The following is a 267,065-nucleotide window of genomic DNA, read 5'->3' as shown; positions in this document are numbered from 1 at the left end:
CTGTTTTGTTCACCTGTATTCCCTATACTTAAAGCAGTCATTGATAAGTATTAATCATAAATATTCCATAAATAGTCTATGAATAAATGAATAAGTTATGTAAATTACTATCAAAAGTACTGGCCCATATTAACATAATAACACTTATCAGTTATTATGTACCTAAGGAGTTTTAAGAAGGTTTAGTCCAACTGCTGTAGGTGAATTATCTCATCTGACTGACAACAATCCATACAGTAGGTACTAACCAGAGTTGGAAAGGTTAGGTAACATGTTTAGAGTTACATAGTAAAAGGCAGTTAGAAGCAGGACCCAATCTTTCCAGTTCCAAGCTCACATAGTTTCTGCAATTATACTAGTTCACCTACTTGCGCAGCAGATCAGTCTTTTTTTTTTTTTATTTGAGACGGAGTTTCACTCTTGTTGCCCAGGCTGGAGTGCAATGGCGTGATCTCAGCTCACTGCAACCTCCGGCTCCCGGGTTCAAGCGATTCTCCTGTCTCAGCCTCCCAAGTAGCTGGGATTACAGGCATGCGCCACCACCCCCAGCTAATTTTGTATTTTTTAGAGACAGGGTTTCTCCACGTTGGTCAGGCTGGTCTCGAACTCCCAACCTTAGGGGATCCGCGCCCGGCCTGTTGGTTTTTTTTTTTTTTTATACTAAAGCTTAGAGGTAGGGTAGGAGGGTTTGGGATTACATCTGGAGAAATACTTTCTTTTGGCCAGGCATGGTGGCTTACGCCTGTAATCCGAGCACTTTGGGAGGCCAATGTGGGTGGATTATTTGAAGTCAGGAGTTCCAGACCAGCCTGGCCAACATGGTGAAACCCCATCACTACTAAAAATACAAAAAGCTGGGCGATAGTGGCACACACCTGTAATCCCAGCTACTTGGGAGGCTGAGGCAGGAGAATCTCTTGAACTCAGGAGGCAGAGGTTGCAGTGAGCCGAGATCATGCCACTGCACTCCAGCCTGGGGGACAGAGTGAGACCCTGTCCCAAAAAAGTCTTGAACTTCTGGCCTTAAGGGTTCCACCCTCCTTGGCCTCCCAAAGTGCTGGGATTACAGGCATGAGCCACCGTGTCCAGCCTGGAGAAATACTTTCTTATGATAAAACAGCTGATTTACGCCCTACAAGTTCCAAAGCGCTTTCATCCCTAGCTGGCAAACTAGTGGAAAGTAGAAAGGGGTGATGGTTCCCATGCTTTCATCTAGAAACACTAAGATAGAAAATCATGATTTCTGACCAGGGGTGGTGGCTTGCGCCTGTAATCCCAGCACTTTGGGAGGCCAAGGTGGGCGGAACTCTTGAAGCCAGGAGTTCAAGACCAGCCTGGCCAACATGGCAAAACCCCATCTCTACAAAAAATACAAAAAAAATAGCCGGGCCATGGTGGTGCATGCCTGTAATCCCAGCTACTCAGGTGGCTGAGGCAGGAGAATCATTTGAACTCGGGAGGTGGAGGTTGCAGTGAGCCAAGATCGCATCACTGCACTCCAGCTTGGGCAACAGAGTGAGACTCTGTCTCAAATAAATAAATAAATAAATAAATCATGATTTCTGCTAGGCTTGGTGGCTCATATCTGTAACCCTAGCACTTTAGGAGGTTGAGGTGGGAGGATCTCTTGAAGCCAGGAGTTTGAGGCCAGCCTGGGCAACTAGGGAGACTCCTGTCTGGGCATGGTGGTGGGTGCCTGTAACCCCAGTTATTCCTGAGACATAGGCAGGAGGATTGCTTGAGCCCAGGAGTTCAAGGCTGCAGTGAGCTCTGATGGTATCACTGTACTTCAGCCTGGGTGACAGAACAAGCCCTGTCTTTTAAAAAGGAAAAAGCAGTGTATGGTGGCTTATGCCGGTAATCCCAGCATCCCAGCACTTTGGGAGGCCCAGGTGGGCAGATCACCTGAGGTCGGAAGTTCGAGATCAGCCTGACCAACATAGAGAAACCCCGTCTCTACTAAAAATACAAAATTAGTTGGGCAGGGTGGCACATGCCTGTAGTCCCAGCTACTCAGGAGGCTGAGGCAGGAGAATCGCTTGAACCTGGGAGGCAGAGGTTGTAGTGATCTGAGATCGCGCCATTGCACTTCAGCCTGGGCAACAAAAGCGAAACTCTGTCTCAAAAAAAAAAAAAAAAAAGGAAAAGGAAAAGAAAAAAGTCATGATTTCCCCAGGGTCACTCAGTAAGTGCCCTCCAGCCCAGTCCTGGGCTTCAGCCCCTTGAACTCATGACAGTGAGTCTCTGAATTCTTTCTTTCTTTTTTTTTTTTTTTTTTTTTTTTTTTTGAGACAGAGTCTTGCTCTGTTGCCTAGGCTGGAGTGCAATTATGTGATCTCAGCTCATTGCAACCTCTGCCTCCCAGGTTCAAGCGATTCTCCTGCCCCAGCCTCCCGAGTAGCTGAGACTATAGGCGTGTGCCACCACGCCCGGCTAATTTTTGTATTTTTAGTAGAGATGGGGTTTCACTGTGTTAGCCAGGATGGTCTCGATCTCCCGACCTTGTGATCCCCCTGCCTCGGCCTCCCAAAGTGCTAGGATTACAGGTGTGAGCCACTGCACCCGGCCTGAATTCTTAGTGGTATTTCCTTTGGGGTGGAGGTCATCCTGGATGAAGGCAGTGGATGAGACAGGATGACCTTACATCCCTTGCCTTCTATTTCACAAGATGGAGGCCAGTTTTCTACCATTATTGCATTGCATTTTGCTCAGAAGCACCTACTAGGGACCAAAAGCAAGATTATATTATTTTGGTTTATTTTTGTTTATTGTAGGACCTATTCAAAATATGTATACTCCTTAAGGTCTCTCTGGCCCCTCAGAGCTGTGAAGCATGGCTGGGAAAGCCCTAAATGTGGGGACTGCGCCAGCAGAGAACTACAGGGGATAAAGGGTGGCCTGGGTGGAGAGGAGAGAGAGCTGGGATCTGTGTGTGGGGAGCCAAAGAGGAAGTCCTGGCTTTCAGGGCAGGTGGGGAGGAAGCTCTGGGAGTTACTGGAAACCATGCTTACCAGAGGAACATCATTTAAAACTCTTTTATTATGGAAATGTTCAAACATACACAAAGGTAGAGAGCATAGTTCTATGAACTTCCATATTCTTTTTTTTTTTGAGACAGGATCTTGCTCTGTCACCCAGGCTGGAGTGCAATGGTGTGATCTCAGCTCACTGCAACCTCCATCTCCCGGGTTCAAGCGATTCTGCCTCAGCCTCCCAAGTAGCTGGGATTACAGGTGCACGCCACCACGCCTGGCTAATTTTTTGTAATTTTAGTAGAGATGGGGTTTCGCCATGTTGGCCAGGCTGGTCTCAATCTCCTGACTTCAGGGGATCCACCCACCTCGGCCTCCCAAAATGTTGGGATTACAGGTATGAGCCATTGCACCCAGCCAGAACTTACATATTCTTTTTTTTTTTTTTTTTTTGAGACAGAGTCTTGCTCCGTTACCCAGGCTGGAGTGCAGTGGTGTGATCTCGGCTCACTGCAAGCTCTGCCTCCCCGGTTCACACCATTCTCCTGGCTCAGCTTCCTGAGTAGCTGGGACTACAGGCGCCTGCCACCACGCCCGGCTAATTTTTTGTATTTTTAGTAGAGACGGGGTTTCACCGTGTTAGCCAGAATGGTCTCGATCTCCTGACCGTGTGAGCCACCCGCCTCGGCCTCCCAAAGTGCTGGGATTACAGGCGTGAGCCACTGCGCCCGGCCCAGAACTTCCATATTCTTAATTCAACAATTACTGATTATTGTCACTCCTTTCTTTCTGTCCTTTTTTCCTTTTCTTTTTTTTTTTTGAGATGGAGTCTTGCCCTGTTGCCCAGGCTGGAGTGCAATGGCGCGATCTCGGCTCACTGCAACCTCCGCCTCCCGGATTCAAGCGATTCTCTTGCCTCAGCCTCCCAAGTAGCTGAGATTACAGGCGTGCACCTCCACGCCCAGCTAATTTTTGTATTTTTAGTAGAGATGGGATTTCACGATGTTGGCCAGGCTGGTCTTGAACTCCTGACCTCATGATCCACCCGCCTCGGCCTCCCAAAGTGCTGGGATTACAGGCGTGAGCCACCGCACCCGGCTCCTTTCTGTCCTTTTATCTCTGCTGAAATATTTAAAATTAAATAGGTCACTTCACTCCATACTTCAGCATACATCTCTAGGAAATAACGACCTTCTCTTCTATAACCCAAGAGCCATTTTTATATCTAACAAAATTAGCACTGCTTCCTTGTTATCATGAATACCCAGTCCATAATTACATATCCCCAACTGTCTTTACAGTTGAGTTGTTCAAATTAGGAACCAAACAAGGTCCATATGTTCCATGTAATAGTTGTCTTCTTAAGTCCCTTCTCATTTTTTTCCCCCAGCCATTCACTAGTTGACGAAATGGGGTCAGATTTCCTTTAGAATGTCCCACATTCTGGGGGTGTTTACCTGCTTCCTTATTGTGTCATTTTATTTGTTCCTCCATTCCCTGTATTTCCTGTTAAATGGAAGTCAGCACTAGAGGTTTGATTAGGTTTATGTTCAATTTTGTTTCTTTGGCAAGATTCCTTCATAGGTGGTGATGAGTGCTTCAGATTGCATCACATCAGGAGGTACACAGTGCCTGGTTGTGTCACTTTTAGTGAAGCTAAGATTCATCCGTGGGTTAGGTTGTGGCAGCTCAATTTCCCATTGTAAAATTCTCCATCACCCATCATCTTTGTTTTCATCCATTAGGCGAGTCTTGCTTTGATCAGTTACTTCATTAGGAGTTACAAAATGGTGATTTTTCTAATTCCGTATTCCTTCCACATTAGCTGGAATTATTCTGTAAATAAGAAGTTGTCTTCACCAATTAGAGCTATTTGGCTATCCTGAAATATAGTTTATACATGCAGGCAGCATAAGTGCTTAATTCTTTTTTTTTTTTTTTCTTTTTCTTGATACGGAGTCTGACTTTGTTGCCCAGGCTGGAGTGCAGTGGCGTGATCTCGGCTAACTGCAGCCTCTGCCTCCTGGGTTCTAGTGATTCTCCTGCCTCAGCCTCCCAAGTAGCTGGGATTACAGCCATACGCCACAATGCCTGGCTAATTTGTGTATTTTTAATAGTGATGGGGTTTCACCATGTTGGCCAGGCTGGTCTCAAACTCCTGACCTCAAGTGATCCACCCACTTCAGCCTCCCAAAGTGCTGGGATTACAGGCATGAGCCACTGCACCCAGCCATTTCTTTTTATTTTTTTAATTGCCAACTTCCAGAATAAGAATTTGGGAGAAGCATCATTAAAAAAGAAAGACAAAAAAGACAGAAAAGAGGCTTGGGCTTAAAGCTGAGCAGGAATGAATAGCCTGGATAGTGAGTGGGGAAAGGAGGGGCTATTCTGGTAGACATGTCTACCCCGGCTCACTCCAGGGCATGGACTGTGTTTCCATGACAGACACTGGTGGAGAGCTCAGTGTTCTGGCCCTTGGGCAGCAATGACAAAGACATGAGACAGGCATAGTGTGCTCTATTGTGCAGGACCCAGAGAGATAGGGAGATGGGGGGATGGGGCAGCATAAAAGCAAACCAGATATGGGAAGGCAGAAAGAGAGATAGGAAGTGAAAAAGCAGCTAGACATAGAAGACAGAAAGAGAGACAAAGAAAGGGAAATAGAAATGGAAGAGATCAAGAATGAAATGTGGTCAGGTGCAGTGGCTTACACCTGTGATCCTAGCACTTTGGGAGGCTGAGGTGGGAGGATCGCTTGAGGCCAGAGGTTTGGGACCAGCCTGGGTAACATAGTGAGACCCTGTCTCTACAATAATTAAAAAAAAAATTATCCAGGAGTGGTGGTGCGTGCCTGTAGTCCGGGATCGCTTGAGCCTGGGAGTTAGAAACTTCAGTGAGCTCTGATTGCACCACCGCATTCCAGCCTGGGCAACAGAGCGAGCCCTGTCTCAAAAAACCAAACAACAACAAAAAACTAACAACAAAACCCAAAAAGAATGAAATGCACCCAGAAGCAGAACAGGACAGAAAAGCAGAGAGATATGAGGGAAAAGGAAAGACCAAGGAAGAAAATAGGCATGAAGACAAGGATTGAGACAAGAGAAGGGGGAAGAAAAACACATATGCTAATTTTTTTAACCTTTCCTATGGTGCTGAAGACATATGTTAAATTGATTTCAAATTAGATAGAGTAATAGAGGGATAGAGAGTGGGGAAAACAGATGTGGTGATACAATTAGGTGAAGGCAAAATGTCCCAGTGACAGAGAGTGAGGAGGAAACAGAAATGAAGAGAGTGAGGTAGAAAGACAGAAGGAAACACAAACAGCTATAAAGACAAGAACGAAAGGAGTCCTAGAGAAGGCAGCTAAGAAAAAGAAGCTTGGAACAGATTAGTACAGGAGCCAGAAAACTGGAGAGACGTGGAGTGGTGCTCAGGGGCTCTCAGCCTAGGAGCTCATCCCAGGCAGATACCAGAGTCTCCCACTTCCAGCTATCTCTTTTTTTTTTTTTTTAAGACAGAGTTTAGCTCTTGTTGCCCAAGCTGGAGTGCAACGGCGCGGTCTTGGCTCACTGCAACCTCCACCTCCCGGGTTCAAGCGATTTTCCTGCCTTAGCCTCCCTAGTAGCTGGAATTACAGGTGCGCGCCACCATGCCCAGCTAATTTTTTGTATTTTTAGTAGAGACGGGGTTTCACTATATTGGCCAGGCTGGTATCGAACTCCTGACCTCAGGCGATCCACTTGCCTCAGCCTCCCAAAGTGCTGGGATTACAGGCATGAGCCACCGAGCCTGGCTCTCAGCTATCTCTTGGTGGCTTGTCTCATCTCCCAGTCCCATCCCTGGGGACAGGAGACTTACAGCTACCTATGTGTGGATGCCATCCTTAGGAGCCTGAGTCAAGGGTTCCCAGCCTCCCTCATCCCTATGCCAGATGAGCCTGGATGTCACAGATGGGATCACTGCTGCAAGATTGAGGTCATGAGGCTGAGTGAGCTCTCAGAGATTTGAAAGACAAGACATCCAGGCAGAGGGTTCCTGGCTAGAAACAAAGGACCACAAAGGATGCCAAGGATTTCCAAGTGGAGGGAGGAACCAAATATCTTCCACTCAGCCTCTTCTTCTGGTCCAAAAGCCACTGACCCTCTCTGCCTGACTCAAGGTGAGAGGTCAGGGATTCAGAGACTCTTGGGTCAATCTTGGGTGTAGGTCAGAGGGAGAAGAAGTGGCCTCTGGACCAGGATACTCCAGCTCCTCTAGAGGAAGAGTCCATTTATTCATGTGAACTGCAGAGGAGACTCCAATGGAGGCTCAGTGGAGAGGAAGAAATGACAACTTGCTCACCTTCAGGGGCCGTGGGGGAGGCTCTGAGAAGAACACCTTCCATTCCAGAGGTTGCAGAGGAAGAGGTTCTGGAACCAGCAGGAGCACATCCAGAAACTAACTTCAAAGCAGATTCCCCCTGCCACCTCTCCAGGACTGGGGAAAGCCAGCTGCCTCTACCTGCTTGAGGGAGGGGTCCAGCTGATCCCTCTCCCACTCCACCCAGCTCCTGCCTCCTTGCCAGGGCAGCAGTACGGAAGTGCTCCAGGAAACTGACAGTCTCCTGGTGGGCAACAGTCCACCTAAATGATCAGACAGCGCCCCCGAGAAGTGCGTTGTTGTCCCCTGAAGCAGCAGCTACAGCAGCCAAGGGAGCCTGGAGGTCCCCAGGCAGCCCCTTGGCCACAGCTACAGCTATCACTGCAGCCTAAACGGGAGCTCAAACAGGCAGCTCGGCTCATGGAGCAAGGGTAAACTGGGCAGGGTGAGGGGTGGCAGCAGGTCAAGGGTGGACCGGAGCATGAGACACAGGAGTTATGGGGACAAGTCAAGGGAGGACAGGCAGGGCAGCGGGGGCAAGAGCAGGTGCAGGGTGGGCCCGGGAGGCTGGGACAAGCGGGGCAGGGAGCTGCACTAGAGGGACAGGCAGTGCAGGAGCATGGGGGTGGGGGACAGCCATGGCAGGGGAAGGCACAGGCAGATGGGGGACAGGACAGACAAGGAGAGCCAGCAGGTGGACCATGCCTGGAGCAGGCAGGAGGCTCTTGGTGGGCAGGCTTCTTATTCCTAGGCCCCAAGCGTAGGCCCAGAGAGAAGTCCATTCAGCTGCAGTTGTGGCCAGGCTGGGGGCTGGGTGAAGGGGAGGACAGGGATGGAGTAGGAGGGGCGGACGGTGGGGGGCAGGATTAAACCTAAGACATGCTGAGCCTTGCTGATCCTGCAGGGAGCTCAGCCCTCCACATCCAGCCCTCCTTTTCCAGCCCTCCCCTTCCAGGCCGGCAAAGCTCTCCTACTACCCCTCTCCCCTGAAAATCCTCCAACAGCACCAGATCAGAACACTTTCTTCAAATATGACATGTACTCCCAGGCCTCCAGTCCTTTGTTCACACTGGTCCTTCTGCTCTGAGTGCCCCTGCTCCCTTCTTCACCTGGCGAGGCCCTGTCATTGCTGAAGTCTTCTCCTTTACTCAATCAAAAAGCATTTCTTGGCCAGGCACGGTGGCTCATGTCTGTAATCCCAGCACTTCGGGAGGCTGAGGTGGGCGGATCACCCGAGGTCAGGAGATCGAGACCAGCCTGACCAACATGGAGAAACCCTGTCTCTACTAAAAATACAAAACTGGCCGGGCGTGGTGGCACATGCCTGTAATCCCAGCTACTCGGGACGCTGAGGCAGGAGAATCGCTTGAACCCGAGAGGTGGAGGTTGCAGTGAGCTGAGATCATGCCATTGTACTCCAGCCTAGGCAACAAGAGCAAAACTTGGTCTCATAAAACCCCAAAAAACAAACAAACAAACAAAATATTTCTTGAGCTCTAGGCCCCTGATGCCTGAGTCTCTCCAACACTAACCTCCAGAGCTGCTGCTTCAGGGACCCCAAACAGCTCCCACAGGGGACTCAGGGAAGCAGCAGCAGGCAATAGCAGTGGCCACAGGAGGGCTCTGAAAGACGGAGTCTGGGATGTAGTTGGGAGCTGGCAGAGGAGGTGGGATGCCTGGGTTCTAGGAATTTCCAGAGAGAGCAAGTCCCAGGTGTGAGTGTGGGGGGTGCTCAACTGTCTCTGGGAGATTGACAACCAGCCTGGTCAACTATTATTTGAGACCTAGTATGCATCAGGCACTGGCCTTGGTAGTGGACAAGATAGTTAAGTTTCCTCTCTTATGGAGTTCCCATAAAAATGAGGAAGTGAGGGGTGGGGTGAGGTGGGGTGGAGACAAAAAGCAAACAGGTAAACATATAACTAAGCTTATTTCAGAGCATGAGAAAGGCTATTTTTTTTTTTTTTTTGAGACAGAGTCTCGCTCTGTCGCCCAGGCTGGAGTGCACTGGCACAGTCTTAGCTCACTGCAACCTCCACCTCCCGGGTTCACGCCATTCTCCTGCCTCAGCCTCCCGAGTAGCTGGGACTACAGGCACCTGCCACCATACCCGGCTAATTTTTTGTATTTTTAGTAGAGACAGGGTTTCACTGTGTTAGCCAGGATGGTCTCAATCTCCTGACCTTGTGATCCACGTGCCTCGGCCTCCCAAAGTGCTGGGATTACAGGCGTGAGCCACCGCACTCGGCCCGAGAAAGGCTATTCTTATCCCAGGGTGATGTGATAAAAAGTGACTCGGAGAGGTGACTCCATCAGAAGTGACAGTTAGACCAGCCCCCAATCAGGTATGACCACCCTTAAGGGCTTTGGGGGAGATGCAGTCTGTCAAACCCTGGCAGAGGAGGCAGAGCTGACCGAGGCTGAATGGAACCCGAGTGGCTGGGTTATGGAGAAAAATAAAGCTGAGAAAGGAATAAGGAAGGCTGGAGGTGGCAATCCAAAATTCAGTGGTCAGGGAAGGTGTCACTGAGCAAAGACCTGAAAGAAGTGAGAGCAAGTCATGGAATTATCTAGTGGGAGAACATTCCAGAGAGTGGGGACAGCAAGTGCCAGGAGCAAAGAGGAGAGTCATAGTGGCACAGGTCAGAGAGTAAGGCAGAGGTCCTACCATGCAGGGTCTTGTGAGACATGGCAGGGACTTGGATCTTATTCCAAGTAAAAAGGGAAAACCAGCCAGACGAGGTGGCTCCCACCTGTAGTCCCAGCACTCTGGGAGGCCGAGGGGAAGATTGCCTGAGCCCAGAAGCTCAAGACTAGCTTGGGCAATATAGTGAGACTGCATTCTCTACAAAAAATTTAAAAAATTATCCGACTTGGTGGCATGAGCCTGTAATCCCAGCTACTCGGCAGGCTGAGGCAAGAGGCAGAGGCTGCAGTGAGCCGAGATCACATCACTGCGCTCCAGCCTGGAGCACGGAGCAAGACCCTGTCTCAAAAAATAATAAAACTAGGCAGGGCGCGGTGGCTCATGCCTGTAATCCCAGCAGTTTGGGAGGCCGAGGCGGGCAGATCACAAGGTCAGGAGATCGAGACCATCCTGGCTAACACAGTGAAACCCCATCTCTACCAAAAATACAAAAAAATTAGCCGGGCGTGGTGGTGGGCTCCTGTAGTCCCAGCTACTCAGGAGGCTGAGGCAGGAGAATGGTGTGAACCCACGAGGTGGAGGTTGCAGTGAGCTGAGATTGTGCCACTGCACTCCAGCCTGGGCGACATAGTGAGACTCTGTCTCAAAAAAAAAAAAAAAAAAAAAAAAAAAAAAGATAATACTAAAACTAAAAATAAAGGCTGGCATGGTGGCTCACGCCTGTAATCCTAGTGCTTTGGGAGGCTAAGGTGAGCAGATAGGTTGAGCTCAGAAGTTCAAAACCAGCCTGGCCAACATGGCAAAACCTCCGTCTCTACAAAAAATACAAAAAATTAGTTGGGCGTGATGGCGCATGCTTGTAGTCCCAGCTACTTGGGGGGCTTAAGCAGGAGGATCACTTGAGTCTGGGAGGTCAAGGCTGCAGTGAGCTGTGTTTGGACCTCTGCACTCCTGCGTGGGTGACAAAGTGAGACTCTGTCTCGAAAATAAATAAATAATAAAAAATAAAAATAAGATAAATGGAAAACCTCTGAGGGTTTTATGCAAGAAATTGTGTGGGTCTTTTTGGCCCTGCGCCTGCTCCTGGTTAGAATGTTCTGCTTCGGCCAGGCGTGATGGCTCACGCCTGTAATCCCAGCGCTTTGGGAGGCTGAGGTGGGCAGATCACAAGGTCAGGAGATCGAGACCATCCTGGCTAACACGGTGAAACCCCGTCTCTACTAAAAATACAAAAAAATTAGCCGGGCGTGATGGTGGGTTCCTGTAGTCCCAGCTACTCAGGAGGCTGAGGCAGGAGAATGGTGTGAACCCAGGAGGTGGAGGTTGTAGTGAGCCGAGATCGTGCCACTGCACTCCAGCCTGGGCAACAGAGCAAGACTCTGTCTCAAAAATAAATAAATAAATAAATAAAAGAATGTTCTGCTTCTTGGCCGGGCACAGTGGCTCACGCCTGTAATCCCAGCACTTTGGGAGGCCGAGGCGGTTACAGTTAAATCACCTGAGGTCAGGAGTTCAAGACCAGCCTGACCAACATGGTGAAACCCCTGTCTGTACTAAAAATACAAAAATTAGCTGGGTGTGGTGGCGGGTGCTTGTAATCCCAGCTACTCAGGAGGCTGAGGCCGAATCACTTGAACCTGGGAGGCAGAGGTTGCAGTGAGCCGAGATGGCGCCATTGCACTCCAGCCTGGGCAACAAGAGCGAGACTCTGTCTCACAAAAAAGAAAAAGAAAAAAGTCCGGGCACGGTGGCTAATGCCTGTAATCCCAGCACTTTGGGAGGCCAAGGTGGGTGAATCACGAGGTCAGGAGTTCGAGACCAGCCTGGCCAACATGGTGAAACCCCGTCTCTACTAAAAATACAAAAAATTAGCTGGGTGTAGTGGCAGGCACCTGTAATCCCAGCTGCTTGGGAGGCTGAGGCAGGAGAATCGCTTGAACCCGGGAGGCGGAGTTTGCAGTGAGCCGAGATCACACCACTGCACTCCAGCCCTGGCAACAGAGTAAGACTCTCTCTAAAAGGAAAAAAAAAGAAAAAGAAAAAGAAAAAAGAAAAAAAATGTTCTGCTTCTTATATAATTGATACAGCCACTTTGGAAATCTATTTGGTGCTATCTGATAAAATTGAACCTGTATATACAGTTTAACTCTTAGTTCTATATCCTAGAAAAACTCCTGCATCTGTGTACTGGGAAACATGTACAAGAATGTTCATGGCTACATTGTTTATAACAGTCCAAACTAAAAACAACTCAAACATTCACCAACAGTAGAATGAAAAAAATAACTTGTGGTATATCCATGCAATGAATACTATGCAATAATAGGAAGACAGCTATGTGTAACAACTTGGATATAGTTCACAAGTTGAACAAAATAAGTAGGAAGCAAAAAGTAATAGAGTATCATTCCATTTATAGAAACTTCAAAAACAGGCAAAGTTGAGCAGTATTGTTTATGAAGGCATACACAGGTGCTAAAACTATAAAGAAAAACAAGTAATTTCTGTGTTTACGATTATTACAAACGTCAGGATTGTAGTTCGTTTTTAGGAGACTGAGGGAATTGTGAAAGGGATGCATGGGGAACTTCTGAAGTATAGGAAATACTCCAGTTTTTGACCTGGATGGCAATGAAGTAGGTATTGACTTTATTCCATTTATTCTGTATACTGTTCATAATATATTTATATACTCTGTACAGAAGGAGGAAATAAAAGTACCGCTTCTTTCTCAGCTCCGTGCCACCTTGTTCAGGTCATTATGCTGATGTTAGAGCACTTCCAAATGCTCGTCTTTCTCACCAGACCTCGAGGACAGTGATCTCTTTATTTCTGGTACCTGTCAGTACCTGGCACATAGCAGATACTCAGTGTTTGCTGAATTGGATTAAATTGAATTTCTCAAGTCTCTCATCCCATAGAGAGGTGGGCAGCTGCAAGAGAAGTGGAAGAACGCTGCTATAGTGAAGAGAGCTCAGGACCACCAAGATCTGGGTTCTCCTCTTAGCTGTGCCACTTCCTAGCTGTGCAATATTGAGCAAGTCACTTAACCTCTCCAGTTCTTACTCCCTGCTCTGTTAAGTGGGGATGAGATAATGTACATGTCTAGCACAATACATGGCACATAGTAGGTGCTCAATAAAAGATGGCTTCTCCACAGCCCCCTCCCCCAGCTCCACATCTTTTCTTCAAAGGAGTCCACCAGAAGGGGCAGCCAGACACCAAAGGGTGGGCTGGAGCACAGATGTAGTTTGGTCAAAGGCTGGCAGACAGGGAGATCTAACTGAAGCTGAATAGAACCCAGGCAGTTGGTGGGAGTTGGCAGGGGAAGCAGGATGCCTGGGTTCTGGGAGTTTCCATCCAGGGGAAGTCCCAGGTGTGGGTGTGGGGGTGCCAGGCTGGCCCCACCCAACACTCTGGCCCCAGGGGATGTGGGCACAGGGAGGAAAGTGGGTCACAGCAGGGCTGGGACTTAACCCCATTGGTTCCATGACCTCTTTGCTGGCTCTAGAGGAGGCACAGTCACAAAGAGGTCTGCTCCCTCTTTCAAGGGGCCCCCAATTCCTTTTCAAAAGGAAGAGACTTGGAACTTTTGTGTCTGGGTAGGAGGAATTGGAAGCTCTCCAGTGGACAGGGGAAAGAGAACCCCGTATCCCCTGGATGGAGATTCTGTGCAAAACAGACAGCTACATCCACCCACACACTGGCTGGCAGACACCTGTAGCACTCGCCTCACACACACTCCAGGCAACTGTGGAGGCAGACGTGCTAGCTCCAGGGAGTGGGACAGGTCAGGGCTGGATCGGGGGAGTGGGGGCATGGTAGAGCAGGCTCAGAGGAGAAGGCCTTCTGTCTGGTGAGGCTCCAGCTGGGCAAATGCAGGAATCCCTCACCCTGGAGGATTTGCCAGCATGGGGCCTTGTTTTCCATAGTATAATCTCAAGTCTCAGCCTGTGAGTCGTCTTCCCTCTCTGTCTCTGTTTCCCTTTCTGGAGGAAATGAATGCATTCAGGTATCTCAGCGTCCTGCTATGACCACAAGGAGGTACTTACCATCCCTCCCTTTTGGCATATTGAAATCCAAGCACGTCACAGGAATGGAAGGCCCCTCTTTTTTGGGGGCAGGGGGAGCAGACTGGCTGAGGGCCAGGACATCAATTCCAGGGCCTTTGCACATACTCTTGAGCAGCACATATATTTCACTGCCCTTCCTTCTCTCTAATCTCCCTCATTTTTTCTCCGAAGACTTTCCTGATCTCCTTGGCGGAGAATACTCCTCTGCTCCATTCTCATGGTCCCTCATGCCTCTCCACACTGATTATTCTAGTTGCAGTTTTGTGGATTATTTGGTTAACAACTGACTCCATCCGACTGTGAACTTGCCAGGGACCATACCTGGGTATTCCCAGAACCTAGCACAGTGCTTATCACATAGTGGATGCCTAATAAAGATTTGTTGAATTAATGCATGGTGCCTGTTCAGGGAAGAAATTCCCAGAGGTGTTTAGGCTAATCCTAAAATCCTGAGCTTCAAAATTAAGTCCTTATTCTATGTGGGGATCTGGGCAGCACTGGGGCTGGTAAGGACCTTCTACACACAAACTCCCTCACCAGGAGAGTCAACGAGCTGGCAAGCAGCAGAATAGGCCTAGTACAAGGGATGGAGTGGAGCAAGCACCAGAGGCAGGGCTGGCACCAGCACTGGCACAGAGCTTGCCTAGGGGGAGGAGGTGGGAGAGGAGAGGAGGAAGGGAAAAGAGAGGACACGTGTTGTACAAAACATGTTTTCATCACGCTCTCCCTGGGTGCCCTGGTCCCCAAGCCCTGACAGCACTTCCATGCCTTAATGATGTCTTTGGGGGCTGCAACACAGCTCCCCCACCACCCCCTATAGTCATCTGCCAGACACCTCTGAGCATGGCATAGGACATCCCCCACACCACCAGATTTGGGCATGGGGAAATGACCTATTCAGTGTCCTGATGCCGGAGGGTTGGGAGGGGGTGAGGGTGAAAATTAGGGTGGGGCAATTTTCATCCTCACCACTGTCCGCCCCCCCAGCATCAGGGCACTGAATAAGTCATTTCCCCATGACTTTCAGGACAGGTGGGACAGATATCTGCATCCTTTTCCTCTCCTCATAATCTCTCCTTTTGGTCTTTGCTCTGGGATGAGGGGAGCAAACAAAGCCTGGTACTAGGGCCCCCAAGATATCATTTCTCCAAGTTGCCAGGGTGACAAAGTAGAGCAGCCACAAACAGAGCAAAGCCTAGAAATAGGGATGACCCAAGGGAAAGAGGAATGAGGGGAGCCCCCTCCACCAGTTTCCAGAGTGGGAAGCCCTCTTCCCAAGCCTCCTCCTGGAATCTCTGGACAGAAAGCTGGCTCTGTTGCAAGCTGGGGAGTGGAGGGTGGGGAGAAGAATCTGAAGCCCTCACAATGCCCCTCTTCCCTGTCCCCCAATCTGCTGCTGCTGTTTGGTTTGACTTCCAAACTGCTGCAGTGAACAGACCCCAGTCACTGGGTCCTGGGGAGGGGCGGTAGAGGGGGCGGGGGTGGAAGCAGTGGCAATCCCAAGGGGAGGGGCCGGCATAGGGCGGGTCTTCCTGGGCATCGCTGCTTGGCTGCTGTCGTCGGCTGGGGACGAGGAGGCCGCCAGAAGGGAGGAGCTACAGTTACCAAGACGGATGGATAGACAAACGCCCACCAGAGACAAAGACCCGGGCAGACAGACAGACAAACCAAGACAAAGGGAGGGCAGAGACAGTTGGAATTCTGACTCCCTCTGTTTTCAGAGGCTACCCCAAGTGTTTTGTCCCCCGATTTAGGCTTCCCTGGCCCCATTTGCTACCTAGATGCACTGTCTCAGAGCTCCAGCTGTAGATCTTTGGGACCAACCCTAAGCCCCTCTACAGAAGGAGAAGGGAAGAGTTCAGAGAGATGATACTCAGCAGGGAGAGGAGAGTGTCACGGGTGGTGCCTGGTTCTGTGTCAGAATGCCTGGCCAAGGAGGGAGTGGTGCCCTTGCCTGGTTCATGAGGACAGGAGGCTCATTCACTGTAAACCAAGTACAGATGTGCTGGAAGGGGGAGGGGGAAATTAGGGCCACATTCCCAAACCACAACTGGGCCCGCCCTCCTCCCACCAGCCACCACTAGGGCAGGGCAGGAGGGGTTAACTTTGCAGCCTCTTGGCAGGAGCCCTGCCACACAGGCGGGGCGCCATCCCACCCCAGCCTGGACGCCTGGGTCCAACTCCCTGACACCCGCCCCTCCCACACTGCTGAGAGCTGCTCCCAGGGTAACCAAGCAAAGTCAACAGCAGCTAGGCCACCTGGGGACGGGACCCTGGAGTATCTATTCCTAGCTCTTCCTATCCCTGGAGTGAAAGAGAGGGCTTGTCTGCACCCCCATTGCCATCTCCCATTCCCTGAGGTAACCACAGCATGCCTCTTCTTTCCCCCATCTCCTTCACCTGACTTTGGCTACCAAAAGCAGCCTTTCCCAGGAGGGAGGACACCTGGCCCCCAGGGGGGAGCAAGGACAAAGCCAAGTAATTCCAGTATGGAAAATGTGACGTGACCCAGGAGTCTGTGTCCCAGGTCCTGGTCACCCTGCGAGCATTGCTGGGGAAGGTACTTTGGGTATGTCTGTCCAGCCTATCAGCCTAGCTCAGACTCTCCCCTTCTCCTCTTTCTCCCTCCCAACTCCAGTCCCCATGGGAGTGTTTGGGATCCGTGCACAGAGCTTGGACTGCAGACCCATTCTTTTCTCTCCCTCTGTCCTCAGTAGAATGCAGAGTGAAACCACTGGGTTCTCTCACTCTAGGGTTGAGAGTCTGTCTATGTTGAAGCAGATAATGCCCCCATCAGACACAGACACTCACTCTCGGCACTGGCATGCGCACGCGCTTGCACAGACACACACACACACACACGCACACACACACACACCCGGAGTCAACAGCATTCATGGCACATCTACCAGGCAGGCAGGCAGGCAGGCCGGTGCTGGCTAGGGCAGACACACACCCTCTGCCTGGGCTTTCTCTCTCACACCCAGCCCAAGGCTCCTCCCACTCCCAGCCACAGTTCCTCCTGCCCTCCTCTCCAGCCTCTCCCCTTCCAAATCCAGGCCTAAAGGTGGGGGACAACTGGCAGCCAGGGACCCAGGCGCCCTAACTCCTGGAGCTTACTCCAGGCAAGATGACAGGGAAGATGTCTGTGAGCCCTGGCCTCAGCACCCCCAGCAACAGCCACTAGTCAACCAGTTTGCTCCTGGGACCAAAGGACTGAGGTGGGCTAGGGGAAGGGAGAGGCTACTTGGATCTGCAGGTGAAGGCTGAGCAAAGAGTAAGGGCAGGAGCATCTATTCTAGATCTGGCATACTCCTGCCCGGCCAATCCAGCACTGGGAGGGAGTGGGTACCGCCCCATTGCCTACCCTGGGGAGGCGCCAGAGACTGGCCTCGCAAGAGTCACAGCCTGGCCACAGACAACTCAACTAGTCCCCCCAAAAGGCAGAAAGGAGAAAAGTGCCAGAGAGAAAAGGTTGGCATCACGGGGCCAGGACACTGACCTCCTCTGCCAGCCGTGCCCGGCCTCCCAGAGGATGGAGTCACGGAAGCCTAGCAAATGGGAAGGGCAGAGACCCAGGCGTCCCGGGCCGCCCCGCCCAGTCCCCCTCCCGCCCACCCATCCCTCCGCCCCCCAGCCCCAGGGCACAGAGGAGGGAGCCGGGCAGGGGCAGGCAGGGGAGGGAGGAGCGAGGGCGGGAGGGGGAGGAGGGAGTTGGGCAGGGAGGGAGGTTGGGGGGGGGGTGGGGAGGGAGAAAAAGAAAGAAAATATTTTCCGTGTCCCCGCCTGCAGAGTCAGTGTGCGGTTTGGGAGAAAATGTGTCGGATATTTTGGGGCGGTCACGTGGGCGGGCGGGCTCCGAGAGGCCCCGGGACAGTCCCAGCCTAGAGCCGTGCCCCCCCAGGAGCCCCCCAGTACGGCGAGCCCCGGACATTGCGACGCTCCATCCAAGAGACTGCCCGACGCCGGGACCTCGGGGCTCCGCCGCCTCCCTTCCCCCTCCCACTCCAGGTGAGTCAGGCGGGGAAGCAGGCTCGCCCGCCCCGTCGCCTGGGTCCTCCGGCGAGGCGGCTGGGGGAGGGGGCGCGGAGGAGCTGCACGGGCGAATGCCCTCCCGAGGCTGGCCAGGCTGGCCGCCGGGCTTGAGGGGGGCTTCTTGCCCCGACCCAGGCCAGTCCTGCTGTGGGAAGGGAATGGGGAAGATTTTAACAGGCTGAGGATGGGCTGGGTCATCTGCCCTTCATTTTGGTGCATAGCAGAGGACAGCATTTGGGGAAGTCTTCAGCCAGGGGGCATTCCTCCTTATATTTTTGTGCTGGGAATGTGAGAGAAGACAGGGTTTCCTCTCGCGGGGAAAGACTACCACCCCCTTACCCCCGGGCTCTGAGGGGTAGATTTGATGTTCCATGCTGGTCCAAGTTCCTCCCTCCCCAGTGGAATGGGACAGCTTGGACATCAGAAGGCAAGGAAAACGTCCAGAGGCAAGTGAGCCTGGCCCTCCGCGTCCAGGAGTTCCGAAGGACTGGTGCATAGGATAGGGATCTGTGAACTTTCCTTGAAGCGCTGGATTCCCTCCCACACGTTCCCAGCCCAGGTGCGAGCCTTGGCTCCCTCCAGCCAAGGTGGGGGGCACCTCTGGAGTATTCTTGAGGGAAGCCCAAATGGAACAAAGAAAGAGCAGGAAGACCGGGACAGGGACCCAGGAGTGCTGGTCCCAGAGTTCCACTGACGCTGCCTCTCTGTCTTTAGCAGCTACGGCCCAGTTCCCTCAACCTGACCCAGTATGTAGAAGCCAGTCTCTGCAGGCGGCCAGCGGGTAAGAAGATGCTTGGTTGTTAGTGGTGGTGGGGGCAGGGGAGCCTGAGTAGGAGGTCTTCAGGGCAAGAAACTGAGATGACTGTCCCGCTTTAGGGCTCTGGTCCTGGGCAGCTGGAATCCCAATCCTCAAGTCTGAGGCTTCTGCCCTTAGGGTCAGATGCTGAGTTGGGGTCAAGGACCATAGCCAGCATCTCATATCCTTGAGGCAAGTAGAGAGAAGACAGGGGAGTGGGGGTAGTGTGTGCAGGGAGCCTGGAGCTTGGGTATCCCATATAGACAGACATACACACACACACACACACACACACACACACACACACACACACACACGCACTGTGGCCTACAGCCTAGTAGGCAGCATGGGGCACGCCCCCCCACACCCCGGCACACCCCCACCCCTGGCTCAGAAAGCCACCTAACTGGCACCTCCAGTTCCCCCCTCTGCCCCACCCTGTCCATGCCCTCTGATGCCCACACACATTCCACTGGCATTGCCTGCCTGCCTCCTGGGCACTGCCCCTCCCTGGGGCTAGTAGGGTGGAGGGAGGGCACCTGGGGATGAGAGGTGGAGACTCAAGGGTCTGGACTCCCCCAGGGATGGCACAATGCCAAGGAAGCCTGGCCCACTGCTGCCTCCTGGGGAGCAGGCTGGGGGCCCAGGCTAGAGCAGAGGATGCCTGGGTTCTCTGCCCAGGCTGGAGATGGGGTCATGGAAAAAGGTGGTCGTGTTTATACAGAGGGGAGGGGGGCAGCGGGTGGAGAGTGGCCGACAAGAGCAGCTTTGTTCCAGGCTCTGGAGCGGGCAGGGCGACAGGGAAACACACCCCCCTCCATCCGGCAGCCCCCTTCATCCATGCCCTCCCCTCAACTCCACCTCAGCTCTAAGAGAAGCAGCTTTGTAAGAGCCCCTCTCCCCTAGTCTGTCATCCCCGCTGCCCCACCATTTGAGATGGCATCTTAGTAGAGGAAGAATGTTCTCTACTTTCCATGAGTCCCCCAAAGAACCAAGGCACCTGGGGCCTCAGTTTAGGACTTCCTTTTACTCTGCACTGCCTTCAATTCCTTAGTCCATTCTCCTACCCTGGGTTTAAGACCCTCCCCTTCTCTTCCCAGCCACGACAGAACCAAGGCTCAGAAATGGGAGGAATCTCTACCCCCTTCCTCTCTTCACTCAACTCCCAAGTCCCTTCTCTGAGGCAAAATAAGAGGAAGGCCAAGGACAACTCTCATTGGCTCACATGCAGCATCATTCCTTGGTGAGGATCAGGAGCTGAGCATCCCTCTGTGGGGACCCCCACTGCCCTACCTGCCTGTGTTTCCCATTGGTAGGTGAGAAGCAAAGACAAGGAGGGCTAAGGCAGAGAGCCCTGTTCCCAGTCTAAGCCAAGTCTGGGGAACATGGGGATGGGGGAGTCCTCTAGTAGCTTCTCACCCTTGTCATTGGAGGGGTTAATCCACCTGGAATGTGGCCTGGCCAGTTGAGCTGTGGCCCAGGGGCCTCAGGGGCCCCCAAACTCCTGGCTCCATCAGGGCTTAACTAGGGATGAGAACTTCGGAGGGGAATAGGAGAAGGAAAAGGAGAGGGACCCTGGAGGCTTGGAGCTCAGACTTTTAGGGCCTGCGAAGACACTGGGCTAAAGAGTTTGAGGGTGCTGGGTGTATGGGTGGTGCCATGGTGAGGGGCAGGGGATGCTTCATTCATAAGGGCTGAGTGAAATGTGATGGCGTTGGGGTCTGGGTTCTTGTAACCTCCATGACAGTTTACCCTCAAGGGCTTGAAGGCCAAGGTAGAGGAGAGAAAGAAAAACAAGCAAAAACAAAAATAAAAACCAGAGGTATAAAGACTGAGAGCTATACATCCTAGAAGCAAATACTGATGGAAAGAAAGGCAGATATACCCATCCCCTACCTCTGGGCCTGCCCACCCCATGGTCTCTCTGCATTTTAGTCTCTTGGCCCTTCTCTGCCCTTCATAGCAGTCTGTTATGGCTCTGACTGGTGGAGATACCCAGGCTGGGGTGACTTTTCCTCCCTAGCCCACTAACTGCCTAGAGAGGTGAGAAGTTCTGGGGCTCCTAGGAAAGCCAAACTTTTCCTTTGTCAGGGGATGAAGATAGGAACCACCTACTTAGCACTAGGATTCCCATCTCCTCTCTCTACCTCCTTCTCCTCCCCTTCCCCTGGGCTCAGGTTTAAACTCTTAGAGGGAAGCCTACTTTTGGGGGAGGAGAGGTTGCAGGGAGAACTTCCTAGAAACAGGGAGCCCAGGGATAAGAAAGAAAAGGAGGCAGAATGCCCGGGCGTGTCGCTCACGCCTGTAATCCCAGCACTTTGAGAGGCCAAGGTGGGCGGATCATCTGAGGTTGGGAGTTCGAGACCAGCCTGACCAACCTGGAGAAACCCCATCTCTACTAAAAATATAAACATTAGCTGTCTCAACAAAACAAAACAAAAAAAGAGAGAGAGAGAGAGAAAAAAGGAGGCAGAGAAGTAAAGTCAGCTGACCAAGAAGCAGCTCCTTGGCATCATACACTTGGCACAAGTGGGGGCTCCATCAACATCCTTAGATTTGAAGCAGTGGGTACAAGAGGGCTTACAGGGTGAGGAAAAATTGGAGACAGGAAGAATTGGGAGAGGAAACTGGAAGAGGGAGTGTTGAGGAAAACAGAGAGGGAAGTGCTTACTGAAGCAGAGTATGGAGGAAAATAAGGTACAAAGAGAACTAATATGAGACATTTACATCACATTTCCTATGTGCCCTACATTATGCCAGACACTTGACATTGGTTAATTTATTTAGTCCTCACAATAACCATATGAGGTAGGCCCTATTATTAGTCCCAAGTGACGCATGAAGAAACTGAGGCACAGAGAGATTAAGTGACATGCCTGAAGTCCCACAGCTAGCAAGTGGTGGGGTACAGTCCAGGTAGTCTGGCTCTAGAGTCTGTCCCCCTAACCTTTGCCTTGTACTCCTCTCCAGAGAGCTGTAGGGCTCCCAGGTTATAACAGAGTTATGTTTGCCTTCTCCAGGATGGTAAAGAGTTTGAATCTGGGCTCCCCCACTTGCAGCCATGTGACCTTAAGCCAGTCACTTCACCTCAGTTTCCTCATATGTGAAATGAGAATCATAACTCCCAGTTCACAGGACTGATGTGAGGTTTAGGTCAAATGCTTAGCCCAGTTGTGGTGATTCATGATCACTTCCCAATCTAGGAGTTCTCTCCACCAGAAGTCCTTAGACCATCATTCACCTTGGGACCTCAGTTTAACCTTTCCTGGAGCTCCTCTGGAGAGTTTCTCAGAGCCTGCATAACCCCCTGCCGTGCCCTCTCTACCACACTGCAAGGGCCCTGAGCCAGGGCAGGATAAACTGTAGCAGCACAGAGGGAGAAGACTGCAACTGAGAGAGGGTCACAGGGCTTGGAACCTCAGAGTGGTCATTCTCTCATCTCTCCTTTCTCTCTCTTTCTCCCTAGGACTTTTGGAGGCCCAGTGGGCAGGCCAGGCAGGGCGGGTACGGAGCCTCCCAGGCTGGGGCAGTGGGCATGGGCAGGGGCTGTGGCTGAAGACCTCGCCCGCCCACTGCAGACCCCAGGGGACTCTCACACCGCAGCTGCCATGGCCACCAATAAGGAGCGACTCTTTGCGGCTGGTGCCCTGGGGCCTGGATCTGGCTACCCAGGGGCAGGTTTCCCCTTCGCCTTCCCAGGGGCACTCAGGGGGTCTCCGCCTTTCGAGATGCTGAGCCCTAGCTTCCGGGGCCTGGGCCAGCCTGACCTCCCCAAGGAGATGGCCTCTCTGTGTGAGTCTCAGGGATCTTGGGGAATGAAGGCAAATGTTAACAAGAAGGCATCAGGAGGGTGGATGGTAAAAGAGTTGGCACCCCAGTTAGGAAGGCAGGCAGGGGACAGGGGTTTGGCCTAATGGAGTAGTAGTGAATAATGGAGGGTGGTAGTGGTGGTGAGGAAGGAGTTTGGATGTGGACTCAATGGAAGTGTTTGCAAATGAGAGTTCTCCTGTCAAATAGGATAGGGAGGTAGCAGGCCTAAAACTTGGGGGGTGGGTATCTAAAACTGCCTCCTGGGTCAGTCAACTAGTAGAGGGGAATACCTTTGTGTGGGCAGCTGGGGGTGGGTCTGGTGCAGCGTGAATCTGCTGCTTGCTTGCAGTGGGGAGTTGGAGGGAGCCAAACTGGGAAGCAGAGGAGTCTGGGAGGCCAGTCACCTGGCTCTGTGATCAAGAGGTGAAATTGGGTTGGGTGCAGTGGCTAACGCCTGTAATCCCAGCACTTTGGGAGGCCGAGGTGGGTGGGTCACTTGAGGCCAGGAGTTCGAGACCAGCCTGGCCAACATGGTGAAACTCCCCCTCTGTTAAAAATGCAAAAATTAGCTGGGCGTAGTGGCGCACACTTGTAGTCCCAGCTACTTGGGAGGCTGAGGCACGAGAATTGCTTGAACACAGGAAGCAGAGGTTGCAGTGAGCCAAGATCTTGCCACTGCACCCCAGTCTGGGCGATAGAGTGAGAATCTGTCTAAAAAAAAAAAAAGAAAAAGGCTCACGCCTGTAATCCCAGCACTTTGGGAGGCCAAGGAGGGCAGATCACCTGAGGTCAGGAGTTCGAGACCAGCCTGACCAACATAGTGAAACCCCGTCTTTAAAATTACAAAAATTAGCCGGGTATGGTGGCGTGTGCCTGTAATCCCAGCTACTTGGGAGGCTGAGGCAGGAGAATCGCTTGAACCTGGGAGGCAGAGGTTGCGGTGAGCTGAGATCGTGCCACTGCACTCCAGCCTGGGTGACAGAGCAAGACTCCATCTCAAAAAGATAAAAAATAAAAAAAGAAACCCCATCATTACTAAAAATACAAAAATTAGTGGGCGTGGTGGCGCATGCATGTAATCCCAGCTACTCAGGAGGCTGAGGGAGGAGAAGCACTTGAACCCAGAAGCGAAGGTTGCAGTGAGCCAAGATCGCGCCACTGCACTCTAGCCTGGGCGACAGAGCAAGATTCTGTCTGAGAGAGAGAGAAAAAAAGGTGAAATTGCTTTGAATTACATGGAGGCTGCAAAAAGGGGAAAGAAATCCTGTGCCAGGTCCCCAAAGATGTGTGGGGTCAGGAGACTGTGCTTCTTGGTTCTGGGGAGGATGGAAATGACTGCAAAGGAGGTAGCTTTTGTACCATAAGTAATCCAGAGAGGCAGAGGGGGTGTTCCAGAAGCATCCTCTCCTCCAGCGATGTGGATCTGGGCTCCTCCTCTCCCTGCAGGTCTGGCATAGAGCCTGCATGCTGTGCAGATCCCTACTTGTTCCCCAGGCCTGCCCTCTTTGGGTTAAGCCTTTGAGTGCTGACAGCAGCCAAGGCTTGGGCCTCTCCTCTCCTCCTCCCTCTGGGACCCCTCTCCTCCCAGTTGGTAGTCATTCCTCCTGGCCAGGCCATTACAGGTGGGGGTTCCAAGCTGGTTAAGAGAAGGCTTCAACTGGGGCCAAGAGAAGGTGATTGAAGGGCGGGGGAAAGAGCAATTTCAGAGACAGAGTTGGAGAGAAAAAGACAAAAAGATAAACGCACATCCTTCATGGCTCCACGAGCGCAGAGACAGAGGTAGAAGAGAAGGCGCCCTGCTTCCAGGAGGGGGCACGCAGAGGGTTGTGTGTCTGTATGTGAAAGGGGTGACTAGGCTGGGCTGGCAGCTCCACTGGAAAGAGTGTGTTCATCGGAGAAGGGGTGAGTGTGTGGTGCCTCCAGACTTGATGCAGTTGTGTGTGCCCAGCATCTCCCTGGGCCTCTGCTCATGTACAGAATTCCAGTGTGTGCAACAAAGAGTCAGTGTGAGGAGTGAGGAGGGATTTTGTAGTGCTGCTGACGCTGTGGCTGGCGTTTGGTGAAGCCTGCTGGTGGCATGTCTGTAGTCCAACAGGGGTTATTTGAGTGGCATGTAGGTGAACAAGACAGCACAAAGTACCCTTTTTGGAAACTACAGCTGGGCTTCCCCAGACTTCATTTTCACCCCATGAATCTGTCCTAGGGACCTGGGGAAGTGGGAAGGAACCACCCTCCCCACATGAATGTACTTCTGGCAGAGAACCCTACAACTCAGCCTCTTGGGACTTGATTTTCTCAGGTTCTGGGAGAGGCAAGTAAAGGAGATGGAGTGGAGAGGGAGAGGAGAGAGAATGGTAGTGGGGATAATGCTAGAGCTAGTACCCAGTCCCCAGTGACGTCCCCCTTGCGCCCCTGTGCCATGGACACACTGAGATCAAGGTCAGGGTTCAAAGTGAGATTAAGGTAGGGAAGTGGTCAGGCCGGGCTCCATCTTCGAAGGCCATGCTGAAGGAGGGGGCTGAAAGGAGAAATCCAAGGGAGGAGCCAGAGCCAGGGCAGGTAGCTGGGGAGGGTGCGGCTAGCCTGGAAGGACAGGCCTGGGCAGGGAAGTGGCAGGAGGAGGGAGGAGGGGAAGGCTTGGGGGTGGGTTGCTATGCGGCTTTAATGGGGGTGGGGCATGCAGCACCTAGTGGTAGCAGAGAGGAAGACATAGGGGAGACGAAGAGATCCAGGAGTCTGGGAAACCTTCCAGAGTGGGAGAGTAGCAGAAGGATGAGAGAGTGTCCTCTCTCATTTCTCCGACCTGCTGTCCCTTTTTGGCTGGGAGCATCTAGTGGAGAGGGTTTAGAGGCTTAAATCTGATGCCAAAGGCATACTCACATTGAGTTTGTGCATCTCATCACCCTCTCCCTTATTCTATGGATGACACACACACATTCTCTCTCACACATAGACTAAGAGAGGTGGCCCTTGAAGAGGTCTGGCACTTCTCCCTGGGGCTGGCTCTTGGATCTTATTGCTGGGTCCCTGGCACCTTGGGGACATCCTTGTTGAGAAGTGAAGTCTTGCTCTACTTCCTGGGGCTGTCTCGGGGTCTGAAGGGGGGTGAGACAGGCATCTCAGAACTGTCTGGTGGTGGAGGGGAGGCTCAGGGAGCACGTGCTGCTGAGGCAAGCACAGGCCTGTGCTCATGGAAAGCAGAGGGGTGTGTGTACGTGTGTGTGCGTGCGTGTGTGTTCATGCATGTGCATGAAACCTCAGGTGTCTGTGTCCCTATGTATCTCTATGTTTGTGAATCTTAGTGTGTTCTAGATTTGCTTTCTATAGGGAACAGAGTGTGATGAAAGAGAAGGGAAGCCTTGCCGTCCTCCCACCCCTGAGCAGATAGCTGTGGTCCTGATGACCTAGCCCAATTTGTCCTCTGAACCTGGTGATGCTGCCCTGGCCATGGGGCCACTGTCCCTGGGGCAAGGAGCCCAGATTTCACCACACTAAGTCACCACACATGGAGAAACTGAGGACAGGTTGGCACAGAGAAAGTCTTGCTTAAAAGAAACTGAAAAAGAGAGACTCACAGACAAGACAAGGGACAGCTACCCAGGCCCAAAGGTGCAGACACAGAGAAGCCAGGCACTGGGAGAAGCAAGGAGAACAAGCAGGCGGGTAAGGGCAGTGAGGCCTCCTCCAGGAAAAAACCCCAGTCGACTGCCTCTTTTCCCCTCCCCTCCCCGGTCTCTCCTCCTCCGGCACAGGCTCCAGCTCCAGGCCGACACAAACGGGGCTTTGATTGCAACAGGAAACCTCTTGGGCGGGGGGGGGGCGGGGGGAGCCGGGCAAGCCGCCGCCGCCAGGGCCCAGGCTGCACCCCCCTCTCCTGGCCCCCTACCCGGTCCCAGCCCCCATCCTGCCCAACGCGCCTCACATCCCTGCTTTGGGCCCCACTCTCATTCACACCTCGCTATTCTTCTGCTCTTCTGCTGCCCCCTCCTCCAGAGACCCCCCTCCCATTGCCCTTCAGGTGGGACTCCTACCTCAGGACTTACCCTTCTGGCAGGGCCTGCTTTACTTTGAAATGCCCCCTTTTCAGCTTTTCGAGGGAAGGTTTTAGAAAAAAGGGAGAATTTAGCGTGAGGAATTCAGAGCCAGTTATCCTCAAGCCCCATCCAGAAGGTGGCAAGGAGGGAAAGGCAGGGTGCATGAGGAGTTAGCTGTCCCTGCCCTGCCTCGTCCTGGCCAAACTCATCCTTGCCAGGGTGGCAGGGACTCTAAGGGGTGACCCCGAAAGAATCTGAGTGCTAATGGCTTTGTTAGTTGGGAAGGGGTACTCTCCTCTTTGCCTCTAGGGCTATGCCTTTGTGGGGCTCTAGCTGGGAGGGGGGTATGCCCTGGTGGTGGGGATCATAGGGAAGGGGGTGAGTCAGGCAGCAGCCCCCCTTCATACTCCCACCAGGATGGTGGAGAACATCTGGTTCCCATGAAATGCTAGAAGGCTAATGGGTCTAATTGCTGCAATAAGGGCTGGGGAAACTTTGGGGAAAAGAGGGGGCACTAGATCCCCCACCCTCTTACCTTCTCCCCAAGGCTGTACTAAGTCTGTCTAGAATGGGGGGGTCAGGGTTGATGGGGAGGGCGGGCCTGACACCGTAATGCCTGGTCCTAAGGACCCCCTCCATGCAATGCCTGGGATGCACACACAGATGGGGTGATGAGTGGGGTGCATCTGGTGAAGAGAAACGGGGGCTATTGAGGACTCATGGCTTCCTGGAGCCCTCCCCCAACTCCTCCTGTGCCCTCCTCCCAACCCCCCTCCCTGTGGCCTGGCCACTTCTGGTTCTAATTACCAACCAGGCAGGCCTGACTTAATTGGGACCTTTCAGATTTCTGAGGGGGAAGGGGGGTACTGACAGCTTGAAGTTGACTAATCAAGGCTCTTTCCCTCTTGTTTTCGGGGTACTCCCTATTTTGCACTTAACTGTTTTTGTTGTTGTTTGCTGCTGGTCAGATTCTGATTCAGAAAGTTCTTTCTTTCTCTCTCTCTCTCTCTCTTTCTTTCTCCTCCTTTCTCTTTCTTCCTTTTTCTTTCTTCTTTCTTTCTCTTTCTTTTCTTTCTCTCTCTTTCTTTCTTTTTTTTGTGGGGTTCGGGTGACTGGATTCAGAAATGGGTATTTGGGGTTGGGGGAGGAGAAGGGAGTTTACACTGGGTTGGAAAGAGCAGTGCATTCCCTCTCCATCCCTGCTTCAAGCCCCCTAGTCAGCCTTGCCACCCCGAGGTTTCCTCGCCATCCACAAGTCAGGCCTTTTCCCAGCCCCGGCAGCCCCCCGCCCCTCCCCCGCGCCCGCCATCCCTCGCCTACTCTGGCACCCCTTCCTGCCCTTTATTCTTCCAACAGGCGCCCCACTCCTGCAGCACCCCAGTGCGCCCCCCACCCGGTACAACAGATTCTTAGAAAAGCGCGCCCCGCCCTGGCCCAGCCACAGCCGCCTGGCGGGGGAAGGGCCGGGCCGGGCGCCGCTCCCGCTCCGCGGCGCTGCCCGTGTGAGCGGCGCTGACAGAGCCGGCTGGGCAGGCAGGCCGGGCGGCCCGGCGGCTGAGGGCGGGGCGCGGGGGAGGGGGGGATTTCCGGGAGTCGCCGCTGCTGGCGCTGTCCGGGGCCAGGGTCCCCCCATTCGGCCCTGCCGGGCCAGGGCAAACTTCTGACGTGGCCAGCCCCCCGCCCACCTCACCCCCTTCTCCGCCGGGCGAGGGCGCTCAGTGCCGGAAGGGGCAACCCAGGGAACAGTGTTGCGGCCTTGGAGAGCTGAGGGGCACTAACCGAAGGGAGGGCAGTTATGCCTAGGCTAGAGGGTATTTAAAGACCCTGAGAACAGTCAGTGACCAGAAGCGCCCCTATTGCCGAGGGAGCCCTTGGCAGTGAGAAACTGGAGGAGGGGAGTTGGCCATCAGGGGCAGATTCATCGAGGCGCAGTTGGCACGGCAGGCACAGCTTATGGGGTAGTTTTGTGCTCTAAAAGTGAAGTTATGTTCGAAGAAGGAGCATCGAGAGAGACGGTCGAGGCGCTTAGGGGGCGTCAGTTGCGGGATAAGGCTTCGGGGACTCGGAGGGAGGCGGCCCGGGCCGCGGCGGAGGGCGGACTGCTCGGGCTAGGAGGGGTAGACTCTGGCTGCGCTGGAGGGGGCGGGGGGACTCCGCGGCAGCGCTGAAGACGGCCTGGGCGGGGTGGGGCGGGGCCGGGTCAGGAGGAGGTGAGCGCGCTCGGCCACCCGCCCCGAGGGGGGTTCCCAGAGAGTTCACGGCGGGAGCGCGCTCCGGCCCTAGGACCGCGGGTGGGGAGACGGGAAGGAAGGAGGAGGCAGCGCGCGCCGAGCCGCAGGAATGCACTTTTCGGCCCTGAAGCGGGCGCGCGGAGGGCGAGGGCGGAGCCAGGCCTGGGAATGAGAGGGGTGGAGGTAGTGCAGGTCCCGAGCCTCAGGAGAGCAGCTGCGCGCGGGGACCTCCACGTTCCCCTCTCCCCAGTCATCCTTAACACCCCTGTATTGACTAGTGTGAAAAAGGGAGAGTTTGGGGAGAGGGAAAACTCTGAAAGGAAATGCTTATGCTTGGTTCCTCCTCTCCTTCTTCCAACCCCGACCTGGGCACGCGCCTCAGTGCAAATGCATGCAAAGCCTATGAGCTGTGGAGAGTATGCCTGCAAGCATTCTCCCGAGCAAGGTGTGTTTGCACAAACGTGTGTGCACCTATGATTTTATATGCGTGCTCACATGTATGTTCACTCTTGCATATTTGCAAATTCTTGGTGCCTGATAAGATAAATGCATGCACGGATGTGTGTCTAAGCAAGCGCGCGCGCCGCGGAGCGAGTGTACGTATGTGTATGTGTGCGCTCCACTCTCAGCTTTGCTCATCTCGGTGCCCGGCCCCCTTCGCTCTCCAAGCCCCACCCCCCACCCCTCCAGGCTTCGCTTTTAAAAAAGGTCTCCCCAGTGCTAGCTGCCGAAGCACCCAGATAAGAGCTGGACGGAGGCTAAAGCGGCAGCCCCAGCTTCGCGCCCCGCCCAGTCCCTTTCCCCTGCTGGGGATCCCCCCTCTTCCCCGCCCACCCCTTACCCGCATGCAGCCCAGCGCCCTATGCTAGCCCTCCCCCTCCCCCCCTGCTGGAGCGGGGCGCCGCCGGGGGAGGAGGGGGAATCGGCTGCGGGTCCTTGGTGTTTCCAGCACCCAGTTTCCCTTCAAGCCGGGTCGCGATGTACGACTGTATGGAAACGTTTGCCCCGGGTCCGCGACGGCTGTACGGGGCGGCCGGGCCCGGGGCCGGCTTGCTGCGCAGAGCCACCGGCGGCTCCTGTTTCGCCGGACTTGAATCTTTTGCCTGGCCGCAACCCGCCAGCCTGCAATGTAGGTACCGGAGTCCGGGGCTGGGGTGTAGGGTGCAGGAGAGGGTGGGATTTACTCTTTCCGTGTGTAAAGAGTGGAACTGAGGTGCAAGGAGGAGCTTCTGGCCCTTTCTATGTAAGGTACTGGCCCTTTAAACGTGGGGGCCTCAGCGTCTCCTTTGCGTGTGTGCAGTAGTGTTTGGAGTGTGTGTGGTTTTTATGGTGGGTGTTTAGCTCGAACCTGTGGTTGATGCCACTCCAGAGTTCCTGGGGATAGGGAGAGACCGAGGTGTGTGGGTAGTTTGCGCCTTCACGTCCGTGGCCCTGGAAGGATATGACACTCAGGACCGTGGGTGGCGTTTGTAAAGCCCATGTGGGAAGCTGGCAGTGTTAAAAATATCGTTTGCAGAGCGTGTGAATCCCTGGAGTGTGCAGCGCCTTGCCTAGGTGGTGTGGGTGTGGGAGCAAGGGTCTCTCCACCAGTGTCGCCTGCGACAGCTGCCAGGTCCACATGGCCTGTGAGGGGATGTTTGTGGCGTGAGGCCGGGAGGGCGTGTGCCCCTGCGTGGCTGCGGGGGCGGTTTTGGAAAGTGCTGTGTTCGAGAGTGCATCCTGTGTGTTCTCATGCCGGGTGGAAAAGGTTGTGCACACAAGAGGGAGAAGGCTGAGTTTTGTACGCCACCCCCATATAAAAAAAGAAATGTTTGGAAACGTGTATGCGGTTATATGCAGAGATTACTTTTTCCTATGGCTCCAACACACAACAACTTCAGCAGGAAGCGAAAAGTTTAAAGCAAAGTCTGTGTGTGTGGTGGGGGGTGGCCTGAAGTTGACAGCGGCAGGGCGAGCACCATTACTGGGTCCCCAAATATCTATCTTCCCCCTCCGTGAAATGGGAGATGCCAGGCCTGGGGCCCTGGAACCCCTTTCCAGAGCAGTAATAAAAAGCTGGGGACTGAGAGGCAGTAAAAATGAAGTCCAGATGAGAGGCGGCTTTGAAGCTTGGGCCGCAGTGCCTGGCGGGGGTGGGGTGTGGGGAGGGGCCAGGAGCGCAGCCTGGAACACCCCCCAAATTTACCCTGGGCTGGGATGTGCTCGCTGCCTGGGTGCGGACGGCCCGGGGATGAGGGGCTTGGGGGCACGCTGGGAAGGGTGGGAAGGGGCGGGCAGCGGGCGGGGCGGCGGGCGCTGGGGGAGTGCGCACGCCAGGTCACCAAGCCCCCGCCAACGCGCCTCGCTCCTTGGCACCAAGCAGTGCTGTTTACAAGTTCGGATTTTTTTTTTTGGTTCCAGAGCAGAGCTGCTCAAATTTAACAACTGGGAAGCTGGAAGAGGGAGATGGCAAACCAGGAGACCGGACTTGACTTTACTTTTGGGTGGGGTGGGGGAAGAATTTAAAAGTGTGTCATTTAAAGAACCGAGAAAGCATGGAACTATTGCTTTGCACCAAATCCCTGTGAATTCTTAACTTTCCTCTCATTGCCCAATAGGATGGGGAGTTGGGGTATGTTATATGTTGTGGGGGTGCTGAGATGGAAAGAATCTTTCAGGAAGGGCTTCTGGGGGCTGGGCAGAGACCCTGTCTTTTTTCAGGCCTATGGAAGAAGCCCTTTGGGCTTGACTGGCCCTAGGTTTTTGAGTTTTAATTGGGACCAATAATTTTGGCCTCTGGGATCCTGGTGGACACACAAAGCCAGCTTCAGGCCTGCCCGCACACACTTTCAGAGGGAAGGGTGCTTGGGGGGTGGAGGTGGGCTGGATGTGTGTGTGTGTGTGCCTGTTTGGAGGCTTTGGTGTCCTGGTGCTGCGTTGGCAGGCTGGGGTGTTTGTCTGGTGGTAGGGCTGTTCCCTTGTGTGGCCAAGTGCTGGCTGTTGTGTGTCAGCCTTGTGACTGGTACATCTACCTCCACGGTGTAGCTGGAGTGAGTGTGTCTCTATTCTGGCTGTGTGTCTGTGCCAGAATCCAGTGAGGGTTCTAGGATCCCATTGTAATATGCCTGCTTTGGTGCCTTATGTGTTGTTAACCTGTGAGTGTGTGTGTCTCCAAGGAGGTGTGTGCTAGATTGTGAGTCCAGGCTGCTCAGCTCTGAGCCTCGCAGCTGGGAGCGTTTACAGCCGGTTATAAAGAGTTTGTTTGAAGCTCCGCGCAGCCTGGTCAGGAATTTCCTCAATTTCAGCAATTTGGGCTTTAAAAGGAGAAAACCCCAGAGCCCACCCCCATCCTCCCCAGCAGGGGCCCCTGCCTAACCCAGGAGCTGCATCCCAATGGTGGGGTCTAAGCCCGAGTCTGGGGAGGGGATCTGATTGGAGTAGACCCAGTTAGCTTTCTGGGGCCTTGACCTCACAGATTGACCTCGGAGCCACTAGGCTGCACTTTAGGGTTCAGGGGGTGGGGATGTGACAGTATCACTTAGACAGGAAAAGTTGCCCCCGGGCCTGTCTCCCTAAGGCCCCCAGTCTTATAATTGGCTGGCACTGCCCCATGCCAGTCTGACCGCACCCAGGCCCTTGCGCAAGAGAGGAAATGAGGCAGCGCTCTGCGGGCAGGGAGGGCGTCAGTGCCAGAGTGAGCACCACCCCACGCACAGGCCTTGGGCAGAACACGTGCCCTTGGAGGACACAGTGGTGGGTCTGAGGAGTGAGGAGAGGTTGGGAAAGGCGTTCCAGCCCTCCTCACATCTCTCAGCACCAGCCCCTCCTGGAGCCCCCATCCCTAGTCTTGAATAGACTCCAGGCACCCTTCTTTCCCCCCTCTCCTCTCTCCTTTTTCTTTGGGTAATCTCACTCTGGCAGGATTCTTATGCTAATTGATTGTATGTGTGTTGGGGGTGGGTAGGGCTTCCCTCCTGTGGGGTGGGTGGAGCTAGCGTGGAACCCTGGCATCCTGGGCATTCCTTCCGCCCTTCTGGCTGCGTTGGGGCGGGCTTCTGACCAGGTGGGCTGCAGAGGGTTAGAAGGGAGAAGGTGTTCATGAGGTGGGTGCGTGGGACACACCTTAGGGAGGGTCTTAGGAATTTTTTTGCATTAACTTGGGCCCTCCAGGTTTGGGCAACAGGTCCTACAGGTTGAATAATTTACAAATTTTCCGAGCCTCTGAAGACCAACCACACGCGCGCGCGCGCGCGCGCGCACACACACACACACACACACTTACCCAGCAGCCTTTTGAACAGAGCAGAGCATGTCCTCCCCATACTGTGGGGCTGAGACCCCTTTTGAGCTGCAATTGGGTATTTTCAGAGTGAAGACATAAGCTCAGAGAGGGTCCAGAAACAGGTTCCCTCCCCCATCAGTCCTGTTTACCTACTGTCACCTGACTTCTCCAGTTTGCTACACCTCCAACGGCTTCCAGACCTGAGAAACTGAGCAAACACCTCAGCCTCTGCTTCCCCAGCTTCTCTGACTCACAGCCACTTGGATCTGCTGGTGGTGTGGCACTGAGCTGGTCACTTCCCCTCTCGTGGCCTCAGTTTCTTCAGGCGTGAACCAAGGCTGTGGTGCATCCTCTCACTCACTCCCCTGAGACCTTTGCCCCATTTGCTCCACTGTCTCTGATGGTTATTCAGGGGTAGTGTGAGAGAGATAAGCCTGAGGAGTTATCCCCCCTGTACTACTGGAAAGGAAATGAGGTCCTGGTTTACCTGCTAAGCATCCCAGCAGGTCATTTGGCCAGTAGCAGCTACAGGAAGCCTGTCATTGCCTACCTGCCCCCAGAGTTATTGCCCCACAGGGAGGACAGTGGGAAGTAGACTACCTGACAAAGATATACCAAAGAGACAGAGAGTGACTAGAGAGCTCAGAGCTGCAGGGCTTTAACTCTTCTACCCACCTCCTGGATAGTTAGGGAAACAGGCCCAGAGAAGTCAATTTCCGGAATGGCCTTGGTCTGGAATTTGGAGGATTAAACATGTCATATAGGATGAGGGCTGGCATTCTTGTGAACAAGTTGGTTAGACTGTGGAGGGTAGAGGGTGAACTAGGGTCACAACAAGCTGTGGTAATAGTGGTCATTAAGAGGATTCTGACAGTGCTTACTGCTGGAACTAGTGCACTGTGGTAGTGATGGCTGTCACCAGTGGGCCAAGGAACAAATGCACATGGGGTGTGTGTGATGAGGAAGCCTGGAGGTCTGTGGGGTCCTTCTCCCCTGACCCTCACATCACTGCTTCCCTCCCAGCGGTGGAGACACAGAGCACCAGCTCAGAGGAGATGGTGCCCAGCTCGCCCTCGCCCCCTCCGCCTCCTCGGGTCTACAAGCCATGCTTCGTGTGCAATGACAAGTCCTCTGGCTACCACTATGGGGTCAGCTCTTGTGAAGGCTGCAAGGTGTGTACGTGGTGGGAGTGGGCAGACGGGGGATCCAGTTACCCTAGTAAGATGAGAGACCAGGCACACAGATGCTGTGTCTGAGCAGCACTGCTTTGCACATAGGTGGTTAATAGATTAGGTCAGGCTTGGGGCAACCTGCAAGGCCAGTGAGAGGCTGGTACTCCCAGCATTGTGCTTCAGAGGCCCTCTCTCTTTCCCTCAACTCCAGGGCTTCTTTCGCCGAAGCATCCAGAAGAACATGGTGTACACGTGTCACCGCGACAAAAACTGTATCATCAACAAGGTGACCAGGAATCGCTGCCAGTACTGCCGGCTACAGAAGTGCTTCGAAGTGGGCATGTCCAAGGAAGGTAGGCTGCCATCCTTGGCTTGGGCAGGAGCACTTCGGTCCTACCCTATGGCTGTGGCCCTCTTTCCTCTGGCCACTCCCACTTCCCTGACCTCTGAGACTTGGCCTGCCCTGGGGTGCTGCCTTCTCCCAGGCCAGTCTTATTTGATTAGCTCCATTCAACCAGGAGGCCCCACCATTTCCCATTCTCCCTCTCAGGGAGCTTGACTCTTCCTCTGAATGGGTGAATAAGTAGGGTCTCACATTCCCCCTGTTTCATGGGGGAAATGAAGCCAGTGGGCTTGCCAGTCCCTTTCCCTCCCCTGGACTGAGCCAGAGATGGATATGGGGTGGCTCCTCCTCTCCACCCCCCCCTCGCCCCCATTGTGCTGCCAAGGCTATAAGTGGATATCCTGCCGCCTGCATATCCTGCCCCCCCTCCCCCAGCTCCTGCAGGGTGACAGGAAGGACAGGATGGAGCCGAATGGCCTGGGGAAGGAGCAGGGGCTGCAGGCCCTGGGTGGGGCTGGGGAGAACCAGCCTGGGAATAGGAGCTATTATAGGTGATAGGGAAACTGAGGCAGTAATTACAGTGCCAGAGAATAGATATTCATGATAAGGACTGAGCATATTAAATTAGGGTGAGAGAGGACACCCAAAGGGAGGCTCTGAGGGTCCTGACCCTCTCCTTGCGCCTCCACCCACAAGCTGTGCGAAATGACCGGAACAAGAAGAAGAAAGAGGTGAAGGAAGAAGGGTCACCTGACAGCTATGAGCTGAGCCCTCAGTTAGAAGAGCTCATCACCAAGGTCAGCAAAGCCCATCAGGAGACTTTCCCCTCGCTCTGCCAGCTGGGCAAGTATACCACGGTGAGGAATGGGCAGAGCCCAGTGAGGGCAGGGCACTCTTCACTTTGGGGAATGGGGCTGGGTTGTGTTGGAGGCTATCATCGACTGGTGCTGAGGACAAGGAGGGCATCAGAATGCAGAGGAGAGAGCTTGGGATATTGGTAGAGAGAAGACAGCCCCCAGAGGTGGGCCTTAGCTTGCCTTCCAACCTTCTACCCCTCCCCTCTGCAGAACTCCAGTGCAGACCACCGCGTGCAGCTGGATCTGGGGCTGTGGGACAAGTTCAGTGAGCTGGCTACCAAGTGCATCATCAAGATCGTGGAGTTTGCCAAGCGGTTGCCTGGCTTTACAGGGCTCAGCATTGCTGACCAGATCACTCTGCTCAAAGCTGCCTGCCTAGATATCCTGGTAAGTTAGGCCCTGTGGGTCCTGCCACAGCCCGACCCACATATGGGACCCTCAACAATTCCTTGATCCATGCAAAGATTTCCTTACCCTGCACCCCCTGCCACACATGTGGGACTCCTCAGCTCTCTTTTCGTCTTAGCCTCTGCCCCTATGACCTGATCCTAGACTTTTGGATGCCCTGTCTCCTCCTGACTTCCCGGGACTACCCCTGCCAAGCCTCAGATCCTCCACCTCTGCCTTCTCCATGCCTGCTTCAGGTTGCACTCACTGGGGACCTAACCTCCTCACTTTCCACTCATTCCCTCTTTTCCCCATCCCCCAGAAACAGCACTAACCCTCCTCCACCCCCCACCTCCAGATGCTGCGTATCTGCACAAGGTACACCCCAGAGCAGGACACCATGACCTTCTCCGACGGGCTGACCCTGAACCGGACCCAGATGCACAATGCCGGCTTCGGGCCCCTCACAGACCTTGTCTTTGCCTTTGCTGGGCAGCTCCTGCCCCTGGAGATGGATGACACCGAGACAGGGCTGCTCAGCGCCATCTGCCTCATCTGCGGAGGTGCGGGGGCGCCCCCTGGCGTCTGCTCAGTGCTCAGTCTCCTTTCCCACCACTCCATGCGGAATCTGTCTGGGAGGGGGCGTGGAGGACCCAGTGGTCTCTTCTGCTGGTAATTCTTGCACCTGGCCCCATCCAGAGAGTTCTGAAACCCTGTACAGGCTTCCCAAAACGCCGGTTGGTGATCAGCCATCTGTCACTGTGTCTTCCCCATCTCTTCCTTCCCCTCTCACTCCAGTATACTTGTCCCCATAGACCGCATGGACCTGGAGGAGCCCGAAAAAGTGGACAAGCTGCAGGAGCCACTGCTGGAAGCCCTGAGGCTGTACGCCCGGCGCCGGCGGCCCAGCCAGCCCTACATGTTCCCAAGGATGCTAATGAAAATCACCGACCTCCGGGGCATCAGCACTAAGGGTGAGTCATGAGTGGGTGTCCCCTCTCTGTCTTCCCAGGGCTGTTGGTCTCCCAGGTCGGACAGGAGGACACACAGAGACAAGAACAGAGTAGTTGAGAACCAGGCAATCTACACTGGAATCCTAGCTCTGCCACATAGTAGTGGGAGACTTTGGGCAAATTGCTTCTAAACCAGTACTGTCCAGTAGAACTTTCTGCAATGATGGGAATACAATAGTCATTAGCCACATGTGGCTATTAAGCATCTGAAATGTGACTACTGCAACTGCAGAATTGAATTTTTAATTCAGCACAATTCCAAGTATGTGTGTGTGTGTGTGTGTGTGTGTGTGTGTGTGTGTGTGTGTATATATATATTTAGAGACAAAGTCTTGGGCAAATTGCTTTACTTTTTTAATCTTGTTTGTAAACTGGGCTATTCTTCACGTACCTTGTAACGCTGTCTTGAGGACTAAATTAGTTAATATACAATGTAAAGCCAGGCACCATGGTGCACATCTGTAGTTCCAGCTACTCAGGAGGCTGAGGCAGAAAGATCAGTTGAGGCCAGAAGTTGGAAGCTGCAGTGAGCTATGATTGTACCTGTGAATAGCCACTGCAGTCCAGCCTGGGTAACCCAGCAAGACCCTGCCTCTAAAACAACAACAACAACAACAACACAACAAAAAAAACCTGTAACATATACAGTGTACTTAGAATTGTGCTGAATTAAAAATTCCATTCTGCAGTTGCAGTAGTCACATTTCAGATTGCCACATGTGGCCAATGACTACTGTATTCCTATCATTGCAAAGTTCTATTGGACAGTCCAGGCTTAGAAGGATGTCTGGAACATAGTGTTTGATAAATATTAGCTGTGGTAATAAATGTTATTAAGAGAACAGGACTAGGAACAAGTGACAAGCTCTGGACATTCGAGAGTGGGGTACTTGGGGAGTGGGGTTGGAAGTTGTGTGCATTGCGCTCGCTGAAGAGACAGCCTGAAAGAATGGGATGAATGGGCAGCAAGCCTGGTAGAGAAGGCCAGGTAGAGGTTCCAGGCAGAGGAGTGGCACCCAGGAAGCCTAGTGAGAAGAGGATGAGCTGGGGACGGAGAGGTGGTGGGCCTGTGCTGGGCGCCCCCTAGGGGAGTCAGGGGCAGTTGAGAAAGGTTAGGGAGATGGCCTTAAGGGCCATGTGCCTCTGTCCTCCTGAGCCTCTCTCTTTCTCTCTCCATTGTAGGAGCTGAAAGGGCCATTACTCTGAAGATGGAGATTCCAGGCCCGATGCCTCCCTTAATCCGAGAGATGCTGGAGAACCCTGAAATGTTTGAGGATGACTCCTCGCAGCCTGGTCCCCACCCCAATGCCTCTAGCGAGGATGAGGTTCCTGGGGGCCAGGGCAAAGGGGGCCTGAAGTCCCCAGCCTGACCAGGGCCCCTGACCTCCCCGCTGTGGGGGTTGGGGCTTCAGGCAGCAGACTGACCATCTCCCAGACCGCCAGTGACTGGGGGAGGACCTGCTCTGCCCTCTCCCCACCCCTTCCAATGAGCTCCTTGTTTTTGCCAAAGTTTCTAGGGGTGCCTCTGTGTTCATCCCCTTCCTGATCTAACCGGCTCCCTCGCCAGTCCCGGGGGCCTGCCCTGCTCCCACCAGGAGAGAGGGCAAAGGGATGAGCCTGGGTTTGGACTCTAAAATCTCAGCACTGCCCCATGGGTCCTAGACTTCCCAGGGCAAGAGGAAGACCCTGCCATTCCACAGCCCCTTCCTCTGCCAGGTGCTTGGCTCTCTGAGAGCAAACAGGAACACTAGAGACCAAAAAGGGGACAAAGGAGAAGGGCTGAGCCCACCTTCTTGCTCCTACCCTTGGTGCCTAATGCTGTGTGATGCACCTGCAGGGTGTGTGCTAGCCTCTGTGCCCCGTCCTTGTGCCAGGTCAAGGTGGGGGCAGGCTGGGCCCTGCATTTCTGGGGCAGGAACAGAGGGTGAAAGGGACAGATAGATGCAGGTCCATTCTGCACCTCTTGGCTCGGGTGCAGAGTTCACCCTGTGCCCTCCGTTATAAGTCCCTCCCCCAGCCCTGTCATGTGCCTTGGGCTCCTCCTGCCCTCCATCTCAGCCATTGGGGCAGGGACCCTCCTACACTACAGAGGGGCCAGGGGATCCCTCTCTCCCTAGTGCCTTCCACCCTTTACTCCCCAGAGCAGCTTGGCCCAGGGAGGGGGGATGCTGCTTAGCTGATCCCGCCCTGACCCAGAGGAAGCCTCTATTTATTTATTAGCTTTTGTTTACACCGTGGAATTGACCCCTTCCTCCAGGGGTCTTGGGTGGGGGAGCCCAGGGCCCCTGTGACCCCTCCTTTCTTCCTCCAATCCCCAGTTTGTATTTAGCTGCCAAATAAGATTCCCATTGGCTCCCTGTGTTCTCTTGGGGGGTCAGGGTGCTGTCCCCTCCCCTCTGTTTACATCTCCCCTCTACCCCGCTGTATCGCATATTGCTGAGTTTTCTATTTTTGCAAAATAAAGTGATGGAAACTCATGAGATGTGGCTCCCTTTAGGAGGTGGTAGGGAAATGACCAGCTGACCTGGTGAGGGAGCTGAGTGAGGAGGGAAAGCTTGTAATTGATTGGACTTTGCAGCTTTCTTGGTAGAAGAAAACAGGATGAAGTGTGCCTGGATTGTGGTGGGGACAGGATGGGGGAAAGGGAGCCCATGGGGACTCACCCTGAGTGACCGGGTTTCCCACAACCACCAGGTGTGGGTTCAGAATCTCACTCTGTCGCCCATGCTGGAGTGCAGTGGTGTGATCTCGGCTTACTGTAACCTCCACTTCCCAGGTTCAAGCAATTCTCTTGCCTCAGCCTCCCGAGTAGCTGCAATTACAGGGGTGCACCACCACGCCCAGCTAATTTTTTTTATTTTTAGTAGAGACAGGTTTCGCCATGTTGGCCAGGCTGGTCTCGAACTCCTGACCTCAGGTGATCCGCCTGCCTTGGACTCCCAAAGTGCTGGGATTACAGGCGTGAGCCACTGCGTCTAGCTTGGTGTGGGTTCTTATGTTGGATCCTGTGGATCTCTGGGAGGGCATGAATGGACTTCAGAGGTCTGTAAGCCTGTCTCCACCTCCAGTTATGCATATGTGCATATCTGCTTTTCTCTGGGGAAGGAGTCCATTGAAGTTTTATTTATCTTTTTGTTTTTCATTTTTTTTCTTGAGACGGAATTTCACTCCTGTTGCCCAGTCTGGAGTGCAGTGGTGTGATCTTGGCTCACTGCAACTTCTGCCTCCCGGGTTCAAGCGATTCTCCTGCCTCAGCCTCCCAAGTAGCTGGGATTACAGGGGCGCACCACCATGCTCAGCTAATTTTTGTATTTTTAGTAGAGATGGGGTTTCACCATGTTGGCTAGGCTGGTCTCGAACTCCTGACCTCAAGTGATCCACCTACTTCAGCCTCCCAAAGTGTTGAGATTACAGGCGTGAGCCACCATGCCTGCCCTGAAGTTTCATTTAGTTCTCATGAGGGCTCCTGGCCCCAGAAGAGAAGAAGCCCGCATCTAAGCTACAGTGTTACTGTTTTACACCAGCCCCTCACCCAGGGAGCCCTCTGGCCTTCTGTCCCCAACCACCCTGCTATCACCTTATACCTTACTCCCCCCACCCTCTCTGTTCCCACTCTTCACCCCATGACCTCCACTCACTGCCACCTGCACTGTTACCTTCTTTCCGAATATCTGTCCTTGCTCCCACACGCCTTCCCTCTGCAACACGCCTTTGCAGTGCCTTTGGCCTCTACTGCTGCACCCTGTACTCTTCCCTTCGCCCTCTGTGACTCCCCTCAAGCCCCTCCTCCGTGTCCTACCTTCCCTGGGACAGTGCCTTGCCTACCTTGTTCCTGGCTCTCTTCATTGGTGACCTGTGGTTATGACAAAAAAGTTGAGGATGTGGGAGTAGGGGAGAGAAGAGTGGAGGGCGGAAAGCAGAAGAAGAAAGTGAAAGAAGCTCTAGAGGAAACCACAGGGCCTGTGGGGAAGGAGGGTCATTGCCGTGGTAACCCCTGGTTGTGGGGGAAGGGTATAGGTCCTGGCTATCCCATAGCCTGAGGCCAGCCAAGCCCACCCAGAGAAAGAGCCCCTCCTCTCCAATTGTCCCCTCCTAGCAGCTACACCTCTGCAATCCATCTGACATTTATTGAGCACCTACTATAAGATGGGCACTTGGCTAGGTGTGGTGGCTCCAGCAGGGAAGCCTTGTAGAGCCAGTCCCTGCCTACAAGGAGTGCTCCTTCTGGTAGGGGAGATCGACCTGTGAACACAGACCTCATGTCTAGTTCCCTCTCAAAGCTCTTAGTGATCTGTATGGGCCAGGAGCAAATCCCATTAATATTTTCCTGCTCTCCCTACGGGCTTCATCCTTGCCTTGGCTTCAGCTGTTGTTCCTGCACTCTCTGCTTCTCCCAGTTCACCTCCTCCACCCCTTTCCCAGGATCCACTACTGTGTTGGCTCCTGGTTCCCCAATCACATGCTCTGAGCCTGGCCCTATGCCTCTCTCTTCCAAGTTTCCAGTTGTGTGGACCTTGAATTTCTCAAAGCCTCTTCACTTCTCACCTCTGCTACTTCTCATCCCTACTAATTCTCTTATCAAGCCCTTACTTAGTATGTGCCAGGTAGTCTTGTAGGCAATTGATATGAATTATCTCTTTTAATTCTCACGACAATCCTGTGAGTCTTGCTGGACAGATGAGAAAACAGCTGCAGGCAGGTTTAAGTAACTCAGCTAAGCTCCTTACTACTAGTAAGTAGTAGAGCCAGGATTTGAACTCTAGCAACTTGGCTCCAGAGCCTATGTAGTCAAGCACACTTATATAATGTATCCTGGGTTTTCAAAATGAACAAGTCTGTAATTTCTGGCCTCTCTACAGTACTTACTGCCCCTATTCCCTCCTATCATGTTCCTTCCTATATAAGTAAATGGAGAGATCATGAATTTTGGAGGCAGGCAGACCTGGATTTAAATCCCAGACCAGCCGAGTGTGCCTGTAATCCCAGCTACTCAGGAGGCCAAAGTGGGAGGATTGCTTGAGTCCAGGAGTTACAGACCAGCCTGGGCAACACAGCAAGACCCTGTCTCAAAAATAAAAAACAGGCTGGGCATGGTGGCCCACACCTGTAATCCCAGCACTTTGGGAGGCCGAGGTGGGCAGATCAATTGAGGTCAAGAGTTTGAGACCAGCCTGGCCAACATGGTGAAACCCCGTCTCTATTAAGAATATAAAACGTTGCTGGGCATGGTAGTGCACCCCTGTAATCCCAGCTATTCGGGAGGCTGAGGCAGGAGAATCGCTTGAACCTGGGAGGCGGAGTTTGCAGTGAGCTGAGATTGTGCCATGGGACAGTGAGCTGAGATTGTGCCTGGGAAACAGAGCAAGACCCTGTCTCAAAAGTTAAATTAAATTAAAATAAAAAAAATAAAATAATAAAAATTTAAAATAAAAATCTTTTTTCTTTTTTTTTTTTAAATCCTAGACTAGCTACTTACTAGCTGTGGGACCTTGGGCAAAATTCTTTATTTCCTGCTTCCAAGCCTCAATCTCTGCATCTGTAAAATTGGGGCTTGGGGGAATATTAACCCCTATCTTATGAGATTGTTGTGAGGGTTAATTGTAATATGTTACGTTCAACACATGACAGGGGTTCAATAAATGGGCTTCTTTCTTCCAGATCTCTGTATTGTCCACTCCCTTGGCTCAGCCCCACCCCTATCTGCACCACCTTCTAGATCAGTCACCCCCACCAACCCCAAATCTTCCCCACCCTGGGGAGTGTCACTTCCTCCTCTGCCGTCTCCCAGATCAGTACACAAAGGCTGCTGCTGCCGCCAGAGGAAGGACTGCTCTGCACGCACCTGTGAGTACCAGGGCACCAGCCCTTCTGCCTCCTCTCCTTACAAGCTCTGGCCCACCTGGTCCCAACCTCTTGGGAAGAGGGCTCTGACCTGGATACCGAGGGTCCTGTCCAGACTTGAGAAAGGCTCTGAACTCCTTTCTGCATTCCTAAGATCCCCTGACCTGGTTCCCTCCTCCAGTTTCACAGTACCCCCACCTCCACCTCTCCAAAAGCCCAATCTCTCCTGCATCAGTTTCCCATGAGTGGGTCTGGAGGCAGGGATGTATATGAGTGCTGTCATCTGAGTGCCTGCCATGTGCCAAGGACTATACCGAAGTAGGGCAGGTATACCGATTATACTGAGGGAGGGTTCTTCCAACATCACCCCCAGCTGCTATCCCTAATGCTCTGCCTTCAGCTCAGACTTCTTCCTAATCGGCACCTTGGTCACAGACTCCACTGTCCTGGGACACTGAGGCCCAGCAGCTCAGTTCCGTCCCCTCCTTGTGACTCCCAGTGGGCAGCAGAGGGTTCTGCTTGATTTGGAAGGTAGGGATGGGTTTGGAAGAGGCTCTGTTTCTCAGCTGCTGAGGGGGGTCACAGGGTGTGTACTGGAGTCAGAATGGAGTCCAGAAAAATGGAAATAACCACTTGGTCCCAGAGAGAGAAGGGAAGACTGCAGAATACCCCTAAGGAAAGAGAAATGGGATTAGGCAGAGCCCACCAGGGCTAGTGGGGAGAGAACACAACTTTTGATGGAGATAGTGCCTGGGTTGGAGGGAGGAAAGGAGAAAGCACAGCAGAGGCCTGGCCCTGCCCTGTCCTGCCCTGCCCCTAGTTCACTGGGTGACCCTGGCCTCATGGAATTTAGGTTTCCATTTGTAAAAAGAGTGGGATGGAGTAGTAGATTCAGCCATTCTATAGTTAGGAACAGAGGGGAAAAGGAAGTAAAATAGCCCTATGAAGAAGTGGAGCAGAGAAAAGCAGCAGAGAGATGCAATAGAAGTTTTGAAATGAAAGGAGCCAGAGAGAGACAGAGAAGCAGACAGAGAAATAGGTGGCAGAACATGTATTCTCAAGGAGGGGAGAAGAGAGGATAATTGGAAAGAAAGGTAGGAAAGGGCTGTCCAGGAAGTCCCAGGGCCCCCTTTAAGGGGAGATGAGTGGGCCTAAGGTCTCTGAAAAACCTATGCGGCAGCCGGGGCTCCACTTGTGAGAGATGAGTCAAAACCCGGCTTTGGGTTGCAGCATCTCCAGCCTCCCTGACCACAGGCATGCAGAGCAAGCAGGGCTGAGGTTACGCTGAGGCTGAGCTGGGACTGGCCTCTCCCCGAGGGGTGGAGGCTCCGTTATATATGGCGCCTGAGGTCACAGGTGGTGGGGAGCAGGACCAGGACATTCAAGGACTCAACACCCCACCCCTTTCCCACACTCTGTGCAGAGTATCTGGACCTGACTCTGGGCCCAGGCTGAAGAAGATGCAAATGGTTTATGACAAGGAGTTAGTTGGCCTTTCTCATACATTGCTGATGGGAATGTGGACCAGTACAAGTCCTGAAGAGTTTATGTTGGCAATACCCACCTATATATATATATTTCTTAGCATGAGAATGTAGATGAAATACACACCAGTATTACAAATGATACCTATCTAGTTATCCTGCACGTCCTCTGCTAGGGATTTATCCTACAGATTCAGTTGCAGACGTGTGAAATGATAAATACATGACATTTGGCTGGGGGTGATGGCTCACGCCTGTAATCACGGCAATTTGGGAGGCCGAGGCAGGTGGGTCGCTTGAGCTCAGGAGTTCTAGACCAGCCTGGGCAACATGGGGAAGCCCCATCTCTGCAAAATAATACAAAAATAATTAGCCAGACATGGTAGCATGCGCCTGTAGTACCAGCTACTCGGGAGGCTGAGGTGGAAGGATCAATTGAGCCGGCAAGGTCAAGGCAGCAGTGAGCCATGATTGCACCAGTACACTACAGCCGGGTGACAGAGCAAGACCCTATCTCTCAAATGAATAAATAAATAAATACATACATTACTTTTCATTTCAGCATTATTTGTCATAGGGAACTAGAAACAATTTAAGGCCAGGCACAGTGGCTCATGCCTGTAATTCCAGCACTTTGGGAGGCCGAGGTGGGTGGATCACTTGAAGTCAGGGGTTCGAGACCAGCCTGGCCAACATAGTGAAACTCTGTCTCTACTAAAAACACAAAAATTAGCTGGGTGTGGTGGCTCACACCTGTAATCCCAGCTACTCAGGAGGATGAGGCACACGACTCACTTGAACCCAGGAGGCAGAGGTTGTACATCACGCCACTGCATTCCAGCCTGGTCGACAGAGTGGGACTCTGCCAAAAAAAAAAAAAAAAAAAAGGTAAAGAAAAAAGAAACAAAGATAGTAGTAAATGATATTTATTTAGGGTAGGTGTGGGAACTGGGTATGGCATATGGAGTAGGAGATTTCTCACCATCTTATTTAACTTTTTGATTTTTAAAATGGTAAGATACACAAACATTTATCATTTTTACCCCTTTTAAGTGTACAATTCAGTGGCATTAAGTACATTCACTAATTCCAGAACTTATTCATCACCCTAAAATGAAACTGCCCATTAAGCAGTCATTCCCCACTTCCCCTTCTCCCAAGCTCTGGTAACCACTAATCTACCTTCTGTCTCTGTGGATTTTTCTAGTTTGGATATGTTCCATATGTGGAATCATACAATATGTGACCTTTCATGAATGGTTTTGTTCACTGAGCATGTTTTCAAGGTTCATCCATGTTGTAGCATGTATGTATCAGTACTTCATTTTTTTTTTTTTTTTGAGACCGAGTTTTGCTCTTGTTGCCCAGGCTGGAATGAAATGGCACAATCTCGGCTCACTGCAACCTCCGCCTCCTGGGTTCAAGCGATTTTCCTGCCTCAGCCTCCCAAGTAGCTAGGGTTACAGGAGACCACCACCATGCCTGGATAATTTTTGTATTTTTAGTAGATATGGGGTTTCACCATGTTGGTATGGCTGGTTTTGAACTCCTGATCTCAAGTGATCCACCCGCCTCGGCCTCCCAAAGTGCTGGGATTACAGTCGTGAGCCACTGTGCCCAGACCCATTTCATTGCTTTTTATGGCCAAATAACGTTCTGCTGTATGGATATACCACCTTTTCTTTATCCATTCATCAGTTGATGGACATCTGGGTTCTTTCTACCTTTTAGCTATTGTGAGTAGTGCTGCTGTGAACATTTCTGTACCAGTTTTTGTTTGAACACCTGTTTTCAATTCTTCTGAGTATATACCTAAGAGTGAAATTGCCAGGTTATAGGATAATCCTATGCTCAATTTATTGAGGAACCAAATTGTTTTCCACAGAGATTGTACCACTTTACATTCCTTACACGGTAATGTATAAAGATCCCAATTTCTCCATGTTCTCATCAACACTCATTGTTTTTCATTTTTTGATAGTCATTCTAGTAGAAGTGAAGTGGTATCTCATTGTGGTTTTTTTCTTCTTCTTTTCTTTTCTTTCTTTCTTTTTTTTTTTTTTTTTTTTTTTTGAGACAGGGTCTCGCTCTGTCGCCTAGGCTGGAGTGCAGTGGCCCGATCTTGGCTCACTGAAGCCTCTGCCTCCCGGGTTCAAGCGATTCTTGTGCCTCAGTTTCCCGAGTAGCTGGAGCTACAGGCATGTACCACCATGCCCAGTTAAGTTTTGTATTTTTAGCAAAGATGGGGTTTCACCATGTTGCCCAGGCCGGTCTTGAACTCCTGACCTCAAGTGATCCACCCACCTCAGCCTCCCAAAGTGCTAGGATTACAGGTGTGAGCCACCATACCCAGATCATTGTGGGTTTCATTTGCATTTTCCTAATGATTAATAGTGTTGAGCATCTTTTCATTTGCTGGGTGGCTATTTGTCTATCTTCTTTGAAGAAATGTCTTTTTAAGTCTTTTGCTCATTTTGAAAGTTGGGTTGTCTTTTTGTTGTTGAATTGTAAGAGTTCGTTATATATTAAGGATACTCATCTGATATATAATCTGCAAATATTTTCTCCCATTCTGTGGGTTGTCTTCGCTCTCTTGACATTGTCTTTGATGCACAAAACTTTAAATTTTTGATGAAGTCCAATGTATCTGTTTTTCCTTTTGTTGTTTGTGCTTTTGGTATTACAGCTAAGAATCCATTACCAAGTCCAAGATTATGAAGATTTACCTATATACTTTCTTCTAAGAATTTATAGTTTTAGTAGTTATATTTAGGGCTTTGATCTCTTTTCAGTTAACCTTTGTATATGGTGTGAGGTGGGGAGGGGGTCCAACTTCATTCTTTTGCATGTTGAAAGCACCTTTTATTTTTTGAGAAAAAGTGGTGGCGTGTGCCACTACACCCGGCTAATTTTTGTATTTTTAGTAGAGACGGGGTTTCACTATGTTAGCCAGGCTGGTCTTGAACTCCTGACCTTGTGATCTGCCTGTCTCGGCCTCCCAAAGTGTTGGGATTACAGGCATGAGCCACGGTACCTGGCCTTTTTTTAAAGATGGAGTTTCAGCTGGGCATGTAATCCCAGCTCATGCCTGTAATCCCAGCACTTTGGGAGCCTGAGGCAGGTGGATCACTTGAGGTCAGGAGTTTGAGACCAGCCCGGCCAATGTGGTCAAACCCTCTCTCTACTAAAAATACAAAAACTAGTCGGGTGTGGTGGCGCATGCCTGTAGTCCCAGATACTTGGGCGCCTGAGGCCAGAGAATTGCTTGAATCTGGGAGGCAGAGGTTGCAGTGAGCTGAGATGGCGCGACTGCACTCCAGCCTGAGCAAGACTCCATCTCAAAAAAACAAAACAAAACAAAAAAGACAGAGTTTCACTCTGTTGTCCAGGCTGCAGGGCAGTGGCACAATTGCAGCTCACTGCAACCTCTGCCTCCTGGGATCATGTGATTCTCCTGCCTCAGCCTCCTGAGTAGCTGGGATTACAGGCGCCCACCACCACACCCAGCTAGTTTTTGTATTTTTAGTAGAGACGGGGTTTCACCATGTTGTCCAGGCTGGTCTCGAACTCCTGACCTCAAGTGATCCACCTGCCTCGGCCTCCCAAAGTGCTGGGATTACAGGCATGAGCCACTGTGCCCAGCCCCAGCCCCATTTTTTGAAGACAGTTTTTCTCATTGAATGGTTTGGCACCCTTGTTGGAAATCAATTGGCCACAGAAGCATAGTTTATTTCTGGACTCTTTCAATTCTATTCCACTGATGTATAATATATGTGTATCCTTATGCCAGTACCACACTGTCTTCTTTTTTTCTTTTTAAGAGACAGGGTTTCACTCTGTTGCCCAGGGCAAAGTACAGTGACACGATCATAGCTCACTGCAGCCTCAAACTACTGGGTTCAAGCTGTCTTCTCACCAGCACTGGGATTACACGCATGAGCCACTGCGACCAGCCAATGCTGTCTTGATCACTGTAGCTTTGCAGTATCTTTTTTACAAGATTATTTTGGCTATTTGGGGTTCCGAGCAATTCCATATAAATTTTAGGATCAGCTTTTCCATTTCTGCAAAAAAAAAAGGGCCAATGGGATTTAACTTTTTGACTTATGAAGCGTGGTAAATGAATTACCTGCTCATTTTAAAAAATTAATATGTTTTTTTAAAATCAGGAATTTGCTTGGCTTTCCTGAAGGTCACTCAAGGTATTACCCTGTCTCCAGGCTCTTTCTTCAATCTAGATTATCTTTGTGCAAAGTACAGAAAGTAGAAAATTTTTTTGCCAACACTGGCCTTTCTCCCCTTATCCCAGACCTGCAGAGAGTTCTTGTGGTCTAATCTTCATTCCTCTTGCTACCATGTCAACCAAGCAGAACTATTCTTCCTTGACTCTTTCACACACTCCCTCATCTGCTCCAGCTTTCTTTTCTTTAATTCCCAGTCACTGACCCTCTTCTCTTATTTAGAATCCAAGATTGTAAAAGCCGCCAAGTATGTCAGACTATTTATTCAACTTCTCCACTTTGCAGATGTGGAAACTAAAGCCCAGAGAGAAAGTCTGACTTGCCCCACAGCCAGTGAGTGACTGCAGCAGCACCAGAATCTGGTCTGTTTCCTGTTTGGCTCTTCTACCACTACGGCTTGGGATCTCGGTAAATAGAACTGGGTGCAGACTTTAGTGCTTTCAGGCTCAGTCCCCAAATCCTTTAGTAGGCCATTTTGCCCACCTTGGCCACATGAAGTCTGCACACAGGAAGGACAGATCTTCTCTGAGGCCCCTATTTTTTTTTTTTTTAAGACAGATTCTTGCTTTGTCACCCAGGCTGGTGTGCAGTGGTGTGATCTCGGCTCACTACAACCTCCGCCTCCCTGGTTCAAGCAATTCTCTTGCCTCAGCTTCCTGAGTAACTGGGATTACAGGTGCACGCCACCATGCCTGACTAATTTTTGTATTTTTAGTAGAGATGGGGTTTCGCCATGTTGACTAGGCTGGTTTCGAATTCCTGAGCTCAGGTGATCCACCCACCTTGGCTTCCTAAAGTGCTGAGATAACAGGCATGAGCCACCACGTCCGGAGGCCCCTACCTTTGCGTGATACCTGCTCCTTCCCATTATTTTGAAGAAACTGCTGAATCCACAGGGGAAGTGAAACTATGAGGGGAGATAAAGTGTTGGGGCAGAGTTTTGAGAGTGATAACCACAAGCTAAGTTTAGAGGACTGAGAGTTTGAGAGTCCTCCCTGAGGACCCACATGTCCCCCTTTATATCCTATTACAGGGCATGGTGGCTTTGCCAATGGTCCTTGTTTTGCTGCTGGTCCTGAGCAGAGGTGAGAGTGAATTGGACGCCAAGATCCCATCCACAGGGGATGCCACAGAATGGCGGAATCCTCACCTGTCCATGCTGGGGTCCTGCCAGCCAGCCCCCTCCTGCCAGAAGTGCATCCTCTCACACCCCAGCTGTGCATGGTGCAAGCAACTGGTAAAGATGGGCCTATGGTCTTTGAACCATGTGTATGTGTATGTGTATGTGTATATGTATGTGCAGCCTGGATATATGTGTGTGATTGTGTGGGCACATGTATGATTTTCTGGGAACACTCCACAGTCTCATGTGTGACTGAGTTTGTGCACATAGGACTCCTGTGTGTGGATATACGTGTGTGCATACACATGCATGCAAGTTTCTTGTGCACTTAGGATTATGTCTGTATCCATTTGCTTGTGTATATATGGAGAGAATTTGTGACCATGAATTGGGAGAAAGTATGTGCTTGTGGGAATTCATGCTTGTGTATAGGTAGAGGGAGCTGTTGTGTATGTAAACATGGGAGAAAGGTACTACCCAGTGCGGGCTGCCATAACAAAATACCATAAGCTGGGTGGTTTAAGCAACAGGAATTCATTTCTCCTAATGTTGGAAGCTGGGAAGTCCAAGATCAAAGTGCTGGCTGATTTGGTTCCTCAGTTAGGGCCCTCTTCCTTGCTTGCAGACTGGCTACCTTCTCGCTGTGTCCTCACATAGTGGGGATGGGGTTGGGGGATGGGGGTGGGAACTGCCTCTCTTCTTGTAAGCGCACTAATTCCATCATGAGGGTTCCACCCTTAGGCCCTCATCTAAGCCTAGGTACCTCCCAAAGGCTCCATCTCCAAATACCATCACATGGAGGGTTAGGGCTTCAACAGAGGATGGGGTGGGGGTGGGGAGGGGTAGGGGTGCAGAGTTCAGTCCATAGCAGCAAGTGTGTGGTTAGATTTCTAAGTCTGTGTTTTGGGTGGAGGCATTCTGTTCCTGGGTGTGTAGTAGCCTATGACTGGACAGGTAGAAAGGGAAGGGGTGGAAGCATATGGGCTTGAGGGGGACTGGAAAGGCTTGAGCTACCTAAGTGGCCAAGAAGGATGCTAGGGAGCAGGTGTCTCCCTGGCTCTTCAAACAAAGCTGTTGTTTGTTTATGCTTTAAAGAGACAGAACTCATGGAGCAGCAGAGCAGGAGGGGTGCCCAAGCTGGGATGGGGGCAGGTCTGCCTCTCTCAGTGTAAGATGGAGGGTTAGATCAGTGTGGGAGCCCAGATAAGAGATGGGGGCAAATTCACATGGAAGCAGAGCTACAGATGCTTAGAGGACCCAGGAGAAAGGCACACAGGGACCCAGGAGAAAGGCACACAGTGAATCTGACTGGACAAGAAGGGTAGATACTGAGTCTGCACAAGGCAGAGAGGCAGAGGTGCCAGGCTGGAGCTGGGGAGCTGGCGCTCTTGAGATGGTCAGGTCTGTGTCTGGCTTCTCCAGTCTCCTGACACCTAGGGCCAGCTGAGAAGCCGCTCTAACCATTTCCTTCCCCTGTGGCTTCCCAACCAGTCCCAGGGATACCAGACATATTGGTGGGGAGGACGCCTCCTCTTCTGTTCTTATCCTTTCCTTTCCAAGGAGCTGTGGGTCTTAGTCTGACCACCTTCCCATTTTGGTGTGAGCTTGCTGGGGAGGTTGGCCTAGGAGGCAAGGCCCCTGTTTTTTTGTGGTAGTGAAGTCTCTAAGATCTCAACAGGAAGTCTGTGACTCTATTGGGGAGGAGAGGGGTAGGTGGCTGGGGCAAGGGGGAGTTGAGATAGGGGAGGGGTGGGGGACTGCTATAGGAAGTGGGGCTCTGACAAGGAAGAAAGGACCAGAGTTCCACCGGTGGCGGTTCATGCCTGTAATCCCAGTACTTTGGGAGGCTGGGGCAGGAGGATTTCTTGGGGCCAGGAGTTCGAAACAAGACTGGGCAAAAAAGCAAGACCCTGTCTTTACAGTAGGAAAAAAAAAAAAGGCGTGGTGGTTCACGTCTGTAATCCCAGCACTTTGGGAGGCTGAGGTGGGCGCACTTGAGGTCAAAAGTTTGAGACCAGCCTGACCTATATGGGGAAATCCCGTCTCTACTAAAAATACAAAAAACCTGGGCGTGGTGGCACATGCCTGTAGTCCCAGCTACCGGGAGGCTGAGGTACGAGAATCACTTGAACCCGGGAGGTGGAGGTTGCAGTGAGCGGAGATAGCACCGCAGCACTCCAGCCTGGGTGACAGAGTGAGACTCCGTCTCAAAAACAAAACAAAACAACAAAAAAGACCGGAGTTCAAGGGTAGCTGTGGCGAGGAAGAGGGGAGGGAATCAGGGACTCAAGGAGTGGACTGGAGGTGGGGGCATTAGAGGTGGCCGGGTTTGCAGGGTGTTTTTGGGAGCGGGGCCCAGGGCCTATGCAGGACCGGGTCCCGACGCGCCTTTTCTTGCTGAGCAGAACTTCACCGCGTCGGGAGAGGCGGAGGCGCGGCGCTGCGCCCGACGAGAGGAGCTGCTGGCTCGAGGCTGCCCGCTGGAGGAGCTGGAGGAGCCCCGCGGCCAGCAGGAGGTGCTGCAGGACCAGCCGCTCAGCCAGGGCGCCCGCGGAGAGGGTGCCACCCAGCTGGCGCCGCAGCGGGTCCGGGTCACGCTGCGGCCTGGTGAGTTAGGGGAGGCGGGGCCAGGCCAGAGGTCTAGGCTGGCGTTCCAATGCGCTCTGCTGACCCGCCCGCCGCCCACCCCCTAGGGGAGCCCCAGCAGCTCCAGGTCCGCTTCCTTCGTGCTGAGGGATACCCGGTGGACCTGTACTACCTTATGGACCTGAGCTACTCCATGAAGGACGACCTGGAACGCGTGCGCCAGCTCGGGCACGCTCTGCTGGTCCGGCTGCAGGAAGTCACCCATTCTGTGCGCATTGGTGAGCCGAGCGCTGCCTCCCGCCCTGTTAGCCCTTGCCTATTCAACCACTGCCCTAGCCTCTGCCAACATCCTGGACTCACAAGGGCCCCAACTTGCCCTCCCAGTTGTTGACAGGCCTAGCCAGGCCACAGGTTCGTTCCTGCATCTCTCCCTAGACACCCATCTTCTAGGTCAGAGCTGGAGAGGACTCAAGAGACTATCCGTTTTACAGGCCTGAGACCCAGCGTCTGGAGAGACTGTGCTCAGGCACTCTCTGGGCCTGGACAGCTGCCCTGGGCCTACCAACCTGGAACCTGCCCTGATGCAAGTCTCCCTGGACAAGACCTAGATGCCACTGTCCCTGGCTCCACATTCTGTGCCAACTCTCCTCTATTCAAATTTCCTTCCTTTGCCTCATGCTGCTACCATATCCTATACCCGGGCCTTCTTCCGCCTTCTGGAAGTTCCCATTTGCCCAGGAAGTTGTGTCCTCCTCTTAATGTCTTCTACCTGCCACTTCCCTGAGCCAGTGGTCTCACTGCTTTGCTTGCCAGTTACCAGGTCCCTGCCCCCTAGGTGCACCCTCTCCCATCACCGTCCTCCCCACCCCACTTCCCATAGAGCGCTCTCATGGGTCCTCTGTTGCTGCCCTGCGACTTCTGGCACAACCTTCATTCCTCTCCTCTCCCAGGTTTTGGTTCCTTTGTGGACAAAACGGTGCTGCCCTTTGTGAGCACAGTACCCTCCAAACTGCGCCACCCCTGCCCCACCCGGCTGGAGCGCTGCCAGTCACCATTCAGCTTTCACCATGTGCTGTCCCTGACGGGGGACGCACAAGCCTTCGAGCGGGAGGTGGGGCGCCAGAGTGTGTCCGGCAATCTGGACTCGCCTGAAGGTGGCTTCGATGCCATTCTGCAGGCTGCACTCTGCCAGGTGAGGAGGTGGGGCGGGGATCTGAGCCTGGAGGTCTGTTTGGGAACAGGACTGCCCCTTATGGTTGTGTAGTGCACAGTTCTAGGGGGTGCCATTCATACCATAGTTGCTGTAGTTTGTATATTTAGCAATTACCTGGTGGGTTGGAGTAAAATATCTTGAGGAGGAGGCATGTTTTTCGAATTCACAAGTAAGCCTCCACTAGCAGCAGCCTTCTTTAGGGGGCTGGAGAGAGCAGGGAGAAGCAAGGTACTGGAGGCAAGGGGATGGACAAGCTGACTCAGAGTGAGGCTGGCCACATTCTTGGCTCACAGAGCTGGCTGGGGTGGCTCAAGGGCCATGCCCAGGTGCATAGCCTACCACCCCCACTGTAACTCAGGAGCAGATTGGCTGGAGAAATGTGTCCCGGCTGCTGGTGTTCACTTCAGACGACACATTCCATACAGCTGGGGACGGGAAGTTGGGCGGCATTTTCATGCCCAGTGATGGGCACTGCCACTTGGACAGCAATGGCCTCTACAGTCGCAGCACAGAGTTTGTGAGTCCCTATTGTCACCCTGCCTCTCCCCATTTCAGCCACACCTCTTTCCTTCCAGGACTCCCACTCCCAGCCTTACAGTCCTCACCAGTAACCACCCTGTAGACACCCTGCCATCTTCTCCAGCAGTTCCTCCTTTCAGCTGCCGAGACAGGACACCTTTGTCACCCCATTCCCTACCTCCTTCCTATTCCATAGCAAGCCTCCAGGGCTCCTCCAGCTGGTGGAACCTTGGTTCCTGGATTCCCTGGGCTGAGGGCACCTTGCATGTTGTGGGGGAAACCTGTGGGGCTCACCTTGTCCCTGCTCCCTGTCCCAGGACTACCCTTCTGTGGGTCAGGTAGCCCAGGCCCTCTCTGCAGCAAATATCCAGCCCATCTTTGCTGTCACCAGTGCCGCACTGCCTGTCTACCAGGTGAGAGCTGTCTACATGTCAGATCCCCCAGCCCCATCCCAACCTTTCTCAATTCCCCCAAAGATACATTCTCCGTCCCCCATATGCCCTCCTTCCAGACCTCCGGGAGCCCATTTTCCTAGAGCTGTGACCCACCATTTCCCTTAACTCCCCAAAACTCAGGAGCTGAGTAAACTGATTCCTAAGTCTGCAGTTGGGGAGCTGAGTGAGGACTCCAGCAACGTGGTACAGCTCATCATGGATGCTTATAATGTGAGGGGCCAGGGGAAGGGGAGATGGTGAGGGTGGGCACTAGGGAAAGGTGGAAAGGGGCCCTTGGGTGGGGTGGCAGAACTAAGAGGAAATGGTCACTTTTTGGTCTAACATTCCACAGCTCCTACCTATAGTCTGCATGTGGCTGTCATTAACTGTTCAATCTTACATTCATAAATCTTAAAACATCTGACATGCAGACAGCATGGAGCTCTGCTCTGGGCAAGAAAGGAAAGTTTCAATCACTGAGCTTTTATTTCATGCGCCCACCATCCTAGGTGTACATACTGTTTGCTACTTCATTTAACCCTGCCAAAAGCCTTGCTTCATAACTGTTACCATCCCTATTTTACAGATGAGGAAACCCACACAAGGAGGCTAAGTGACTTGTCCAAGGTCACAAAGATAACAAACAGAAGGGCTGGCATTTGTCCCCAGTCAGTCTGTACATAAACAATGTGAGATCTGGAGCCTGCTTTCACTAAGTTTATAAATAATTCAGAGCTATTCTTCACAAGAACCATAGAATTTTACAGGTAGAAGGAACCATAAAAATTCTTAGTGGTTTAGGTCTTACCTCTGCAACTAGGCTGTAGGCTTCTTGATAACAGGGAGCATCTCCTAAACCTATGGCAAGAAAATCTGAGACAGTATCAAATTTCCCAAGATAAACTCTGTAATGAATCTGCCCTTTAGACCTGGCATGCACCCAGGTTATGTGTCCTGATGTGGGGCTTCACAAACATGGTCTCTGTACATTTACAGCACCTGGCCAGCCTGTGACCCTCAGTGGCCCTTGCTGGCAGCTGCACTGAAATGCTGTATTAGAGGCCTCTGGATCCTGTATGTTCTATGCAAGGTTCTCACGGGTCCTCCCTCCAGAAATGCCTCGACTGGGCAGAATGGAAGGAGCCCCAGGTGGCAGAGGGCAGGGTGCTGGCAGAATTGGGAACACCTGGAGAGGACATAAGGTGGGGTTGGAGTCCTTTTCTGCCTTCACGTGGTTATCCACTCGCTCTCTTCCCATAGAGCCTGTCTTCCACCGTGACCCTTGAACACTCTTCACTCCCTCCTGGGGTCCACATTTCTTACGAATCCCAGTGTGAGGGTCCTGAGAAGAGGGAGGGTAAGGCTGAGGATCGAGGACAGTGCAACCACGTCCGAATCAACCAGACGGTGAGAGCCAGCAAGCACAGGCAGAAGGCGGGCAGGGGGAGGTGGGAGTGGGAAATTAAGCAGGCAGGAAAAGATGGGTGGCAGGTACAGGGAGTGACATGAGAGCCTGAGGTAGTCCTCCATCCATCCTTCCTGGAGCAGTCTGAGTGGCTTCCTCAGGCATGTTTCTAGGAGTTGGGTGTTAACATGACCCCATCCCTTCATTTACTAAGGGGTGAGGTTCTGGATGATTGGTGAGTTTGGGGTATGTGTGTGTGCATGTGTATAACCATGGCCTGATTCCTGCCTCTTCTCAGGTGACTTTCTGGGTTTCTCTCCAAGCCACCCACTGCCTCCCAGAGCCCCATCTCCTGAGGCTCCGGGCCCTTGGCTTCTCAGAGGAGCTGATTGTGGAGTTGCACACGCTGTGTGACTGTAATTGCAGTGACACCCAGCCCCAGGCTCCCCACTGCAGTGATGGCCAGGGACACCTACAATGTGGTGTATGCAGGTGAGGGCCTCCTCTTCCCTTCAACCACCTGGCTCCCAACAACCAACCAACCCTGGCCCGTATTCCTCCGCTGCTTTCCATCCCCCCCACAGGAGTCTCCTCGACATCCCGACTCCCCACTCAGTTTCATCCCTTGAAGCTTCCCATGTATGTCCAGGCCCTCCCCCTGACTGGGGCTCCCTCCACTCTCTCACCCCTCAGTGTTTCACTATACTTAACATCCTTTCAGCTGTTTGTCTGTCTCCAACTCTTTTGAGAACTTGGGTTTAGAGGTTCCTGGGAGAGACAAGTCAGGGGTGATCAAACCCTCTGACCTACTTCTCTCCTTTGCCTTCCCCTTCCAGCTGTGCCCCTGGCCGCCTAGGTCGGCTCTGTGAGTGCTCTGTGGCAGAGCTGTCCTCCCCAGACCTGGAATCTGGGTGCCGGGCTCCCAATGGCACAGGGCCCCTGTGCAGTGGAAAGGGTCACTGTCAATGTGGACGCTGCAGCTGCAGTGGACAGAGCTCTGGGCATCTGTGCGAGTGTGACGATGCCAGCTGTGAGCGACATGAGGGCATCCTCTGCGGAGGTACCTGGAGCCTTGGGGAGAAGGGCGGGGTCTGAGAGGCCTTCCCAAGGCACTTAGGCTCTGGGAATCTCCTGGCATGGAAGGCAAATATCAAAAGATTCCGGTGTATGGGTTAGAGGGTGTGGTTGGCATACTTCAAAAAGATTGGATGCGTGGGCTTGTCGTGCCACATGATGGCCAACTGTGTGTGTGGAGTATGGTTGTCACCCTCTGCATGGCTCTACCCCAGGCTTTGGTCGCTGCCAATGTGGAGTATGTCACTGTCATGCCAACCGCACGGGCAGAGCATGCGAATGCAGTGGGGACATGGACAGTTGCATCAGTCCCGAGGGAGGGCTCTGCAGTGGGCATGGACGCTGCAAATGCAACCGCTGCCAGTGCTTGGACGGCTACTATGGTGCTCTATGCGACCAATGCCCAGGCTGCAAGACACCATGCGAGAGACACCGGTGAGGCCTCAGGTCTTGCATCTTGGGAGCAGGGGCACAGTGGGGCTTGTTGAGCTACTCCCATCTGCCTACTCTCCGTCCTGCTTGTAGTTGGGCAAGGGGCATTGGGTGACAACTGCCCAGCTGGTAACCTATTGGCATCTACTACACAGGGACTGTGCAGAGTGTGGGGCCTTCAGGACTGGCCCACTGGCCACCAACTGCAGTACAGCTTGTGCCCATACCAATGTGACCCTGGCCTTGGCCCCTATCTTGGATGATGGCTGGTGCAAAGAGCGGACCCTGGACAACCAGCTGTTCTTCTTCTTGGTGGAGGATGACGCCAGAGGCACGGTCGTGCTCAGAGTGAGACCCCAAGAAAGTAAGTGGGCAGGGATGCCACAAACCCTGGAAGTTTGATGGGCAGGGTCTCAACTCTGGGGATGCAGAGTGAAGATAATGGGAAACAGGCTGGGGGCTGAAGCAGAACTGTGAATCCAGGACAAAGGCAGAGGCAATTGAGCAAGTGGACGAGGCTAAGGCCCTGGGCGGTGAGGATAACCTTGGACCTCCCTGGGTTCCCTTTGCTTTCAGTGACAGACAGGGTTGGACAGGCTGGACACACTGTGAGCAACTGATGATCTGTCCCTATGCTCCAGCTCCCACAAGTGTGTCTGGTTTCTTGTTCACAGAGGGAGCAGACCACACGCAGGCCATTGTGCTGGGCTGCGTAGGGGGCATCGTGGCAGTGGGGCTGGGGCTGGTCCTGGCTTACCGGCTCTCGGTGGAAATCTATGACCGCCGGGAATACAGTCGCTTTGAGAAGGAGCAGCAACAACTCAACTGGAAGCAGGTGAGGAGACTTCCTGGTTAGGCCCCTTTTTAGCTGTTCCCCCACCACAAGACCAGCCCTGATTCCTCCCACTGGGTTCCCCCAGCCCCTGGCACATGTAACCAACCCCTCTGCTAACTTCCATCAGCTCCTAGGATTCGGCTCAAGGCTGGCCTCTTAGGTCTAGAAAGGGGACGAGGAATCCTGGGATTTTTGCTTATAATCTGCAACATCTTTCTCCAGGACAGTAATCCTCTCTACAAAAGTGCCATCACGACCACCATCAATCCTCGCTTTCAAGAGGCAGACAGTCCCACTCTCTGAAGGAGGGAGGGACACTTACCCAAGGCTCTTCTCCTTGGAGGACAGTGGGAACTGGAGGGTGAGAGGAAGGGTGGGTCTGTAAGACCTTGGTAGGGGACTAATTCACTGGCGAGGTGCGGCCACCACCCTACTTCATTTTCAGAGTGACACCCAAGAGGGCTGCTTCCCATGCCTGCAACCTTGCATCCATCTGGGCTACCCCACCCAAGTATACAATAAAGTCTTACCTCAGACCACAGCTGTCACTTTGCTTTACCTCATCAAGGCCAAAGCAGACTGTTTATAGCCTGGGCCTCGGGAAAGCTCTTGTCCATCCTCCTCTTGCCACCTGAGGGCAGGGAGAGGTGCCCAAGCGCGAATGTGCAGGAAACTCCCGGGGTGCACCCTGGGACCCAGGAAGCCAGGTCTGGAAAGGGCCTATGAATTCTCAAGTGCTGCGGATGCAGGGGGGTCCCAGGTCAGAGACACTGCATCTGTTGGTGTCTAGCCTCCTTCCGTCCTGCTGCGTGTGCTTTTTCGTCTTGCTCAGAACTGATGCCCTGTTTTTGCTCCTACTTGCTTGTTCCTCTGTGGAGAAGGGGTTTTAAAATGGCTTATAGGGTGCTGGAAGTTGTGGGGTGATTATGTAGGGAGAAAAAAGGAAAACAACTAAAACCAGTATGAAAAAGCTTCCCCAAAGAGGAGATAGTATGTAGAAAAGCCCCATTTTCCTTTTATTTAAATATCCTAAATATATCACGAAGGAACATACACTGCACTTTAATGGTAAAAAGATACAAGTTTATAACATCTTATAAAAACTACCATTTAAAAGTGATCTTGTCCATTTGATATTCCCCTCCCCCATAGCAAAATATTATTTAAAAAAAAAAAAAACAAAAAACAGGGTGGAGAGGAGGATAGGAAGGGGACAGTTGATAAAACCCCAGGGCCACAGCAGAGGCAAAGGGCATCTGGGGAGAGGGTTCGAAGCTGTGGCGGACTCCACTAATGTAACCCTCCAATGTCAAGCCATGGGCGTGATCAGTAGCTAAGTGATGACAAGGCTGTTGGGGGTGGACGGAAAAGACTTGGGGCAAAGCAGACTGTTTATAGCCTGAGCTGGTAGGGCCTGGTGCAGCAGCCTACCCGGAACTGGCACTACTCTTTCCCAGGTTCCCTGACTCTCTATCCTGGTCTCTGAGAGCGTGCCCTACTTCCGTTTCCCCCACTCCAAACACACCTGAGGCATCTTCCAGTGCTAGGCCCCATGCTGGCCAGCAGGGGTCGGGCATTGGGCCCAGGAGCCTCTGCAGCGGTGTGAGTCAGTGGCTTCCCTGGGGTATCCGTGGGGCTCCCGGGCCCTCTGGATGCCAAATCACTCCTTTCACTGCTTTGCGCCTCTCTTCTCACACATGCACTGCCCCAGACATCAGCGCGGGAACTGAACCAACCACCTGCTCCTGAGTTTCCCTCACTGGGTCCTTGGCAGGGGTGGCTCTGCTATGGCTGTTCGCACATACTCTCTGAAGTTCCCTCCCTCCCACCCACCCAGGCAGGAAACCAAGGTCTGTGGGAACCCAGGGCACCTTCTGACCCAGTACACACATTAGTACACATAGGGGCACAGGTCACTCATGTGAGACTTACATGAATCTCTCCACATACACCCCTATCCCAAAGAGACTAGCTGTAAGTGGCAGGGACAGAGGGCTCTCATTTTCAAAAGCATTTTTGGGAGGATAGTTTTCTAAATATTTTAAAATGGTTTACAGGGTACTGGAAGATGTGGGGTGAATCATCCCAGAAGTGAAGGACAGGAAAAGCCCAGATCCAGCAGAACCCTTGAACAGGAAGGGGGCTGGCTCACATGCAGAAAGATGCCCCTGCTTGCAGGGACCACAGGGCTGATCCAAGGACTGAGGTCTAAGTTCTGGACCACATCAAATGGGAGTGTCAGCATAGAGCTGTAAGAGTACATGGCAGCAAACACTCCTCAGCGTCTCCCCAAAAGGATCTCAGATGCTGTCAGGGAAAATCGAATGGGTGCCATGCCTGCTTTCTTTTTCCCTGAAATACTCATACCACAGAGGTATGGACAACCCCCTCCCCAACCCCACCCCTCCAGAATAGGTAACAGCCAGGAATCATTGCTGGTATCCATTCTTTACATTTTCTGGGAAATGAAATCATACTTTCAGGAGTTTCCCATCTCAGACCCTACTGACAGCTTGGCACTCAGGTTCAGCCAGTCTCCATGATTACTAAGACAGTTCCCGTACCCGCCACAGGTCAGGTCAGGTTACAGTGGGGGTCAACCAAACCCCAAAACTTCCCATAAGGATTCTTTCTTTAGCAGAAAGAAAAGGTTTATTTCACCTTAGAAAATTCATGTTCACAAGCCCTGGCTTGGGTTAGAAACATCCTAACCACCAGGCTGTTGAATTCATCTTAAAAAAAAAAACCCTCCAAAACAAAAGCCCTTCTGTTCCCCAAATTGTGTTCTTCAGCTCCTGCTGAGACCTCAAGCACCCTTCATGTTTGGGCAAGAGGAGGCTATTTTCCACTCATCCTCCCTGAAGGTGAGGGCCAGAGAAGGGTTTGGCTCAATAATATGCCATCTCCTGCAAGCATACAAATACATGCATTCATATCTCACACACACTCTCTCTCACACACACACACACACCCGATTACTTTTTTGGGAGTGGACAAGGTGGTGGTATTGGAGCAGAGAGGAGCAAAGAATATGGTTAAGAATGGAACCTACATTAGGTTTCTTCTTTAGTCTTTTCTCTGCAGCACCCCCACCCCCATCCCCCACACTCTGTTGGGTAGGGATGGCCATCAGGAAGCAAGCCGAGATCTTGTTTTTTGGGACCAAAGGACAGACCCCTCCCTACCTCCTCTACCTGAATACAGTGATAGGACTTGGGGAGGGAGAACAGCTCCTACTGCTCAACAGGCATGTCAGAAGACCCCAGATTCCTTTGTTTCTTGAGCAGCTGTTAGCCAACTTGGGACCAGTCTTGGGTTGTTCCTAAGAGGGCACAAGGAGAGAGAACCCACTTTGACTTCCATGACTCCTTGCTCAACACATCTGTCTCACTTTAGGAGTCAATGGCAGCGAGGTAGCCACATACCATCTCCAAGACCGACTCCCCAAAAAAAGAAGAAAAGGGCTTCATGGGCCACTCTCACCCAAGTTTCCTCCTAAAGGCATTTGAGCTGATGCCATCAGGTGCCAATGTGACATGGGCCATGACAACACCCACTGGCACAACTCTTCCTTTTCCCTTGAGGAAGGAAGAGGTGCCATCCACTTTTTGGATCCAGCCCTTGTCTGCTCCACCCCGTTTTTCCTTTTGTCCCTACAGTGTATAAGGAAGCCAAAGTAAGCTCAGCTGCCATTCCTGACCTTATTCTTCCTCAAAAAGGAGGCGAAGTGCAGGATTGTGAAACACTGAGGAGCTACTGCAACTAAAAACCCAATTTTTGGGGAGAGCTGGACCAGCTATAGTCCCTACTTTGGACCAGGACTCTTATGCCTCTGGATTACCTGTATCCACAGTTTACCCGCTGAAGTTGCTTTTGGATAAACAAAAACAAGAACAGAACAAACAAATCCCCTTCCCCAATCTTTTCCATTTCAGCTGCCAGCTGGAGTCCAAGGTTGTGGGAGCCACACTTCAGTCTTGGTCCTGTACCTTGAGTCCCCACCTATGACCTCAGCCAAGGGTCCAGGGACTAGCTCCCCTACCCAGGAATGCTGTAAGAACTTCCCCGAGATACTCATAGTCTCAGATTATTTACAGAGCTGAGGTTCTGGGGCCACTGTCCCCTGATGCACTCTTCTGGTCTCCTGGGTCCACTCCTCCAGGAGTGGGACAGGTTCACATGGGGCGGTGGTGGGACCATCAGACCAGAGGGGGTGTGCTCTTCGGCAGGTTCTTCTGATCACTCCCACCACCCGGGGCCCCTTGCGCCTATAGAGAAAACTGCCCGTCGGAAGTCTTGGACTGGCACCCTTGGCACATCCGTTTGTGTCTGAGTAATCGATCTGTCCGAGAAAAACACTGAGAAGAAAGGGAGGGTTAAGTGCCTGAGCAGACAAACGCAGCTACCTGTTGGCTAACTCATTCCTCTCACAGGAGGCAGATACCACATTCTCCATCCCCTCAGCACGTGCACAGACAGCAGGAGCACACGGTGGTGGAGAATCCAAGCTCTCAGGCCAGACCGCCTGGGGCTGAATCTTGGCTCTATCACTCAGCAGCTGTGTGACCTTGGGCAAGTTACCTAACAGCCCAGAATCTGCATACTCATCTGCAAAACTGCAAAGCGAGGCTAAAAGTACCTACTCACAGCACAGCTGCTTTATTCATCAAAGATTTATTGAGTATCTATCTCAAGGCAGATACAGAGTAGAGAACCAGAGGAACAAAGTCTCTGCCCTCATGGAGCTTTTATTCTAGCGTCTGAAGATTCAGTGTAAGAGTGCAGAGCAAAGCTTGGGACCTAGCAATGCATCCAGGAAGTGTTAGCTATTATCATTTCTCATCTCTTGTTCTTGTCTTGTTTTGGCCCCAGCTCTTACATTCTCATCAGATCAGATACTGACCCCCAGGGCAAAGATTGTATCTCTTCCTCCAAAGTGCATTAGCTCTGAAGTTGGACTGAATCCCAGCTCTGTTCGTGATCTGCGGTGTCCCTGGGAAACTTAACTTCTCTGAATCTCAATTTTCCCATACGTGAAATAAGGACAATACAGCTACCTTAGGGAGTCAATGTGAGGATTAAATAAAATCATCTATGTAAAGTATGCTCTCACAGTGCCTGGCATAGAGTAAGTGATATGGAATGCTATTATTATTATTATTACAATGTTCTAATTGCTGCTCCCCATGATCAGCTGCATAAGGCCAGACAGATGCACTTCACCCCGATGTGTTAACTATTATGGCGAGTAACGCTGGTGGCTCTTTTGTCAGGCAGGAGTGGAGGGTGGCCCTGATTCTTGGGGAAGGAAAAGTGTGTGTGGGGTATTGTAGCAGGGATGAGCCTTACCTGATGACACCGTTCACACTGGTAAGGCTTTTCACCACTGTGCACACGCTTGTGGCGTTCCAGGTGGTACTTCTGGATGAAACGCATATCACATATATCGCATTCAAATGGCTTCTCACCTGGCCCAGGTGGACAGAGAAGTGAATGTGGGGAGGTATGTACAGTAGGGACCTCATTCCAGTTTTCTCAGAAACTTTAACTCTTAGTAATGTGTAGACACCTAAGTGATCATAAATGGGGAGAGGTCCCCAAAGGTGCTGGTCTCAGTGACACCAGATACAAAGCCATGCAATCTCTCTGCTTCATTGACTTATCTTCTTCCTTCATTTCTAATACTTACCCATTAAAATAAACCCAACTAGAGCCACAAACAGACATGGAATACAAGCGATAGACTATTCTCCCCCTTTTGAATATAAACAAGAGACTTACCAGTGTGAATAAGGATGTGCCTCTTTAGGTGGTAACTGCTCCGAAAGGCTCCAAAGCAGTGTTCACAAACAAAATTTTTGGGAATCTTTACTTGAAAAGAACCATTTTGTTCCACTACCACCACCTGGGGGCAATAATCAGGCATGTCATGAGGCCACCACTGCCCTCTTCCTGGAGACACTGTTCTACTCTGGGTCCACTTCCAGCTGTTGGAGAAAGGAACCTCTCTGATGCTGTCTAAAGGTGCTGCCATCTCCTGTACTCCATGGAGGTAAGAGACCCTTTGGGGAAGGAGGTGGAGTGGGTAAGCTGTCTATCCTGTCAAACCCAGCAGTCTGAGTATGACTTGAGCTGGAGCCTGCCTGCTCCCATGCCTCGGGATCTGGGATCTCATGCTCCCCAACCTGTACCATTACTGTTCCAGCAAGGCAGGAGATCAACTACCAAGGTAGTCTCTGGATGAAATCTGGGGGACTCACTCACTGGCTATCAGAGATCAAAGCATCTAGGGAAAGCTCCAGGTTACATGGTAGAGGGAAGAAGGAGGAATATTACCCCATTACCAAACTGTATGAGTTTGGGGGATCACCCCATTACCTGCCTTTTTAACAGTCTTTTTTGAATGAGAGGCCTCAGACAAGCTGTCATCATCTTTGCGGCTCCGGGACTTATCACTGTCTTTTCGGTGACCCTTTGAAGACAAATCAAATCTAAACTCATAGCCCATCTCGGAACATGAGATGAGACCCAATGCAGCTCTCAGACAAAATTCATAAATGAGAGTAAACCACCTGCCCCGAAAGCTTAGAGGAAGTATACAACTATTTCCTCTCCAAGCACCTGGTCTTAAAAGAGTTGAAGGCACACAAAAGACCTTCCTTAGCTTTCTGAAATACCAATGTTCATCCATTCCCCAGTTGGATCCCCTTGCCCCACTTCCCTATGAGGAAGCATCAAGGAATCAGAGCTTGGTATCTCCTGGCAGAGAGCTTGGGCCACCCGATCCCCAGGTGCCACAATGGACTCAAGCGCTGTACCTGACTCGAGCACCTCAGCACATCAGGGCTACCTGCCCGCTCGCCATTCTCGGCCTGCTTGCTGGCAATCTGGCTCAGCATCATCTTCTTGCTGGCTGCAGTGGGAACCAAACTCACACCTGCTAGGCCTTCACAAGCCAGGAGACTTGCCTAAGTTGAAAGGAGATGAGGTGTCAGGTCACCTGGCAGGGCAGGGCAAAAACAGACTGCCATCCTCTATAGAACTACCTTTTACACCCTGCTACAAACTGCTTCTCTCCAGGGAATGTCCCTCCTCACTGCCAAAGCCTTGCTTCCTTCAAGAGTCCTCCCTAACTCATCTCACCAGGAACGACTTATCTTGTCATCCTTCAGCATTTAAATATAGATCAAGTAAATAATCAAGTATTACTGACACCTTTGTCATCAGCACTAGGCAGTGTGTGGCTACATATTTCTTTGAAGGTATTTCTAGGCCTTAACTGTGAGTGGGTATGAGGTTCCATCTTGCTAACCCACTGACACAGGAGATTCCTTCAGGACCTTCCTCCTTCCTCCCTCAACAGCCCTCAGCTGGGCCGAGTGCAGTGGCTCACACCTATAATCCCAGCACTTTGGGAGAATGAGGCGGGCGGATCACGAAGTCAGGAGTTCGAGACAAGCCTGGACAATAGGTGAAACCTTGTCTATACTAAAAATACAAGAATTAGCCAGGTGTGGTGGCACACACCTGCGGTCCCAGCTACTCGGGAGGCTGAGGCAGAAGAATTGCTTGAACCCGGGAGGCGGAGGCTGCAGTGAGCCGAAATCGCGCCACTGCACTCCAGCCTGGGCAACAGAGCGAGAATCCCTCCGTCACTCACACACACACACACACACACACACCCCTTAGCTTCAGAGCGCGCGCGCGCACACACACACACACACACACACACACACACACACACCCCTTAGCTTCAGAGCCCACTTTTGATTGGCAGATCTTGCTGGTGCCAACTGTATTTTCTATCGGTTTGTTTCATTTTTTGCTTGTTGGTTGAGACAGGGTGTCACTCTGTCGCCCAGGCTGGAGTGCAGTGGCACGATCTCGGCTCACTGCACTCTTGACCTCCCTGGCTTAAGCGATCCTTCTACCTCTACCTCCTGAGTAACTGGGACTTCAGGAGAATGCCACCACACCCGGCTATTTTTTTTTGTATTTATAGAGACGGGGTTTCACCATGTTGCCTAGGCTGGTGTGGAACTCCTGAGCTTAAACAATCCTCCAGCCTCAGTCTCCTAAGGTCCTGGGACTACAGGCTATTTCTCCCTTTAGATTTTAAACTCCCTAAGTATTTACCAATTGCAACTGATATGATTTTTGGAGTTCAGCATTTCTCTTGACCTCTTAGGCCATTTATATGTGTGCTTGTATGATCACATTTTTTTTCACATTCCTTGCTCCATATATAATTTAAACAATTACTTAAGTAAGGTATGTTTAAGTAAATTTCCAGAAAACTGCTACATTCTTCAAACTGACTTCGGTTAGCCGGCATTAAAGAAAATACTTTTCTTACTGAAAAAAAAAATTTTAAGAAATCGTTGGTCAGCAAACTCACAAATTTATGAAGAAATTCCTTTTAGATGATCAGTACGTTCTGGGACCCCTCCCTCCACCTTCTGGGACTTTGGAGTGAAAGATCCAGAGTTAAAATCTTAGCTCAGCTGTTTGCACTCTATAATCTTGGGCAAGTTATTCCACCTTTGCAAGCCTTAGTTTCCTTACATGAAAAATGCCTGTCATAATGCTTATCCTTACAGGGTTGATGAAAAGTAAACTAAGACGTAAAACGCTTAACAGTGTCTAGCACAAAGTTCAGTCCTTAGTGGAAGGCAGCATTCTCAGAAGACTGAATACAATGCTGAGAAGTGGGTTGCAAAACACAAAGGAAGAAGAAACTGACAGGCTCCTATTCTATATGGAAAGGAGGAAGCTGTGCATTCAGAAGCAGCTGGAGGAAAGCCAATTATACTACAATCAGACTGCCATCCTGGTGAGACTGGTAGGGAGGTTCCCTAGAAGCAAGCTGGGAGAAGCTCTGGAGATGTGTGCACATAGCTATTCTACTCAGATGACTACAACAGCCTATCTGCTCATTCTGTCTCTCCAGTCCATCCTCTACCTCCACAATAATGACCTTCTACATAACACTGATCTGATGCTACTCTGCTGCTTAACTTAGCGAGGCATAAAAGGCCTTTGGGTTACACTCTGCTTACTGCAGGGAACAACTTCCTCACCTATCACTGTCAATACTACCTCCATAACTATCCCCATTTAAATCCCTTACTCCGTAACTATCAAACAACCTGCAGTACTCGGAACCTCATCACATTTTCCCATGACTCTAAGCTCCTGCCCATGCTGTTCCTTTTGTCCAAACACCCTTCTCGCTTGTTTAGCAAAATCCTATGCATCTTTCAACCTCCATCTTCTTTTTCTATCCAAGCAGAAGTACTGTTCTCTCCTATGTACATACCCCTATTATTGCACATTCCTCAATCAACAGATTCAGAGTCTCTACTACTAGCCAGCCACTATACAAGGCATTGTGAATATAAAAATAAATGGCTTTCCATCCCTCTCCCGACCCCAACTAGCCTGGAAGCTCACTGGGGACAAGGACAATCGTATTCATCTTTGTATTCCCAGCACAATGCCTTGCATGCAACAGGAACTCAATAAATTCCTGTTGGAAAAAAACAAAAGAAGCATTCACCGTACTATTCACTCCCTTACACCCCTCAGCACTTAATGTACCAAATGTAAACTGAGTACACGTTGCTTTGCAAATGTCCCATCAGTGCCTGTGATGCAGTATAGCCTACCTCCTTCATTTGACTGGAAGCTCCCTGAAGGCAGGGGCTGTGGCCTGTCTCCTTTCCTTCCTCTAGATCTCCCCCTGGTGCTTAATACAGAGCTTGGATCACTGGGGTTGGTCAATATGTTGACTAAGGCAGCATTCAAGAGTGAAACTGCAAACAGGCTTCCCAGTTATCTTGGAGGAGGACTCTAGAGCTTTTTACCTGAGCCATGCTGATTTCTCACTTAAGGCAACCCAAAAGTTCAGGAGTTCCTAGGTCCACCTTTCCTTGAGACACTGTCGTTTTGAAGAACTGTCACCAAATCACGGTAGCGACTCCTTCGTGTCCCATCAGTCCTGTTGCCATATTGAACTTTGTCTTCAAATAGAACTTAGTGTCCTCCGAAGAAAAGATAGGTGTTCCAAGAATCCCTGGACTCTGCCTGGCTCCTGCCTATTGTCTGAAGAAAAAGAGAGTCTACCAGTCTTGGTTTTCCAGTTGAATTCTCTTGATGAAGCTCACGATCTGTTTCAGAAACCTGAAACCAGAAAGGAAGAGGGGGGCTGCTAAATGCAACATCTTCAGGCCATTACAACGTGCGATATGAATTTTTTTTTTGCTGGGCGCTCTCTGTGAAGCTCAGAACGAGGACATGAGTCAAGAAGAGTTTTCTTTCTAGGTCAATAGGAGGAACTGGTCTCCTGGGCAAGGAGTGGAAGCCAACAGGAGCAAAAGTAATTGGGGCCTCCTATGGAGGAACTCTGCCAAAAGGAAAGTTGCTTGGATTTGCCATCTCAGGAATGGAAGAAGGGGGCGGAGACCCTTTGGGGCTTTTGTGCCCAGTGGGCCGGCCCGAAAAGCTCGCACTTTACAGAGGCGGCAAGACTAGGGTGGAGGAAAGCTCAAGGGCCATCGCTGGGTGCTTCGGTGGCGGGCAGAAACGGGACTGGCAGTGCCCACACGTGTGCGTTCTCCCCGTCCGCCCGAAGGTAGGGAAACTTGCTGCGGAGGTGGAGGACAGGCAGGCGAAGCCCGGCGCGGCGTGTCGCCCGCCTCGCTCCGGCCAGCCAGCCTCTGCACCCGCTGCACCAACCGGGAGCAGAGCCGGAGAGTGCCGAGAAGCGCGCGAGATGCGTGCTCGCGCCCGCGTCCCCTCCGAGAGCCCTCTCCCGGGCCGGGGACGCGGCGGGACGCGCGGGCAGGGGGCGGTGTGCGCGCACGGCCTTTCCCCTCCCTCCCCCGGAGATCCCCCTCCCTTCGCCACGCGCCCCTCCTCCCCTCCCCTCCCCCTTCCCGCGCGGCACCCCACGGCTTGCGAGCTACTGAAGCGCTGCCGTCTGTACGGACGACGCTGCGGTCTTTGGGGCTTGCTCCTACCTGCCAGGCGCGGCCTCCCGCTGGCTCCCTGGCCGCGCGGCGCCTCCTCCAGGCCCCAGCACACCCTGCCAACCCCACCGCCGCGGCTGCCCCCACCGGGACCGAGGCAAGTTTACAAACACCAACCCCGGCCCGTTTCCCCGGAAGCACTTCCCCCTCCCCCTCGTCCTCTCCGCCGAGCGGCTGCATCCACTTCCGGGCTCGGCAGCTAGACTAGCGGGGGCAGCCTCAGAGCGGGTGAGCTTGGGGACGCACGGAGAGGTGCAGCTGGGTGAGTGGGCGGCGCCGTGCGCCGAGGGCATGGAGGAGGGAGCGCTGAGGCCGGCGCGTGCGCCGTGGCCGGGGCGCGCCCCGGCCGCCATCGAGACTGAGGGCAGGACCCTCGGCCCTTCGATGATTGTACGCTGGGTGCTCGATGGGAGGAGGGTTTGCTGGGTGAGCTGGTTCAGACTCCTTGAAAAATCATCGTCACTCTTTCTTCCTCGCGGACGTCCTGCCCATCGCTCTGAGCCGGCGCCCCAAGTAGAGCCAGAGTAGTTCGTACCCAGCCTTTTCACGTAACTCGGCCGAGGTGGTTCTTCTCCGAATTTTTTCCGTCAGGCCCAGATTAGCAGATTTTGGGGTCAGCTGGGAGAGGCGTTAACTTTTCTTCGCACACTCTTGCTTTGTGCGCTCAACCACAGTCTGAATTCTCGCAGAGGCGTTCCTTGAGTAGCCCTTGGCCACACTGCTCACCTCCCTGCAGAAGTCAAAGCCCCAGCCCTCCTCTGCGAATCCCGAGGCCAGCCTGGTTGGTTACCTTCTCCCCTTCGCCCTTTACTCCAGGCCGTCCAGCATCAAACACTAGCCTCCACACGTGGAAAAGACCCTGACTCCCACAGTAGACTAGTCTTATGGGAGTCCTGGCTCTTGGGCCAGGCTGCATTAGGAAAATGGAAACCAGACTGTCTTCAAATTCTTCTGCCTAGCCTTAGCCATTAGAGAGAGGTCCTGCTAAAGATGGACTGCAAATGCGCTTGATGGAAGGAGATGTCAATTCCACTGAAGTCCTCATTTCTGCTGTAGGTGATATTATGTCGTGACTTTAGGAGAAGTAATGGTGATACCAAAAGAAAAAAAAAACTGTATGATGAAAAAAAGACAAGGATTCTCAACTTTTTTTTTTTTGTAGACAGATTTCATTTCCCTGAGCCACTCCATGATTTGGGCCATTGAAAGTACGTTTTTTGTGTTTTAGGATCATTCTAAAATAGAGACAAAATGGAGAAAGAGAGAGATAAAGAAACATCACCAGGAATAAGTCTTTTAAATCTTTTTTGAAAATTAGCTCCTACTTATTTTACAAATCGACACAACGCAAAAGTATAAAAGACACAAAATGGTTATTCTCCCCCTCTACTTATCCCATGCTCCTGAAGGGAATCATTCTTACCAGTTTGGTATATATGCTTTTAGGCTTTTTTCTGTGTTCATACAAAAATCTTTTCAACCAGTATTTATTGAGCACCTGTAATGCGCCATACAGTGTATTTTAGACATCTGAGTCAGCTAACATTTAAAAAACTGTTGCACAGTATTCCAGTTTATGTGTGTGCCTTGTCCCATCTTGATGAACATTTAGGTTTCAGATTTTTTTGCTTTATAAACAATACAATAATGAACATCCTTAAATAGTTATCTTTTTGCTCCGGGCAGGGTGGCTCACACCTGTAATCCCAGCACGTTGGGAAGCCGAGGTGGGCGGATCATCTGAGGTCGGGAGTTCCAGACCAGCCTGACCAACATGGAGAAACCGCGTCTCTTCTAAAAATACAAAATTAGCCGGGCGTGGTGGCACATGCCTGTAATCCCAGCTACTCGAGAGGCTGAGTCAGGAGAATCACTTGAACCCGGGAGGCGGGAGTTGTGGTGAGGCGAGAGTCGTGCCTTTCCTGGGCAATAAGAGTGAAACTCTGTCTCAAAAAAGAAAAAAAAGTTACCTTTTGCATTTATAAGGATTTATAGATAGGATATGTGCTTTTATTTAAATTTATTTTTATTTTTATTTTTTTTTGAGATGGAGTCTCACTCTGTCACCCAGGCTAGAGTGCAATGGCACAATCTTGGCTCACTGCAACCTCCACCTCCCAGGTTCAAGCAATTCTCCTGGCTTAGCCTCCTGAGTAGCTGGCGCCTGCTGCCAGCCCGGCTAATTTTTTTGTATTTTTTAGTAGAGATGGAGTTTCACCATGTTGGTCAGGCTGGTCTTGAACTCCTGACCTCAGGTCATCTACCCACCTTGGCCTCCCAAAGTGCTGGGATTCCAGGTGTGAGCCACCACACCCGGCCCTATTTTCATTCTGTTTAAAGATAGGGTCTTGGTCTGTCGCCCAGGCTGGAGTGCAATGGTGCAGTCAGGGCACACTGCAGCCTCAACCTCCTGGGCTCAAGGAATCCTCCCATCTTAGCCTCCCAAGTAGTTGGGACTACAGATGTGGGCAACTGTGCCTGGATAATTTTGTAGTTTTTTTTTTGTTTTTTTGTTTTTTGTAGAGACAGGGTTTTGCCATGTTGCCCAGGCTGGTCTCGAATTCCTAGGCTCAAGCTATCCATTGGCCTCGGCCTCCTAGAGTGCTAGGATTACAGGATTGAGCCACCATGCCTGGCCGGATATGTAAATTTTAATAGATTCTGTGAAAATGAATTGTAAAAGTTTGTAACAACTCCCATGTTTACTCAGAACCATGTGTGAATGTTCCCTATTCCTACAACTTTGGCAATGTTTAGTGTATGCTATGAATTTTTTATACAGTTACTAGTTTAATGGGTGAAAAATAGTATTTGTTTTAATTTTCATGTCATTAATAGTGAAGTTAATATTCTCTTATTGCCTTTTTTTTTTTTAAGAGATGGGTCTCTGGACAGGCACGGTGGCTCACGCCTGTAATCCCAGCACTCTGGGAGACCGAGGTGGGCGGATCACCTGAGGCCAGGAGTTTGAGACCAGCTGGGCCAACATGGAGAAACCCCATCTCTACTAAAAATACAAAAAAATTAGCTGGGCTTGGTGGCACGTGCCTGTAATCCCAGTTACCAGGTGGCTGAGGCAGGAGAATCACTTGAACCCGGGAGGCGGGGGTTGCAGTGAGCCCATATTGTGCCATTGCACTCCAGCCTGGGCAACAAGAGCGAAACTCTGTCTCAAAAAATAAATAAATAAATAAATAAATAAATAGATGGGTCTCCACGCTTTGTTGCCTTAGGCTGGTTTCCAACTCGTGAGCTCAAGTGATCCTCCCACTTCAGCCTTCCAAATAGGTGGGACTATTTTATTGCTCTTTGACCATTTTAATTGTTTTTGTAAACTGTCTGTTCATATCCTTTGCCCATTAAAAAAAGGTAGATCATTTGTATATTTCTTATTGATGGTAGAAATCCTGTCTGTGTTATGGATAATAACTATTCTTTGTCGTCTGCATTTAAAATATTTTCTCTTTTTCACTTATCTTTCAGCTTTTGAGACAAAAGTCATGCTTTATGGGAAAATATTTGAAACATTTCTGTCTTTGCTAGGAACAAGCCAGGGATGTTTACTATTAAAACTAAGATTTTAGGAGAGCTCCTGGCCACCCTAAAGCCTCCTTGATTTCATATATATTCATCTTACAAAGAGAAACGATTGACAATGTATCAAAACTATGGAGTTCAGCAACATGACCAGATGTCAGATTAACAAACAAAAATTATATAAATAAAATATAAGAATATAACCAACACTAAAATACCATAGAATAAATAATCTGATTCACAATAAAAACATTATATTTTGGCCAGGCGAGGTGGCTCACACCTGTAATCCCAGTGCTTTGGGAGGCTGAGGTGGGAGGATTGCTTGAAGCCAAGAGTTTAAGACCAGCCTGGGCAACATAGTGAGACCCTGTTTACAAAAAATTAAAAAATTAACCCGGCATGCTGGCATGTGCCTGTAGTCCTAGCTACTCAGGAGGCTGAGGTGGGAGAATTGTTTGAGCCCAAGAGTTCGAAGCTGCAGTAAGACATGATTGTGCTACTGCACTTCAGCCTGGGTGATACAGCAAAACTTATTCTCTAAAATAATAAATAAATATTTTTTTTTTTTTTGAGATGGAGTCTCGCTCTGTCACCCAGGCTGGAGTGCAGTGGCATGATCTCGGCTCACTGCAAGCTCCGCCTCCCGGGTTCTCGCCGTTCTCCTGCCTCAGCCTCCTGAGTAGCTGGGACTGCAGGTGCCCACCACCATGCCGGGCTAATTTTTTGTATTTTTAGTAGAGATGGGGTTTCACCATATTAGCCAGGATGGTCTCGATCTCCTGACCTCGTGATCCACCCGCCCTGGCCTCCCAAAGTGCTGGGATTACAGGCGTGAGCCACTGCTCCCAGCCCCTTCTGGTATTCTTGTTTTTTTTTTTGAGATGGAATTTTGCTCTTGCTGCCCAGGCTGGAATGCAATGGTGCGATCTTGGCTCACTGCAACCTCTGCCTCCCGGGTTCAAGCGATTCTTCTGCCTCAGCCTCCCAAGTAGCTGGGATTACAGGCATGCACCACCACACCCGGCTAATTTTTGTATTTTTAGTAGAGACGGGGTTTCACCATGTTGGTCAGGCTGGTCTCGAACTCCTGACCTCAGGTGACCTCAGGTGATCCACCTGCCTCGGCCTCCCAAGTGCTGGGATTACAGGCTTGAGCCACTGTGCCCGCCCCTCACCCCCCCTTCTTGTATTCTTATGGTTGTATATTTTCAGTTTCTGTCTTTATCTTAGCTGCAGTTAATTTTTGTCAATGATGAGAAATAGTGAGAAATGCCACACGGACCTGTGATGCAGTGGAAGAGGTAGCCTAAAGTCAGAAAGTCAGTGATCTAGGCTTGTTCCCATGTCACCTTTGTAATTTTGGACAATTAGTTCACCTTCTTTCAGCTAAGAATCCTCATCTTGAAAACAAGAATGAATAAATACCTATTTAGGCTAATTTCTAATACTATTGTGAAGGTCAAATAAGATAATAAATGAGAAGGAAAAACACCCTTTGCAAATCTATTATCATTACTACAGATTCTTGGTTGATGCAAATCAAATGTAAGTAGAATGCAGCATTTTTTCCAGTACCTGCAAATCATTGATTGATTTAACAAATGTTTATGTAATGCCTCTGTGCAAGTCCCTGGGGGAGGGGAGAGGACAATCAAGAAGATGGAAACTAACATTTGAGGGGTCCCTGTTTTCTATTAGTTTACTTAATGAAGGAAAAGACTTAGTTCTCTCCACCCAGGAGAGTACAGTCTAGAAGCAGAGAAAAGATTGTATACATAGGAGAGTTTGTGCCTTTATTAATGTGGGTGTGGAGCCACTAGGGTTTGTTGATTGGGAGATAGCACAGAGTACTTTAGCTTTCTAACCATAAACCTGGCTGAGAGCGCTTCAGGAGACAATTGCCTAGATCCCTTTGTCCCCAGGCAGGCCTCCTCCTGTGTGACCTTCCCTAACTCCCTCTTCCCTCAGGCCCACTCCATCACTTATTCAAATAGCATTGCAATGACTCCTGCTGAGTCTTTTCCTGCACCAGCTCTCTATTGCCTTAAGGAGAGCCTTAGTGTTTTGTCCTTGAAGCCTGTCCTGGGCCAGTTGAACTTTCCTGCCTTTCCATGGTGACCTCTCAACTCCCTCTTGTGGCAATTTCCCTTTATTTTACATGCAGGTCTCTCTTGCCAGCCTGTTAGCTGGAGCCCACAGGGCAGATGCAGCACCTAGGGTAATGCCAGCCAGGCGCTCAGAAGTAGACAACACTCAGTCAATGTTTGCTGAACAAACTGAACCCATTCCCTTCCCTGAGAGCCAGCGGGGGTTGAGGGGTTGCGTAATAGAGATGAGCAGTGTGTGGCTCCCTTTGCCTTCCATTAGACCTTTGATAACAGTGGATTGAGGAGTTGGGAAACCACATGATGTGCAAGGGACATTCCTTGAGCCTGATGATTTGTATATTTTAGAATTCTTGTACCCCCTTAATTCCTCCATATATATATATATTTTTGAAATGGAGTCCCACTCTGTCGCCCAGGCTGGAGTGCAGTGGTACCATCTTGGCTCAGTGCAACCTCCGCCTCACAGGTTCAGGTGGATCCTGCCTCAGCCTCCTGAGTAGCTGGGATTACAGGCACCCGCCACCACGCCCGGCTAATTGTGTATTTTTTAGTAGAAATGAGGTTTCGCCATGTTGGCCAGGCTGGTCTCAAACCCCTGACCTCAGGTGATCCACCCACCTCAGCATCCCAAAGTGCTGGGATTACAGGTGTGAGCCACCACACGCGGACAATTTTTATATTGTTTAAAAAGAACCGTTATTTTAATTCCATAAGCAATGTGAAATGATTGTATAAAGTTATAAAAATATAGATGTGTATAAATAATAAACTTAAAAATCATCCATAACAACACCCAGAAATAGCCACAAATGAATATTTTGAAGTCTTTTTCCTTCTTTTTCAGTATTTTCTTTTTTTCTTTTTTTTTTTTTTGAGATGGAGTCTCGCTCTGTCGCCTAGGCTGGGGTGCAGTGGCGCGATCTCTGCTCACTGCAAGCTCTGCCTCCCGGGTTCACGCCATTCTCCTGCCTCAGCCTCCAGAGTAGCTAGCTGGGACTACAGGGGCCCGCCACCACACCCGGCTAATTTTTTGTATTTTTAGTAGAGACGGGGTTTCACCGTGTTAGCCAGGATGGTCTCGATCTCCTGACCTCGTGATCCGCCCGCCTCGGCCTCCCAAAGTGCTGGGATTACAGGCGTGACCCACTGCGCCTGGCCTGTATGACCCGTTTTACATGAAATGGCCAGACTAGACAAATCTACAGAAACAAAGTAGATTAGTAGTTGCCAGGGGTCGGGGAAGGGGAGAATGGGAAATGACTGCTACTGAGGTTTTTTTTTGGGTGATGAAAATGTTCTGGCGTTAGATAGTGATGATGGTTGCAACAACTTTGTGAATTTATGAAAAAAACACTTAATTGTACACTTTTCACCCCACTTCCTCTGCCATCTTGGTCCTGCTGTCCTGAGGAGCTACCTGTGCACCCTGCCTCCGGCTCTCCTGAGCAGAGAGGTAAGCTTGTCTCTGCCTTAGGTGGAAATGGCCACTAGAGTCCACTTGCTCAGCACTGACTGCCTTTTCTCTCCCACCTGTTCCCACTGGTTTTCTCCCTGGGCACTCTCACTTGCCCTTGTCTGTGCACTGGAGGCCGAGACTGAGCTGCAGGGTTTGGGCCTCAGGCCCGTTTGGGAGAGGAGGCTCCTGCTGGGTAGGTCCGGGAAGGGTTGACAGGCTGAGTAGGGAATGACTCTGCTCTGCCACAGATCCTGATGGCTGACTCAGAAGCACTCCCCTCCCTTGCTGGGGACCCAGTGGCTGTGGAAGCCTTGCTCCGGGCCGTGTTTGGGGTTGTTGTGGATGAGGCCATTCAGAAAGGAACCAGTGTCTCCCAGAAGGTGAGTCCTTTCTTCCTCCTCCTTCCCATCAAGCTTTCTTTCTTTTCTTTTCTCTTTTCTTTTTTCCTTTCTTTTCTTTCTCCCCCCCCCTTCCTTCCTTCTTTCTTCCTTCCTTTTTTCCTTTCTTCCTTTCTTTCTTGACAGAGTCTCGCTCTATCGGCCAGGCTGGAGTGCAGTGGCACAATCTTGGCTCACTGCAACCTCCGTCTCCCGGGCTCAAGCAGCTCTCCTGCCTCAGCCTCCCGAGTAGCTGGGATTACAGGCATGTGCCACCACGCCCGGCTAATTTTTGTATTTTTAGTAGAGACGGGGTTTCACCATGTTAGCCAGGCTGCTCTCGAACTCCTGACCTCAGGTAATCTGCCTGCCTCGGCCTCCCAAAGTGCTGAGGTTACAGGCGTGAGCTACCACGCCTGGCCCAAGCCTTCTCTTTCTCTTTCCAAATCTGGCTCAGAACTTTCCTCCTTTGATAAGATTTCTCCCCAGAATTCATCCCTGCCCCCCTGGGTACCTCAGGGATTTACATTCTGGGTCTTACTGTGTTCACTACTCTTGTTCATTTTCAGAGTTTTGCTTTGGAAATATCCCGAAGTTGTTTTTAGTGCAGGTTGGCCGTGTCTCGTGTCTGTGGAGGTGTGGTTTGACAGCCAGTCCACAGGCATCCCAGGCCCCCAGCATCCCCGGCTCTCTTCCTAGGTCTGTGAGTGGAAGGAGCCTGAGGAGCTGAAGCAGCTGCTGGATTTGGAGCTGCGGAGCCAGGGCGAGTCACAGAAGCAGATCCTGGAGCGGTGTCGGGCTGTGATTCGCTACAGTGTCAAGACTGGTGGGCCCTGGCTTCTGTGAGGAGGAGACTTGGGAGTTTGCCCTGAGCTCTACTCTGAGCTCCCTGGCTTACTCTCCTTCTCCAGGTCACCCTCGGTTCTTCAACCAGCTCTTCTCTGGGTTGGATCCCCATGCTCTGGCCGGGCGCATTATCACTGAGAGCCTCAACACCAGCCAGTGAGCATCCCAAGGCCCCTCTACCATCCCACAAAGGATTTAGGTTTGCTAGAGAGGTGCCTGAGGGGTAGGGGAGGAGAATGGTTCTGCCCTCTCTCTACTGCTTCTGGGAATCCCTGTCGGCAGAGAGTTTTTCCTCATATCCTTTGGACCCACTTTCTCCAAACTTTCTCAGGCCTCCTGACCCCTGTTTTCTCTTTCTTGCTTCCCTGGTTCTGTCACCAACTCGTTCTTCTCCTTGGACTGTTGCTTTGCTCACTCTTCACTGCCTCCTTTTTGTGACTCCTGTGCAGTTTAAGGGCCTGTCTGGGCAGTCCCTCCCCATCTCTCCTTTCTCGTCGTTCTCTCTCCTGGCAGGTACACATATGAAATCGCCCCCGTGTTTGTGCTCATGGAAGAGGAGGTGCTGAGGAAACTGCGGGCCCTGGTGGGCTGGAGCTCTGGGGACGGAATCTTCTGCCCTGGTTTGTGAGAAGGAGGAGGACCTTTCTTTGCCCTTTTTATGAGTTCCTCCTCCCCCACCGTTCTCTTGCTCTAGTGTCTGGCAGGGAGGGATGATTCCTCTTTGATTCCTCTCCAGCTGGACCCAGGCCAGGCCAGGGAGGCGGCTGCCTGGTCCCTTCATGCTCATGTTTGTCACCATTCCCTGGGGTCAGTGGTCTAGTTCCTGCTATCTCCGGACGGGGGCTGTCTCTTGGGGGCAGCCCCAGATGTGGAGAGGTGTGGTCAAGAGGATCTGCTGATCCTGGATCCATTCTGGGATGGTATGATCCTGAGAATTGTGGCCTGGGAGCCAGTCATACCTGCTTCTTTGATGAGCTCTTCTGGTAGAAAGGGAAGGGAGGCAAGCTCCAGTCTTGACCCACTGCTCCTTCCTCTTGCCACCGCCCCCTCCCTGTGACAGGTGGCTCCATCTCCAACATGTATGCTGTAAATCTGGCCCGCTATCAGCGCTACCCGGATTGCAAGCAGAGGGGCCTCCGCACACTGCCGCCCCTGGCCCTATTCACATCGAAGGAGGTGGGGAAGAGGCACAGGCCCAACCCTGGGCTCCTGATTCTAATCTCCAGCCAGCTAAGTAGAGACCTTCCAGGTCTTCTCCCTGCCCTCCCTACATCCTCCAAGGCCAGCCTGCCCCCAGGCGGATGTGCTTCCTTCCAATCAAGGAGGTCAAGTAACTGCTCCTGTTCACATTGCCTTCTGTTTGGGGGCAGAGGAGGGGCCGTGAGTGCAGTGGACACAGTCCATACTCTTCCTACTCAAGAGTGTGGTCTGTGGACCAGCAGCATTGGTATGACCTGGGGCTTGTTAGAAATGCAGAATCTGGCCGGGCACGGTGACTCACGCCTGTAATCCCAGCACTTTGAGAGGCTGAGGTGGGTGGATTGCCTGAGCTCAGGAGTTTGATACCACCCTGGGAAACATAGTGAAACCCCCTCTTTACTAAAATACAAAAAATTAGCCAGGCATGGTGGTGGGCACCTGTAGTCCCAGCTGCTTAGGAGGCTGAGGCACGAGAATTGCTTGAACCTGGGAGGCGGAAGTTGCAGTGAGCCGAGATGACACCACTGCACTCCAGCCTGGGTGACAGAGGGAGACTCTTGTCTCCAAAAAAAAAAAAAACAAACAAATGCAGAATCTTGGGCCCCACCCTAGACCCCAGACCTAGTGGACCAGAACCTGCATTTCATTTTAACCAGACACCCAGGCGATTCGTATGCACGCTGACATTTGAGAAGCCCTGGTCTACAGGATCCCATTTGTTGGAGCTCACACTTGACTTTTACCTTCTCTCCCCTCCCCCATCAAGTTGTGCTAACTTGCCCTCTGCCTTCCCCCACAGTGTCACTACTCCATCCAGAAGGGAGCTGCGTTTCTGGGACTTGGCACCGACAGTGTCCGAGTGGTCAAGGCTGATGAGAGGTGAAGGTCCTTCTGCCCACATGGCTGTGACCTAGCTTTGCACAGCGTAACTTCCTGCCGCCAGAAAGCTCTGGCATCAGACCCTTACCGCTGGTGGACCTCTCTCCCCTCGCTATTCAGTAGAATTGCTGTTCCTGTCTACCAGAGCCTGCCAGCGTCTCCCACCTCTGCCCTGAGATCTGTTTCACCCCCTGAGGGAAAAACTAGCACTGTTGTCTCTGCATTGCTAACCCCACCTTACCCTGCCTTCAACAGAGAACCTGTCCCTGCTCTACCCTCTGCATTTTCTTTTTCAGAGGGAAAATGGTCCCCGAGGATCTGGAGAGGCAGATTGGTATGGCCGAGGCTGAGGTGAGTCAGTGAGGCTCGCTGGGGTGATATAGCCTCCAACTGTCTTGGAGGGTTATTTGGGCTCTCCTTTCTCAAGGCATCCTTCATCCCTCTCGTCTCCATGCCCATCTCCCCTGTGGGCTGAAGTGACCATGGAGAGCCTGGGGGTGAGGACACTACATTGCTTTCTGGGGCTCTGCCCAGACACCTACGCCGGGTTGGATTCTGAGAGGCAGGGCTGAGTGAGGGAGCGAGTCCCAGGCAGCACCACAGGGAGGGTGCTGGGGGCCTGCGCTGTAGTGTGGAAGGTTCCTGTGGGCTGTGAGGGTCTGCGCAGGGAGAGGCTGAGGAGGGGAGAGGCACTGGTGAAGGCTGTGAGTAGTGGGGATGAGGGGACATTAGCACTCTCCTCTACTTCGAGGGGTATGTAACTGCTACAGCCACCTTGGAGGGCATTTTGGCACCATCTATACAATTTTATTTATTTTTATTTTTTAATAGTTTTTGAGACAGAGTCTCACTCAGTCACCCAGGCTGGAGTGCAGTGGTGTGATCTCAAAAATAATAATAATAAATAAATAAATATAAATGTAAAAATTTTTTTTTTTTTTTTGAGATGGAGTTTCACTCCTGTTGCCCAGGCAGGAGTGCAATGGCGTGATCTCGACTCACTGCAACCTCCGCCTCTCAGGTTCAAGTGATTCCTCTGCCTTAGCCTCCCAAGTAGCTGGGATTATAGGCGTGTGCCACCAGGCCTGGCTAATTTTGTATTTTTAGTAGAGATGGGGTTTCTGCATGTTGGTCAGGCTGGTCTCAAACTCCTGACCTCAGGCGATCCGCCTGCCTCAGCCTCCCAAAGTGCTGGGATTACAGGCATGAGCCATTGCACCCGGCCATTTTTTTTTTCTTTTTTGAGACAGAGTCTCGTTGTGTCACCCAGGCCGGAGTGCAATGGCACGATCTCGGCTCACTGCAACTTCCACCTCCCGGGTTCGAGTGATTCTCATGCCTCAGCCTCCTGAGTAGCTGGGATTACAGGTGTGCATCAACACGCCTGGCTAATTTTTGTATTTTTAGTAGAGATGGGGTTTCACCACGTCGGCCAGGCTGGTCTTGAACTCCTGACCTCAAACAATCCACCTGCTTCGGCCTCCCAAAGTGCTGGGATTATAGGCGTGAGCCACCATGCCTGGCCATAAATGTTTTAAAAAAAAATTTAAATGTCCATTAGTAGACAAAATAAATTATGGTATATCTATGTGTCTTAGTTCCTTCCTCTGTAAAATGGACAGAGTATAGAATTTGCCACATAGGGTTATTGTAAGGATTGAATGAATTAGTATATGTAAAGCACTTAGAATAGTTCCTGGCACATAGATGCACTGTATAAATACAAGCTACTGGTATTGTTGTTATTATTATTTATTACTATTATTAGAGTACTGGGTAGCCATTTAAAAGAATAGGTGAGAATATATATACTAACATGAAAGTATCTCCACTGTATATATTAAATATTTATTGCAAATTGCCGTATAGAATGGACATTATGAGCCCTATGAGCCCATTTTTGTTATTTAGAAGAGTATATATTATTGATATATGGATGTTACCTCTGAGTAGCAGTAAGGGCAGCAATTAGAATAGTGATGTTTCTCTTTTTATTATAGAAACTTTTTTGGTAATAGTTTTATTGATATATAATTCACATAACATATAATTCACCTAACATATAATTCACCCACTTAAAGGGTACTATTTAGTGGTTTAGCATATTTGCAGAGTTGTGCAAACATCATCACAATCAGTATTAGAACATTTTTATCACCCCCTAAAGAAACCCCATACCCTTTAGCCATCCCTCTGTAATTCTCCCAAAGCTCCCAGTTCTAGGCAACCAGTAATCTACTTAGTGTCTGTATAGATTTGCCTGTTGTGAATTCTGGAATCATATTATGCATGCCTTTTGTGATGAGCTTCTTTTACATAGCATAATGTCTTCAAGGTTCATCCAACCTGTAGCGTGTATCAACCCTTCACTTCTTTTATGGCCAAATAATATTCCCTTAAATGGATATACCACATTTATTTATCCATTCATCAGTTGATGGACATTTGGGTTGTTTCCACTTTGGGGCTCTTATGCATAATGCTGCTATGAACATTTGTATACAGATTTTTGTGTGAAAATACGTTTTCATTTATCTTGGTTATATACCTAGGAGTGGAATTGGCTGGGTCATATAGTAACTCTGTATCTAACCTTTTGAGAAACTGCCAGACTGTCTTCCAGAGTGGCTGCACCAGTTTACAATCCCACCAGCAGTGTGTGAGGGTTCCAATTGCTCTACATACTCACCAGCACTTGTCATATCTTTTTTTGATTATACCACTTAGTGGGTGTGAAGTGGGATCTCACTGTGTTTTGATTTGATTTTCCCTGATGACTAATGATATTGAGCATCTTGTCATGTACTTATTGGCCATTTGTATATCTTCTTTGGAAAAATGTCTATTCAGATCCTTCACCCATTTTGTTTTTCATAGAATTTTTATTCCAGTAAGGAAGACTGACATTCATAAATATATGTAAAAATGCTGCATATGTGCTATGAAGGTGAGGTACATTGTGCTCTTTGAGCATAGAATACAGGAGAATTGACCTAATCAGGAGGTGAAGGAGTCAGGGAAGGCTTCCCTCAGAAGGGATGGTTGAGCTGAGACTGGAAGGGAGAAAAGAAATGAACTAGGTGGTGCCCCTTTGGGTAGACAAGAAGATTCTGTGTATGTGCAGAGGCCACGGGATATTTCTGGAATTGAAGATATGGAGTTGGAGCAGCTTCCCCCCTTTGCCTGGACTGTTTCCACCCCACCTGTAGTCTTCCTCATCCATGGATACTTGCTTGGGGCTGGTGCTGCCATCTACCCCCACTCTCCTAGTCATCAAGTGGGCATTTGAAGTGTGTGGAACTGTTTTATTTTGCTTTGTTTTGTGACACTAGCCAGAGGGCATTACTGTGTTTATTGAGAGGGAAAGAGGGATCCTAAACATTTTTGTAATGAGCAGGTATAGCTCTACATGAACAAGAACTGACTCACCCAACATGCCAGTAGAGTCTCTGTTGAGAATCTGCTGCCAGTTCTACTTGTTTTTTTGTGTGTGTAACATAAAATTTACCATCTTAACCATTTTTACATGTACAGTTCAGTAGTGTTAAATACATTCACATTGTTTTGCAACCAGTCTCCAGAACTCTTTTCATCTTGTTTTTTTGTTTTGTTTTGTTTTGTTTTTCTGAGACAGAGTATCACTCTGTCCCCCAGGCTAGAGGGCAGTGGCACAGTCTCAGCTCACTGCAGCCTCTGCCTCCTGGGTTCAAGCGATTCTCGTGCCTCAGCCTCCTGAGTAGCTGGGATTACAGGCCCCTCGCCACCAAACCTGGCTAGTTGTATTTTTAATAGAGATGGGGTTTTGCCATGTTGGCCAGGCTGGTCTCGAACTCCTGGCCTTAAGTGATCTGCCCACCTTGGTCTCTCAAAATGCTAGGATTACAGTCATTAACCACCACACCCAGCAGAACTCTTTTCATTTTATAAAACTGAAACTCCATACTCATCAAACAACAACTCATTACCCCCTCTTCCAGCCCCTGGCAGCCACCATTCTACTTTCTGTCTCCATGACTTTGACTACTCTAAGTACTTATATAAGTGGAATCACACGGTATTTGTCTTTGTCTTTTCTTTTCTTTTTTTTTTCTCGAGATGGAGTTTCGCTCTTGTAGCCCAGGCTGGAGTGCAATGGTGCGATCTCGGCTCACCGCCACCTCCACCTCCTGGGTTCAAGCAGTTCTCCTGCCTCAGCCTCCTGAGTAGCTGGGGTTACAGGTGCGCACCACCATGCCCAGCTAATTTTTTGTATTTTTAGCAGAGACGGGGTTTCACCATGTTGGCCAGGCTGGTATCAAACTCTGACCTTGTGATCTGCCTGCCTTGGCCTCCCAAAGTGCTAGGATTACAGGCATGGGCCACCGCACCCGGTGGTATTTGTCTTTTTCGATTGGCTTATTTCACTTAGCAGAATGTCTTCAAGGTTCATCCACGTCGTAGCATGTGAGAATTTTCTTCCTTTTTAAGGCTGAATAATATTTCATTGTACATATATGCCATATTTTGCTTATCCATTTATCTGTTTGGGTTGCTGTTTGGAATCTCTTTGAGACCCTGCTTTCAGTGTTTTGGGTGTATACTCAGAAGTGGAATTGCTGGAGCATATGGTAATTCTATTGAATTTTTTTGAGGAACTGCCATACTGTTTTCTATAGTGGCTGTACCAGTTTACATTCCTGCAGTGCACAAGGGTTCTAATTTATTCACATCCTTGTCAACGCTTGTTATTTTCTTCTTCTTCTTTTTTTTTTTTTTTTTTTGAGATGGAGTCTTGCTCTGTCACCCAGGCTGGAGTGCAGTGTCGTGATCTCGGCTCACTGCAAGCTCCGCCTCCCAGGTTCACACCATTCTCATGCTTCAGCCTCCCGAGTAGCTGGGACTACAGGCTCCCGCCACCACGCCCAGCTAATTTTTTTTTGTATTTTTAGTAGAGACGGGGTTTCACCGTGTTAGCCAGGATGGTCTCGATCTCCCAACCTTGTGATCCACCCGCCTCGGCCTCCCAAAGTGCTGGGATCACAGGCGTGAGCCACCGCGCCTGGCCAACGCTTGTTATTTTCTGTTTTGTTTTGTTTTTTTTTTGAGAGAGGGTCTTGCTCTGTCACCCAGGCTGGAGTGCAGTGGTGCGATCATGGTTCACTGCAGCCTCGACCTCCTGGGCTCAAATGATTCTCCCATCTCAGCCTCCCAAGGAGCTAGGACCACAGGCACAGGCTGCCACACTTGGCCAATTTTAAAAATTATTTTTGGTAGAGACACATCTCTACCAAAATTCCATTTCGCTGTGCTGCCCAGGCTGGTCTCAAAACTCCTAGGCTCAAGCCATTCTCCCACCTCAGCCTCTCAACAGTACTGGGATTACAGGCATGAGCCATGCATCCCCTCATTTTCTGTTACTTTGATAGTAGTTATCCTAATAGGTGTGAGGTGGTAACTCATTGTAGTTTTGATTTGTATTTCCCTAATGATTAGTGATGGTTGAGCATCTTTTCATGTGCTTATTAGCAATTTATTTATCTTTATTGAAAAAAGTCTAGTCAGATCCTTTGCCCATTAAAAAAATTATGTTGTCTTTTTATTACTGAGTTGTAAGAGTTCTTCATATATTCTAGATGCAAGTCCCTTATCAGATATATGATTTTCAGATATGTTCTTTCCATTCTCTAGGTTGACTTTTCACTTTTTTGAAACTTTTATTTTGGATTCAGTAAGTACATGTGCAGGTTTGTTATAAGGGTATATTTTGTGATTCTGAGGTTTGGGGCACGATTGAACCCATCACCCAGGTAGTGAGCATAGTACCCAATAGGTATGTTTTCAACCTTTTCTCCCCTCCCTCCCGCTTCTTATAGTCCCCACTGTCTTTTGTTCCCATCTTTCTGTCCATGTGGACTCAGTATTTAGCTCCCACTTATGAGAACATGTGGTATTTGGTTTTCTGTTTCTGTGTTAACTCACTTAGGATACTGGCCTCCAGCTGCATCCATGTTGCTGCAGAGGACATGATTTCATTCTTTTTTATGGCTGCATAATACTTCATGGTTTGTATATGCCACATTAAAAAAAATCTAATCCACTGTTGGTGGGTACCTAGGTTGATTCCATGTCTTTGCTATTGGACTTTTCACTTTTTTGATAGTGTCCTTTGAAGTACAAAGGTTTTAAATTTTGAAGTCCAATTTATCTGTTTTTTCTTTGGTTGCTTCTGCTTTTGGTGTTATATTTAACCTAATCCAAGCTCACAAAGATTTACTCCTATATTTTCTTCTAAGAGTTTTATAGTTTTAGCCCTGGGATTTAGGCCTGTGATCCAATATGAATTAATTTGAGGGTGTGATGTGAGAAAAGCATTCAAACTGCATTGTTTGCATGTGGATATCCAGTTGTTCCAACACCATTTGTTGAAAAGACAATTCTTTCTTTAATAAATTGTCTTGGCATCCTTGTTGTAAATCACTTGACTGTAAATGTGAGGGTTATTTCTGGGTTCTCAGTTCTGTTCCACTGATCTACATGTCTATCCTGTAGACTACATTGTCTTGATTCAGCTGTAGCTTTGTAGTATGTTTTGAAATCAGGATGTGTGAGTCCTCCAACTTTGTTCTTTTCTTCAAGATTGTTTTTCGCTAGTCTGGGTTTCTTGAATTTCCATATGAATTTAAGATCAGCTTGTCCATTTCTGCAAAGAGGGCAACTGGGATTTTGATAGGAATTGTGTTCATTCATCAACATGAAACATATTTTCATTTATTTAGGTCTTTAATTTCCACAGTGTTTTGTAGTTTTCAGAGTATATGCTTTATACTTCTTTTGTTAAATAGATTAAGTATTTTATTCTTTTTTGGTGTTTTTGTAAATGAAATTGTTTTCTTAATTTCATTTTTAGATTGTTCATTGCTAATGTGTATAGAGATACAATTGATTTTTGTATATTCTGTCTTTTGGAAGAGTTTGTGATCTGTTACCAATTTTTCATTAAATGTTTGATGGAATTCATCAGCAAAGCCATCTCTGCCTGGGCCTTTCTTTTCTTTTTAACTTAAAAAAAATGGAGACAGGGTCTTGCTCTGTTGCTGAGGCTGGAGTGCAGTGGCACGATCAGGGCTCACTGCAGCCTTGACCACCTGGGCTCAAGTGATCCTCCTGCCTCAGACTCCCACTGTGGTAGATTTTTTTTGTTTGTTTTTGGAGACAGGGCCTCACTCTGTTGACCAGGCTGTAGAGCAGTGGTGCAATCATGGTTCACTGCAGCCTTGATCTCCCAGGCTCAAGTGATCCTCCCACCTCAGCCTCCCAGGTAGCTGGGACTATAGGAGTGCACCCCTATACACCTGTCTATTTTTTTTCTTTTTTTTTTTTTTGAGACAGAGTTTTGCTCTTGTTGCCCAGGCTGAGGTGCAATGGCGTGATCTTGGCTCACAGCAACCTCCGCCTCCCGGGTTTAAGCCATTCTCCTGCCTCAACCTCCAGAGTAGCTGGGATTACAGGCATGTGCCACCATGCCTGGCTAATTTTGTATTTTTAGTAGAGACAGGGTTGTTCCATGTTGGTCAGGCTAGTCTCGAACTCTGGACCTCAGGTGATCCGCCCGCCTCGGCCTCCCAAAGTGCTGGGATTCCAGGCATAAGCCACCACGCCCAGCCTATGTATTTTTTTTTCGTTTGTAGAGGTGAGGTCTCACTAGGTTGCCCAGGCTGGTCTTGAACTCCTAGGCTCAAGCAATTCTCCTGCCTTGGCCTCCCAAAGTGCTGGGATTACAGGCATGAGCTACCACATCCAGCTGTAGTAGTTTTAAAAATTACTAATTCAATTTCTGCATAAACTTTTGTACTATTCAAATTTATTTATTTATTTAGAGACAGAGTTTCACTTTGTCACCCAGACTGGAGTGCAGTGGCACAATCTTGGCTCACTGCAACCTCTGCTGCCCAGGTTCAAGTGATTCTCCTGCCTCAGCCTCCTGAGTAGCTGGGATTACAGGCGCCTGCCACTGTGCCTGGCTAATTTTTGTAGTTTTAGGAGAGACAGGGTTTCACCATCTTGGCCAGGCTGGTCTTGAACTCCTGATCTCGTGATCCACCCGCGTCGGCCTCCCAAAGTGCTGGGATTACAGGTGTGAGCCACCGTACCCAGCCTATTTATTTATTTTTGAGACAGAATCTTGCTCTTTTGCCCAGGCTGGAGTACAATGGTGTGATCTTGGCTCAGTGCAACCTCTGCCTCCCGGGTTCAAGCGATTCTCATGCCTCTGCCTCGGCTTCCGCCTCCCAAGTAGCTGGGATTACAGGCGTGCACCACCACACCCAGATAATTTCTGTATTTTTTAATAGAGACGGGGTTTTGCCATGTTGGCCAGGCTGGTCTTGAACTCCTGGCCTCAAGTGATCCACCTGCCTTGGCTTCTCAAAGTGCTGGGATTACAGGTGTGAGCCACCGTGCCTGGCCTATTTGTTTATATTTTTTGAGGCAGGCTTTCATTCTGTTGCCCAGGCTGGAGTGCAGTGGCAAAATCATAGCTCATTGTAACCTCAAACTCCTGGGCTCAAGCAATCCTCCCATCTCAGCCTCCTGAGTAGCTGGGACTACAGGCATGCCCACTACACTTGGCTAATTAAACAAAAAAATTTTTTTAGAGATGGGGTCTTGCTATTTTGCCCAGGCTGGTCTTGAACTCCTGGCCTCAGGCAATCCTGCCTTGGCCTCCTGAAGTGCCGAGATTATAGGTGTGAGCCACTATGCCTGACTCAATTTTTTTTCAATAGCATTGGATCTTCCAGTAAAACATTCAAGTTCTTTGAGAGTATGAGCTTTGGAAATGAAAACCTAGGTTCGAAGTCCATCTCTGCAGCTTCTGCTTGGATCTTTGAATCTCAGTGTCCCTGGCTGCACATTAAAAAGGACAGTAACACATTGTTGTGAGGTTGAAATGGGCCATTTTAGGCATGCAAAGAGCTTAGAGCTGGGCCCAGCATCAGGCTCTGAGTAGCTTTTGAGATGACTTTACATCTTTCTCCCTCTACATTTTGGCAACAGGGTGCTGTGCCGTTCCTGGTCAGTGCCACCTCTGGCACCACTGTGCTAGGGGCCTTTGACCCCCTGGAGGCAATTGCTGATGTGTGCCAGCGTCATGGGCTATGGCTGCATGTGGATGTGAGTGGGACTTCGGCTTGGGGGTGCGGTGGGGTGGGCTGAGCCAAGGCCAAGGCCCACGTTGTTCCTCCTGCTCCACAGGCTGCCTGGGGTGGGAGCGTCCTGCTGTCACAGACACACAGGCATCTCCTGGATGGGATCCAGAGGTGCATACAGTCCCCTTCTTCCCAAATCCCGCCCTTCAAACCATTGGTCCAGAGAATCATCATGGACTAGGGAGTTTAACATGGCTGGGGTAGGAGGCTGAGGGGAGGGGGACTGGAGAGAGGATTGATTGGAGCTGGGAGGTCAGACATGGCAGTTCTTCCTGATGCTGGGGTGAGGGTGAGACCAAAGCCCCTTTGCTGGGGACCTGGAAAAGGAGGAAGGGCTCTGGTTGGGCAGCTGGAGGAGGAGCCACTGACCTGCCTTTGCTCCACCCCATCCAGGGCTGACTCTGTGGCCTGGAATCCCCACAAGCTCCTCGCAGCAGGCCTGCAATGCTCTGCACTTCTTCTCCAGGATACCTCGGTGGGTCTGCCCCTGCCCCTGCACCAGCCCCACCTCTCTCTGGAGCTCTGCCTTCTCTATCCCACCTTAGATAAAGTTCAGGCCTTTCTCTATTCTCTTTACCATCCCTTCTGAAGCTGCATCTCAGCTACCACCCTAACCTGTATTAGGCTCCTTCACTCCCCCAGTGGCCTCTCTTAAAAGAAAAGTTTCCAGCTTGAAGTTGGAGTCAGAGGTATCCTGGAGTTTCTAGCTTGAGGTTGCCATCAGAGTTTGGGAAGAACCCTGGGTATTGGGAGGAAACCCAAAGAAAGGTGTTGGAGCCAGCAGGCAGCCGTCCCAGCAGTGCCATCTGGCTCCAGGGAAAGAAGAGGGTATCCTGAGCTAAGACCCCCACAGTGCAGCCCTGGAGGAAAGCCTCGGTGGAGAGGGTAGGGTCTGACAATCTCCTCACCCCCACACAGAACCTGCTCAAGCGCTGCCATGGGTCCCAGGCCAGCTACCTTTTCCAGCAGGACAAGTTCTACGATGTGGCTCTGGACACGGGAGACAAGGTGGTGCAGTGTGGCCGCCGTGTGGACTGTCTGAAGCTGTGGCTCATGTGGAAGGCACAGGGCGATCAAGGGCTGGAGCGGCGCATCGACCAGGCCTTTGTCCTTGCCCGGTAGGCGGGAGGAGGTGGGGGGTCGTCCCTGTTCCCCTCTCCTGGGTCCATGCCCCTCCCTCTTTCCTGCTCCCGGGATTACTTTTCTCTCGGTCTCTCTGTGGCTCATTCTACGTGGGCCTCTTCTGTCTGGATCTCTGCTTTTCCTCCCCGCCTATGGTTTCTCACTCTCTGTTCACAGGTACCTGGTGGAGGAAATGAAGAAGCGGGAAGGGTTTGAGCTAGTCATGGAGGTAGGACCCCTTTCTATTTTGTGGCCCCTGCCCCAGCCTAGCTCTTTTGCAGCCCCCAAGCCCCAACTAAAGCCCTAGTGGAGGGAAAAGGGCAGGGAGAGGGGAAAGGGGCAGGGAGAGGGAAAACGGTCCCCCTTTCTCAGCTCACACCTTCCTCTTTCTCATTCCTCTCAGCCTGAGTTTGTCAATGTGTGTTTCTGGTTCGTACCCCCCAGCCTGCGAGGGAAGCAGGAGAGTCCAGATTACCACGAAAGGCTGTCAAAGGTAGGCGTGCTGTGCTGCTCTCTTTACCCGTTAGGGAGCTGATGCAACTGATGCGCTTCTGCCCCCTGTTGGCTGGGAGTGGCATGGCAGGTCTCCTTGCTGGTCTCTTGCTCTGAGGCGTGGATGCTCTCTTTTCGGTAGGGGTGGGGATGGGGAGGAAGGTATGTTTCTGGGAAGTAAGAAGCAGCGACGTGTGTTACAGGAGAAGTCAGAGAAGTCACCAGTGTGTAGTACACAGAGCCTTGTGCTGGCAATTGGGCTGGGAACTCAGGCCCAGGACAGATATGAGGCAGAATGATCATGGAAAAGCCTTATTACCCGTGCTAGGGACACAGCAACCCGAGAAAGCCAGTCTAGAAGTGCCATCTGGAGGCGAGGAGCTGTGTTATATCCTGGTCCCTAAAGATAGAGTGGTACTAGGTGCTGCAGATGATCTGAAAGGACAAATGTTCTTGCCCTTATGGAGTTGTTATTATAAGGCAAGAGTTACCTACTTGGAAGCAATGTGTTCAAGGCAGTGTTGTAAATTACTTGCTAGATCACAGGGCACAGATTAATATTATCAAAAATATTACAGGAATTAAGAGAGGGGAGAAGAAGGTGTTGACTAAGGCTTAGATGACCAAGGCTTGAAGTTAGACTAAAGCAGTGTTAGGAATCAAGAGAAAGTCAAGATTTGGCAGAAAATGTCCCACAGGACAGATTTCTTGGAGACAGGAGAAATGGGGAGAAAAGCAGAAGATAGCGAAGGCCAAGCAGGTTAGATATGACAGAAAGGTAAACTGAGGCCAAGGTCAAGGTCTGAGCAAGGTGTGCTACCCCCAGAAGGTGGCTGGGTGGGAAGGAAAAGCACCTCTGGAAGCCTGGCAGGACAAGAAGCCAGCCTACCTGTCAGCCGACCCAGGCTGCAGCTGGAATCTCTCTCCACCCTTCCACAGGTGGCCCCCGTGCTCAAGGAGCGCATGGTGAAGGAGGGCTCCATGATGATTGGCTACCAGCCCCACGGGACCCGGGGCAACTTCTTCCGTGTGGTTGTGGCCAACTCTGCACTGACCTGTGCTGATATGGACTTCCTCCTCAACGAGCTGGAGCGGCTAGGCCAGGACCTGTGAGCCTTCTCTGTCTTGCTGCCGGCCTTGATACCACCCCTCACCCGCAGAGTCACTGCATTCCCTCCCAGCCTTTGAGGCCGGGTGCAGTGGCTCACGCCTGTAATCCCAGCACTTTGGGAGGCCGAGGCGGGTGGATCACTTGAGGTCAGGAGTTCGAGACCAGCCTGGCCAATAAGGTGAAACCCTGTCTCTACTAAAAATACAAAAATTAGCCGAGCATGGTGGCCTGTGCCTGTAAACCCAGCTACTCAGGAGGTTGGGGCAGAATTGCTTGAACCCAGGGGGCAGAGGTTGCAGTGAGCCGAGATTGCACCCCTGCACTCCAGGCTGGGCAACAGTACGAGACTCTGTTCCAAAAAAAATAAAAAAGAACAGCCTTTTTAGGCCACAGTGACCTGCGCAATGTTTATATGCTTTGACCTACTAACTTTCTCCTAACTAAATATTTGATTTTAGGAGAGTGTTTAAATAAATTACAGTATGTCTATATGATGAAATGTTATTTTGCCATTAAAATTTTGTTTACAAAGATAATTTTTATTGACATAAAAATAACTTTAATGTAATTTATGTTGAAAAAGCTGAATACAAGTCTTTATATAGAGTAATATTTGAGCTGTGTTCAAAAATACATAGGAAAAGACTGATAAAATGAAATATGGCAAAATGTTAATAGTTTTCCCTGGAATAGGATAATAGGCAATTTTAAAACAGACTCCTTTAAAAAAACAAACAAACAAAAAAAACATAGACTTCTTTATATCTTTTGAGCTCCCTCCCTTTTATTATGTAATGAATATGTGTTGCTTTTGTAATAGGAAAATAATAAAGTTAAAATTTCAACTGCATTCTTTTGGTATGTTTTTAAAATTTATTAACATTCAACCGGCCGAGCACAGTGGCTCACGCCTGTAATCCCAGCACTTTGGGAGGCCGAGGCGGGTGGATCACCTGAGGTCAGGAGTTCGAGACCAGCCTGGCCAACATGGTGAAACTCCGTCTCTACTAAAAATACAAAAATTAGCCAGGCATGATGGCTGGCGCCTGTAATCCCAGCTACTCGGAAGGTTAAGGTGGGAGAATCGCTTGAACCCAGGAAGCGGAGCTTGCAGTGAGCTGAGATCACGCCATCGCACCTTAGCCTGGGCGACAGAGCGAGACTCTGTCTCAAAAAACGAAGCAAAACAAAACATTCAATCAAATAATGAGGATCTTTATTTTTTTTTTTAAACAAGATGTGGCCAGGTGTGGTGGCTCATGCCTATAATCCTAGCACTTTGTGAGGCTGATGTGGGAGAATCGCTTGAGTCTGGGAGTTCAAGACCAGCCTGGGCAACATAGCAAGACCCCATCTCTAAAAAAAGAAAAATTTTTTAAAATTAGCCAGACATGATGGTGCACACCTGTGGTCTCAGCTGTCTCAGAGGAGGTGGTAAGATTGCTTGGGCCCAGGAGGTTGAGGCTGCAGTGAGCTGTGATTGCATCAGCACTCCAGCCTGAGTAACAGCGTGAGAATTTGTCTCAAAAAGGTAAAATAAAAAAGCATGTGTAAGAGAGGAACAATGTTTTTTTTTCCCAAAAACCTTTAATGGGAGAGAAAAAAGCAGAGTTGATATACCTAATGTAAATGACGAGTTAATGGGTGCAGCACACCAACATGGCACATGTATACATATGCAACAAACCTGCACGTTGTGCACATGCACCCTAGAACTTTAAGTATAATAAAAAAAAATACGTATATATAAAAAAAAGAAAAAAGCAGAGTCACCCTATAATCAATTTTACTTTGGTGACATTGAAACAAAATGGGTACTGATTGGATCTTGAGACCAGAGCCTTATGTAATTATCAATCTTGAAAAATCTTAACATGCACACAAAGATTTTTCTTCTGAAATTTAAACAATAGAAAAGTTAACAATAAAGACAACTAACCAGCAACCAAACCACTGTATGTCCTGTGGTTTTCTTACTGTCTTACATAAAAACATCATTTAACTTTTTTTTTTTGAGACAGAGTTTCGCTCTTGTTGCCCAAGCTGGAGTGCAATGGCGTGATTTCCGCTCACTGCAACCTCCGCCTTCCGGGTTCAAGTGAGTCTCCTGCCTCAGCCTCCCAAGTAGCTGGGATTACAGGTGCGTGCTACCACACCCGACTAATTTTTTGTATTTTTAGTAGAAATGGGGTTTCACCATGTTGGCCAGGCTGGTCTCGAACTCCTGACCTCAAGTGATCCTCCCGCCTCGGCCTCCCAAAGTACTGGTATTACTGGTGTGAGCCACCGCGCCCAGCCCATCCATTTATCATTTAAAATCCTAGCTGGTATTGCTTCTCACTCACTTTTTGGGAAAGAGATATTTAGCTACACAAGTTATTAAGGACAAGTGGCAAGACTACCAGAACTTTTTGTTATTTCCAGTTCCTAAAAATATCATTTATGGAAACAGTAATGTGGCCATGTAAAAGTCATCCAAAGTTATTTGAAGAGGCAAATACAGACTGTACGAACCATAGCAAAAGAACATCCAAATTTCCAACACAATTCTTTTGACCATTTGGAGAAAAAAAGCCTTTCATAAATTACTAGTAATTCCCCTATAAAATTGTGATTCTCATTATGAATGGTATTTTAATTTCCCCTAATAATAGAATTTTTGAGACCTTCAATGTAAACTCCAAACTCTACTCTTAAAGGATTCTGTGTATTTGCAAAATGTCTCAAATACAGAAAAAAAAGCTTCTTTTCAACTCAAAGCAAAGCCAGAAAACAAAAATAAAATCTTCAAATTCCTTGAATAATCTCCATTTGAGAAATATTTTAAAGAGAAGGCCAGAAGAACAGAACATAAAATCAGTTAATCACCTGTTTTTTTTTTTTTCCTTTTAACTTTATAAAACTGATGTTTCTTTTCCTCCTTTCCCAAAATTCAGCCTCGGAATCTCTGGATTCAATAATAGTATATGCTATATTTTAATTATTTATTTTTAAAGTTTCTGTCTCATCTAACTGGAATGTAAGCTCTGAGCGCAGAGAGCTTACATTTTGCTACCTCCCAAAATAGTGTCTGGTGCTTATGAGGTGGTTACTTTGTTGAGTGAATGGTTCATGAGCTCCGGGAACTAGTTGCCTTCTCTCAGTTATACAACATTTTTTTTTTTTTTTTGAGTTGGAGTCTCGCTCTGTCGCCCAGGCTGGAGTGCAGTGGCGCGATCTCGGCTCACTGCAAGCTCTGCCTCCCGGGTTCACGCCATTCTCCTGCCTCAGCCTCCCGAGTAGCTGGGACTACAGGCGCCTGCCACCACGCCCGGCTAATTTTTTTGTATTTTTAGTAGAGAGGGGGTTTCACCATGTTAGCCAGGATGGTCTCGATCTCCTGACCTCGTGATCCGCCTACCTCAGCCTCCTACATAAAATAGAGACAGGGTCTGGCTATGTTGCCCAGGCTGGTCTCAAACTCCTGGGCTCAAAGCAACCTTCCAGCCTCAACCTTCCAAAGGGCCAGGATTCTAGGCAGAGCCGCCACACCCAGCCAGTCACACAACTTGTAAGTGGTGGAGTCAGAAACTAAACTCAGACCATCTTATTCTGGTTCTTAACCATGGATCTGACCGGCTTCTGTTGACAGGTATATCTAATTCATAGGTGTGTCCGTTAGGACCGTACACCTTAATAGCCTTAGTAGCCTAACCTTAATAGCATAAATTATTAACCATGTGCTGTGGATCTACTACTTGCAGGAAGGTTGAGGCCATTTCCAGGTTTAGTCACCCATCTTGCCCTTGGCCTGGGGAAATGATATTTCCCTCAAATAGGAAAATAAAGGCATTGGAAACGCCTGAGTGGGTTGCAATGTTAGAGTGTTTTGTTTTGTTTTGTTTTTGCCTCAAAAAGTGACATTTATTCAAAGAAAAAAATGACAAGATGTCCATCCCTTGGCTCCCTTCCCTCCCCACTCCTGCTGCTCCTCAGCCCCCCGAGATAGAGCCCTGGCTGGGGCTGGGTGGCAGGACAGCCCCTCAGATGAGGTCAGCAACATTGAGGGGCATTTCCTCAATGGAGGAGTTGTAGAAGATCTCGATGTCTCGAAGAGTCCTCTTGTCTTCTTCTGTCACCACGTTAATAGCCACACCTTTACGGCCAAACCGTCCACCTCGACCGATTCTATGGATATGGTTTTCCCTGTTGGTGGGAAGGTCATAGTTGGTGACTAAAGAAACCTGTTGCACATCAATGCCTCTGGCCAGCAGGTCAGTGGTAATCAAAACTGCTAGAGCCATAACGAAACTCCCTCAAGATCACGTCTTGTTCGTTTTGGTCCATATCTCCACGAATGGTGAAGACAGTGAAATCTCGAGCATGCATCTTCTCGGTGAGCCAGTCCACCTTCCTCCGGGTGTTGATGAAGATGACTGCCTGGGGTGATGGTCAGGGTTTCATACAAGTCACATAGTGTGTCCAGCTTCCACTCCTCTCGTTCCAAATTGATGTAGAATTGGCGGATACCCTCCAAGGTCAACACTTCCTTCGTGACAAGAATCCGAATGAGGTCCCTCATGAACTTCTTGGTCACCTCAAGCACATCAGAAGGCATCGCAGCTGACAGCAAAACTACCTGGGTGTTGCTGTTGAGCTTTTGGAATATGTCATAGATCTGGTCCTTGAATCCACGGCTTAACATTTCGTCAGCTTCGTCCAGTACAAACATCTTGATGTATTTGGGAGACAGGTATCTCCCGTTAAGCATATCAAACACATGGCCAGGGGTACCCACAATGATGTGAGGAGCTTCGTCTGCAGTTTCTGCACCTCAGCACGCATGTTGGTGCCCCTGATACAGGCATGACAGGAGGCACCCATGTAGTCTCCTAGTGCCATGACCACCTTCTGTATCTGCTGAGCCAATTCTTGAGTGGGTGCTAGGAGCAAGGCCTGGGTGGCTTTTAGATCTAATTCAATCTGCTGCAGAATCAATATGGCAAATGTGGCCATTTTCCCAGCCCCAGATTGGGCTTGAGCAATCACGTGATAACCCTTGATACAAGGTAGAATGGCTCGCTGCTGGATGGCAGACGGCTTCTCTAAACCATAGGCGTAGATGCCACGGAGAAGGGACTCTGAGAGGTTCATGTCATCAAAGCTGTCAACAATCTCATTCCAGTTACTCTCAATGACACCTTTGGGCTCCATCCCATTGGGGCCGTTGTCTCTGGATCAGGAATCCTGGCTCGCAGACATGATCCTTAGAAACTCTAGAATAGTTTTTTGTTGGCATTTGGTTTTGGTTTTGGTTTCGGTAAGAGCAAAAGGAATCAAAGTATCCTAGTCTCTAGGATCCAGGGACCAGCCTCCCCTTGACTGGGGAAGGAAGATGTTGCCCTTCACAGGGAGGAAGGCCGGGACCTGGGAAGGTCAGAAGCTGGATGGGGTACCTATGATGTCATAGCAGCTCTCTGAGGTTGAGAGTAAGAGCCCTTTTAAGAAAGTAGATAAATCCCAGCTACTCGGGAGGCTAAGGTAGGAGAATCGCTTGAACCTGGGAGGTGGAGGTTGTGGTGAGCCGAGATCGTGCCATTGCACCCCAGTCTGGGCAACAAGTGCGAAACTCTGTCTAAAAAAAAAAAAAGTAGATAAAAGAGAACAAGCTAAAGTCAGAATTCAACTGGCCACTTGGAACTGTCCTTATACACCCTAGTCCTCATTTGACTGTTTCTCTTCTGTTTATGTGCCTTTTAAAAACCTTTTTTATAGCATCCTTCAATAACTCAACTGGTACAGCAGAGGACTATAGTCAAAACCTTTTTATTCTGAAATAATTTCAAACTTATAGAAAAGTTGCATTCTTGTCATTATTCTTAGTTACAGAGACCTCCTATATATTCTTTACCCAGATTTATCCATTTCTCACATTTTGACAAATTTGCTTTGTCATTCTCTCTCTAAATGCATTATACTCATTTTTTTCTGAATCATGTGAGAGTCAGTGCATATATTATGACCCTTTATCTCTTAATACTATAATGCATATTTCTCAACAACAAGAATATTCTCTTAAATAATCATGGTACATGTTTAGACAGGTGTGGTGGTGCATGCCTGTAATCCCAGCTACTTGGGAGGCTGAGGCAGGAGAATCACTTGAACCCTGGAAGCGGAGGTTGCAGTGAGCTGAGATCATGCCACTGCACTCCAGCCTGGGCGACAGAGTGAGACTCCGTCTCAAAAAAAAAAAAAAAAAAAAATCATGGTACAGGCTAGGCAAGGTGGCTCACACTTGCAACCCCAACGCTTTGAGAGGCTGACGTGGGTCAAGGTATCCCTTGACTCCAGGAGTTCAAAATAAGCCTGGACAACACAGCAAGATCCTGTTTCTATAAAAAAAATAATAAATAAGTTAGCCCAGCATGGTGGCATGCTCCTATAGTCCCAGCTGCTCTGGAGGCTGAGGTGGGAGGATTGCTTGAACGTAGGAGTTTGAAGCTGCAGTGAGCTATGATTGAGCCACTGCACTCCATCCTGGGCAACAGAGCAAGACCCTGTCTCTATAATTAACAAAATGTATATCATGGTACAATGATCAAATACAGGAAATTTAACATTGGCACTATAAAATTCATATTCCACCATTGTCAACTGTCCCAATAACACCCTTGATAGCACTCCTCCCTCCAGTACAAGGCCCAGTTCAGGAGCATGGATTGCATTTTGTTGTCATGCTCTTTGTCTCCTTTGATCTAAAATAGTTCCTCAGCCTTTCTTTGTCATTAATGACACTGGCATTAAAAAGAAATACAGGCCAGCTATTTTATAGAATGTTCATCAATTTGTGTTTTCCTGGTGTTTTCTCATGACCGAGTTTAGGTTATGCATCTGACCTGAAATATGACATAAATTGTGTTGTGTTCTTTTAAGGGGAAGCCCTACCCAAGCCCTACAATGTCTACCTGCTCCTTACTGGTGATGTTAATTTAATCAATGTCAAACTTGCTCATGATGTTGTCTGGTTTCTCCATGATATATAGTTACTATTTTGTAACTTGTGAACTTGTAACAATTTGTAAACAATCTGTGGGGAGACACTTTGAGATCATGCAAATAACCCTGCCCAGCTTCATACTTTCCCCACCTAGATTTAGTATTGAGGTAGGAAGCGGGACTTGATTCCACAGGCAGGGCTTGGACACTGGACCAAATTGAAGACTAGCTAAAACAGGAATGGGGCGGAAGCAGCTTTCCATAAGACACACACCCACAAGTGTGCCATCGCCATGGCAATACCTAGGAGTTACCACCCTTTTCCATGGTGATGACCCGATGACCCAAAAGTTACTACCAATTCTCTAGAAATTTCTGCATAAACCACTCCTTAATCTACTTGTAATTAAAAGGAGGTGTAAATATGACCTCTAAACTGCCCTAAGCGGCTACTGTCAGCACACTGCCGATGGGGTAGCCCTGCTCTGCAGAGCAGTCACAGAGCTGTAACACTGCCACTTCAATAAGGCTGTTTTCTTCTACCCTACCACCAGCTTGCCCTCTTTCCTGGGTGAAGCCACAGACCCTCATGGGCTAAGCCCTACTATGGGGCTTGCCTGCCCTGCATCAGTATCCATTCATGATTTTACCCTAGCCAATTGTTTGTTTGTTTGTTTATTGAGACAGAGTCTCGCTCTGTCACCAAGGCGGGAGTGCAGTGGTGCAGTCTCGGCTCACTGTAACCTCTGACTCCCGGGCTCAAGTGATTCTCCTGCTTCAGCTTCCTGAGTAGCTGGGACTACAGGCATATGACACCACGCCCGGCTAATTTTTTTTTTTTTTTAATTTTTAGTAGACATGGGGTTTCACCATATTGGCCAGGCTGGTCTCGAACTCTTGATCTCAAGTCATCCACCCACCTTAGCCTCCCAAAGTGCTGGGATTACAGGTGTGAGCCACTGCACCTGGCCCCTAGCCAGTTTTTATCATATTGGTTGCACAATGTTGATTTTCTAACTCCAGCATTCCCTCCATTTTTGTCATTTGGCATTAGACTATAAAAAAGAGCCCTCCCCACTCCTTTTTCATTCATGTGTATTATCAATATGGACTTTGGTTTTATTCAATAGATTATAATTAATTTCAGTTCTTATTTTAATGCTCAAATTATTCCAGTTTTGACCGGAGGGAGCCCCTTTAATTTGGCTTCCATGTCCTTTAAAAAATTTGTGTGTGTGTGTGTGTGTGTGTGTGTGTGTGAAGACAGGATCTCACTATGTTGCCCAGGCCAGTCTCCAACTCCTGGCCTTAAGTGATCCTCCCACCTTGGCCTCCTGAAGTGCTGCGACTACAGACATGAGTCACCCGGCACTTCCATGTCTTTTGACATTACTTTTTTTCTTTTTTTTTTTGAGACACAGTCTGGCTCTGTCACCTAGGCTGAAGTGCAGTGGCGCGATCTTGGCTCACTGCAACCTCTGCCTTCTGGGTTCAAGCAGTTCTCCTGCCTCAGCCTCCTGAGTAGCTGGGATTACAGGTACCCGCCACCACGCCCGGCTAATTTGTTTGTTTGCTTGTTTTTTTTTTTTTTTTTTTTTGCGACGGAGTCTCGCTCTGTCACCCAGGCTGGAGTGCAGTGGTGCGATCTCGGCTCATTGCAAGCTCCGCCTCCTGAGTTTACACCATTCTCCTGCCTCAGCCTCCTGAGTGGCTGGGACTACAGGCGCCCACCACCACACCTGGCTAATTTTTTGTTTTCATATTTTAGTAGAGACGGGGTTTCACCGTGTTAGCCAGGATGGTCTCGATCTCCTGACCTCGTGATCCGCCCATCTCGGCCTCCCAAAGTGCTGGGATTACAGGCGTGAGACACCGCGCCCAGCCAATTTTTGTATTTTTAGTAGAGATGGGGTTTCGCCATGTTGGCCAGGCTGGTCTCGAACTCCTGACCTCAAGTGATCCAACCACCTTGGCCTCCCAAAGTGCAGGCGTTACAGGCGTGAGCCACGGCACCCAGCCAACATTACTTTTTTTTTTTTTTTTTTTTCCCAGCACTGCCTTATTTCCTGGCACAACAAAAATGTTTCAGGCTAATCTTTCTCCTTGTCTGCCCCAGTCTTGAGATCAACCAGGTCTTCAGAAAGCTCTGATTCCTTTTAGCAGAGAACAGTATTTAGAAAACCCAATCTAGGCACCAGATGTGTTCATTGGTACTGAGTATGTTCAGTACTTTAAAAATTTAAACTAACATCCTTTTGGATCTCCCAACCCATCTTAGCTATGCTAAGGGAAATGATGGGCCAGAGTCTAAAAAGGAGTAAGTGATGTTCCCCTGGGACTCGAAGAGGAGCAGCAGGGAGAGTGGCTGATAACAGAGGGGGAGGGGAGGGGGATGAGCCACAGAGTTGTGGTGCCTGATTGACCCACCCTCCTTTCTTTTTTTTTTTTTGAGATGGAGTCTCGCTCTGTCGCTGAGGCTGGAATGCAGTGGCGCGATCTCGGCTCACTACAACTTCCGCCTCCTGGGTTCAGGCGATTCTCTTGCCTCAGCCTCCCGAGTAGCTGGGACTACAGGCAGGTGCCACCCTGCCCGGCTAACTTTTTGCATTTTTAGTAGAAACGGGGTTTCACCGTGTTAGCCCAATCTGACCAATTGGGACCAACTGATGGTCCCAATCTCCTGACCTCTTGATCTGCCCGCCTCGGCCTCCCAAAGTGCTGGGATTACAGGCATGAGCCACTGCACCCAGCCGACCCACCCTCCTTTCTAGAGTTTTTAAATGTTAAGTGGAGGAACTTGGAGGTTGGGTTTTTGTTTGTTTGTTTGTTTTTTGAGACCGAGTTTCGCTCTTGTTGCCCAGGCTGGAGTGCAGTGGCCTAGGCTCACAGCAACCTCCAGCTCCCGGGTTCAAGTGATTCTCCTGCCTCAGCCTTCCTGAGTAGCTGGGATTACAGGCATGTGCCACCATGCCCGGCTAATTTTGTATTTTTAGTAGAGACAGGGTTTCTCCATGTTGGTCAGGCTGGTCTGGAACTCCCGACCTCAGATGATCCGCCCGCCTCGGCCTCCCAAAGTGCTGAGATTTCAGGTGTGAGCCACCACACCCGGCTGGAGGTTGGGTTTTGTATAAAGATGGCAGTGTTTTCACAACCCTTGATTTAGCATTAGCATTACAAGTTTCATAGAATTATGGCCCATGGAGGCTGAGGCAGGAGAATTGCTTGAACCCGGGAGACGGAGGTTGCGGTGAGGTGAGACAGCACCATTGCACTCCAGCCTGGGCGAAAGGCAAGACTCTGTCTCAAAGAAAAATAATAAAAAAAAAAAAAAATAAAGATAATGGCTATTCAGGACTGTTTCTTCTTAGGTAAACTTTGGTAGTTTTTGTCTGTTAAGAAATTTGTTTTGGCAGCCGGGCATGGTGGCTCACGCCTGTAATCCCAGAACTTTGGGAGGCTGAGGTGGGTGGATTGCTTTGAGCTCAGGAGTTTGAGACCAGCCTGGGCAACATGGTAAAACGTCATCTCTACCAAAAAAAAAAATACACACACACACACACACACACACACACACACATATACGTGTATATATACGCGTGTATATACGCGTGTATATAAGCGTGTATATACACGTATATATATACGTATATGTGTATAATACGTCTATATACGTATATATACATACACATATATACATACACACGTATACATGCATATATACACACATATATACATACATATATACATGTATACGTGTATGTATACATATATACGTATATATACATATATACGTGTATATATACATATATACATATACACATATGTGTGTGTATATACATATGCATATATGTGTGTATATATACATATACATATATGTGTGTATATACGTATACATACATGTGTATATATATACATGTACATACATGTGTATATATGTATACATGTACATATGTGTATTTATGTACACATATGTACATATGTGTATTTATGTACACACATGTACATATGTGTATATATGTATACGCATGTACATATATGTGTATATATGTATACACATGTACATATATGTGTATTTATGTATACGCATGTACATATATGTGTATTTATGTACACGCATGTACATATATGTGTATTTATGTATACACATGTACATATATGTATTTATGCATACACATGTACATATGTGCACATACGTATACATACATGCACATATATGTGTATATATGTATACATATATGTATGTATATGTGCATATACGTATACATATGTGCACATATACATGTGTATACACATATGTATGTATATGTATATATACACATATATGTGTGTGTATATGTATATATACACATATATATGTGTGTAGGTGTGTATATGTATATATACACATATGTGTGTGTATGTGTGTGTGTATATATATATATGCACACACCCCTATATATATGTGTATGTATATATAACTAGCCAGGCTTTGGTGGCTTATGCCTGTAATCCCAGCACATGGGAGGCTGAGGCTGGAGAATTACTTGAGCCCAGGAAACAGAGGTTGCAGTGAGCTGAGATCGTGCCACTGCACTCCAGCCTAGGTGACAGAGTGAGATCCTGTTTCAAAAAAAGAAAGAAAGAAATTTGTCTTGGGGACACTGCCTATGAGGTAGCCCTGTTCCACAAGAAGCAGTTAAAAAAAAACAGTCTCTTTTCTTTCCTTTTTTTTTTGAGATGGGGTCTCACTCTATCTCCCAGGCTGGTCTCAAACTCCTGGGCTCAGGCAATTCTTCCATCTCAGCTCCCTGAGTAACTGAGACTACAGGAGCATGCTTCAAGCCTGGCTATTTTTTTTTTCTTGTAGAAATGGGGTCTTACTTTGTTGCCCACACTGGTCTCAAACTTCTGGCTTTAAGCGATCCTCCCGCTTCACTCTCCCAAGAGCTGAGATTACAGGCATGAGCCACCAAACCTGTCCAGAAATTTGTCTATTTCATCTACGTTTCAGCACTTATTGACATAAACTTATTTTCTTATTATCCTTTCAGTTCTGTAGAACCTATATTGTCACTTTTTTCATTTCTGATATTAATTATTTGTGTTTTCTCCCTTTTTTTTCTTCCTGTTCATTTTAGTGAGAGGTTTATTGCTGTGATGGTTGATTTTTTTTTTTGGTAGGGATGATGTGTTCTTTTTTTGTTGTTGTTTTTTGAGATGGAGTCTTGCTCTGTTGCCCAGGCTGGAGTGCAGTGGCATGATCTCGACTCACTGCAACCTCCACCTCCTGGGTTCAAGCAATTCCCCAGCCTCTGCCTCCCAAGTGGCTGGGACTACAGGTGCATGCCACCACTCCTGGCTAATTTTTGTATTTTGTTTTAGTAGAGACGGGGTTTCACTGTATTGGCCAGGTTGGTCTGGAACTTCTGATTTCAAGTGATCTGCCCACCCCAGTCCCCCAAAGTGCTGGGATTACAGGCGTGAGCCACCTCGCCTGGCCTGGGATGGTGTTTTGCTATGTTGGCCAGGCTGGGCTCAAATGAACCTCCTGCCTCAGCTTCCCAAAGTGCTGGGATTAGGGACATGAGCCCTAATGTCTGGCCTGTGACGGTTGATGTTGTATGTCAACTGGCCTAGGTTAGAGAGCTGGTAGACATTATTTCTGGGTGTGTCTGTGAGGCTGTCTCTAGAAGAGCTTGCATTTGAATTGCTGTACTGAGGAAAGAAGATCTGTCCTCATCAATGTGCAGGCATCATCCAATCACTGAGGGCTCAATAGAACAAAAAGGTGAGGAAAGGGCACATTCTCTGTCTTCTTGAGCTGGGACATCAATCTTATGCCCTTGACACTCACCTGAGGACACTGGAGGTCCTGGTTCTCAGGCCTTTGGACTCTGGGATGACACCATTTCCTGCCCTGGTTCTCAGGCCTTTGGCCTCAGACTGGGAGCTCTGCCACTGGCTGCCCTAGTTCTCATGCCCTTGGACTCTGATTGAGTAACACCCCTAGCTTTCCTGATTCTCCAGCTTACAGATGGCATATCATGGGAATTCTTGACCTCCATAATTGTGCAAGCCAATTCCCGTGATAAATCTCTTACATATTTACATATATCCTAATGGTTCTGTTTCCCTGGAGAATCCTGACTAATACAATTGCAACTGATCTTCTCAAAGAACCAACCTTGGTTTCACTGGGTGTCTTTATTGTTATCTACTTAATTGATTTCTGCTTTAATCTATTATTTCCTTTATTCTGCTTATTTTGAGTATAATCTCCTCTTTTCTAGTTTGTTAAGGTGGAAGCTGAGGACATTGGTTATAGATTTTTCTTCTTTTCTACTATAGGCATTCAGTGCTATAAATTTCTAAGTACTGCTTCAGGCTTTTTCTTCTTCTTTAAAAAGAATTTTTTTTTTTTTACATTTTTAGTAGAAATGGGGTTTTACCATGTTGGCCAGGCTGGTCTCGAACCCCTGGGTTCAAGTGATCCGCCTGCCTAGGCCTCCCAAAGTGCTGGGATTACAGGTGTGAGCCACCACTCCTGGCCCAACTTCAGTTTTATCCCATACATTTTATCTCATAAATTTTGATATGTTGTCTTTATTTTCATTTGGTTCAAAATACTTTTTATTTTCCCTTCTAATTTCTTTGATTTATGGTTTATTTAGAAATGTGTTCTTCAGATTCCAAATATTTGGGAACTGTCCGGATATATTTCTGTTATTGTTTGTTTGTTTTGGGACAGGGTCTCACTCTTGTCACTGAGGCTAGAGTGCAGCAGTGTGATTTTGGCTCACTGAAATCTCAGCTTCCAGGGCTCAAGTGATTCTCCCACCTCAGCCTCCCGAGTAGTTAAGACTACAGGTGTGCACTACCATTCCCAGCTAATTTTAAAAACTCAGCCCTACCTCTACAAAAAATACAAAAATCAGCCAAGCACAGTGGTGCATACCTGTCGTCAAACTCCTGGGCTCAAGCAATCTGCCTGCCTTGGCCTCCCTAAGTGCCAGGATTACAGGTGTGAGCCACCATGCCCAGCTTCTGTTGCTGATTTCTAATTTAAGCCATTTTGGTCAGAAAACATACTTTGTATAATTTGCATCCTTTTACATTTATTGAGACATGTCTTATTGCCCAGAATGTGCTACCAAATAGGAATATAATATGAAAATCAGATAATGACATTACAAGAAAACTACAAACCAATATCCACCATGGTACAGATACAAAAATCCTTAAAACAGTTGCAGCAAATTGGATCTAACAGTATAGAAAAACATACATCATGACTAAGTGGAGTTTACCCTAGGAATTCAATGTTGGTTTAATTTTTTTTTTTTTTTTTTTGAGACAGAGTCTTGCTCTGTCGCTCAGGCTGGAGTGCAGTGGCGAGATCTCAGCTCACTGCAAGCTCCGCTTCCTGGATTCACGCCATTCTCCTGCCTCAGCCTCCCGAGTAGCTGGGAATACAGGCGGCCACCACCATGCCCGGCTAATTTTTTGTATTTTTAGTAGAGACAGTTTCACCGTGTTAGCCAGGATGGTCTTGATCTCCTGACCTCGTGATCTGCCCGCCTCAGCCTCCCAAAGTGCTGGGATTACAGGCATGAGCCACTGTGCCCAGCCAAATGTTGGTTTAATTTTTAAAAATTAATCAGTGTAATTCAATATATTGTAACTCAAAGAAAATGACCAAGGTGAGTCTCAATCATTTTAAGAGGTTTATTTGTCAAGGTTAAGGACACACCTTGGAAAAAGAATACAGAAACACAGGAAAAATCTGTGGTCTGTGCGCTTTTCTGAAGACAGTCTGGGGATCTCAATATTTGAAGGGGAAAGAGTGGACATTGGGGGAGAGAGGAAGAAAGAAAAAAGGGAGGATAGATAAAAGAGGCAAGCAGTTGTTTTCTTTTGAGTCTCTGATGACCGTTCACTGTCATTTTACATGTGGGCGGGGTGGAGGGATAGTCACTTGGATGTTTGTCTCATGCTCAGTGAATCCGCATTTTTACATAAGATAAACATAGGGCAGAGGAAGCATTCAGGTATGCATTTGTCTCAGATGAGCGGAGGGATGACTTTTTAATTCTGTCCTTTGTCTCATACCTGTGAAGATAAGATAAGCTATCAATGTACATTGTTAAGGTACATTTCAACAGAGCTGTTTTAGGGTAAAGATCTTGGGGCCTACAAAGAATTTCCTTGTAGGTAATTGTGAGCAAGGTATGTAGCTTTTTTTTTTTTTTTTTTTGACATGGGTCACTTACTTTAATAACAATACATATACCATGTTATCACCATGGAATGCAAATTCGGATTAGACAAGAGAATTTCACAAGTGTGATAGCCTTCTGTATACTATATAAAAGTTTGGGTATACTGTCTGGCCAAACCCGCTTGCTCATTAGTCATTAATCAAATCCATTATAGGTAATTTGTTCAGTTCAATGTTTACAATTCTTATGGAAAAAATAAGCAACACACATTTAAAAAGTGTTCATTTACCTTTGCATGAGTGCTTAAAATACATATTTCTATTTCAAGATGACATTTAAAAATTATTCTAATATATCAGCAGCAAAAATATAATTTGCAATTACAAAAAACTAAACTAGAATCCTTAAGTTATTCTCATGTTTACAGTTGTGATTCTTTAATAAATACTATTATGCAGCTCTATTGTTTAAGCTTTCTGGATTTGGCTTAAACACATGCACATATATTGTCAATTGTGGGAAGCTTTACAAGTTATATTCCATGCACTTTTTGGACAGAGTTCTAACAGAGCCAGCCAGTCCACAGAACAGGCAGACAAAAGTTGAATTAACTGGGGCAAATAGGACTCTTATACAACATCCAAAATATGTGAGATTCTGCAGCAAACTGGGAGTACCTTCAGGATTGGCCTGTTATCTTCTTTAGAACTCAGTTCATCTTAAAAATTTAAGAAGGTGGACATTTCAACACCATCAAGTGCGTTTAGTTGACGTGTTTAAGTTAACTTGACTTCCTTTAATGACCTAGTTAGTAAACTAGTCACTAGTAATTTGGTCACCAGGCAAATCAAGCCTGCAAGAAAGGAAGCCAATATTCAAAATGCCATGTTACCATCTAAACCCATACAAATTAGTTTATTTCCAACAATAATAGTAACTTCAATAATGAGACGTCTAACTAAAGCAAGCTCGTCCAACAAGACCAAGACAGCATCTCTTCTTCTAAGGCTTAGGTTTTGCCCAGAATTCCCGATACATGAAGTAGCCCATACCAACAGTCATTGCTCCTACAACAAAGCCTTGGGCTGCCACACGCATGTGGATCAGATGAATGGACATTTTAGTATTTCCCCTGCTCTTCAGTTTGTATAATCCATATGCAACAATTGCTGCAAAACCTGCTATTCCAACGGGTACAAATGGTGCCTCTTTAGCTTTTCCAATAAGTTTTGATCCCTGATCTTCCTCATATGAAGGAAGGGAAACACCTGTGTCTGTTGACATAGTGATTGCTTGAAGAATCTCCCTAGAGCGAGAAAACCTCACACACTCCAACCGGCTTCCGATCCCTGCACGCGCACCCAGTCCTCCGGGCTTCTTGCTTTTTTTTTTTTTTTTTCTTTTTTTTTTTTTGAGACAGAGACTCACTGTTGCCCAGGCTGGAGTGCAGTGGTGCAATCTCAGCTGACTGCAAACTCCGTCTCCCGGGTTCACGCCATTCTCCTGCCTCAGCCTCCCGAGTAGCTGGGACTACAGGCGCCCGCCACCACGCCCGGCTAAATTTTTTGTATTTTTTTTTAGTAGAGACAGGGTTTCACCGTGTTAGCCAGAATGGTCTCGATCTCCTGACCTCATGATCCGCCCGCCTCAGCCTCCCAAAGTGCTGGGATTACAGGCGTGAGCCACGCACCCGGCCTTTTTTTTTTTTTTTTTTTTTTTTTTTTGAGACAGAGTCTTGCTCTGTTGCCCAGGCTGGAATGCAGTGGCACAATCTCTGCTCACTGCAACATCCACCTCCCGGGTTCAAGATATTCTCCTGCCTCAGCCTCCTTTGTAGCAGGGATTACAGGCGCCCACCACCATGCCCGGCCAATGTTTGTATTTTTAGTAGAGATGGGGTTTCACCATGTTGGCCAGGCTGGTCTCAAACTCCTGACCTCTGAAAGTGCTGGGATTACAGGCGTGAGCCACCGCGCCCTGCCAGTATGTAGCTTTTAAAATCTTTGTAGCTATCTTATTTAGGAACAAAATGGGAGACAGTTTTGCCTGACCCAGTTCCCAGCTTGACTTTTCCCTTTGGTGTAGTGTGTTGGGTGTCCTAAGATTTATTTTCCTTTCAGAATATTAACAGACTAAAAACTAAAATTTGCATTATCCTCTCAATAGATGCAGAAAAGACATTTAATAAAATCCAATACCCATTCCTGTTTTTTTTTTTTTTTTTTTTGAGACGGAGTCTTGCTCTGTCACCCAGGCTGGAGTGCAGTGTCATGATCTCGGCTCACTGCAACCTCCTGGGTTCAAGTGATTCTCCTGCTTCAGCCTCCCGAGTAGTTGGGATTACAGGTGCGTGCTACCACACCTGGCTGATTTTTGTATTTTTATAGAGATGTGGTTTCACCATGTTGGCCAGGCTGTTCTACAAACTCCTGACGTCAGGTGATCCACCCACCTCGGCCTCCCAAAGTGCTGGGATTACAGGCATGAGCCACTGTGCCCGGCCCCAATATCCATTCCTAATGTAGGTTGAACATCCCTAATGCAAAATCCAAAATCTGAAATGCTCTGACATTTGAAACGTATTTTTTTCTTATCATACCCTGACTGGTCTGAAAATCTGAAACTTTTTGAGTACTGACATGACACTCAAAGGAAATGCTTATTGTAGCATTTCAGAATTTTGATTTTCTGATTAGGGATGCTCATATAAAGTATAATGCAAATATTCCAAAATCCAAAAAAAGTCTGAAATCCAAAACACTTCTGGTCCCAAGCATTTCAGATAAGAAATATTAAACATGTAAAAACATTCAGCTGGCCAGGCAGTGGCTCGCACCTGTAATCCCAGCACTTTGGGAGGCCGAGGTGGAAGGATCACTTAAGACAAGGAGTTCAAGACCAGCCTGGGCAATGTAGTGAGATCTCATCTCTACCAAAAAAATTTTTTTAAATTAACAGTGTGTGGTGGTGTAAGTCTATAGTCCCAGCTACTCTGGGGGCTAAGATGGGACGATTGCTTGAGCCCAGGAGGTCAAGTCTGCAGTGAGCTATTATTGCACTACTGCACTCCAGTCTGGGCAACAGAGCAGCACTCTGTCTCAAACAAAACAAAACAAAACAAAGCAAAACAAAACAAAACAAAAAAGCAAAATTCAGCTGACTAGGAATAGAAAGTGTGAAGAATTTGGCCTTGCCCAAGGAAAGGCCTGGCCATTGTCCCTGGCTCCTGAGAGGTAGCCTCTAAACCCATGGAATTCCCCAAGTGGTAAGAATATTTCTCAAGCTGGGCACTGTGGTGTGCACCCAGCTACTCAGGATGCTGAGGTGGGAGGATCACTTGAGCCCAGAAGTTTGAGGCTGCAGTAAACTCTGATCACACCACTGCACTCCAGCCTGAGTAACAGACTGAGACCCTGTCTCTTAATAAAAAGTTTATTTCTTTGTTATTCAAGTGGGCCCCTAAGATTACATCTGATAGTTTATGCTAATGAGGTGACTCATGATGGGCTCCTTGATGGATCTCACCATGATACTGGCCTAACTTCCAGGGATAGGGGAGGGAGATGGGAGACTGAGTTCAACCACCATCATGCCTGTATAATGAAAACTCCAATAAAAACTCTGGACACTGAAGTTAGGACGAGCTTCCTGGATTTGCAACACTCTGTGTGCACTTTCACACATCGATGCTGAGAGGATAACATCTCCTGATGACAATGAAAGCTTTGCATTTGGAATCCTCCTAGACTCTGCTCTATGTGCCCCTTCCCATGGCTGATTTTAGAGTATCCTTTCTCTGGAATAAACTGTGACCTTGAGAATAATAGCTAGCTTTCACTGAGTTCTGTCACTTCTTTTTTTTTGAGATGGAGTCACACTCTGTCGCCCAGGCTGGAGTGCAATGGCACGATCGATCTCGGCTCACTGCTTCACCTCCCAGGTTCAAGCAATTCTCCTGCCTCAGCCTCCCAAGTAGCTGGGACTACAGGCATGCGCCACCATACCTGGCTAATTTTTGTATTTTTAGTAGAGATGGGATTTCACCATGTTGGCCAGGCTGGTCTCGAACTCCTGAAGAAGAAAAATCTAAAACCTCCTCGGCCTCCTAAAGTGCTGGGATTACAGGCATGAGCCACCACATCTAGCCTGAGTTCTGTCACTTCCTCAGTGAATTGTTCGACCGGAGGGTGGTTTTGGGAAAACCCCAAACTTGAAGCTAATATCAGAAGTAAGGACAGTATTGTGGAGGACTGGGTTCTTAGACCTTGCAGTTTGGCTGACTTGGGGGGTAGAAGGCAACTTTCTCAACCTCATGGGAGCATATACAAAAAAAAAAAAAAATCTACAACTGTAAACACCTATATTTGAAAAGTAGAGAGATCTCAAATCAATTAACTAAACTTCTACCCTAAGACACTGGAAAAAGAGCAAACTAAACCTAAAGCAAGAAGAATGAAGGAAATAACGTATATTAGAGTTTAAATTAATGAAACAGGCAACAGAAAAACACTAAAGAAAATCAACAAAATGAATAGTTGGTCCTTTGAAAAGATCAACAAGGCTAGACTGATTAAGAAAAAAACAGAGAAAGGCTGGGTATGGTGGCTCACATCTGTAATCCCAGTCCTCTGGGAGGCCAAGGTGGGAAGATCACTTGAGGCCAGGAGTTCAAGACCAGCCTCAGTGTGCTCTCTTTGGCAGCACATATACTAAAATTGGAACAATACAGAGAAGATTAGCATGGCCCCTGCACAAGGATGATGTGCAAATTTTTGAAGTGTTCCATATTTTTAAAAATTTTTAAATTAAGAAAATATATGTAAATATATCTAAATTATAAAATTTAAAATATATATACCTATAAAAAAGTATATGTATATATATTTCATGACATTTATATATATGTATAATAACATATATATATATATTTGGGAGGCCAAGGCAGGTGGATCACTTGAGGTCAGGAGTTTGAGACCAGCCTGGCCAACATGGTGAAACACTGTCTCTACTAAAAATACAAAAAAAAAAAATTTAGTCGGATGTGGTGACACCTGCTTGCAATCCCAGCTATTCTGGAGGCTGAGGTGGGAAGATCACTTGAACCTGGGAGGTGGAGGTTGTGGAGGTTGCAGTGAGCCAAGATCGCATCACTGCTCTCCAGCCTGGATGACAGAGTGAAACTCTGTCTCAAAAAAAAAAAAAAAAAAAAAAAAAAAAAAAAATATATATATATATATTTATATATATTTATATATCTATATCTATCTATCTATCTATCTATCTATCTATCTATCTATATATAGAGAGACCCCATCGCTCCAAAAAAATGAAAAATAAAAAAAATTAGCCAGTTATGATGACATGTACCTGTAGTCCTAGCTACCTGGGAGGCTGAGGCAGGAGGATTGCTTGAGCCCAGGAGTTCAAAGTTACAGTGAGCTACAATCACACTACCGCACTCCAGCCTGGGTGACTGAGTGAGATCCTGTCTCTCTAAAACAAGAACAGAAACAAAAAATGGAGAAGATTCAAATTAACTAAACTCAGGAATGAAAGAGGGAGCATTACTACTGACCTTTCAAAAATAAGGAAGGTTATAAGGGTATACTATAAATGACTATGCCAACAAATTAGATACCTTAGATGAAATAGACAAATACCTAGAAAATCACAAACTACTGAAATTGATTCAAGAAGAAATATAAATTCTGAATAGACCTATAATAAAAAGAGAAAGAGTAATTGGATAAGTAATCTAAAAGCATTTCACAAAGAAAAGTGAAGGCTTTAATGGTGAATTTTACAAAACATTAAAGACTTAACACCAATTCTTCACAAATTCTTCCAAATAACAGAAGAGAGAATACTTCTAAACTCATCCTATGAGGGCAGTATTAATCCTGATACCAAAACAATACAAAAACATCAGAAGAAAATTATATACCAATATGTCTTATGAATTTAGATGCAAAAATCCTGAACTAGCCAACCAAATTCAGCAACATATAAAAAGGGTTGGCCAGGCACAGTGGCTTACACCTGTAATCTTAGCACTTTGGGAGGCCGAGGCAGGCGGATCATGAGGTCAAGAGATTGAGACCATCATGGCTAACACGGTGAAACCCTGTCTCTACTAAAAATACAAAAATTAGCTGGACATGGTGGCATGCACCTGTACTCCCAGCTACTAGGGAGGCTGAGGCAGGAGAATAGCTTGACCCAGGAGGCGGAGATTGCAGTGAGCCAAGATCGTGCCACCATACACCAGCCTGGCAACAGAGTGAGAGTCTGTCTCAAAAAAAAAAAAAAGAGTTATATACCATGACAAAGTAGGATTTGTATCAGAAATGCAAGGTTGGTTTGACATCCAAAATCAATTAATGTATTATGCCATATCAATAGAACAGAGGACAAAACCCACATTTCAATGTGGTCTGTTGATGACCTCAATACACACAGCTTGGCTGGGATGGTGAAACCCTGTCTCTACTAAAAATACAAAAAAAAAAAAAAATTAGCTGGGCATGGTGACGGGCACCTGTAATCCCAGCTACTTGGGAGGCTGAGGCAGGAGAATCACTTGAACCCAGGAGGTGGAGGTTGCAGTGAGCTGAGATCGCGCCACTGCACTCCAACCTGAGCGACAGAGTGAGACTCTATCTCAAAAATAAAAAAAAAAGAAAAGAAAAAAAAAACCTCAACAAACTAGATATAGAAGGGGATTTTTCTCAACCTGATAAAGGGTAGCTACAAAAACCCTCTGCTAATGTCACACCTAATGATGAAAGTCTAAATGTTTTCCCTCTGAGATCAAGAACAAGACAAGAATGTCCACTCTCTGTGCTTCTATTCAACACTGTACTGCAGGTTCTGTCCATGGCAATTAGGTAAGAAAATGAAATTTATTTCATATACAGCTGGGCATGGGGGCTTACATCTGTAATCCCAGCACTTTGGGAGGTGGAAGTGGGTGGATCACTTGAGTCCAGGTGTTTAAGACCAGCCTGGGCAGCATAGTGAGACTTTGTCTCTATTTTTTAATAAATAAATAAATAAATAGCAGATCAACATACAAATCAGTTGTGTTTCTATACATTAGAAACGAACAATCTAAAAATGAAATTAATAAAATAATTTTATTTACAAGGACGTCAAAAAGAATAAAATAGGAAACAATTTAACAAAACAAATGTAGAAGGTATACTCCGTTTTTTTGTTTTGTTTTGTTTTGTTTTGAGGCAGAGTCTCGCTCTGTCGCCGGGCTACAGTGCAGTGGCATGATCTCGGCTCACTGCAACCTCCAGCTCCCTGGTTCAAGCTATTCTCCTGCCTTAGCCTCCCAAGTAGCTGGGATTACAGGCATGTGCCACCACGCCCAGCTAATTTTTGTATTTTTAGTAGAGACAGGGTTTCACCTTCTTGGCCAGGATGGTCTCGATCTCCTGACCTTGTAATCCACCTGCCTCAGCCTCCCAAAGTGCTGGGATTACAGGTGTGAGCCACCACGCCTGGCCAGAATGTATACTCTGAAAACTACAACATATTGAAGAAAGAAATTAAGGATCTAAATAAATGGAAAGACATTTCATGTTAGTGGATCTATAGACTGAACACAATCTCTATAACCACCCCAGTTGACTTCTTTGCAGAAATTGACAAGCTGATCCAAAATTCATATGGAAATGCAAGAAACCCATAATAGCCAAAACAATCTTGAAAAAAAAGAACAAACTTGGAGAACTCACACTTCTTGATTTCAAAATGTACTACAAAACTACAGTAGTTTCAAGACAACGTAGTCTACAGGATATACATGTATATCAATGGAAAAAAATTTGAGAATCTAGAAATAAGCCCTCACGTTTAGTCAATTGACTTTCAACAAGAATGTCAAGACAGTCAGGCATGGTGGCTCATGCCTGGAATCCCAGCACTTTGGGAGGCCAGACAGGAGGATAGCTTGAGTCCAGGAGTTCAAGACCAGCTTGGGCAACATGGTGAGACCCTGTCTTTACAAAAAAATAAAAAATAAATTAGCCAGGCATGGTGGCACATACCTGTAGTTCTAGCTACTTGGGAGGCAGAGGTGGGAGGATCACCTGAGCCCAGGAAGTTGAGCTGCCGTGAGCCGTGATAGCACCACTGCACTCCAGCCTGGGTGACATAACAATACCCTGTCTCTAAATAAATAAATAAATAAAATAAAATAAAATAAAATTTTTTAAAAGATGCCAAGACAATTCATTGGAGAAAGAATAGTCTTTTTAACAAGTGTTGCTGGGACAACTAGATATTCACATGCAAAAGAATGTCATTTTTTTCTCACATCATATCCCAGAATTAATTCATACACTTAAGAGCTAAAACCATAAAACTCTTAGAAGAAAATATAGGAATAAATCTTTGTGAGCCTGGGTTAGGTTAGATATGACACCGAAAGTGCAAGCAACCAAAGAAAAAATAGGTAAACTGGAGTTCATCAAAATTAAAAACTTTTACACTTCAAAGGATACCATCAAGAAAGTGAAAAGACAATCTATAGAATTAAAGAGGATATTTATAAATCATATATCTGATAAGGGACTTATATCAAGAACATGGAAATAACTCTTACAACTCAATAATATAAGGACAAATACATAAAATAAAAATAAAGACAAATAAATAAAATAAATAAAAATAGGCTAAGGATTTGAATAGACATTTCTCCAAAGAAGCTGTACAAATGGCCAGTAAGCACATGACAAGATGCTCAACATCATTAGTTGTCAGGGAAATGCAAATCAAAACCACAATGAGATACCACTTCATATGAAGACGGCTATAATCAAAAAGAGATAATAACGAAGTGTTGGTGAGTATGTGGGAAGTTGGAACCCTCATACACTGCTGGCAGGATTATAAACCGGTGCAGCCACTTTGGAAAATGGTCTAGCAGTTCCTCAAACGATTAAATGCAGAATTATCATATGACCCAGTAATTCCACTTCCAGGTATATAGCCAAGAGAAATAAAACACATTTATTGAGGCAAAGAGTTGCACACAAACATTCATAGCAGCTTTATTCAGAATAGCCAAAATAGTGGAAAAAACTCAATTCCATTACTGGTGAATGGATATATGAAATGTGGTATATCTATACAATGGAATATAATTTGACAATAAGAAAGAACATCAAGCACTTGTGAGTCAAAAAAAGAAATAAAGGACTGGGTGCGGTCTTTATTTCTATAGGCTCACACCTGTAGTCCCAACACTCTGGAAGGCGGAGGCAGCAAATTGCTTGGCTGGGGAGTCCGAGATAAATCTGGGCAACATAGTGAGACCTTGTTCTATTAAAAAAAAATACAAAAAAGTTAGCCAGACATGGTGGTGGCCCACTTCCAGTTGCAGCTACTCAGGAAGCTGAGGTGGGAGGATTGTTTGAGCCTGGGAGGTCAAAGTTGCAGTGAACCATGATCAGGCCATTGAACTCCAACCTGGGCAACAGAGGGAGACCTTGTCTTGAAAAAAAGAAAAAGAAATGAAGTATGGTATATGCTAAAACATGATTGAATCTTCAAAACAGGTTAAGAAGAAGGCCATCTCAGAGGACCACATTGGGTATGATTTCATTTATTGGTTGATTGTTATTTTTGAGACAGGGTCTCACTCTGTCACCAGGCTGGAGTGCAGGGCCCAATGTTGACTCACTGCAGCCTCGACCTCCTGAACCCAGGTGATTCTCCCTTGCTCAGCCTCTAGAGTAGCTGGGACCACAGGCATGCACCACCACGCTCAGCTAATTTTGTATTTTTTTTAGTAGAGACGGGTTTTCACCATGTTGGCCAGGCTGGTCTTGAACTCCTGAGCTCAAGCAATCTGTCCACCTCGGCCTCCCAAAGTGCTGGAATTGCACGCATGCGGCACCACATGCGGCACTTTTTTTTTTTTTTTTTCTGAGATGGAGTTTCACTCTTGTTGCCCAGGCTAGAGTGCGATTGCATGATCTTGGCTCACCGAAACCTCCGCCTCCTGGGCCCAAGCGATTCTCCTGTCTCAGCCTCCCGAGTAGCTGGGATTACAGGCATGTGCCACCATGCCCAGCTAATTTTGTAATTTTAGTAGAGACAGGGTTTCTCCATGTTGGTCAGGCTGGTCTCGAACCCTCAAACTCAGGTGATCTGCCCGCCTCAGGCTCCCAAAGTGTTGGGATTACAGGTGTGAGCCACCGTGCCTGGCCTTTTTTTTTTTTTTTTTTTGAGAGAGTCTCATTCTATCGCCCAGGCTAGAGCGCAGTGGCACAATCTCAACTCACTGCAACCTCTGCCTCCCGGGTTCAAGCGATTCTCCTGCCTCAGCCTCCAGAGTAGCTGGGATTATGGGTGCACACCACCATGCCCAGCTAATTTTTGGTATTTTTAGTAGAGACAGGGTTTCACCATGTTGGCCAGGCTGGTCTTGAACTCCTGACCTCAGGTGATCCTCCCACCTCGGCCTCCCAAAGTGCTGGGATTACAGGTGTGAGCCACCACGCCCAGCCTTGGCATATTCTTAAAAATTAATTAATTAATTTTGTTTTTGGAGACAAGGTCTCACTCTGTCACCCAGGCTGGAGTGCAGTGGCACTATCATAGCTCACTGCAGCCTCAGACTCCTGGTCTCAAGGAGTTCTCCTGCCTCAGCCTTCTAAGTAGCTGGGACTACAGATGTGGCCTCCGCACCTGGCTAATTTTTTTTTATTTTTGGTAGAGATGAGTTCTTGCTATGTTGGCCAGGCTTATGTATTTTTAAAGAAGTCATGGCCGGGCGCGGTGGCTCATGCCTGTAATCCCAGCACTTTGGGAGGCCAAGGCGGGCAGATCACGAGGTCAGGAGATCGAGACTATCCTGGCTAACATGGTGAAACCCTGTCTCCACTAAAAATACAAAAAATTAGCCAGGCGTGGTGGCGGGCACCCGTAGTCCCAGTTACTCTGAAGGCTGAGGCGGGAGAATGGCGTGAACCCAGAAGGTGGAGTTTGCAGTGAGCCGAGATCACGCCATAGCACTCCAGCCTGGACGACAGAGTGAGACTCTGTCTCAAAAACAAAAACAAAAACAAAACAAAACAAAACAAAAAACCAACAACAAAAAAAGAAGTCATAAACAGCATTATTACCTTGGTATATCATACTGGTCTTGTTGCTGTCACTTCACAGTTAAGTGGCTTTCCACCTTTCCTCCCTTCTCCCCCACAGTCTGGCTACGCAGTGCATCCTTGAACTGTTAGCCCACAGGAGCAACATGCTTATTCCATCCACATCCCTAACACCATGCATTCCCAAGGTCAAAGTTCTGGTCCACAATCCTTCCCTATTGCAAGTCCCATGCTTGCAAAAGAACACAAAGTAAACCAAGCCTCCCAGGATGGCTAGCTCCAGTGAGATGATGGAAAGCAGAAGCTTGTTGGTTATCACTTTTCTGGACTTAGAAGAGAGAATCTTTCGACTTTTGAACAAGTTTTCACTTGCGTTTCCCAGTGTACTCTTGGTACGTTCTCACTGGTCCCGTTGGTTCCCCAGCTCTTCTGAGATTTCTGAGCCAATCTGGTCAGTCTCTTGGGTGGCCCGGCCCAGGCTTTTGGTGCCTTGGAGAAGCATTGCCCTTTGAGACTGTAGCCTATTCATATGCTCATTCTCTACAGCATATGTGCCATATTTCATGTCTCCTCGGTCCCCAGGCATGGCTGCAAAGGTGTACTTCTTGCCTCCAGATGGAATTGGGCAAGGTCCTTCTGATAGTCTTGAAGCTTAGACATCATGGGGTTATGGAAAGATACGGGTGCATAATGTAGTTCCTCCTCCATCTGTGTCAGCATTTTGTTTGCTTCCTGTTGCTTTTCATCAAAATCTCTGATCAGCTTCTCCTGGGTCCCTGCCATACCCAGCAGCCACTAGTGCACCCCTTGGAGGCACATCTCGTGCAGCTGCTCAAAACGCTCCAAGGAGGTGGCAGAGAGAGGCATGGTGTAGGCGGTGCTTCAGCAGCGCCCACCAAGATTCTGGGCACTGGGCCCTCTCCTAGCTTGTCAGTCAGCAGCCCTGGCCTGTAGCCATCCCCACCACTGATGCCTGATTTCATTTATGTGAAATATCCAGAATAGGCCATGCATGGTGGCTCATGCCTGTAATCCCAGCACTTTGGGAGGCTGAGGTGGGCAGATCACTTGAGCCCAGGAGTTTGAGACCAGCTTGGCAACATGGCAAAACCCCATCTCTACAAAAATAATTTTTTAAGTACAAAATCTAGCTGGGTGTGGTGGTGTGCACCTGTGGTCTCCGCTACTCAGGAGACTGAGGTAGGAGGATTGCTTGTGCGAGGAGTTCAATGTCGCAGTGAGCTATGATGGCACCACTGTACCCAGAAACCACTGTCTGGGTGACAGAATGAGACCTTGTCTCAAAAAAAAAAACAGAAAAAAGAAAAAGAAAAGAAATATCCAGAAAGTAAATCAGTGGTTGCCCAAGGCTGGGAGGTTTTCGGGACATGGAGAGTGACTACTAGTAGGTATGAGATTTTGGGGGCCAGTGATGAAATGTGCTAACTGTGGTGATGGTTGCACAAATCTGAATATACTAACATTATTTTATTTATTTATTTATTTTGAGACGGAGTCTCGCTCTGTCACCCAGGCTGGAGTGCAGTGGTGCCATCTCGGCTCACTGCAAGCTCTTCCTCCCGGGTTCACACCATTCTCCTGCCTCAGCCTCCCGAGTAGCTGGGACTACAGGTGCCCGCCACCACGTCCAGCTAATTTTTTTTTTTTGTACTTTTAGTACAGACAGGGTTTCACCATGTTAGCCAGGATGGTCTCGATCTCCTGACCTCGTGATCCACCCACCTCGGCCTCCCAAAGTGCTGGGATTACAGGCTTGAGCCACTGCGCCCGGCCTATACTAACATTATTGACTTGCATACTTTAGGTGGACAAATTGTATGATATGTGAATTATATTTGAATAAAGCTGACTAAACCCTTTATATAAATTTAAAAGGTACAATAAAGCACTACATTTTCAAGAATCCATACAGATTTGTCATGTGTCAAAGTGGGTCCATCTGATGAGAGGGGAAATAACAGGAAGGCTTGTGTACTGGAGCAAATAACCCATATTAAAATATGAGAGGCCCCTTTGCAGACCTATGATCAACACTTGAGTGAATGTGAGGTGAAAAACCTCAACAGTGGGGACAGGCAACTCTTTGGAGAAGTGTGGCTGTGACAGGGAGCTGAGAAGTGGGACAGCAGCCTGATGTAGCTGTGGGGGAGGAGAGGGACAGTTAGACATAGGGAGAGTAGACTAGGAGCATAGCTGGCTGCTGTTGGGAGCAATCTAGTAGAAGGGAGAATGGAGGGATGGTGCCAGAGCTGCTGATATCATTGAGTGAGATGGTAGGAGGAGAGGGAAGAGGGCGAATTTCTTCAGTTAACAGGAAGGAATTGGGGCAGAGGAGAGCTGCTGGGGAGTTCTGTGGGCTTGGAGAGGGATGATGGGAGAAGAGAGAATGAATGATATAGTTCCTTTGAAGAATGGAAAGGAAATCCTGGCCAGGCATGGTGGCTCACGCCTGTAATTCCAACACTTTGGGAGGCTGAGGTGGGTGGATCACCTGAGGTCAGGAGGTCAAGACCAGCCTGGCCAATGTGGTGAAAACCCGTCTCTACTAAAAATACAAAAATTAGCCGGACATGGTGACATGCACCTGTAGTCCCAGCTATTCAGGAAGCTGAGGCATGAGAATCGCTTGAACCCAGAAGGCAGAGGTTGCAGTGAGTCAAGATTGCACCACTGCACTCCAGCCTGGGAGACAGAGCAAGACTCTGTCAAAAAAAAAAAAGGAAGAAAGAAAGAAAAAAAAGGAAATCCTGCATGCAGATTAAGATTAAGGTCATTGGACTTTGCTGAAATGCCCATTTGAAGCCTGTGTTGTAGAACGGTGGAGTGTGTGTTATGGAAGAGGAGCTCCGCATGGCAGAGCATGAGAGGAGCATGGATAGTGAGGTGTGGGGTGTTACAGAGGTCACAGACACTGGACAGCACAGATTCGGGAGGGGACCATAGGACAGCAGAGCGAGTGCTATAAGGGTCCCAGGACAGGCAAGGTGATTTAAAGAAGGGGAAACACTAGGCAAAATCAAAGGGGTGAAGGGAAGGTGTCTGTAACAAGCAGTTGGGTGCAGTCTGGGGACACACAGGGGACAACACTCGCAGACTGTAGACAGGAAGAAAGGTGGCTCTCAGCAGGGGAGGAAAGTCCTGCCGGGCAGCAGCCTCACCACCTACTGCCACCCTAGGTACTTCCCGAACCACAGCCCTCTGACCCCTGAGGATCCTGAAGGGAGGGCTGTGTGGGCACAAAGCTAATAATAAAAGGGTGTCCAAAGAGGAGGGGGGCCTGAGGCCATGCACAGATGGCAACTTCTGGTCTGACCCACCTTTACTCATCTTCAGGTGAGCCCAGTGGTGGTGTCCTGCCTGGAGTGCCTTCGGGTCCCCGCTGGTGCCTCCTCCTTAGACACACCTGGGCTCGTCAGGGATGCACCCATGAGCGTTTCGGTGGAGGAGGCGCCTGGATGGAGCTCATTCGTGTACAAGTCCCAGTACCGTGAACTAGTAGGAAGACTAAACATAAAACTAGGAGATAATTCCCTGACATTGGGTTAATTTCCTTACCATAAAAAGAATGTATAATTTTGGGCTGGGCGCGGTGACTCATGCATGTAATCCCAGAATTTTGAGAGGCTGAGGCAGGCAGATCACTTGAGTCCAGGAGTTCAAGACCAGCCTGGCCAACACAGTGAAATCCCATTTCTATTAAAAATAGAAAAAATTAGCCAGGTGCAGTGGGGCACACCTGTAACGCCAGCTACTCGGGAGGCAGAGGCATGAGAATCTCTTGAGCGGGAGGTTGCAGTGAGCTGAGATCGCACTCCTATACTCCAGCCTGGATGACAGAGCAAGATTTTGTCTCAAAAAAAAAAAGAAAAAAAAAGTAAGAAAGAAAAGAAAGAATAATTTTGAAGAAGAAAAAGGAAAAAAAGGAGGAGAAGAAAGAGGGCTTGGTTCGGTGTATGCTAAAGAAGTGGTCCCTAGATCAGCAGCAAGGGCTTGCCCTGGAAACTTGTTAGAAATGCACATTCTCAGGCTTGACCCCAGACTTAATGAATCAGAAACTCTGTATTAACAAACCCCGAAGGTAGTTCTAATGCACGATGGAGTTTGAGAACTACAGTTCTAAGGCAATTTCCACTCTATTCCACCCTCATTTCCAAACATTTAGCCATGTTGCTGCTGGAGCCAGGCTGCAGGGTGCCAATTAAAGCCTTAACTTAGGGTTAGAGGGGGGAAGTCCTGGTGTGGAGACCTGGTGAGGAGCTTCCTCACTCTCACTGCATAGAGACCAGCTTTGAAGCACCCAGAGCAGAGAGATCAGGACCATGGGAACACTGGAAGAATGTGACTCAGAGAGCCTTGGCCCTGCAGGGATGCAGTTATGATAGCTTGTTTCCCTGCCCACCAGAAAGCACAGTAGCCACTGAAAGAGATATATGATAACTTAAACAATTAGGAGCACTTAGAGATTCAAGTAGTATGAAAAAAAAAAAAAAAAAAAAAGAGGAAGAAGAAAAGAAAGAAAAAAAAGGAAAAAGAAAGAAACAACTTTTGGGAACTAAAAAAACAACACTTTCAACAACAAAAAAATTAGTATATGTATTGAAAGAGAGAATAGGCACTGCTGAGACTCAAATTAGTGGCTTGGAAGAACAAGTGGAAATAATATTTCAAAGCATGGAGCAAATACTATGAAGAGATGGAAATAATGAGGAAAATGTGATTCTTGGAGAGTAGATCCAGTAGTCCTGAAATTCAACTATATTAGTTCCAAAAGGGGGAAAAGGAATAGATGGAGGAGAAGCAATAAAGAATAGAAGAAAATTTTGCTGACGTGAAGAAATATCTGAGCTTGAAGACTGAAAGGAAACAGGAAGATACAACAAGAAAAGACATACACACAGGCATGAAACTCCCAAACTTCAAGGTTAAAGAAAAACATTTTCAAGTTTTTAGACAGAAAGAGCAAGTTATCTACAAAAGGAAACAAATCACATTGGTATGGGACTTTTCATCTGCAACACTGGAGGCTCAAAGTGGGAAAACTGAGAGAAATAAATGACTACACAGGAATCTTTCTTTCTTTCTTTTTTTTTTTTTTTTTTTGAGATGGAGTCTCGCTCTGTTGCCCAGGTTGGAGTGCGGTGGCACAATCTTGGCTCACTGCGACCTTTGCCCCCTGGGTTCAAGTGATTCTCCTGCCTCAGCTGCCTGAGTAGCCGAGATTACAGGCGTGCACCACCACTCCCGGCTAATTTTTGTATTTTTAATAGAGACGGGGTTTCACCATGTTGGTCAGGCTGGTCTCAAACTCCTGACCTTGTGATCCACCTGCCTCAGCCTCCCAAAGTGCTGGAATTACAGGCGTGAGCCACTGCGCCCGGCCAGGAGTCTTTTATTTATTTTTATTTTAATTTTTTTGAGACTGAGTCTTGTTCTGTCACCCAGGCTGGAGCGCAGTGGTGCAATCTCAACTCACTGCAACCTCCACCTCCCAGGTTTAAGCAATTCTCCTGCCTCAGCCTCACAAGTAGCTGGGACTACAGGCACCTGCCATGACACCTGGCTAATTTTTGTATTTTTAGTAGAGATGGGGTTTCACCATGTTGGCCAGGTTGGTCTCGAACCCCTGACATCAAGTAATCCACCCACCTTGGCCTCCCAAAGTGCTGGGATTACAGGTGTGAGTCACTGCATCCAGCCTTACACAGGAATCTCATACCCAGCTGAGAGAACTTTCACCTATCAGGGCAAAAGATATATATTTGGAGATCCAAAGGATTCAGAGAGTATATCAATCTCATACCTCACCTGAAAGAATGGTTTGGTACAGAACAGAGAAATCAAGATAGAGGAAGGTGAAGAGAATAAAGAACAAGTAGTGAGCAACAAACTTAGAAAGAAAAATATTATACAGTTAAATGTTCATGGAGCTTGATAGACATCTAATTATATCTACAACCAAAAGTACTATCCTATCTCAGAAAAACCCAGGAGTTGGAAGCAGAGTGAGAGAGGTAAGAAAAAGTATTCTAAATGTCTCTTATTGGTAGAAGTGCAGGACATGAAACATCTTAATGGAATACATAATTGGCATATTTTCAAATAATCATAATGTGTGTTTTATTATTATTGCTGGAAGGGAAGGTAACTAACAAGAGAATGGAAAAATATAGTAGAACATCCAAAATAACAATGGGGTAGGGGAAATGAAAGAATAGCAACATGAGCTACAAAGCTAAATCATGGGATGAGTAAAGAACATACAATAAGATAACAGAAATGAAATAAAAATGTATCATTCATTCCACTTGTGGAATAATAATTTATTCAAAAGAAGGCATAAAAAGAGGGAGAAAAGAGTCTGGGTGTGATGGCTCATGCCTGTAATCCCAGCACTTTGGGAGGCCGAGGCGGGTGGATCATGAGGTCAGGAGTTTGAGACCAGCCTGACCAACATGGTGAAACCCCGTCTCTACTAAAAATACAAAAATTAGCTGGGCGTGGTAGCAGGCGCCTGTAGTCCCAGCTACTCGGGAGTCTGAGGGAGGAGAATCGCTTGAACCCAGGAGGTGGAGGTTGCAGTGAGCAGAGATCATGCCACTGCACTCCAGCCTGGGCGACAGAGCGAGAGTCCGTCTAAAAAATAAATAAATAAATAAAAACAAATAAATAAATAAAAGTGACAAAATAGATCTATATTTATTGACATAAAAAGATGTCTTATGCCGGGCGCGGTGGCTCACACCTGTAATCCCAGCACTTTGGGAGGCTGAGATGGGCGGATCACGAGGTCAGGAGATCGAGACCATCCTGGCTAACACAGTGAAACCCCGTCTCTACTGAAAATACAAAAAAAAAAAAAAATTAGCCGGGCGTGGTGGCGGGCGCCTGTGGTCCCAGCTACTCCAAAGGCTGAGGCAGGAGAATGGCGTGAACCCAGGAGGCGGAGCTTGTAGTGAGCTGAGATCGCGCCACTGCACTCCAGCCTGAGCGACACAGCGAGGCTCCATCTCAAAAAAAAAAAAAAAAGATGTCTTATACACACTGTTGAAGTGTTAAAAAAAAAAAAAAAAAGAAATACCCCATCTCTCTCTCTTAGGGACCCTGGATTTTTTGGTCCTCAGCCCCCCTGAGACTAATGTTCCCCACTTTTCTTACACAGATGTCTCCCCAGAACCACATCAGGCAGGGAATCAGTGTGGGGAGGGCAGACCACATAGTCTGGTTTCTGAAACAGTTTTGAACAGAAGTATTTTGACCTTCTGTCTCCTTCAGTTGGGACACTCCTAATTTTAATGTCCCTTTTATAGTTGTAGAAACTGGGGTTCACGAAATTAAAAGCTTCATTTCAGGTCTATACGAGGCATGCCTCTCCTGAATCTACTAAAGGAAAGGAGGCCTGCTACGTGTCCTCTCAAAATGTGCTAGGGCATGCCATGAGCAGAAGGATTAAAGGGGCTAGAAAATTCAATATGAGCTGGAGAAGAGGTGGAAGAAGGGTCAGGTTTCTGGGAGATGGTGGTGGCATAGAGAAGGTAAGGCAGGGGGCACCCAAGATTCTCACCCATCCTACCACAAAGTCTTGCCTCTGCAGACACAACTCTACAAAAATCCAAGTGAGCCTTCCACAAATGATGAATGAATGAATGAATGAATGAATGAATGAATAAAAAGGGAGACAAAGTTTATTGCTGTATTGGAAGGAATACAAAGTCAAGAACCAAACCCTTTTCCAACCTTGGTGGCCCCAGTTCCTCTGAGTTCCCCCACATTCATCAAATCCATAAGGTACCCCAAGTCTCCCTAAGACAGTCATGGGGTAGGAGGATATCCTGTACCCAGCCCATGGGGATAGGGATTGAAGAGTCACCCTGGTCACCCCCATGCTGAGGTCTGTGATCAGTTACCCACAAGTCTGCAGATCTCAGTCCTTGCACATTCCTTGGTGGGGTCTTGTGTGCAGGTTGCCTCGACTCAGAGCCAAATTTGGGAATGCAGACAGGAGTCCTGGTCCCAGGTTTTGCAGGCAGAGAACTTGGTGGTGTCTGGGCAGGTAGCGTCGTCTGTCCCGACCTCTAGGTATGGCAGGACCAAGATCGAGGTGTCACCAGCCCCCAGAAAGTTGCCTGAGCCAGAGAAGAATAAGTCGTGAATGAGATCATTCCTGGTGACTCAACCCATGCATCCAAGACGTGAGAGTCCATCACCCCCAAGCCAGGCCCTGGTGCCTGACTGTGGCCGGTGAGTTGGGGAACAAGGAGGGACTGGCTGTTGGTCTGTGTGTCCTCATGGATGGGGAGCTGGATGAGGGTTGTGGTCTCTTACCTGGGGTAAGGGGCAGTGCCGCCGTGCGTACCACTCCTGGCAGTACAGGCTGACCTGGATTCCCTGGCCTAGAAACAGCATGGTCCACATCAGCACGTTCCATGCCGGGCCGGTGCGCTGGTCATGCATCATGAAGTTCAACATTCCTGGTGCAGGAGGAAAGGTTGTCATTCCAGCTCCAGGAGTGCCTTGTCTCCCTGGCTTCCCTCCCATTCCAGGGTATTGGGAAGAGATGGAACAAGAAGGCCCCATTGGAGAAGATCTTGAACTCAGGTGCAGAAATTCGTAGAGGTCTAAAGTGGCCCATGTAAAACCAGGATTCTTCAGTTTGTACTTCAATATCCTGAATCTCATACTGAGCCTCTCAGCCTCATCCCAGTTTCCTCCTCTTTGTCTTCCTCCATGAGTGATCTATTCAAATATTCCTCTCCAACCAGAAACCTCCTCCCACATGCCCCAGGATACAGCTTGGCTGCCTCCCAAATGCTGCCTCCCTCCCTGCTTTCCAAGTACCCCCTTGACTCCACCTCTCAGTCTCAGCAGCCTTGCCTCCAGGCCTGGGGGCGAGGCCTCCCACCATCAGTCTGGGATCTGCAGGAGCAGGATGCAGGCCTCCCTCTGGATGGCTCCCTTCCAGTGGCACAGAGACCAGCTCACCTCCAATGACAAGGAAGAGTATCAGCATGACGGGATAGAAGAACCCCAGGACGAAGCAGAAGATATACTCATGGGCCACTGCGGAGACCAGGAACACACCCAGCATGGCTACCCCTCGGGCCCGGGCACCAAGGAGCTGGCAGGGTGAGGAAAGGAGTGAAGAGTAAGTCTCCCTGAGCTCCTCCACAAAGAGCCCCCACCTCCAGCCCCCCGCCCGGCCAGCCGCCCAGTCCGGCAGGGAGGTGGGGGGGTCAGCCCCCCGCCCGGCCAGCCGCCCCGTCCGGGAGGTGAGGGGCGCCTCTGCCCGGCCGCCCCTACTGGGAAGTGAGGAGCCCCTCTGCCCGGCCACCACCCCGTCTGGGAGGTGTACCCAACAGCTCATTGAGAACGGGCCATGATGACAATGGCAGTTTTGTGGAATAGAAAGGGGGGAAAGGTGGGGAAAGGATTGAGAAATCGGATGGTTGCGGTGTCTGTGTAGAAAGAAATAGACATGGGAGACTTTTCATTTTGTTCTGTACTAAGAAAAATTCTTCTGCCTTGGGATCCTGTTGATCTGTGACCTTACCCCCAACCCTGTGCTCTCTGAAACATGTGCTGTGTCCACTCAGGGTTAAATGGATTAAGGGCGGTGCAAGATGTGCTTTGCTAAACAGATGCTTGAAGGCAGCATGCTGGTTAAGAGTCATCACCACTCCCTAATCTTAAGTACCCAGGGACACAAACACTGCGGAAGGCCGCAGGGTCCTCTGCCTAGGAAAACCAGAGACCTTTGTTCACTTATCTGCTGACCTTCCCTCCACTATTGTCCTATGACCCTGCCAAATCCCCCTCTGCGAGAAACACCCAAGAATGATCAATAAAAAAAAAAAAAAAAGGTAGTTTGGGGTTTAAAGTTGTTGACCTAATGCTGTGTCAGATGAAAGTATTTCTGCTAATGAATGTAACCAGAATAAAATTTGCTTTTAAGATGTTTACCTCCCAATGGTCAAAAAAAAAAAAAAAAAAAAGAGCCCCCACCTTAAGGAAGCCAGGGGGAGTGTGGCGCAGTGGAAAGAATATGGGATCTGAGGTCAGAAGGGGTGACATCAATCTTATTTAAGAGCATGCTGGCTGGGCACGGTCACTTACGTCTGTAATCCCAGCACTTTGGGAGGCTGAGATGGGCAGATCATAAGGTCAGGAGTTCAAGACCAGCCTGGCCAATATGGTGAAACCTCGTCTCTACTAAAAATACAAAAATTAGCTGAGCATGGTGGCATTTGCGTGTAGTCCCAGCTACTCAAAAGGCTGAGGCAGAAGAATCGCTTGAACCCAGGAGGCAGAGGTTGCAGGTGAGCCAAGATCGTGCCACTCTACTCCAGCCTGGGCAACAAGGCTGGACTCCATCTCAAAAAAAAAAAAAAAAAAAAAAAAAAAAAAAGCATGCTACTATCCCATTGGGACTTAGGTGCCATTTTAAAATGAGGATATAATCATATTTATTTCTCAGGGTTACTGTGCTGATTAAATGTATGTAAAAACCCTTGGTAGCTGAAAATTGCTATGTGCATGTTCCTTAGAAGGCTAAGGTGGGAAACAATGCCCTGTGGACAGGGTGGAATTAAGGATAAAGATGGAAGAAAGTTAAGATTGCAAGGACTTTCTACCCATTGGGTTGGGTAAAATGAGAAAATGAGGACAGATGAAATCAAAACGGCCCTTAGGCCCTTAGGTGAGTGGTGTAGTTGCCACACTGTAGCAGGAGGGAAGGAGAGGGAAGGAAGGAGAGCCCCTATTAACTGTGAGAGCTGAAGGGGTCTGCAGGGCCCATACCCGCAGCCCATCCTGATACACGTAGCTGTACAGCCAGTCATGGACCACCACGTTCCAAGTGCGGTAGTAGTTGGAGAAGGACGTTGAGTTCCACCAGTCCTGGAGAAGGTGGGGTCAGAGTGGGGGAAAGGAGGTAAGCAAGCATCTGGGTTCCGGCTCCTCCCCACTGCTCCCTCTGCCTGCACCCTATCCCAGTGTTCCAGAAGGGCTGGCTCCTGGCAGAACAGGGACAGCAGACACTCTCCCACCTCCCTCCTCAGGTCACGGAGGCCCTGTCCTCCCTCCTACTCCCTCTCTCAGGAGAAGATTCTGTAGTACCATGCACACAAAAGCAGTTAGCCCTGGCTTGTCAGGAGGTGGAGGGGTGGCATTATAAGCACATCCAGAGGACTGCATTTCTTATTATGGGAGGTGAACAGCATGGCTGAAGTGACACCCAACCTGGCTACCATCTTCCCCAGATCCCTCCCTAACCCTCCCTATCTCCAGCTTCCAACTGGCCTAGGTCCAGGCCCCACCCGGTAGAACATCCTGTCTCCAAATCGTAGCATCTCGGCAAAGGCGTTGAGCCAGCAATGGAGGAAGGCAAAGAAGATGAGCAGCAGCATGAAGATGCCTGGTGGTTGGGGACAAGAGGCTGCAGGTCAGGCTGGCCCACATGGACCCACAGGCAGCCCTGATCTGGGTTCTGAGGAGCCCCTGCCCAGAAACCAGGGCCCCAACTCTTACCATTCATTTATTGGTAATTCACAAATTTATGCATTCCTTTTTTTTTTTTTTTTTGAGACAGGCTGGACTGCAGTGGTGTGATCATAGCTCGCTGCAGCCTCAAACTCCTGGACTCAAGTGATCCTCCCACCTCAGCCTCCCAAGTAACTGGAACTACAGACATGAGCCACCACTCCCAGCTAATTTTTTTTATTATTATTATTTTTTTGAGACGGAGTCTCTCTCTCCCAGTCTGGAGTGCAGTGGCACGATCTCAGCTCACTGCAAGCTCCGCCTCCTGGGTTCATGCCATTCTCCTGCCTCAGCCTCCCGAGTAGCTGGGACTACAGACGCCCGCCACCACGCCCGGCTAATTTTTTGTATTTTTGGTAGAGATGGGGTTTCACCGTGTTAGCCAGGATGGTCTTGATCTCCTGACCTCGTGATCCACCCACCTTAGCCTCCCAAAGTGCTGGGATTACAGGTGTGAGCCACCATGCCTGGCTATTTTTAAGTTTTTTGTAGAGATGAGATCTCACTATATTGTCCAGTCTAGTCTCGAACTCCTGGCCTCAAGCGGTCCTCCTCCTTTGGCCTCCCAAAGTGTTGTGATTACAGGTGTGAGCCACTGTGCCTGGCCTCATGCATTCATTTATTCATCCATTTGTTCATGTACATTTACTTGGCATCACTTTGTGCCAGATGTTGGTGATAGAGATGAATCTCAAAGGGCCATTGGGAGTTCACAGAGTAATTGAAGTGAGACACACACAGAGACAGAGACAGAAAGATGTCCAACCATGTGTCCAGGGCAAATGTAATGGGAGCTAAGTATGGTGGCATTGATGTGCCTGTGAGTACAGAGAAACAGGTGGGTCATAGTAATTGATGGCTACAAAAGGAAGGCTTCCCACAGGAGGGGGCATCTCAACCATGGGCCTCCAAGAAGCAACTAGATTCCATGGCTGAAAATTAGGAAAGGGTATTTCAAGCTGAGGGGCCAGTATGGGCAAAGGCCTGGAGGCATGGAAGCACATATCTTCCCCCAGATAGGCTGGGGCTGTGTGGGAAGGAGCCTTGGATGCCACATCAAGGGTTCATATCTGATCCAAAAGTGCCAGCATTGACTTATCACTAGAGTTTTTGAAGGAGGGTAGGGAATGATTAGTTGCAGTAGGAAAGTTCACCTGGGCAGCAGTGTTAGGGGTAGATGGGAAAGGAAAGATCTGGGTGCCAGGGAGATGGGTTAGGAGGCTGATGTGGAGGGGGAGCAGATGGTCTGAACTGAGACCATGGCAATGGCCCTGATAGGAGGGGACAGATGTGAGGAGAGACTCAGAAGGAGAACGTGTTGAAACTGAGGGAAGGTAACTAGCAAGGCCTTCCCTGATTAGCCTTCCCCAGGGCACAGCTGCTCTAGCCCTACCTTAGTTGGCTCACCTGGCAACGTGGCATGCAGGATAGAGAGCACCAGGGCACGGGTGCTGAAGGGCTCTCGGCTCATGTTGGCAAAGACAGGAACACAGAGGCGGCCCAGGATGAAGCAGGCATAGAGCACACATCCCAGGGCCTGGAGGGGGCATGGGGACACATAACTGGAGAGGGATGCTGGCAGCTGCCGGTGGCATTGACCTCTGGCCCAGCACTGGCCTTCTCTTCCCTTGGCATCACCCTCCCACTGCCTCCCCAGGCCTCCCAGAAATGTCCCCTCTCCACCACCATGAGTCACAGGTCCACCCTTCTACCCTATCTTCTCACCTGGGCAAAGTTCTTGGCCACATAATTCCACCTGACATAGGGCGTCCTGCAGCGGCAATGGGGACAATATGTTTCTCATTCTTTCATGTTGTTCTCTGTTCAGCCTGGGCACGGGTTCTGGGGCCCTCTCTCCTCAGTTCCCTTAATTGCTTAGGCCTGGGAGGATTATCTAGGGTGGTGGGGTCTAGGATACTCTGAACTTTCCATAACAGAGATAACAAGTGGGTTTTAAGCATGGATGTCAACAAGGGTGTGTAGGATGGGTAGGATTATCAAGACAGTCCTGGGTAAACCAGGAAAGTGGGTTGCCCTAGTGTCATCATAGGCCGGGCAAGGAGACAGGGTAGTCTACCAGTCACCTATTTCCCATCTTTATTATGAGATGCTTCCTGAGAAAGTGGCCAGTGCCTGAGGTGAGCCTGAGGACCTCAGGGAGGGGAGAGTAGAAGGGTAAGTTTCCTGATGGGCCTGGGCATTTGGGGAAGGAGTGCAGGGTCTTACCTAGGGTAAGTCTCCCTGTAGATGAGTGTTGGGCAGAAGAGGAAGTAGAGGTAGCTGGAGAAACTGGGGGCCTGGATCCCCTCACCTGGGGAGGAATGAGAGGGGTGGATTAGTAAGGGCAAGGGCAGAGGGCAGAGGTGAGGGGGCTGCTGGGGAAGGGTGGTGGGATTGGTGAGTGGAGAAATGGATAGGGTGGGGGTGGGGGATAAGCAAGGAGCTGGACGTAGGACCTGGATGCGGGCTAGGGGAGCTAAGCTGGGCAGGAGCGGAACTGGCTCTTTAACACCATCTCTTCTGCTGTCATTTCAGGCACCCTATCTTCCAGTGCAGGGCCTGCTGTGGCCAGAGCTTCATTTGGTACCCACACGTTCGACAACCCATTCTCCTTCCCCTTCTGTCTGGACTTCCTAATACAGGCACATCTTATTTTACTGCACTTCCCAGATATTGCCTCTTTTACAAATTGAAAGTTTGTGGCAACCCTGCAAGAGACAAGGCTATCAGTGCCACTTTTTCCAACGGCAAGTGCTCACTTCATGCCACTGTGTCACATTTTGGCAATTCCTGAAATATTTCTTTCTTCTTATTATTATATGTGGTATGGTGCACAGGCATAGAGCACACAGCCCAGGGCCTGGAGGGGGTGTGGGGATACATAACTGGAGAGGGACACTGGCAGCTGCCGGTGGCATTGGACCTCTGGCCCAGCACTGGCCTCCTCTTCCCTTGGCACCACCCTCCCACTGCCTCCCCAGGCCTCCCAGAAACGTCCCCTCTCCACCACCATGAGTCACAGGTCCACCCTTCTACCCCAACTTCTCACCTCGGCAAAAATCACTGTGACCAGTGATTTTTAATGTTACAATTGTAATTGTTTTAGGGCATCATGAAATACACCCAAATAAGAGAGCAAACTTAACTGACAAATTCTGTGTGTGTTCTGACTACTCTGCTGACCGGCCATTCTCCCATCTCTTCTGTTCTCCTCGAGCTTTCCTATTCGCTGAGATACAACGATATTGAAATTAGGGGCCAGCCTCAATGGCTCACTCCTGTAATCCCAACACTTTGGGAGGCCAAGGCAGGAGGATTGCTTAAGCCCAGGAGTTCAAGACCAGCCTGGGCAACATAGCAAGACCCTGTCTCTAAAAAAAAAAAAAAAAAAAAAAAAATTGGCCGGGCGCGGTGGCTCATGCCTGTAATCCCAGCACTTTGGGAGGCTGAGGTGGGTGGATCACTGGAGGTCAGGAGTTCGAGACCACCCTGGCCAACATGGTGAAACCCTGTCTCTACTAAAAGTACAAAAAAGTTAGCTGGGTGTGGTGACACACACCTATAATCCCAGCTACTCAGGAGGCTGAGGCAGGAGAATCGCTTGAACCCAGAAGGTGGAGGCTGCAGTGAGCCAAGATCGTGCCACTGCACTCCAGCCTGGGAAACAGGGCAAGACTCCATCTCAAAAAAAAAAAAAAAAATTTGAAATTGGGCCAATTAATAACGTTGAAATGGTCTTTAAGTGTTCAAGTGAGTGAAAGAAAGAGTTGCATGTCTCTCACTTTTTTTTTTTGAGATGGGATCTCAGTCTGTTGCCCAGGCTGGAGTACAGTGACATAGTCATGGCTCACTGCAGCCTTCACCTCCCGGACTCAAGTAATCTTCTCACCTCAGCCTTCCACACAGCTGGGACCACAGGCATTAGCCACCACACCTGGCTAATTTTAAAAAGTTTTTTGAAGTGAGACCCCATCTCACTACGTTGCTCAGGCTGGTCTTGAACTCCTGGGCTCAAACGATCCTCCTGTCTCAGTGTCCCAGAGTGCTGGGATTACCTGTGTGAGCCACTGTGCTCAGCCTGCAGCTGGTGACTTTAAGGGCTCTTGTTAAGGGCTAATGCAGCTGGTGACTTTAAGTTGGAGCCAGTGCCAACTTGTCATTCCAAAAATTTTAGGGCCCTTAAGAATGATGCTAAATATACTCTGCCTGTGCTCTATAAATGGAATAACAAAGCCTGGGTGACAGGCTGGGCCTGGAAATAGGAAATAGGAAAGTGCCAGAAGTCCTGGGTAACAGAGGTGCCATCTGTCAGAGGCAGGGGCTGAGAATGCCTAATGATGAAGGCCCACAGAGCCCAGCTGGATGCCAGGGCTGTGCCTGGTGGGCAACCCGGGCTTAGGAAGGCAGGGACTTTTATCAGGATCCTGCACCTGCTGGCTTCATTCAGTCAGCCAAGAGGACTGAGTTCACAACCGGGCAAGATGAAGGCCTCACCTCGTCTGGCACGAAGGGTCCCAGGCACAGCCTCTCTCAGGAAGGAGTAGCTTTTCATCAGGAACCTAACCTGTGGCAGAATGGAAGGGGAGGAAAAGTTGCTGTGTGGCTTTAAGCAAATCGCTTAACCTCTCTGTGCTCTGGGTTACCTCTGAGAGGCAGGCAGAGTGTAAGATCTGTCTGGTCAGAGCCCATACTTTTTCTTTTTGTTGGATGGCCGTATAGCCTAACATATGCTGGGATGAATGAAGGCTGCTAGGATAAGAGGCCAGAGCGGAGTCTTCCGGTCAACCTCCTGTGATGGCGGTGTCACAGTGTTTGCCTTCCAGCCTGCAGGTTCCCCAAATCCCTCGTAATGGACTCCACCCCCGGTAACTAGCTCCGCCCCTGCCAATGCCTTCTCCAGCGCCTCCCTCTCGTGGGCCCCGCCCCCTCTTTGGGGGACTCCCCCTCTGCTGAGATGGCCCCACCAGCTGGTTCCTTCCTGTCCGTCAGCAGGGCTCGGCCCTCACCTGCTCGAAGACCAGGACACAACGGGAGGCCGGCGGGAGCTGATGCTCCACGGCCACGTGGACCGGCAGCGCGCAGAGCACCACGGCGTGGGCGGCTAGCAGCGCACAGCCCAGGCCCGTCGCCTGCGTCCAGGTGCCCCTGGCCCACAGCCGTAGGGCCTGGTACGGCGCCAACAGGGTGGACAGAAACATGGGCACCCAGGTCACCAGCGCCAATGGCAGCTGTCCGAAGCTGAAGATCAGTAGGTCAAACTCCAGCAGCAGCCTTGGAGTGGGGAAGGAGAGACAAAGTAGACAAGTGAAGCCCATTCTTGTCCCCTTCCTCTTCAGTCTGAGCTCCTGGAAGATGAACTGAGGTATCTTGATCAGGTTGTGAGCTCCCCATCTCTGGAGGTGTTCAAGACGGCACCTCTGTGGCACAGGGCGTTGCTCCAGGAGACTCAGTCATGGCATGAGTTTGATTCTAAATGACCTTGAGAGCCCTCTCTGATTTCATGGTGTTGGTAAGGGCTCAGTACTCTATATACAACACATGTTAGGATATGAGGTAACTAGACTGACTTTCCTTAGTTTTATTCCTTTGGAGCGTCTGTTGTTGTAGATTGGAGGTAATAGGATGCCGGTTGTTCAGTGTTTTGTTAGCCTAGGTTAATAGTGTATGGTTTGTTAAGGGGAAAAACTGAAAACAACCTAAGTGTCCATTAGTAAAGGACTAAGTGAACAAATCTGGCACCTCCATATTCTTCAGTCCTTCAAACCAATGGACTAACATGAAAAGATCCCTAAAATAAATTGTTAGGGAGTAAAATCAAATTACAAAATAATAGGTACAGTTTCTTGTTTACGTGAAACCTCCACAATGTACCTATCTTTGGTACTGAATGTCAATGCATGGAAAATGCTCTGGGTGGAAACTCAGAAACTGTTTTTTTTAGAGACAGAGTCTCGCTCTGTCACCCAGGCTGGAGTGCAGTGGCACAATTTCTGCTCACTGCAACCTCCGCCTCCCGGGTTCAAACAATTATCCTGCTTCAGCCTCCTGAATAGCTGGGACTACAGGCTTGCACCACCACGACTGGCTAATTTTTTTTTTTTCAGTAGAGACAGGGTTTCACCATATTGGCCAGACTGGTCTTGAATTGCTGACCTCAAGTGATCCGCCTGCCTCGGCCTCCCAAAGTGCTGGGATTACAGGCGTGAGCCACTGCACCCAGCCAGAAACTGTTTAAAATCCTCCGAGAGCAGTGTGGGATTGAAGGAGGCGGTCAAGAAGGACCTCCTTTACACAAAAACATGTATTTGAGCTTTTTACTGAGATTTTATCATTTTTAGTTTTTTTAATTTATTTTTTTCTTATGCAAACCTAGCAGTAGATTTTGTCCTTTTAATACTTGTATAACTAACAACAAAAATTTTACCAAAAGGCAGTGCTGTTGCTGAGCCTGTGGATCCTTGGAGCTGTTTTTTTCATTGCTTCCCAAGCCCAACATAGGGAGAGGGGATGTGGCAGGCCAGGTTTCACTAATACAGGCCTCCATAACAACTGTTTCAGTACTGATAGAGTGGTTAAGTTAAATATTAAAAGCCAGTGCCCTTATACAAAGGCCAGAATGTAACAAAAGCCCACCAAGAGTTTTGCCTAGGCCTTTCCTGAACCTCAAAGCATGATTAAACAAGTTTTATTGGGGGTCTGAAGAAACTCCCCAGGCCTCCACAAATGAGTTTATTGGGATTCTGAAGGAACTCCCCAAACCTCTGTGATTTAGCAGGAGATAAGAGAAGGGTAATCACCCCAGCACCTGGACCCATTTAGATTAAGTAAACTTACTGAGGCTCCAGAAGAAGGTCTTCAAGACTCAGACCTTAGTTATAGATTAAAAGAAGTTAATCACTTATGTCTTTAGATGAATGCACACCTACACATAGACATAGAGCTTAGAAGGTATATAAGCTCTGGAAAACTTTATAATTTTTAATTGGCCTGGTGATAATTTCCAGGCCTTCTCCCTGTAACTGGTTACAGAAATAAAAACTCTCTTCCTCCCCAGTTCATCTGCATCTCGTTACTGGGCCTCAAGAAATAGCAGCCCAACCTTCAGTTTGACCTGGGAACAAAACGTGGCAAGCCAGCCAGGAGAGACCGGGATGGTGCTGTGTTCAGCCACCAGTGGCTTGCGATGAGACAGTCTTCAGGAGGGTCCAAGCAGCTGCCCGTGAGATTTTTCCTGGGGACCCTCCCGAGGGCTGTCCCGTGTGCAAAACTGCACGTCCCTTTCACTACTGGGGAAGAACAGAGATCAGAAGCAGACACGCTCAAAGGGTGAGTTAAACAGATCATATGCCGGGAGCCTATTGTTTTCCTATTGGGCTTGTTAAGCCATTTGTCCGGTACCACCCAGGGAAGCAATAGGGCTCACTCATACGCCTGCTTTGCATTTTGGTTGCAATCAGGTTTTGAGTTGGTTTTGAGTCTGTTTTGCCTGAGTGCACTCCCCCTTGTGTTGTCCAAAATTTGTCTCCACTTATTTGTGTATCTGTCTTATTCCCTTTGATAGCATGTAAACTTGAAAATAGGAGGTATTGGCTGGGTGCAGTGGCTCACGCCTGTAATCCCAGCACTTTGGGAGGCCAAGGTGGCTGGATCATGAGGTTCAGGAGTTTGAGACCAGCCTGGCCAAGATGGTGAAACCCCATCTCTACTAAAAAAATTAGCCAGGTGTGGTGGCGGACGTCTGTAATCCCAGCTACTTGGGAGGCTGAGGCAGAGAATTGCTTGAACCCAGGAGGCAGAGGTTGCAGTGAGCTGAGATTGCACCACTGCACTCCAGCCTGGGCGACAGAGCAAGACTCTGTCTTAAAAAAAAAAAAAAAAAAAGGAAAGAAAAAAAAGAAAATGGGAGGTATTGGGTCCATTCCTGCTGAGAGGCCACTGGGAAGGAAAAATATCTTCTAGACGCTCAATGGTTGAGAGTCAGCTTAATTAAAAGATAACATCCAAGATGTGTATACGTATGTGTGCATGTGTGCACGTTTGTATTTAAAAGGCTTTCATGTTTTTGGTTTTGTTTTTATTTCTCTCCTAGGACCTTGTCTTTTTTTTTTTTTTTTTGAGACAGAGTTTTGCTCTGTCACCCAGGCTGGAGTGCAATGGTGCAATCTTGGCTCACCACAACCTCCGCCTCCCGGGTTCAAGCAATTCTCCTGCTTCAGCCTCCCGAGTAGCTAGGATTACAGGTATGTGCTACCACGCCTGGCTAATTTTTTATTTTTAGTAGAGACAGGATTTCTCCATATTGGTCAGGCTGGTCTCAAACTCCCAACCTCAGGTGATCTGCCCGCCTCAGCCTCCTAAAGTGCTGGGATTACAGGCGTGAGCCACCACACCCGGCCAGGACCTTGTCTTTTTGAGCAGAAGTTTTTTTCCTTCTCAGTTGACTGAATTCTGTTTTCTTGATTAATAGCTATTACAACAGAAGCTACTCTGGGGTTTTTAAGAAGTGTAATTGAGAGACATAGAAATGTCTTTGGGAAAAAAAAATGTAAGTGCACTGTAAAAGCCTCACATGATCTGGCTTCATAATAATTCTCCCTTTTTGAAAACCCAGGATTCAGTGTAAGATCTGCCCAGAGCACAAAGATCCAGTTAAAAGAGAGGAAAAAGGAGGTCTTAGGAATCTATAAAATGTACTTCTATTGGCATGCCTAATACGTCTGCGTATTTATGTCTTGTGTATACCATGTTTCACTACTGAAAATATATAAAAGAGTTCTAATTAATTGGCTTAAAGAAAAATAAAAGCACTTAAATACTTTAACAGAAAAAAGGAAAGACTAGTCAAATGCTTTTTCAAGTTTATGTGACTTAAATAAAATCTTTAATACATAAGCTAGCTTTAAAAATTATTGGTAAAGTAATACTAGAAATGTCTTAAGAGTTGCCAGCATACATTTTTGTTTGCATTTATTGATCAAGCAATTTCATACTTATCTCTGCCAAATACTATAAGGTGTCAAAATTTGGCATAGAGGCTACAAAACTATAACTCAGCCCAAAACAGAATGATCTTTGCTCATGTCATTTTTAATGAATGAAACATTAATATTGTTTAATGAAGATAGCGACATCTTGAATTATTTAGTAAAATACCCTAACTTCTACTCTTGTGGCCTTAGTCTAGTCCACAGACATGAAGGAAGTTTGTTCTGGGAAAGGACTGTTATCATTCTCTGTTTTAAAGCTACACTATAGGTTGGGCAAGGTGGCTCACACCTGTAATCCCAGCACTTTGGGAGGCCGAGGCAGGCAGATCATGAGGTCAGGAGATCGAGACCATCCTGGTTAACACGGTGAAACCCCGTCTCTACTAAAAATACCAAAAAAATTAGCCGGGCGTGGTGGCGGGCGCCTGTAGTCCCAGCTACTCAGGAGGCTGAGGCAGGAGAATGGCGTGAACCTGGGAGGCGGAGCTTGCAGTGAGCCGAGATCACGCCACTGCACTCCAGCCTGGGTGACAGAGTGAGACTCCATCTCAAAAAAAAAAATGTAGGCAAATGATTAAAATAAATAATTAGATAAATGTAATGGGATAAATACTCATAAACTTGTCATAATTTAGAATCTAAAGTTAAACAACAGATATTTCATTATTTGGGTATTTTCCAATAAAAATGTAGGAAAACATTCTTTCTAAAAATTGTGTCCTTTTTAAAGAGTAACTAATTTTTGTCTAATTCAAACCTTAAAGGTTATATATAAAACAAGGTAAAAAAAACAGGAAATAAGAGAGGCATAAAAAAAGTTATAAAAATAAAGACAATTTTAAAGATTATTGGTAAAATAAAAATATCTTCAAAAATGTAAACGTTTGGTTTAAATTATGGATGTCAAATATTAGGTTTGCTAAATGCTTTAGGTCATAAACTGCATCTTTGACTTAAAAATTGTTAAATTTATTTTGGAGCGTTAGATTCTAGATAAGGCTAGGGACATGTGAAATTAGCCATGCCCCCTAGATATGCAAAAAGATATTAAAGAAAAGAGAATTTATATAAGAAAGGATCTTGTATGGTAAATTCTTGTCCTAAAGTAAAATAACTGGTTGTTTAAAGAGAAACATGTTTAGGACAAATCAGAAAGTCAAGGGATGTCAGAGATTGTCTGTGGAAGTCCTGAAAGAATTTGTTAAAGGAAATTTATACAAGAAATGTTATACAATTTAAAGGTGATTAGGCCTCCTAAATGCTTTATGACTCTTAGCTGTACAACTTGCCTGCTTTACAGCTAGGTAAGTCCTAGGACACATGGAGTTAGACGCTGGAATAAGTCAGACCTTATCTGTACTCCTGTCTAGGTCCTAGGCGCCACACCTAGTACATAATTAAAATCCCAAACTTACCAAGGTTTTCACCAAAAGTAAAGGTTGCTAAGAGTTAACAGTATAATATATATTTAACACTGTTGAAGAAACAATTTATGTGCAAGGTGTATAAGAAAAGTAAAATATACTTTTGGTAAAAAGATTATAAGAAGGCATGACAATAATGGATTTTTCCCTAGATTAAAAGGTAAAAGGATTGTTTTAAGTTGGGTAAGATAAAGATGGAGGTTTAAGCAAGTTGTGGAAGGTTGATTGTAAAGGAAATTCTGTGTGTAAACATATTGGCTAAAGTTAAAGGGGTATCATCCAGTTTCTTCTGTAAATTGAGCATTAAAATAAAAGCACAATGGGTTTCTCTTAGAGCACTAACCTGCTCTTTAACAAAAATTGTAAAGGGTTCGAAAAAGTCTATACAAATCTTACCTTATGGTCAAACATTAAAATTGGGTAAACCATGTGTATAAGGTTTTATTAAGACTTAGGTTTAAGGCCAGGTGCAGTGGCTCACACCTATGATCCCAGCACTTTGGGAATGTCAAGGTGGGTGGATCGCTTGAGGTCAGGAGTTCAAGACCAGCCTGGCCAACATGATGAAATCCCATCTCTACTAAGAATACACACAAAAAAATTAGCTGGGTGTGGTGGCGTATGCCTGTAATTCCAATTACTTGGGAGGCTGAGGCAGGAGAATCACTTGAATCCAGGATTCAGAGATTGCAGTGAGCCGAGATCATGCCACTGTACTCCAGCCTGGGTGACGGAGTGAGACTCTGTCTCAAAAAAGAAAATAAATAAATAAATAAATAATTGGGTTTAACATTAATAGTACACTAATATAAAGGTGAAATTTGGCTTATTTGGTACCAAAAATCATACAGGAAGCATTGCCAAATATAAAATGGGGTTTGACTTTCTTTGGGCTATATTTGTATAAATATGTTATTGGTATGTATTCCAAAGTTATGAGAGACTGCTATAATTCTGATATATCTTAGTGTACATTATCAATAATAATTAGAATTGTTATTTATTTATTTATTTAGATGGAGTCTCGCTCTGTCACCCAGGCTGGAGTGCAGTGGCGTGATCTTGGCTTACTGCAACCTCTGCCTCCCAGGTTCAAGTGATTCTTCTGCCTGAGTCTCTCAAGTAGCTAGGACTACAGGCATGCGCCACCATGCTCAGCTAATTTTTGTATTTTTAGTAGAGACGGGGTTTCACCATATTGGCCAGGTTGGTTTTGAACTCCTGACCTCGTGATCCACCCACCTTGGCCTCCCAAAGTGCTGGGATTACAGGCATGAGCCACTGTGCCCAGCCATTGTTATGTTAAATTGTTGTGTGCTACAGAGGTAACAGATTTCCTTGTCAATTGTGTCTTTAACTATGGCTACCCTAAAACTGTTTGTCATCCATAAACAATTGTTTTCTTGTTTTGGTCCTCTTTAGAAGGTGGTTTTATAATCAGTTATAAAGCTCTAACAGGTGCTCTTGAATGCAGGTTTCTGATAACTTTGTAGATTGTGACATCACAATGGAGGAAAAACATTTAGGGCTCTTGAAGAGTTAAAATATTCATTAATATGAAGCAGGACAGGAATTAACTGCATGTACTGAACTAAAAGGAGATTGAAGTGATCTTTTTCACTTTTTGCTTAAAATGTTGCTAGTCCTTTGTTTTGCTTTGCAGAGTCAAGGAAACTTTTCTTTTGAGCTATTAATAGCTTTTAACAATTAAGTAAAGTATACTCCTATGAATAAAATTTGGAGCATGTTTGTTTCTCTCTACCTGATTTCTCCAGAATTTGGAAACTATTTGCAATATTAGTTATTTGCATAGTACAATAAGAATCTGTTTTCTTTTGTAACAGGACATAATTGGAAAAAGTGGTTATTTTCCCAAGGCTTTGACTGGAATGGTGTACTCTTTTTTAAGGAATCGAACTTGACTTATGAAGCCAATAAAGCCCTTGAAAACTGGCATCATATTTTGTGTACACAGTCCCTGTCCAGGGTTTCTGATCTGTGGTAGGTAAAGAATGTCATTTTCTGACAGGCCAGGAACCCCAAGTTATCTTGGAACCTCAAGAGAAGAGGAATTCACCCAACTCATAGGTATTTATTGGTACAAATCCATGGCTGGGCTCGGCTTTAAAAGGACTTATCTCAGATTCCTTCTATGGAACGAAGTTCCATCAAAGCCAATTTAAAAGGCCTATGTGAAACTAATTATTCTTGCTGTACTGTATACAAATAATTAAACCAAGTATAATAAAGCAAACCAGTCCTACTATGATCTGTCTTTTAATAAAAATGGGAAACTGGAGAGAGAAAAATTATGTTTCAAAAACTATGGCTGGGCTCAGTGGCTCACACCTGTAATCCCAGCACTTTGGGAGGCCAAGGTGGGCAGATCGCCTGAGGTCAGGAGTTCGAGACCAGCCTGGCCAACACGGTGAAACCCAGTCTCTACTAAAAATACAAAAATGAGCCGAACACAGTAACACGTGCCTGTAGTCCCAGCTACTCAGGAGGCTGAGGTTGGAGATTCGCTTGAACCCAGGAGGCGGAGGTTGCAGTGAGCCAAGATCACGCCACTGCACTCCAGCCTGGGCAACGGACCAAGACTCTGTCTCAAAAAAAAAAAAAAAAAAGTACATCTGTTGTTAAATTCTAGTCTTGCCTGATGTTTTTCAGTTTTTATTATTTTCTGCAGTTTGGATTAAATTCTAACTTTTCTGGCTACAGGTCTCCAAAATAATGTTTTCAATTTTTTCCTCTTTCTTTTCCATTTTCCCCCATTCTTCCTAATTGGTAATCACTGAAACCTAAGCTCTGCTTTCTTAAAGCCCTGCAAACTGAAGACTAGACAACTTAAACTTCAGAAGAAAAGAGCAGTAGCCTATTTATATGTACTGTTACATACTATTATGTTTCAGCAGGTGCTGCCTCCAAGGCCCCGAAACAGAGAGTGCTACTGCGAACAAATCAACCTCTTCCACTCCACTGCTGCTTTTGGTGCCCCATAACGACGACCCCCTCTCAGCAGGAAGTAGCCAGAAAGATTACGACTCCCCATCTCCCTGCGATTCTCATGATAAATAAATATCCATGCATGATAAAAATCGTGTAAATTGACAGTGGGGACTGTGACAAGCAGGTCTCACTAATGCAGACCTCCATAACAACTGTTTCAGTACTGACTGAGTGGTTAAGTTAAATGTTAAAAACCAGTGCCCTTATACAAAGGCTGGAATGTAACAAAAGCCCACCAAGAGTTTTGCCTAGGCCTTTCCTGAACCTCAAAGCATGATTAAACAAGTTTTGCTGGGGGTCTGAAGAAACTCCCCAAACCTCCGTTATTTAGCAGGAGATAAGAGAAGGGTAATCACCCCAGCACTTGGACCCATTTAGATTAAGTAAACTTACTGAGGCTCCAGAAGAAGGTCTTCAAGACTCAGACCTTAGTTATAGATTAAAAGAAGTTAATCACTTATGTCTTTAGATGAATGCACACCTACACATAGATGTAGAGCTTAGAAGGTATATATGCTCTGGAAATTGTAATTTTTAGTTGGCCTGGTGATAATTTCCAGGCCTTCTCCCTGTAACTGGTTACAGAAATAAAAACTCACTTCCTCCCCAGTTCATCTGCATCTCGTTATTGGGCCATGAGAAATAGCAGCCCCAACCCTCAGTTTGGTCTGGGAATAGTGGGAGGTATGAAAATACAGACCCCCAGGGGTATACAGCTCTCTGAGGCTCATCCTCACAGTTGGATGGGGTGCTCTGTGGGGGAAATGACCCACCCAGGCACTTGGTTACATGTCTGTCTTCCCCACAAGACTGGGAGTGCCTCACAGACAGGAGTGGGGTCTGCCCCCCTCATTTCTCTGGCCACTAGGACTGGTACTCGGGAGGTGCTCAATGGAGGTTACTTGAATAGAACTGACTTGGAAAGGAGTGTGTATGGGTGTGCATGTGTGCACACACACACACATCTGCCTCAGGGCAAGGTGTCATTGAGAAGCATTTGAGAGTGGCCGGCCCTGGGAGGACAGACAAAGGGCCAACCAAGGCTGGGGAAGGAAGGGATCCTAGAGAGTGTTTCAGGTGGAAAGGTTGTTGGGAGCAATGTTGGTACATGTCCAATAACCAAAGGGGGAACCTGTGTCCTCTTGCCCCAAGGGCAGGTGGGGCACTGAGGACCCAGAGGGTCTGATCAGATAGGTGTGCCTGTCCCAGGTGGGAAGGGGACCTACCTGCCCTCATCAATGAAGTCGATGGCCAGGGTGCTGATGATGAAGACACACAGGCCAGCGATGAACATGTGGTAGATGGTGCGGAAATGCTGCACCTCCATCAGCTCACTAGAGGGACAGGGGCCCGAAAGTCAGTGTGGGAGGGTCCTCAGGGTTGTGTGAACTAGCTCAGACACTGTACACATGAGGCATGGGGCCTAGCGATCCAGAACTTCCAGCTAAAGGCCTTTCTTCCACAACCATGCCTAGGGCAAATAGGGGACCTGCACCTTAGAAACCCTTTCCAAGTCCTCTCCACAAACCACCTAGAGGCTGGGGATGAGAAATGAGGTACCTTGACCCCTAGCCAAAGCCCTTTCTTTTCCTCCCATTACTTGTCATCACCCCGACTTACTCAAGCAGGGACTTGCGGATGATGAAAACTTTCTGTTTCCCCAGGGATGGCTCCTGGGTCCTGAATTGAGATGTTTGTTCAGGGTCAGGAAAAAGTAAATGGGCAGAGGGCAGGGCCATGCAGAAGGTCAATACTTGGGAGCCAAGGGGAGTGGTAGGGAAAGGTCAGGGCTAGGGCCAGAGGGCAGGACCGGGTAGAAGGTCAGGGCCAGGGCAGAGCGAGGCCCAGTAGATGGAGGTCAGTGTTAGGAAGACAAGGGGGGAAGAGGGAAGGCTGGAGTCACGGTCCTGATAAAGCTGGCAAGGGCACATAACGTGATGTTTCTAGCTCATGATCCTTGCTACAGAGGAGCCCGCGCAGCCATTCCCCAGACTCACCTGCTCAAGGAACCTGGGGGAGGTGGGGGCAGAGGTTTGTCTTGTGATGGGTAGGATTGTATAGCCTCCCGCATGGCCCGATCCAGCAGCTCCCTCAGTTGTCCCTGCGCTTGCTCCAGCAATTGTGCCTTCACAGCCTACGGGACAAAGCCAGGGTAGAGCCCACTGTCCCTCCAGTCAGCCATCCTTTCATTCACCAGACATTCACTGAATTTCTGTCTATGCCAGGCACAGTGCTTTTTTTAAAAAAAAAAACAACCTGGGGGGTCAGCAGGGATGGGGGTTCAGTGGTGGCAGGCCTGCGGGGGGAAGGGCAGGCATTGGTGGGGTGGTGATGGGTCTGCTGGTGGGGTAGGACCCCGCAGTGCTAAGTGCTGTGGTAAAAAGATGAACAAGCCATGATCCCTGCCCAGAGTTGATCTCCTTCTGGCTTCCTGGGGCAGCAGCGAGGATCAGGGAGTGACAGCAGGAGCAAGGCTTCCCCTCCCTGGGTCTGAATTCCAGCCTGGTCACCTCCGATTGTCACTCCTCACCCCTGGCCTCCAGCCGCACTAGCAGGAAGACTCTATCTACTGGCTGACTTTTGGTGACCTTTGGGACCTGTGCTTCAAACCCCTCCATCTCCATCCTTAATTCGAATCCGATCTTTGCACTCAGGAACAAGTCATCAGGCTGGGCACCGTGGCTCACACCTGTAATCCCAGCACTTTGGGAGGCCGAGGCGGGTAGATCACTTGAGGTCAGGAGTTCAAGACCAGCCTGGCCAATATGGTGAAACCCCGTCTCTACTAAAAATATAAAAAAAAAATTAGCCACACCTGGTGGCACTCATCTGTAGTTCAGCTACTCGCTTGAACCTGGGAGGCAGAGGTTGCAGTGAGCCGAGATTGTGCCAATGCACTCCAGCCTGAGCAACAGAGCGAGACTTTGTTTCAAAAAAAAAAAAAAAAAAAAGTCATCTTTATCACCAAGCCTCACTCCTGCTTCCTGCTACCAAGGATCTGTCCACTTGACCTCTGACCTCTGACATCCCTCACCTCCATGTGTCGGGTCCATTGTACCAAGTCCGGGGCTCTGTGCGTCTCAGTGTTTCCTGTGAGGAGGGATCAAAGGCACAGTCAACAGGAGGAATTGGGGTTCTGCAGACCCAGAGGCATCCTGTGGTCAGGAAATGCTTTGTGTGCTCAGCAGCTGCCCTCACCCCAACCAGCCAATATCTAGTATCATGGTTGGGGCTACTAGAAGGGGAAGTTGCTGTTGCCAGTGGTGAGGAGGCCATAGGCAAGCAGGGGGCCTGGTGACATTACTGGGAACAGGGCACTCAGGGAATGGGAAGCTACTCCATTCACTATCTGGGGCTAAACAGTCAGAAGGATAAGGCCAGGCCACAGCTCTGACATAGCTCTTTTCTGTTCCATCTTCCAGCTGGGTGGCTCTGGGCTGAGGCCAGGGTCTACCTTCCTTGGCCTCTCTGGACAGCAGGAAGGATTGGCATCAGGCAGTTGGAGCCTTCTCTCCATAGCGCATCTCTCCCCGCCTCCCCCCCACTTGCCTGTGCCTTCTGCACCCCCGAGGGCGGCTCACCATCTCCACAGGGTTGGCGCTCCCGCTCCCCTCCCAGCCCTTCTGTCCTCTGCAGACGCAGACGGGCCCCGCCTGGCTCCATGGTGCGGTCTCCAGCGGGCAGCAGGCAGCCCTTGCCCGTGTTGCCTCCTTCCTTCGCAGTGTGGCCTGCCCTGTAGAGCTCTTGTCCCACTCAGCTCAGGTGACAGCTCCAAAGACTAAAGTCCTTTCAGGAGGAGGGGGCCTCTGGGAGTGCGATAGGTTATCTGATCTGGAGGCAGAGCTTCTCAGATTCAGACCTCACTCTGCTGTCTGTCGCAGGGATCGCCACATCCCCCTAACACCCCAACCACCATCCAGATGCCCAGCTCCAAGGGTGCTATCCACCCCGCCACACACACACAGGAATAGTGGCTGGGTACATCTTGGGGAGGGGAACTTTGCCTCTCAGAAGCTTGTCACCTAGCATGGCTGGCCTTCCAGTCTCTCTCCCAGCAGGCTGAAGGTCAGGGAGGAGTCAGAAATGTCTTCATGTATCAGTGCGTTCAGCTCGCTTTCACCACAAGGTGTGTGATTGACACATGTGGTAATATTCTGATGGGGTTGGCACTGTGCTACTCACGGAACTGGGGCCCCTCCAGGAAAGGCTGAGTGTCAGGGCCCCTGAACTGACAGGGCCGCTTCCTGACACCTGCTTGGGTGAGCATGTAGGCAGAAAGGAGACTAAACAAACACGTATTCAGCACCTAGGGAATACCAGGTATTGTCACATATGGAAGAACCGGATGCAAACCTCCCTCTGTCATTTACCAGCTATATAATTTCAGGCAAGTGACCCCAAATTTTAAGCCAGTTTCCTCCTCTGAAAAATAGGGGTAAAAATCCCTATATCACAAGGTTATCGTAAGCTCAAAATGAGGTTGTCCAGGTAAAATCACATGGTTCAGGGCCATGGGATGAGCTCATATATTAGTAATAATTTCCTTCTTTTTTTAGTAGGAAGTAACAGAAGGGTATGTGCTTTGAGAGTTCCTCTTTGCTGGGTTCCTGCTGGGATTAACTATTAATCCTTCCCCTCCCTTTGTGTCCAAAGATCAGTGTTAGAAACAAGGTCACAACTTCAGATTAAGGCCATGATCTCAGTGTCTCCCCTTCCCACTCCCAACTCCTGGTGGGCAGCTCTGTGAGGCTTGATGGCTTGAAGCTTCTGCCTGGCTGTCACAGGAAGGACTAAAGGTATCCACAGGAAAGGAGAAATGCTGTGAGTGAGCTGTAGTGGGGTAAAGAGAGGGCCAGGGATTCCAGAATTGTGAGAGGCAGACACAGAGACACAAGCCAGCGACCCCAAGCACAGCTTTATTGACACCCCAGCCAACACCAACACTCTTTCCAACCAGCGGTGAGGGGCCCATGGGGCGGGGCCTGAAGGTGGATTGAGGGCCTCGGTTTTTTGTTGAGTGATGACAGCTCCATGTTCCTTCCAGTGGCCCTGCAGCCCCTCTATCCCCCAGCTTTAGCCGCTACTCCCAGTGGGGCAGGAGGAGCTTCCATTGCCATCTGGAGACCCTGGCAGGGACTTGCCCATCCGATCCACACACCAGCAGGGACCTCGGCGCTGCCCCTGGGAGGAGCGGCACTGGAGAGAGAGGCACACAGGTCAGGAGTGAGGCCAGAGGCTTCCAGCAGGAGAATGAGAGGGGACATCTGAGTCTGAGGATGTAAAAACACCTGAGCGTCTCCTCGGGGGTTCCCTCTCTTTTTTTTTTTTTTTTTTTTTTTTTTGAGATGGAGTCTCGCTCTGTCGCCCTGGCTGGAATGCATTGGCATGATCTCTGCTCACTGCAACCTCCACCTCCCAGGTTCAAGCAATTCTCTTGCCTCAGCCTCCTGAGTAGCTGGGATTACAGGTGCATGCCACCACATCTGGCTAATTTTTGTAATTTTTAAAACAGATGGGGTTTCACCAGGTTGTTCAGGCTGATCTTGAACTCCTGACCTCGTGATCCACCAGCCTTGGCCTCCCAAAGTGCTGGGATTACAGGCATGAGACACCGCACCCGGCCCAGTGTTCCCTCTCTTTAGTTCCCCCTCTTCAACCAATAAATTGTGTGCATTCTGCTAGCCTGGAACAGTAGTTTTCAAAGTGACGTTCCCAAATCCGGATCACGAGGGAACATGTTAGAAATGCATATTGTCAGGCCCCACCCCACACCTCCTGAATCAGGAAGGCTGCCGGTGGGGCTCAGCTATCTGTGTGGCATAAGCCCTCCGGAGGATTCTGATGCCTCAAGTTCAAGAGCCACTGAGTTAGGGCATTCCTTAAGTGGGTTTTCTCTCACAGTGTGTGGTTGATTATTCTCTAAGTTTGTTTAATAAATTATATTCTCTATGTTCTCCTAAAGTTGGAAGATCCTTAAAGATGGGGCAGTGTCTTATTTATGCAGCTTTGTAAGCAGCACCGCCCCCACTCCCTGGCAGGAGCCTTCTGCTGGAGCAGGAGGAGAAGAAAAATAGTCTCACCTGCCGCTTCCGGTAGAAGCCTCGATGGTCACAATTGGGCACGTAGAGTGTTTGAGCCCCTCGGTAGACCTCAGTCTGGAGTTGCTGCAGCACTGAGTCCAGATGTCTACGGCATGGGCCCTGGGGAAGGGAGAGTAGGCAGCTTAGAACCGCTCCAGCCCAGCTCCCCATTCCAACCTTCTGGCCCACCAGGCAAGCACCCAGGACAGACAATGGAGACGTCTCCAAGCCCAAGGGAGCAGTCTCAGATGGAAGTCTCCAGGGCTTCCCACCCCTCCTGCTCCCTACCAGCTCCAAACGCACCATCTCAGTGTCTTGGACACCCGCAGAATTGGGCTGGGAGGGCGTGGTAGAGGTGCCTGGATTCCTCTGTTGGTCTCTGCGGTTCACATCCTGTGGGCGGGCAGTGCCTGCTTGGGGTTTACTCTCCTTAGGATTCTCCTCTGCAACTGGAGGAGGAATAGGAGAAGGAGAGGTCAGAAATCAGGCAGAGCCATGTGGAGAAGGGCCTTGCCCACATCACCTGCTGAAGTAAGGAAGGGAGGGCCTTATGCCCCGCTGTTGCATGATGCTGGCCCTAGTTTCTTTCTCTGACAAATAGTTATATTACTTTTCCTGACAATATTCCCCAGTATTTCCCATACTGATTTTTAAGGCTTATAAAGGAGATGAATTTTGGAAAGCAAAAATGGAAAATGAGGATGGGTGCAATGGCTCACGCCTGTAATCCCAGAACTTTGAGAAGCAGAGGTGGGAGGATTGCTCGAGCCCAGGAGTTTGAGACCAGCCTGGGCAACATAATGAGAACCTCATCTCTACAAATAATTTATAAAATTACCGAGGTGTGGTGGCGTGCACCTGCAGTCCCAGCTACTTGAGAGGCTGAGGCAGGAGGACTGCTTGAGCCCCAGAAGTCAAGACTGCAGTGAGCCATGATTGTGCTACTGCACTTCAGCCTGGACAACCGAGTGAGACCCTGTCTCAAAAATAAATAAATTATTGGCTGGGCGCAGTGGCTCATGCCTGTCATCCCAGCACTTTGGGAGGCCAAGGTGGGCAGATCACTTGAGGTCAGGCGTTCGAGACCAGCCTGGCCAACATGGTGAAACCCCGTCTCCACTAAAAATACAAAAATTAGCCTGGCATGGTATCAGGCTCCTGTAGTCCCAGCTACTCCGGAGGCTGAGACAGGAGAATCGCTTGAACTCGGGGGGGCGGAGGTTGCAGTGAGACGCTGGACCACTGTACTCCAGCCTGGGCAACAGAGTGAGACTTTGTCTCAAAATAAATAAATACTTTTTAAAATTAATTAATTACTTAATTAAAAAAAATTAACTACTTAATTTTAAAAAATTAATTAATTACTTAATTTTAAAAAATTAACTAATTACTTAATTTTAAAAAATTAACTAATTTAAAAATCAATCAATTAATTACAATAAATAATAAAATAAATGAAAAAATGGAGAACAAATTCAAAGGACTATTTGGGGCTTTGGGCTTTGGGTGAAAAGACCTGGCTGTTCCACCAGAGGCCAGAAGGGGGCGCACGAAGCCGGAGAGCTGGGGCAGAAGAGCAACGGATGTAGGAGGGGGGCCAACAGGGACCCAAAAGGAATGTGTGTCCCTGCTGTGACCTTGCTATGACTCAACCCACCCCTCCCAGGCCTGAGATGTGGTTACTTCTGGGGCACTGCAGTGGGAACCTCTCCCTTCTGGTACCCTGTGACCCAGGCCAGCTCAACCCCAGTGGTCCCAGGAGCACATGGATTCAACCCTTAACCAAGATAGGCTGAGGGCAGATTAAGAAGGTGCAAGGAATGAGGGGCTTCCAACCTGCAGGTTGCTCCTGGCTCTGGAGAAAGTTTCCGGAGGGTCCGGGGAGAGCTCAGGACTGGGAAGGGGTGAGGAAATAAGTCAGGGACAGGAAAAGGCAGAAAGGGGAGCATGTACTGACTGCTTGGAATTTGCCTAACATCTAATCAGATATCAGAACCCCTGAAGGGATCCTCTTCCTCTGTGCCTAAAGACAAGCTCCCAGCTAACTACCACTCACAACCCAGGAGACATTTCCCCTGCAATCCTGAGTCTGATCCTTCTTCCTCAGGATGCCCACCCCTCCCCAGACCTTCTCCTTCATTCCCTACATTTAGCACCCAACCATTTAGTTCCAAACTGCCTCCTCTCATCCACCCAGACCACCTTTTAGGAGGACGCCCAGAAGCCTGCACTCGGGCATTTGGAACTGAAAGAAACTCCAAGTGAATTCTCCATCCCCTCCCGTGGAAGGAACCCAGAGCCTCTGGGATGCGCAGTTTGCATTTCCTGCCCTCCCCATCTCCCCGCTGCCCCCCATGTTTTCACGGCTGATTCACTTCTGTCCCACCCACCCAGTGACTCAGCTTCTGCTCTCCTCCCTGGAGCAGGGTGGGGTAGGATGGGTGAACGATTCTGAGCAGGTTTAAATCATAACCCTGATTTGGCAGATTCCCTCTTTCCCCTACTCTTTCTCCCCTCTCCCCTAACCTACGCCCTAGCCTGCCCTCAGTCCCTACTCAAGTCTAATACAACCCTGGATTTGGGGCCTCTTCGGTTCTAGACGCCTCCTGTTTAGGTGCTTCGAACACCGGTATTAGGAGGAAAGGAGTCATTTCTCAGTGTGTGCAGAATTTCAGAGTCTGGGGTTCCCCTCCCCTTTTCTCCAAGTGGAAGCTGAGAACAACATTTGGGTCCTTTCCCCAGCTTGGCCGTCTAGGGTTGTAGGAGCTGGGCCTGCTGGAGCCCATGGGATGGCCCTAAAACCCTCCCATTTCTCCCCCTGCCTCCCCCAAGTTCCCACCTGCACGCACACTCCATCAAGGGAAAATAAATGGAGCAAAAAAGAAGGCCGAGAGCGCAGACACCTTCTGCTGTATCACCAGGTCCCCTGGCTGCACCTCAGCTTCCTGCACTTGCCCCTTCTCCCCCACACAAATGTGCCCCCCAAAGTCGGAAGCGTCAAGGGCCAGGGCGGAAAGGCTTGCCGGGCCACCCACTCCCGTCTCCCCAGGACCCTGCCTGGAGGACGCGGGTCTCACGTGGGCGGGGCAGGGGCGGGGCGCGGACTCACCAGCAGGCGCGCGGGCCGGAAGGCAGCGGCCTCGGCCGAGCAGCAGCGCCCGCAAAGGCGCCTCGTCGTCCTTGGGCGGATGGCACTGCAGTCCTGGGGCGCAGTTAGGGGTGTAGACCCCGCACTCCTGCCCCTCCCTCCTGAGACAGCCCTCAGCTTCCGCGCAGCCCTCGGCTGGCGACCCCCCATCCTCCTCCTCCACGCAGCCCCCTGGACAACCCGCCTGCACCCCTTGCCCGCAGCCTGGGCACCGCGCCAAGGCGCCTCCTGGGCTGGCAGCGAGCAGCAGAGCTAGCAGCAGCAGCAGCGGTGGCAGCAGCCTGTGGGGGGTCATGGTCAGGGTTTGTGCCCCGTCCTCTCCTTCCAGAGCAGTCGCAGCGCAGCTGCTGCCCGCCGCCGCCCCTCTGTCTTAAGTAGCCGCCGGCCAGGGGCCGGGCCCTTTAAGAGCCAGGTGAAGGGGGGTGGGGGAGAGGGCAGGGGCATTCCCTAAACTGGGTGGGACTGGAGAGGGCCCCCCCAACCTGGGTCCTCCCCACTCTTCTTTCCCTCTCCCTTTCCAGTTTCTGTTTACTTCCCAAATTGCTCTGATTTTTCTTGCTTTGTTCCCGGGAATCTCGGCCCGGAATTTGGGAGCTGTACAGCTGGCTGGAGGGACTGGAGGGTGGGGAGGAGCGGAAGAAGGGGAGGACGGGAGTGCAATCCACTTAGTGTGTATGTGTAGGACGACGAGGGGCATGCAGGGACCCGGTGGGGAGTGAGAAGACGGGGGCTGAAAGGGAACTGAGAAGAGATGGTGTGTGTGGATCACAAGAGGAGTGGGCAAATGTGGAGGGACAGAGAAAAGATGGAGAGGGTGGATAACGGGGTCTTGGGAAATTCTACTGCTGATGGGAGAAGTAGAACAGGGCAGAGGAGAGGAAGGGCAAAATTGGGAAAGGAGTAAGAGAAAGCACCCTTGAGGTAAGACTATGGAGAAAAGGGGCCCGAGGGGAACCAGACTGGGGTAAGCCAATGGGGGAAGGGCCGGGAGGCAGGGAGGGATACAACTTGAATGAACCGTAGGAGACCCTAGCATTGTGGTGGGCGCATGCGGAGTCTGGAAGGATTGGAGAGGGCTGTGTGCAGGGTGAGAACTGGCTGGGAGGCAGGGAAAGGGGGAAATTGGCAGGTTGAAACTAGAGAGGGAGAGAATTAAAGGAACTCGTATTCGGGATGCTCTTGGGGACAGTGGCCAGAGAGCAGACCCCACCCCCCTCCCCATCCCCGTCCTTCAGGTAAGCTCGCTCCTCCATTCCTCTCCTCTCCCAGAATCCGTTTCCTTCCCTCCCAGTCATCCATGGGGTTTTCTAGATTCATCAGACTGTCTTGTGCCCAGGGGACTTTGGGGAGGGACTACTCAGCATCTTTGCCTACCTACTTGTCCGCCTTCGCTCCAAGGGTCGGGTTCCACCGCTCCCCACCCGCCTTCCCCAGGCAGTGTCCCGCCCATCCCAGGCACTCCTAGCCAGGCCTCACAAGAGAGAGGAAGAGGGATTGTTTCCTTCGGCAACCCACACCCACCCAACTCTGGGTTATGCAACAGGGACCATCTCATTCTTTCCTAAAACAAGGGCTCTGGGCAGTGACTAAGTTTAAATGCTGGGCCCCAAGCAACAATGTCAGCAAGGCCTTCTTGAACTTTTAGGTAAATAGAAATAATACGAACCTCATTGTCAGCACAGCCCGCTTCGCCATGCAACCCTGGGACCCTAGGACATGTGTTTGGAGAATGGTGTTTTCCTGTTTCCCTGAGATACTGATGCAGACTGGAGAGGCAGGGAGGAGAGGGTTGTGGGGCAGCTGATGGGAGAAGCTACTGCTGATGGGAGAAGTAGACCAGGGCAGAGGAGAGGAAGGGCAAAATTGGGAAAGGGGTGAGAGAAAGCACCCCTTCCACCAAGGCTCTTCAACCCCCTGCCACAAGCTCTGACCAAGCTCCCTGGAACCAAGGCTGTCAGAGATGGGTTCCAGAGTACTGGGGTCCTGCTGCACACCCTTTATCACTATTTATTTTGTCCTACACATGGTTCTGGCTAGGGTCTTAGGGTCTTTCTCCTGGACTTCGGGTTGGTGCTCCTGAATAAGATGGAAAGCCTGTGGGAAGTTGGGAAGGGGAAAGAGATGGCTGTGCTCTTGCAGGATCCCAGTGTGGCTCTTTTTTAAATTTAAATTTTATTTTATTTTATTTTAAGTTCTGGGATACATGTGCAGAATGTGCAGGTTTGTTACATAGGTAAACATGTGCCATGTGGTTTGCTGCCCGTCAACCCAACACCTAGGTATTAAGTCCCGCATACATTAGCTATTTGACCTGATGCTCTCCCTCCCCTAGCCCCTACCCCGCCACAGGCCCCAGTGTGTGTTGTTCCCCTCCCTGTGTCCATGTTTTCTCATTGTTTTCAGCCCCCACTTATAAGTGAGAACATGTAGTGTTTGGTTTTCTGTTCCTGTGTTAGTTTGCTGAGAATGATGGCTTCCAGCTTCATCCATGTCCCTGCAGAGGACATTATCACATTCCTTTTTATGGCTGCATAGTATTCCATGCATTTGGGTTGGTTCTATGTCTTTGCTATTGTGAATAGTGCTGCAATAAACATACATGTGCATGTATTTTTATAATAGAATGATTTATATTCCTTTGGGTATATACCCAGTAATGGGATCGTTGGGTCAAATGGTATTTCTGGTCTGGTTCTAGATTTTTTTTTTTTTTGAGGCAGGTTCTCATTTTATTTCCCAGGCTGGAGTGCAGTGACTCCATCACGGCTCACTGTAACCTTGACCTCCTGGGCTCAGAAGATCCTCCCACCTTAGCCTCCCAGGTAGCTGGGACTACAGGCACACACCACCACGCCTGGCTAATTGTATTTTTAGCAGAGAGGGGGTTTCGACATGTTGCCCAGGCTGGTCTGGAACTCCTGGGCTCAAGTGATCCTTCCGCCTTGGCCTCCCAGAGTTCTGGAATTATAGGTGTGAGCCACTGCACCCAGATTGATGTGGCTCTTTAAAGATGTTTGTCATAGTGATTCATGCCTGTAATCCCAGCACTCTGGGAGGCCAAGGTGGGAGGATCAATTGAGCCCAGGAGTTCCAGACCAGCCTGGGCAACATGACCAAGCCCCATCTCTACTAAAAATACAAAATATCAGCCAGATGTGGTGGTGCATGCCTTTAGTCCCAGCTACCTAGGAGGCTAAGGTGGAAGGGATGAGCCAAGATCACACCACTGCACTCCAGCCTGGAACAACCAGAGTGAGACCCTGTCTCAAAGAAAAAAAAAAAAAAAAAAAAAAAAAAAAAAAAAAGGCTGTGCTACTCCTTTGTAGGTTATCGTTCAGAAAAAGCCCAACACTTTGCCAGCTTCTAACATCCACCACTCCCTCCTCAACCCTCCTCAATTTCCAGCCCCCGCTTCCCACGCTGCTACCACTGCCTCAGATTCTCCCTGCCTGCCGCTCCCACCTGCCCAGCTGTTACTTTCTAGATTCTAAGCCCGATTGCACAGTCCAGTTCCACCCACCACCCCAGGATTACACTTCCCTGTTTCCCCCTCCCTCTAGCATGATCCCCAGTTGTATGGCCATCAGCACTGAGGGTCTAACCGGTCTCTTTGCAGACTGAGACGCTTGAACTCTGCCTTCCTGCCATTGGGATGCCCTCTGCCTTAGTACCCAGGGCAGAAATCTGAAGCACATGTTCAGCACTCAGACCAAGAGTGTGGGCCAAGGTACAAAACTGTCGGATTCTGTCTGGCCTTTGTGTGAGAAGGGTTTGCTGAGAAGTTTCTTCCAGGCTGAGGAAAGGCTAAATAGCTTGGGCTATCACTTAAGCTTTTCCATAAACAAACTCTACTGGAACTTCCTCCTCCGCATCTACATTATACCCTGGTTTTCTGATCCTTCATGCTGTGTCTCTCACACTCAACCCGTCCCTCTAAATTCATGGTGCCCCAAGTGCTGACTTCCTTTTGAGAACAAGGGATAAAGGAAGGGGCCTGCCTGGACCATATTCAGCTTTAAATTTGAGACGAGAAACAGTGGCACAGTCCACAGACAGAAAGTCCCAGAGAGGAAGTTCAATGACCACATCACATCATGACATGGCCTAAGGCTGACGTGGGCCTGATGGGAACTACTGTGTAAACCTCAGCTAACCTGCAGCCTCTGTTTTCTGCCATCTCTCCCACACATACCATCCAAACTGGTCCTGCTGAAATGTGCTCCTGATCCCATAATTCTCTTCTCCTCAAGGATTTCGGGGGCACTTTACTTTTTATTTCTTGGTTTTTAAATTTTACTTTAAGTTCTGGGATGTATGTGCAGAATGTGCAGGTTTGTTACATAGGTAAACATGTGCCACAGTGGTTTGCTGCACCTATCAATCCATCACTTATGTATTTATGTTTTTTGTTTTTCGTTTTTTTTGAGACGGAGTCTGGCTCTGTCGCCCAGGTTGGAGTGCAGTGACGCGAACTCGGCTCACTGCAACCTCTGCCTCCTGGGTTCAGGTGATTCTCCTGCCTCAGCCTCCTGAGTAGCTGGGATTACAGCCACGTGCCACCGTGCCCGGCTAATTTTTGTATTTTTAGTAGAGACGAGGTTTCACCATGTTGATCATGCTGGTCTCCAACTCCTGACCTCATGATCTGCCCGCCTCAGCCTCTCAAAATGCTGGGATTACAGGCATAAGCCACCATGCCCAGTCCATATATTTATGTATTAAACCCCACATGCCTTAGCTATTTGATCTGATGCTCTCCCTCCCCTTGCCCCCCGACCCCACAGGTCCCGGTGTGTGTTATTCCTCGATGTCCTCCCCTACCATAGAACCTGTGCTCCACCTGACATTCAGGGTCCCGTAGACAATGACCCTGAAACACACTCTGCTTCAGTTAGCTGGCTGAATCACCTTCCCCAGAACCCCCTGGTAGTTTCTCATCTTGGGGATTGAAATGGGATAAGGGGAAATGAGGATGAGGCATAATTGGTGCTCAGAGATCATTTCTTCCCCTGAACTCCAAGCTTTCAGCTTACAAGGACCCTCCCTTCACTCCCCTCATCACTAGCCACATTCTTTTTTTTTTGAAACAGGGTCTCACTCTGTCACCCAGGCTGGAGTGCAGTGGCTCAGTCACAGCTCACTGCAGCCTCAACCTCATGGGCTCAAGTAATCCTTCCATTTCAGCCTCCAGAGTAGTTGGGACCACAGCCACGCACCACCACATCTGGCTAATTTTTTAATTTTTTAGGCCAGGTGTGCTTACTCACGCCTGTAATCCCAGCACTTTGGGAGGCCGAGGTGGGCAGATCACCTGAGGTCAGGAATTCGAAACCAGCCTGGTGAAACCAACATGGTGAAACCTCGTCTCTACTAAAAATACAAAAAAATTAGCCTGGCATGATGGCGCATGCCTGTAATCCCAGCTACTTGGGAGGCTGAGGAAGGAGAATTGCTTAAACCCAGGAGGCGGAGGTTGCAGTGAGCTGAGATCACACCATTGTACTCCAGCCTGTGCAACGAGAGCGAAACCCCCCTCAAAAAAGAAAAAAAAGTATTTTATATAGACAGGATCTTATTATTATATTGTCCAGGCTGGACAATATAGGAGCTTGAGCTCCTAGACTCAAGTGATCCTCCCACCTCAGCCTCCCAAAGTACTGGGATTACAGGCATGAGACACCACACCTAGCCCATCATTAACCAAATTCTGGCACCTCTTCCTCACCTACTTGGCCAGTTGACACCCTGCCTTCCTTTTAATTCATCCACATTATTGTGTTGCTATTTTATATTTTTGCTCCTCTTTTCCTGCATCATTTTTCCAGTTAGATTGTGGGTGTTTTGAGAATAGGGCCCCCATTCCTTTTTTATCTCTGGGCCTCCAGCTTCCAGCCCATAGAAGGACTTTAGAATAGACACCAGGAAATATCGGTGTTTTTGGTGGGAGCAAAGGCAGTCCTGGGGGAGGGACAGAGAGGTGACGGAGATACTGCAACACTTCTGGAGGCTCCGCCATCCTCCTGGACCTAGGCGCTAGCCCAGCCTACTCCAGGAGCTCTCTTGGCCCTCCCACCCCTTCAGCGCTTCCTCTCTCTTTTCTTCATCTTCTCCCTGCTCTCAGGTAAAGGCCAATAGTCTGAGAGGCCCAGAGTGCTGTCAGGAGAGGGAAAACTGCCCCGAGGGTAAATCAAACAGGACTTCCCAGGGAACAGGGCTTTACAAGAGAGTTTGGGAGAAGAGATGGATAGGGATGAAGAGAGGGGATGGTGAAGGCATCCCAAGGAGGAAAGCACATCTTTGTGTAACAGTTGTAAAGGTAAAAGGGCAGGGAGAGCAAAACAGCATATGCGTGTTGATGTGTGTGTGTGCATGTGTGCTCCACCTGGGTCCCCAGTGTTTCGGTACATCAGAGGAAGGAGAGCTGGAAAGGGAACAAGACTTTTCTAGACTGGGCTGGAGCCAGCCAGATGATTGGGAGTTGGGAATCATTAGTGAACAAAAAGGAGCAACTAAGGACCTGCGTCTTGCTTTTTAAAATATTTAAATGAATAAAAGTATATTCAGTCATTCAATGGATTCATAGGGCACCTATTTATGTAGATGTAACTGGGAGATATGGACATAAGTAGGAATTGTGCTCCCAGAGAACTTAGTGCTAATATCTGTTTATCCAACATACGATAAACAACTGAGAAAATCAGCCAGGATGCCAGGGTATTCTGGGATAGAATGCAGACTGTGACAAATTAATCTAATTATATTACACATTTATGACACACACACTGAGGAGGGTGAGAAGAAAAGGAGCTGACCTAAGTAACTTTGGAAAACAGTGTTTTCACTGGAAACTCTCAAAGGCTAAAAACAAAAAGAAGAATGCACTTTACAGAAACACTGTACTGTAACTGGTACATCTGTTTCTCATTGGAGTATGGGTTAAAAATTTTGAAAGTGCTTTACATATATATTGGGGTTGAACAAATAAGTAATGAATGTTGGGAGCCAGGTTTCTCACTGTCAGAGGGAGAAGTCACAGATCCACAAGGCTATATAATGAACTCTGTGGTACTGGGTTAGAATGGGAGACAGCAGTGTGAACTTGTATTTAGCTTAATATATAGTCAGATGACTAGATACAGAAACGATTATAGATACCTATATGCACATGGTTAGTATACATACATGTGTTACCTAACTCTGTTGCCCCAGAGGGCCTAGAAGAAATGACACTACAATAACAGTAGCATATCTCACAGCTAGATCTTGGTTTCTAAATACCATTCTCCAAAAAAGGAAGAACGTTTCTCCATTTTTTGGAGAACTGGCTGATTCTGGGTTTGGGGCAGGGAAAATAGATGATCTAGAGCATCTTGTAGCACTAGAAAGTAAGAAAGTACCCACAAAACAAAAGGATGGGGGCATATCAAAGGGACAAGGGAACCAACCTGAAAGAGCTCTCAATGACAGAGGCTGAAACAATTTGAGCAACAAAATAGATTACATAGTATTGGATTATAACTCAAGTTATAAAATAAAGATACACGAATGCATATTGATTGTATTAGTTTGCTAGGGCTACTGTAAAAAAGAGCCATAAATTGGGTGGCTAAGACAGGTATACATTGTCTCAGAGTTCTGGAGGCTGGAAGTCCAAAATCAAGGTGTCAGCAGGGCCCTGCTCTCGCTGAGACTCAGGGCAGAATGGGCTTTCTTGCCTCTTCCCAGGGCTAGTGGTGACTGGCAATTTCTGGCATTTCTTGGCTTGCAGCGGTGTCAATTCAATCTCCGCCTCTGGCATCACGTGGCTGTCTTCGCAGTGTTTTCCCTCTGTCTGTCCAAATGTCCCCTTTTTGGGTGTTTTTGGTTTTTTTTGAGATGGAGTCTCACTCTGTTGCCCAGGCTGGAGTGCAGTGGCGCGATCTCGGCTCACTGCTCCGCCTCCCGGGAGGCACAGAGTTTTGGAGCCAGATTCAAACCATGCAGTTGGGCTCTTTTTTTTTTTTTTTTTTTTTTTTTTTTTGAGATGGAGTTTCACTCTTGTTGCCCAGGCTGGAGTGCAATGGCATGATGGCATGATCTCGGCTCACTGCAACCTCTGCCTCCTGGGTTCAAGTGATTCTCCTGCCTCAGCCTCCCGAGTAGCTGGGACTATAGGCACATGCCACCACGCCCGGCTTATTTTTTGTATTTTTAGTAGAGATGCAGTTTTACCATGTTAGCCAGGATGGTCTCCATCTCCTGACCTCATGATCTGCCTGCCTTGGCCTCCCAAAGTGCTGGGATTACAGGCGTGAGCCACTGCGCCCGGCCCAAATTTCCCCTTTTTATAAGGACACAAGTTATATTGAATTAGAGTCCACCCTCATGACCTTATCCTAATTTGGTTAAATCTACAAAGACCCTATTTCCAAATAAGGTCACATTCTGAGGTAAGGGGGGTTTAGGACCGCAACATATCTTCTTTTGGAGGATACAACTCAATCTATAACACTGATATAAATAAATATTTGAGTCAATAAATAAATAAATGGAGAAGAGACAACTTTCTTCTAGAAGATTTCCAAATAATTTATGTAGATACTCTGCCTTCCAGAATGTGGAACTTAACACCCCTCCTGCCTTGAAAGTGGGCTAGACAGGCCAGGCGAGGTGGGTCACACCTGTAATCCCAGCACTTTAGGAGGCTGAGGTGGGTGGATCATGAGGTCAAGAGATTGAGACCATCCTGGCCAACACGGTGAAACCCCGTCTCTACTAAAAATACAAAAATTAGCTGGGCATGGTGGCGTGTACCTGTAATCCCAGCTACTGGGGAGGCTGAGGCAGGAGAATTTCTTGAACCCAGGAGGTGGATGTTGTAGTGAGCCAAGATCACCCCACTACACTCCAGCCTGGGCGACAGAGCAAGACTTCGTCTCAAAAAACAACAACAACAAAAAAGTGGGCTAGATCTTAATGACTTGCTTCCAATGAATAGAGATCAGAAAAGAAAAAATACTAACTTTGTAGTAGAGAAAACTGGCAAACACCACCTTAACCAAGTGATCAAGGTTAACCTCACCAGTGATGTCATGCTGATATCATGTACCCCTGATATGATGAGATGAGAAGTACTTTACCTCTATAGATTTCTTTCCAAAAATCCATAACTCTAATCTAATAGTGAGAAAAACATTAGGCAAATCCGGATTGGAGGATGTTTTACTGGATACCTGGCCAGTAATCCTCACGACTGTCAAAGTTATCAAAAACAAAGGAATCCTAAGTGGATTAACACAGGAACAGAAAACCATATACCAGCCGGGCGCAGTGGCTCACGCCTGTAATCCCAGCACTTTGGGAGGCCAAGGCGGGTGGATCACCTGAGGTCAGGAGTTCAAGACCAGCCTGCCCAACATGGTGAAACCCCGTCTCTACTAAGAATACAAAAATTAGCCCAGTGTAGTGTTGCTTGCCTGTAATCCCAGCTACTTGGGAGGCTAAGGCATGAGAATCACTTGAACCCAGGAGGTGAAGGTTGCAGTGAGCCCAGATCATGCCATTGCACTCCAGCCTGGGCAACAGAGCAAGACTCCAACTCCAAAAAAAAAAAAAAAAAAAAAGGAAATCAAATACTGCATTTTCTTGCTTATAAGTGATAGCTAAACAATGAGTGCATGGGGACACAAAGAAGGGAATAATAGACACCAAGGCTTACTTGAGGGTGGAGGTGAAAGGAGGGTGAGGATTGAAAAACTACCTATTGAGTAGTATGCTCATGACCTGGATGATAAAGTTATCTATACCCCTGTGACATACAATTTACCCATGTAACAAACCAGCACATGTACTCCCAGAACCTAAAATACAGTTGGAAAGAATAAAACAACAACAACAAGAAAGGCTGCAAAACTATTTCAGACTAGGGGAGACTGGGGAGAGATGACAACTAAAGCAGTGTGCACCCTGGATTAGACCCCAGAACGGAAAGAGGACATCAATAGAAACATGACCAAATGCAAAGTCTGGAGTTCAGTTAATAGTGATGCACTAATGTTGCTTTCTTAGTTTTGACCAATGTACTATTGTCATATAGAAGGTTATCAATGTGAGAAACTGAGTGAGGGACATTTGGGGACTCTCCATGCCATCTTTGCAACTTTGCTGTGAATCTAGAATTCTTCTAAAATAAATAGCTTTTTTTTTTTTTTTTTTTCTGAGATGGAGTCTTGCTCTGTCACCCAGGCTGGAGTGCAGTGGCTTGATCTCAGCTCTCTGCAACCTCTGCCTCCTGAGTTTAAGCGATTCTCATGCCTCAGCCTCCCAAGCACAGGCGCCCGCCACCATGCCCGGCTAATTTTTGTGTTTTTAGTAGAGACGGGGTTTCGCCATGTTGGCCAGGCTGGTCTCAAACTCCTGACTTCAGGTGATCCGCCCGCCTTGGCCTCCCATAGTGCTGGGATTACAGCCATGAGCCACCTGTACCCAGTCAGTTTTTTCATTTCTAAGGCCATCATGATGGTTTGGTTCTCATCGTCTTTCACCTGGGCCATGGCAATCATTTCCTATGGACTACCCAGTTTTCAGACACTATCTGCTCTAAACACAAACTATTCTTTCTGAAATGAAAATACAGCAAATAACTCTTCTGCTCAGAAACCTTCAATGACTCCCTATTTATTCTAGTGTCAAGTCCAAATTCTTGGGTTTAAAGCCACTAATTCTATAATCCTATTATTACCTTGCAAGAACGATTCCATCTTGACCAAATATATTCTTTGAATTCACACCTGCAAAGTTTTACTCATGATCACACCTCTAACCTTTTGCTTCCTCTCTAACCATGTGTTCTTTGATTTTTATTATCAAGGTCTGGGTGAAATTGAGTAAGTCTGTTTATCCTAATCCCAAGGAGCTCATAGTCTATCAGGAAAACAGGTAAATCAACAATGACACTATATAAGGATAAGAGGGATCAAGAGGAGAGAGACTTAAGCTTGCCTGGAAGCAGCACAGAAGGCTTCACAGAGGAGACAATGCTTTGGTTGAATCTTGGAGGAATAGGAATTTGTGAGGGAAGGAATTGAGGGAAAGGCTTCCAGGCAGAGGGGGCACACGTGTCTCTAACAATCATGTGTCCCTTCTTAACGTCTCTTGTAGTTTGTCTTGTATTTCCAGCAGCTTTTAGCTGGCTTATGAACTCCTTAAGGATAGGGGCCGTATCCTCTATCTAACCTCTGTTAAATGTGGGTAGCAATATTTACTTTATAGGATTGTTAGAGATAATTCATGTAACATACATATCAGACACTCAATGATTTTTTTCTGTAATAAATGAATGAAGTGTCTAGCTCAGTTTCTGGCTCATACTAAGGTAGTCAGTATTTGTTGAATGAATGATGGTACCCTGTTTCAAAGCTGTTTTGTTTGTAGCTGGAAATCTGTGCCTTGGAAGACCTCACTGGACTGGAAAAGATCCAGAGAAAGACAGTGTTTCAGCAGGATGGGAAAATAGCCTGTCAGAGCTAACCGAACAGAAGAGGGCTCTTCAATCTGAAGAGGAGGCAGATATATTCAGATTCAACTCAAATTCACTAAATGCTTATTTACTTATTTATTTATTATTATTTTTTGAGACCGAGTCTCACTCTGTCGCCTAGGCTGGAGTGCAGTGGCGTGATCTCGGGTCACTGCAACCTCTACCTCCTGGGTTCAAGCGATTTTCCTGCTTCAGCCTCCCGAGTAGCTAGGATTACAAGTGCACACCACCACACCCGGCTAATTTTTGTATTTTTAGTAGAGACGGGGTTTCACCATGTTGGTCAGGCTGGTCTCGAACTCCTGACCTTGTGATCTGCTCACCTTGGCCTCTCAAAGTGCTGGGATTACAGGCGTGAGCCACTGTGCCCGGCTGCTTATTTATGTTTGTACAATTCTCATGATGTTCCATTACCATCTCCACTTTGTAGATAAGAAGACGTATCCAAATAAGTTAAATATCTTGCCAAAGGCCACACAGCTAGATGGCAGAATCCACTAGATTCCAAGTTCAAAACTCTTTTCACTGAAACACGAAAACTTTCCTTTTTCTTTTTTCTTCAACTTCCAAGTTCAGAGGTACACGTGCAAGATGTGCAGGTTTGTTACATAGGTAAACAAGTGTGCCATGGTGGTTTGCGGCACGGAGCATCCCATCATCTAGGTATTATGCCCAGCATCCATTAGCTATTTTTCCTGATGCTCTCCCTCCCCTCAACCCCACAAAAAATTTCATAATGTAAAAAGACATCAAGGGTGCGGATAAGTTAAATACAGACTTGTTTGCTAAATTCTCTAAATACTCAATCTGTGTGCAATTTCTAGGGCAAGAGAAAGATTGCTTTAAGGCAAATAAAAAGAATGATTGCCTTATGTTGGGGATGTGGTAGGGAATAAAAACAAGAAATATATTATTATAACAAACAGCACAAGCTGAAAAAGAAAAAAGTTAGAAACAAGTTAATAAAATAATAGATAAAAGATTTCTGGCAAGTCATGAAAAGACTAGATTTCCTCTCTTTCCTCTTCCTGAGCTATGAGAATACCCCAAGCCTAAGTCTGGGTTCTTTCCAAAAACAACCTGGGGCTGTTTGAGGGCTGGGTCTTATCCTTTTGGGCAGGCCAGCTATGCACTCCTAGAGCCTATCTGTGGCACAGCTGTTGAAGAAGTATCTTGGGCTCTGAACAAAATATCAAATATAGTAAATATTTTTTTCCTTTCCTAAAATTTTGAGCTGAGGGCCTATAATTTAATATTAAACAGCCAGAGTACATTTAGGAAGATAGCAATTAAATTTCATACATCAAAATCAAGTATATGGAGAGTCAATATATAGAAATCAATTGTACTTTTATATACTAGCAATAATTTTTATATACTGGAAATTGAAATTTTAAAATAACATTAACCAAATTGTAAAAAATATGAAATACTTAAGGATAAACCTGACAAATATCTACACTCTAAAAACCATGAAATATTGCTGAGACAAATTTAAAAAGATGTAAATAAATGGGGAGATATACCATGTTCATGGATCAGAAGATATATTGTTAAAGATATATTGTTAAAATGTCTATTCTTCCAAAATTGAGCAATAGATTCAATGTAATACCAATTAAAATCCCCAGGGGCTTTTTTTTTTTTTTTTGAGACGAAGTTTAGCTCTTGTTGCCCAGGCTGGAGGTCAATGGCTTGATCTCGGCTCACTGCAACCTCCACTTCCCAGGTTCAAGTGATTCTCCTGCCTCAGCCTCCTGAGTAGCTGGGATTACAGGCATAATGCACCACCATGCCCAGCTAATTTAGTATTTTTAGTAGAGGTGGGGTTTCTCCATGTTGGTCAGGCTGGTCTCGAACTCCCAACCTCAGGTGATCTGCCTGTCTCAGCCTCCCAAAGTGCTGGGATTACAGGTGTGAGCCACTGTGCCAGGCCGCCAGGGGCTTTTTCAATAGAAATTGGCAAGCTGATTATCTCACATGGAAATGCAAAACAGAAAGTTGGAGGACTTATATTACCTGATTTCAAGACTTATTATAAAGCTATAGTAACAAATACATACAGATAGAGGAGCCAGGCACTATGGCTCACACCTGTAATCCCAACAGTTGGTGGGGGCTAAGGCAGGTGGATCACTGAGCCCAGGAGTTTAAGATCAGGTCTGAACAACATGGTGAAACCCTGTCTCTGCAAAAAATATAAAAATTAGCCAGCTGTGGTGGTGTCCACCTGTAGTCCTAGCTACTCAGGAGGCTGAGATGAGAGGACTGCTTGAGCCCAGGAGGTGGAGGTTGCAGTGAGCTGAGATCGCAACACTACACTCCAGTCTGGGCAATAGAATGAGACCCTAAATTATATAATTATAGACTTAAATGCAAACCTAACACATAGAACTTTTTTTTGTTGTTTGTTTTTTGAGAGGGAGTCTTGCTCTGTCACCCACGCTGAAGTACAATGTCACGATCTCGGCTCACTGCAACCTCCGCCTCCCAGGTTCAAGCGATTCTCCTGTCTCAGCCTCCCTAATAGCTGGGATCACAGGTGTGTGCCATCACACCTGGCTAATTTTTTATATTTTAGTAGAGACAGGGTTTCACCATGTTGGTCAGGCTGGTCTCAAACCTGAGCTCAAGCAATCCACCCACCTCTGCCTCCCAAAGTGCTAGGATTACAGGCGTGAGCCACCATGCCCAGCCCGTTTTTTTTTTTTTTTAGAGGGAATTTCACTCTTGTTGCCCAGGCTGGAGTGCAATGGTGCAATCTCGGCTCACCGCAACCTCAGCCCCCTTGGTTCAAGCGATTCTCCTGCCTCAGCCTCCCGAGTAGCTGGGATTACAGGCATGCGCCACCACGCCTGGATAATTTTGTATTTTTAGTAGAGATGGGGTTTCTCCATATTGGTCAGGTTGGTGTCGAACTCCCGACCTTGACCTCAGGTGATCTGCCCACCTCGGCCTCCCAAAGTACTGGGATTACAGTTGTGAGCCACTGCACCCGGCAGAACTTTTTTTTTTTTTTGAGGTAGGGTCTCACTCTGTTGTCCAGGCTGGAGTGCAGTGGCAGCACAACCATGGCTCACTGCAACCTCTGCCTCCTGGGCTCAAGTGATCCTGCCATCTTAGCCTCCCAAGAAGCTAGGATTACAAGTGTGTGCCAACAGACTGGCTAATTTTTAAATTTTCTGTAGAGACCAGGTCTCACTGTATTGCCAGGGCTGGTGTTGAACCCCTGGGTTTGAGCAATTCTCCCTGCCTTGGCCTCCCAAAGCACTGGAATTACAGGTGTGAGCCACCATGCCCAGCCTGAACAACTCCGTTAAAAACATGAGAAGACAAGCTGCAGACTAGAAGAAAATATTTGTAAAGCACATATCTGATAAAGAATTTGAATCTAGAATATATAAAGACTTTCAAAATGCAATAAGAAACAATTTTTTGAAATGAGCAAGTGATTTAATCAGATACTTCACCAGAGAAGATATATGGATGACAAATAAGCATATGAAAAGATGCTCAACCTCGTTAGTCATTAGGGAAATGGAAATCAAAAGTGAAATGAGATACCACTTCACACTAAGTGGCTATAATCAAAAAGAGATAATAACAAGTGTTGTTGAGTATGTAGACAAATTGGAACCCTCATACACTGTGATACCTACCTATTAGGAAGGCTGAAAGTAAAAAGAATAACCATACCAAGTGATGGCAAGGATGTGGAACAACTAGAACACTCACACACTGCTGATAGGAATGTAAAATGATACAACTACTTCTGAAAACAGTGTGATGCTTTTTAACCAATTAAGAACCGTACATCTACCATGTGACTGAGCCATTCACTCCTAGATATTTACTTAAGAGAAAATGACACTTTGGGAGGCCAAGGTGGGCAGATCACGTGAGGTCAGGAGTTCTGGACCAGCCTGGCCAATACGGTGAAACCCCATCTCTACTAAAAATACAAAAAAAAAAAAATTAGCCAGGCGTGGTGGCACATGCCTGTAGTCCCAGCTACTTGAGAGGCTGAGGCACAAGAATCACTTGAACCTGGATGGTGGAGGTTGCAGTGAGCCAAGATCATGCCACTGCCCTCTAGCCTGGGTGACAGGGTGAGACTCCATCTCAATAAAAAGAAAAAGAAGATGAAATATGTCCATACAAAGACTTGTACATGAATATTCATCATAGCTTTATTTGTAATAGCCAAAAACTGAAAAAATCCAAATGTCCATCAACAAGTGAATAAATAAATTGTAATATATTCCAACAATAGCATACTATTCAGCAATAAAAAGGAACAATCGAGAGGCCAAGGTGGGAGGATCACTTGAGGCCAGGAGTTTGAAGTTGCAATAAGCCTTGATCACGCCATTGCTCTCCAGCCTGGGCAACAGAGCAAGACCCTGCCCCAAATAAATAAATAAATAAAAACTATTAACACAAACAACAATATGGATGAATCTCTCAAGGTAATTACGCTGAACAAAAGAAGCCAGACACATCCCTCCTCAAAGAGGATTTACTGTATGATTCCACTTACATAAAATTCTAGGAAATGCTAACTAAGATAGTGACAAAAAGGCAGATTAGTGGGCTGGGCGCGGTGGCTCATGCTTGTAATCCCAGCACTTTGGGAGGCTGAGGCAGGAGTTCAAGACCAGCCTGGCCAACATAGTGAAACTCCGTCTCTACTAAAAATACAAAAATTAGCCAGGCGTGGTGGCGGGCATCTATAATCCCAGCTACTTGGGAAACTGAGGCAGGAGAATCCCTTCAACCCGGGAGGTGGAGGTTGTAGTGAGCCAAGATTGCCCCATTGCTCTCCAGCCTGGGCGACAGAGTGAGACTCTGTCTCAAAAAAAAAAGTTTCAAAAAGCAGATTAGTGGTTCCTAGGGATGAAAGAGTGAGAGAGAGGGATTATAAAGGAGCATGAGGAAATTTTTAGGGATGATGATGATATGGTCACTATCTTGGGTGTGGTGACATTTTCATTTTCATAGGTATATAAGTAGCTTATCAAATTGTATACCTTGGCTAGGTGCAGTGGCTCATACCTGTAATCCTCGAACTTTGGGAGGCTGAGGTGGGAGGGTTGCTTGAGCTCAGGAGTTTGAGACTAGCCTGGGCAACACAGTGAGACTTCGTCTCTAATTAAAAAAAGAAAGGAATAAATTGTACACCTTAAATATATATGGTTTATTGTATGTCGGTTATATGGCAATAAAGTTGTTTATTCAAATACATGTAGACACCAAACACAAATTACCAACTGGGTCCTGAGCATGCCAATGGATGGAGAATTCGCCAAAAAGGTGAGCCCCACATCTGGAACTTAAAGGTGAGGAAATCCCGAGTGGAATCACCAACCATCAGTAACAGTTTGGAAATGCCTTCTTCTGCCATTTCTCTCCATGTCTGACCCTAGCCACCTAGCTAGTTAGTTTCTGGAATGAGCCCTGGTCTGGGATGAACATGACTCTGGCAGCCTCCTAAGATTGTCCCTCTCTGGCTGCCTTTGGGAAGAGCTGAGCTCAGTGTTGAGGTATTTTCATAACACAAGAAGAGGAGCGGAGGAGAAGCAATGAGGGAATCAAAAGGAGGTGGAGATGAGTTGGAAGGGTAGCTATTCAGAACTGAGTCATCCAGGGGCTGGAAGGGAGCTAAAAGAACACATACTTCAATAATTCTTGTTTAGGGATGAGAACACCAAGACCTTGACCTTTTAGTCACACAGAATTGGGGCTCTAATCCGGGTTTCTCTGTTTCCCATCTCATCTATTCCTATCACCCATTGCCGTTATGCCGAGTGGGCACTATTCACGGTATGCGAGCTGATGGCTTTCCTGGCACTCAACACGTTAGAGTACCTAGTGTGATAAGAATAGAATAGTCTGGGGTCTGAAGGAGCTCACAGTCTAGCAGAGACGGGTCTACACACACAAGTAACTCCAATAACGAAAGCAAGACGGTAATAAGTGTTATAAATGGCGGGGGGCGGTGGCTCACGCCTGTAATCCCAACACTTTGGGAGGCCGAGGTGGGCGGATCAAGAGGTCAGGAGATCGAGACCATCCTGGCTAACACGGTGAAACCCCGTCTCTACCAAAAATACAAAAAAAATTAGCTTGGCGTGGTGGCGGGCGCCTGTAGTCCCAGCTACTTGGGAGGCTGAGGCAGGAGAATGGCGTGAACCCAGGAGGCAGAGCTTGCAGTGAGCCGAGATCGCGCCACTGCACTCCAGCCTGGGCGACAGAGTGAGACTCCGTCTCAAAAAAAAAAGTATTATAAATGAGGTGCTACAGAGGAGAGGAATCTTTTCCGTCCAGAAGAGAGAGATATGGTGATGGGAAGGGAGCAAGGAAGTCCTCATCTAGGAGTCCAACCCCCCAGAATGGCAGGTAGGCACTCCCTAGTAGGTGTTCAATAAATATTCGTGTCTTCGTCCCTTCACATTCTAACCCCAGTCTAACTTTCCTTCAGCCTACCAAAGCCCTGTGTTCCTCCACAGAATGCCGCTTCGTGCCACTGTGCCTTCTGCATCCCCAGTTCTCTCCTCCTGGAATGGAATGTTCTTGCCAATAATGAGCGAGCGGTGCCATGAAACAGAGCTCGGGAGGGTACACAGCATAACAGTTAAGCGCGCAGGCTATCGAGGCCAGCCTTCGGCCCATCCGTAAAAAGGAGATAAGATTTATTTCATAAGGCTGCACCGTGGATTAAATGGACATTCCGGTAAAGCTTTTATTTCAGTCCAGCGCGGAAGGAGGGCTCAAGTAATACTCGCAACGTTTGTGCGAGCGTGGCCACCTTCTCCGCCCGTCCCGTCTCCCCGGCGCCGCTCAAGAGCCGCCCCCTGTCCGCCTCAGCGGCGCCCAGGCACCCAGCAGCGTCCGCGCTGCCACGTCGCCTTCGCTCACCCCAGCAACAGCCGGGTTGACCAGACCGGGGCCCTGAGCTGGGTACCCAGGGCACCGGGCCGCGCCCCACACCCTGCCTGCGCCTTCCGATTGGCTCCTGCAGGTGCCCGTCGTCAGAGGCCGTTGCTGATTGGCTTAGATGGGGGACGGGGCGGGCCTCTAGGAGTGAAGGAAAGGCGGGGACCCGGATGTGTGTGGTGGCGGCGGCCGAAGAGCTTGTGTGCGGAGCTGAGAGGCCTATGGATGAGGAGGACGCGGCGGCCCCGGTAGGCGGGGATCGGGGGCGGGGTCCCGGAGGCCTCGTATCTCCCCGGAGCCTGAAGCGGAAGGCGGGGGTCCTGGGCGGGGGCTCTGGGGCCAGGGGCGGGGCCCTGCGCTCTGGTCACTGGGCTTCTTCTGTTGCTGCACCCTCGGCCCAGTGCAGGGCCTGGGGAGACTGGGCGTAGGCACACGGATGGGCTGGGGCCCGGCTGCTCCCGGGTCTCATCTCAGTGATCAGGCCGTGCCCGGGGAGGAGACAGGGCCCAGTAGGGCCGCCACTCGCCGGTGCCAAGACTGTGGGGTCTGCGCAACCAGCATCTACCTGGGGTTGAGTCCTGGCTGAGTGCCCGGGAGTGGAATCTTAGGGCTGTCTGTCCCACAGGTGCCTACTCTTCTGGGCCACGTGGTGGGTTGTAGCTACTGCATAAGAGTCGTAATTTGCGTATTGGGATCAAATTCAGCCCAGCCAAGGCTTACTAAGCACCTACCGTGTGCAAGGCAATGTCAGGCCTCAAGAAAACCCCTGTCCCAGTGTTTAGGGAATGGGAAGAGAAGAGTACTTCACCTCTTTCTCACTTTTGGCTCCCAGGAAAAATCATTCATTCATTTATATGTAGGGACTGATGGTTGTTTAAATACCTGGATCATCCCACCCCCATCCATCGGCGCTGCTACCGACTTAGTGGATGTCATTTCTCATGTGAACTGCTGCAACAACGTCTGAATTGTTTGCCCACATCTGTTCTTGATCCTCTTGTGATCAGTTCTCCAACCAGCAGCTGGAATGATCTTTAGGAACTGATTAAGATCGTGGCTTTTTTTTTTTTTTTTGAGATGGAGTTTCTGTCACCCAGGCTGGAGTGCAGTGGGACGATCTCGGCTCACTGCAAACTCCACCTCCCAGGTTCAAGCAATTCTCTTGCCTCAGCCTCCTGAGTAGCTGGGATTACAGGTGCGCACCACCACGCCTGGCTAATTTGTTTGTATTTTTAGTAGAGATGGGGTTTCACCATGTTGGTCAGGCTGGTCTTCAACTTCTGACCTTGTGATCCTCCCACTTCGGCCTCCCAAAGTGCTGGGATCACAGACGTGAGCCACCAGGCCCAGGATCATGGCATTTTTTTTTCTTTTTTTTTTGAGACAGGGTCTTGCTCTGTCAGCCAGGCTGGAATGTAGTGGCACAATCAGAACTGACTGCAGCCTTGACCTGCCAGACTCAAGCCATCTTCAGTCTCCTTAGTAGCTGGGACTACAGGTGCATGCTGCCACACCTGGCTCATTGTTTTAATTTTTAGTAGAGATGAGGTCTCACTACGTTGCCCAGGCTGGTCTGGGTCCTGGCCTCAAGCGATCCTCCTGCCTCAGCCTCCCAAGGTGCTGGGATTGCAGGCATGAGCCATCATACCCAGCCAATCATGGCATTTCCTTGCTTACAACCCTCCAGAAATTTCCATCTTGGAATAAAATCCAGAGTCCTTACCATTTCATTGTCTGTAGGGCCATGATCTGACTCCTGCCTTATTCTCATCTTGTACATTCTCCCTCACATTCCCTATATACCAGCTGTCCATGCCTTTTTCTGTTTCTCTACCATGCCAGCTCTCTTCCATCCAAGGACCTGTGGCTGCCCTTCCTGCCTGGAATATGCCTGGCTTGTCATGCCTAGCTCCTTTTCAACTCAAATGTCACCTCCTCAGAGAGACCGCCTCTGTCCACTCTATCCACTGCCTCCAGATTCTTTATCATATCACCCTGTTCTTTTCTCCACTGCCTGAAATTATGTCTGTTTATTGCCTGTCGTGTCCACCTCCCAGCCTGTGAGAATGGGAATCCTGTCCATCTTGTTCACAGCTCCATCCCTAGCACGGAGAAAAGCACACAGAGTAGGTGCTTGGTAAATGTTTGTTGAATGGAAGAAAGAAGATGAGGGTTGTTGAGGTCAATCTGGGCAGCTGGCCTCAAGGCCAGTGCCTTCTCTACCTTCTGGGTCACAGAGGCTGAGGTGCTTTACCTAGGGCCCTGCTTTCTCCTCAATCCCCTTCTCCCCTTGGCAGGTTTGTTCTCATGAACAAGATGGATGACCTCAACCTGCACTACCGGTTTCTGAATTGGCGCCGGCGGATCCGGGAGATTCGAGAGGTCCGAGCTTTCCGATATCAGGAGAGGTTCAAACATATCCTTGTAGATGGAGATACTTTAAGGTGAGTTCAGGAGAATGCTTCCACATTTTCTTCTCTGTTCCAGATCTTAGAGAGGAAAGGGTTTTTTTTTTTTAACTTTTATTTTTTCAGAGAAGGGGACTGTGCACTGCACAGGGAAGGGCGATGCTCTTGACTCCAGAGGCCTTTCTTTTTCTTTTTTTTTTTTAAGACAGAGTCTCGCTCTGTCACCCAGGCTACAGTGCAGTGGCGTGATCTCAGCTCACTGCAACCTCCGCCTCCTGGGTTCAAGCGATTCTCCTGCCTCAGCTTCCCAAGTAGCTGGGATTACAGGCGTGCACCACCACATACGGCTGATTTTTTATATTTTTGGTAGAGACAGGGTTTCACCATGTTGGCCAGGCAGGTCTTGAACTCCTGACTTCAAGTGATCCACCCGCCCAGAGGCCTTTCTGAGTGGAGCAGTGTGTGCTGCTTCACCCTGCACTCACCTCTGCCTCTGTCACTGGGTGGCTCTGTCCTCATCCAGCAAGGAGGGGATCCAGCTGGGTAGGGGAAGGGATCACATCAGACACAGGAGGCTGCTGGGGTCTCAGAAGCTTCCTAGGTGCTTTGTTGAGAAGACTCCAGTGGGGTAACTGAGTCTTCTGCCACTGTCTCAGGGATTAGATCTAGTGAAGAGTGGCTGTTTCAGAGATAGTTGATTTCCTGTTTGGGGAAGGGCCATTCTATAGTGTACCCTGTCCACCAACTCCTGTATTTCCAGCCCCTTAGCTTGTGTGTGTTTCCTCCCTCTTTTCTGGCTTGAACCCCTTCCCTGACTCCTTCTGAGCCCATGCTCTCACAGAGTTCCACTGAAGGGGGAAGAAAGTAGTACTGTTTAACTAGAGGCAAGAAAGCTGAGGAGTGGGAACTGAATCACTGTCTTCCAATCGATGAAGGGCTTTGGTAAAGAGGATAGAGACCAGCCATTATTCTCCAGCTCCACTGAGGACAGAGCCAGAGGAAAAGGGCTGAAGCTGCAGCATGAGAGATTGAGGTTACACAGGGTTGTGAGACCTCTCTTAGGCAAGTAAGGGAGGCTCTACATTCTTTTCCTCCTGGAAATGAAGAAACCAGGCTTGCACTGGTCTGGTACGGGTTGGATTCCAGCTGGAGGCTGCGAGAGGAGTAGGGTGAGGTGACCTTAAGTATCTGGTTCTGATGTCTGCCGATGTACTGAAGTGCAGCCTGATGGATTCTCCTGTGTGCTGGCCCTTGCAGGGTAAGGGTGGGAGAAGCTGAGGCCCTCCCCCTACTCTTGGGCTAGGCTGCTAATGGAATTCCCCCCTCATTCCTCCTTCAGTTATCATGGAAACTCTGGTGAAGTTGGCTGCTACGTGGCTTCTCGACCCCTGACCAAGGACAGCAATTATTTTGAGGTGATCAAGGCAGTGGGTGGGCAGAGCAGGGGGTGAGCTTGGGGGTGAGATCATTAAGCCCCAAGAAGCTCCTTTACTAGATGTATGACCTGGGCCTTTTAATTTTCCATCAGGGCTGTCCTGTTGGCTGGGAAATAGGTGCAGGATAGCATGGCCCCTCATCTGAGAGATAGGTGCCCTGGAAACCTGTCACCCTGTCCCTTCTGCTCTCCTACCCCTTAGCTAGGTAGACTTTGACCCATATCCCAGACTTGACTCATGTCCCCTAACCCAAACCCACCATATAGGGACGTGAGTCCTATCTTTCTCCAAAGCTTTGGAGTAATTTTCTAAGTGAAATAGGCACCCACTCTCACCAATTGCCCCCTCTGAGTATCTTATCTTTTTTCCTGATTCCCATGTCCTTTTTCTTTTTGAGCCTCAGCGCCCTTTAATCTCTAAGTCCCCTTCCCCCACCCCCAGCAATTCATCCCATTTCCCAGCCCTGCTGACTGTGCCCTGCTTTCTTCTCTCCAGGTGTCTATTGTGGACAGTGGAGTCCGGGGCACCATTGCTGTGGGGCTGGTCCCTCAGTACTACAGCTTGGATCACCAGCCTGGCTGGTTGCCTGACTCTGTAGCCTACCATGCTGATGATGGCAAGTGAGTTGGCTCCTGTGCAACCCGGCCCTTTTCCTATGAATTTGGGAATCTTAGATCTGAAGAACTACCTTGGGCTGGCTTTTCCCATTGGGTGTTTCATAGACTTTTCTGGTCAGGACAGGGAAGTGGCCTGGCAGCACCCTTGAAGGCTTACAGACTAGAGGAGGGTGATGCTCACGCCAGGACGTAAGTGGGTACCATCACAGAATGACCAGGAGCAGCAAGATGAGGATGAGGCCTCTGCTGTCAGTGCTGGGGAGAAGTTGGGAGGCCAGGCTCGGGTCCTGTGTCTGTACTACTCTGTCTGTAGGCTGTACAATGGCCGAGCCAAGGGCCGCCAGTTTGGGTCAAAGTGCAACTCCGGGGACCGGATTGGCTGTGGCATTGAGCCTGTGTCCTTTGATGTGCAGACCGCCCAGATCTTCTTCACCAAAAATGGGAAGCGGGTGAGTGGGAAATAGTGGTGGGATTTACGTGGCTGAAATCTGCCCAAGGATTTGTGGGGAGTGATTAGGAAGAGTCTGCTGGCTGGGGCTTGCCCAGGGACCCTTGCACTGAGTTCCCATCTCCTCCAGTCCAGCCTCAGATTCTCCTGAAGTCTCTTGCGTGTAGGAGAAGATACTTCCCATGGCCAGAGGAAGCTGGGACATTGCCCAGATGACAGGCAGAGAGAGGCAAGTTAGTGGAGCAGAGGATGAGCAGGAATTGTGGGGAACAGAATTGGGTGATTTGGGGGAAGGTTTTGAGCAGATAAAAGAGAGGGGAAGATTATGGCCTGGCCATGTAAGCTGGAGGTCCTCTTTGGGTTTTGACTTGAGCACTTTTGGGGATATGTCCTTTCTGTGTCCTGTTTTCCTTGTTTCACGTCTCTTTCACTATCCTGTTCGTAGAGAGACTAGGCGTGGTGAGGAGATGGGACAGGAGCCAATAGTAGAGAGAGACACACAGCTCTCTCCCTTCTCTCCAACTCCATCTCCCACATTGGGAAATTGGTTTCTCAGGCCTTGGCCAAGGGGTCCTGCTGCCTTAGCATCTGCGCCTCGGCACTCTCCTGTCCAGCACACGTACTGAAAGTATTTGGCAGCAAGTCAGGAGACTTGTGTTTGTCTTCTAGCTCTGTACATACCTTGCTTAGCCAGGAGTACTTAGCACATTTGGAAACTTTTCTGCACCTCTGGGTTGCTTTTTTTTTTTTAATCTGTCAGTGTGTGTGATAATTATTGGTTGCATCATCTTTTTTTTTTTTTTTTTGAAATGGAGTCTCGCTCTGTCCCCCAGGCTGGAGTGCAGTGGCACCATCTCGGCTCACTGCAAGCTCCGCCTCCCGGGTTCACGCCATTCTCCTGCCTCAGCCTCCCGAGTAGCTGGGACTACAGGCGCCCGCCACCACGCCCGGCTAATTTTTTGTATTTTTAGTAGAGACGGGGTTTCACCGTGTTAGCCAGGATGGTTTCAATCTCCTGACCTTGTGATCCGCCCACCTCGGCCTCCCAAAGTGCTGGGATTACAGGCGTGAGCCACCACGCCCGGCTGGTTGCATCATCTTAAAAGTACCCTTGTGAGAATTAGGTGAGCTATGGAAAAGCAGGCCGGGTGGCAGCTCCGTCTTTCCCCCCACTGCAGGTGGGCTCTACCATCATGCCCATGTCCCCAGATGGACTGTTCCCAGCAGTGGGCATGCACTCCCTGGGTGAGGAGGTGCGGCTGCACCTCAACGCTGAGCTGGGCCGTGAGGACGACAGCGTCATGATGGTGGACAGTTACGAGGATGAATGGGGCCGGCTACATGATGTCAGAGTCTGTGGGACTGTAAGTAGCGGGTGGGAGGGTGGGAGGGGCTGGGTCGGAGGAGGCTGGGCAGAACACCTGTGGGCACATGGTCATGTCTGAATTGCTGGGAATGGGGAGTCGGGACAGTGTCCGTGTGGGGTTTGGCAAGATAGCCTAGGCTCTTGACATGAGTCCTTGAGTCCAGATCTGTGTTTTCTTTAGCACATGTTCTCTTTTCTTCACTTCCTCCTCTTCAGGGAACTCAGGTTCGCAGTTTGACCCTGGGAACAAGTAGTTCTGCTTTGCCTTTTTTGGTTCCTTCAGCTTCTGGTGTCTTCTACAGCCCTGCACAACTGCCTTTGAGGGGCTGGGGGTTGATCTGGAGGCAAAATGCCTGGCCCAGGCTTTTCATTCAAAGTGTTGTGGGGCAGGTGTGGTCAGAAGTCCACACATGTGGTGGAAGGTTCTTAGCCATCTTTTTTGAGGAAGTGTCAATGTCAGTTTCTATTGTCTTATCCCTGCATTTGATAGAGGATTAGAATGGAGGCAGATAAAGATTCAGTGAGCATCCTTACACCTCCAAACTTGCTTCATTTATCTTTTCCTCATACCTGCTTTAGTATGGATTTTAAGCTTCGTTGGGAAGCGTGTGGAGCTTGAGAAAGGGGAATTCTTCCTCCCCGGATTTTAAGTTTTGTTGGAAAATTCATGAACCTTGAGAAAGGAAAATTCTTCCTGTCTGCCTCAATACACTGTGCTGCATTGGGAGTGAATGGACGCCAAGTCCGGGATCTGGCCCTGACCTCTAGTGGGCTGCTCAGCCCTCCCACTTCGAATTGTCCCTCTCCTACCCCCTTGCTCCTGGCCTGGCCTTTTTCTCCACCCTCTGGCCTTTCCACCCCAACCCAGGCTGTTTTCAACTCAGTCTTTGATAACAAAACAGAAGCAGTGGGGGGTGGGAGCGGATTAGGAGCCAGGCCTCCCCCTGGTGGAGTGGAACTCAGGGAAAATGACAGGAAGTGTGCCCTCCTGCTGCTTCTGACACTCTGCACCCCCGTCTGGCATCAGGGTCCCAGGCTGCAGCGACCGAGAGCTAAGAGGCCTCAGATGCCCACTCCGTGACTCTCATGTCTTTCCTTTTTCCCCTCAATCTACCATCATTCTGACAACATCTACAGAGTTAAACTTGGGGCTGCGCCAGGGCGATGTTCCAGCTCTCATCTCTGACCTCTCCTCAAGAGTTTTTTCCTGGCATCCTTTCTCTGCCTGGACCTGTCCCCACTCTGCTCTCAGCTCCTCCCAGGCAATCTTTTCTAATTGATGCAGAATCCTGTAGACATTTATAAATAGCCTTCCTTCCTCCCCACCCTCCCCCCAACACCTTCAGCCACTTATTTAAGAGTGTTTTTCTTTTTTAGACATAAGCTGTTGAATTGGGCCCTTCTCTCAGACCCTCACCCCAGCTTGGGCCAGGTGGCAGGGTGGGAGCACTACTCCTGGGGCACCCGTTCCTCTGGGGCCAACTTGGATGTGAGCTTCCTGAGGGACATGTGCCTTTTTCCAGTCATGCCAACTTTCCTTTTTTTTTTTTTTTTTTTTTTAAGACAGGCTATCACTCTGTCACCCAGACTGGAGTGCTGGTTCACTTCAGCCTCCAACTCCCAGGCTCAAGGGATCCTCCCACCTTGGCCTCCCAAATTGCTGGGATTAGAGGCATGAGCCACTGCCCTGGGCCTCAACAGTTGTTAGATTTGAGTCTTTGGATATAGACAGACCTGGCTCTTTCTTGAGTGGAATTCTTCCCCTGCCTCCTGTGGCCTGTTTCCCCCTCCTAAAGAGTCTACCTCCTCAGAGCTCTGAGGGGTTGAGGAATTGCTGGGGCACTTGCCTCTCACCTCATCCCTGCCTCCAGGCCTCGCAAAGTGAGGTAATGTGGTGGAGGGGAGCTGGGGGCGGTAGGTAACAGCTGGGGGATTAGACTCATTCTGTGTTTGTGCCCTGTTCACAGCTCCTCTGACAACTCCTTAGTGACAGGGGCAACAGCTTTGGTACACACAGGGTGGTGAATGAGGCCCCGCCCTCCCAGGGGTCCTCCCCAGACCCAGCCCAGAGGGAGGCTGTGCTGGAGCCTGAGCTGGCCAGGAGAGTGTGTACTTGGTTCCTGTTTCAGTTGCTTCTGGGCCCTCAGGGCACTGAGCCCTTCCTTGCTCCTGTCAAGAGGGATTAGGGTCTCTGCTGGCAAGGGGAGGAGGGCGGATACCGGCAGGGGAGAAGAGGCTGGGAAGGTGCTACTGGTAGAGGGAGGGTGTGGAGTGCACGAGACTGTCCACACTCTGGTCTGCAGCCGCCACTCTGTGGCACTGAGTCATGTCTTTGGCTTCTTGGGGCTTTGGTGGTATGTGTGTATTAGGGGGAGACCCAAAGAAAGGGCTCCATCTTCCCCCACCAAAAATGCAGAGAAACATTTCTGTTGATTGGACATTGTTTGAGAGGAGACACATAGGGTAGAGTTGTCTGGGGAGTGGCCATCGTCCTGGTTGGCCTAAGGGACCATTGTAGTTGGAAGTAAGGGCTAAGATGAAAGATCATTTCCTTCTTTGTGATCGGCAATTCCAACGTAACCCCATTTACACTGATTTAGGGAGAGGCAGCAATGTGTATTGGTCACTTCATTAAGTCTTCCCACTTGTTTTTGGAAATTCAGGTAATCTTATCCCAGTTTACTGTTGAAGAAACCAAGGCTTAAGGAGGTGAATGTCATTTGCCTGAGGTTAGCGGCTGTTAAGTAATAGGAGTTAGGATTTGAACCCAGGTCTGTTGGATTCTGAGGTACAGGTTGAGGGACCAGCATCAAGATCCTAACAGTTCAGACTCTAAGGGTTAACCTTCACTCCTCCTCTAGGTTCCTAACAGCTATAGACCAAGGAGGCAGAGGAATGTACTCAAGAAAGAATCTGTCAGGGAGGCCAAATATTCCCCCCACTTCCACCCCTCTGAGTTCTCTGGGAAGGCTCAGGAGGGGTCGGGGGAGCTTTGTCCAGGAGCAGGAGAGTGGATCAGGAGGTTTATGATGGCTTTCACTGTGAGGGCTGGGCGGTCCCCTCTGAAGAGGGCACGCTGTACAAGCCTCACCTATACACTGTACAAGTACCTAGTCGTCCAGGACATCAGCATTCTGTCCGAAGTGCTCTGTGGTTGGCAGGTAGAGAGTGGGTTTTAAAGACCCATGTTGGGGTAGTCCGTCCTGGCTTTTAGCGTGAGAAAGCACCTCCACCCTATCCAGAGACAGAAATGCAGCAGCTACCCTCTTCTGAGCTGAGGCAAAGGGAGGGGCTGGCCGGGTATTTCCCAAGGATCAGGGTCTGGATCGGCTGTCTTTTGGCTCTGGAAATGGAGAACACTGTGTTTCCTACACCGAGGCCAGTTGGATAGAATGGGTCAAAGGCAGCTGTGGGGTCCCCCACCCAGTTCTGCAATGCTGGGTGGAGAGGGTGGGCTGGGGGCTGCTCTGCCTGGGTGGAGTCTAAACTAGTTAATGTGGATCAAGCCACACCCCTCCTGGCTTCCCGGGGAGAGAGGCAGAGGAGGAACCCAGGCTGAGCAGAGAATACACCATGAACAGAAGTCAAACAGTGTGGCCTTGGGGATGGGCTTAGGTGGTCTCCCGTGCATGCTGCTTTCCCCCTCATCCATCCCCAGTTATCTTTGGAGAGGAGGGAAGGATGGACTTGAGGTGGCGGGGCTGAGATCCAGGGCTGAGAAAGGCACCAAGCCCCTCTAGTCCTACTCTCAGAAGGGGTTAGTAGCACCCCGCTCTAAGCACCTGAGCTAAGCAGCGGCCGTCTGAGGCTGGGAGTGGGGATGCGGGAGCAGCCTCTGCTGGAGACACGCACAGGCTTCTGTGCTGGTGCAGGTGGGCATAATTCCTTTCCTGTTCAGGCAGGAATCTGTGAGAGGTGAGAGGCCGGCGTCCCAAAGCTTGCCAGGGAGACGTGGAGGAGGTCCCTAGGCAACATGTTTCCTTCAGGGCTGCAGGGGTGGGAGGGTAGAAGAAAGTCGTGAGGGGCAGTTGGGCTAATTAAAAGGAGATTAAGGAATCCCAGGTGAGGCCGAAGGTGGGGGAAAGAGGGGATGGGGTTGAGTCATCACCCCACTATTACCATGACAACTGACAAATAAATCCTCCCAGATTGGGGGTTGCCGCCCCGTCGTGCCCAGGCAGGACCATTGTGGGACTGAAGAGCCCCAAGAACCCATCAGTCATCTCCCCTATCCTACCTCCACGCCCCTACTCCAACTTGAATGAGCAATGAGGGGCTGGGAACAGCTAAGCCTGCCTCTGTCTTCATTTTGACCTCTCCTCTCCCTCACATGAAATGAGGGAGTAGAGCTGGGCGTTCTGGGTCCCTGGGCTCCCCTCAGCACCTCCCTGACCCAGCTAAGAACAGCTGTGTTCACAGCCAAGTAAAACAAGGACCTTGAGAAATTATGTCAGGCCCATCCCAGGCAGAATTGGCTTCTGAACTCACCCGCTTCCCCTGAATATCTGGGGTTGGCACCTAACTTCTGCATCCTCCCTGTCCCCATTAGGCCCCCTGAGAAAGTCATCAAGTTTCCTCTCAGCTAGTCTTGCTTCTCCTTTCCCCTGTGTTTGGGACCCTGGGCGGACCTTTCCCAGCAGGAAAGGCTGCAGGGTTTTTCAGCGGGCGAGGATGCATCTAGAGCCCCCTGGTGTGCCGCTCCCCTAGCTGTGCTGCTTTCCCCGGCCTCCCAGAAAGTGTGTGGGGGAAGACAGCGTGGGCATTCAGCAAGGGGTGCTCTCCCCTTTGCCTCCCACCCCATCCTGCTCTTCCATGCTGGCCTAGAACTTTGGGGCCACATTGTATCTCTAGGATTCTTTCCCTTTCAGCCAGGAGTTTTTGTCAGACCTGGGAAAGTGGGACCCAGACTGCCTTGGGCCCAGGTTTCCAGGGTGGGTGTCAGCCTGTCCCCTGACCCCCATCTGGCTCTTCCCCCACAGCTGCTGGAGTACTTAGGGAAGGGCAAAAGCATCGTGGATGTGGGGCTGGCCCAGGCCCGGCACCCACTCAGCACCCGCAGCCACTACTTCGAGGTGGAGATCGTGGACCCTGGAGAGAAATGCTACATCGCCCTGGGGCTGGCACGGAAGGTGGGCACAAAGGCTGAGCTTTTTTGCTCATGGAGCTGCTCAGGTCTGGGGCTGTTGGGGCAGCACCAGGAAGCTCTTAGGAGAAACCAGGGGAGCCCAGGCTTTGGAGGGAGGGTGCTAAGCTGAGATGGAACACAGTTGTATGTGTCTGCTGTGTAAGAGTACACACCCCATGTGACCAAGGACCTGAGACAGGTCATGACTGCACCACACACTAAGGCCTGGGGGGAGGGGGTGGGACATGCCATGGCTCTGGCCTTAAAAGCTTAACTAACACTTTCCTCACCCTCCCTGGTTCCCCTGAAGCCCCAGTGCCTGCAGGGTATGAGTGTGCAGGGTTGGCACTCTCTGGGCTGTGGTCTGTCCCAGAGGTTCAGATGCTACTCGCCACTCTCTCCTGTCTTGTTTATGCATGGGACCATAGATTTTCTTTTCTCTTCTTGGTGCAGGACTATCCCAAGAACAGGCACCCTGGCTGGAGCAGAGGGTCTGTGGCTTATCATGCAGGTGAATAGCGGGCTGCCTGGGAAAGGTGGGATGGTGGGAGATGTGGAGGCATAGGGACATCCACTTTCCCCTCTCCTGGCCCCTCACAAATGGCCTTGCTGTTTGCCCTGCTGCTGGCTGACCTCCCCTTCCCAAATCGCTAGTGCTTCCTCCTCATCTGTGTTTTCCTCCCAGCTCTGGAAACCAGGGGAGCAGGACAGGAGAGGGAGATCTGGGCCCAGATGGGACATTCCAGGCCTCTGAGCTGGTCCCCCCGTGCCCTTCCTGCAGACCCTCATTTCCTCATTTTCTTTTTTCTTTTGCTGCTTGGTTTCCTTGGCTTTCTTTAGAAGAAAACTGAGCCTAGAGTTCCTCGACCCACCTCCCCCTGCCTGCCCTCCCTGGGTGTTCATTCCTTCCCTAGGGCCCCCTCCTCTGACTCATTTCCTAAGGGTTCTCCCTTACCCTTACCTTGAGCAGATGGATACTACGTCTCTTTATTTTATTTGGTGCCCCCTTCCCATATATCTCGCTCCAATTTTTTTTTTTTTTTTTTTTTGAGATGGAGTCTCACTCTGTCACCTAGACTGGAGTGCAGTGGCATGATCTTGGCTCACTGCAACCTCTGCCTCCCAGGCTCAAGTGATCCTCCCACCTCAGCCTCCTGAGTAGCTGGGACTACAGACGGGCGCCACCACGCCCAGCTAATTTTTGTATTTTTAGTAGAGATGTTTCGCCATGCTGGCCATGCTGGTCTCAAACTCCTGACTTCAGGTGATCCACCCTCCTTGGCCTCCCAAAGTCCTGGGATTCCAGGCGTGAGCCACCGCGCCCGGCCTCTCTCTCCATCTTTGTTTCCGCCCTGACCCTTCCCTTCCTCTGAGGGGTGGGAAGTGTTCAGCTTCATGAGCCACTCTGGGGGTGTGGTGTCAGCCCTCCTTCCTCAAGTGTTTGTCCTTTCCCCTCCCTCCAACAGACGATGGGAAGATCTTCCATGGCAGTGGTGTGGGGGACCCCTTTGGGCCACGCTGTTACAAAGGGGACATCATGGGCTGTGGAATCATGTTCCCCCGGGACTACATTTTGGACAGTGAGGGTGAGTGGGGTAGGGGTGGCCAGCCAGGCTGCTTGGGGCCGAGGGTGGAAAGGCACCACAGGAGCTCAGGTTTCCTGGTCTCCTAGGGGACAGTGATGACAGTTGTGACACAGTGATCCTGTCTCCGACTGCCCGGGCCGTCCGGAACGTGCGGAATGTCATGTACCTGCACCAGGAAGGGGAAGAGGAAGAGGAGGAAGAGGAAGAGGAAGAGGATGGGGAAGAGATAGAGCCGGAGCATGAGGGCAGGAAGGTGGTGGTGAGTACGGAGAGTTTGAGGTGGGACCAGGGTTTTTGGGTCTGGGCAAAGGGTGGGTATTAGTGGGGAACAGAACTCACAACCAGGGTGGGAAAGACGGGAAGCTCTGGCGTTGCCCAAGGGCTGTTCCCAGCTCCAGGGGTTGCTGAGATCGGGAGACGGTCTTGGGAGGCTGTTTTCCGGCCTCAGCACGCCCTCTGGTGGTCACTTCCCATAACACCTTAACTGCCCCTCTCCAGCCCCGCTGGAAGCTGGGGTGATTGGGGTTCAGGCCTGTGGAGCTCCAGCATCCTCAGGGAAGAGGCCACAGCCTGCTTGCTCCATTCTTCTCCCCACCTCCTCCCCAGGTTTTCTTCACTCGGAATGGCAAGATCATTGGGAAGAAGGATGCTGTTGTTCCTTCTGGAGGCTTCTTCCCCACCATTGGAATGCTGAGCTGCGGGGAGAAAGTCAAAGTAGATCTGCACCCCTTGAGTGGCTAGGGCCTCCCCTCCAGACCTGCTCCTTCTCCCTGCTCACCCTCTGCTGGGCCAGGCACCCAGTTCCTGACTTCCCAGAGGCTTCGTTTACCCAGCAGGCCCCTGGAGGTGTGTAGTCACTCTGCCCCCACTGGCTCAGGCCCCTGTCACGCTTCTCTGTGCCCACGTTTCTGACCTGGTGCTGCCACTGTTGTCAGTCCCTGGGCCTGAGTCCCTGGTTGGACAGGAATGGACCCAAAGAATGGTGTTGGTATGTGGGTGGTCCCACTCGCTTTGGTCAGTGGGCTTCTGGGTCCCCCTTTCCCTCACCGGCCCTGTGTGGGTGGAGAGGCGTGAGCACCCTATCTCAGCTGCTATTCGGGCATGATGCTTTGTAGAGGGTAGAGTAGACAGCCCCCTCCCCTACTCACCATGGTATTTCTCCTTGAATTCCTCTTTCTTGTTTTCTTTCCTGGTTGTGTGAACCAGTTGCTGCTGTCATACCCCTGGCAGGGCCAGGGGACCTCTCTTTGGTCATCTCTGTCCTTTCACTGGCTGCTGCCCCAGGAAGACTCCTCTAGGCTCTCCATCTTTCCCTTGAGAGCTGGCTCCCCACCCCAACCTGCTCAGGCACCACAGAGGATCTAGGTCTCTGGCTCCCCATACCTGGACCCACATGGGTGGGTGCCTGTTGCATGTTTAAGAGAGAGGGGCTGTGAGGTGACAGGGCACTAGGGCCTTCACTCCTTTCTCCCCTTCCATCCTTTCTTTACCAGTGCCACCCATGTCCCTAGCTCCCGGGTATTGGGGCTGAGGCTCTGGGGCCTGTCTCCCTGCCAGCGTGAGGGCAAGACCCCAGAGCCTTAGCTGAGCAAGCCCAGAGGGGCAGCGTGGCCCCTCCCTCCCCTTTTCCTGCCCCGTCCCATGCCTCAGCTTGCTGCTTGTGCCAGTTGCCTGTTTCGCTTCAGTGTTTGATTCTAGCACTTACATGTGTCCTCCCCACCAAGCCCTCTATCTCCTTCTAATCCTTCAACCCCTGGCCCCCTCCCCGTAACAGTGACTTTTCCAGGGAGGAAGAGGCAGCAGGAGCTGTTGGCCTTGGTTTGCACAGAGCGGGTAGGGCTGTAGGGAAAGCGGGTGAGCTGTTGTGCTGCTGGGCCTCCCTTTGGCCCTCGCTTCCCACCCTACGATGTATGAAATGTATGTACAGACCAGAGATGTTTATACAGCCGATAAAGATGGAGTTTCCGTATTTATCAGTATGGCCGGAACCAGGAGCCTTTCTAGTCCACTGGGCTAGGAACAGGACTGCTGGATGGGGGCAGCCGAAGGCAGCTTGCTCATGGGGAGATGTGGACCAATGTTGGGCCAGGGATGGGAATCATATGTTCCATGGGCCTGGCTACAGGCCTGAGCACAGATACGTCCCCTGGGAGATGAGGCTTTGACCTTCCTGTGAATAAGTGTTGACTCCAATTTCGGCTAAAGTTTATAGAAATTCTTTATTATTAGACAAAAATAGACTCTCTTTTTTCCCCTATTCATGTGATCCTACTCTGAATCTCTGCTCAGAGGAGGCAGTGACTCGCTCCCCACCCCTCTCCCATCCCTGCCGTGCTGGCACCTGCAGCTGGGTGGAACTGGCAGGGGCTGATCCCCTGGAGGGCTGACGTTCTCCTGCAGGTGGGGCTGCCTGATCTCCTTCGGGGCTCAACTGCTGATGCCTCCTCACCCCTCACACACCCATCTCTGCCATCTGCTCACATGCAAGGTCATCTTGTGGGCCTGTCCACTTAACTTAGCAGGCTGGGGGCGGGGAAGGAGAGCAGTGTCCCAGGCCTGATGCCCACTCCTCATTCCTAAGGGAGGGTGCTTTCTCCTGGGTCTCCTGGGTCCAGGCCAGGGGATGTGAGGGCTGTGGGGTGCTGGGAGGGGGGCAGTGTTGATGTGGGCTCTGAGCTTGTGGCCTTCCTTCATTTTCTCTGGCCCAGTAGAACTTTGGTGATGAAGGTGACAATGGCGCCAGCAGGCTGATCTGGGTCAAGCTCTGCAAAGAGGTGACACACATTCTCCCAGGGGCTTCCCGGCTTCTTGGCCACGAAACCAAAGATCCTAGGGGGATAAAGGGTGGGGAAGGGGCTTAACATTCCTTCCACAAGGGAATGTAGCTGGCCTTGGTGAGACAAATCAAATGCCAGCATTGAGAGGACAGCAGCGCCCTGGTCCCTTGGAAGGAAGAGGCTGAATTCGTGGGGAGGCTTACTTGGAGGTGGTCCCGTCTGGGTTGGTCCATCTGCAGAAGGAGAAGAAGGTGAAGATGCACACCCCAGGGGACAGCTGCTGAAGGGGGGCCGGGGCCGGGGCTGGGGCTGGGGCTGGGAGCTGGGACCTGGTGGGACCATGGGGATTTGGGGCAAAGGGTTTGGAGGGAGAGTCACCTCCGGTCTTGAGGGTCAGTGCTGGAGAAGGTGATGCTGTTCACTGGATAATGGCGGCGAAAGAAGAGCCTGCAAGGAGGAGGGTGAGGAAGGTCACACTCAGAAACATGAGCCCCCAGGGGCCTTAAGCATGGGGTTCTACAGGGCTGAGTATACATACTTCCTTTGGTTGTCCGTCAGTGTAATGCCCTGGGCTGACACCTTGAAGTGGACAACAGCTGGTGTCGGGCGGGGGCTACAGCTCAGAGCTGCAGAGCTGGCCCGGGCCACAGCTTGGGGGCCCGTCAGTGACTCTGTCTCCACTGAGGTCAAGTAGAGCACGCTGCAGGCTACAGGGGCAGGGAGTGGGTCAGGGAGGGAGTGCCCATCCCCTAGCCACCCCCACCAGCTCTTGCACATTCCCCAGCTACTGCTGTCACATGCTTTACAATCACATAGGTGACTTGTTAAAAAGGCAGATTCCATGACTCTACTGGATCTACAGTCAGAAGCGAGGCAGAGAAGCCTCCCTGCTACCACCCCATGATCGTCTTGTTCATGAGACTTTGAGAACCTAGGCTGAGGACCCAATTCCTCATCCCCGACAGTATGGGGCTCCCCTGCCCTCATGGGTTGGCCAGGGCTCACCCACCTCAAGGCCTTTCAGTGCCCCATGCCCTGTATCCACAATGCCCCCTTGGTGCCCAGGGAGAGGGAGGGGAGTGGAGGGGAAGTCTCTACCAGCACCCTGACGCAGGAGGTCTGCCGCTGTGCTCATGTTGGTGGGCACTGGAGCCTCTGGGGTCTCTTCCAGAGGATCTGAGGGCAATGAGAACCGACAGGGAAGCTCAGAAGGCAGAGTGTTCCCCAGGCTGGAGCACTCCCTCTGCTTCCCCAAGGGAAGGCGGGGAGCCAAGACCTCTGGATCCTGCTTTGGCTGCAGGGGGTAGGGAGAGGTGGGGAGGACAGATGACCAGACACTCACCTTTGCTGGGAATGCGCAGGCAGCAGGGCAGGGAGATGGGGGAGATGGAGTGCTGGGAGACCAAGGCGGACAGGCTGCCTGTGGGAGAGGAGGTAGGAAAGTCCCGAGATGCCCAGGGTGCCCCGCCTTTCCCTTCCATCCTCCTGAGATCCCTTGGCATCTCCCTAAACCGACCCAACGTAGCCTTCCCCAGGCTCCTGCTTCTCACCAAAGTAGGGCTCACTGGGGCAGCCCTTGATCTTCACCCCTTTGGGCCCAGTCTCGATGAGGAAATGGCGGACCAGCTGTTCCACGGGGTCCCCTGAGAGGAGGCGAGGGGAAGATTGCGGCTTTAGGATTCCAGGTTCCAGCTTCTTCCCTAATGGGATTCTTTCCCGAGCAGCTGAGGTCTTTTCCTACCTCTCCCCTCTACAGCGGCATGGCCAGCACAGCACCCCCACCTGCCCTGTTACCTTGCCTCTGGCACCACCCCCAACTTCATCCCCACCCCACTCAGGTTTGGGTGTTCTGTACCTTTCCAGGGCTGGGCACTGGGTGGCGGTGTGGCCACCTTGAGGGCCAGCCCATAAGCTCCTTGGAATGAATGACTGTCCCTGATCAGGAAGGCCCCAGGGTCCTTGTCCTTCAGCAGGGCAATGGCTGCAGGGTGAGGGGTAGCGGGCAGTGGGGAGGAGTTTTCACAGGGGTGGACTGAGCCCCATGCAGCCCCCCTCCTCTGCTGCCAAGCTCCATGGTCTCTGCCCTGACAGCTGTGGTGGCGGTAAGAGTCTGAGGCCAGGGCTCTAGAGTTCACAGGGGTTTTGACCATGTTGGATCTCACCGCCTTGGCCCAAAGCCCAGAATCACCTGCTGGTAAACACTCAGCCAAGAGTAAACACAGCTCAGACAGGAGGAGCCAAGAGCTTCAACAGGATGGGACTTAAAGCCAAGACAGACACCCTGGAAGGTGGGATGCAGTGGGGTGGGGGCAGGCTGGCTTCTCACCTTGGTCACGGGACAGGTGTGGCTTGTACCAGAACTTGGATGTATCCTGGACAAACTTGACATTGCTTTGGCTCTCTTGTGTAGGAGGCTCTAGGACAGGGAGGGAGTAGGTTCAGACCCCAGGGTACCCGGGTCCCCATCCATGCTACATCCCAGGAGAAAGGGTTCTCTCAAGGTGGCACCAACCCCCTCAAGGCCTTTATACCTGGGGTTTGGGGGACATTATCTGAGAGCAGAGGTGCGAAGGTGACATGGTGACTGATGCCTCTGGCTGGCGATGATGCCTGCTCTGGGCCCCAGGGTCCTGGCTGTTGCCCCGGCCCGGGCAGGTGGCGTTTCTCAGGAAGTGGGGGCTGGCTAAGGCCATTGGTGTCATAGGAGGCAGCCAGGGGGAAAGCAGGTGTAGGTGAGCTCTGAGGCGGCTCTGGGCTGGCCACAAGCCAGGGCATCTGGGAAGGCACAGGAGTGAGGGGAGACCCATCTGGGCTGTCGGGGGGGCCTCGAGGGCCTTGCCAGGGGGCGTGGCGGAGGCCAGGAAGTGTGGTGGGCACAGGGCTCCGAGGACTGGCGCCATCTGAGTGGCCCCCTGGACTCCTTTCCTGAGGCCAGTCACTGGGCGAGCTGGGAGGGAAGGTCGGAGAGACTGGGCTAGGGGCCAGAGGCTCAGGCCCACTTCCCGACGGCAGCTCAGGGGCCTTTCCGGTGCCTGCCTGGGAAACAGGGGGCAAGGCCTCGCCAGGACTCAGTCTCTGAGTGGGCGCTGAGGTGGGGGACCTGGTGTCCTGTCGCCGGGTGCTGTAGGGTGGAAGGGCAGATGGTCAGCAGAGCCCCCATTGTGGCTGCTCCCACCCCACCTGCCTTCATCAACTGCTTGGACAAGAAAGCACTCGAGCATCCCCGGCCCCTCTGCATACCTTTCCTTGCCCTGGACTGGACTGCTGGTGTGCAGGGGCGTGGAGGGACCAGACAACTCTGACGAAGCACTGCATGGGGCATCTCGGGGAGACCGAGGCAGTGTGCTGTGCCCACTGGGGCCCTCCCTCCAGGACACCGGCTCCAGCGACTCTGCAGTGAAGGGGAGAGGTGGGCTGTGAGCAGGATGGGGCTCTTCTGTCTGGCTTAGCTGTTTCTCACCCTGTTCCCCCTTGACTTCCCCACCATCTTCCAGAACCTCCTCTGCCCTGGGCACTCCGCACTCTGGTGCCCCTCACCTGCAGATGCCAAAGGTCCTGCTGAGGCCAGGTGCCCAGGCAATGGGTACCTGTCCCCTCCCTCCTCCGTAGGGATCTCGTAGCTCAGCTTCCTAGATTGTGGATAGGGCGGGCTGCCCGGGGAAATGGAGCCAGCCCGTGGGGAGTGGGCACCAGGGCTGGGATACCCTCTGCCCTCTCCTGGAGAGCCACAGCTATGAGGCACACGGCCATATGCTGGGCAGTAACTGGGAACTGCTCCTCCATAGCTGTATGTCACCAGGGCAGGGTACCCTGGATGCCCATACCTGCCTTCGGGGCACATGGTGTAGGAGCAGCCCTCGTGCCCTTCCTCGCCTGCCTTGGGTGGCTTCAGGCAGCTGTAGTCAGGCATCGGGGCATGGTGATGCCCACAGGCAGGCAAGAGCAGAGGCAGCGGGTGCCCAGGCCGCACTGGGTGCAGGAGAGGCTTGCCAGCCTCACTTGCCCACCCTTCTCCAGCCTCCCTCTCCAGCCGCAGTCCATACAAGGCTGCTGTAGGCAGCGCCAGCTTCTCCTCGCAGGCTGGGCATGGGTATAGGGCAGGCAGCCCAGGGTCCTCCAGGATGACCACCTCCCGGTAGCCTGGGGCGCGGTAGCCAAAGTCCCCAGTGGCTGGTTTCCCCATCTCAGGTGGGTAGGGGTATAGCCCCTCTGACAGCGATCGGCAGAGGCGCCTCTTCTCCATCGAGGCCTCGGCGTAGCCCTGGGGGGATCCCTCATAGCCCCCGTAGGCCAGTCGCCTCCTCTCCAGGGTTCCCTCTGGCCGGTAGTAGCCCCCATTGGGAACCCCGCAGGGCTCCCGGTAGCCCTGGCGGCAGGAGCAGTGGCGGCTGAGGCCAGGCCTATGGCCTGGATACACTCCGAGGTGGGGGCCTCCGCCCACAGTGGGCTGCTCTTCGTCATCTAGGATGGCCGTCTCGCGCCCAGCTCCCCGGCCCCCACTGGCCACTCCGCAGCCTCCTAGGAGGCGATCCAGCTCCTGCCGTTCAGCAGCTGTAGGGGGCGGCCGGCCAGGGGACTCAGCAGCCGGCTCTGTGGTCAGCGTGGAGGAATGGCCTGAGTCGCTGCTGACAGAGAGCATGGGGGGTGGTGGAGGCTCTGGAGAGGGTGCCGGGGGGGTCTGCCGGGGAGGCCGCTGCACCTGGGCATAAGGACTGCCATCCAGGGGACCCCGGGTGTGGGTCAAGGAGCCTGAGTGGGGAAGAGGATCAGGGAGGGAGGGCAAGCGGGGAACAGGGAGGGAGAGAGAAAATTCATGAGAGGGGATGGCACTGGAGACAGCTGTCGGGCCGGGGGTGTCTCTCGGGAGTGGGCTCTGCCTGGGGAGGAGGGAGTGTGCTTCTCCCTGGCACCACCCCCCAGGGTCCCGCCACAACCCTGTACCTCCCACCCTGCAGGCTGCCTGCGCACCATCCACACTGTCCTCGTGGTGCTGGTTGAAGTTCTCATAGGAGTCCCAGCGCACGGCTGGCTCAGTGGTGTTGTAGTCGACAGAGACCGAGGGGTCGTTCCGTGGAGTGCTGCCTGTGGAAGGCCACTCGGGTATTGGGGAGCAGGGGAGAGGCGGCCCTCAGTCCCCAGCCCATGTCCCTGCTCTTACCTTTGATCTTCTCGGGGCTGGAGGAGAAGACAAACTCCACGGAGGCTTGGAAGGGGAACCTCTCATCTATGGGGAGTGGACAGTGAAGAACCAGGCCCCTGGCCCATACCACACTCTCCTGCCTGCCTGCCACCTGCCTGCCACCTGCCTGCCACCTGGACTCCAGCCCCAGGCCACTTGTCTCAGACTCACCAGTCCAGGCCTCGTCAAGCTGGTCCTTGGGGAAAGTGAGCTGTGGTCCGTGGATGGTGCAGGTGTGGAACTGGACTCGGAACACGAGGGTCCGGTCTGTGCCCCGGCCACCCTTGTGATAACATGTTACCTGGGAGAAAGGCAGGAGGCTGCGGATCAGGCCTCATGTCCTCTTCTGCGCTTCCACCCTGGGGACTGCCTGGTCACAGCTTCTGCCCTGCCTCGATCTCAAGGTGATCTCCCTACTCGCTCTCCAATCTGTCTCAAATTGGTGACTGTGCCGTTACACCACCAACCCCTGCCCCATCTCCAGGATTCTTCTTGTTGACAGGACCCCCCTCACCATGACATCGCCTTTGAGGAGGAGGGCTGGCTCCAGGCTGATGCAAAGCTGCTGGGGACCAGGGCCTGCAATGTGACTGTGGGGAGAGAGGAGAAGGCAGAGATGAACCAGAAGCTCCTGCGTGCAGAGGCAGCTATGCAGTCAGGGGGAGCCAGGAGACCAGAGTCTGAGCCCTGCCCAGGTGTCTAGGGAGGCTGGAGAAGCAGGAATGCAGGAGCAAGAGGGGCCCTGGTCATGAAGTGTCAGGGGCCTGGGAATAGAGCACTCACTAGACTCCAGATGTGTAGACAAGCTGCATGGACTGGTAGATTTTAAGGAAGGGCTGGAAGCCTGGAGGGGCAGAGGAGAAGGCACAGGAGGGGTGCTGAGTGGAGAGGGCCTGAAGGTGGTTCTCCCTAGGGAGCACATCTCAGGCAGACTCACCTGTGCCAGGTTCAAAGGCTGGCAGCATGGGGATGAGCACATAGTGCAGGAAGAGAGGGCTGCTGTTCATTCTGATGGAGCCAGATAGCAGCCCACTGAAGTAGCTGATATATCTGGTGGAGGGCGTGTCAAGGAGAACATAAGCCTTTTCCTCTGGAGGTCACCTTGTATCATTTCAACCATCCACCCTTAGAAGGCTCGCTCTTCTGCTCAACACTTCCTTCCCATCTTCCGGGTCACCAGAAAGTTCTTCCTTGCATCTAACCTCAATCCCTCCTGCTCCCCTCTGCCTCAAAGCTCTTTCCCCAGAGCTCTGCTTCACTTTATAGTGGCAGGCCCTGACTGTCCTTCAGGTTCTCTTTATGACTGATCTCCTCGTCTATTTATTCCCAGGTCTACTGCCTTCCACCCTACTAGCATGAAAGCTCCATGAGAGCAGGGGCTTTGTCCACTTTGAATTCTCAGCACCTGGCACGGCGCTTGGCACACTCAGTGAAAGTGTGCTGCATGAATAAGAGAGTCTTGGCCTTGGTAGCCATGAAGGGAGCTGCTCCTCTGGCCCATCCCCACCCAGGCTGCTCACCGACGCTGGGAGGGCTGCAGTTCTGTGGCCACCTTGTCCTCGCAGAATTTCCGCATGGTAAGAGTGGCCAGTGCCTGGTCCGCCCTGGGGATAGCAAGGCCAGTGTTGGGGATTAGGGATTAATCTTCATCCTGGCCTCCCATCCCTAAGCCCCAGGGGATGGAGGAGAAATATGATTCTCTAAGTCTAGAAGAAGCCCAGAGTAGTGGTAATGAGAATGAGAAGCACCATGTACAGTCACTTTACTAGTTGTTGGGCCTCAGGCAATTGTTCCCTGAACTTTAGTTTTTTCATCTGTAAAACAGGGCAACAAAACCATCTTATGGGTTGAATTATATCCCCCCAAAAGACATGTACCTCAGAATGTGACCTTATTTGGAAATAGGGCCGTTGCAGACATAATTAGTTAAGATGAGACCATACTGAAGGAGGGTGGACCCTGAATCCAATATGATTGGTGTCCTTATAAGAAGAGAGGAAGAGACACAGACAGAGACACACAGGGAGAACACCATGTGATGACAGAGGCAGCGATTACAGTGATGTGTCTGCAAACCAAGGAATGCCAAGGCTTGCCGCCCACCACTGGAAGCTAGAAAGAGACAAGGAAGGATTCCATCCCGAGTCTCAGATGGAGCAAGGGCCTGCTGACAGCTTGGTTTGGGGCTTCTGGCCTCCAGAACTGTGAGAGAGTACATTTCCACTGTTTTTTGTTTTGTTTTGTTTTTGTTTTTTTTGAGACGGAGTCTGACTCTGTCACCCAGGCTGGAGTACAGTGGCACCGTGTGGGCTCACTGCAACCTCCGTCTCCTGGGTTCAAGCAATTCTCCTGCCTCAGCCTCCTGAGTAGCTGGGATTACAGGCGCCCACCACCACGCCCGGCTAATTTTTATATTTTTATATTTTTGGTAGAGATGGGGTTTCACCTGGCCAGGCTAGTTTCAAACTCCTGACCTCAGGTGACCTGCCCACCTCAGCCTCCCAAAGTGCTGGTATTACAGGCGTGAGCCAACGCACCCGGCCCATTTCCACTGTTTTACACCACCCTGTTTGTGGCTGCCCCAGGAAACTCTACAGACCATCTGCTGCAGACTATGTTGCAGTACTAGTGATAAAAGGGAGGTGGAAGTGCTAAGCTGACAGCAAAGGACTCTCAACGAAGAGGTGGGCTCCAGGGGAGATGGGTTCCTAAGGGGCCAGCTGGAGAAAGGGCCACTGGGGAAGCAGCTACTCAGGCGCTGGGAGCCTCACCCTGCAGAGATCTTGCTGTAGTGCATGTAGGCAGAAACGATGACCCCAAGCTTGCCCTTGTTTCCCTGACAGACAGAGAGACAGGGATGAGGGTCTGGGAGCTCCAGGCTGACCTGGAACCTCCAGGCACCAGGGAACCCGAGGTCCTGGCCCACCTTGCAGTATAGTACGACCACGTGCTGTGGGTCAGCACTGAGCCATGTCTCCATGGCTTTGCAGATGGAGCACAGCTTGTCCAGGGGTGGAGCATGCAGCTCAGGCCAGCCGAAGTCTTGAACCTGGGGAGAATGCAGGGGTGCAACTGGGGCCGGGGGCCACCAACAGAGAGAGATGGGCAGGGTGGAAAGGGGACAGGGCATAGGGGTCCGGGGGCAAGGCTGGGGGTCTGCTGGTTGTCCATGATAGCCTCGGCACTTTCCTTATCCATACAATGGGCTGATACCTGCTGCATCACGTTTTGGGGTGTCTCCAGTAATATATCATGGGAGAGTGGGAAAGTGCTTAAGAGTGAAGTAGATGCCAATTGCTACTATTAATAACGAGGAAGCTGGGGGCTTCTGGGGTTGGGGTGGCTTGGTTTAATGGTTGGGCAGGCCATTTCCTTCATACCTTGGGGTTTAAGCGGGTCAGGTCATGCCTTTTCTCTGAAAGGTTGAAGAGCTGAAATAAAGGGGGAGGGCTTTAGACAGAAATGATCTCCGGCAATGAGGCACGAGGTGGAGGTGGATCCTAAGTAAGAATCTTCCTCTAAAATAAGGTGCAGGCCGGTCGCAGTAACTCACGCCTATAACCCCAGCACTTTGGGAGACCAAGGCGGGCGGGTCACCTGAGGTCAGGAGTTCGAGACCAGCCTGGCCAACATGGTGAAACCTCATCTCTACTAAAATTACAACAATTTGCCGGGTGTGGATCGCTTGAGCCCTGGAGTCTTGAGACCAGCCTGGCCAACATGGCGAAACCCCGTCTCTACAAAAAATACAAAAAAAAAAAAAAAAAAAAAAAAAAATTGGCTGGGCGTGAGTGACGCACGCCTGTAATCCTAGCTACTGAGGCTGAGGTGGGAGAATCGCTTGAGCCCGGGTGGAGGAGGTTGCAGTGAGGTGAGATCGTGCCACTGCACTCCAGCCTGGGCAACAAAGTGAGACCCCGTCTCAAAAAAAAGGTAAATAAATAAAGAAAATAAAAAGGTAGCTAAGGCCCGGCCTAGCCAGTCACAGCCAAGTCGCCAGCGTTCCAGGATTCTCCGCTCCGCTCCAGGCCGCGCTCCGGGCCCCGCCCCCACCCCACCACTCTGGTCCCGCCCCCTGGCGGCCTCGCCTCCGCTGGTGACGTCAGTGATTAGCCTCGCCCATCTGGACCCTACATCCCTCTCATTGGCGGACTCCTGATGGCCCCGCCCCTCACCAGGTACTTGTCCCGGTGCTTGGATTGCAGCACATGGGCCAGCTCGCGCAGGTGGCCCCGGTGCCGCTGTTCATCGGGCCGCGCGGGGAAGGCGGCGGCCAAGATGCGCTCCGTCACGTAGGTGAGGTCTAAGTCCCAGCGCCGCTCCATGAGCGGGTCCAGGCTGAAGCTCCTGGGGAGGAGGAGCCTACGCATGAACGCAGGGGCGGGGCACCCGGAGGTGGCTAGTGTGACGGGAAGGCTGTCTGTTGGGCAGCAGGTGAAGCCTGCTGGGTCCTGAGGGTGGGTGGATCGGTCTGGAGGGAGAATACCGCTTTGGGGGTGGGGGGCTGTCCCGGGGAGCTCTGTTGCGGGGCAGTGCCCTGGGCTGAGGTGTGGGGCCGGCGGAAAGGGGGTCACGTGGGACCACCCCAGCACCCTCACTTACCTGGGCAGAGTGCTGCGCTGCTTTGAGTGGTTCAGAGATTTGGTGGATCCCTGGTGGTTAACAGACAGTGTCTAGACATCTCTTTGGGTACCCCCTACTCTAGACTGCCCACTCCAGAGCCATGCCCTTTTTGTCTTCAGGAAATCTAGATCCTTACTCCCAAAGCTACCTGCTTCCCCCTCCTGCTCCAGCATCACCTTACCAGGTGCTCTATGCGCCTGACTGGGGCCGTGTTTCGCCGCTAGAGGGAGATGGGGGAGGAAAAGGGAGTGGTTAGTTACAGCAGGGGCAAGGACCAATGTGGGCCTTGGGGACAGGGGAAGGGAATGTCAGTGTCCTTTTGAAGGCTGTACTGGATAAGGGGAGAGGAGTCCTACCCCCAGCAGGCCCAAGGGCACAAGATCAGCAGAGGACTCAGACAGTTTTTTCTTTCCTCATAGGATGAGCAATACCCACAGCACTCCGTTCAAGGTCATCTCCTGGGGGCCCTCTCTGGAGCCACCAGACCTCTGGACACCATGGCCAGGTTCCTTGCCCTCCCCACCCCATCCCAGAGCGCACTCACCAACTCCACGGGAGGCAAGGCCTGACAGGCTGAAGTCACCTGGAAGGGGACCGAGTAAGGAACTGAGCTCCTGGTGAAGGGCTCTCGTGGGCTTGAGGATGGGGCAGCCCCTCAGCTTCAGGAGGAAGGTGGAGGGGCCTTCAGTGGATGGGCACAGGCTCCAGCTGAGGTTGCGCTATTTAAGGGCACCTCCCCTCTGGCCTCTTGGTCCCCCACCCCCCAGGCCCCCCACTTGTTGCTCTTGGCGCTCAGCCCCCAGCCCACACAGACCCCCATTCATCCAGCTGTAGGGCAGGAGTTATATATAGAGCCAAGCAGGCAGGCCATGGCCAGGGATGGACACTGGCTTCTTTCACCGGGAGACCCCGCCCCTGGGCACACAGCTCCCCCAAGCCAGCTCCAGGGCCCTGGGATCCTCCTCCCCCTGTCCTGAAGGAAGAGGACCAGGGGACCTCTTCAGAGACAGGGCTGTCTCAGGTCCCCAGTGGACAGTGGGTGCTATCCACAGCTTATACCTGGAAAGGCCCAGTTTTTCCAGGGCCCAGGACAAGACCCGCCCAGGCATTTTGAGGACCCTTCCCCAGAGGGAAGGCACAGCCCATCCGGCTGCCCAGTCTCTGAAATCCTGCTCCCCCACTCCCCACCCACCCCACCCTTCCTCCTCCTCATTCTCCTCCTCTTCCCCACCCCCATCCTCTCGCCAGCTGCAGTCTGGGCACAGCACCAAGACAAACGCTGTCTTGCTGTCCACCCGCCTGGGCTGGCCAGCCCTCCAGAAGGCGGAGTAGGGTGGTTCTTAAAGGGCCCAGTACAGCACCCCTCCCACCCAGGAGGGGTTCCCCAGTGGTGAGAGGGGTGGAGGTGGAGGGTTGATGCCAGTGTGGTTGCAGAAGCCTGTTTGGGAGGAGGAAGGGACTCCAGACCCTCTCCCCCTATCAGGTAGAATCAGATACCCACCTTTGCTTCACATTTTCTGTGCGTCGCCACCTTGCAGACTAGGGAAGGTAAGGGGAGGAGAGGGGTTAGCAGGGGCCTGTGGGACAGTGGAAGGAATGGCCTTCCCTCATCTCCCAGACCCTGGAACCAGACCCTGGGACTTCCAAGATCCCACCTGGACTGGGCTGGCTGGGGCAGAGGAGCAGGGCTAGGTTTTGAGGGAAGAGTGTGGCAGTGGGGTACTACTGCCCAGGCCAGGGGTAACGTTCCAGGGTGGGTGGAGGTGAGGAGGAAGAGAGGGAAGGAAGACTACCGTCACAAGTCAGGATGGGAAGGTGATGGAGAGTACTGGCTCTCCTGGGTTATGGGAGGTGTCTGTCATGGGGAGCCAGGGCCATCTGAAGGGGGAGGCAGCTGCTTCTTAGCTGCCATTGTGCCTAATCCAGGAGCAGCATATTACATTTGAGATTGTGTGAGCTGGCCTGCTGGAGTTGTGCAACACAGTGGTACTGGGTGGAGGGTCTCAGAGTCACAGGACAGAGAGCCTCACCTCTGCACGAAACGCCTGTCCCATCGATGGTCACCTTACATACTGCACAGACTGGAGGTTTCTTCCGGAAAACCTTCTCCCGGAAGCTATGAGGCTCAGCTTTCCTAGGCTGAAGGTGGAGGGACAAACAGAGGTGTGAGTTCCCAGTGGGCCCATCTCCATCTCCGGGACTGGGCAGGAGCCTTGCCTTAGCACTGCACTGGTTTTCTCCGTCCAGATCAAGCCCTCAAACTTGTAGGACGCACTTGGCCACAGCTGCTTCAGGGCGGTCATGGGGCCTGTCCTCAACTGTGCATGGAATCTGACCCCTTGCGTCACCTTTGCTGGGTCAGCTCCTCCCCAGGGGATCACTTGGGCCCCTCACATGGCCCTGGTGTGTGATGCCCTTGTGGAAAAGCCTCCATGCTCAGGCTTTCCCCCTGGTGTGGTAAGGGTACTCCCTGACTCTTCCCATCTTGTCCTCCCCGCATGGAGACCTGTGTGCAGAGTGAGCAGGGAGGTTCCAAACATATGTGTTGTATGTCAGTCCTGCAGCACCAGACTGAGCCGGCAGGAGTGGCCTCAGCCAGTCCTGCTCCTTTAGCTCCTGCTGTCCCCACGCTCCAGGCAGCTGACATGCCCTCCTCCCCCACGGTCAGAACAACATGTTTACTCATTGTGCACTGAGGCAGCAGACAGCAATTGTGTAATGGGGGTGGTCATGCTGGAGGGAAACAGATAGAAGCCTGTCACTGGGGAGAGATGTTTAGCTGGCTTTGGATGCTGTGAGTTCTCCCCCGACCCCCTGCACCCTGGCACTTGGGATTCACGCATTGAATGAGAAAGGAGTGGACCAGATTCCCTGTTCAGCCCCTCCTGACCCAGAGATGCAGTGAGGCAGGAGCCTGGGATGCCCCCTTATGGCCCAGGCCTATCTCAGTCCCTTCCCCTCCCACTGTGGGTTCTCTCCTCCCATCCTCTGTCTGGGGACAGCTTGTCTCCTTGCCATCTCTCTGTTTTACCCATATTCCCCCTCCTCTGGAGTTCAGACTCCTGCTGTCCTCCTCCCGGGGACCCATCACAGTAGTATCTCAGGTTGTCCTGAGCTGCTGCTTTTGGGGCAAGGCTGGGAAGTTGGGAAAGGGAGTGATGGGGATGTGGGCAGCACCTCTGGTTTCTTGACTGTCCCTGCAACTCTTCTGGGCTGGATCAACTTTGTGGGACCCACTAAGACACTTGGGAGCATGTTGGCATTAGCAGCAGATATGGATGTTGTCAGTGGAAAGCAAACCTCCAGTTCCAAAGCACTCCTGACTCCCTCTCCTCTCTCTTTTTCCACCCTGCCACCCCATTTCCCTCAAACTTCCCTGGGCCAGGGAAGGGGCCTGATGATCTCTGAGCCTGCTGGAGGATACCTGGATAGCGCATGGCAAAGTCCTGCAGTGAGGCACCTGGGGCTTATGTTGGGGGGCCAGGACCTCCTGGGGTTGGCCCAGGCTAGAGCAGGGAAGGTGAGAGGAGCCAAAACAGACAGCAGGACCTACTCTAACCCAAACATCCCCTCACACTACAGCCCTGGCCACTCCGGAGGGGATGCTGGGCCAGGGAAGAAGGCTGAGGAAGCTGAAATTGGGAAGAAGGCCTGGCCTGATTCCTGGTCCCCTCCCCCACTGCCCGCACCTCCACCCCTGCCCCTCTTTTGCCCAGCTGGTGGGCACTCCTACCCTGCTTGCGGCCCGGCTGCTGTCCCTCCTCCCCAGGGCTCTGAGCAGCCTCTCCACAGGGCCGCTGGACTTCATGGTGTTCGGCTGGCTGGGGTGCTGGCCCCAGGGCCTGAACAATGCTGGGGCCTGGCCCGGGGCTTCCTGGAAGCGGCCTGGCGGAGGCAGCCGCTTCCCCTGGGCGGAGGGTAGGCTGTCTGGCTGGTGTGAGGAGAAGCCCGGCCCTGGAAGTGGAGGGAAGTGCAGGCGGGAAGGGGGCAGGTCGCTGCTCCAGGAAGTGGAGGGGGGAGGATGTGGGGGAGGCCAGGAGATCAGATTCCCAGGATCTACCCTGCTGGGAGTGTCAGCCTGTGATCTTTTGCTCCCCCTACTCCCCCAACTCTGGAGTTGTCCCACACCTGGGACACCACACTCTCCAGGGATCTGCAGGGATCCATGGTCTTGAGATTCTGCCCCCACCCCCGGTGGGGCCGGGTGAGAATTCTGGTCTCGGGGCAGGGCTAAAGGGCAAGTGGGGAACAGTGTGTCCCAGCCAGGCTCCAGCCTGAACTCTCAAGCTCTCGAGGGACTTCCGCTGGGGAGGGAGTGGAGCTGGGAACTACTACCAGCAGGCAGGCCCAGGATCCCGAGTGTGTCCTGAGAGTCAGGTAAAAATGGGACTGGGGGCCCCCTTCCTGTCTCAGTTTCACTCGTTATGAAGTAGGAAAAGGAAAGCATGCACCGCCCACCTTTACCCTCAATACACCTTGCAAGGCCAAGTTCCAGCCACAAGACTGCTTTGCTCAGGTTTGGGGAGTAATCCATTCTCCTGCCACAGCCTAAGGCATATGAGGCCCTTCTCCTGAAAGCCCCCAGGTTTCTGCTCCTGACACAGTGCCCCCCACTCACCCATTCCCTGGCTTTGTTTCAGACATGATCTCACAGATCCCTAGCCCTCTTTCCAGCCCTGCAACTTGGGCTCTCTACCCAAGGGCTGCACCCTCCCCCCGCGGCAACCCCGAAGCCTGAGTACTACCTTCATGGCTCTCCTGGGTCTGCTCTCCTTCCTCAGCAGCTGTCCCAGGGCCTGAGGACTGGACAGGAGGTCCCCCCTCCCAACACATACTCCACCCCCATCCATGGGCCTCCGGCCTCCCTCCTGGGAACATGGCCAACTTCCCGTCCTGGGAGTCAAGGGAGGGAGGTGGATGGGGCCTTGAAAAAGGGGGAGTAATCTTCCTAAAAGCTAAGGGGTTAATGGCCTGGGAGTCTTCAGCCCCAAGCTGTGGACAGCAGCCCCTGGGACAGGCTATAGCTGTCACTTGAAAGAATGTGCAAATGTGCCCCTCTCATTTGCATGGTATTTATTGAATGTCCCAGTACTCAGGCAACTCCCCCAGCCCTGGCTTCTCCCACGGAGTCCCTTCTACTTGCTTCCTGCTCCTTCATATCCACCAGGATGGGTTCCCTGGGATGAAGAATCCTGCATTCTCTGGGGTGAGGCCTGCTGTGGGTGCCCACTTGAGACCCTTGCGAGGACCTGACTGGATTGGGCCTAGCCTGACACCTCTCCCTGGAAGCTCCAATTTTCCAGGCCAAGAAATGTGTCCCCAGGATATCCTGGCCAGAAGGTGGCATCTGTGTGGCAGGCCTGGGCTCCCTGCCTGTAACTGGAGAGGAGCACGGGCTCTGTGACCCACCCCCATCCTGCCAGCCTGGCTGTGTCCCAGCACATTCCAGGCCCCCGGCCAGTGTGGGCAACCGGGCCTGGCCTTGTCGAGCCCCCAGCCCTGCTTGGGGGAGATGGGGCAGTGTGACAAGGTGGGCAGTGGGGGTGGCTTTTTTCTGTCCAGTCCCAGCTTCTGCTCCTATGGCACATGGCCCTGACCAGGACTCCTCTACATGCTTCACTCTCCTGCTGCCTCCATAGGGGCTGAAAGTCCCCTCACCTGGAACAGGTCCCCAGACATCCTCTCACCTTCACTGGTCTCACACTCCCCACCCAGACCCAGCAAGGAGGTGCCCAAGCAGTGAGCTCGGTGAGGGGTGGGGTGGTCAGGATCCACTGTGGCTGTGAGTCCCTCCCATCCTGTGGCACTCGCACCTCGGAAGGGAAGCAGGGATGGGATCCCTATGAGCCAGTCCCGAGGGGAAAAGTAGCTCACTTGAGGAGGGCTGGGAAGGCATCACTAGACCCTCTTGGACCCTCACCCTCCTCCCGCCTGTAACATTCCAGAGCCTGTCAACCTCTCCCCCAGCCGGGCCCCCTCTCTCTCCGAAGTCTTGGGTTTGTTTGGAGAAACCCCTCCACCCACACCCCCCTTTCTGGAAATAGCTGTGGTTGGAAGGGAGGCTGGGAGCCCGGCCGCCGCGGAGGAGGGGTAAGGCCCAGGGAAGGAGCGAGGGAGGGCGGCGGCTCTGGGGGTGTTCCCAGAAGGGTCTGGAGGATGGGGGCAGACTGGAGGGGGCCGCAGAGCGGGGCTGGCGAGTCGAATCAGCCTCATCTGTGCCCGCTTACGGCCTCTGTCCCACATGTGAAGCAGGAAAGGAAAACGTTCGCCCGCACCCTGCCAGGCCGGGGCCCGAGCGCCGCTGCCAGCTGCTGCCGGGTCCCGGGCCTGCGTGTGTGGCACGGCGTGCGGCCCCGTGCGCCCCGGGTGCTGGAAGGCGTGGCGGCCTGATCGAGTAGGGCCGCGGCCGCGCCCCGCCCCCTAGTCACTGTCCCGGCCTCCCGCTGCTCCCAGCTCTCCGCGGCCAGCCAGAGCCCCCGGCCCCAGCCCTGGGCCGCGCCCCGCGCCCCGCGCCCTCTCGACCTCCGGCGGCCCCGCGCCCCCTGGCGCCCGCCCCTGGCACTGCCCGCGCGGCCGTGACGCAGAGACCGCCGCCCGCCCAGCGCGGCGCGGCCACTCACCTGCGGGGGGCGCCCGGCCGGGCGGGGGCGCGGCGGGGCGGGGCAGCAGCAGGGGGAGCCGCCGGGCCAGCCCATCCCGCCCGTGCCCGCGCCGAGCGGACGCGGAGGAGGAGGCGGTGGCAGTGGCGGGAGCGGGCGGCCGGGCTCGGCTGGGCTCCCTCCCGCCCCCGCCGCGCCCCGCGCCCGCGCCCGCGCCCGTGGCAGCCCGCTCCTCCTCCTCCTCCCTCCCGGCTCCAATCCCCACGTTCCGCCAGCTCCCCACCCCTCGGCCTCCTCTCCTCCCCACCTTCTCCCGCGAACCCACACTCACAAAGAGCCGAGGGGAGAGAGGGTGCGCAGACGGCCAGCCGGGCCGCGCCAGGGACATACTGGAGACAGGAAGTGGCTGAGAGGGGGAGAGAGTTGGAGAGAGACGGCCGCGGAGGACACGGGGACGGGAAAGTCTGAGAGACGGGGAGAGCCTGACCCGGCGGGACACAGGCAGAAAGAAACACGCGAGCCAGACAGACGCAGAAGAAACGGTGGGCGTAGGTCTAGAAGGGACTAGGAACAAGGGGACAGGGAACTGCCGCGCAGCGTCAGCCTCTTACCCTCCCCACAGGAGTGTGCCTGGGCTTGGGCCTGACCTGAGAGGACCACCCGTGGCTTAGCCTGGTGGTGCTAGCGTCCCCTACCCAGGCGGGCGCCTGAATCAGGTGAAGACACCTGGTGTTACTTTTGGCCCAAGTCATTGGACACCCTTCCCTGGTCCTCTGCCCCACAGGAGACTTCTCCTGGGCTAGTATTCTCAAAGGATTCACAGCTGGGGACCTTTCCGTCAGGCTCAAGCCCCCATCTCCACCCGCAAGCAGCTCCAGCCATCCCATCCACTGCCCTGCTTTATTCATTGAGACGGGAGTCTGTCTCTGTCGCCCAGGCTGGAGTGCAGTGGCGCCATCTCGGCTCACTGCAACCTCTGCCTCCCAGGCTCAAGCGATCCTCCCACCTCAGCCTCCCGAGTAGCTGGGACTACAAGATGGGCGCCGCCACGCCCAGCTAATTTTTTGTAGAGATGGGTTTTCGCCATGTTGCCCAGGCTGGTCTCCAATTCTTGAGCTCAAGCGATTTCCCCTTCTTGGCCTCCCAAAGTGCTGGGATTACAGACGTGAGCCACCGTGCCCGGCCCATTGCCCTATTTTAAAGAGCTGGACCGTCATTCCCAGTTCGCAGGAGACCTCTGAGAAGGTCTTCCTTACATTTAACTTGAGTCCAGCCTTTCCAAATGGAGATGGAAGTTCTTTCTATGGTCTGACCTCATTCCCTTCTTTTGCAGTGCCTGGTACTGGATAGGAACTTCATGGAATGGAGCTAATGGGCCGTAGGGCAGGTTTGAGTCGTGCCACCCTGGAGCAGAAGGTGGAGGGTAGGGATAAGGTAGGGGACATCTTCCTAGAAGTTCTGAACCTGTTGCCATTCCTACATTCCCCCAACGTCCTTTAGCAGTGAGCACTTCCTGAAACTTTCTCCCTCCTTCACCCTCCCTGCTGGATTTTCCATGATGAAAAGGGGCGGGGGGAAGGAAGGTTGGAATTCTGAGAACCCAGTGCCCAGGGCTCAATGCCCAGTGCTTGCCCAAAGTAGCCAGTACCACTGGCTCTAAGGCCTTCTTTCCCTCCCCGTCTCATCTCAACTGGGTCCCTTGTCTTTGGCAAAGGCTGAGAAGTCTGGTTCTCATTTCCAGGGGGTGGAGCACCTGATTCCAATCTTGCCACAGGGAAGAAGAGTCTGTGAAGAAGTGCGTGATGACTGTGTGTCCCCCCCCACCCAGAAATTGGCATTTGGGAGGGGTGGATATGGTTGGGACTGGGGAGCCTTGATCTTACTGCTCTTGGTTGAGTTGGTGTCCAATAGACAGTTTCAGAGGTTAGAGCAGTGGGAGTCACTGGGGACTGGGGACAGGAGAGGTGGGGGTGGGGGAAGCCAGGCGGGAATGAGTAGGGAGGCACTGGGAGGAGGGGAGAGGCAAGAGTTAGGGGAATACCGAGGAAAGTGGCAGGGATTGGAGGCTCCTGGAGAAAGGGCAAGGCTGAAGGTTGTCCCATGTATTTTGGCCAGATTTGATTATGTAATCGAGAATCATGAGATAATTAAGTGTGTTCATGTCTCTGGAGCCTTCAACCAGCTCTTTTAACATCTTGCTCTTCCCAGCATTCCTTAGGGTCTTTGGCTGGGCTCTGGGATGGATGCCATGGGAGTACCTTTACTTAAGCTCTAAAGTTACCAATGGAGAGACTGGGACTCAAAGAGGAACTTGATTGGACCCCAGAGAGGTGAGGGGTAAGGGCTAGAACCTCACACATGCTGGTTTTGCTGCTGCCTGGCAGGCCCATGGGAAGAACTTTAGAGGTTCCAAGGAATTGGAAAAGGGTCACAAGATGGGTGGCCAAACTCCCAGCTCAGGCTTGATTCCTACTCTCAATGTGGGGATAGTGGAGAAGGGGGCTGCAGGAAGGGCTGAGAAAAGCTGAGAATGAGAAGTTATACAGGAGGTAGCTTGGTGGGAGTGAAACAAAAATGAGTGGTTCATGGGCCAGCCAGGCATCCTGATTTCCAGCTCACAGCAGCAGGAGCTTCAGAGAGGAAGAAGGAGAGGAGGAGAAAGCCAGGTTGATGTTAGTAAAGGTCAAACAATTTCAGGAGCACCTCTGACCTCCCTCCACACAGGTTTTCTTACCTTGACTATGCAGAGGGTGGTCCATCTTGGCACTGAAGATGGAACCCCCTCTTCCATGGTCTGGGGTGACCCCATGCCTGTAACTGAATGTGCTCAGATCCTTGGGGTGCGGGGACTGTAGGGGGAGGATTTGAAGGTGTGGGACTGTCCTGGCTGGAGACCACTGGGTCAGGAGAACTCCAGTAGAGGGTTTGGGTGCTGGGAACCAGGAAGAGTGGGGGAAGGGGCAGAGCCAACTCCAGAGGCGGATCTCCTGGCTGAGGACAGAGGGTGTATTGTCCAAGCTGGAGGTTGCTGTAGCTGGGCGGGGAGCAGCTCAGCTCGTCTCTTCCAAATTTCTTTTGGGGGAGGGTAAGGGAAGGCAAGCCCCCCTTTACTTGTGGCCCTGGGGGCTACAATGGTTGCTGAGAAACAAGGCTTATTTGACAAATAATGCTTCCCAGGAGCAGATGTGTAGCTCTCTCACTTCCTGAGAAACCAGATGCTGTGAGCTCGCTTAGCACTTGAGGCGACGCCCTCAGCACGAACTGGGACCCTAGTGCCTTGGGATCCGGAGTATAGTGCTTGATTCTATTGAGAAGAAACGAGGCTAATGTGGACTGGGAGACACACGGGACCTAATCAGCCTCAAGTTAGCCCTTTTGAAGTAGGTTGCTGCACCTGCACTTTCCCCCTACTCGTCCACTAGTTCAAGATTTACAAGACGTTGACAATGAGGGCTGACCAGTCCTGGGTCCACTCCTGCAGCTGGGGGGCTTCTCGGTGGACCCACACTTTTTTTTTGAGACAGGGTCTTGCTCTGTTGCCCAGGCTGGAGTGTAGTGGTGTGATCACAGCTCACTGCAGCCTTGACCTCCTGGGTTCAAGTGATCCTTCCTCCCAAGTAGCTGCAACTATGGGCATACACCACCATACCTGGATAATTTTTCTATTTTTTTGTAGAGACAGGGTCTTGCCATGTTGCCCTGACTAGTCTCAAACTTCTAGGCTCAAGCGATTCTCCTGCCTCATCCTCCCAAAGTGCTGGGATTACAGGTGTGAGCAACCATTGAGACAAGAGTCTCGCTCTGTCACCCAGGCCGGAGTGCAGTGGTGCGATCCCGGTCCACTGCAACCTCCACTTCCCGGGTTCAAGCGATTCTTCTGCCTCAGCCTCCTGAGTAGCTGGGACTACAGGTGTACACCACCATGCCTAGCTAATTTTTGTATTTTTAGTAGAGACGGGGTTTCACCCTATTAGCCAGGCTGGTCTAGAACTCCTGACCACATGATGTGCCCGCCTTGGCCTCCCAAAGTGCTGGGATTACAGCTGTGAGCCATGGCACCTGGCCACACACGTCTTTTTAAATTTAAATGAGGATGTGGCCATATTACAGCCCAGGTTTTCTCTGACTTTAGAGTACCTTTTGGGACATAGGGCCTTCCTCTCTACCCTTTCTGTACACAGCCATCATAAACCTCTTTCAACAAGCCTTTCCTATTTTTATGTTCCTTCTTTCCATCATTTACCTAGACCTCATTATTGCACAGCTGAGAGTGGCTTGAAACAAAGGCTTGGAGAATGTGAGTGAAACTGATTCCTGTGGTGGAGAGGCAGTGAAAAAGCATTACCTTGTAGGTTTCCAGGCAGCCTGGACAATAGGGGCACCTAAACCCACATTGAAAAGCCTTCACATCATCACAGCTGAGTCTCATAGCCTTCAACTTTACCAGTTTTGGAGAACAGAGATAAATGCACTGGCCAGAAACTAGAAGAGCAGCTGCTCCAATTGGCTGGGAAATCATTTAACTGGCTCCTCATCTTGGCTCTTAAATCCCCAAAATTGTTGACTGAGGTTTCCCGGGCTCCTTTCTATGCTCCACCTCCTTGTGACCTTAAGGATTCTCTGCCACTGTCCTAACCCCTTTCCCGCCTTGCAACAATGACCAGTCTGTCCCTAGCTGTTTGGAAAATTCCCACTGAGTCTGTGAGCCTCTGTTCTGGTAACCTCGACCAGCCTGTCACCAGTATCTCTGGTCCACCAGTGCGGTGTAACTCAAGGGAGCAGCATCTCTCCAGATTGCTGAAGTGAGGGAGGGAGATTATGAGGGAACTGCCCCAAGGACACAAGGATTCATTCTTAGAGTTCCCACATCTTGATTAAAATAAACAGTACAGGAAATAGACTGCAGGCACATCCAGGTGATTAAAAAATTTAACACCAGGCAAAAAAAAAAAAAAAAAAAAAAAAAAAAGCCAGAGGGGAGCTAGGATGCAAACTCTATTATTGGGCCTCAATAAACACTGAAATAGATTCCCTTGTAACCCCACCCTCTAATCTTGGACAATATGGTATCCAATACTGAATGAAAACTTCAGAGATGGTAGGAGGAGGAGGAGCAGGTGGTCAATGACTACAGTAAAAACCACTGGGAGTGCAGAGTATTTGTCAAAGAACTTCAGCATTACAATGAACTTTAAAGATCAGATTTATTTGGAGAAAACAAAAAACCCACAACCCAAAGGATGGGATTTTACATCAAGACATCTCCCAGGTAATAAGTCTACAGATTACAAATCATTTTCATAGAAGATATTTTTGTACAAATTTTACATGTATTCAGGAGCGGGACATTAATCAATCCCTGTTTCTATTTTAATAGGGGGGACAAGGTAGGGGAGAGGGAAAAACAGTTTTGGATATAACTATTTGGAAGGAGAGTAGACATGAAGAGGGCAAACCCTAGCTTTTCATTATCTACAATCAATAGTTTGTTTTTCTTTTTTAAAAAAGAAAGAAAAACCCTTTCAATCTTCAATACTCTTTAAAAGCCCACTTCTTAGCTACTGGCCAATCCACACCAATTATTTAAATTCACTTGGTACACACCTTTGTCCACTGGGTAAATTATATTCATTATGCCCACTGCTGCAGCACGCATAAACCAACACCCCTGCATGGCTGAACAGGGCCTAATCTAGGACTGATGGGAGAAGGGCTTGCAAACCAAGATCAAGGTGTTTCTCCGCTAATACTGTCTACCAAGCTGATCCCTACAAAAATGCATATAAAAGCAGGCAAGTTTAGCTACTGTGTTGCAAGAGAAACCAGGACCTTGTTAAATAGTTCTCTCCATTACCATTTATTCTCTCAAGGGAAGCTTAAAAAAACAACAACAAAACAACACATTGGTCTGGCCACCTCATGAATCCAACAAGCATTAGTGTGGCATTTCAGTGGAGAAGGAAACTTGGGGGGAAAAATCCCATCAAGGTTGTAAGAAAGGCTCCCAATTTAACTGTCCCTGTCCCTATTTATCCATCATCCAAGACCATCCATTATTCTAGAGCACTCTGATCAATAAAAGGGGTCCAAGCATCAGGAGCAGGCAAGGAGAACCAAAAGACATCAAGAAACCGATTTGCTTGAGAAAAGCAGCGATTCTTCCTTTCAGAGTTCTCCATGGCTGAGAAAATGCCCAAGACATCATGTATGTGACTTAGATACTGCTTTTTGGGAGGTTAAGAGTAGCATGAAGAACTTAAGATGATGATAAGAGTCTAAATTTTTAGTTTCAAGGTTTCAATAGAATGTGGATATATTCAAAACTTTCAAAAAGGACAGTGTTTAGAAAGGGTAAAACTAGGACACAGAAAACACTGGGAATTACCACGACCCCCAAGTGCTTCCGGCTCCAGGAAATAACCATTCATGTGTTTGCTGGAGGTCACACAATTTTCCCCTATTACCTGGTGCAAAATGACTCATCACTTCCCAAAAGCTTCTTTTCAAACCACGATTTTCCCATTTATTTTGGTCCAATGCAGTCCCATTCTTTATGGCCTATAGTCTCACTCCCAACTACCCCCCTGGGGGGTTAAAAAAAAAAAAGGAATTCCCTCTAGGCTGGCCCCCAAAACTCAGAATTAAATAAGAGGAGGGGCTGGCAGCCTCCTGGAGACTAGAACAACTTGAGGCTAAATCTACCTTTCCAAGAGTGGAAAATTTATTCAGATAATGTTTGAGAATTCATATATGCCACAATAGGATAAAAACTAAAAGGTAGAAATCTCACACTTTTCCTTCTACCTCCCTCCCCTACTGCCCAACCAGGTTCCAGGCATTATATCACTGTCATTACCATTTCTGCTAAATGGAGACCCCTAGGCACTAATCACACTGGCAACTGCATGGTGACATAACGCACCACAACTTTTCCTCTAAAAAGCTGTAGTCCCTTTCTCTCTGGCTGTATTGGCAATTCTCCAGTTACTTCAATACTTTAAAGGCTGCAGCAGCATGCAAAATAATTTCATTTTTTGTTTTTAAAAAAAGGTAAGAAAGGTCTTCAGGAGATGGTGAGTTTTATTTTGTCTTGTCTGGATAGAGGTTTTGATTTGCTCTCGAATGTTCCAGGGTGGAGAGAAACTAGGAGAAAAGCACAGGATGTAGAGGTCTATTCGGCATAATCTTCTCCCTCATTTTCATCTTCACCATCAACAGAGAGAGCAGCATACTTGCTTGCAGAACTGAACTTCTGTAACACAACGAGAGTGACAGGATAATGAAGGCCCTGAATTATCACATCAAAACCCAAGACACAGGATACTGATCCTTTGGCAATGGGGGATGACAGTCAGATGACACCCACTTGCTTGCTCATCAGCATTGTCCATTGGAGAGGAGCTAGGGAAGAGGGTCAGAGGCACATGCGATCTTACTATAGTCTCATACCACCTCTACACCTTGCAGAAGGGATGAGAACAAAGGAAGACAGAAACCAGGAAAAAGCTAAACTTCTTTCGCTATTTCAGTAAAGACCAATGTCTTATTTCCAAACACTTTGTATTCCAAATGGAAAGAAGTCCAACGGCAAAAAGTTTAGAATACTAAGAATTTTTAATTCTTAGTAAGAATACTTAGAATTCTAAGAATTTTTCTTAGAATGAAAAATTGGGAGCAGCCTTCAACACTTACGGAAGCTGGATTTTCCTCAGGTTTCTTTGGCTCAGGTGCAGATCTGGAGTCTTGATCCTTTTTGCCATCTTTCCTGCAGAGACGTAAGCATAAAACCATGTCTTTAGGAAAGGACTCGCCTAATACAAACATGTGTATGCATGCAGTTTCAAGGCACTGAACAGGCACCTCTAGTCAACAGTCCTTGTTGTCTGGATGATGTATTACTTCTAGATTTTCAGAATCTTAACTGTCTACGTTGGCTGACTTTAGTTTGCTCACAATGAGCGATCTGGCAGTGCTCTGAGAACCAAGAACTTAATTTCTTAATTACACAAACATGTGGATCAGAGGAAAGATGAGAAAGAGAACAAGCATACCTATCTGACTCCTTCCAGTGGTCTCTGTTCCCTCCGTCGCCTGGACCACGGCTAGAGTTCCCAGTTTGGCCTTTTGGGGCATTCATCCCATCTACTTTATTTTCATCTGCTTGGGCAGTAATGTAAACAAATTAAAGGCAAGTAAAAGTATCAATGTCCCTCTCCTAAGATTTCCCTTAAGCTGAAGAAAATTGTGCCCACATGTACTGAGGGAAACTAACCTCACCCCAACCCAGACTTCCTTCCTGAAGCCCTTCTTTCCACATCCTCTACAGCACACAAAAATACAAAAAACAAACAAAATCCACTAAAAAGTTCCATGTAGGGATATGCCATCATGAAAAGCAAGCTGGAAATAAAGATTATGACGCTCTGTAGTGACCTTGGTTAATTTCCTTCCGATTTTTTTCTCCCCGTCAAAGAAATGTTCTACCAGGAAAGGGCAGGGTTTCATACTTTCTCCAAAGAGGCCACTCCTCCCTCTACTGGCAAGAAAAGGTAGATAACCCAATAATTCTTTTTTTTTTGAGACAGAGTCTTGCTCTGTCGCCCAGGCTGGAGTGCAGTGGGGCCATCTTGGCTTACTGCAACCTCCGTCTCCCGGGTTCAAGCAATTCTCCTGCCTCAGCGTCTCCCGAGTAGCTGGGATTACAGGCATGTGCCACCACACCCGGCTAATTTTTTTTGTATTTTTAATAGAGACGGGGTTTCACCATGTTGGTAAGGCTGGTCTCAAACTCCTGCCCTGTGATCTGCCCGCCTTGGCCTCCCAAAGTGCTGGGATTACAGGTGTGAGCCCCTGCGCCTGGCCAACCCAAGAACTCTTAACACGGTATCAGGTGCGAGACACACTGCTCTTCAAAATCTAATTTTGGAGGCCTTTTTATTTAGGCTTCTAGGTGAAAAACCTATTTCCCATACTATGAGCTCACCTTTCCTTCCTGGTCCTTCCTCAGATGGTTGAGCTGGAGCTACTTTTCCCCCACCACTAGAAGGAAAACAGGTAATCACATTCATCAGTTGTTTCAGGGAGAAAACAACCAAGAAACATAATCATCCTCCAAATGCAGTGGGTAAGCTTTATAGAAAACAAAATCATACTCAATGTTATGGAACATTAAAATATGGGAAAGATTACAATGAAAGCAGTAATTTGAACACTAAAGTGCCATATGCTTTCTAATCATCACATCATGCAGGATTAGTATTGCTATTTTCTTTTCTTTTGGAGTCTTAACTCTGTCGCCCAGGCTGGAGTGCAATGGCACATCTCGGCTCACTGCAACCTCCGCTCTCAGGTTCAAGCAATTCTCCTGCCTCAGCCTCCCGAGTAGCTGGGATTACAGGTACCTGCCACCACGCCAGGCTAATAGTGTTGCTATTTTGCTTACAAATGAGAAGACTTAAGAGAAATGAAAGGAAGTTACCCCCTACCATACTGCCAATATGTGGCAAAAGGGAAGCCTCTGACTTACAGTATTTGCAGATTTGTGCGGCATTAGTACTCCCATCATAGCTGATTTCAAGCTATCAAAGTGGTGGAACTCCAGAAAATGGAACAACTAGGTCTTATGAGCCAGTTCCAGCACACTAAGAGACTAAAGCCAGCATAACTTATAAGGTGCTATACAACGCTGGCATCCCGTAGGAGATCTTCCATCATTACATCACAGTATTTTAGAATCTGCAGTTAACCAACTACTGTTTCCAAACTGACTCACCTTGTAGGGGACTGCTGCTCTGTGTCTGAGCTCTGAGATCGAGCAGGAGGGTTAGAACTTCGCTTCACCCAAGCATTCTCCTTTGGTGGAGGGGCTGGCATTACCTTTAGGGGCTGATCAGGTTTGGGAGGTTTAGAAGTTGGAGAGTGGCAATCTTCCTCCTTATTGAGTGTTTCATTTTCTAGAGACTTCTCACTCTCTCTCCTTCGTGCATCTGTGAAGCCAGAGTGAAAATATCAAATTATCAGGCTGCAGATGCTCACGCATCTACCAGGATCTCAACAGTGTGGAAAATGGTCCACATCCAAGTTTTGGCTCCCAAAGATGGATTTATCCCTAAACCAGTGGTTTACAAGTATTTCCAGAACAATGTCTTACTGATGCACAGAGAAATAGAAAAAATAATGACCATGTATACAACTTAAGGGACACCCAGCCATGTGACCTTTTTAGGAATGAGTATCCTTTACAGCCTTTCTGCATTCTCAATGTTAAAAGTGTCTTGACCTGGAGAATATACATATGTGAAGAGGACCTACAATGAAACCCCAAACTCTAGTAACCACTGCTCAACTTCAGCTTAAAACTCAACACACATGGACTATGATGCAATCATATTTATGAAAAACCACCTACTGGCTGGGTGCAGTGGCTCTCGCCTGTAATCTTAGGATATTGGGAGGCTGTTGGGGGCGGATCGTTTGAGCCTAAGAGTTTCAGACCAGCCTGGACAACATGGTGAAACCCCAGCTCTACAAAAAATAGACAAATTAGCTGGATGTGGCATGTGCCTGCAGTCCCAGCTACTAGAAATGATGAGGTGAGCTGTGATCATGTTGCTGCACTCCAGCCTGGCTGACAGAGTGAGACTCCATCTCAAAAAACAACAACCTACACGTGCGTTTTTTAAAAAATGCAGTTAAGTGTCTTCTAAAAACAAGGAGCCCCCATTGGGAGGCTGAGGCAGGATTGCTTGAGGCCAGGAGTTTGAGACCAGCCTGGGGAGTGTAGTGAGACCCCATCTCTAAAAAAACAAATTTTTTAAATTTAGCCAGGCATGGTTGCGTGCACCCGTCGTATAACAGCTACTTGGGATATTGGGGCAAGAGGATTGCTTGAGGCCAGGAGTTTGAGGCTGCAGTGAGCTATGATCGCACCACTGCACTCCAGCCTGGGTGAGAATGAAACCCTGTCTTAAAAATAAAAAACTAGGCCGGGCACGGCGGCTCACGCCCGTAATCCCAGCACTTTGGGAGGCCAGGGCGGGCAGATCACAAGATCAAGAGATGGAGACAATCCTGGCCAACATGGTGAAACCCCGTCTTTACTAAAAATACAAAAAATTAGCCAGGCCTGGTGGCAGACTCCTGTAATCCCAGCTACTCGGGAGGCTTGGGCAGGAGAATCACTTGAACCCGGGAGGCAGAGGTTGCAGTGTGCTGAGATCATGCCATTGCACTCCAGCCTGGGCAAAAAGAGCGAAACTCCGTCTCAAAATAAATAAATAAAATACAAAAATAAAAAATAAAAAAAATAGAAGGCCAGGCATGGTGGCTCACGTCTGTAATCCCAGCACTTTGGGAGGCCGAGACGGGTGGATCATGAGGTTAGGAGTTTGAGACCAGCCCGTTCAAAAAATTAGTCGGGCATGGTGGCGCTCACCTGTAATCCCATCTACTCAGGAGGCTGAGGCAGGAGAATTGCTTGAACCAGGGAGTCAGAGGTTGCAGTGAGCCAAAATCGTGCCACTGCACTCCAGCCTGGTAACAGAGCGAGACTCCATCTCAATAAATAAATAAATGAATGAAATGCAAGTACAAATCAATTTAGAGGTGGGAGGAAAGACCTTAAAAAATATCACAGTGGCTGGCCCTTGGAATCCCAGCACTTTATGAGGCTGAGACCAGCCTGGGCAACATGGGGAAACCATCTCTACAAAATTTTAGCTGGGTGTAGGCTGGGTGCGGTGGCTGACGCCTGTAATCCCAGTACTTTGGGAGGCCGAGTCGGGTGGATCATGAGGTCAGGAGATTGAGACCATCCTGGCTAACACAGTGAAACCCCATCTCTACTAAAAATACAAAAAATTAGCTGGGTGTGGTGGTGGGCACCTGTAGTCCCAGCTACTCGGGAGGCTGAGGCAGGAGAATGGCATGAACCCGGGAGGCAGAACTTGCAGTAAGCCGAGATCGCGCCACTGCACTCCAGCCTGGGCGACAGAGCGAGACTCGGTCTCAAAAAAAAAAGAAAATAAATAAATAAAAAATTTAGCTGGGTGTAGTGGTGCATGCCTACAGTTCCAGCTACTAGGGAGGCTGAGGGCTGAGGGAGGTGAGGCTACAGTGAGCCATCATCATGCCACTGCACTCCAGCCTGTGTGACAGAGTAAGACCCTGTCTCAAAACAAAATACAAAAAAAACACATCATGGTAAGGGAAGGGAGGTATTACAATTGAACCATTTAGGTTTCCAAAACACTAAAAGTGCTTGATCAACCAGTAATAACACTGCTTGAGAACACTGCTCTGGTGATGATAACATCAAAAAAGGCTGGTCTTGGGACAGCTCACATGAAACTCCAAGCCGTTGACTGTTCTGAATAAACAACATTCAAAGATGTCAAGACATAAAATGAAAATATACCAAAAAAAAAAAAAAAAAAAAAAGAGAGAGACAAACCTAACAACCAAGTATACACTTCAGTGGTAGATTATTAAGCAGATCATCTAGGTCTACTCTGGTACCCATTCCTCAGATTCTTTGGAGCAGAAGATATGAAACTCCAATCGGCCCATGCAACCCAAATAAAGAGTTCATGACTGAATTTAAATATTGCAGGGTCTCTGCATAATTTGGTTATGGATAGTTTATGGAAAACGGCAATAACACGATACCCACCCTGGTCTGACTTACTTCTGCTAGATGTGGTGGAGGTCCCAGTTTGTGATGACTCACTTCCTGTCCTCGACCGTTCCCGTTCCTGAGTTTCTTCACTTCGCCAGCTTGGGTGTCTGTACGAGAGATTCACAAAATACACATTATGCCTGGCTCAGTGAAGGCCACCTTAGACCCATGCTGACCCCTCAAGAACCATCACTTACTTCATCTATATGTGTATATGCATATAAATTTATCTTTCCCTCAAACTATTTGAAAGCTACAGACATTAAGACACACTTTGGCCCTAAATACTTCAGCAAGAATCAACTAATATGGTTAAGAACAGTATCCTACATAATCTACAATACTGCCCTTCTTTACTAATCAACACAGTTCTACAAGCCACTCATTACCAGGCCTAGTTTTTCAGGGCAATTACTTATTATAGTAGGTCTCTAGCCTTTTAGATACAATACCAGCTTTTAATAGTAAACACTTTTGTAATGGACAGGGAACAACTCTTCATTGTGTAAAACTGTCCCTAACACTGCATACTGCCTAACACCCCTGGCCACAGCCCACTAAATGCCCATCAGTGACAACCACTAATGTGATAACGACACAAATTTCCCAAATGCCCCTGGGGATGTAATGCCCCCATTACGAACCACCGGATTCCTAGATGGGATATCCATCAAGACAACACACCTCTCCCGAGGCCGTCGTTCTAGTTTTGGCTCATCCAGCTGACGCTGCAACTTCTCTTGTTCCTTCTGTAGCCGTTCTTCTACTTCTCTTTCTCTAGCAGCTGTGTCAACAGGCTTTGCCCCTCCAAAGATAGAAGCAGCTCGAGTGGACTGGGAGGTACTAGCAGAGGAATCATCTTCCTTAGGAGTACTCCGAGGCTTTAGATTCAGTTTGGGTCTTTGGGGGGGACCTAAGTTAAATGAAACTTTAAGTAATAGTTTTCCAATCACCAGAAGCTGATGGCTGAAAGCCAGATTTCTCAGATATAACTCCTATGAAATGCTACATGAGATTCAAGTTAGTGGCCTAACCAATCCACAGAAGGCAAATAGATCATTAGAAAACAGGTAGTTTAGGCTGGGCATGGTGGCTCACGCCTGTAATCCCAGCACTTTGGGAGGCCGAGGCGGGTGGATCACAAGGCCAAGAGATCGAGACTATCCTGGACAACATGGTGAAACCCCGTCTCTACTAAAAATACAAAAATTAGCTGGGCGTTGGGGCGCGCACCTGTAGTCCCAGCTACTCAGGAGGCTGAGGCAAGAGAATTGCTTGAACCTGGGAGGCAGAGGTTGCAGTGAGCCAAGATCGAGCTACTGCACTTCAGCCTGGTGACAGAGCAAGGCTCCGTCTCAAAAATAAAAAAAAGAAAAAAAAAAAAGAAAATAGGTAGCTCAGGCTGGGCGTGGTGGCTCACGTCTGTAATCCCGATACTTTGGGAGGCCGAGGCGGGTGGATCACCTGGGGTCGGGAGTTCGAGACCAACACAACCAACATGGAGAAACCCCGTCTCTAGTAAAAATAAAAAATTAGCCAGGCATGGTGGTGCATGCCTATAATCCCAGCTACTCGGGAGGCTGAGGCAGGAGAATCGCTTGAACCTGGGAGGCAGAGGTTGTGGTGAGCCAGGATCGCACCACTGCACTCCAGCCCTCCAGGCTGGAAAACAAAAGCAAAACTACGCCTAAAATAAATAAATAAAAATAAATAAAAATAAAAATAGGTGGCATAAATAACCAAGTTCTGGCCGGGCGCAATGGCTCACGCCTGTAATCCCAGCACTTTGGGGGGCTGAGGCGGGCGGATCACCTGAGATCAGGAGTTCGAGACCAGCCTGACCAATATGGAGAAACCCCATCTCTACTAAAAATACAAAATTAGCCAGGAGTGGTGGCACATGCCTGTAGTCCCAGCTACTCAGGAGACTGAGGCAGGAGAATCGCTTGAACCCACCGGGGAGGCGGAGGTTGCAGTGAGCTGAGAACACACCACTGCACTCCAAACTGGGCAACAAGTGCCAAACTCCATCTCAAAAAAAAAAAAAAACAAAAAAACCCAAGTTCAATTACTCTTCTACCACATCCATGATGTAGTACAAGACCACAGGAAAGACTAAAAATGGTAAACATTTAAGTAATAAATTAATAATCTATCAAGACTTCTTTTATATGGGAAGAAATTTTTGACCATCATTAAACTACTGGATGAAAGTATCTTGCTCCGAAATCTGCATGTTAAGAACTAATACAATATGATAGGGAAGATTCTAGTTCTTTATTTTTTTTGAGACAGTCTCGCTCTGTCACCCAGGCTGGAGGGCAGTGGTGTGATCTCAACTCACTGCAACCTCTGCCTCCCTGATTTTCCTGCCTCAGCTTCCTCAGTAGCTGGGAGTATAGGCACGTGGCACCATGCCCAACTAATTTTTGTATTTTTAGTAGAGATGGGGCTTCACCATGTTGGCCAGGCTGGTCTTGAACTCCCGACCTCAAGTGATCCGCTTGCCTTGGCTTCCCAAAGTGCTGTTACAGATGTGAGCCACCACGCCCAGCCAGGAAGACTCTAGATCTTATACCCTTGTCTCTGTGTATAATATAAATTTGGCAGGTGGTTCATGGGGCAAAGCATGTAACACTGAACAAATAAACTCTTAAGGCAGGCAGTCTGATTTCTTCCTCAATTCAAGTTGTCAGAACACTTTCAAGAGAAACCTAAGTGTTTCAAGGAAGTTAAATTTCTAAAAATGATTGTTTGTCCTAAATATTTTGGATATACAAAAGATACAGAGAATATAAAGAAAGCCTATGTATACAATCACCTGGCTTAAGTAATGTAACCTTAACAAAGAGGTAAAACCTCCTGATGACATGACCAGCTGTACTCTGTCCTCTAAATAACCACTAGATGGTGACTTCATCATGCCCACACTTGATTTTATACTTTTACTACATATGCACATAGTACCTGTAGATAGAGGGTACTGTTTAACAAGATCTAAATTTTCTACGAGGGCTTTAAGCCGACAGTTTATATATGTTCCTAAACATATTTTAAATCTGTGTTATAGCCCCGTCACTTTTGTAAGATAAAATAGGGGCTCAGAAAAAGTAGCTCATTTAAGATATTAATAAAAGAACGCAGCCGGGCACAGTGGCTCACGCCTGTAATCCCAGCACTTTGGTAGGCCGAGGGCAAGTGGATCACTTGAACTTGGAAGTTTAAAACCAGCCTGGGCAATGTGGAGAAACCCCATCTTTAGAAAAAATATCAAAATTAGCCAGGCATATGGCACGCACCTCTAGTCCCAGCTACTGGGGAGGATGAGGAAGGAGGATCACTTGAGCTCAGAAGGCTGAGGCTACAGTTAACCATGATTATGTCACAGCAATTCTAGCCTGGGCGACAGAGTGAGATCCTGTCTCAAGAAGAAAAAAGTAAAGGCTGGGCAAACAGTGAAGGCCCGTGTATGTCAGAGGTATAGAGAAAGGGCTATGTTCCAGGCCATGGGGAAACTAGACAGGTCTAAACAGGAGAATAAGGTAATTAGATCTTATGCCAGAAAGACAACTGACAACTGGGGCCAATGTGAAGAACGGAGCAAGAAAGGGAACTCTGTTAGGAGGCAATGGCCAGTAACGTGGGTGCAGCAATGAGGCCTCAACGAAGGTAGCAGCAGCAACTAGAGACAAGAGGGCAAATCTTAGAGGGAATGGGGGGGTAAGAGCAAGAAGAGAAATAAAAAATTAGGTATGCAGCTCTTGGTGGGGAGGTAAGGGACAGTGTGAGAGAGGAAAAGGTCAGAAGTCAAGGAGAACATGAGGCCCACATCTGAGCCTCCACTTTTCTAACTTGTAATTTTACCTATACCACACAGAAGTCTTAGAATTAAACAATACTTGTACAAGCCCTCAGCTCACTGATGGAACAGAGTAAATGGTTAATAAATGTTAGCTATTATTTTTAGGCTTCTTGCTTGAGGAAATCGCTTTTAAGAACGTAGTTTTTTCACTGGGCGCAGTGGCCCACGCCTGTAATCCCAGCACTTTGGGAGGCCGAGGCGGGCGAATCACAAGGTCAAGAGATCCAGACCATCCTGGCCAACATGGTGCAACCCCGTCTCTACTAAAAATACAAAAATTAGCCGGGCGTGGTGGCAAGCCCAGCTACTTGGGAAGCTGAGGCAGGAGAATCACTTGAACCTGGGAGGCAGAGGTTGCAGTGAGCCGAGATCGCGCCATTGCACTCTAGCCTGGGCAACTAGAGAGAGACTCCGTCTCAAAAAAAAAAAAAAAAAAAAAAAAAGAATATAATTTTTTAAAACCTATTTCCTATTTTATTATTTTTTAGATGGGGTCTCACTATGTTGCCCAAGCTGAAATGAGACCTTGGCTAACTGCAGCCTTGACCTCCCAGGCTCAAGCGACCCTCCTACCTCAGTCTCCTAAGACACGGGGACTACAGGCACATGCTACCACGCTCAGCTAACTTTTATATTTTTTGCAGAGATGGGGTCTCACTATGTTGCCCAAGCTGAAATGAGACCTTGGCTAACTGCAGCCTTGACCTCCCAGGCTCAAGCGACCCTCCTACCTCAGTCTCCTAAGACACGGGGACTACAGGCACATGCTACCACGCTCAGCTAACTTTTGTATTTTTTGCAGAGATGGGGTCTCACTATGTTGCCAGGGCTTGTCTTGAACTCCTGGACTCAAGTGATCCTCCTGCCTTGGCCTCTCAAAGTGCTGGAATCACAAATGTGAGCCACCATGGCTGGCCTAAGTTTTTTTTAAAAAAAACAAACATTGAATTATTATTATTATTTTGAGGAAGGAGTAAAGACTTCACCATTTTCTGAGGGAGAAGGAAAGACCTCACTGCAATAGAATTGCCATATGGCTCTGATGAATTCTGTCATCTCACTGTGTTTTATTAGTTGTCCAGATCGATTTTCCTTTCTTGGGGAATCACAGGAGATGATGGATATAAAGCCATTGCCACAAAGTTTAGGACTAACACAAAGATGTTAAAGATAGGAAAAATTTGGCCGGGCACGGTGGCTCATGCCTGTAATCCCAACACTTTGGGAGGCCAAGGCAGGCGGATCACGAGGTCAAGAGATTGAGACCAGCCTGGCCAACATGGTGAAACCCTGTCTCTACTAAAACTACAAAAATTAGCTGGGCATGGTGGCGTGCACCTGTAGTCCCAGCTACTCGGGAGGCTGAGGCAAGAGAATTGCTTGAACCTAGGACGCAAAGGTTGCAGTGAGCTGAGATCATGCCACTGCACTCCAGCCTGGCAACAAACAGAGCAAGACTCCGTCTCAAAAAAAAAAAAATAAAATAAAAAAAGGATAGAAAAAATTCTGGGCCAGATACCATAACCTTTTATATGACATCACTGAAGTTAGAACACAAATGGTGGCCATTTATTAGTATTTTATAACAGGTTAGATTTGTAACACAGTTTACATTTTATATCTTATAGTATTAGGGGCATAATTTTAGAATAGGTGCACCAAAATCTCACCTTTATAATTAATGAACATCAATTATTGTGGTATAATGGTACAGAAAGCAATCCTTTTTTTTTTTTGAGACAGTCTCACTGTCGCCCAGGCTGGAGTGCAGTGGTGCGATCTCAGCTCGCTGCAACCTCTGCCTCTGGGCTCAAGCAATTCTCCTGCCTCAGCCACCCGAGTAGCTGGGATGATAGGTATGTGCCACTACGGCCACCTAATTTTTGTATTTTTAGTACAGACGGGGTTTCACCATGTTGGCTAGGCTGGTCTCGAACTCTTGACCTCAAATGATCTGCCCACCTTGGCCTTCCAAAGTGCTGAGATTACAGGTGTGAGCCACTGCACCTGGCCTTAATGCTTCGTTTTTAACCCCATAGTACCAATTATGGGCTACAGGACTATGTTTAATCTGAATTTCATTTCCCTTACTTGGAAAATGGAGCTAAAACCATCTGTTTTAAGTGTAATTTACTGAGATCACAACATAACAGTATCTGGCAACTTTTTTTTCCATTTCTACTGTTTATTCAATAAATTTTAACTGAAAAATCTATCTGTGAAGGCATATGAGATGAAAACAATTCGACTGCTGTGTTTCCACTGATGTCATCCTTAGCCAATGCTTTTTTTTTTTTTTTGAGATGGGGAGTCTCACTCTGTCACCCAGGCTGGAGTGCAGCGGCGCCATCTCCACTCACTGCAAGCTCTGCCTCCCGGGTTCCCACCATTCTTCTCTCTCAGCCTCCCTAGTAGCTGGGACTACAGGTGTCTGCCACCACACCTGGTAGAGACGGGGTTTCACCATTAGCCAGGATGGTCTCGATCTCCTGACCTTGTGATCTGCCCACACCTGGCCAGCCAATGCTCTTTCTACTATGCTTTGCTGCTTCCTGTACAATGTGCAAATTATATTTGTGCCCAACTCAGTAGTTCGTAACACAATCACAAATTTTCCGTAGTTTTCCCAGTTTCTGCTCCATGAAGTACGTAAAAAGAAAACTATTACCTCTATCATCACGCCTATAATCATCCCGAGAGTAATCATCTCTGGAGCTCCACGACCGATCATCCCGTCTGTCATATCGGTCTTCATAGCGGTCCCCGCCTCCTCTGTAGTCATCATCCCTGCGATACCCACTGCCAAATGCTCTTCTGCCACTGCCTATCCGGGAATCATAGCCTGTAAATATATCCCAAATTATAATCATCACAGCGGAGGGGGAAAAAAAAAAGGCAAAGTTACTGAAAGAGCAATTCGACATGTTTTACAATTACCTCTATCATAGTCTCTGCTGCCTCGGTCATCATAGCGATCCCGGCCACCATATCGATCCATATCCCGGCGTGGGCCATCCCGATACCCATCCCGATACCCATCCCGATACCGGTCTGAATCATAACGATCTCGATACTCTAGAGGAAACAGACAAGTAACACCATCCCCTTTTCTCTGACACCATTAATAGAAACACGGTAAGCTATCAGTCCAATTTGGAAGAATCTGTTTATTTAAATTTTCTATCTGATTTCTTCAAAAAGTTTCCCTGGTGAAATAATTGTTGCTCAGCTAATAATTTGGGAAGGGTGGGTTGGAAATTAAAAAATCCCTAAATATTCCATAATGAATTTCCAGAAGGAGAAGAGGTTTACATGCAAAAACAAAAAACAAAACAAAGCACAAGACACTAAAACAATACAGTTGGGAATCTCCCATGTTTGATCCCAAAGACCACTTATTTTTTAATTAAAAAAATTTTTTTAGCTGGTCACGGTGGCTCATGCCTGTAATCCCAGCAGCACTTTGGGAGCCCGAGGTGGGCAGATCACGAGTTCAAGAGATCGAGACCATCCTGGCCAACATGGTGAAACCCCGTCTCTACTAAGGATACAAAAATTAGCTGGGCGTGGTGACGCACACCTGCAGTCCCAGCTACTTGGGAGGATGAGACAAGAGAATGGTGTGAACCCGGGAGGCGGAGGTTGCGCTGAGATCATGCCCCCGCACTCCAGCCTGGCGAGAGAGTGAGACTATGTCTCAAAAAAAAAAAAAAAAAAAATTTTTTTTTTTTTTGAGAGACAGTCTCTCTCTGCTGCCCAGGCTGGTCTTGGACTCCCGGGCTTAAGCAATCCTCCAGCCTTGGTCTCCCAAAGTGCTGGGATTATAGGCCTGAGCCGTAACACCCAGCCTCAAAGATCACTTTAAGAGGCAAACAAAATGAGAAACAATATATGCAACATATGACTAACAGGACATAATTTTCTATTGAATTTTAGGAGCTTAAATCAATTTCTGCACTGCTGATCATAATTTTAAATGGTACAAATACACTTTGGGAGGTTGAGGTTGGTGGATTGCCTGAGCTCAGGGGTTTGAGACCAGCCTGGGCAACATGGTGAAACCACAACTCTATCAAATATACAAAAAATTAGCCGGGCATGGTGGTGCAGGCCTGTGGTCCCAGCTACTTGGGAGGATGAGGTGGAAGGATCACTTGAGCCAGGGAGGCAGAGGTTGCAATGATCCAAGATTGTGCCAAGGCACTCCAGCCTGGGTGACAGAGTGAGACTTCCTCTCAAAATAAATAAATAAATCAATAAATTAGTATAAATACTGAAAGTTGTATTAGAACTATGCATGAAAAGATTTGAAGTCATGTATACCCTTCTTGACCAACAATTTAATTTCTTGAAATTCACTGAGGAAATAATTGGATGTGTGATAAAGATACATGTACAAAGACATTCATTGCAATGTTGTTTATGTTATAAACTATATTTTACACACACATGTGCATTTCAGTATCAGAGGACCCTAAATACTAGAAATCTGTATAAAGAAACGTAGTAGCTCAGATAGCAAACTGTGGGTAGCGTTATGTTGTTTGTAAAAGGGATAGCTGCTATTTAGCTCCAGCTGACTGTTGCTAGGATCTTCCAATTTTCTGAGAGAAGCTGGCAACCCAGATTTTAAAGTTAAAAAAAAAATCTGAATTTCTAAATATAAATTAACTAACTAAAACAACCTACACGTTTTAAGAGCTGATAATTTATGTATGGGGGACAAACAGGGATCTTTTTCTTTCTCTTTTTTTTTTGAGACGGAGTCTCACTCTGTCGCCCAAGCTGGAGTGCAGTGGCACAATCGCGGGCTCACTGCAACCTCCACCTCCCGGGTCCAAGCGATTCTCTTGCCTCAGCCTCCCCAGTAGCTGAGGTTACACGTGTCCGGCTAATTTTTTTTTTGTATTTTTAGTAGGGACAGGGTTTCACCGTGTTAGCCAGGATGGTCTCAATCTCCTGACCTCATGATCCGCCCGCCTCCGCCTCCCAAAGTGCTGGGATTACAGGCGTGAGCCACCATGCCCGGCCAGGGATCTTTTTCTTGTGGCTGCTGTCTTTTAAATAATGATTTCATTTTGGAAACCACATAATTTTTACTGACCAGACATAACATTTCCTGGTATTATAAACTTTATATATTAAAGAACATGCTAATGTTAGTAAAATGATTATAGAAATGATCTAAAACAGGACACATATAAGAAAATCAGCCCTGTGTTTATTTTGAAATGTGGTTTTAATTTCTGGAGATGCGATTTACACTTAATTTTATTTGGGTAATACTGAAATTATGATAAGCTTGTGTTTCCTGAGAAAGCATAGATCCATGCTGGAGAAAAGCAGCACATGCTATTACTGACATTTCATAGGAATACTGAGTGTAATACCCCCCAACACCCCTCGGGGTTCTCTTTTTGGCCTAATGCTTGGGACAGGAGTCTCTGGATCTTTAATTCAGGTTAACTAAGTTGACTTTGGGGCAGCTTTGGATAACAACAGCACACTCACTCGTTATCCATTCTGCTTGCTCTAAATTCAAGGTTTCAGGTGAGAAAAGTCATGCCCCTGGACTCAAAACAGGACCCTTGGTCTGATTGTCTGCTTTTTCTTTCAAGAGCCATTTCTTCCTGTTAACAATAGAATCTCTTGCATAAATGCTGAAGTTAATCACCTCACATAGTTCTCCCCAAGGCTTTGCTGTGTCACAAAGTCATGTAAAAAGTCAGATATAAACTTGCTGATTTATCCTTCTTTCAGACCTATGACCCATTCTTCTTCCTTCTACATCTTAAAAGGTTAAGGACTCTCCTCTAAAAGGAATTATACATATCCCTTACTGCTTCCCCAATTATATTTAGTACAAAGCTCAAAAGGTACCTCACAAAATTAAAATGCTTGTGCTGGGAGCGCTGGCTCACACCTGTAATCCCAGCATTTTGGGAGGTCAAGGCAGGCAGATCATCTGAGGTAAGGAGTTAGAGACCAGCTGGCCAACGTGGTGAAACCCCATCTCTACTAAAAAATACAAAAATTAGCCAGGTGTGGTGGTGCGCATCTGTAATCCCAGCTACTCAGGAGGCTGAGGCATGAGGAACACCCTGAACCTGGCAGGCAGAGGTTGCAGTGAGCCAAGATTGCCACTGCACTCCAGTCTGGGCAACACAGAGAGACTGTGTCAAAACAAAACAAAACAAAACAAAACAAAGAGCTTGTAAATTTAAGTTGGTCTGTTTTTACTTAAACTATTTCAAACATACAGAAAAGTAAAGACACCATTATAACAAACTTATGAACCTATTACTTAGGTTTAGTGAATGTCATATTTTGCCATGTTTGTTTTTTGTTTAAAAGAAATATGTTACAGACTAAAAACAGAATTTTCCCTATCCCCACCAACAATTAAAAGGGTGGTTAAATTACCATGCGTAGCTTTATAATTTTACAACTTATGCATTAATACTACATGGTATTGTTTTCAAATTTATACACAATTTTTTTCCCCTTAATGTAACAGGTTTTGAATTTTATCCCTGTTGTTATGCTATTAAGTATTTGATTACAGACAAACCACTATTTATTTATTTTTACTAGGTAGTAGCTTCTTTCCATTTTAAAAATAGTGTGGTCTACTTTTGTGTATTTTAATAAAGTTGCATAATTTTCCCCATAAAGGTCTTTGTTAAAGTGATGTATGTAATTAATCTCTACTCCTACCCCATGATATTTCCCACTCACCTATCTTTCCGCACCCCAACTGTTTAATTATTCACACACTGTCTCTTCCCTCCACTATAATAATGTATGCCCAATAAAGACAGGATTTTCTTGTTTTTGTTCACTGCTGTATCTTGAGCATTTAAGTGAATCAATTTTTATTAGAAAAAAATTACACTGCTGTATCTTTGTTCACTGCTATATCTTGAGTATTTTTAAAGTGAATCAATATTTTTATTTTAGAAAGTTACATTTTAGGCCAGGTGCAGTGGCTCATGCCTGTAATCCCAGCACTTTGGGAGGCTGAAGCAGGAGGATCACCTGAGGTCAGGAGTTCGAGACCAGCCTGACCAACATGGAGAAACCCCATCTCTACTAAGAATACAAAATTAGCCAGGCATGGTGGCACATGCCTGTAATCCCAGCTACTCGGGAGGCTGAGGCAGGAGAATCGCTTGAACCTAGGAGGCGGAGGTTGAGGTGACCTGAGATCATGCCATTGCACTCCGGCCTGGGCAACAAGAGCGAAACTCTGTCTCAAAAAAAAAAAAAAAAAAAAAATTTTACATTTTAATTGTTTGCTACAAGCATATAGTAATGCAACTGATGGGCCAGGCGCAGTGGCTCACGCCTGTAATCCCAGCACTTTGGGAGGCCAAGGCGGGCGGATCATGAGGTCAAGAGATCAAGACTATCCTGGCCAACATGGTGAAACCCCATCTCTACTAAAAATACAAAAATTAGCTGGGTGTGGTGGCGCGCGCCTGTAGTCCCAGCTACTTGGGAGGCTGAGGCAGGAGAATCACTTGAATCCAGGAGGTGGAGGTTGCAGTGAGCCAAGGTCACGCCACTGCACTCCAGCCTGGGCGACACAGCGAGACTCCGTCTCAAAAATATATATATATATCAAAAAGTAATGCAACTGATCTTTGTATGCTGCTCTTCACTCAGCAATCATGCTGAACTCTTATTTCAAATAGCTCACTTTGTAGAATCTGTTGGATTTTTTTTTTTGAGACAGGGTCTCGCTCTGTCACCCAGTCTAGACCTCCTGGGCTCAAGGAGTCCTCTTGCCTCAGCTTGCTGAACAGCTAGGACTGCAGGTGCGTACCACCACGTCAGCTTTTTCTTTTTCTTTTTGGTAGACAGGGTCTTGTTTTGTCGCCCAGGCTGCTCTCAAACTCCTGGCCTTAAGCAATCCACCTGCCTTGACCTCCCAAAGCGTTGGGATTATAGCCACCATGCCCAGTTTGGGTTTCTTTATAAACAATTGTCTCCAAAAAAAGAGAAATGTCTGTCCCTTTGTTTGGTTAAGTTTTCAAAAAAAATTATTAATTTATCAAATTCGTTTCCTGCATCTATCAGTTCTTTCAGATACTATCCAAAATTTTTCTTAATCTGCTTTCCTCCTTCTATCTGTTAATGTGATCTGATCATCTGTAACACATTTGTCCTATTACTAAATAGCCTCCCAAAGCACAGAGGAAGCTAACTTCATAAAAACAAACTTACTGTCTCCAAAGCTATCATCACCTCTTCTAGGTGGGTAGTCATCAAAGCTGTCTGTAGCAGGACGAGCCCTCCAGTCTGTATCTGTTTTGTCAGAATCCCGATTTCTATCACGGCCAAAAGAACGATCATCCCTGTCTACAGATACATTAAAACAAAAACCGTAAGTTATCTCATAAAAACTTTGCCCAATATTTCTCACACATAGAAAACCCCCATTTTACCCTATTTTTCACTTTCACGTCACACTGTCATCCCAGTTACCTCAGGCCCCATAAGTACATGCTCCAATTCAACCCCAGGTGGCTCTTTTCCTCCCGTTTTTTCCTATTGGTTTAATGCTTAGCTATCTCAAATTCTGTATGGGCCAGGAGTCCCTGAAACATATACAAATTAGGTCCCCTTTGTGACCAACGTGCTGTTAGGCAGCTAATCTATTTATCATCTATTTAATGTTCATCTAGATCAATCAGTCTTCTCAATCTTGACATGCATTTTGGGCTGCATAATTCTTTGTTGATGGGGACTGTCCTATTCCCTATAGAATTAACCCCTGGATTCTACTTATGTCAGCAGCACTCCCTCCAATTGTGACAACTACAATGTCTTCAAACATTGCCAGAAGTCCCCTGTGGGGCAAAACTGATTGAAAACTGTTACTGTAGATTCAGGCAGGCCCACCACTACCCCTATTCAAATTTTCTGGGAAAGGATGGCTTGGTGTCATCCTGGGACCATTACCAAACAGAAATCTCTACCAGTTTCCTTACCTTTATCCTGTGCTTGATCAGCAACGTCCACTCGAATTCTCCTGTTACCTAGAGACTGAGAGCATAGGACCATATTAACCAACCTTTTGCCCCATTATGCACAAATCCCTTGAGTGACCTTGAACGTCTGGGCATAGCAGAAGCACTAGGGGAAGGAAGATAAAGGAAAACACTGTAATCTAGCTAACACTCCAATTTGTGGGCTAAAGAGTCCTTTAAAAGACTTAAAAGTTAAACAAATTTAAGCTGGCCTTGAATATTAGGTCAATTATACTATTTTTACAAAGCTTAATTTCACAGAATAGAATTAACTTTTTAACTATCCAAGGTAATTTGTCAAGTGTAGTAAATTAAAAATAATTCTCACATAACTAGCTGAATAAAAGGCATATTTGGTGCCACAACAATTATTTATCAAAATTTATAGAAGCCAGGTGCAGTGGCATGTACCTACAGTCTCAGCTATTTGGGAGGCTGAGGCTGGAGGATCACTTAAGCCCAGGAGTTCAAATCCAGCCTGGGCAATATAGCGAGACACTGTCTCTTAAAAACAAAAACACCCAACACATTTATAGAGCCTCTACTACTACTATGTACCAGCAAAATTGCATAAAGCATGCTTTGTCTACAATCTTAGGTTCTTTCACTCAGTATTACCTTCAGATAAATCAGTTCTTCCAGAGATACCCTCTGACTTCCCTTTCCCACATCATTATTTATATACTTTGAACCCAATTAATTCTATTGCTGATTTTTCCTCATTTCATAGTAGAATCTACAGTTGAAGGATAACAATGATTTTTAGTTAAAAATACCCAAAACTATATTAAACACCACTATAATGAAATCTCTAGTAACAAAGTAACTCTTAACTATGGACCACAACAATATATTAATAGTTAATCTAGTAAACATCAAATAGTTAACAATTGCATGGTATTCTTTTTCTTATCCAGACTGAGTAAAGTTAGAGACCAGTAATGTTAATAAAAATCTAAAAATAATCCAGTAAGAGTAACTCTGGAACAAGATTAGACCTTCATATGCATTTAACTAAGTACATTAATTTTTATCTCTATTTCACACTGACTACAGGTTATCATGATGGTAATCAATTATGAGGCAGCAAAACTATTTCTAAGAGGTGTTGATTTCAATCATGTCATATGGCAAAATAGGACTACAGAAATATGGCACAAATGGCACTAGAAATTGCCTTATCAATAAACAATAAGGTGTTTTTGGAGTTAAAGGAGGAAAAAAGTCTTTTTTCTTCTGAGATATAAGCCCCTCAAGTCCTGGGACAGGAAAACCTTTGTGGGCAGTGTTGACAAGCAGAAGGACTAGATATTTATTGTCACTCTCCTGTAAAATATTCCTTTGTAGGAAATGTTTCCAAATCCTCTTAAATGAACAAATATACCATTACAACACTTCCCTGAAAATGAGATATGCCTTTAATACTAAACAAACTTGATTTTTCTATTTGCCTTTATCAGGCCAGATTACTTTGAAAAAGCAATGCCATAAGAGTTGAGGCAACACTGTGGGTAAATCAGTGTAAGACTTAATTAGAGACCTGGTGTGTGGTGGGTTTCTTCCACAACTTTCCACCTAAGTACCTATCTAAATTATTGGGGCCTACTGAATTTGCTGAAGTGTGACTTGCTAGATGTTCGATGTTAAGTGATACACTGTTAAATAATGCAGGCCTTTATTTGTAGATATGGGAATCTTTGAAGTGAGCCTCTCAACCTAAAAAATACCAGTTTGATCAATAAACATGAGATTTGTGAACTTACACCCCTCATATCCCCACTCTTATTTTCTTTACCTCTTCATTGAGACTCAGGGCACTGAGCAGGGAATCCAGGTCCTCAAATTCAGCATAACCAAAACCTTTCAACCTCTCTGGATTGCTGGGTTCACGTGGTAAACGCACTGCACTGATCTGAAGGAATAAGAATCAACAACAAAGTTTCCCAGCATTCTTCTTCATTTGTCATTTTTTGAGAGGACTACAAAAGCATTACTGTATGTGCATGAATTTTTCTGAATACACAAGAACATGGTTGTCTCAGGAGGAAAACTGATGCAGAGGGATAGTAGAAACTTTACTAAATGCCCTATTATACCTTCTGAATTTTGAACTGTATGAATTTAACTCTAAAAAAAAAAAAAAAAAGATTAATTCAGGCCAGGTGCAGTGGCTCATGCCTGTAGTCCCAGCACTTTGGGAGGCCGAAGCAGGTGGATCCTCTGAGGTCAGGAGTTCAAGACCAGCCTGACCAACATAGTGCAACCCTATCTCTACTAAATACAAAAAATTAGCTGGGCATGTAATCCACTGTACTCCAGCCTGGATGACAGAATGAGACTCTGTCTCAAAAAAAAAAAAAAAAAAAAAAAAGAAAAAAAAAAAATATATATATATATAATTTTGATTTTATTTTTTTTCTTTGAGATGGTGTTTCACTCTTGTTGCCCAGGCTGGAGTGCAATGGCGCAATCTCGGCTCACCACAACCTCCGTCTTCCAGGTTCAAGCAATTCTCCTACCTCAGCCTCCCAAGTAGCTGGGATTACAGACGTGTACCACCACGCCCAGCTAATTTTTGTATTCTTAGTAGAGACAGGGTCTCACCACGTTAGCCAGGCTGGACTCGAATTCCTGACCTCAAATGATCCACCCGCCTCAGACTCCCAGAGTGCTGGGATTACAGGCGTGAGCCACCATTCCCGGCCTTAAATTATATTTCTAGTTGTTTTTTCAACAGCAACTGCCCATTCCACAATTAGTCTTTTTTAGACATTATCCTCAATATCTAGTTAATTATTACAACTTTTACACTTACATTTAATCCTCGAAAGAATTCCTTAATTGACTCTTCTGTAACATCATAGGGTAGGTTTCCTAGAAAAGCAGTGTAGGGTGGCGATTTGGGAAGACGGCTCCGGTCGATATTGGGTTCCCGAGCAGCCCGTGGAGCAGTGGGAAGGATGGAACGGTCAATTGGAGGCGCCCTATACACATCGTCATCGTTACTGTGCCAAGTGGTCGAAACTAGGATAGAGGAATGAATGTAAGAAATTAGAAGAAACTTCTCTCACTACTGTCATAGAACAAGAGGACCCATGTTAATTGCCAAATATTAAACATGCTATACAAGAAAACCAGACCAAAAAAAGTGGGGGTTCAGTAATAAGGGCACTTTACGAAGAGAAGCTTCTGAGATTAATTATGACACCTTAATCTTTATGTAAGCAAAGAAATATTATTCCATAAATACAACTCTTTATGGAATATTACTGTGTGCCAGCTACTTTATATTCATTATATCCCATCTTATCTTTTTAACAGTCCTGTGAGGTTGTCCCCCATTCTACAGAAAAGCAAACTCAGATTTCAGACAGTAATTTGCCCAAGGTCACAGACGGTAAAGCTAGGATTCAAACCTGGGTCCCTCTTACTCCAGGTATATTTAACCACTACTGACAACTCTTGTATTCCTAGTGGTGAGTTTGAAGTTGAGTATTTTTCTGCATGGTCTATCCTCCCTTAAAAACAACAACAGGCCTGGCTCGGTGGCTCACACCTATAATCCCAACACTTCGGGAGGCCAAGGTGGGTGATCACCTGAGGTCAGGTTTGAGACCAGCCTGACCATTATGGTGAAACCCTGTCTCTACTAAAAATACAAAAATTAGCCAGGTGTGGTGGCATGTGCCAGTAATCCCATCTACTTGGGAGGCTGAGACAGGACAATCTATTGAACCGGGAGGCGGCAGTTGCAGTGGGCCAAGATATTGTGCCACTGCACTACAACCTGGGCGACAGAGTGAGACTCCATCTGAAAACAAACAAACAAAAATATCACAACAAAAATCTTTTCCTACAGCACTGTCCATGAATTTGTACTTCAGATACCAACACCTATGGGAAGTACGACCTATATAAAATTTCCTGTTTTGGCCGGGTGCAGTGGCTCATGCCTGTAATCCCAGCACTTTGGGAGGCTGAGGCAGGTGGGTCATGAGGTCAGGAGTTCAAGACCAGCCTGGCCAAAATGGTAAAACCCTGATTCTACTAAAAATACAAAATTTGCTGGGCGCGGTGGCGGGCACCTGTAATCCCAACTACTCAGGCGGCTGAGGCAGGAGAATCGCTTGAACCCCGGGAGCAGATGTTGCAGTGAGCAGAGAGTGCGCCACTTGCACCCCAGCCTGGGCAATAGAGACTCTGTCTCAAAAAAAATTTCCTGTTTTTAGGAATTATGAAAACAGGTCATAGGAAAAAATATTCTTTCAGCATGCAATAAACGATTTTCAGGAAAAAAACAATGGTAATGAGATTTATGTCATACCCGGTCATTATAAAACATAGCTCCTTATTATTCCTGGCGACTCCCTGAAGGCACAGAACTTGTCCAATTGACTCTTCTTTATTTTCCCACCATAATTACTGTTCTCACTCCTTTTCCTCAGACCATTTTCGTTTACCCAAGGACACTCTGATTTTATACTAATGACACCTGGAACTAATTATTCCTTGGCTCTGAGTAAACATAGCTTACAGATTACACTGAAACATCACTTTTTTTTTTTTTTTGAGATGGAGTCTCGCTCTGTCTCCCACGCTGGAGTGCAGTGGCATGATCTCAGCTCACTGCACCCTCCGCCTCCCAGGTTCAAGCAATTCTCCTGCCCCAGCCTCCCGAGTAGCTGAAATTACAGGCACATGCCACCACGCCCAGCTAATTTTTGTATTTTTAGTAGAGATGGGTTTTCACCATGTTGGCCAGGCTGGTCTTGAACTTCTCATCTCATGTGATCTGCCCACCTCGGCCTCCCAAAGTGCTGGGATTACAGGTGTAAGCCATCGCGAGCAGCCTGAAACATCACTTTATGAGGACCCCATAGAATTTTAGACCTAAAAGGAATTTTAAAAGATGATCTAGTTCTTACTTTTAAAATGAAGAAAATGAGGCCCAAAAGAATAGTAACTTAAGAAGTCTGTTAATGCAAGAACAAGAACTAGCAAAGCTCTCTTAAATGACCACTTCAGTCTTCACTGCAAAGTCTGACAGCCCAAACCTCAGATTAAACCTTAGATTCTATAAAATATGTAAGATTTCAGGTGCTAAAAAATGAGTAAGTTCTTTTCAGATTACAAACGATGTGAATTATTATGTAATAGGTTTTGTCTAGAAAATAATAAACATTCCAAACACGATGACAAAAGAAAAGTTACCATCTCCTTCCAGGTCATCCGTTTCATCAGCCCAGCTGACTGGTTTGGAAACATAGGTGCTTCCTCCACCAGTACCCCCATCCTCAGCCAGAAAGTCTGTTAGGGAGATAGTCTTCCCCTTCTTATTCTTCTTTTTTGCTGTTTTAAAAGGCAAGAGAAAGATTATTCACCAATACTCAGGTATTTACAGAGTTGTACAATGCAATATTGTAAAACATTATTTAGAAAGAAATAACATGGACGCTCCTCAAATGGTTAAATTATGGCATTTCCATGAAGGGGTACTATGCAGACATAAATAAGAAATTTAAAAGTTGCAGAATACCTATTATGTGTAAACACATGTTTACGTACGGAAAAGGGTCTGAGTGTTTGAGATACACCCTGGAGAGTATGTTTGGAGTGTGGGGGCAACCTTTTATTTTCTACTATATTCACTTATCATTTGAGATCTTTAATTTTGTAACTACTTCTATTCAGTTACTACTTTCACTGCTCTTTGGATAAAAAAGATCAATAAAAATTCGTATCTCACATAACATATTCAGTATGGCAGTTTTGAAGACTGTTTTGACACTTGTAAACAAACCATATAGGGAAGGAATCACAACTGTCTTTTTTTTTTTTTTTTTGAGACAGAGTCTTGCTCTTGTTGTCCAGGCTGGAGTGCAATGGTGCCATCTCGGCTCACTGCAACCCCTGCCTCCTGGGTTCAAGCAATTCTCCTGCCTCAGCCTCCCGAATACTTGGGATTACAGGCACCCGCCACCATGCCCAGCTAATTTTTTGTGTTTTTAGTAGAGACGGGGTTTCACCATGTTGGCCAGGCTGGTCTTGAACTCCTAACCTCAGGTGATCCTCCTGCCTCGGCCTCCGAAAGTGCTGGGATTACGGTGTGAACCGCCACACCCGGCCCCATTTTTTTTTTTTGAGACAGGGTCTTGCTCTGTTGTCCAGGCTGTAGTGCAGTGGTGTGGCCACGGCTATCTGAAGCCTCAACCCTCCCATGCTCATGTGATCCTCCCACAGCCTCCTCAATAGCTGGGACCACAGAGGCACACTACCACGCCCAGCTGATTTTTAAAAAGTTTTTTAATTCCCTATGTTGCCCAGGCTGGTCTCAAGTATCCTGGAGGATCCCAGGCTCAAGTGATCCTCCTGCCTCAGCCTCCCAAAATGCTGGGATTACAGGTATGAGCCATGGTGCCTGGCCACAACTATCAATTTACAGAAAAGGAAACTAAGTCTCAGAGAGGTTAAGTGAAACACCAGATGTCTGTAAAGTTACAGAGACATTAGATGGCTAGGCTGAAGATAAAACCTAAGTTTTTTTCATACGAAGTCTAAGGCTCTTTCTATATACCAAGGTATCCTTGCATCTCAGCAGCTTATTCTATGTCAGGTTATCAAAACCACAGTAAAACGTACTGCTATTTGAAAGTGTTCAAATGTTAACAGTCATATTCCCTAGATCTCTCTGCCCTCTAGAAAAAATGTCCTCCTCTACTATAACAACACTGCATATGAGGATGTAATGCTAAAAGGAAAACACACGAAAACCCTAATAACCAACACATTTAAGTGTTTCCCACAGTTATGGAATATTTAGTAATCTCCAAATGGCTCAACTTAGTGAACTGACACTGCTCTTTCTTTGTGGTCCTCAGAACTTCCGAGAAGTCACCACCAATCAAGAGCTGATTCAGAAGAGCAGAGGGACTCAGTGAAGTTCCAGAACTGGCCTGATAGCAGCCACTACATGATTAAGAAAAAAACAAGCAGCTTTGTTGTAAAAAAGATTGGCTTCATGGTTTTTATAATCATGAATTTCTCCTCCATGTTCCAATTGTCACCTGATTTTTAATCCAAGAATATCAAACTTGATGTACCCCTTTGTTTAACTGAAGGTTGCTTTCTCACTTGGTATCCCTTTCTTTCAAAATTTAACTTTCAGGAAATAAAGGTAACCAGTTTGCTATGAATGTTAACACATAGCCTTCTGGACACAATTAGAACCTGAAGTATTACGGTCTCAATGTGCAAACCAGATGAACCCGGCTAAAATAATCAAAGTTGACCACGAACATGGTATTTTCTGTATCTCTCAAGTGACTTAATATTAATCCAGCTCCAAAAGTATTGTTTATGATCAACCAGATCACATTTTGAATCCATCCTACGCTTTTTTTTTTTTTTTTGAGACGGAGTCTCGCTTTGTCATACAGGCTGGAGTGCAGTGGCGCGATCTCAGTTCACTGCAACCTCCGCCTCCCAGGTTCAAGCAATTTCTCCTGCCTCAGCCTCCCAAGTGGCTGGGACTACAGGCGCGTGCCACCACGCCAGGCTAATTTTTTTTTTTTTTTTAGTTTCACAGTGTTAGCCAGGATGGTCTTGATCTCCTGACCTCGTGATTAGCCTCCCAAAGTGCTGGGATTACAGACGTGAGCCAACGCGCCCGGCCTGCTTTTTCTTTTTTCTTTTTTTGCAGTGGTGCAATCGTGGCTCACTGCAGCTTTGACCTTTTGGGCTCAAGCAATTCTCCCACTGTAGCCTCTTGAGTAGCTGGGACTATAGGCATGCACCACCATGCCCAGCTAATTTTAAAATTTTTTGTAGAGGCAGGGGTCTTGCTACACTGCCCAGATTGGTCTTCAACTCCTGGCCTCAAGTGGTCCACCCGTCTCAGCCTTCCAAAGTGCTGGGATTAGATGTGAGCCACTGCACTTGGCCTTATTCCACAGCTTTCAAAGAATACGGTTACAGAGAGGTTGGGTCTCATAGCACTTTTATTGCTGCAGCTCATATGCAAAGGTTTTTTTTTTTTTTTAGAGGGAGTCTCACTCTTGTCCAGGCTGGAGTGCAGTGGCGCCATCTTGGCTCACTATAACCTCTGCCTCCCAGGTTCAAGTGATTCTCCTGCCTCAGCCTCCTGAGTAACTGGGATTACAGGCATGTGCCACCAAGCCTGGCTAATTTTTGTATTTTTAGTAGAGATGGGGTTTCACCATGTTGGCCAGGCTGGTCTCAAACTCCTGACCCCAAATGATCCACCCACCTCGGCCTCCCAAAATGCTGCGATTACAGGCATGAGCCACTGTGCCCAGCCTCATATGCAAAGATCTATGGGAGATTTTAATAAGCGAACACGAGTAAGACATGAGGTAAACCACTTACAGTGCGTGGGCTTATTTTAGACTTTTTCATATCATTTAATTCAAAAATAGTGTCTGGGATTAATATGATGCTAGCTACAGATCCTTACCCTCATGGGGCTTAATCTAGTACCATCAGCTAATATCCAATTATTAACCTGTCCTTCCACTGGGAGGATAAAAACAGAACTGGTGGTCAGTACAATAAGGTCAAGTTCAACAAAAGAACATTAACAATCTGAATAAGGTATCCCTTTCCTCTTTGTTCTATATACGTATCTTCTACCAAAACAGCAGAATGTGGAATTAATCTGCCCTTTAGTCCGATTTGGCTTAAATCAACTTTGTAGATCACAGTTTCTCAACTCTCACCCCTTGACTCCTTTGACAAACAAGTTTCTTCTTTAACGTTATTTGAAATTTCCAAACAAATTAAATATCATGACTAAAAAATATTAAAAGCACTTTTAAATCTTAGAATGTCTTTTCAAATCACAAGTCTCCCCCTCCTCTGATTGCCACCCACTCCCAGGCCCTCTGGTTAAGAAATTACTGTTGGGTGTGGTGGCTCACGCCTGTAATCCCAGCACTTTGGGAGGCCGAGGCGGGTGGATCACGAGGTCAGGAGATCGAGACCATCCTGGCTAACATGGTGAAACCCCGTCTCTACTAAAAATACAAAAAAATTAGCCGGGCATGGTGGCGGGCACCTGTGGTCCTAGCTACTCGGGAGGCTGAGGCAGGAGAATGGCGTGAACCCGGGAGGCGGAGCTTGCAGTGAGCTGAGATCGTGCCACTGCACTCCAGCCTGGGCTACAAAGCGAGACTCCGTCCCCCACAAAAAAAAGAAAAAAAAAAAAAGGAAAAAAAAAAGAAATTACTGTTGGATAAGTCTTTTTTTTTGAGACAGAAATTTTGCTCTTGTTGCCTAGGCTGGAGTGCAATGGTGGAATCTCGGCTCACCGAAACCTCCGCCTCCCGGGTTCAAGCGATTCTCCTGCCTCAGCCTCCCAAGTAGCGAGGATTACCGGCATGCACCACCACACCTGGCTAATTTTGTATTTTTAATAGAGATGGGGTTTCTCCATGTTGGTCAGGCTGGTCTCCAACTCCCAACCCCAGGTGATCTGCCCGCCTCTGTATCCCAAAGTGCTGGGATTACAGGCCTGAGCTACTGCGCCCCACCTGTTAGATGAGTCTTAAAAAAACAGGCTAAAATTCCTTACAAGATCTTCAACTTATTTAACTGTAGCAGCAGCACTGACTCAGTCAAAATATAAGCAGCAGGTTTAAAGGAATTAGCCCTTGGAAAGCAAAATCAATAAACCTAAAGTAGGTGCCCGTGTTTGTTCCACTCCGTTTCATTCCAGTTAACTGAGAAAAGATGTTATCTAAATCCTCCATGCCCTTTGCTCCCTCAATACCTAGGCCCATTACATGTTTAGATTTCAACAGTGTTCCCTCTGCTTTATAAGTAAAGCACTGTTTAATGCTCCAGGTTTATCAATCCTTTGCAATTCAACAATGAACTGGTCCAATTCTTTAATTTTCTCTAAATCTTATGTGAACTGGTTAAAAAGTTAACAAATCAATCACCTCACAAAACAAAACCTGTCCCAATTATTTATACATGGTCTACAGTGGGGAAAACACACCTCCAGCTCTTTATATACCCATACAGGTTTAATAAAAGATCTTAAAAACGGAAATATTGCTAAGTCCAGAAGCCGTTAAACAAGAGACAACACATTCATGGTTTTCTTAATAAACAGGATTTGTTATAATAGATACTAAAATAAATACAGCCTACTTCTTAACTCAGAGTTTCTCTATCTCAGCACTGCTGATATTTTAGCTTAGGTAATTTGTCATGGGGGGATTTTAGCAGTTATCTCTGATTCTGCTCATTAGATGCCAATAGTAATCCCCGATCCCCATTCCACTCTGACAACCAAAAGCGTCTCTGGACACTGCCAAATGCTCTGGGGTGGGATGAGGGTTTGGGATGAAAAGACTGTCCCTTAGCTGAGAACCATGTTCTAAGTGATGTTTCACTTCAATAAATAAAAAGATAAATGAAAAGGAATTGTTAGTCCTATATAAAGGACTTTTCTTTGGGGGTGATAAAAAGGTTCTGAAATTAGATAATAATGATGGTTGAACATCTCTGAATATACTAAACCCCACCAAATCATACAGGGTCTTGCTCTGTCACCCAGGCTGGAGTACAGTAGTGAGATAATGGCTCACTGCAGCCTTGACCTCCAGGGCTTAAGCAATCCTCCCACTGCAGCCTCCCAAGTAGCTGGGACCACAGGTACATGCCACCACCCCTGGCTAATTTTTAAAATTTTTTTTGTAGAGACGTGGTCTCACTATGTTACTTAGGCTGGTCTTGAATTCCTGGGCTTAAGTGATCCTCTTGCCTTGGCATCCCAAAGTGCTGGGATTACAGGAGTGAGCCACTGCACACGGTCCAAACTGTATACTTTAAAAGTGTAAATTTTATGGTATACAAATTACATTGAATAAAGCTGTTACTAAAAGTGAGTTCTGCCACATTCTCCATAATTAAAAGCTACTTTAGGCCAGGTGTGGTGGCTCATGCCTGTAATCCCAGTACTCCGGGAGGCCAAGGTGGGAAGATCACCTGAGGTCGGGAGCTCGAGACCAGCCTGGCCAACATGGTGAAACTCCATCTCTAGAACCGCTTGAACCCAGGAGGTGGAGATTGCAGTGAGCTGAGACCACGCCACTGCACTCCAGCCTGAGCCATAGTGAGACTCTGTCTCAAAACAAAAACAAAAACAAACAAAACAAAAGCTACTTTAAATAATGAATAACAAATGTTTCCCTAAACCAACAACATTGCATAAACACAATCGATCCACCCAGAGTGCCTAGAATTAGACTAATTATATTGGTGTTTACAGCCCAGCCATGAAAAGACATTTCATGCAATGTAATACAATATTTCACCTTCACCTTTACTGCACTATATAGATGCTCCCTGACTTATGATGAGACTGTCAGGATAAACCCTTCTCAAGTAAAAAAATGCATTTACTATCCGGATAAACCCATTGTAAAGTCAAAAAGATCCCAGTGCAAGCCACCTTTTGATTTAGTTGGGGATTGGGTAAGTTTAGCATAGTAAAGACTGAGTCAAAACTCATAAGCTCCACCATCTTGACCCCCGTACGGGTTCAGTTACATGACCTCTCTGTGCCCAATTACTTCATTTTGACAGAAGATGCCATACTACCTTTTCCTTATCCCTCCAGGGATACTCAATTTGATCATATACATAATCAAACAAAATAAGTGCCCAATGCATGCCATGCTAACCATTACACAAAATGGGAGACAGGAGGTACACAAATTCAAGTTAAACTTCTTGATTTGGTACTTTCCCACTATCAGGACCATAGCAGTATCTACTACAAATTTAAGAAACTGGCTCATAAATGTACATAAGGCAAACCTAATTACAAATAATTACTTAAAATACTGTACTCAAGTTCAGTTATTTCCTCTACCATCACGAAAAGAGAATTCCAGAATGTTTTGAGATGAAATATACCTCTTTTTTCAATGACATTACTTAGAAACACTGCTTTATCTTAATTGACACTATTCTGTATTTGTATTTAAACTTTCATAAAGAGTTTTAATTTTGGCCTTCTGGGTATCTTACTCACAGAATAACATATACATGATAGAGGATGGAACTTGACACTAGGGAATCTGTAAGCAATATATAATGGCACCCCTTAAAACCATTTCACTGTGAGAGTCAGCAGTGTATGAAAACAACCACTGCAGAGCATCTTCTCCCTATAAAAATAATCAAATAAGATGTCACACAGGACTGCATTTTGAAGCATTATGGAAATGAAAGGCCTGTGCATGAGCTTACATATGTTATTTCCAATTTTAAAGTTTGTTTTTGTTTTTTTTTTTTGAGACGGAGTCTCGCTCTGTCGCCCAGGCCGGAGGGCAGTGGTGCAATCTCAATTCACTGCAACCTCTGCCTCCTGGATTACAGGCGTGAGCCACCACGCCCAGCCCAAAACCCCGCTAATTTTTGTATTTTTAGTGGAGACTGGGTTTCACCATGTTGGCCAGGCTGGTCTCGAACTCCTGTTCTCAGGTGTTTCACCCACCTCAGCTTCCCAAAGTGCTGGGATTACAGGCATGAGCCACTGCACCCTGCCCAATTTGAAAGCATTTTAAATGTTAACCTGTATCAAACGCATTTGATTCCCTCTAGGTAAGGGGACAGCAGATAAATAATGACCACTTTCCAGATAAAGAAACTGAGATTCAAGCGGTAACTGGCTTATTACTGGCAAGTCTACTAAAGTAGTCACAATGAAAATTTAAGAAAAATGAAAAACTTCGTATTTTTAAGATTTTTTTTTGAAATGGAGTCTTGCTCTTTTGCCCAGGCTGGAGTGCAATGGCACAATCTCGGTTCACTGCAATCTCCCCCTCCCAGATTGAAGCGATTCTCCTGCCTCAGCCTCCGGAGTAGCTGGGATTACAAGCACGCGACACCACGCCCAGCTAATTTTTGTATTTTTAGTAGAGACAGAGTTTCACCATGTTGGTCAGGTTGGTCTCCAACTCCTGACCTAGTGATCCGCCCGCCTCGACCTCCCGAAGTGCTGGGATTACAGGCGTGAGCCACCGCGCCCGGCCTTTAAGAATTCTTTTTAAGAAGCAAAGCAAGGAATTAAGTGTACTGGCTCAATGTATCAAGTTTCTAGGAATTCAAACTATCCTCATTCTATAGTTAGTTCTGAGACCTACCTTAGTTCTTGAAGGTCAATAATGGATCACACTGGAAACTGGTATTGCTGCAAAGAATTTTTTGGTCTCATTTAACAGTAAAAGAGGCGTATGAAGTTGTTTTATGTATTTTCACACAGAACACATAACATCCATTTCCCACATCAGGGAATACTGGTTACTTCACAAAGCCAGTGTGACTGGAAAGAGGAGCGGGGAAACAATCCGATAAACCCCAGATTCCTCAAGAACAGACTGAAAGATGTGACTTGTGCTCAGATACCAGTACCAGCTAAAAAGATTTACTGAAGTGAATTAAAGGAGATGAGGGTTTTCAAGGGGGTAGAGTAAATATGGAAGAACAAGAGAATGGGACGTCAGAGTAAATCCCTTTTATCAGTCTGGATTTCCCTCAACTCGGTAAAACGAAGGACATGAATTGCTGTCCTATGTTCCGCCTCTAAAAATTACACAAAAGTTAAGAAAACACAGATTTTCTTCACTAAATTACGATACTAAACTGTTAAGGTGGCAAATCCAGACCAAGTAAGTACTTTAAGCAATGGTTAGTTTAAAATATATTTAGGACTTTTACTAGCCCACTGGAGAAAAAAATATGAACATTTTTGTAAACTTCAGATGCTTTCGGGCAGCGTCCTAAACTGATGATGACACCTTGATACTTTTAAGTTGCTAAGGAGTCTCAAAGATTATGACCTTGCTCTGCCAGCTGAGAGCAGTGTGGCCTTAAATAATATTCCTTAGCTGAGAAATACCACTAGCTCTCTGCAGTACCTCAGGATGGAAGGAGACAACATGCACAAAAGTGCTTGGTCAACTGTCAAGCGTTACACCAATGAAAGATGTTCAAATGCACCTCAAATTTCTCAACATTTTCCAAAGCCAACCAAAACCCTTAGCTTCTTTGTAATAGAGACGATGAATTACTAGGTAAGAAATGAGCACCCAGAGATAGAAGTTCAAATAATGTTTTGAAGAATGCAAGGTCATGCCAGAGAAAACAAACTATATTCCTCAAACTAAAATCAATGCTACAAGATGTTGGGTCATCACTGCTTTTATAAGCCCATTAGAAATGTAATTAGACTTGCAAGGCACTGATACTCCCCTCCAAGGTTGTCTAAAGAAGTAAGCAACTCCAGCCATTAGTAAGCACTATTTTAAAAGTACCTGCTGGTAGTTGCACAGTTACCTTAAAAAAAAAAAAAAAAAAAAAAAAAAAAGGCTGAAATCTACCATTGGAGCTATCCAAATTCAACCAACATGGAAGCGCCGGAAGCGAAACCTGATCCTGGCATATAGCTGCGCTGAGTAAAAAATGCCTCCAATTGAGTATGAGAAAAAAGCCTAGAAGGAAATCTAGGTGCACACCGGTGCTTCTCCAACACGTGGGCGCACCTAACTGGATTCCCCACCCCCATCTAACGCCAATAGCACCAACCTCCAAGGCTAACACACACACCCTTAGAAGAATACAGGCACAGGGCCCACACTCTAGAAAGGGAAGAGACAACCTAAAAGGACATAAGTGCGCAACACAGGCGCGTTAAAAAGCTTCCCATCTGGGTTCTAGCGCACGCATTGAAGGCGCGCCCGTCTCTACTACCCTCGTGTCTCCTACCGCGCACGCGCACCGCTGCCTTCCCCCGCCCCTCCACCAACTCGCGCTCGCGTTCCAACTGCTCCCCCCCACCACACTTACTCCCCTACCCCCCACTCCGGTCCGCTACAGCCTCGCGCCTTGGAGACGTAGTCTAATGTGCACTCGTCCGCGCAGCAACCGCCTCCTTCCTTCCTCCACGCCTTCACGCGGGCACGGTGATTCACGTCTACGAAAAGGCCTCGCACCACCCGCACACCTTTCTGCGCCTCCTTCCCCAATTCAAGCCAGAGTCTACCATTACTGCCTATTCCAATCTCGCGCAGAAAGGGTGAAAAGAGTGTGAGGGGGAGGGGAAGGTGTCCTTCCCCTCCCCCCCAAACATCCAGAGGCAGTAACCTAACAGGGCCACGCCGCCAGCCTGCCGCAGCCCTCAATTCAGAAAGGAACCAGTGCCAGCAATTCCCCGACTTCAGGAAATCAGTGGATCACGCTCGGAGGGGGGTTTCAGAGCCCAGTCCTTGGCCGCGCTCGGCTGCTCGCTCACCTGAGGCCGCCATGTTGGGAGAGGGAAAGAGAACGCAAAAGACCCGGATGAGGCAATCACGTGATTATAGCGGGCGCGTCGAGCTAGGAGACGCGAAGCTGGGAGGGGGCGGGGAGGTGAGGACGGAGACAGGAGGCGGGGCGGCGCTGCTCTAGGTTCGTAAAGCTGCGCGGCGAGGTGGCACGCCGTCCGACGGGAAGACATGCGCGACATGTGGCCAAAGGGGCGGGGCCTGGGTTGTCGCGAAACCCCTCACGCTTTACGTAGGGCTACACGCGAGCGCGGGGCTGGAGCTGAGTCCTGGCCGGCCTCCTGACGCACAGACTTCCTGCCGGAAGAGTGGCGGGAAGGGCGGGGCTTCGCTGCTGCTTCTGCTTACTCTGCACGGAGCCGGTGATGGGTGTGGCGAAATGGATGTGCTGAAAGGGAAGATTCTGAGTTTAATGTACTTTTTTGAGACGGAGTTTCGCTCCTGTTGTCCGGGCTGGAGTGCAATGGCGTGCGCGACCTCGGCTCATTGCAACCCCCGCCTCTCGGGTTCAGGCGATTCACCTGCCTCAGCCTCTGGAGTAGCTGGGATTACAGGCGCCCACCACCATTCGCTGCTAGTTTTTTGTATTTTTAGTAGAAACGGGATATTTCACCATATTGGCCATGCTGGTCTTGAACTCCTGGTCTCAGGCTATCCACCCGCCTCGGCCTCCCAAAGTGCTGGATTATAGGCGTGAGCCACCGCGCCCGGCCTAGTTTTTAAAAGCCACATCAGAAATCACTGATTTTATTTTTATTTATTTTTATTTTTTGAGACGGGGTCTCGCCCTGTCTCCCAAGCTGGAGTGCAGTGGCGCGATCTCGGCTCACTGCAGCCTCAACCTCCGGGGCTCAAGCAGTTCTTCCACCTCAGCCTCCTGAGTAGCTGGGACCACAGGCGAGTGCCTCCAGGACCAGCTAATTAAAAAAAAGTCTTTGTGTGGAGACAGAGTGGCGGGCTTGGGGGGGGCGGTGTGTCTCCCTGTGTCGCCTGGGCTGGTCTCGAACTCCTGGACTCAAGCATTCCTCCCTCCGAGGCCTCCCACAGTGCCGGGATTACAGGCATCAACCACTGTTTGTTTTCAAATTACTTTTTGTAAAGGCAAAACAAATCGAACGTCTTGTGTAAGAATGGTTTTAATGAGGCATATTTAGACGGAATAAGAAGGTAACAAATGCTGAACACTTAATTGTCATGGGCTTTTACCTCATTTAATGGTCCAATTTGCTGACTAGGTTTAGTCCAACTTAGGCCTTTAGGATTTCTGAGACTAGGGCTATTCATGCTTCCCCTAGCTGATGTTCCATTTCATTCATTAAATGAAAATTTTTGTTTCCCACCGTGTGCCAGGCACAGACACTTGCGGGTACAACATGGAATAGAACTGTCCCAAAAGAGGTTATATTCTAGTGGGGGAAGGACAGATAATAAGCAACTAATAAAATATTACAACAAGTATTCTGTGAGTAATTAAAACAAGGTGGTGTAATAAGTTATTAGGTGCAACTTTAGATTGCCTGTCAGAGTAGACCTCTGAGGAAGTGACATTCAGACAGAGGTCTAAATTACAAGCTGCCATCCCTGGGAATGTCTTCTGAAGAGGTTTAGGAGAAGACAGGATGCGCAGTTGGGTTTGCTGCAATATGGTGAGGGCAGGGGAGGGAGGAGTGGTACAGGATGAATCTTGAGAGAGAGGGGCTGGATCATGTGAGGCTGATCATGTGAGGGGATTGGGAAAGTGTGGAATGATTTAAGGCAGAGAAATGTCATGAGTTGAAATAAAATTTTAAAAAGGATTACTTAGTATCCTGATGTGAGTGGTGGTTACATGGGTGTATATCTAGAATTCGTATACTTAAGATTTGTGAATACTTAAGATTTGTGTACTTTATGTAAGTCACGCGTTAATTAGAAAAAAAGAGATTACTCAGGCTACTGAATGGAGAGTGCAATTGTCAGAGGTGTTTGAACCGGAGCAACTCCTTGAATAGGGCTGGGTAAAATAAGTCTGAGACCTACTGGGCTGCATTCCCAGAATGTTAGGCATTCTTAATCACAGGATGAGACAGGAGGTCAACACAAGTTATAGGTCACAAAGACCTTGCTCATAAAACAGCATGCAGTAAAGAAGCCAGCCAAATCCCATCAAAACCAAGATGGCGACTAAATTGACCTCTCCTCACTGCTTATTATATGCTAAATATAATTCGTTAGCATGGTAAAAGATACTCCCACCAGGACATGACAGTTTACAGATGCCATGGCAATGTGAGGAAGGGGGAGGAACCCTCAGTTCGGGAATCGCCCTCCTCTTTCCAGGGAAAACATGAATAATCCACCCCGTGTTTCCCATATAATCAAGAAATAACGGTAAGTATTCTTAGTCAAGCAGCCCATGCTGCTGCTCTCTGCCTATGGAGTAGCCATTCTTTTATTCCTTTTTCTTTTCTTTTTTTTTTTTTTTTTTGATACGGAGTCTCGCTCTGGCGCCCAGGCTAGAGTGCAGTGGCGCGATCTCGGCTCACTGCAAGCTCCGCCTCCCGGATTCACGCCATTCTCCTGCCTCAGCCTCCCGAATAGCTGGGACTACAGGCGCCTGCCACCGCGCCCGGCTAATTTTTTTTGTATTTTTAGTAGAGACGGGGTTTTACCGTGTTAGCCAGGATGGTCTCGATCTCCTGACCTCGTGATCCGCCCGCCTTGGCCTCCCAAAGTGCTGGGATTACAGGCTTGAGCCACCGCGCCCGGCTTTTTTTTTTTTTTTTTTTTTTTTTTGAGACGGAGTCTCGCTCTGTCGCCCAGGCTGGAGTGCAGTGGCGGGATCTCGGCTCACTGCAAGCTCCGCCTCCCGGGTTCACGCCATTCTCCTGCCTCAGCCTCCCAAGTAGCTGGGACTACAGGCGCCCGCCACTACGCCCGGCTAATTTTTGTATTTTTAGTAGAGACGGGGTTTCACCGTTTTTAGCCGGGATGGTCTCGATCTCCTGACCTCGTGATCCGCCCGCCTCGGCCTCCCAAAGTGCTGGGATTACAGGCGTGAGCCACCGCGCCCGGCCGGCTTTTTTTTTTTTGAGACAGGGTCTCACTTTGTTACCCAAGCTGGAGTGTAGTGGCAAGATCATGGCTCACTGCAACCTCCACCTCCCGGGCTAAAGCGGTCTTCCTACCTTAGCCTCCCGAGAAGCTCAGACCACAGGCATGTGCCATCATGCCCAGCTGATTTTTGTATTTTTTTTTGTAGAGATGGGGTTTCCCTGTGTTGCCCAGGCTGGTCTTGAACTCCTGAGCTCAAGTGATCCGCCTGCTCCAGCCACCCAAAGTGCTGGGATTATGGGTGTGAGCCACCATGCCTGGCCAATTCTTTTATTCCTTTGCTTTCCAAATAAACTTACTTTCACTTTTTGGACTTGCCCAGAATTCTTTCTTGCATGAGGTCCAAGAACCCTCTCGTAGGGCCTGGATCTGGACCCCTTTCTGGTAACACAATAATGGAAGAGAAGGTCCAGTTAAAGGGTTGTTGCTCCGCTGAGTGGGGTGGCTCACACCTGCACTTTGGGAGGCTGAGGCTAGCGGATCACCTGAGATCAGGAGTTCAAGACCAGCCAGGCCAACATGGCGAAACCCTGTCTCTACTAAAAATACAATTTTTTTTTTTTGAGACGGAGTCTTGCTGTCTCACCAGGCTGGAGTGCAGTGGTGCTATCTCGGCTCACTGCAACCTCCACCTCCCGGGTTCAAGCTATTCCCCTGCCTCAGCCTCCTGAGTAGCTGGAACTACAGGCACACGCCACCATGCCTGGCTGATTTTTGTATTTTAATAGAGACAGGGTTTTGCCATGTTGGCCAGGATGGTCTCAATCTCCTGACCTCACCCGTCTCGGCCTCCCTAAGTGCTCACGCCTGTAATCCCAGCTACTCAGGGAGGCTGAGGCAGGAGAATCGCTTGAGTCCAGCAGGCAGAGGTTGCGGTGAGCCGAGGTCATGCCACTGCACTCCATCCTGGGTGACAGAGCGAGACTCTGTCTTAAAAAAAAAAAAAAAAAAAAAGTTGTTGCTAGCTAGGAGCTGTGGCTCCTGCCTGTAACCCTAACGACTAGGGAGGCTGAGGTGGAAGGATTGCTTCAGGCTAGAGTTTGAGGCTGCAGTGAGCTATAATCACACCATTACACTCCAGCCTGGGCAACAGAGCGAAACAGACCCTATCCCTAGAGAAAAAATGGTTGTTGCTGCCCAGGCTACGTAACTTTTCATGGGCTGTAGGCACTTTTGCCTAAATAACTATAATAGTTATTGAAGATAACTCCTAAGATTTTGGCATGAGCTGCTGGGCGATGCCTTTTACTTAGATGGTAAAGCCTGGGTGGAACAGGTTTGTAGAGGGTGTGTGGGCTCTGTTTTGGCCCTGCTATGTTTATGATATGTACTAGTCCAGTGCTTCTCAGATTTTAATGTTTACCAATCACCTGGAGAATTTGTTTTAACTTTTAAGTCAGATTCCAATTCAGTAGGACTGAGATGAAGCATGAGATTCTGTATTTTTTCTGGTTTGGATCATTAAAATGGAATGAAATCTGAGAATTAAGACCATTAACTTAAGAATTAAGTTGACCAGGCCGGGTGCGGTGGCTTACGCCTGTAATCCCAGCACTTTGGGAGGCCAAGGCAGGCGGATCACGAGGTCAGGAGATCGAGACCATCCTGGCTAACATGATGAAACCCCATCTCTACTAAAAATACAAAAAATTAGCCAGACGTAGTGGCGGGCCCCTGTAGTTCCAGCTACTCGGGATGCTGAGGCAGGAGAATGGCGTGAACCCGGGAGGCGGAGCTTGCAGTGAGCCGAGATCGTGCCACTGCACTCCAGCCTGGGCAGCAGAGCGAGACTCCGTCAAAAAAAAAAAAAAAAAAGAAAAAAGAATTAAGTTGACCATTGGAGGCAGTAGATTTCAAAAGGTTCAGAGAAAAGCCAAATAAAATAGGGATGTATTGGGTAGGGAGAGACTTCTAGTTACTGAGCATTTAAAATATGCCAATGTTATGACACTTAATGAACTAGCTTATTTAGTCTTCACAGTGGCCCTGTAAGGTTGATGAGATTAATCTCATTTTTAGGTAATGACAGCAAGATTCAGAAACAAGAAGTACCAACCAGGCATGGAGGCTCACGCCTGTAATCCCAGCACTTTGGGAGGCCGAGTTGGGTGGATCACTTGAGGTCAGGATTTCGAGACCAGCCTGGCCAACATGGTGAAGCCCCATCTCTACTGAAAAAAAATAAAAAGGTCGGGCGCAGTGGCTCACGCCTGTAATCTCAGCACTTTGGGAGGCCAAGGTGGGCAGATCACCTGAGGTTGGGAGTTGGAGTCCAGCCTAATCAACATGGAGAAACCCCGTCTCTACTAAAAACACAAAAGTAGCCAGATGTGGTAGCGCATGCCTGTAATCCCAGCTACTCGGGAGGCTGAGGCAGGAGAATTGCTTGAACTTGGGAGGTGGAGGTTGTGGTGAGCTGAGATAGCACCATTGCACTCCACCCTGGGCAACAAGAGCAAAACTCCGTCTCAAAAAAAAATAAATAAATAAAATACAAAAATTAGCTGGGCGTGGTGGCAGGCACCTGTAATCCCAACTATTTGGGAGGCTGAGGCAGGAGAATTGCTTGACCCAGGAGGCGGAGGTTACAGTGAACCAAGTTCAAGCCACTGTACTCCACCCTGGACGACAGAGTGAGACTCAAAAAAAAGAAAAAAAAATCCTGCCATTTTTGACAGCATGGATGAACCTGGAGGACATTATGCCAGGTGAGGAATTTTTTTTTTTTTTTTTTTTTTTTGAGACGTAGTCTCGCTCTGTCACCAGGCTGGAGTGCAGTGGTGCAATCTTGGCTCACTGTAACCTCTGCCTCCCAGGTTCAGGCAGTTCTCCTGCCTCAGCCTCGTGAGTAGCTGGGACTACAGGTGCACACCGCCACGCCCAGCCAATTTTTTGTATTTTAGTAGAGACGAGGTTTCATCATGTTGCCCAGTCTGGTCTTGAACTCCTGAGCTCAGGCAATCTGCCCGCCTCAGCCTCCCAAAGTTCTGGGATTACAGGCGTGAGCCACTGCGCCTTGCCTATTCCACTCGCTTCTATTTTGTTAAGGTTAGGAAGCTAAAATAATGGATATATTATTGTTTTCTGTTTTCTCTCCCAAGCAATATATATCACTACTTTAAAGATGTGTATTTCTGCAGAATAAAATATTTTTATTGCTGAGTTTCGAATGTGTGAGGTTAATTTTAAATATATATGAATATTATGTACAGGTTCTGTTTCTGGTTTGGTAAATAAGTTCCCAGCAGATCAATCCTGTCATAGATAATGATAATCTCTGGACAAAAATAAAAAGAGAAAACCCACAATTATCTGAAAGCTGTGGAGAATGCACAAAGGCAAGCAGTTTTGGAGGGGAGTTGAAACTTGAAAGCAGGTGCTGAACTGGGGTGGAATAGTGGGGTGTCGGGGGCTGAAGTTTGTGTCACATTTGTGTCATGAGAAAGGCATTGACCAAGACATTCTCAACTACCAGAAAGTGAGGGGGGAATCTTGTACAGAAGAGAGCCAGAGTTCTGTGTTCAGACTCTGCCCAAATCTGGCTGGTCCTTGAACCATGCATGCATAGAGCAGGGTACAAACAGTTCAGCTAAGGAAAACAATAATAAAGACTTAAACTGAGATCCCAGCTGCTATCTATTTCAAGTGAGTGAGTTTGTAGTTTGAGTCTAACCGATTTAATGTCCTGCTAAAATAAAAACATCAACGTCTTTGGAGGGCATATTAGTTTCCTGTTCTTGAAGTAATAAATGAACAGAAATTTAGCGGCTTAAAACAACATAGAGTTATTCTTTTACAACTCTGGAGGTCAGAGTCTGAAATGGGTTTCACCGGGCTAAAATAAAGGTGTTGACAGACTGTGTTTCTGTGGCCGGATGCCGTGGCTCACGCCTGTAATCCCAGCACTTTGGGAGGCCAAGAGTGGGTGGGTCACCTGAGGTCGGGAGTTCGAGACCAGTCTGACCAACATGGGGAAACCCTGTCTCTACTAAAAATACAAAATTAGCCGGGTGTGGTGGTGCATGCCTGTAATCCCAGCTACTCGGGAGGCTGAGGCAGGAGAATCACTTGAAACTGGGAGGTGGAGGTTGCAGTGAGCTGAGATCATGCCACTGGACTCCAGCCTGGGCAACAAGAGTGAAACTTCGTCTCAAAAAAAAAAACAAAAAAACAAACAAAACTGTGTTCCTTCTGGAGGCTTTAGGGGAAAATCCAGGGTTTTTGTTTTGTTCTGTTTTTTGCCTTTTCCAGCTTTCATAGACTGCCTATGTTCCTTGACTCATGGTCCCCTTCCTCCGTATTCAAAGGTAGCAACATAGGTTTGAATCTTTCTTACATTGAATCACTTTGACTCTTTTCTTCTGCTTTTCCCTCTTTCACTTTTAAGGACCTCTGTAATACATCAGGCTCACTTGGATAATCCAGTATAATCTCTTTTTTTTTTTTTTTTGAGATGAAGTCTTGCTTTGTCGCCCAGGCTGAAGTGCAATGGTGCAATCTTGGCTCACTGCAACCTCCACCTCCTGGGTTCAAGCAATTCTCTTGCCTCAGCCTCCTGAGTAGCTGGGATTACAGGTGCCTGCCACCACGCCTGGCTAATATTTGTATTTTTAGTAAAGACGGGATTTTGCCATGTTGGGCAGGCTGGTCTCGAACTCCTGACCTCAGGAGATGCGCCCACTTTGGCCTCCCAAAGTGCTGGGATTACAGGCCTGAGCCACTGCACCCAGCCAATCTCCCTATCTTAAAATCATCTGGTTAGCAGGCCAGGTGCGGTGGCTCACGCCTGTAATCCCTACACTTTGGGGGGCAAAGGTGGGTGCGTTGCCTGAGGTCAGGAGTTTGAGACCAGCCTGGCCAACATGGTGAAACCCCATCTCTACTAAAAATACAAAAATTAGCCTGGTGTGATGGCAGGTGCCTGTAATCCCAGCTACGGATGCTGAGGCATGCAAGTTGCTTGAACCCAGGAGGCAGAGGTTGCAGTGAGCTGAGATCGCGCCACTGCACTCCAGCCTGGGTGACAGAGCAAGACTCCGTCTCAAAAAAAAAAAAAAAGATCTGGTTAGCAAACTTAGTTCCATTTACACCCTTAATTCCCCTTGGCCATGTAACATGACATATTCAAAAGTTCCAGGGATTTAGATTTGGAGATCTTTGGGAGGATATAACCACAAAAGGATATAACAGAATCTAGAGTCTCTACAATGTAACATTCACAATGTCCAGGATATGGGCCAGGTGTGGTGGCTCATGCCTGTAATCCCAGCACTTTGGGAGGCCGAGGTGGGTGGATCATGAGGTCAGGAGTTTGAGACCAGCCTGGCCAACATAGTGAAACCCCGTCTCTACTAAAAATACAAAAAATTAGCTGGGTGTGGTGGCGGGCACCTGTAGTCCCAGCTACTTGGGAGGCTGAGGCAGAAGAATTGCTTGAACCCAGGAGGCAGAGGTTGCAGTAAGTGGAGATTGCACCACTGCACTCCAGCCTGGGCGACAGAGTGAGATTCAGTTAAAAAAAAAAAAAAAAAAAAAAAAAAAAAAAAAAAAGAAAAGAAAAGAAATAATGAATATCAGAGTAGAGATAAATGAAATTGAAATGAAGAAAACAATACAAAAGATCAACAAAACAAAAAGTTTTCCTGAAAAGATGAACGAGATTGAGAAACCTTTAGCCAGACTAAGAAAAAAAAAGTGAAAACCTGAATAAATAAAATCAGAAATGAAAAAGGAGACATTACAACTAGTACTGCAGAAATTCAAATGATCATTAGTGGCTACTGTGAGCAACTATATGTCAATAATTTTGGAAATCTAGAAGAAATGGATAAATTCCTAGGCACAGAAAGTGGATTAGTGGCTGTCTAAGTTTGGGAGCATAGAAGAAGTAGGGGCAGAAGAAGTTGGGAGGATGGAAGAAGGAGTGGTAACTGCTAAAGGGTATCGGTTTTTTTTTCAGGGTAATGAAAATACTCTAAAATTGATTGTAATGATAGCTGCATCACTCTGTGAGCATACTAAAAACAGCTTGTGTATTTTATTTTTATTTTTATTTATTTATTTTTGAGATGAAGTTTCACTCTTGTTGCCCAGGCTGGAGTGCAATGGTGCGATCTTGACTCACTGCAACCTCCACCTTCTGGGTTCAAGCGATTCTTCTGCCTCAGCCTCCTGAGTAGCTGGGATTACAGGCATGGGCTACCACGCCTAGCTAACTTGTATTTTTAGTAGAGACGGGGTTTCACCATGTTGGCCAGGCTGGTCTCGAACTCCTGATCTCAGGTGATCTACCCACCTCAGCCTCCCAAAGTGCTGGGATTACAGGTGTGAGCCACCACACCTGGCCAATTGTATACTTTCAATGGGTGGATTGTTTGGTATGTTAACTGTATCTCAAAGCTGTTTTTAAAAAAACGTAGGCAAAATAAACACATATTCAGATACAAGAAAACTAAGAATTCATTGCCAATAGACTGTATTTAAGCCAGCTGGGCAAGGTGGCTCACGCCTGTAATCCTACCACTTTCGGAGGCTGAGTTGGGCAGACTGTCTGAGCTCAGGAGTTTGAGACCAGCCTGGGCAACAGGCAACCCCGTCCCTACTGAAAATACAAAAAATTAGCTGAGTGTGGTGGTGCACACCTGTAGTCCCAGCTACTCAGGAGGCTGAGGCACGAGAATCCCTTGAACCTGGGAGGCAGAGGTTGCAGTGAGCCAAGATCACGCCACTGCACTCAAGCCTGGGCAACAGAATGAGACTCGTCTCAAAAAAATAAAAGATAAGAAAGAACTGTATTACAGCCAAACTAAAGGAAGTTCTTCAAACTAAGGGGAAATGATACCAGAGGGAAATGCATATATTTAGGAAGGAATAAAGAGTATTTATATAGTAGGTTACCAGGTAAGTGTAAAAGGCATATTTTCGTCTTAATTTCTTTTTCAAAATTATTTTTATTTATGATTTATTTATTAAAAATACTACAGGCCGGGCACGGTGGCTCACGCCTGTAATCTCAACACTTTAGGAGGCCAAGGCGGATGGATCACCCGAGGTCAGGAGTTCAAAACCAGCCTGACCAACATGGAGAAACCCCATCTCTACTAAAAATACAAAGTTAGCCGGGTGTAGTGGCAGACGCCCTTAATCCCATCTACTCAGGAGGCTGAGACAGGAGGATTGCTTTGAACCCAGGAGGCGGAAGTTGCAGTGAGCCAAGATCACGCCATTGCACTCCAGCCTGGGCAACAGGAGTGAAACTCTGTCTCAAAAACAAACAAACAAAAAAAACCAAAAAAACCCCAAAACCCTATAATACGCATATTTGCTTTTCTGTGGGCCTTTTTTTTTTTTTTGTTTTGAGTTGTAAGCTCATTCTGTCATCCAGGCTGGAGTGCAGTGGCACGATCTTGGCTCACCACAACCTCCATTTCCCAGGTTCAAGCGATTCTCCTGCCTCAGCCTCCTGAGTAGCTGGGATTACAGGCACACACACCACGACGCCCAGATTATTTTTAGTAGAGATGGGGTTTCACCGTGTTGGCCAGGCTGGTCACGAACTCCTGACCTCGAGTGATCAAGCCTCGGCTTCCCAAAGTGCTGGGATTACAGGTGTGAGCCATTGCGCTTGGCCCTGTGTTTTTTTAAGAGACAAGGTCTTATTCTGTCACCCAGGCTGGAGTGCAGTGGCCTTAAATCTCTGTGCTCAAGCAATCCTCCTACCTCAGCCCCCCAGGCAGCTGGGACTACAGGTGTGTGCCACCACACTCAGCTTATTTTTATTTTTTATATGTTTTTGGTAGAGACTGGGATTTCACTATGTTGCCCAGGGTGGTCTCGAACTCCTGGCCTCAAGCAGTTCTCTTGTCTCGGCCTCCCAAAGTGTTGGGATTACAGAGGCATAAACCACCATGCCCTGCCCCTCTTAATTTATTTGAAATACACTTGACTGCCAAAAGCAAATATTAGAACATGGTCTTGGGGAATTATAATGTATTTAAATGTAATACATACAACTATAGCTAAAACATAGTGGGAACTGGGCCAGGCGTGGTGGCTCATGCCTATAATCCCAACACTTTGGAAGGCCGAGGCAGGATGATCCCTTGAGCCCAGGTATTGGAGACCAGCCATGGGCAACATGGTGAAATCCTATTTCTACAAAAAAAAAAAAAAAAAAAAAAAAAATAGCTGGGCGTGGTGGTGTGTGCCCATAGTCCCAGCTACTCAGGAAGCTGAGGTGGGTGGGTCACTTGAGCCCGGGAGTTCGAGATTGCACTGAGCTGTGATTGCCACTGCACTCCAACCTGGGTGACAGGAAGACCCTGTCTCAAAAACAAACAAACAAACAAACAAATAAATGAATGAAAAGAAGGCTGGGCGTGGTGGCTCACACCTGTAATCCCAGCACTTTGGGAGGCCAAGGTGGGCGGATCATGAGGTTAGGAGTTCGAGACTAGCCTGACCAACATAGCGAAACCCCGTCTCTGCTGAAAAAATACAAAAATTATCCGGGCATGGTGGCGGGCACCTGTAATCCCAGTTACTCAGGAGGCTGAGGCAGGAGAATTGCTTGAACCCAGCAGGTGGAGGTTGCAGTGAGCCGAGATTCCTCCACTGCACTCCAGCCTGGGTGACAGAGTAAGACTCCATCTCAAAAAAAAAAAAAAAAAAAAGTTAAAAAATAAATAAATTAAAAAGAAGACCGGGTGCAGTGGCTCATGCCTGTAATCCCAGCACTTTGAGAGGCCAAGGTGGGCGGATCATGAGGTTAGGAGTTCAAGCCCATCCTGGCCAATATGGTGAAACCCCGTCTTTACTAAAAAATACAAAAATTAGCCAGGCATGGTGATGCTCGCCTGTAGTCCCAGCTACTCAGGAGGCTGAGGCTGGAGAATCTCTTGAACCCGGGAGGTGGAGGTTGCAGTGAGCCGAGATTGCACCACTGCACACCAGCCTGGGCGACAGAGCAAGACTCCATCTCAAATAAATAAATAAATAAATAAATAAATAAATAAATAAATAAGGCCGGGTGCGGTGGCTCACGCCTGTAATCCCAGCACTTTGGGAGGCTAAGGCGGGCGGATCACGAGGTCAGGAGATCGAGACCATCCTGGCTAACACGGTGAAACCCCGTCTCTACTAAAAATACAAAAAATTGGCTGGGTGTGGTGGTGGGCACCTGTAGTCCCAGCTACTCGGGAGGCTGAGGCAGGAGACTGGTGTGAACCCGGGAGTTGGAGCTTGCAGTGAGCCGAGATCACGCCACTGCACTCCAGCCTGGGCGACAGAGTGAGATTCCGTCTCAAACAAACAAACAAACAAACAAACAAACACTTTTCAGGAAAATCACATAAATTGGTCTTCCTGAACATTTTACATGGGAACTGGTACTATCCAGAGCCTACTGTGCAGGTTTTTGCTCCAGTTCAGTCTTTAGGAGCTATGCAGAGCAAGAGTAAAGAGAAGAAATGCAATATAGGGGGAAGGAAAGTAGGTAGAATTCAGAATAGCCTTTTTGACTCTAAGGAATTTGAAATATGCAAAGGTTGTAACACAAGAACATTTTGAATCTTCATCTGTGGAGAAGCAGCAGGCACCCCCTCAGCAGTGTGACCAGGAGATATGAAAGATATAGCCAGGTCACCTCCCAGGGGTAGGTTCTGTCACTTACAGACAGAACCTTGGCATGAAACACTGGGCTAGTGTAGGGTTCTGTTGTGATGGCTGCTCCCTGGTGGCATTCCACAAGGTTCTCTCCTCAGCACTCCTCTCTTTTTGTACCAAAGGCTGCAAATGCCAGTGTCTCCAGGAGCCAGGTAGATGATGTGAATGATTTAAGCAGCCTGGCAAGCATGTGGCAAACTGCAGAGCACATGTTCCATGTGGCAGAAACATTTACTGCTCACCCAATATCCATGAGCTGCCCCACGTTTCTCAGGCCCCTGATGAGGGTCCTGGGACTAGTTTCAGCAAATGGACGGTTAGTTCAAGTACCATTTCACTTTGTGTTGGAAGCATGTAAGTGCCACAAAGCAGCCCTTCAGCTCCGGCTCCCTGAAGGGATCATCCAGAGCGTAAATTGGAATAGCAGAGTCATGAGATATGTGCAGCCTGGATCCCTGAGTCATTGCAAGGAAGAAAGCTACCCTGGAGAGTTGCCTGATTCACCCTGGACTTTGCTCGAACAAGAAACAAATCTTCATTGTGTTAAGTTGCTGATATTTTGTCATTGTCGCCTAGCCTACTCTATGTACTTTCTTTAAAGGTGACAGTCACAACTCAACCCTGACTCTCATTGTCAACTGAAATAGGGCCCAACGTTACCAGATCTTCCAGTTTTTCAAGATAAACTAGATATATGGATTTTTTTTTGGTGAAATAGTCCAACATTTAAAAGTGGATAGTTAATTCAAAAAATCACAACCCTGTGTAGCCCAAATAAAGCACACCTGGGGCCAATTTAGCCCATGGGCCACCAGTTGCAACTTGTGCCCTGCCCTGTTTTCCTTAGTGACTTATCAATTCCCAAAGCTTCTGTTGTCACTCCTGTTCAGATGGGGGCAAAGACCCTATCTTTGTGTCAAAGCTCCTGGTGAGCTCAGTGAATGCCTTCAACCTTTCAACCATGTATTTCTAGCTTTAGCTTAAATGCTGGAGTGTAGCCCCAGCATGTTCTTTTTTTTTTTTTTTTTTGAGACAGAGTCTCACTCTATCCCTCACGCTGGAGTGCAGTGGCGTGATCTCGGCCCACTGCAACCTCCACCTCCTGGGTTCAAGTGATTCTCAAACCTCAGCTTCCCCCAAGCAGCTGGCATTACATGTGCCCACCACCATGCCCGGCTAATTTTTGTATTTTTAGTAGAGACAGACAGGGTTTTGCCATGTTGACCAGGCTGGTCTCAAACTGCTGACCTCAGGTGATCTGCCCACCTCAGCCTCCCAAAGTGCAGGGATTACAGGCATGAGCCACCGTGCCCAGCCTCAGAATGTTCTTTAAGCTGTCAGTCCTACCTGTCCCCCAACAGCATAAGTACACACTGTTAGGGGCCTAATGGCTCCTTCTTTCCTTTTTCTTTCTTTCTTTCTTTTTTTTTTTTTGAGATGGAGTCTTGCTGTGTCGCCAGGCTAGAGTGCAGTGGCACGATCTCAGCTCACTGCAATCTCTGCCTCCCGGGTTCAAGTGATTCTCCTGCCTCAGCCTCCCAAGTAGCTGGGATTACAGGTGCCTGCCAGTATGCCCAGGTAATTTTTGTATTTTTAGTAGAGATGGAGTTTCACCTTGTCGGCCAGGATGGTCTTGATCTCTTGACCTCGTGATCTGCCTGCCTCGGCCTCCCAAAGTGCTGGGATTACAGGTGTGAGCCACCGCGCCTGGCCTTTTCTTTTCTTTTTTAAGAGCTGGGTCTTGCTATGTTGCCCAGGCTGAGCTCCTGGGCTCAAGCAATCCTCTAGCCTCAGCCTTCCAAGTAGCTAGAACAATAGGCATATGCCACTGTTCTTGGCTCTAATGATTCTTTCTCATGGCTTGACTCTATCTCCTTTTCTTCACACATTTCCTATTCAACATTGACATTTCTTTATTAGCTTCTGACCCAGTAATTTACTTTCCCAGTTATGGCCTTACATTGCCCTTTGGACCTGACAGTCTTGCTCCTCTGATTAAACGTTTTTCCCTCAGTTTTTTACTCTTTGGAGATTTGGAGTCTGCCTTCCACTGCCCTGTGGGTTTGCCCTGAACTAGTCCTGAGTTTTCAGTTCATCTCTTACACATTTCACATTCAACATGTCTCAAGTGGAAAGGTTCATCTTTCTATTCCAGCTTCCCTATTGCTGTTAATGGTACTACTATCTTCCAAGTCATAGTCTCAAACCCTTGGTATCATATTAATCTCTCCATCCAAAACCAAGCCAATTATTCATTGACTCCCTACCATGTGCCCTGTTCTAGGCACTGAATAGACAATGACAAACTAAAAAAAGTCTGTATCCTCACGGAGCTTACATTATATTGGGCATGAACAGACAAACAAATATATAATAGGTTGGCTGGGCACGGTGGCTCATGCCTGTAATCCCAACACTTTGGGAGGCCAAGGCGGGTGGATCACCTGAGGTCAGGAGTTTGAGACCAGCCTGGCCAACGTGGTGAAACCCTGTCTCTACTAAAATACAAAAATTAGCCAGGCGTGGTGGTGGGCGCCTGTTATCCCAGTACTCGGGAGGCTGAGGCAGGAGAATTGCTTGAACCCAGGAGGTACAGGTTGCAGTGAGCCGAGATCATGCCACTGCACTCCAATCTGGGTGACAGAGTGAGACTCCATCTCAAAAAAATAAATAAATAATAATTATATATATATATATGTATAATAGGTCAGATGATGATAAGTGCCATGGAGAAATAGAAAGCCAGAGAGCTAGAGAATACGCCATGGGGGAAGAGTTGTATTTTATATTTAGTTGTCAAGTGCCAGAGGGACTGAAGTAGAGGTGAAGGAAGTAGAAATGTGAGAGCAAGGCCTAGTGATATCTGGGGAAGAGTGTTGCAAAGGCAAAGTGTGTTCTTGGCAGGCGAGGACCCTGAGGTGGTGCTTGGCATGTTTGCGGCCCAAGGAGACTGTTGTGGCTGGAACTTGGTGAGCAAGGGAGAAGGTGGTAGGGGTTCCTATCCTTCCCTTCTCCTCCGTCCCCATGAACTCCGCTCTAACTATGACTTTCCTTTCCCCTCTGTGCTGCTTCAGGAATTGTCCCACTTGAGTTCATCTCCGCCCATCCACCTAGCACATAGTTCCTGGATAAATCTCCCTGAAAGAGCGCTCTTACTGTGTCACCACATCTCTTTCCAAGGCCCTACTCTCCAGCATTGAAAGCTCTGCATGAACTGCCCTCAGCTTGCTTTTCCTACTATATCTGTCACCTCAACTTCTGCCTGGCCCGGAGCGGACGCTGGGCTTTTCCATGTTACTCATCATTCTCTTCATCTGGAATGCCTGCTCCCTCTTAGTCTTGCCAAATCCTTTGCAGGAGAAGCCCCTCCTACTTCAAGACATCTTCCCAAGACATCCTGTTGGCCTGGTCTCCCATTTAGTTGTGTATTTGGCTTATTTTATCCAGGTGGTATTTTATACACAGTTTTTTTCCTCTTCTTCAGGGCCTTGTAACATGTAAACCTCATTTCTGTTTTGGTTTTTTTTTGTTGTTTGTTTTTGTGTGTGTGTGTGTGTGTGTTTTTTTTTTGAGACGGAGTCTCGCTCTGTTGCCCAGGCTGAGGTGAAGTGGTGCGACCTTGGCTCACTGCAACCTCCACCTCCTGGGTTCAAGCAATTCTCCTGCCTCAGCCTCCTGAGTAGCTGAGACTACAGGTGTGTACCACCATGCCTGGCTAATTTTTGTATTTCTAGTAGCAATGGGGTTTCGCCATGTTGGTCAGGCTGGTCACAAACTCCTGACCTCAGGTGATCCACTTACCTCGTCCTCCTAAAGTGCTGGGATTACAGGCATGAGCCACCACGTCCAGCAGTTTTTGTTGTTTTTTAGAGTCAGAGTCTTGCTCTGTTGCCCACACTAGGGTGCAGTGGTGCAATCATGGCTTACTGCAACCTTGAACTCCTGGGCTCAAGCAATCCTCCTGCCTCAGCCTCCTGAGTAGCTGGACTACAGGCATGCACCACCACACCCAGTTAACTTCTAAAATTTTTTGTATAGATGGGTGTCTTGCTATGTTGCCCAGGCTGATCTCAAACTCCTGGCCTCAAGTGATCCTTCTGCCTTGGTCTCTCAGAGTGCTGGGATTACAGGTGTGAGCCACTGCACCCAGCCTAAACCTGTTTTTTTAATGTTCTTCTACTTTTTTTTTTTTTTTTGAGACAGAGTCTTGCTCTGTCACTGGGCTGGAGTGCAGTGGTGTGATCTCAGCTCACTGCAACCTCTGCCTCCCGGGTTCAAGCAATTCTCCTGCCTCAGCCTCCTGAGTAGCTGGAACTACAGGCGTGTGCCACCACGCCCAGCTAATTTTTGTATTCTTAGTGGAGATGGGGTTTCACCATGTTGGCCAGGATGGTCTCGATCTCTTGACTTCGTGATCCGCCTGCCTCGGCCTCCCAGAGTGCTGGGATTACAGGCATGAGCCACCACGCCCGGTCGTTTTGTTTATTTTTCTAATGAAGATTTCTGCTTGGGGAGTTCAGGTGGGGCTTTTTCTTGAGTAAATCCAACCACCTCTACCAAAGACTCTGTAGTTCCCACTTCCTGGGTTGGAGATTGTTAGTCAAAGGAGGAACTGGTGAGGACTTTGGCTAGAAATTTCCCACGTGGTATTTCAAAACCAAACCCAATTCTGGACCCAGACAGGAGAGCAGTTTGGGGTTGCTTATTAGGACAGGCTTGTTTGACACTAGCATACTAAAGTTCTCCTTCTTTTCCTTCTTACTTTCCAGTTCAGACTTTTGAATGATGGGGTATGTTTGAGAAGCAACTAAAAACCCAACCTCTGCCCCTTGGGAGTTTATTACAAATTTATAGTTAGTTGTATTTTCTTGGCAGGTATTGATAAGAAAGTAATTCACCTGATTAATGTTTTTATTGTATATCTGTGGATAAATGAGTAATGAATATATAAATAGTGGAGTATTATCTAATAGACAAATCAAAGGTAAATGTAATAGAGGAAGGAGCTATGGATAAACTCATCACAGAGCTGGGTCAAGTTACACTTTCTCCCACCTTGATCTTGTGTCTGTCTTAGTCAGTTCTGCTGTAACAAATTACTATAGACAGGGTGGCTTAAACAACAAACATTTCTTTTTTGTTTTTGAGACGGAGTCTCACTCTGTCGCCCAGGCTGGAGTGCAGTGGCTGGTGCAATCTCGACTCACTGCAACCTCCACTTCCCAGGTTCAAGCAATTCTCCTGCCTCAGCCCTCCGGAGTAGCTGGGACTACAGGGACCCACCACCACACCTGGCTCATTTTTATATTTTTAGACGGGGTTTCACCAGGTTTGCCAGGCTACTCTCGAACTCCTGACCTCAGGTGATCTCAGGTGATCCACTCACCTCGGCCTCCAAAAGTGCTGGGATTACAGGCGTGAGCCACCGCGCCCGGCCAACAACAAACATCTCTTTCTTTCTTTTTTTTTTTCTGAGACACAGTTTCGCTCTTGTCACCCAGGCTGGAGTGCAATGGCATGATCTCAGCTCACTGCAACCTCCGCTTCCTGGGTTCAAGTAATTCTCCTGCCTCAGTCTCCCAAGTAGCTGGGATTACAGGCATGTACCACCATGCTTAGCTAATTTTTGTATTTTTGTATTTTTTTTTGATGGAGTCTCGCTCTGTTGCCCAGGCCGGAGTGCAGTGGCACGATCTTGGCTCACTGCAACCTCCGCCTCCTGGGTTCAAGCGATTCTCCTGCCTCAGCCTCCCGGGTAGCTGGGACTACAGGCACCCGCCACCACACCTGGCTAATTTTTGTAGTTTTAGTAGAGACGGGGTTTCACCATGTTGGCCAGGCTGGTCTCGAACTCCTGACCTCATGATCTGCCCACCATGGCCTCCCAAAGTGCTGGGATTACAGGCGTGAGCCACTGCGCCCAACCTACAAACATTTCTTTCTTTCTTTTTTTCTTTCCCTTTTTCTTTCCTTCCTTCCTCCCTTTCTTTCTTCTCTTTCTTTTTTTTTTTTTTTTTTTTTTTCCTGAGATGGAGTCTCACTCTGTCACCCAGACTGGAGTGTAGGGGCACGATCTCGGCTCACTACAACCTCCGCCTCCCGGGTTCAAGCAACTCTCCTGCTTCAGCCTCCCAAGTAGCTGGGATTACAGGCATCTGCCACCATGCCCAGCTAATTTTTTTTTTTTTTTTTAATTTGAGACAGAGTCTTGCTCTGTCGCCCAGGCTAGAGTGCAGTGGTGCAATCTTGGCTCACTGCACCCTCTGCCTGCTGGGTTCAAGCGATTCTCCTGCCTCAGCCTCCTGAGTAAGTGGGGTTACAGCTGTGCATCTCCACGCCCAGCTAATTTTTGTATTTTTAGTAGAGATGGGGTTTCACCATGTTGGCCAGGCTGGTCTTGAACTCCTGACCTCAGGTGATCCACCCGCCTCAGCCTCCCAAAATGCTGGGATTATAGGCATGAGCCACTGCACCTGGCCTACCATCAGTTTTTTTTTTTTTTAAACTTACAGAGCTATAAGAGTCTAGTCAAAAGCAGTCAAAAATTATATTGAGCACATTGATTATATTCTTGGTATATCCAAAAATAAGAAGTTGAAGGGGCTGGGTGCAGTGGCTCATGCCTGTAATCCTAGTACTTTGGGAGGCCAAGGTGAGCAGATCACCTGAGGTCAGGAGTTCGAGACCAGCCTGGCCAACATGGTGAAACCCTGTCTCTACTAAAAATACAAAAATTAGCCAGGCATGGTGATGGGCGCCTGTAATCCCAGCTACTTGGGAGGCTGAGGCAGGAGAATCTCTTGAACCTGGGAGGTGGAGGTTGCAGTGAGCCTAGACCACGCCATTGCACTGCAGCCTGGGTAACAAGAGTAAAACTCCGTCTGAAAAAGAAAAAAGAAAAAAAAAAAAGAAGTTGAAGGACAATTGAGTCTTTGAAACAAACTATTTTTATAAAATGAGAAAGAAACAACAAAAAAACACAAAGACACAGACCACTACAAAATCAAATAACACTGAAAGTTCTCTATACAAAGCCCAGCATTCCACTAAAAAGGTACCCAGTAATCTTTAGCTCATTTTAAGATCTTTTAAAATTTTTCCAGCAAAGACTTGGTCTTAGCATTCTTTTGTATTTTGCCATCTAGCACAATATTTAGGTATTAGGTATGTTAGGTATTCAATAAGTACAGGCTGCTTGATTGGAGAATTATTGAATGATGGATTAGAAAGTGTGTGATGGATTGAAAAGCATGACCAAAATATTTTGCAGTGCCTTCATCAAAAGGTAGAGTCTATTTCCTACTTTTTGAATTTGGCATTGCCTTGTGACTTGCTTTGGCTAACAAATGTGTCAGAAGTGACAATATGTGACTTCTGGAGCCTAGACTTTGGAAGATTTTGTGACTTCCACTTTTACTCTCTTGGAACCTGCTGATACCAGGCAAGGAACCCAGGCTATTCTGCTGGAGAGCCACAGGCAGGAGAAGTGAGGTGCTTTGGCTGAGAATCCCAGCTAACTGCCAGTTATGTGAGTGAGGCCATCATAGACCATCCTGATCCATATGACTGTAGCCACTTAAGCAACTCAAAGTGAGATGAACAGAACTGCTCAGCTGAGCCCAGCTAAAATTGCAGAGTTGTGAGCTAATTATTGTTTTAAGCCTCTAAGTCTTGGAGTGGTTTTTTATGTAGTAATAGCTAAATTGACATAGTGCTGTCTGTGCAGTCACAGAATGTCAGCTGGAGGCAGAAGACAAGTGTTTCTTCTTTGGAGAGATACACTGTCTACCACGATTGAATTTTCTGCCTCGGCTGTCCTGTGTCCCAAATGGGTTGGGAGCCCTGTGCTGCTCCCTGAAAGAAGTGTCATTACTTGAGTATGTGGCTTGGCCCCAAACCTTCTAGGTGGTTGTGCAGCCAATTTGATGGGCTTATTACCTGTACTGGGCTTGAAGCTTGTAGAGAAATGGAAGTCAACCCTCTTCCAAAGAAGAGAGGCAGAAGGCCAGTCACGGTGGTTCACACCTGTAATCCCAGCACTTTGGGAGGCCGAGGCGGGTGGATTACCTGAGGTCAGGAGTTCGAGACCAGCCTGGCCAACATGGTGAAACCCTGTCTATACTAAAAATATAAAATTAGCCGGGCATGGTGGTGCATGCCTGTAATCCCAGCTACTTGGGAGGCTGAGGCAGGGAATTGCTTGAACCTGGGAGGCGAGGTTGCAGTAAGCTGAGATCGTACCATTGCACTCCAGCTTGGGCAACAAGAGCGAAACCCCGATACACACACAAAAAAGAAGAGAGGCAGAAGGCCGGGCACAGTGGTTCACACCTGTAGTCCCAGTGCTTTTGGAGGCCAAGGCAGGAGTATGGTTTGAACTCAGGAATTTGAGACCAGCCATAGTGAGATCCCAATCTCTACAGAAACCAACCAACGAACAAAAACAAATTAGCTAGGCATGGTGGCATGTGCCTGTGGTCCCGGTGCTTTGGGAGGCCAAGGGGGAGGATCCCTTGAGCCCAGGAGTTTGAGACCAGCCTGGGAAATATGGTGAGATTCCATGTCTACAAAAAATAAAAAATTAGTTTGGTGTGGTGGTGCACACCTGTAGTCTCAGCTACTCAGGAGGCTGAGGTGGGAGGATCATTTGGCCCTGGGATGTCAAGTGTGCAGTGAGTGGTGACTGTGCCACTGCACTACAGCAAGGGTGACAGAGCGAGACCCTGTCTAAAAAAAGAAAGAAAGGCACTGGGCGCGGTGGCTCACGCCTGTAATCCCAGCACTTTGGGAGACTGAGGCGGGTGGATCACGAGGTCAGGAGATTGAGACCACCCTGGCTAACACGGTAAAACCCCCGTCTCTACTAAAAATACAAAAAATAGCTGGGTGTGGTGGCACGTGCCTACAGTCCCAGCTACTTGGGAGGCTGAGGCAGGAGAATCACTTGAACCCAGGAGGTGGAGGTTGCAGTGAGCTGAGGTCGCGCCACTGCACTCCACCCTGGGTGACAGAGCAAGACTCTGTCTCAAAAAAAAAAAAAAAAAAAAAAGAAGAAAGGCAGTGAACAAGCAACACTTTTCAAGGAACTGAACAAGGACGCATGTGCTCAAGTTAAAGTATCTGTAAAGTATCTGAACATGGACACGTGTGCTCCAAGGAAAGTACAAAGTTAACCCTATACTAAATATCTGTCCTCACCCCTCCTTGAATCTGTATGACATCTTTACTCTCCAATCATCTTTCTACTTGGCTTGTTTAAATCTCAATATAGCCTAGTGAGAAAGAAAGGCAAGTGAGGAAATCAAGAGATTTGCTCAACATCACACAGCAGCTTAATCATGGTGCAGATCCCAGGCCTCCTGCTGTAGCACCCAGTGGCCCAGTGCTGACTACTGCCCCTAGCAGGTTCCATGGGCAACTCCTGCCCTCTGAGGACTCTCAGTCCAGGATGCATACCCAGGATGTATGTGTGAAGCAGGATGATGTTAGGGTGGCAATGCAGTGTCAAGGACAAGATCTGATATCATCTCTGTTAGCTCCATCAGGCCCGTGATCTCAGGACAGCCACTCAACCTCTCTAAGCCTCAGTTTCCTCATTTGTAAAATTAGGTTAAAATGATATCCACCTATACGTTGAAAAACTGTAAATAATGGTTGCCTCTGGAGTGGGTTGTGGGGCTGGGTGCTGGGTAGGAGGAAGACTTTCTTTTCATTGTATATCTTTATACTGCTCAATTTTATAATCATAGGGCAGATATTATTAATTCACTGATAATACTAATTAAAATACAAAAACTGCTGGTGCGATGGCTCATGCCTGTATTCCCAGCACTTTGGGGGGCCAAGGCGGGCAGAATACCTGAGGTTGGGAGTTCAAGACCAGCCTGCTCAACATGGTGAAACCCCGTCTCTACTAAAAATACAAAATTAGCCAGGCGTGGTGGCACATGCCTGTAATCCCAGCTACTCCAGAGGCTGAGGCAGGAGAATCTCCTGAACCCTGGAGGTGGAGGTTGTGGTGACCCAAGATTGTGCCATTGCACTCCAGCCGGGGCAACAAGAGTGAAACTCTGTCTCAAAAAAAAAAAAACCAAAAAAACAAAAACAAACAAACAAACAAAAAAAACTAGCCAGGCATGGTGGCATGTACCTGTAATCCCAGCTACTCAGGAGGCTGAGGCAGGAGAATCACTTGAACTGGGGAGGCAGAGGTTACAGTGAGCCAAGATTTTGCCACTGCACTCCAGCCTGGGTGACAGAGGGAGACTCTGCCTCAAAAAATAAAATAAAATAAAATAGATAAAATATAAAATAAAATAAAATTCGTTACGGACTAAACATCCGTTCTTGCCTGACTCAGGGTGGAATCCTCCTACCCTCCTACCTTTGTTATGCTACTGCCTTCCTTACAAACCCCTGTTAAAGATCAAGTGGAATAATATTTTTAAGGGTCTCAAATTCAAATACTGTCAGGGTTCAGATAGGCAAGTGTGCGAAGTGGTGTAGGTCACTGGGAGTGGTGCAGACTATGGAAGATTGAGGAGTGCATGCCCTGGCTAGAGGTGTTCACATGCAATTTTTATCCAGGGAGTGAACTGACAGTTTGTGATACTCAACAACAAATAAATAATTCAAACTTGGATCTGGTCTGACTTCAAAGCTTTTTCTACTATGTCATTTGGTCTTGTCCGAAACCCTAGTTCCCTTTTTCTTTTTTTTGAGACAGAGTCTCACTC

At 48.8% G+C, this 267,065-nt stretch overlaps 10 protein-coding genes, 2 long non-coding RNA genes, 1 other non-coding gene and 4 pseudogenes across 74 annotated transcripts, besides 42 other annotated features; 7 read left to right on the top strand and 10 right to left on the bottom strand.

The window, feature by feature from the left end:
* Positions 7,316 to 8,228: an enhancer, noted in NCBI's record as "H3K4me1 hESC enhancer chr12:53635595-53636507 (GRCh37/hg19 assembly coordinates)". NCBI's record gives its function as "activates a minimal SCP1, AML or CMV promoter by ChIP-STARR-seq in naive H9 embryonic stem cells {active_cell/tissue: H9 hESC(naive)}" and the evidence as "EXISTENCE:reporter gene assay evidence [ECO:0000049][PMID:30033119]".
* On the bottom strand, positions 7,317 to 8,139 carry LOC122455340 (uncharacterized). Its single transcript, NM_001395962.1, has one exon. It carries the CDS (start codon positions 8,114 to 8,116, stop codon positions 7,598 to 7,600), a length of 519 nt encoding a protein of 172 aa, NP_001382891.1. The 5' UTR covers positions 8,117 to 8,139; the 3' UTR covers positions 7,317 to 7,597.
* Positions 17,645 to 17,694: a silencer, noted in NCBI's record as "silent region_4501". NCBI's record gives its function as "represses an Ori minimal core promoter by ATAC-STARR-seq in GM12878 lymphoblastoid cells {active_cell/tissue: GM12878}" and the evidence as "EXISTENCE:reporter gene assay evidence [ECO:0000049][PMID:35858748]".
* RARG (retinoic acid receptor gamma) lies at positions 17,830 to 39,470 on the top strand. Of its 5 annotated transcripts, NM_000966.6 has the most exons (10): positions 17,830 to 18,065; positions 18,804 to 18,870; positions 22,352 to 22,677; positions 34,245 to 34,393; positions 34,605 to 34,746; positions 35,433 to 35,593; positions 35,804 to 35,980; positions 36,339 to 36,543; positions 36,796 to 36,954; positions 38,176 to 39,470. In NM_000966.6, exons 3-10 carry the CDS (start codon positions 22,494 to 22,496, stop codon positions 38,361 to 38,363), a joined length of 1,365 nt encoding a protein of 454 aa, NP_000957.1. In that variant the 5' UTR covers positions 17,830 to 18,065; positions 18,804 to 18,870; positions 22,352 to 22,493; the 3' UTR covers positions 38,364 to 39,470. The 5 variants fall into 5 exon arrangements, with proteins under 5 accessions (NP_000957.1, NP_001230659.1, NP_001230660.1 ...); NM_001243730.2 differs by lacking the exon at positions 22,352 to 22,677; NM_001243731.2 differs by lacking the exons at positions 22,352 to 22,677; positions 34,245 to 34,393.
* Positions 18,015 to 18,144: a silencer, noted in NCBI's record as "silent region_4500". NCBI's record gives its function as "represses an Ori minimal core promoter by ATAC-STARR-seq in GM12878 lymphoblastoid cells {active_cell/tissue: GM12878}" and the evidence as "EXISTENCE:reporter gene assay evidence [ECO:0000049][PMID:35858748]".
* Positions 28,106 to 28,455: a silencer, noted in NCBI's record as "silent region_4499". NCBI's record gives its function as "represses an Ori minimal core promoter by ATAC-STARR-seq in GM12878 lymphoblastoid cells {active_cell/tissue: GM12878}" and the evidence as "EXISTENCE:reporter gene assay evidence [ECO:0000049][PMID:35858748]".
* Positions 29,016 to 29,065: a silencer, noted in NCBI's record as "silent region_4498". NCBI's record gives its function as "represses an Ori minimal core promoter by ATAC-STARR-seq in GM12878 lymphoblastoid cells {active_cell/tissue: GM12878}" and the evidence as "EXISTENCE:reporter gene assay evidence [ECO:0000049][PMID:35858748]".
* Positions 29,636 to 29,975: a silencer, noted in NCBI's record as "silent region_4497". NCBI's record gives its function as "represses an Ori minimal core promoter by ATAC-STARR-seq in GM12878 lymphoblastoid cells {active_cell/tissue: GM12878}" and the evidence as "EXISTENCE:reporter gene assay evidence [ECO:0000049][PMID:35858748]".
* Positions 30,100 to 30,394: a silencer, noted in NCBI's record as "tiled region #13987; K562 Repressive DNase unmatched - State 1:Tss". NCBI's record gives its function as "represses a minimal TATA promoter and a strong SV40 promoter by Sharpr-MPRA in K562 cells {active_cell/tissue: K562}" and the evidence as "EXISTENCE:reporter gene assay evidence [ECO:0000049][PMID:27701403]".
* Positions 33,159 to 33,772: an enhancer, noted in NCBI's record as "H3K4me1 hESC enhancer chr12:53610051-53610664 (GRCh37/hg19 assembly coordinates)". NCBI's record gives its function as "activates a minimal SCP1, AML or CMV promoter by ChIP-STARR-seq in primed H9 embryonic stem cells {active_cell/tissue: H9 hESC(primed)}" and the evidence as "EXISTENCE:reporter gene assay evidence [ECO:0000049][PMID:30033119]".
* Positions 33,987 to 34,760: an enhancer, noted in NCBI's record as "H3K27ac-H3K4me1 hESC enhancer chr12:53609063-53609836 (GRCh37/hg19 assembly coordinates)". NCBI's record gives its function as "activates a minimal SCP1, AML or CMV promoter by ChIP-STARR-seq in naive H9 embryonic stem cells {active_cell/tissue: H9 hESC(naive)}" and the evidence as "EXISTENCE:reporter gene assay evidence [ECO:0000049][PMID:30033119]".
* Positions 42,788 to 58,716, top strand: ITGB7 (integrin subunit beta 7). 21 transcript variants are annotated; one of them, NM_001414159.1, is made up of 17 exons: positions 42,788 to 42,837; positions 43,235 to 43,365; positions 48,845 to 48,967; positions 49,593 to 49,796; positions 52,088 to 52,289; positions 52,376 to 52,546; positions 53,219 to 53,460; positions 53,840 to 53,998; positions 54,318 to 54,413; positions 54,576 to 54,665; positions 55,695 to 55,841; positions 56,138 to 56,331; positions 56,676 to 56,899; positions 57,129 to 57,348; positions 57,501 to 57,709; positions 58,020 to 58,180; positions 58,403 to 58,716. In NM_001414159.1, exons 4-17 carry the CDS (start codon positions 49,596 to 49,598, stop codon positions 58,481 to 58,483), a joined length of 2,397 nt encoding a protein of 798 aa, NP_001401088.1. In that variant the 5' UTR covers positions 42,788 to 42,837; positions 43,235 to 43,365; positions 48,845 to 48,967; positions 49,593 to 49,595; the 3' UTR covers positions 58,484 to 58,716. The 21 variants fall into 21 exon arrangements, 18 of the variants coding, with proteins under 18 accessions (NP_001401088.1, NP_001401086.1, NP_001401087.1 ...); NM_001414157.1 differs by lacking the exon at positions 43,235 to 43,365 and having other exon boundaries at positions 48,845 to 48,892; NM_001414158.1 differs by lacking the exon at positions 43,235 to 43,365 and having other exon boundaries at positions 48,845 to 48,921.
* Positions 44,659 to 44,748: an enhancer, noted in NCBI's record as "active region_6404". NCBI's record gives its function as "activates an Ori minimal core promoter by ATAC-STARR-seq in GM12878 lymphoblastoid cells {active_cell/tissue: GM12878}" and the evidence as "EXISTENCE:reporter gene assay evidence [ECO:0000049][PMID:35858748]".
* Positions 49,179 to 49,408: an enhancer, noted in NCBI's record as "active region_6403". NCBI's record gives its function as "activates an Ori minimal core promoter by ATAC-STARR-seq in GM12878 lymphoblastoid cells {active_cell/tissue: GM12878}" and the evidence as "EXISTENCE:reporter gene assay evidence [ECO:0000049][PMID:35858748]".
* ZNF740 (zinc finger protein 740) lies at positions 54,897 to 69,317 on the bottom strand. Its single transcript, NM_001004304.4, has 7 exons — positions 69,202 to 69,317; positions 68,047 to 68,362; positions 64,999 to 65,148; positions 64,563 to 64,652; positions 63,962 to 64,085; positions 63,530 to 63,648; positions 54,897 to 62,538 (listed from the first exon to the last, which is right to left on the bottom strand). Exons 2-7 carry the CDS (start codon positions 68,053 to 68,055, stop codon positions 62,449 to 62,451), a joined length of 582 nt encoding a protein of 193 aa, NP_001004304.1. The 5' UTR covers positions 68,056 to 68,362; positions 69,202 to 69,317; the 3' UTR covers positions 54,897 to 62,448.
* Positions 59,660 to 59,954: a silencer, noted in NCBI's record as "tiled region #11320; HepG2 Repressive DNase matched - State 12:CtcfO, and K562 Repressive non-DNase unmatched - State 14:Gen5'". NCBI's record gives its function as "represses a minimal TATA promoter and a strong SV40 promoter by Sharpr-MPRA in HepG2 and K562 cells {active_cell/tissue: HepG2 | K562}" and the evidence as "EXISTENCE:reporter gene assay evidence [ECO:0000049][PMID:27701403]".
* Positions 68,300 to 68,594: a silencer, noted in NCBI's record as "tiled region #11900; HepG2 Repressive non-DNase unmatched - State 2:TssF". NCBI's record gives its function as "represses a minimal TATA promoter and a strong SV40 promoter by Sharpr-MPRA in HepG2 cells {active_cell/tissue: HepG2}" and the evidence as "EXISTENCE:reporter gene assay evidence [ECO:0000049][PMID:27701403]".
* On the top strand, positions 68,688 to 92,376 carry CSAD (cysteine sulfinic acid decarboxylase). 21 transcript variants are annotated; one of them, XM_047428959.1, is made up of 18 exons: positions 69,393 to 69,438; positions 70,170 to 70,262; positions 76,269 to 76,311; positions 76,563 to 76,694; positions 77,391 to 77,517; positions 77,603 to 77,693; positions 78,051 to 78,157; positions 78,598 to 78,862; positions 79,537 to 79,616; positions 79,913 to 79,967; positions 85,284 to 85,323; positions 88,650 to 88,766; positions 88,848 to 88,912; positions 89,195 to 89,276; positions 89,720 to 89,919; positions 90,101 to 90,152; positions 90,327 to 90,416; positions 91,355 to 92,376. In XM_047428959.1, the coding sequence occupies exons 2-18, from the start codon at positions 70,231 to 70,233 to the stop codon at positions 91,526 to 91,528; spliced, it is 1,752 nt and encodes a 583-aa protein (XP_047284915.1). In that variant the 5' UTR covers positions 69,393 to 69,438; positions 70,170 to 70,230; the 3' UTR covers positions 91,529 to 92,376. The 21 variants fall into 21 exon arrangements, 18 of the variants coding, with proteins under 18 accessions (XP_024304779.2, XP_047284913.1, XP_024304780.2 ...); XM_047428958.1 differs by having other exon boundaries at positions 69,393 to 69,472; XM_024449011.2 differs by lacking the exons at positions 69,393 to 69,438; positions 70,170 to 70,262 and adding an exon at positions 68,688 to 68,813 and having other exon boundaries at positions 78,598 to 78,766.
* Positions 68,948 to 69,247: a silencer, noted in NCBI's record as "silent region_4496". NCBI's record gives its function as "represses an Ori minimal core promoter by ATAC-STARR-seq in GM12878 lymphoblastoid cells {active_cell/tissue: GM12878}" and the evidence as "EXISTENCE:reporter gene assay evidence [ECO:0000049][PMID:35858748]".
* Positions 69,290 to 69,848: an enhancer, noted in NCBI's record as "H3K27ac hESC enhancer chr12:53573975-53574533 (GRCh37/hg19 assembly coordinates)". NCBI's record gives its function as "activates a minimal SCP1, AML or CMV promoter by ChIP-STARR-seq in naive H9 embryonic stem cells {active_cell/tissue: H9 hESC(naive)}" and the evidence as "EXISTENCE:reporter gene assay evidence [ECO:0000049][PMID:30033119]".
* Positions 69,538 to 69,627: a silencer, noted in NCBI's record as "silent region_4495". NCBI's record gives its function as "represses an Ori minimal core promoter by ATAC-STARR-seq in GM12878 lymphoblastoid cells {active_cell/tissue: GM12878}" and the evidence as "EXISTENCE:reporter gene assay evidence [ECO:0000049][PMID:35858748]".
* Positions 74,225 to 75,160: an enhancer, noted in NCBI's record as "OCT4-NANOG-H3K4me1 hESC enhancer chr12:53568663-53569598 (GRCh37/hg19 assembly coordinates)". NCBI's record gives its function as "activates a minimal SCP1, AML or CMV promoter by ChIP-STARR-seq in naive and primed H9 embryonic stem cells {active_cell/tissue: H9 hESC(naive and primed)}" and the evidence as "EXISTENCE:reporter gene assay evidence [ECO:0000049][PMID:30033119]".
* Positions 78,027 to 78,526: an enhancer, noted in NCBI's record as "H3K4me1 hESC enhancer chr12:53565297-53565796 (GRCh37/hg19 assembly coordinates)". NCBI's record gives its function as "activates a minimal SCP1, AML or CMV promoter by ChIP-STARR-seq in primed H9 embryonic stem cells {active_cell/tissue: H9 hESC(primed)}" and the evidence as "EXISTENCE:reporter gene assay evidence [ECO:0000049][PMID:30033119]".
* Positions 84,488 to 84,651: a silencer, noted in NCBI's record as "fragment chr12:53559172-53559335 (GRCh37/hg19 assembly coordinates)". NCBI's record gives its function as "represses an EF-1alpha promoter that drives an FKBP-Casp9 reporter gene in an ReSE screen in K562 erythroleukemia cells {active_cell/tissue: K562}" and the evidence as "EXISTENCE:reporter gene assay evidence [ECO:0000049][PMID:32094911]".
* Positions 89,985 to 90,612: an enhancer, noted in NCBI's record as "H3K27ac-H3K4me1 hESC enhancer chr12:53553211-53553838 (GRCh37/hg19 assembly coordinates)". NCBI's record gives its function as "activates a minimal SCP1, AML or CMV promoter by ChIP-STARR-seq in primed H9 embryonic stem cells {active_cell/tissue: H9 hESC(primed)}" and the evidence as "EXISTENCE:reporter gene assay evidence [ECO:0000049][PMID:30033119]".
* Positions 90,986 to 91,486: an enhancer, noted in NCBI's record as "H3K4me1 hESC enhancer chr12:53552337-53552837 (GRCh37/hg19 assembly coordinates)". NCBI's record gives its function as "activates a minimal SCP1, AML or CMV promoter by ChIP-STARR-seq in primed H9 embryonic stem cells {active_cell/tissue: H9 hESC(primed)}" and the evidence as "EXISTENCE:reporter gene assay evidence [ECO:0000049][PMID:30033119]".
* EIF4A1P4 (eukaryotic translation initiation factor 4A1 pseudogene 4) lies at positions 95,409 to 96,781 on the bottom strand (annotated as a pseudogene).
* HIGD1AP1 (HIG1 hypoxia inducible domain family member 1A pseudogene 1) lies at positions 106,735 to 108,063 on the bottom strand (annotated as a pseudogene).
* RNU6-333P (RNA, U6 small nuclear 333, pseudogene) lies at positions 111,388 to 111,493 on the top strand (annotated as a pseudogene).
* VTI1BP3 (vesicle transport through interaction with t-SNAREs 1B pseudogene 3) lies at positions 117,853 to 118,780 on the bottom strand (annotated as a pseudogene).
* SOAT2 (sterol O-acyltransferase 2) lies at positions 125,504 to 146,553 on the bottom strand. Of its 6 annotated transcripts, NM_003578.4 has the most exons (15): positions 146,380 to 146,553; positions 145,833 to 145,888; positions 144,796 to 144,932; positions 144,419 to 144,478; positions 144,025 to 144,132; positions 134,385 to 134,649; positions 133,873 to 133,942; positions 131,605 to 131,689; positions 131,104 to 131,149; positions 130,786 to 130,915; positions 129,156 to 129,253; positions 128,638 to 128,736; positions 126,823 to 126,958; positions 126,166 to 126,311; positions 125,504 to 125,966 (listed from the first exon to the last, which is right to left on the bottom strand). In NM_003578.4, exons 1-15 carry the CDS (start codon positions 146,459 to 146,461, stop codon positions 125,916 to 125,918), a joined length of 1,569 nt encoding a protein of 522 aa, NP_003569.1. In that variant the 5' UTR covers positions 146,462 to 146,553; the 3' UTR covers positions 125,504 to 125,915. The 6 variants fall into 6 exon arrangements, with proteins under 6 accessions (NP_003569.1, XP_047285628.1, XP_047285629.1 ...); XM_047429672.1 differs by lacking the exon at positions 144,419 to 144,478; XM_047429671.1 differs by lacking the exon at positions 125,504 to 125,966 and having other exon boundaries at positions 126,185 to 126,311; positions 126,693 to 126,958.
* Positions 134,508 to 143,407, top strand: LOC124902936 (uncharacterized). Of its 2 annotated transcripts, XR_007063315.1 has the most exons (3): positions 134,508 to 134,740; positions 136,433 to 136,704; positions 142,705 to 143,407. It is a non-coding gene; the product is annotated as an uncharacterized LOC124902936 (long non-coding RNA). The 2 variants fall into 2 exon arrangements; XR_007063314.1 differs by lacking the exon at positions 134,508 to 134,740 and having other exon boundaries at positions 136,275 to 136,704.
* Positions 146,443 to 146,971: an enhancer, noted in NCBI's record as "H3K4me1 hESC enhancer chr12:53496852-53497380 (GRCh37/hg19 assembly coordinates)". NCBI's record gives its function as "activates a minimal SCP1, AML or CMV promoter by ChIP-STARR-seq in primed H9 embryonic stem cells {active_cell/tissue: H9 hESC(primed)}" and the evidence as "EXISTENCE:reporter gene assay evidence [ECO:0000049][PMID:30033119]".
* On the bottom strand, positions 147,699 to 152,372 carry IGFBP6 (insulin like growth factor binding protein 6). Of its 2 annotated transcripts, NM_002178.3 has the most exons (4): positions 151,988 to 152,372; positions 149,182 to 149,327; positions 148,879 to 148,998; positions 147,699 to 147,994 (listed from the first exon to the last, which is right to left on the bottom strand). In NM_002178.3, the coding sequence occupies exons 1-4, from the start codon at positions 152,319 to 152,321 to the stop codon at positions 147,872 to 147,874; spliced, it is 723 nt and encodes a 240-aa protein (NP_002169.1). In that variant the 5' UTR covers positions 152,322 to 152,372; the 3' UTR covers positions 147,699 to 147,871. The 2 variants fall into 2 exon arrangements, with proteins under 2 accessions (NP_002169.1, XP_047284742.1); XM_047428786.1 differs by lacking the exons at positions 147,699 to 147,994; positions 148,879 to 148,998 and adding an exon at positions 150,715 to 150,772 and having other exon boundaries at positions 149,236 to 149,327.
* Positions 150,352 to 150,567: a silencer, noted in NCBI's record as "fragment chr12:53493256-53493471 (GRCh37/hg19 assembly coordinates)". NCBI's record gives its function as "represses an EF-1alpha promoter that drives an FKBP-Casp9 reporter gene in an ReSE screen in phorbol 12-myristate 13-acetate-treated (for megakaryocytic differentiation) K562 erythroleukemia cells {active_cell/tissue: K562(+PMA)}" and the evidence as "EXISTENCE:reporter gene assay evidence [ECO:0000049][PMID:32094911]".
* Positions 151,855 to 151,974: a silencer, noted in NCBI's record as "silent region_4494". NCBI's record gives its function as "represses an Ori minimal core promoter by ATAC-STARR-seq in GM12878 lymphoblastoid cells {active_cell/tissue: GM12878}" and the evidence as "EXISTENCE:reporter gene assay evidence [ECO:0000049][PMID:35858748]".
* Positions 151,985 to 152,064: a silencer, noted in NCBI's record as "silent region_4493". NCBI's record gives its function as "represses an Ori minimal core promoter by ATAC-STARR-seq in GM12878 lymphoblastoid cells {active_cell/tissue: GM12878}" and the evidence as "EXISTENCE:reporter gene assay evidence [ECO:0000049][PMID:35858748]".
* SPRYD3 (SPRY domain containing 3) lies at positions 170,649 to 185,723 on the top strand. The gene is made up of 11 exons (NM_032840.3): positions 170,649 to 170,728; positions 172,778 to 172,924; positions 174,228 to 174,303; positions 174,820 to 174,944; positions 175,255 to 175,390; positions 176,568 to 176,753; positions 181,735 to 181,884; positions 182,334 to 182,391; positions 183,347 to 183,466; positions 183,553 to 183,725; positions 184,073 to 185,723. Exons 1-11 carry the CDS (start codon positions 170,706 to 170,708, stop codon positions 184,205 to 184,207), a joined length of 1,329 nt encoding a protein of 442 aa, NP_116229.1. The 5' UTR covers positions 170,649 to 170,705; the 3' UTR covers positions 184,208 to 185,723.
* Positions 170,669 to 170,948: a silencer, noted in NCBI's record as "silent region_4492". NCBI's record gives its function as "represses an Ori minimal core promoter by ATAC-STARR-seq in GM12878 lymphoblastoid cells {active_cell/tissue: GM12878}" and the evidence as "EXISTENCE:reporter gene assay evidence [ECO:0000049][PMID:35858748]".
* Positions 177,156 to 177,656: an enhancer, noted in NCBI's record as "H3K4me1 hESC enhancer chr12:53466167-53466667 (GRCh37/hg19 assembly coordinates)". NCBI's record gives its function as "activates a minimal SCP1, AML or CMV promoter by ChIP-STARR-seq in naive H9 embryonic stem cells {active_cell/tissue: H9 hESC(naive)}" and the evidence as "EXISTENCE:reporter gene assay evidence [ECO:0000049][PMID:30033119]".
* Positions 177,156 to 178,157: a biological region, named in NCBI's record as "H3K4me1 hESC enhancers GRCh37_chr12:53465666-53466166 and GRCh37_chr12:53466167-53466667".
* Positions 177,480 to 177,774: an enhancer, noted in NCBI's record as "tiled region #4468; K562 Activating DNase matched - State 5:Enh". NCBI's record gives its function as "activates a minimal TATA promoter and a strong SV40 promoter by Sharpr-MPRA in K562 cells {active_cell/tissue: K562}" and the evidence as "EXISTENCE:reporter gene assay evidence [ECO:0000049][PMID:27701403]".
* Positions 177,657 to 178,157: an enhancer, noted in NCBI's record as "H3K4me1 hESC enhancer chr12:53465666-53466166 (GRCh37/hg19 assembly coordinates)". NCBI's record gives its function as "activates a minimal SCP1, AML or CMV promoter by ChIP-STARR-seq in naive H9 embryonic stem cells {active_cell/tissue: H9 hESC(naive)}" and the evidence as "EXISTENCE:reporter gene assay evidence [ECO:0000049][PMID:30033119]".
* Positions 183,599 to 184,100: an enhancer, noted in NCBI's record as "H3K4me1 hESC enhancer chr12:53459723-53460224 (GRCh37/hg19 assembly coordinates)". NCBI's record gives its function as "activates a minimal SCP1, AML or CMV promoter by ChIP-STARR-seq in primed H9 embryonic stem cells {active_cell/tissue: H9 hESC(primed)}" and the evidence as "EXISTENCE:reporter gene assay evidence [ECO:0000049][PMID:30033119]".
* Positions 185,660 to 203,048, bottom strand: TNS2 (tensin 2). 9 transcript variants are annotated; one of them, XM_017019089.2, is made up of 29 exons: positions 202,976 to 203,048; positions 198,076 to 198,184; positions 197,547 to 197,584; positions 196,590 to 196,628; positions 196,227 to 196,265; positions 196,025 to 196,074; positions 195,598 to 195,769; positions 194,803 to 194,853; positions 194,349 to 194,471; positions 194,194 to 194,258; positions 192,943 to 193,026; positions 192,360 to 192,472; positions 192,206 to 192,266; positions 191,937 to 192,012; positions 191,594 to 191,723; positions 191,402 to 191,467; positions 191,185 to 191,325; positions 189,781 to 190,992; positions 189,484 to 189,634; positions 188,775 to 189,364; positions 188,570 to 188,659; positions 188,099 to 188,224; positions 187,794 to 187,886; positions 187,586 to 187,663; positions 187,342 to 187,419; positions 186,782 to 186,950; positions 186,622 to 186,690; positions 186,447 to 186,476; positions 185,660 to 186,295 (listed from the first exon to the last, which is right to left on the bottom strand). In XM_017019089.2, the coding sequence occupies exons 1-29, from the start codon at positions 203,030 to 203,032 to the stop codon at positions 186,157 to 186,159; spliced, it is 4,239 nt and encodes a 1,412-aa protein (XP_016874578.1). In that variant the 5' UTR covers positions 203,033 to 203,048; the 3' UTR covers positions 185,660 to 186,156. The 9 variants fall into 9 exon arrangements, with proteins under 9 accessions (XP_016874578.1, XP_016874577.1, NP_001403131.1 ...); XM_017019088.2 differs by lacking the exon at positions 202,976 to 203,048 and adding an exon at positions 202,666 to 202,816; NM_001416202.1 differs by lacking the exon at positions 202,976 to 203,048 and adding an exon at positions 202,666 to 202,816 and having other exon boundaries at positions 191,212 to 191,325.
* On the bottom strand, positions 193,027 to 193,095 carry MIR6757 (microRNA 6757). Its single transcript, NR_106815.1, has one exon. It is a non-coding gene; the product is annotated as a microRNA 6757 (primary transcript).
* On the top strand, positions 195,601 to 206,850 carry TNS2-AS1 (TNS2 antisense RNA 1). Its single transcript, NR_033854.1, has 4 exons — positions 195,601 to 195,718; positions 196,465 to 196,643; positions 203,978 to 204,078; positions 204,386 to 206,850. It is a non-coding gene; the product is annotated as a TNS2 antisense RNA 1 (long non-coding RNA).
* Positions 196,319 to 196,558: an enhancer, noted in NCBI's record as "active region_6402". NCBI's record gives its function as "activates an Ori minimal core promoter by ATAC-STARR-seq in GM12878 lymphoblastoid cells {active_cell/tissue: GM12878}" and the evidence as "EXISTENCE:reporter gene assay evidence [ECO:0000049][PMID:35858748]".
* Positions 200,970 to 201,813: an enhancer, noted in NCBI's record as "H3K27ac-H3K4me1 hESC enhancer chr12:53442010-53442853 (GRCh37/hg19 assembly coordinates)". NCBI's record gives its function as "activates a minimal SCP1, AML or CMV promoter by ChIP-STARR-seq in primed H9 embryonic stem cells {active_cell/tissue: H9 hESC(primed)}" and the evidence as "EXISTENCE:reporter gene assay evidence [ECO:0000049][PMID:30033119]".
* Positions 201,814 to 202,658: an enhancer, noted in NCBI's record as "H3K27ac-H3K4me1 hESC enhancer chr12:53441165-53442009 (GRCh37/hg19 assembly coordinates)". NCBI's record gives its function as "activates a minimal SCP1, AML or CMV promoter by ChIP-STARR-seq in primed H9 embryonic stem cells {active_cell/tissue: H9 hESC(primed)}" and the evidence as "EXISTENCE:reporter gene assay evidence [ECO:0000049][PMID:30033119]".
* Positions 201,814 to 202,705: a biological region, named in NCBI's record as "H3K27ac-H3K4me1 hESC enhancer GRCh37_chr12:53441165-53442009".
* Positions 202,116 to 202,705: a silencer, noted in NCBI's record as "silent region_4491". NCBI's record gives its function as "represses an Ori minimal core promoter by ATAC-STARR-seq in GM12878 lymphoblastoid cells {active_cell/tissue: GM12878}" and the evidence as "EXISTENCE:reporter gene assay evidence [ECO:0000049][PMID:35858748]".
* Positions 202,776 to 202,845: a silencer, noted in NCBI's record as "silent region_4490". NCBI's record gives its function as "represses an Ori minimal core promoter by ATAC-STARR-seq in GM12878 lymphoblastoid cells {active_cell/tissue: GM12878}" and the evidence as "EXISTENCE:reporter gene assay evidence [ECO:0000049][PMID:35858748]".
* Positions 203,356 to 203,405: an enhancer, noted in NCBI's record as "active region_6401". NCBI's record gives its function as "activates an Ori minimal core promoter by ATAC-STARR-seq in GM12878 lymphoblastoid cells {active_cell/tissue: GM12878}" and the evidence as "EXISTENCE:reporter gene assay evidence [ECO:0000049][PMID:35858748]".
* Positions 203,486 to 203,675: an enhancer, noted in NCBI's record as "active region_6400". NCBI's record gives its function as "activates an Ori minimal core promoter by ATAC-STARR-seq in GM12878 lymphoblastoid cells {active_cell/tissue: GM12878}" and the evidence as "EXISTENCE:reporter gene assay evidence [ECO:0000049][PMID:35858748]".
* Positions 206,851 to 207,823: 973 nt separating the features above from the next.
* On the bottom strand, positions 207,824 to 243,583 carry EIF4B (eukaryotic translation initiation factor 4B). 3 transcript variants are annotated; one of them, NM_001300821.3, is made up of 15 exons: positions 243,543 to 243,583; positions 233,429 to 233,566; positions 231,033 to 231,241; positions 230,013 to 230,129; positions 228,179 to 228,233; positions 227,412 to 227,546; positions 222,120 to 222,257; positions 221,851 to 222,024; positions 216,005 to 216,233; positions 215,315 to 215,427; positions 212,417 to 212,630; positions 211,628 to 211,683; positions 210,696 to 210,801; positions 210,337 to 210,409; positions 207,824 to 209,896 (listed from the first exon to the last, which is right to left on the bottom strand). In NM_001300821.3, the coding sequence occupies exons 1-15, from the start codon at positions 243,553 to 243,555 to the stop codon at positions 209,816 to 209,818; spliced, it is 1,851 nt and encodes a 616-aa protein (NP_001287750.1). In that variant the 5' UTR covers positions 243,556 to 243,583; the 3' UTR covers positions 207,824 to 209,815. The 3 variants fall into 3 exon arrangements, with proteins under 3 accessions (NP_001287750.1, NP_001408.2, NP_001317583.1); NM_001417.7 differs by having other exon boundaries at positions 215,330 to 215,427; NM_001330654.2 differs by lacking the exon at positions 230,013 to 230,129 and having other exon boundaries at positions 215,330 to 215,427.
* Positions 242,725 to 243,468: an enhancer, noted in NCBI's record as "NANOG-H3K27ac-H3K4me1 hESC enhancer chr12:53400355-53401098 (GRCh37/hg19 assembly coordinates)". NCBI's record gives its function as "activates a minimal SCP1, AML or CMV promoter by ChIP-STARR-seq in primed H9 embryonic stem cells {active_cell/tissue: H9 hESC(primed)}" and the evidence as "EXISTENCE:reporter gene assay evidence [ECO:0000049][PMID:30033119]".
* Positions 243,469 to 244,212: an enhancer, noted in NCBI's record as "NANOG-H3K27ac-H3K4me1 hESC enhancer chr12:53399611-53400354 (GRCh37/hg19 assembly coordinates)". NCBI's record gives its function as "activates a minimal SCP1, AML or CMV promoter by ChIP-STARR-seq in naive and primed H9 embryonic stem cells {active_cell/tissue: H9 hESC(naive and primed)}" and the evidence as "EXISTENCE:reporter gene assay evidence [ECO:0000049][PMID:30033119]".
* Positions 246,628 to 246,790: a silencer, noted in NCBI's record as "fragment chr12:53397033-53397195 (GRCh37/hg19 assembly coordinates)". NCBI's record gives its function as "represses an EF-1alpha promoter that drives an FKBP-Casp9 reporter gene in an ReSE screen in K562 erythroleukemia cells {active_cell/tissue: K562}" and the evidence as "EXISTENCE:reporter gene assay evidence [ECO:0000049][PMID:32094911]".

The sequence above is a fragment of the Homo sapiens genome, chromosome 12 (assembly GCF_000001405.40).
Source record: "Homo sapiens chromosome 12, GRCh38.p14 Primary Assembly".
Lineage (NCBI taxonomy): Eukaryota > Metazoa > Chordata > Mammalia > Primates > Hominidae > Homo > Homo sapiens.
This window is presented reverse-complemented; position numbering and strand designations above follow the sequence as displayed.

Bases quoted from the DNA above. Each gene is read 5' to 3' on its own strand.
- LOC122455340 (NM_001395962.1), bottom strand. From the start codon at position 8,116: ATGGACTTCTCTCTGGGCCTACGCTTGGGGCCTAGGAATAAGAAGCCT.
- RARG (NM_000966.6), top strand. From the start codon at position 22,494: ATGGCCACCAATAAGGAGCGACTCTTTGCGGCTGGTGCCCTGGGGCCT. The intron at 34,747-35,432 runs GTAGGCTGCCAT...TCCACCCACAAG, and splicing joins AGTGGGCATGTCCAAGGAAG to CTGTGCGAAATGACCGGAAC. The intron at 35,594-35,803 runs GTGAGGAATGGG...TCCCCTCTGCAG, and splicing joins AGCTGGGCAAGTATACCACG to AACTCCAGTGCAGACCACCG.
- ITGB7 (NM_001414156.1), top strand. From the start codon at position 49,596: ATGGTGGCTTTGCCAATGGTCCTTGTTTTGCTGCTGGTCCTGAGCAGA. The intron at 49,797-52,087 runs GTAAAGATGGGC...CTTGCTGAGCAG, and splicing joins GTGCATGGTGCAAGCAACTG to AACTTCACCGCGTCGGGAGA. The intron at 52,290-52,375 runs GTGAGTTAGGGG...CCCACCCCCTAG, and splicing joins CCGGGTCACGCTGCGGCCTG to GGGAGCCCCAGCAGCTCCAG.
- ZNF740 (NM_001004304.4), bottom strand. The intron at 64,653-64,998 runs GTACAGCGCTTG...TTGTCTTCAAAG, and splicing joins TGCTGAGGTGCTCGAGTCAG to GGTCACCGAAAAGACAGTGA. The intron at 62,539-63,529 runs GTAAGGCTCATC...CTTTCTTCTCAG, and splicing joins AGTGTGAACGGTGTCATCAG to TGTTTTTCTCGGACAGATCG.
- CSAD (XM_047428959.1), top strand. From the start codon at position 70,231: ATGTCAATTCCACTGAAGTCCTCATTTCTGCT. The intron at 76,312-76,562 runs GTAAGCTTGTCT...GCTCTGCCACAG, and splicing joins CGGCTCTCCTGAGCAGAGAG to ATCCTGATGGCTGACTCAGA. The intron at 77,694-78,050 runs GTGAGCATCCCA...CTCTCCTGGCAG, and splicing joins GAGAGCCTCAACACCAGCCA to GTACACATATGAAATCGCCC.
- SOAT2 (NM_003578.4), bottom strand. From the start codon at position 146,461: ATGGAGCCAGGCGGGGCCCGTCTGCGTCTGCAGAGGACAGAAGGGCTG. The intron at 144,479-144,795 runs GTGAGTCTGGGG...ATCTCAATTCAG, and splicing joins CCCCCAGGTTCCTTGAGCAG to GACCCAGGAGCCATCCCTGG. The intron at 129,254-130,785 runs GTGAGCCAACTA...CCCAACCACCAG, and splicing joins CCTGCATGCCACGTTGCCAG to GCATCTTCATGCTGCTGCTC.
- IGFBP6 (NM_002178.3), bottom strand. From the start codon at position 152,321: ATGACCCCCCACAGGCTGCTGCCACCGCTGCTGCTGCTGCTAGCTCTG. The intron at 149,328-151,987 runs GTGAGTCCGCGC...TTCCTCCTCCAG, and splicing joins TCCGGCCCGCGCGCCTGCTG to TTGCAGAGGAGAATCCTAAG. The intron at 147,995-148,878 runs GTGAGACTATTT...CTCTCTCTCCAG, and splicing joins GCTTCTACCGGAAGCGGCAG to TGCCGCTCCTCCCAGGGGCA.
- SPRYD3 (NM_032840.3), top strand. From the start codon at position 170,706: ATGAGGAGGACGCGGCGGCCCCG. The intron at 181,885-182,333 runs GTGGGCACAAAG...TTCTTGGTGCAG, and splicing joins CCCTGGGGCTGGCACGGAAG to GACTATCCCAAGAACAGGCA. The intron at 182,392-183,346 runs GTGAATAGCGGG...TCCCTCCAACAG, and splicing joins GTCTGTGGCTTATCATGCAG to ACGATGGGAAGATCTTCCAT.
- TNS2 (XM_017019088.2), bottom strand. From the start codon at position 202,740: ATGGGCTGGCCCGGCGGCTCCCCCTGCTGCTGCCCCGCCCCGCCGCGC. The intron at 191,724-191,936 runs GTGAGGGGGGTC...CCTTTCTCCCAG, and splicing joins TCCTCAAAGGCGATGTCATG to GTAACATGTTATCACAAGGG. The intron at 187,887-188,098 runs GTACAGAACACC...GCCTCCTCTCAG, and splicing joins CAGTGCCCAGCCCTGGAAAG to GGGACCCCGTGGAACAGCTG.
- EIF4B (NM_001300821.3), bottom strand. The intron at 210,802-211,627 runs GTGAGCTCATAG...CTGCCCAAGCAG, and splicing joins GGAAGGACCAGGAAGGAAAG to ATGAAAATAAAGTAGATGGG. The intron at 209,897-210,336 runs GTAAGTGTTGAA...GTTGTGTTACAG, and splicing joins CTGAGGAAAATCCAGCTTCC to AAGTTCAGTTCTGCAAGCAA.